The 288,358-nt window shown below is 39.7% G+C and overlaps 4 protein-coding genes across 4 annotated transcripts; 1 reads left to right on the top strand and 3 right to left on the bottom strand.

Moving 5' to 3' along the window:
* Positions 1 to 29,087: 29,087 nt before the first annotated feature.
* LOC126251700 (ras-related protein M-Ras-like) lies at positions 29,088 to 59,333 on the bottom strand. Its single transcript, XM_049952288.1, has 5 exons — positions 59,204 to 59,333; positions 58,303 to 58,541; positions 42,337 to 42,490; positions 35,777 to 35,939; positions 29,088 to 32,341 (listed from the first exon to the last, which is right to left on the bottom strand). Exons 2-5 carry the CDS (start codon positions 58,490 to 58,492, stop codon positions 32,252 to 32,254), a joined length of 597 nt encoding a protein of 198 aa, XP_049808245.1. The 5' UTR covers positions 58,493 to 58,541; positions 59,204 to 59,333; the 3' UTR covers positions 29,088 to 32,251.
* A 67-nt stretch (positions 59,334 to 59,400) lies between these two features.
* Positions 59,401 to 195,415, top strand: LOC126252876 (COP9 signalosome complex subunit 3). The gene is made up of 8 exons (XM_049953834.1): positions 59,401 to 59,620; positions 108,012 to 108,266; positions 129,138 to 129,355; positions 154,366 to 154,560; positions 154,721 to 154,872; positions 156,651 to 156,810; positions 156,903 to 157,016; positions 195,170 to 195,415. Exons 1-8 carry the CDS (start codon positions 59,566 to 59,568, stop codon positions 195,323 to 195,325), a joined length of 1,305 nt encoding a protein of 434 aa, XP_049809791.1. The 5' UTR covers positions 59,401 to 59,565; the 3' UTR covers positions 195,326 to 195,415.
* A 32,206-nt stretch (positions 195,416 to 227,621) lies between these two features.
* On the bottom strand, positions 227,622 to 230,819 carry LOC126251351 (nicotinamide riboside kinase 1). Its single transcript, XM_049951722.1, has one exon. The coding sequence runs from the start codon at positions 230,671 to 230,673 to the stop codon at positions 230,026 to 230,028; it is 648 nt and encodes a 215-aa protein (XP_049807679.1). The 5' UTR covers positions 230,674 to 230,819; the 3' UTR covers positions 227,622 to 230,025.
* Positions 230,820 to 251,864: 21,045 nt separating this feature from the next.
* LOC126251350 (DNA/RNA-binding protein KIN17) lies at positions 251,865 to 262,585 on the bottom strand. The gene is made up of 2 exons (XM_049951721.1): positions 262,302 to 262,585; positions 251,865 to 253,292 (listed from the first exon to the last, which is right to left on the bottom strand). Exon 2 carries the CDS (start codon positions 253,242 to 253,244, stop codon positions 252,042 to 252,044), a length of 1,203 nt encoding a protein of 400 aa, XP_049807678.1. The 5' UTR covers positions 253,245 to 253,292; positions 262,302 to 262,585; the 3' UTR covers positions 251,865 to 252,041.
* Positions 262,586 to 288,358: the final 25,773 nt, after the last annotated feature.

Consider the following 288,358-nt stretch of genomic DNA (forward strand, 5'->3'; position numbering starts at 1 on the left):
AATATTTCAGTATTTCACAATCCAGCGGATCATAAACATCATTACGAACAACATTCAGTTAAAACCAGTGCATAAAAATACGCTTGGATTTATCTTTGTTGCGTTGAACATCAAAAACATCATCAAATGGCTCAATATTCCATCATTAGTAGCCCAAAGGCAAAATATCCCCACCCTTCCCTTTTCGTCCAATACCTATTTACGCTCTTGTAATACAATAACAAAACAAGGGAGATTGGGTTTAACGTCCAATCGACATCGAGATCTTTACAGATGGGGCACAAGATCAGATGGAGTCAAGGATGGGGAAGGAAATCGGCCGTGTCCTTTCAAAGGAACCATTCCAGCATTTGCCAGGAGCGATTTTGGGAAATCACAGAAAACTTAAACCTGGGCTGCCAGACGTGGGTTTGAACCGTCGTCATCCAGAATACGGGTCAGTGTGCTAATCACTGTGTCACCTCGCTCGGTAATACTATACTACCTGAAACCAGCAATTCCAAGTACATTTAAATCTTCAAATATGCAAGCATTCATGCACTATCAAATGACTAAACATGCACAATTAAAGGAAAAACATGCAATGTCAGAATTCAATATTTTGTTGTGATGCATTATTTTAAAACAATGTACAGCAACCATTTTTGCCAAATTCTCTACCGACTTGGGGTAGCTCCGCGTGTTGAGCGGCTGAGATAGCAATCCGTGAATTTGGGAGGCTAAGTAATTTGAATGCATCCGCCGGTAGCCTTTAAAATAGTTTTCTGAGGTTTCCGAAGTTAGGCAAATGCTGGAGTTGGTTCTTTACTGTAGGCCACAGCCAATTCCTTGTGAATACCTCCCTTTCCTGACAGATTCCAATTTCCAGTCCATCTGTTTAAATGAACAGAGCTGCATCAAAGGCGAACCGAGCATCGCTTCGGAGACTCCTGGCACTAAAAGTCTTATGATAAGTAAATAATAATGCGAATTTTTCTCATTTTGGCTTATGCACTTGCTGTTGGGACATTTCTTAATGCAAAAAATGATTTTTCTTACATTGAAAGAAGTGACAGATGCATTACTAAATGAGGAAATTGGGGAAGTGTAAGATTACATAATTACAGATCTTTCCATATTCGCCACCAAAAATTATTCTTGCTTCTCTTTATTCCAAAGGTCTTGTCGATAATAATCATGGTGTCTCAAAAAAATAAGCGCTCGTCCATTCCTGGCCACTCCCTCAGCTCAAAGCCAGACTGAAAGAAACGACCTTAGAGGGTGAAAGGAGATTGGAACATGATATCTTGTTAGTGGTTTGCCAAAATACAGCACTCGTATGTAACTAGATTATATCTCCGTTTGGATAAAATCCGAGATCACTGTCGAATAAAGTGGTTTATCGTTCTATAGGGAAATTTTCAGAATAAATGAAAAACATGACTGTTTTAAGGACCTCTTTAACAAATCGGACCCCGCCCCCTTTTGGAAAAATCCTGGCTATGTCCTTGATGAAAGTGAAACAATGTTGATGGAATGTAGACGAAGTAAATCAGATGATGCTGAAGAAGGAAGGAAGGAAGACTCCAATTTTACGTCCCATGAAAGACAGAGCCCAAGCTCGCAAATGTTCAAGGTAGAGGAGAGGAAATCAGCCATGCCTTCTGAAATGAACCAGACATTTGCCTGGAGCGATTTAGGGAAATCACGGAAAACCTAAATCTGAAAGGCCAGAAGCTGATTTCAACCATGATGCTGAGGGAATTAGATCTGGAACTGAGACCCTAAAAGTAGTATGTATGTAACAGATGATACCCGAAATATGAAAGACATAAAATGTAGGGTAAGCATTTCTAGAAAAGAGGAATTCGTTACCATCTAATACAAATCTAAATGCAGAAAGTCTTTTTTAATCCAGATATGGCTGTTGTCCTTCAGGAAGGATTTTTGCAGAGGAGCTTAAAATTTCTTGTAGTACTATTGACATTAGTATACAATTTATCCAGCTGACTGATATCATTGTTGAAAACAACATGTAGCTTTCATTGTTGAGTTAGCGTTACTTTGTGTACAGGAGAAAACTTGGTCCGCTGAAAATGGATTATCTGCCTGATCTTCTAGTTCACAGTAGTAGTGAGGTAATGGGGCTCCGGCCACAATTTTGACATCAAATTAGTTATATAAATTAATTAATTACCCACCCACCTCCTGATGTTGTCGGGAAATGGAGGAAAATTGAAATTTTGGCGCGGAAATTCAAAAAATGGTGGGAAATTCAAATTTATTGGCGGGAAAATCAAATTTTGTGTGGTGTCCTACAACTGACCTAGTTCACTGCACTACCTTCAGAGGATTCTGTTTGCCAACCCCAACCTTCTCGCTCCCCTCCCCACCCAGAAATTGGTGGGAAAGGGTCTCGGTCTGTGCTGGGCTGCCGAATAGGGCTGATGTAAGTCTTTATTTTGTATGCAGAGCGGTATATTATTTATTTAAACAATCTGACTTACAACTGATCGAGCACTAGACAGTAGCTCCATCCAGTTTGGTCAATAACTGCTGGATGTGGAGTGGACATTTTCGTTTTTAGTCTGGCACTGGAGAGTGGCTCCAGTCAGTCAAGCCAAAAGCCCTTGTAGGCAGCCGCAAAACGTGCGGTAATTCTGCACTGCCTCGCTCTTTGCACATTCCAAACAAATGTATACACTCGTTGCAATGGAAAGGCGGTTGAAAATGAAAGTACATATTGGTAAAAATGGACTGTATTTGGACATTACACTGCGAGACACAGCTACAGATATGTCCGCACTGCTTGGCAGTCACGGCCTGTCTCCCTGGTCCTGGCCAATTCTGGCCGAGCATTGTGTGGACGGACGGAAAAAATTCTTACCAGCAGTGAGTTTCCGGTCTCTGCTGCGCCCTTGTGGGACGTTGTACCAATACAGAACATTCCGCCCACCTAATTTATATAAATTACACAAATACACATAACCACATGCAGCACAAGTTACACCAAACAAACAAGGAAATAAAATGACTGAAGAAATCGTGTCCACTGTAAACAAAAGATACAATTCAGTTAGTAATTTAATAGTTATGTGCACTAGAGTCTATGTTTCCTGTGGAACAACACAGACCTTCGACAGTGGTCGTTTATAAGTTCCCATTGCTGTGTGCACTAGAACAACTTGTACCATACCATCAGGACCAGGGTGTATACCAACAATGACCCCAGACTGCCACCCGAGGGGTGGCAAATTGTCTTCCTTCAGTAGGACCAATGTACCTGGCTGTAGATTGTTCTTTGTTGATGACCATTTAGTTCTCTGTTGTAGTTGTGATAGGTAGTCCTTTGACCACAATTTCCAGATGTGCTGCTTGCACTGCTGGATGAACTGCTATCTTGACAACCTGAGTGATGGCTCTGAAAGCAAGCCTGGCTCTGGGATTGTTGTTAAGGGTTCACCAATAGGAAAATGGCCTGGAGTAAGGTATGAGAATTCATCTTGGTTGTCAGGAAGTTGTGTAATGGGTCAGGAACTCAGACATTCCTAAATTTGTGTTAGAAGTGTGTATAATTCTTCAAATGTCAGCACTTGGTTCCCATGACTCTCTTCAAATGTGTCTTGATGGATTTTATACCTGCTTCCCACAGACCACCAAAATGCGGGTCATGAGGTGGGATAAAATGCCAATGTATACCATTCTGTGATGCATAGTTCTGGATTTGGCTTATGTGAAACTGGCAGCTGAACAGTTCATGCAGTTCACTCAGCTCATTCCTTGCACCCACAAACGTCTTCCCATTGTCATTGTACACGTTTGTGGAAATGCCTCATCACGAAATGAATCTTCGAAGAGCAGCAATGAAAGCTTTGGAGGACACATCTGTGGCAAGCTCTGTGTGTACTGCCTTTGTTGCCATGCAAACGAACAAGGCAATGTAGACATTTGTCCTACTTTAGCTCCTCTTTCCTCCATTCCTTACGTGTAGTGGCCCTCCATACTCAACCCCACATTTAAGGAAAGGTCTGCTTTGCTCTACACACACTGAAGGAAGTTGTCCCATGAGCTGTGTTGCAGGGGTTGCCTTGAAGCAGTAACAAGGAAGACACTTGTGGATTACTTGTCTGTTTACAGATCTTCCATTGGGTATCCAGTACCTTTTTCTGAGGCTTGCTAACAGCAGCTGAGATTCTGCATGCAACAAACGAAGATGCTCGCTCATGAATATTAATTTAGTGACATGATGCTTAGGAGGAAGAATCGTGGGGTGCTTCTGACTGTAAGAAAATTTTGATTATTCCAATCTGCCACCCACCCTTAACAACTGTTCCTCGTCCAGAAAGTGATGAAGTCAGATAAGTTTGCTTTTCTTGGGGATTGATCGGCCATGTTGTTGTTCTTCAATTTCTTTGTAATAATCTTGCTGTTGCACCATACGAATGATTGCCTTCAGTGTTGTGTGAAGTTTTCCTGCTGTTAGGTTCCCACTATGCCTCTCGCTGGCTTGCCACCTAAGATTGTTTGTATATCTCAGCACATACATCATAACTCTTTGTAGTTTTGACCATGACGAATAATATTGGGCAATCTTATTCACAATGGAAGTAGTTGCAAGTAAGCAAACATGTTGAATACATTTCTTTGGTGCATCAGCTGATTCCTCTGCATACTTCATGGTGTTAACAAGCCATGCTTATGGTGGCTGATGGAGCCAGCAAGGACATGTCCACCATAGCTTCCTGTCACCTAGCTGTTGTGGTACAATTCCTCTCGAATGATGTCATCAGGAAACGTATCTTAGAGGATACGTGGTTCCAGTCTTCTAATGCAGAGAGTTGCTGGACACCAGACATACAATTTCCAACAAATGTTTCCCATTATCTTGGTTCTTTCGCCAACCATGCTAAGACAACGGTAGAATCTGTTCAAAAGTAAGTTTAGGTAATGTTTAAGTGTAGTCTGATTTGATCTTCTCCATTAATCTAGCCAGTGGTAGGGCTGCACACAGTTCAAGTATTTGCAGTGATATTTGCTTTATTGGTGTTACTCTGGATTTCGAAGTTAAAAGCTTGATTGAGAAATTATTTTCTTCACAGACACTTCTAAGATAAATGCTGGCTCCATATGCTTGCTCAGAGGCATCTGAGAATCCATGTAGCTCCAGCCACTTTACTCCGTTGCTGATCACTCTTCGTTCAATATGAATACTATTCAGTGATGGTAGATGATTATTCACCGGTTCCCACTATATCTTCAGGTCATCTGGTAACGGCATGTCCCACTCTATTTGTCTTTGAACAGGTGTTGCAGAAACACCTTGCAAGTCACTACCACTGGTACCAGAAGTCCCAATGGATTGAATATAGAAGCAACCCAAGAAAGTATACGTTTCTTAGTCCAGCTTGCGTTACTGTTTTCTACATCAGTGGCTAAGAATTGGAAGGTATAGCTACGAGGTGCAAAGAGATAGAAACATGCGCATTGTTTTAAAATGAGGCCGCGTTCATTGTCAATATGTCCCAGAGATGGCAGCACCGTACAGCAGATGGAATTTTACCGCCAGCGGCGAGAATGAGAACTGTTTTAAATACTTAAAATGGCGACGTTTTCCTTACATGAACAGCGTGCAATCATTCGTTTTCTGAATTTGCGTGGTGTGAAACCAATTGAAAGTCATCGACAGTTGAAGGAGACATGTAGTGATGGAGTTATGGATGTGTCGAAAGTGCGTTCGTGGGTGCGACAGTTTAATGAAGGCAGAACATCGTGTGACAACAAACCGAAACAACCTCGGGCTCGCACAAGCTGGTCTGACGACATGATTGAGAAAGTGGAGAGAATTGTTTTGCGGGATCGCCGAATGACTGTTGAACAGATCGCCTCCAGAGTTGGCATTTCTGTGGGTTCTGTGCACACAATCCTGCATGACGACCTGAAAATGCGAAAAGTGTCATCCAGATGGGTGCCACGAATGCTGACGGACGACCACATGGCTGCCCGTGTGGCATGTTGCCAAGCAATGTTGACGCGCAACGACAGCATGAATGGGACTTTCTTTTCGTCGGTTGTGACAATGGATGAGACGTGGATGCCACTTTTAATCCAGAAACAAAGCGCCAGTCAGCTCAATGGAAGCACACAGATTCACCGCCACCAAAAAAATTTCGGGTAACCGCCAGTGCTGAAAAAATGATGGTGTCCATGTTCTGGGACAGCGAGGGCGTAATCCTTACCCATTGCGTTCCAAAGGGCACTACGGTAACAGGTGCATCCTACGAAAATGTTTTGAAGAACAAATTCCTTCCTGCACTGCAACAAAAACGTCCGGGAAGGGCTGCGCGTGTGCTGTTTCACCAAGACAACGCACCCGCACATCGAGCTAACGTTACGCAACAGTTTCTTCGTGATAACTTTGAAGTGATTCCTCATGCTCCCTACTCACCTGACCTGGCTCCTAGTGACTTTTGGCTTTTTCCAACAATGAAAGACACTCTCTGTGGCCGCACATTCACCAGCCATGCTGCTATTGCTTCAGCGATTTTCCAGTGGTCAAAACAGGCTCCTAAAGAAGCCTTCGCCGCTGCCATGGAATCATGGCGTCAGCGTTGTGAAAAATGTGTACGTCTGCAGGGCGATTACATCGAGAAGTAACGCCAGTTTTATCGATTTCGGGTGAGTAGTTAATTAGAAAAAAAAATCGGAGGCCTTAGAACTTGAATGCACCTCGTATTAGGATGCCACATAAAACCCAACGTCTTCACTGTTTCTTGTTGCTCGTTGGCCAGACTCTATGGTATTTGCGTTTCTCGATGTTCAGGTGGCATGTTTTCCAGCAATCTTGAATCGTTTGCACCCCATTTAGGAAGAGGAAACCCTCCACTGTGAAGTCATCTAATAAGCTCTTTCTGCAGACTGAGTGCCTCCTCTATGGTGTCAGCTCCGCTCAGAACATCGTCTACATAAAAACCCCTTTCTAACGTGTTTGCAGCCCTTGGATATGTTGTTCTCTCATCTTCTTCTTGTTGTAATAGACATTTCGTTGCTAAAAAGGGCGCTGCTGCTGAACCATAAGTGACTGCTGTTAAGCGATAAGCCTTGATTGGTTCGTTGGGAGACCCGCGCCAAAGAATTCTTTGTAGGTCTTGATCTACCTTTCCGACTTCAATCTGTCTGTACATTTTTGTAATGTCAGCATTGAAAGTATATCTGTGTGTTCGGAACTACAGGGCAATTGAATAGAAGTCATCTTGTACTGTTGGTCCAACCATCAAGATGTCATTGAGGGAAGTGTTCGATGATGTCTTTTCTGAGGCATTAAACACTACTTGAAGTTTAGTAGTACTGCTTGATTCTTTAAGCACTGAGTGATGTGACATGTAATACGAGCAGTTCTCTGTACCTGTGGTCACCAGTTCCATATGACCCAGATCTTCATATTCTCTCATGAAACTGACATACTGTGCCATTAATTCTGTCGATGTAGCCTTCTCTCTATGCGTTATAAGCAGCATGTAGGATTATTTACGGACTGTCGTAGTCCTGCATGACTGTCTTCCTCTGGCAGTTTCATCACGAATCTACCATTTGCATTCCTCTGAATGGCCTTAGCAAAATGCTCCTCGCATAATCGCTCTTCTTTTGTGTGCATAGTAACAGACTTCATTTCTTCTTGCTGCCAGAACCTTTCGACCTGAATGTTAAGGCTGGTATTGTGTGCAAGGCATGGCAGTACTCTTCGAGCATTGGACTTAACTGAATGAGGAGGTGTCTTTCCTGACACAATCAAACCAAATGATGTCTTCTGTAGGGTTGGATGATTATCTCTTTTCAGTTGACCAGGCTGCAATACATAAAAAAAGATCGATGCTCCAAGCAGAAGATCAATCTCACCAGTTTTGTTAAATGATGGGTCCGCTAACCTTACGTGCTTAGGAAGTTGCCAGGTGGAGGTTTCAAGGGCTGCTGCTGGGTGTGGCTCTATTATACGCAGTAATGCACAGACAGCATATGAGCTGCAGTCAGCATCTCATGAGGAAATGTACACACTGCAAACGTGACAAAATTCTACTGTTTGAACATCGCTGATACCACTTATTGGTATTAGATGCCGACTGAGCTGTAGTCCCATCCGATCTGCTAAGCTCTTAGACATAAAGTTCATTTGTGAGGCACTGTCAAGAAGTACCCTGCATTTGTACACCTTCCCATTTCTGTCAGCGATGTTCACAAGTGCAGCAGATAATAATACTTCTGCGTGTTGGCGGTCTCCTTTCACTGTGCAGTATGTTTGCTGTTGTTGTACATCCGTTTCTTGGTTTCTACTGTCACTATTACTGGCTTTTTCCTTGTGCAATAATGTGTTGTGGTGCTTGTTACAAATGCGGCAGTTGCCAGCACGGCATTCCTTCTGCCTATGATTCGAGCCCAGACAGTTGAAACAAAGTTTTTGTCTGTTCACGAAGTCTATTCTGCTAGCAGTGTCGCTCTTTTTGAACTTAAAGACACCTACTTAGCTTATGCGTTGAGTTGCAGAACGCACAGTCGGGAGCAGTCGCAAGAAATGTACGTCGAGAACTGTACCATTCTGCCTCAGTATGCTTCGCGACCGGCTGCTGAAACTGGGGCAGCATTTTGTCTGGATGAATGAGCTCTAACATCTGACAGCTGGTTTCTAGAAATGCTACCAGATATTTCAGACTAGGAAATGTGGTATCAGCTGTTTTACATTCCCACTGTTTCCTCAGAGTCACACTAATGTGAGCCAACAAAATGTGCGAGAGCAATATTTCATGCAATGGAATGCCGACCTGCAGTACCTCAATCGCATTCAGATTACTCGTTAGCTGATTAATTAATATCCGTTAGTCCTTAGCAACTTCGACGTTGGGCAGATTCAGAAGTTCTTTTACATGCAAATCAACAAATAACTTGGGATTGTTATACCTTTGAACGACAAATCCCATGCAATCTTAAACTTACTTTCTGTAATCGGTATGTTTTCAACCAGCTTACGAGGTTCACCAGACACACATGACAATAAATAATAATGTTGCTGGGTATCGCTGGACATCAGTTAAGGCTTCATTGCTAATAACTAGTGCCTTAAAGGTATCGAAGACGTGCATGGATTCTGCTTTGTTACCATTGAATTTTGGTAATGAAATTGCTGGGATCTTTATTTCACGTGCACTGCGTAAACTTGCAGACTTCGGTGGTAACACAACATTTGACTGGAGCAGTGTCGCTATCTTTGATTCTAAATCTAAGCACAAGTCTTCAAATGACTCCCTCTCTGCATCATGAGATTCTTCTACACCGTTAATCTCTCAATTTGGATGTCGTTGTATTTATCCTTGATTGTATTTTGCAGTGACTGCTTTAGTCTGATGTCGATGAGACTGGATCCTTCATGAAAGCTATTAACGAATGTGGAGAGTCTAGTCACTCGTGACTTGATTACTGCTCTTTTCTTAATTAAATTTCGTTTCTTGACAGGATCCATGTTTCAGAGATTAGCACGAAGGATAACAGATTAAGGAAACAGAGCCACGCTGCTCACAGAGCAGGACGATGGTACCTGTAGAGCGCTGACAGGGCTGCAGCTACTGGTGGAGAAGGCGACAACCGGCGCTCGCTGATGCACTGGTGACGTGTGTAGGAACTGCTTGGCTGTGTTACGACGTCTGCTGGCTTGAGGTGCACTTCACAACACGATTCTCGTGGCTTTTGTACCTTGGAGAGCTCTAGTGCGGACGTCTGTCGCTGCTGATGCTTGGGAGATATGCGGAGCGTTTGGTAATCTCGGAGACCCACACAGAAAGCCATGATAACCGGATACTCGTAATTCGCGGCACGTGCAAAGCAAAGCACATAACTTTTTTGCTGGAACATGTTCGAATAGTTATATCCGCGCCTGGAGGAGCAAAATGTAGGCAGCCACAAAACACGCTGTAATTCTGTGCTGCCTCGCTCTTTCCACAGCCCAAACAAATGCATACACTCGTTGCAAAGGAAAGGCAGTTGAAAATGAAAGTACATGATTGGTAAAAGTGGATTGTGTTTGGACTTTACATTGCGAGACACAGCTACAGATGCGTGCGCGATGCTTGGCGGTCACAGCCCGTCTCCCTGGTCCCGGCCAGTTCCGGCTGTGCTTTGTGTGGACGGCCGGGCAGAAAAAATTCTTACCTGTAACGAGCGTCCCTGAAATACAGGGGAGCAATCTTCTCCACATCTACAAATGGATAGCTGCTACTGAGAGGAATTTAAGGATGGGTAATAACAATTTTAAAAGAGCAACGCACTGTGCATAAAAGGGTGGTGTCTATACGTCTTCGTGACCATCTCAAAAGATCTACGGACACCTCCATATTTGCTACTTACCAGTTGAGTAGTTCATGGGATGTGGGTTATGATGTTATCTATGCATCTAGATGGGATTACCCATTAACACAGTCACATTCAGGCAATAGTTGATGAAAAGTGAACAAAGGGTAGTGGATTCAAGGGCAGAGGGAAAAAAGTGCCAAGGTAAGCACCAAGGGAAAAAGACCCCTGTGATAGTCTGGTCGGGTAGCAAGAGCAGTAGCAGTTTTCTTGCCCTCTGCGACAAATCGTGCAAGGGTATCGTAGTTGTTAGTTTTGGGTACTGCACAATGCTTAGTACCATTGTCATAGCTTAGGTAAACATAAAAGAACAACAGTCCTTTCGAGGAGGGATGCTGCCAGGCTGGACGACTGCGAAGTTTCCTGTGCCAGCTGCAGCGTCTGTAGTTGTAACATGCCAAGATTGTCAAATAAGAGGTAACATCCTAAATACAGAACGCCTGTAGCAACATCATTTTTGAATGAAACACACTTATATCTATTTACAAGTCGCATCATAGCCAATAGAACCGTGTTAAATATATCATGCGATTTTTTTGCTAATGTAGCAATTATTATCTTACCTGAACACAGTATCTCAAGATGAAATAGAAAATTGACCAGTCACCTCCCATCTAGTCCAGCGCCATCTACCAGGTGTACTGTGTACCCAAAGAGCCGGCCAGCTAGGGAGCAGCCACCAGTCACAGGCCAAGCTAATCTTCTACTTCCTACCACCTGAGCACTCCCATTGCCAGACATAGCACAATGCAGCCCAACTCAGGCTGACTGCAGCCTCATCCCTGATATAGACTCCTCAATTTAAAAAAAAAAAAATCCGAAATGGTGATGTTGTTTTGTCAATGCACCTCTAATTTCTCACATGAAATGTAGATTCCTCCCTTTTATACGCGTTATATTTGAATAGAAAAAATCTGACCATACACGCATTTTCATGTTACTAAAGTATCGTTACTTGTTGTGAAAATCCTGTATAACTCTATGACATAGGCTACATTTCTTCTAAGTATTCTGTCATCAGGTAGAAAAATCAGTTCTTATTGGCCACGTCCTGCATCACAGGACTACAATATTAAACTCATTTTCGGCTCATGATGGAGAGCTAAGAGGGTGCTCTACCTCTGATGCAGGATGCCTCCGCACTTTCGAACCCTCTTAAAGTAAACAAATGTCTCGTCAAACGAAGTCTCTCAAGGTCACAGCACAGAGAAGATGTAAATGTCAAGTTTATACTAGGTGTCACTTTATAAATTAGAGAATATACCTTATTTTATTAGGATGGTCATCTCGCTCTTTTTAGGTTCTATTAAAACATTTCACTGCAACAAACAAACGCCTGGTTGACGCCCCAAATCTCGAATCATATCAGTGGATCTCTCACCCTCGCATCCACCCACCTGGCGGCACTCATTGATATCATATTGATTGGATAATTAATTAATTTGATCATGAGAGCCGCTTTCTTGCTGAGTAACTTTTTTTCTGCTGTCAGATTACAGATTACAGAAGCTTTCGTGACGTCTCGGAGGGCTTCCCACAGGCTACGTAAATACTTCCTCTGGTACCTAAGTGGGTGGTAAGCCTCGTCAAATAGCTGAGGACATGCAACACTATTTGCATTCTCTCGGTTGTCTTGTCATGCTGGTGGAAGTAAGTCACTTCGAATTCTGATATACGGCTCCCAAACTATTCCTGCTGAGAACTGTCGGTCTATGGGGGCAGTAAGATGTTTAGATCTCTTCTCCACTCCCCGATTGCATGTAAACAGCTGTCACTGGGGCATAAATCTCAGCCTGCGCATCAAGGCTGTACTGCCCCAGCCGACAACCCACCACTCGCCTTGCCAGACAGCTGTTGATGATTCCAGATTTGCAAAACTTGTCCAATCTTCCCAGGGCTGGGTGCTTCAATTTCACTGGGGTAAATACCAGGATGTTGAACAATATGCTTCCCCACATCCCTCCTGCAACAAGAAACGTTCTGAGATGTGTGTTAGCCGGCCGGTGTGGCCATGCGGTTCTAGGCGCTTCAGTCTGGAACCGCGTGACCGCTACGTTCGCAGGTTCGAATCCTGCTTCGGGCATGGATGTGTGTGATGTTCTTAGGTTAGTTAGGTTTAAGAAGTTCTAAGTTCTAGGGGACTGATGACCACGGATGTTAAGTCCCATAGTGCTCAGAGCCATTTGAACCAATTTGAGACGTGTGTTCGAAATATCCCAAAGAAAGCTGACACAGTGAGCAATAACAAATTACCAGTATACTGACCACCACATCCCAAATGTGTACGGGTCTGCCGGCCGCTGTGGTCTCGCGGTTCTAGGCGCGCAGTCCGGAACCGTGCGACTGCTACGGTCGCAGGTTCGAATCCTGCCTCGGGCATGGATGTGTGTGATGTCCTTAGGTTAGTTAGGTTTAAGTAGTTCTAAGTTCTAGGGGACTAATGACCACAGCAGTTGAGTCCCATAGTGCTCAGAGCCACTTGTACGGGTCTGCAGACCTAGGTTTCCCTCAGAATACAGCCCTGGGAATCCCTGGAGAGAAGACGATGTTATTTTCGGGGAACACTATTGAGAACTGGCATTTGAAGCTGACCACAGAAGGATTGCACTGCCGCCAATGTACATTCTGCATAAGTACCACGAAGATAACATACAAGAAATTAGCGTTCACAGGGAGACATATAGGTGGTCTTTTCCCCTCACTGTATTTTTGAGTGCAACAGGGAAAGGAATGACTAGTAGTGGTGGAGAATACCCTGCACCACACACCGTATGATGGCTTGTGAAGTAAACATATAGATGGAAATTTAGTGTACCTGTTAAGATGTCAGTCCATCCATTTATAGGCACACAAAACTCAAGGAAGAATGTTGTCTCTCATTTATTGAGAAAACAATAGACGGAACTTTTGGTGCTGATCGTCTTTCTGTAGAAACCTTCATATTAGCCCCTAATTTTCGCATTGCAGTTAGTTCGCGTGACGTATGTGAGAGGTTGTGATATGTTTGCCTACGATACTTAGAAGAAGAAACGGTATAGAGCTCACCTCTCAACTCCCCTTTCGTCACAGTATCGCTTACTTGCCGTATTCTCAGGAATCTTTCAGTCTTCTACATATAACGTTTGAATCCACCTGATTTCGAAAAGGAGGATATGTCCCCTGTCAATTTACAGATCCCCACAATTTCTCTCGAAATCCCTTCATGTTCTGGCAGCACTGTCCCATTAGTTAGAAGGCTGCCAGGTAGAGAGCTATCGTAACAACGAAAATAACGCTCTAATGTACAGGAGAAAAAACATAACCATGCAGAGTTCAGATGGAGTGCACAAAGAAATTCAGAAGCATAACACCTACAATTCATCGATATCGAATGGCTGACTATAAATATCCCTCCTGTACATGACCTGATCTCTTTTATTGTATTCCTTTGATTACCACGCTAGAAATACGACAGTGTAATGGTTGGTGTCCAAGTCTTCGTTGACAGCACAGTGTCTCTCTCTCTCTCATTATTTTTGTTTAACCTGGTAGAGAACTCAATAAAATTTTACCATATCTCTCGCTTCTTACATATCGGGAAACTAATACCGTCTACATGTTGGCACAACTATGTGATGATCACATTTAATATACATATAATGGTCCAATGGGGATGGTGACCAGTGATTGAAATCGCTTCCACAGACCTATTTAAAGTTTTGTTGCTTTTACTGGAGGAAGACATATTGACTAACAAATGTACAGAATCCTATGACCAATACAGTAACTTTTCAGATCTATAGTGTTACGCTTTCTGGTAGAAATGCTGTTTGCATTTTGGAATCATGTCTCTCCATTCAGCCACACACTTATGTTTGATCATATGGAGATATCTTTTAAAGATAACAGCCACTGGTGAATCATATTTGTGACACTCTCAGTACTGGGACAAAACCTGTTTGGGCCCACTCTCCTTTGTTGCCAGATGTATCCAAGATGGCGCTGATGACCTCATCCAAGATGGAAGTGTGTAGACTTGGCAACAGCACATGACATCATCCAAGATGGCAGCTGTGGCATCATTCAAGGTGGTGGATTTTGGCGGGAAGTTTGAATTTTGGCGGGAAATAGCCAATACACGCCCCTCCCCCCAGAAAAATGGCGGGAAGTTCTAATTCCATCAGGAAAAAGCATCACACCACGGTTATCTCTACTAACAAGGGAACCTCCCCTTCGCACCCCCCTCAGATTTAGTTATAAGTTGGCACAGTGATTAGGCCTTAAAAAACTGAACACAGATCAGTCGAGAAAACAGGAAGTTGTGTGGAACTATGAAAAAAAATAAGCAAAATGTACAAACTGAGTAGTCCATGTGCAATATAGGCAACATCAAGGATAGTACGAGCTCAGGAGCGCCGTGGTCGCGTGGTTAGCGTGAGCAGCTGCGGAACGAGAGGTCCTTGGTTCAAGTCTTCCCTCGAGTGAAAAATTTACTTTCTTTATTTTCGCAAAGTTATGATCTGTACGTTCGTTTATTAACATTTCTGTTCACTGTAAAAAGTTTAATGTCTGTTTTGCGACCGCACCGCAAAACCGTGCGATTAGTAGATGAAAGGACGTGCCTCTCCAATGGGAACCGAAAACATTTGATCGCAAGGTCATAGGTCTACCGATTCCACCACAGGAAAACACGTCTGAAATATTGTGCGTCACATGACACGAATATGTTGTCGACCCACCTACCTTATACACTTGGTGAATGGGTAAAAAGATTCTTCTACCTTGCCCGATTTAGGTTTTCTTGTGAATGTGATAATCACTCCAAAAAAGGGATGAAAACATAAGAGTTTGTGACATAAACTGCAACAAATTAACTGTGTGAAATTAAAAAAATTAAGCTTTTCAGTCTAGGGAATACTTGAACCAATGACCTCTCGTTCCACAGCTGCTCACGCTAACCACGGGACCACGGCGCTCCTGAGTTCATTCTCTTCTCGATGCTGCCTATCTTGCGCATGGACTACTCAGTTTGTATATTTTGCGTATTTTTTTCATAGTTCCACACAACTTCTTCCTGTTTTCTCGATTGATCTGTGTTCAGTTTTTCAAGGCCTATCCACTGTGCCAACTTATAACTAAATCTGAGGGGGGTGCGATGGGGAGGTTCCCTTGTAAGCAAAGAAAATCGTGGGAAGATAGGCCACTTGGGCTACTTCCACTAACCTAAGTCACCTGACCACCACTTCCTCCTATAAACTTGCACCAAGTTCGAATTTTGGCAGTAAACAAAGGTCACTTGGGATTTCGCTGCTAATCTAACAAAATGGCGGGAAAGAAAGGGAACTTTAAATAATCCAAGATGGCGGCATCCAGTGTGTTCACCACGAGATCCAGACCCCAACTGACTTAGTTCATGTTGCCACCACCAGAGGGTGATACTGTGATGTCAGCGGATTATGCAAGTACTGTAATCCAAGATGGTGGCCAACAGTGTGTTCACCATGAAACCTAGTACCAGCAGAGAGCGCTACCAGGGACTTGGAATGAATTTTCGCAAGTGCCATGCCCACCTGGACTTGGAAGGAAATAGTTCAAAGTCTCCACCACGATCCTCAACCGACCACTACGTCCCATTGTTGGGAAAGGTAAGGCACGGGAGATTAATTTTTGTACAAGGATGGGAGGATAAATACTGTCAGTGAAGGCTTCAGTGAGACCCTCAGTATATTTAGAGGAGGACTACTCATTACTGCAGATGCGACGACCATGGGTGGCTAGGCTGTATGGAAAGGACTTCTTGGTATGGAATGGGTGGCAGCTGTCAAAGTGGAGGTATCGCTGGTGGTTAGTAGGTTTGATATGGACGGAGGTACTGATGTAGCCATCTCTGAGGTGGAGGTCAACATCTAGGAAGGTGGCTTGTTGGGTGGAGTAGGACCAGGTGAAGCAAATGGGGGACAAGTAGTTGAGGTTCTGGAGGAATGTGAATAAGGTGTCCTGACCCTCAATCCAAATAGCAAAGATATCATCAATGAATCTGAACCAGGTGAGGGGTTTAGGATTCTGGGTTTTTAGGAAGGATTCCTCTAGATGGTCCTTGAAAAGGTTAGCATAGGATCGTGCCATGTGGGTGCCCATAGCCATTCCGCGGATTTGTTTGTAGGTAATGCCTTCAAAGGAGAAGTAATTGTGGGTGAGGATATAGTTGGTCATGGAGACTAGGAAAGAGGCTGTTGGTTTGGAATCCATAGGGCATCTGGAAAGGTAGGTGTACCACTCCCCGCACTCCCACCTTCTACATGGTTCCTAAAGTCCATAAACCCAGGAAGCCCCATTGCGGCCGGTTACTGTGCCCCCACTGAGAGAATCTCTGCTCTCGTAGACCAACACCTTCAACCTATTACCCGGAACCTATCCTCCTATATAAAAGATATCAACCATTTCCTCAACCGACCCTGCACAGTTCCTTTCCCTTTACCACACCCACACGGTACACTGCTCGTCACTATTGATGCCACCTTCCTGTACACTAACTTTCCTAATGCCCATCGCCTTACTGCTATCGAACACTACCTTTACAGATGCCCTATGGATTCCAAACCAACAACCTCTTTCCCAGTCTCCATGACCAACTATATCCTCACCCACAATTACTTCTCCTTTGAAGGCATTACCTACAAACAAATCCGCGGAATGGCTATGGGCACCCGCAAGGCAGCATCCTATGCTAACCTATTCATGGGCCATCTAGAGGAATCCTTCCTAAGAACCCAGAATCCTAAACCCCTCACCTGGTTCAGATTCATTGATGATATCTTTGCTATTTGGATTGAAGGTCAGGACACCTTATTCACATTCCTCCAGAACCTCAACTACTTGTCCCCCATTTGCTTCACCTGGTCCTACTCCACCCAACAAGCCACCTTACTAGATGTTGAACCTCCACCTCAGAGATGGCTACATCAGTACCTCCGTCCATATCAAACCTACTAACCACCAGCAATACCTCCACTTTGACAGCTGCCACCCATTCCATACCAAGAAGTCCCTTCTGTACAGCCTAGCCACCCGTGGTCGTCGCATCTGCAGTGATGAGTAGTCCTTCTCTAAATATACTGAGGGTCTCACTGAGCCTTCATTGACAGCAATTATGCTCCCATCCTTGTACAAAAATTAATCTCCCGTGCCTTACCTTTCCAGTCTCCGACCACCTCCCAAAGCCCCACAGTCCGGCCACAGAGGAGCATTCCCCTCGTAACTCAGTACCATCTGGGACTGGAGCAACTGAATTACATTCTCCACCAGGGTTTTGATTTCTTCTTGTCGAGCCCTGAAATGAGAAATGTCCTACCCACTATCCTTCCCACCTCATGGCTCATACCTCTGTAATAGACCTAGATGAAAGACCTGTCCCATACATCCTCCTACCACCACCTACTCCTGTCCGGTCACTAACTTCACCTATCCCATCAAAGGCAGGGCTACCTGTGAAACCAGTCATATGATTTACAAGCTAAGCTGCAACCGCTGTGCTGCATTCTATGTAGGCATGACAACCAACAAGCTGTCTGTCCACATGAATGGCCACCGACAAACTGTGACCAAAAAACAAGTGGACCACATTGTTGCTGAACACGCTGCCAAACAAGATACACCTCATCTCAATGACTGCTTCACAGCCTGTGCCATATGGATCCTTCCCACCAACACCAGCTTTCCTGAATTGCGCAGGTGAGAACTTTCCCTGTAATACATCCTATGTTCCCGTAACCCTCCTGGCCTCAACCTTCATTAGTCACTGTCCTGACCCATCCAGTCCCCTCCCTGTTCCCATTCCAGCACTACACAGCCATTATTTCACCGCCACACCTGGTCTTTTAATTTATTTTTATTTCTCTCCTTTCTGCTACTTACCCCCTCCCCCCTCTGCACCTTCTCTCCTGCCCTCCGTCTAAACTGCAACACTTCACTGTCCGCCACTCCCACCATGCTATCCCTCCCCCTGTCCGCCACTCCCATCATGCTATCGCTCCCCCTCCCCGCCCCAGCCTTCTCCCTACCCCCACCCAGTCGCCACTACCACTATGCACTGGTGGTGCTGCTTGCAGTGTAGTTTCAGCTCTCTGTGACTGCAGATGTGTGTGCAAGTTGCGTTCGCGCGTGCGAGTGTGTGTGTGTACTGCTGACAAAGACCTTAATGGCTGAAAGCTTTGAGTGTGTGATGATGCACAGTACCAATATTATTATCTTCAGAATATAATCCAATTTTCAGTTCAGTGACTAATCATATATTTTACTGAATAAATATGCATAACAGCCTGTTTATTTATTTTAAATTAACCACAGTGTGCAATTCATTTTTATTATTAATTGCTGCCTGAAGCTGGGGGTGATATTTATTCTTGGTTGGTTAGTTAGTTGCTTAGTGTCAACATGAGCATCAGAACATTATTAACAGAAGTGAGATGCATATTGGAGGGCCTCAGTCATGATTTTTATTCACATAAATTAATACTTCCTGGGGATTTTCGTTTTAGGCCCCTTATAGCACTGGCTCACTTGGGGTAAACTATATAAACATGAACTTAGAGCTCAGGTTTCAGTCCTTATTCAGTTCTTTAGGAACTGGAGATGCCACAATTTCCATAGCTAATAGTGCCACATATTGCTACTCAGTTATGATGTTGAAATTTGTTTGCAAACATATCCAACGATATGCTCTTTCCTTGCAATGTTGCATGTATCAATATGTATGAAGTTCAGACATGTCTTATTAAATGCAACTCAAGATGTCTCCCCAGTTATGATTTTCCTGGTAATTTTTAAATCATTTCTAAATGTCTATGAATATATTAATTTTATTTACAGAGTTTACTCACATAAATATCAAGCTGCCTTATGTAATAAATTTTCAGTTTGCTATTTAAGAAGTGAACTAGCCTCAAAATCAATGACAGTCACCACCACCACTGGTCTTTTTTTTTTTTTTTTTCATTGTGTCTGGTGACCTCTTAAACTCAAAGGTGGTGCATCTGTATTCAAGATTACTTGAGGGGTTGCCCTAATCCTCCATTAAAGTCAAACAAAATTGTTAATAACTAGGTGCACAGTAAACTAAGTTTGTTGGAATTTTCAGCATTTCTGCACAAAAGCTGGAAACATTGAATTTCAGTTGCCTGGTTTGCCAATAACATAGAAGTGGCCAAGTATTTAGATCATAATTTACACGTGGAAACTTAAAGAGATTGTTTACAAAGCATTTAAATGACTAGAATCTTCAAGTATGTGGGATCTGTACATCATTGGACAAATAGGGGACAATAACTTTATGCAAATACAAACAGTGGGAATCATCACAGAATTGTTTGGCTGACAAAGTATAATAATTTGCTTCAAAATCTTAACTAGCAGATATCAGAAGAAATACACTGAACAAATACATACACACACGTACAATCCCTACACGGACATTATGAAAAAATTAACTCATAACAGCTTGCATAATCGATATAATAAATTATGCTGATGATGATACATCCTTAGATGCAGTGGGAGTAAGCCACAATATATTGTACAATAAAACAAACCTTCTGACTGACATGTACTTTACAGCAATTTGTGGAGTACAAATGTTGATGTCGTTATCTGATGGCAAGACAAGGTTCAAGACATTTTGAATGACAATGACATACTGGTCACAGCACTGATTATAAAAAACTTTTGTTTAGGAAATGGTGACAGGTCACAAAAACTCAGGCTGCATTAAGGGATGTGATGACGGCATCTCAGTTTTTCAGGTTTAGTACCAGAGGTCAAACAGAATTTGAGTAGTAGTATGTTGGACTGTATCTTGAATGTTACTGTTGTCATCCTCAGTCTAAAAATGGTTTGATGAAACTCTCCACACTACTCTATCTTCCAGAAGTCTCTCAATCTCTCCATAACTACTGCAGCTTGTATCCATTTTAACATCCTTGGGCCGCTGTAGTATGGAACTGGCTACCGCGCCAAGTCAAGATAGAAGTTGTTGTAGTGTGGTGATGCCCATGAAGAGAGCCCCAAGCTGTAGTGTGTGACACCAATGCTGATGTTTCACCATGAAACGTATCATGCAGGTAGCTGGGAGATACCACGAATCTCACCCAAAAGCCAGAACAATAGCAGCATGGAAAAATAAATCCTAATGCAAGCAAGAAAGGTAATTACAAGACTTGCAGAAGAAGTATTTGGTTTGTACTAGGACTAACAAAGATACTTTTTTACTATGAAATTGCTCTATAATCAGCATTGGTATTCTTCTGCAATTCTACACTCTGTCTCCCCCCCACCCCCCTCCCCCATATTCTCTTTCTTACCAAACTAACTATTCCTTGAGGCCCAATATGTGGCCCATCAACATGTTCTTCATTTTAGTCAAGTTTTGCAGTAAATATCTTTTCTCCCCAACTGTATTCAGTCTCCACGAGCATCTGCAGGAACTTATCCAAAAGGAAACAAAATTCTACAATTGCCATTTTTGATATAACTGATTCAGTAAGTTTGAAAGCGTGTTGCCCCCCCCCCCCCCCCCCCAAGTAGTAATCTTGTCAGGGAGTGTACAAACTAGTTACATCCAAAACAATTAAAAATACCCTCTAAGTACCTAAATAGTATGCATATTTCAATAGTGTTTGCAATCTTTTGTCAACCTCTTCATCTCAGAGTAGCACCTGTACCTAATGTCTTCAGTTGTTTCTTGGATATAGTCTGATGTTTGAATCTTTGTTTTCCCTACAGTTTCTACCCTCCACAGCTCCCTCCAGTACCATGGATATTATTCTTTGATGTCTTAACACATCTATACCTACACTTCGCAAACCAATGAAGTACATGGCAGAGTGTACATCACACTGCACCAGTTATGGCTTCTTCCCATTCCATTCACGTATGGAGTGCAGGAAGTATGATTGTTTAAATGTGTGTGTGTGTTTTATAACTTTTATTTTTATGCAGTCTCCTTTGTAGACTGACTGCATTTCCCCAGTATTCTACCAATAAACTGAAGGCTACCACCTGCTTTATCCATGACTGAGCCTATGTGACCATTCCATTTCATATCCATACAAAGTGTTAGACCCTGGTATTTGTTTGACTCGACCAATTCCCACTGTAACTCACTCATACTATAATCAAAGAATACTACGTGTTTTTCTTTTTTTTCATTTTGTGAAGTGCACAGCTTAACATTTATGAATATTTAAAGCAAGCTGCCAATCTATGCGGCACTTTGAAATCTTGTCAACATCTCACTGAATATTTATGCAGCTTCTTTCAGACAGTACATCATTATAGATAACTGCATCATCTACAAAAAGCTTGAGACCACTATTAATATTGTCCATATATCATTCACATACAACATGAACAGCAAGGGTCCCAACACACTTCCCTGGGGCACAGCCAAATACTACATCTGTCGATGACTCTCCATGCAAGATAATTTGCTGTACTTCCCTACCATGAAATCCTCAGTCCAGTCACAAATTTTGTTTGATATTGCATAATCAACTTTTGACAATAAGCACAGATGTGGTTCAGAGTCAAATGCTTTTTGGATGCCAAGAAATAATGCATTTATCTGACTGTCTAGATCCGAAGCTTTCATTATGTCATGTGAGAAAATTGTGAGTAAGTTTCATATGACTGATGTTTACACAATCCATTGAAATTGTTATGCATCAGGTCATTCTGTTAGAGATATCTCATTATGTTCTAAGATGCTTCAACAAATCAATTTCAATGATATTGGATGGTAGTTTTGTGAATTGCCTCTGCCATTCTTCTTGTAAATAGCTGTGACCTGTGCTTTCTTCCACATACTGGGCAAGGTTTTTGTTCGAGTGATCTACGATAGATTATAGTTAACAGAGGGGGGCAAACTCAGTACAGAATCTGATAAGGGATTCCAATCAGGCTCTCGAGCTTCATTCAAGTTTAATGATTTCAGATGTTTCTCGACACCACTGACACTAACACTTACTTCACCCATCTTTTCAGTCATATAAGGATTACATTGGAGCAACTGTCTTGAGTTTTCCTTTGTAAAGGAATATAAGCATTTCTGCTTTTGCTTTGGTACCCTCAGTTTCAGTTTGTTTCATCTGTGAGTGACTGGATACTAACTTTAGTATCATTAACATCCATTACATATGACCAATTTTTTTAAAAATTTTGTTAAAGATAATTTGATAAAACTCTGCTACAATATAGTCACTAAAGGCTTCGCACATTGTTCTCTTGCCAGCAAATTGTGTTTCATTCAGCATCTATCTTATCTATAGCCCTATGCTTTATTTTACACATATTATGCAGTTATCTGTGTTCTTTACAAGTTTCTTTACAGTGGCTGTATACCATGGAATGTCCATCCTATTATGAACTGTTCTACTGACTACATACCAGTGCATGGCCAGTTATCCTTTTAAACTTGAGCCATAGCTCTTCTACATCCTCCTGCCCTGAGCTGACCTGGAAGTTTCAAGTTCCTCATTGATATGTGACACTACTGCTCTTTTATCTAACTTCTTGAACGTATAGACCCTTTTGCTTGTTGCAGTTCCCCTTTTACTTTAGGAATCACTTGTGACACAATTGTGTCATTGTCACTGATGTCAGTTTCAATGTCGACATCCTCTGAGAAGTCAGATATATTTATTGCCATTAGATCTAAAATATTTCCATTATGAGTGGGGTTTCGAACCATCTGCTCTAGGTAGTTTTCAGAGAAGGCATTTAGCAATGTTTCACTGGATGTCTTGTCACATCCACCACTAAGAAAACTGTAATTCACCCAATTGATTGTTGAGTGATTGACGTGGCCACCAGTCATTACAGTGCCACCAGGGAGCAGAAGCAAAAGTGAACTGATGTTTTCTCTAGAGCTTTTGATTGCATCCAGAGGTAAGTCTGCTGGGCGATAGGAGGATTCAATAACCATTTTACGCCCATCCCTGATGCTGGGTGTTGCCCAAACAATCTCGCATGCAGCTTCAATTTCTATCTCAGTAGATTTGAGTGTTTTGTCTACTGCAACAAATGCACCAATTCTGTTTCCCTTCAGTCTATCCTTTCAACATACAATTAAATTTTCCCCAATCATCTCACTAGGTTTGAAATGGCTTTCTGTGACTATTATTACGTGAGCTTCACTGCTTTCCAAGAGCACTTCAAACTCTGGCATATTGTTGTGAATGGTATAACGCCCTCCTTCCTGGTCCCTGTCTACTCTACACAGTACTCCTAGACCTACCACTGACACGCCACTCACAGACAAGAGGACGAGTAATGACAGATCCCATAGTTCCTGCAGAGAAGACAGGATACGCAGGAGAGGATAGCAGTTCTCTCGGGAGCTCTACCAACACATCCATTCACAGCAGTTGTCAGTGGTTTGACAATAGACAGAGTGATTTCCAGCTGCTTACAAACATTAACTCATCTTGTGTTCGAGAACAGCATTCACAGTTGGGCTGCATTGTGGCTGGTGCAATTTTCACAGAACAGTGAACAAATAATTTTCAACTAAGCCTGCTGATTACATTTTAATCTGTTGATCTAAAAATATTACTAATTCCCTTTAAGAACTGAAGCAATTAGTACACAAAATGAGATTTCTATTAAAGACACAGAAAAATTCATGGTCAAAATTACAAGCTTCCTAAAACTTTTTGAGGTTATAGTCAATAACAACTTTGAAGATAGCCTTAATTTACAATAAATATAAATAATATACATTCCTAATGAAGGCAAAAACTAGATGTAACGTGGTATGTTAGTAATAATATATGCTACAGTAACTAAATCACAAACATGTCAGTGTTCTCACATGCTTCTTTCATCATCAGTTGTACGGAGAACCACCTCATTTTTATCTTACCAGTTCATCTAATTTTCAACATCATCCTACAGCACATGTCAAATGCTTTGACTCTCCTTTCCCATCCCCATCCCCCCATTTTGTAACCATGACTTACTAAACTGACTGTTCGGTAATATTAACACCTGTCAACCAGTCAGCACACGCCTTCTTTGGTACTGGGATTATTATAAGCTTCTTGATTCCTCAGGGGTGCCCTCCCCACCTCTCATCATATCTTGCACAGCAGGTGGAAACTTTTTGTAACGGTTGGTACTCTTCAGGATATGAATAACGTGAGAATGTCATTTACTCCATGTGCCTTGACAATGGGAAATGCACAGGGTGGGCAAGAAGTCACACCCTAGTTTTAAATGTCCATAAGTTTTGTGACTGTTGATATTTACTAATGAACGTAGTTGTGTTTTGTTATAGGATCCCTGAGAATACCTCGTCTGTCCACAGTATCTTCTTACAGTGAATGATGAGATGGCAGGAAAGTTGACTTCACAAGACTGCTCCCAGAATGCTTTGTGGTTTGAAGTGTGGTGATCTGTAGCCCTTGCTCAGTGATGGTGGCAGGATGTTCTTGGTCCTCATACCACACTTGATGCTAAGACCTTTTTGGTATTGTCACACCATGCTAATGACAACTGGGTGAGTTGTGGATAAACCACAGGACGATGACCTTTTGTGGTGCACTCTCCAGAAAATATAGCAGCAGTGAGCAACATCGTCATATGCAATTCTGGTAAATCAACATGCCAGGCAGTTTGTGAGACTGGAATCAGCAGACACATGGTTCATGTTGTGTTAAAGGAGGAGCTGATCAGGAAACCTTGGAAACTTCATCATGCCAAGGAGTTACAGTTGGAGGTTTGTGACAGGCGAATGGAATACGGGAAAATTATGTAGCCATGGGATAACGACTGGCAGGAATGGTTCAAAGAACATTATTTGGAACAATGAGGCCTTGTTTCACGTTGGAGGATTCGTCAGTCGACATGAGTGCCATTATTGGGCAGAAACAAATCCAGGAATGACAACTGAAATATCATAAAGCTGACCAGAACTGACAGTCAGATGCAGTATGACCATGGACTGTCTCATTTGTCCATTCATATTGTGAGAGACCACGTACAGATACGGGTATTGCCAGATGCTGGATGAATGTGTGTGGCCATTGATATTACAGTGGGACAATGTTGTGGATATCCTTTAAGATGGAGCACCACTTCATTCTGTCTGCATCGTCTCTGACTGACTGGACAAACACTTTCCAGGACGTTGTCTGGGACGGTAAGGACCCCATGAATGGCCTCCGAGAAGTCCCAGTCTCACCCCTTGTAACTACTTCTTGTGGGTTTGGGGCAAAGAAGAGGTATGCTGAACAAACTCATGCACTCTGAATTAATTAGAGGAGAGGGAGGGTCACAGTTGTCCTCAGAAATGTACTTGTTAGGTGACTTTCATGCAGAAATCAATTGATATTCCTATAGGTTAAAGTTGTTTGGTTGACAATGCATGGGCATATGTGGAATTCTAGTGTAGCACACTTGTTCTGTGTGCAAATATTAATTAATAAAATATTTATTGACATTTAAAACTACGGAGCGACTTCTCGCCCACTCTATATATTGTTGCAGAAGAAACACAAGTCTTCCCCCATTCCCATTGCCTTCATCCCTCTGTGTACCCTCTCTTTACTTGAGTTCAGACCGATTTCATTTAGGAGTCACTTAGTCAAATGTGGAAAACAAATTGTGTAGTCACACATTTTTGTATAGTGGTAGCTGGGACTGCCATGAACTAATTACTAGAAATCCTGACTGGTGGAGACAAGTGTGGGGATGGGATTGGATGTCCATTTTGTACCTATTTCTTAAATGATTCGAAAGATGTGGCCTGTAGCAAAAATTCATCCCTGTACAAAATTAAACTATCCAGTTTTTCCTCTAGCACTAATCGTTCGCTCAAAGATAGTAATGGCCAATTTGAGGTTGTTTCCCAACCTGACAGACCAAAAGCGTCCTATATCAAATTGTTTCTTCTCGACTTCCTCTGCACCAGTGTGGTACGTTGTAAACAGTTGTCATTTGCACCCAGGATAAGGCGCACAGTATTTTCTGACTTACGGCAATGTTCTCAAGAACTTATCTTTTTTCATTTTCTATTCTTTCCATGGATGAGAAAAGCTGCACACTTAGTAAGATATGCAAATCCATACATGTACATGGTCTGTACCACACTTTTTTGCAGCTTGGGAAATGTTTCCTTCAATGTTTGAAATGGGACACTGTTGCAGCAGCCTGCTGCAGAATTGTTATTCTGCTGACTAAAATCACCAGGGAGACATTTCAGATCAGAAGAGCTATAGCTCTTTTTTTCCAAGTCACTGATCCCTCAATCTTTAACAGGATCTGGCTCTTTGCTTTAGTTGAGGAACTGATCGTTCATCCCTAATTAGAACAGGATGGTCTACGCAAGCAAACAAGGGGCAAAAACTCTGGGAATAGTCCTCTTATTCATTCATATTGTTTAAAGCTCCACAGTTTCCTTCAACATATTACTCTATCATTTTAGCTCTTAAAAAGTTCCAAAAATTTGACTATCACTTATCAATATCTATCCATTACATGAGTTCTGTAAAATTTTACAATTTCATTGTTGTTTGTAGGACATCCAAGAGCAAATTTTTCCAATGATTTAAAAAATTTCCAGAGAAACATTGTCAAATTGGCATTCAAGTGATACAAATTTGACATTTTTGTTATTATTATGAATGGAGGTATTTTGGAGTTCTGAGCTGACACAGAAGTTTACTATCATCAAGGTCAAGAGCAGCAACACCTTGACCACTTTACACCAAACTTCATCAAATTTAAAATCATGAGGAGCACTTAAAACGTCAGTAACAGCTACTAGTTTTCACTATTCGATGACACACAGATTAGCCTATTGTGTTTAAAAGTACCACTCAGTAAAAAAACTTCAATATGCAGTGTTAAAGTATGAGAGAATTTCAATTCTGTCTTTGCAGCTACAAGAAAAACATGGTTTTGTCATCAAACTCGTTTCGGTTTATTGAAATAAAACTTCATCGGTGGTGGTATTCCACGCCTGGTTTTTCGCTCATATCAGGGAATGCCATGTGCTTGCTACTGTTTGGTTATTTCTTTGTTAGCACTGTTGGTTTTGGCCTAATGTCACACTACTATGCATTTTTTGATGTTAAACTCAACTCCATGTTGTACTAATATAACAGTGGGTCCTTATCCCCTCTGCTGCTCCATGTTCCAGTTTGACAACATATCAACACAAGGTTTGTTTTTTCTTTTTTTTCAGATTTGACACTCTTATTATCTTTGCTGAGCTGAAGCCATGGATATGCTTCATACAATTTTTAAAAACTGAAGGCACTGAAGCAGCTAATACTAAGAACCAAAATATATTTTTATATTATACAAAATACATGTATATAAAAAACAGCAAAAATATAAAAACAATATGAATATATTACTATGGAATTTTCACTTATACTTTAAAAGTTCAAAGCCATGTTTATCAAAGAAACAAAATTACTAAAATCACTATAATGCTTTTTGTAAAGCACAGAAATTTTAACTTCTCATTTTGGAGTGTAAAATTATACCACTACACACTTGGATCTGACCTTTTATAATTACTCAAAATTTAAGAAAAAAGAAAAACTCAGCGATATTACAGAACACTTAGTATTTTCACTATCAGCCGCCACAACATGATCATCACTAAAGTCTCAAGGAACACTGTTTTCAAAGCTGGAGTTTCAGCCTCTTCCATATTCTGCTGCCTAAATGCTTTGTCTATGCTCTCCTCGTTTATCCTGGTGCTTCTTACTACAAATCTATCCATGTCTGTTTTAAGTGATACTACAATGAGACTTTCTACAATGAAAGGGAAACTTAAGATCCAGCACTATTTCATCTATTGCGGACAGTCTCTTACTTTCTTATAATATTTTTGACTCACTGGAATAAATTTCACTTTGTAATATTATAATACAAGTATCCACGGAAAGACAAGTGTTTACTGATATTCTTACATTATAAGTGCACCGGAAAATCAAGGAGCAGGGCTAAAGACAAATGCTGATGATGTGTAACTTCACAAATTCTTTTTGTTTTGTAAAATTGGTGCATGATGTCTCAGCTAATAAGCACTTAATGGCATGAAACATGACTTCTATTGCCATTCTACAATAAGCGCTCACAATACACATCTGGTTTCCATGCAATTAAAAGAACACAAAAACAAAGTATGGAGCTTCTCTCTGATACTTCTCATTCTTTTTTTTTTTTTTTTTTTTTTTTTGGTTGGTTAGCTCGATCATGTACTTTCACAAATGCATGTGGCAGTGATCTCATCGCTTGAGTAAGCATCTGTATCTTGCATTTAGGACTGCAGAATTCCCAAATGTGTGGGACCCACTCTGAATTTTGTGAGAGTACAGCTACCCACAATACCCATACTAACTGTTGGCCATTCAAGTGGGTTCTTCTCATTCTGGTGTCTGAGTAATCTGCCCCTCTTTTTGGATGTTCCCAATTTATCTCCCCCTCATTTCCAAGGAAGAACTATTAGTTCTGAAAGGTAGTTTAGAGTATGCACTTTCATATGTGTATATCAGCAGGATTGCATTTCTCCTGAAGAATTTCCCTTCTGATGCAAGAAATAATTCCATAATTTAAATCACCTATCTCAGTCAGATGGATACTTTGTGTGTTCACAGAGTCTTGCAACAATGTTAAAGGTTGTAGGTTTATGGTTACTTTCTACACAGAACAAAATGATGAACACTACCAACTTACACAAAAATTAACATTTATTTAAGCATAACAATATCAACAAAAAAGTTAATGAAAAAGGGAAACATCTTAGAATAAAATTTTGAAAAGTTACATTCAACTTATATATTCTTCAGCACTAAATACCAAGAATTGTGCACACAGAATATGGATTTGTAAGTTCTAATCTACAAGTTGTTGCCAGAAATTAATATATACCAAAAAGCACATATAAAATCCATATACTTCTACAACACACAGATATATTTATTTTTACACATTTTATATTACATATGAAAGTGTTTTAAAGCTTACTTACTTCAGTTTCTGAACAAAAATATAAATATTTTTCCTCATGTCTATATTAAATATAATTAAAATATGGCAGGTATGTCCCCAGAAAACATGCTATTTCATTTACCAATTCAGTAACATTAAAATATATTTTGAAGTTGTACATCTTTAGATATATATTTCCCTATTCCAAGCAACTCAGTTATTTCAATCGACTGCCATTGCTGTGTACATGAAAAACTGAGTTTTTGAAATTCAAACAAATTCAATGTGAGGAAAGTATTATTACATCATTTATTGTCACATGGAAAGAAAGCATTCTTCAAAATGTTAGCATCAAGAGCAAATATGTAATGATTACAAGACTGCCAGAGGAAAATGTCATCTCAACTGAAACAGCAGCATATCATTCATGCATTACAACACTCATATGGGAATGATGATCTGTCAACATTTTTTCGCACATGAAAAGCAAATTTAAGTACTCCTATATAAATTTTCCACAAAGTGAAACTATATTAAGCAACTACAAAAACAAGGTATCCAAGAAAAAGGATGACTCAAAATATCAGTTAATCAGCAATGTCCTCTCTGCATATAAATTATTAGGCTCAACACAGAAACTAAATTTTGAGTTAGTACTAAAAGAATCCTTATGTTTTATTGACCATCTAGAAAATGAGAGTTCTGTGTACTTTTAGGAAGAAAGTGCAATTAAAATAAGAAGTATATCATGCTCGTATTTGATTGCCTATCAGTCTGATACAATGAAATTTAAATTACATTGGTTTACAAATACATAAATGAAATACTGTAGTGGAAAAATTTACAGGTTACAACACTAGCAAAAAACTGACCATGAAATCTTCATACAGCCCAATATCACCTCTGTTGAGAAATTATAAGGCTGTCCATTCCATGCATGCACACACACGCACGCATAAAAGCGAACACATTGTTTTCGTGGTACAGAAATGTGATACACACAGAAGTATCAATATTTCTTTGAGAGTTATGCTACAATTTGTCCAACCAAAGTAAAGTGAAATAACTGCTACCACACACAGAATTATCAGAATTTTTAATCCTCACATGTGCTGATGAGTCCTGAGCTTAATGAAAGCGTAGCTATAAATTTAAAAAAATAAGAGGTGACACACAAAATTCTATCATTTTTAAAATGGGCTGAGATTATCATGAGACTAATTTTAACTTTGGATAAATAACCACGTACAGCTTCTGCAGTTACTGCTTTTAATCAGTTTAAGGAAAATAAGAATATGTATGGATTTAGAGGGGTTGCCCTATTTTACCTCTGTGATAAAGATAGGATACAGATTTCAAGTGAAAAAATCCAACAGTCCCATAAATGCGTAAGTTACTTATAATAATACCGCTAACAGAAATGGGTGTGTCTGTTGGAGGCTGCTTATAAGCAAAGAAAATTTATATTTCATCTCTGGCGCACAAATGGAGTATAAAGCGCATATATGTGTAAAAATACCAGTGTACATCACATGAGTCATAAGATCAACATCATCAATCCAGAAACTGTCAACACATACCAGCCCACTGCACTTACAAAACCCTGATGATATGGCCTTGGCATCATCAACATCAATGGTAAGGATTTTTCCAAATTGAAATTTTAATTATCTGCTTAGATGAGTTGTCTTTGTTGAAACTAAAATACTTGAAAGACATGTGGGCATCTCTTCTTCACATTTTTAATCATTAACTATTTTTCTTTTGTGTTCCAACTACTTAAACACTTTTAAGAAAAATTCTTAAAATAAATAATTATATAAAAATGATCAGTTATAGATCAATCAACAATGAAGTGCATTAAACAGAAATCCTAAAAAATTATTTATTATTATTATTTTAAGTAAAACATTTGAATAATTACAGAAACAACAATAATGTAAATTCACTAATAAACCTATTTGTCTATTATAATATATAAATGAAAATTGTCACTTTTATTGTAGGTGTACAATTTATCATATAACAGATAGCATCAATCTGCTAAATTAAACTTGCAATAAGTGTTTCCTTGCTTTTAAGATTTGTATGCTTCAAAATTAAAAATATTTCTTTGGATCAGAATCATAAAACTCACACCATGATAGTGGACTACAGAACACCTTTATTTTATACAGGAGACTTACTACATCACTCAATGTTAACAGCAGTCTCAAACACAAACATTAATGAATGGAATGCTAATTGATGATACAACTTCATTCTAATTTGTACATTTATGACATCTGAAAGAATACTTCACACTGAGTAAACAACCAGATAACTTGTGACACGTATATAAAAAGATACCCCATACAACATTTTCAGAGAAAAGCCTAACTATTAGCACAACAGTAATTAACACATCTGTTGACAATACAGCATTGAAAATGGAAGTGAGCATTATGTGTGCGTATAGCTGCAAATTTATGAATGATTTTGTGTGTATAAAATATAGTTATGCTCTGTAATAAAATCCAAGTAATTTTTGCTACATTCTGACAGAATATTTTTCTGTCCAATGCTTTTCAAGCAAATCATATTTAAAGGCAGTCTTATAATCAGAAAAATAACACATCAAACACATATAGAGTAAATTAATGCTAAGATTAGATGAATAGGCCTTTCAATGAATATACCCATGTATAACATTCATATATTGATAGTCTAACATTTGACACCAATTACTTCCTTCTTATTCCTACAATCTCAGAAGAAAATACTTTTGTTTCATCTATGTACCTTAAGTGTGCGTTTTCCAATGACCGTTTCCTTAAAAACATCATTTTGTAAAGAAGAATAAAAAAATTATCAGCAAAGTGGTGAGCATTTTCTCGCCTACTGTTTCAGTAGCCAAGTAAAGGACTTACAGCAAAACACACTTCATAGGGTGTCTTCTTTTCCTGCGATTCTTTTCAGTTTCTGCAGGTGGCTGATTGCGGATGATGCGTACAACCTATTAACATAGTGATTACCTCGTCATGAGATAAAATATCAAGTCTGAATCTCAAAAAAAGAAAACTATGTTTGTTTACGGTTGAAACATTAATAAATCTATGGTAAATGAAATGCCTGCCTCCCTTTATGTTTACAAATGTACATACTGCAACAATGCGACTGGAAGTAAAAAAATTATTGCACCTAGCACAAAATATCTAATGTCTGGTGGGATATTTTCTAATCACACATTGCCCTTCACAGCATAAGAGATTTCACTGTTACCTTGGCCTATTTATTTGTCAGACAACTCACTCAGTGAACATTACTCAAACTTAGTCAGAGTCTGCAACATCACCGACATCCAACACTCGTTGTCAATGAACTCAAACTACAGAAACTTAGTACGTAAAAATCTCGTTGTTTAATATTGTGATGCACAAAATCTCTTACTTGAATTTGCTTTCCCAATTATTCATTTACTGTGTTACGGTTTTACAAATCAAACATTTTTACTTTTGTACTACCTCTTGCTGATTAAGGGTAAGAAATTAATATCACTGGATTTCTACAAACAGATAGATTAGATTAGATTAATACTAGTTCCATGGATCATGAATACGATATTTCGTAATGATGTGGAACGAGTCGAATTTTCCAATACATGACATAATTAGGTTAATTTAACAACATACTTAAGTTAATATAACAACTTTATTTTATTGTTTTTTTGTTTTTCTTTATTTTTTTATTTATTTTTTTTTCTTAATTTATATCTAAAAATTCCTCTATGGAGTAGAAGGAGTTGTCATTCAGAAATTCTTTTAATTTCTTCTTAAATACTTGTTGGTTATCTGTCAGACTTTAGTGCCAGTATAATTCACTCCTTTCTGTGCCAAAGTTAGATTTAATCTTGAATAGTGAAGATCATCCTTTCTCCTAGTATTGTAGTTATGCACACTGCTATTACTTTTGAATTGGGTTTGGTTGTTAATAACAAATTTCATAAGAGAGTATATATACTGAGAAGCTACTGTGAATATCCCTAGATCCTTAAATAAATGTCTGCAGGATGATCTTGGGTGGACTCCAGCTATTATTCTGACTACACGCTTTTGTGCAATAAATACTTTATTCCTCAGTGATGAATTACCCCAAAATATGATGCCATATGAAAGCAATGAGTGAAAATAGGCGTAGTAAGCTAATTTACTAAGATGTTTATCACCAAAATTTGCAATGACCCTTATTGCATAAGTAGCTGAAAAACGTTTCAGCAGATCATCAATGTGTTTCTTCCAATTTAATCTCTCATCAATGGACACACCTAAAAATTTGCAATATTCTACCTTAGCTATATGCTTCTGATTAAGGTCTATATTTATTAATGGCGTCATACCATTCACTGTACGGAACTGTATGTACTGTGTCTTATCAAAATTCAGTGAGAGTCCGTTTACAAGGAACCACTTAGTAATTTTCTGAAAGACAGTATTGACAATTTCATCAGTTAATTCTTGTTTGTCAGGTGTGATTACTATACTTGTATCATCAGCAAAGAGAACTAACTTTGCCTCTTCATGAATATAGAATGGCAAGTCATTAATATATAATAAGAGCAACAAAGGACCCAAGACCGACCCTTGTGGAACCCCATTCTTGATAGTTCCCCAGTTTGAGGAATGTGCTGATCTTTGCATGTTACGAGAACTACTTATTTCTACTTTCTGCACTCTTCCAGTTAGGTACGAATTAAACCATTTGTGCACTGTCCCACTCATGCCACAATACTTGAGCTTGTCTAGCAGAATTTCATGATTTACACAATCAAAAGCCTTTGAGAGATCACAAAAAATCCCAATGGGTGGTGTTCGGTTATTCAGATCATTCAAAATTTGACTGGTGAAAGCATATATGGCATTTTCTGTTGAAAAACCTTTCTGGAAACCAAACTGACATTTTGTTAGTACTTCATTTTTACAGATATGTGAAGCTACTCTTGAATACATTACTTTCTCAAAAATTTTGGATAAAGCTGTTAGAAGGGAGATTGGACGGTAATTGTTGACATCAGATCTATCCCCCTTTTAATGCAAAGGTATAACAATAGCATATTTCAGTCTATCAGGGAAAATGCCCTGTTCCAGAGAGCTATTACACAGGTGGCTGAGAATCTTACTTATCTGTTGAGAACAAGCTTTTAGTATTTTGCTGGAAATGCCATCAATTCCATGTGAGTTTTTGCTTTTAAGCAAGTTTATTATTTTCCTAATTTCAGAGGGAGAAGTGGGTGAGATTTCAATTGTATCAAATTGCATAGGTATGGCCTCTTCCATTAACAGCCTAGCATCTTCTAATGAACACCTGGATCCTACTATATCCACAACATTTAGAAAATTATTATTAAAAATATTTTCAACTTCTGACTTTTTGTTCGTAAAGTTTTCATTCAATTTGATGGTAATACTGTCTTCCTCTACTCTTGGTTGACCTGTTTCTCTTTTAATAATATTCCAAATTGTTTTAATTTTATTATCAGAGTTGCTGATTTCAGACATGATACACATACTCCTGGATTTTTTAATAACTTTTCTTAATATAACACAGCAGTTTTTATAATTTTTGATAGTTTCTGGGTCACTACTCTTTCTTGCTGTCAGATACATTTCCCTTTTCCGGTTACAAGATATTTTTATACCCTTAGTAAGCCATGGTTTGTTACAAGGTTTCTTACAAGTATATTTAACTATTTTCTTGGGGAAGCAGTTTTCAAATACATTTACAAAAATGTCATGAAATAAATTATATTTTAAATTGGCATCAGGTTCACAGTACACCTCATCCCAGTCTAACTGCTGTAGGCTTTCCCTGAAATTTGCAATTGTTAAATCGTTGACTGAACTTACTACTTTGGAGGACTGTTTAGTATTGCTGAATGGAGCTATGTCATATATTGTAACTAGCTGTGCACCATGATCAGAAAGACCATTCGCAACAGGCAGAAGAATGAATAAGAAATGTAAATAAAGTAACAAATATTCTCTTTCCCAAAGGTAGTACCCTTACCTAAAGGTATTTACTCTGAAAGTAGGAGTAACTTTCAAAGTGGCAGTTACAGATGAAAAGACTAAGTTCAAGTTCCAAATGTAATGTAGTACCTGAAAGTTGCATTCTGATTTATTAACTAATTAAAATAGTTTGCTGTCCGTGTACTAACCAGTTTTTGAGTGTTTTCATAGCTCTACATTTATATATGGTGAGATACAAAGTTCTGCTAATAACCGGTAACCAATGTGATACAATCTCTCTATTACAAGTATAACAAACAAAAAAGGATGTAACTGACATTTTCTGCACAGTTTAATCACATCTCTTTTTCGGGTGCAAACGTCTATTAAACACTTGTATACAATATATATATATATGAATGTAAGAGCCAACAAAATCTACTAACCTCATGAAATGCAGCATCCACATTCAGTGGAGGATCTTTGGCACTAGTTTCAATATAAGGAATGCCCAACTTATGGGCCAGTTCACGACCAGCTTCTTCTGATACTTTTCGAAGATGTACAAGGTCTACTTTGTTCGCAACAAGGAGCATTGGATAAACATCCCTGCACAAAAAATTTCCCAAATTATTGACAAAAAAATTTAAAACTTTAAATTAACAATACCAATCTTTTTCCATCAAACTAAAAATTATAATTCTGTCTTACTAACCATTTCTTGCAGAAGAAAATTACATATATCCAAAAGGTAAGCAGCAGTTCTCTATTAAAAAGAGTGGCAGTATTGTATATCTGAATGATTTTGTACTTTCAAGATAACAACATTAAACCTGTTTCAACTTTGGCATGAGCAATCAGCCTCAGATTCGCAAGGACAATTTAATTACATCAAACAAAAGAATGAAATAAGCAGTCCAGATATCTCCACAAACATTCTGGGAATGTTTTATCTGAAACGGCTTAGGCATCAACAGTTCACTATTGGTGTACGAGGTGAAATACCATTAATGCTGCACTAATTTACATGTGTGGCAAACATTTAGGGAAAAGTTCAAGGACTGAGATCAACTTGTAAGCATTTGGTGCTGGTATTCACATTGACATGAATAAAACTAATGAAATTTTGCAGCAATATGACCACAAGAATCAGTGGAACGGTAAACTAGGAGGAGGACAGGAACTGTACAGTCACAGAATGAGGCAGTATAAACTTTTTCAGGGTTCCACAATTTGAATCTTTTAATTATGAACTCACTTTTAATGCCGTAAGGTATTTGATGAATGTAAGGGTAAGGCCATTCACAAGGCACTTGAGCCAGAGATGATTTTTTTATCACATAAAGCCTGCTGCAACAGGCATCACAATGCAACTAAATAGCATTCTCTCGACACTCTCAGTGACTTCAAAACTACACAAAATAAAGAATTGTTCTGAATACTCTACCTACAATTTTACAGCAAAGGGCAATGGGACAACATTTGTTCAAAAGTGACTTTGACTAATACTGTTATACTTCTGTTAATCATAAGATTTCTTTATTTGACCAACATCACTCCTAACAGAAACCCCACAGGATTTTTTTTAAACATGAAATTATCTGTACAATTTTGCTGGTACAAGGGGTTGTGAGTCATCAAACTAAGTTGGGAACATTATAAAACTGCATTAACCTCTTGCCATACTTCAACAAATTCAACTTGTGGAAAGAAATGCGGACCAAATGTAAACATCGCAAGCCATATTCTGTGAATGACAGGTGTGTGTGTGTGTGTGTGTGTGTGTGTGTGTGTGTGTGTGTGCGCGCGTGCGCGTACTATTTGTTTGTTTGTTATGGGTGCTCCATGTTCATGTATGTGTTTTGTGTGTTTGTGATGTGCGTGTGTGTTTGTATGATGGTTATGATCTGTGTGTGCTTAATGTCCTTTGCATCTTCGTTTTAAGTTTGTGACTCTGTTTGTCTTCACAACAGCTGTTTTATTATCATCTGTTGTTCCTTTTTGTAGTTGCCCTTAGAGTGTAGTTTTATTCAGTCTATGCAGCATGTCTCAGAAACCAGCTTGCTACTGTATTACTGTGTTGTTCAGTTCCTGTGTATGGCTGGGCTAGTGGTCATGGATTCTTTGTTTATACAATATCAGCGTTGATTGTTGTGTCCGTGTATTGTGAGATCAAGAATATTTAACTCTTTGTTACTTTCTGTTACTGTGGTAAATTCCATTTTTGGGTGAATTGTGTTCAGATCTTTGTGCAGTTGTTGGATATGACTGGAGGTTTCATATAGAAGGCATATGGCGACATTTACATAGTAGAGGCACTAGACTATTCTGTATCATTTGGTTCTTATTATGGTTTCAAATATATTTTCTCAATGTGATTAAGCAACATGTTAGCTATACATCCCCTGACTGGTGACCCTATAGGGAGCCCATCTTGTTGTGGGTACCAGTAGTTATCAGATGAAAAGTCAGAACCTATCCAAAAACTAATTTATTTGAAAGCAAACACAGACACAGAAGTGAGTTGGGCCTCTTCAGTTTTATTATATAGCTGCTTAATATTTACATGATTACAATGAGGTTTTTCAAAGAAAATATTTTTACATTTATAAACACAGAATCTTATTACTCACCCATTATTATTTGCCATAAAGCTTTTTAACAATCACAGTAACAAACCAACTACTTGCATGTAGCTAACAAAACATTTCAATCTAAGACTTTATGAGTATAGATATTCAAGCAATTTATAGAAAAAGGAGCTAATGAAGTAAACACCACTCACAGATTAAGCCTGTGGCCTGTGCCTACAACATAGCTGAGGAGCGATATATGATTGTGGGACATGTGATCAGCCTGTCACTAATCCCTCCAGTTGCTACTGCCAATAGATGAATCCTAATGATGTCGCTGCTTCTTTAGTCAAGTAGCTCCTCTTATGGCCCCACAAGGGCTGGGTGACCTCCCCAGCTCAGAAAAAGAATCTGAGGAGGTATCAGGAATTGAACCCACATCCTTCGACACTGAAGGCAACAACACTAAGTACTCGGTTACAGAGGTAGTCTGGAGCGGTTAATGAGGTATGTTTTTAATTTTATTTTGAATTGGTAGAAATTCCTAATTTCTTACTTTATATTAGCTGGGAACTTTTTAAAAATCTTACTACCAGAGTACGTAATTTCATTCTGAACACTTGACGAGTTGGATGGCTCTTTGAATATTTTTTTTTTTTTGGGGGGGGGGGGGGGGGAGGGAGAGAGAGAGAGAGAGAGAGAGAGAGAGAGAGAGAGAGAGAGAGAGACCAAACGGCAAGGTCAGCAGTCCCATGGCCTCAGATGGCAGAAATCAAGGGAGGAACAACAGTAACAGCACAGTCCAGTCAAGGGAAAGGGATAACATGCAAACAAAGAAAGAAAAAGGGACATCAGGGTAGCTGGAAGAGGAAAGAACAGGAGAGGGATAGGAGGACACGGGGAGAGTATTGGTGCCCAGAAATGCTATGTGTGGTGGGGCAACAGCACCACTACCGACCCATCCTGACACACACACACACACACACACACACACACACACACACACCGTATCATGATCATGATACAACTGGGACAACACCAGGGGAAGAAGATACAAAAAAAATGGGAAACAAAATAGCACAAAAGACCAGACAAAACATAAGGAAAAGGGAGGGGAAAGCCTGGCTGGTGTGGAGGCAAGGTCAAAGGTCTTCCAAACCATTGCCAATGCTAACTGAGGGACTCCCAATTCCAGAAGGAAATTACTTAAATGTGGGAGAACGAACCATTTTTGTGAAGAAAATTGAGGGCAGATGTAACCATGCAAGGGTCATCTGCTAACACCCAAGAAAAGAAAGGTGGGAGAGCACATTTAGTGCGAAGGACCAAAAGGCGGTGGCAGTCCAGCAAAATATGGATCACTATGAGGGGAGCCTCACAACTATAAAGAGGGGGCAGGAGGCAGATGGCCCACTGCAGAGTAAATAAAAACCTTAGGTCAACCTATTACGACCAATACGAAGACAGCAGAAGATGGTAGATTCCCACTGGAAGAGGCAGAGGGAAGAATACCTTGTAGTGGGAGTCTCCTTGATTGTGCAAAGTTTATTAGATGGGGGGGGGGGGGGGGGCTAGCCTCCCAAAAGTCAGCCCATGATTGAGTAAAAAAGGAATTTGATGTTGAGCCGCAAATCTGCCCTGGAGGTGTCACGAAGAATGGGGAGAGTAGGTGACCCCCCTCCCCTCCAGCCAGACAATCAGCAAGTTCAGTGCCTGGAATACCTACGTGACCAGGAATCCAAAGGAAATTGACCGAACAAGCAGCAGCAGCAGCAGCACCACCACCATCACTACCACCACCAGCACCACCACCACCACCACCACCACCACCACCACCACCAAGATCAGTGAGGAGGTTGTGGATGGCAGAGGCCAAGTGGTGGCAGGAAAAACTCCAAGCAATAGCCTGAAGGCCACTCATTGAGCCCATACACAACAAAACCCAGGTGAGTGAGGACTGTTTAATGAAGCAGAAGGCCCGATAGATGGCCATCAATTCCGCAGTAAACACCCCACAGGTACTGGGGAAGAGATGGTGTTCTGCACCAACAGAAGATGTGAAGGCATATCCCACATTATCGGCAGATTTAGAAGCATCAGTGAAAAAAACAATAGCATCACGAAACTCCTAAAAGAGCGTTCAGAATAAAACAACAGAACACCAATGAAGTGACTGAGGCTTTCAGAACCCGGAAAAGATCCATCCAAATCTTGGGCTGAGGAACCAACCAAAGGGTGGTGGTTGGGAGAGAACGTGGGGAAAAGAACAAGGAGGGGAGGTGGAAGCCACGGCAGAGAGAAACAAGGTGAAGCCCAACTGGCAGACCCACCCGAGGGCAGGCGATGGCCCAAAGCTGCGAAAAGAACAGAACAGAAGGACAGAGGAGGGAAAGAGAGGGTAGTGATAGTATAGGAAACCAGTAAGTGGGACCACCGAATTGGGAGAGATCCCAGCATCAACCAGAAAACTATCGACAGGGATAGTGCAAAAGGCACTGTGGCTAAATGTATACTACAAAAGTGAACCAGCGTCAAGTGCAGCAGCATGGAAGGGGCAGCTGATCCATAAAGTTGACAACCATAGTCCATACAAGACAGATCTAATGCCTTGTAAAGATGGAGAAGAGTTGAATGATCTGCACTCTAAGAGGTGTGGGCCTGGAAACGTAGAACATTGAGTTTACGAAAACAGCCAACATTCGGATGATGGATATGGGGCAACCAAGTAAGCTTGTTGTCAAAAAGAAGACAAAAGAAATGGAACTGGGGGACCACAGTCAGGCTTTAGGCGTCGACGTAGAACACCAAATCAGGCTGGACCACAGTACGAAGACAAATGCATCACATTCGAGTTAACAGAACAAAATTGAAAACTGCGTGAGAGTGCCCATATCGAAGAGCACTGAGTGGGAGCTAGCCCAAATACAGAAATCATCCAAATACAGAGCAGGGATGACCAACAGTCCAGCAGTCTCTGGCAGGGTCTCTCTCTCAAATGCCATAATAAAGGCACTGGTATCAGTCCAATTGTCCTTATAACCTTTCTGCACACACTGAACAACAAGTATGCCCCATCTTTCCAGATTGGCCTGGAGTTCTTGTTAATTTGAAGGATGAGGTCCCTACAAAAATGACCATATTCAGAGACTGGTGGGGAGTAAGACACCAGGACATCACCGAAATTATCACAAGCACGTAGAGCTGCAGACTGCGTGGCAGAAGAAATTTTGATCAACAGGGAACCTGACCACAAGACCACTTCGCCAAACTTGTCTTCGATATTCTCCAAAAAAAAGTAACTGCTTTGTGGTGGTGAATGTGTCCCTGTCCGTCCTATTATAGACCAGATAATGGGGAAAGTGTTTCATCCCAAGCTGGCAAGCCTGACCCTCCTCCTAGGATGTAGCCAGGGAAGAGAAGGCTACAGAGTCATAAGAAACAGCATGCAATGATCTGTTACCACTCACTTGGCGACAGAGGGCAGCCAGCCTACACCAACACTACACTCTCTCTCTCTCTCTCTCTCCATGATGGACAGGATTAATTTCTTCATTCATTTCAAAATGAGAAAGGAAATCAATTAACTACGCACAATGCAAAGCAAAGTGGAGTGCACAAAGTATTTGACAATGATTACTGCACAATTTCTTGCTGAAGTTGGCACCATCATAATGAGCTAGTTTAGGCCTGACCACCACCAGTATTTTATGCAACCACAGTTCACACCTGAAACACAACATTTAAGGCCTGCATAATACAAACTTTGGCTGGGAGACAAGCATATCCATGTCATGTCTTTAAGATACCACATCTGAAGTCAGAGTCCCACACTGCCTTATGTGGAATGTATTTTACAGATACCATTTAACCATCCACTGTCTGACGTGGCAACAGAATGTAACTTATCAATGTACTGATTTGTCCCTGCATTTTAGCACAGGTGTGCTCTTTAATTTTTAAATGCATTTTACACACAGTATCTTCTCCATACAGCTGCAATACAGCAACAGTAAATGAAAATGATAGTTTTTTATATATATTTATACATGGAAAATAAAGCTATTTCAAACTCTATATGATAAAATAGTTCATCTGATATGAGTTGATATTTTTGCATTTTGAGACAGAATTCAAATCTACTTTCGCATTTATTGCAAATGAAAATTTTTCAGGTTCCTAGGAATAGGATTCATTTTAATCATTCAAGTTTTGATAGTCATTTTAAATATTTAGCATCTCAAAACCACTCTAGGAAGAATGATGCAACAATTTTTCTTTTTTAACTGTTTCAATGTGATGATCAAATTCAGTTCAGTTCAGCATCAATATGGAACTGAGCTTATTCTCCTCAGTTTCCTGCGATAAATTATTCATTTAAGTATTGTTTTTTGTTATTCCTAAACAGTATTGTCAATCAATTAACTTTCACTCACCTATCCTTCACTCTGAGAATTTGTGTATGGAAATTTATTATATTTTCATAACTTTGTTTATCTGTGACAGAGTACATTAGGAGGAATCCGTCACCCTTTCTCATGTACTGTTCTCTCATGGCACTGAACTCTTCTTGGCCTGCAGTATCTAGAACTGATAAAAAGCGATAGATTGTTAATGCTTTACAATGATTGAAAAATTGAAACACGATACGCCTTAGGTGAAATGTTAAGAAAGTTTTAATATACAGACTAAGAAAGGAAAGCAGTATTCTGTGTCAAATGATAAAGTATATTGTTCTTGTTATTGCCACAGAAACATTTGCGTACAAAAAATTACCTTACTTATCAACAGACATGCAGTACAATGCAATCTAGTCAAGGATGCTCTTACATGAAAGTACACATTGTCATTATTATTGCTAAGGTGTATATCTGTATGTGGGTTATTACTTGTTGATTGCATCTGAGAGGCTTCTGCATTGCAGAGGATAGCAACACAACTGGGAGCAGTTGCCAAGTGTGTTGCAAAAAATACAGGCCTCACACTGGAATTCAAGTAATCACTGAACACTTTCCCAGAGACTTACAATCACCACAGAACTATGTAGAAATCCTTTCTGAACACTACAAAACATTGTTACATTATTTAATTAGTGAGCATGGGCTGTTGGTCATTGCAGACCAAGTGTGCATGTATGAAAGGTTGATCTAAAAAAGAAGCAATGTAATAAACACTGTCTTAATGACTGTTAATCAAGATTAATTATTAATAACACACTAATAACTAATGGTATGGAAAAGTAAAGAACAAAGAGAATTAGCTACACACAAACTCTGCACAGGAGAAGTAGTTCATAACATTCAGAAAGATACTGGAATCATCCAAATCACTGCAATACAAAAGAAAGCAGGAGGATTTTTCAAAAGAAAAACAAAATGTTAATATAAGAACATTTGAAAGTTAATATGCAACTTACATTTGGCTAAGCATAGTAGTTGAACAAACTAATAAAGAACCAAGAGAGGAATGTGGAAAGCTGAAAATTGTTAATAGAGCCACAGAGGGATATAAATCAAGGTAATGAAATGAACTGCTTTTTATTTTTATTTATTTATTGTGACTATTTACTAACGAAAAGCCCACTACATAAGGTTGGTACATAACATTCTCGATATATCAGTATGCATTGAACAGTATTAAACAACAAATTTGTGATATAGATAGAATGGAGGAAAGAAAATACTCTGAAGTTACTGACATTTTAGTTTCACTGCTTTTCAAGGTCCACTTCGCAGCTGAAGCACAAGTAAAGCATTCCACATGGCATTTGCTGTTAAATACATATGCCTAATGAGATTAGGCAATCTTATGTCAAGACCTATCGGAACAGTATAGAGTGCACAGCATGTTGTGTTCCTTGCATTTACTGCTGGTTGTGCTCTTCCCAGGTTATCAGTGAAGTGTTAGTGGGGCCATCATGTTCCAGACTGATAATTGTCACATAATAAACATACCTTAATACTCCTGTGGTATTTCTTATGACATTAACAGAAAACAGCTAAGGAGCACACAATGATCAAGGTTACCACCATGCAGAGCACATAGTTTGCCTTATCAACACTGGAAGACTAAGAAGTTTTTTTGGGAGGAGAGGGGTGGGGGAGGAGGGGGGGGTGAGAGAGAAAGAGAAAGAGAAAAAGAGAGAGAGAGAGAGAGAGAGAGAGAGAGAGAGAGAGAGAGAGAGAGAGAGAGATCAGTGAAGTGCTTTGGTTGTGGATGGTCAGGTCACTATACAAGTGAGTGTAACAAATCTTGAGGGAGTGTTTGGCAATAAAGGCCTCATGTATATTCTGCAAAAACACAAATCATCCAACTAAACACGTTACTACAAAGAACAACACCAGAAGATAGCACAAAAAATAGTTTTTCTTTCAGAATACTTGTAACAGAAAAGCAAGAAAGGCAGATTGATAACATAGATACCGAGTTTGCTGTGGGCATAGGAACTAATGAGCACATGTCGCATGAAACAGAAATTACGCCCAACGTGATGAGCTGTGAAAGTCCAAAAATTATGACTGCAAATAGAAATTTTATGTGAAGCTGATTCCCAAAGTATGTTATTGACCAACACGTCACGTGTCTCTGAACTATCAAGACATTTGTTGTGACTAAATGCCATTACTGAAAAAGGGGGAGAGGCAATATTTGACAAGAAAAAGGTGAATATTGTGAAAGATGGAGGCAAATCAGAACTGCAGATCACTGGCATCAAAAGTGACTGTAAAAAATACGACACAAAACAAGAAAACCCTTGGGTGGCACAAAAAACTAGTATATCTGAATTTCAGTTATCTGAAGAAAATACCAGAACTCTGTGATGGTATGGACAAAATTGCGTTACAAGAGAACATGCCTTCTTGTGAAACATGGATAATGGCACAGCAAGTACGAAAACTATTCAACACTGTACAGCACAGAGCAACAAGACTTCTTGTGGTTATTCACACAGATCAATGTGGTAAGATAAGCACCCCAACTTAATAACTATTATTTTTTAACATCTCTCTATGATTACACATTTCTTGAAAGTGCACAATTTTCACACAAAAGATGAAACGGAAGACCCTATCAAGGAATATGTAAAGGAAAGTCAAGATCAAGGCAGAAAAAAATAAGATGTGACAAAGGATGAGAGAACAAAAGTGCTGACTTCAATGTATAGTGATTGACTACACAATTAAAGAATCTCCTCAACTGAATGGTAAGGCAGAAAGAATAAATCTTACTATCGTGAGCAAAGAGCCATGTTATTTGATTCAAAAGTTGAAAGGAAAATGTGGGACTATGCAGTCTTGACTGCAGATTATCTCATGGACAGAAGTCCTAATACAGCAGTTGATGCGACTCTCGGTTGTTGTATGAAAGAAGAACAAATTTGTCAAGATTGGTGTTCACAAAATAACTTGAGTATTTAGAAAACCAAGTGTAGGAGGCATTCTTGTAGGATATAAAGACAACGGCTATGTCATATGGATTCTCAAAACTGGAAAATTTTCTGAAGCAAGGATTGTTGAGTTTACTCACCAATATGAAGACAAATGTGAGGAAACCAAAGAAGGAATACATCTAAGAGTAGAAAACAAATCTTTTGAAGAGGAAGAAAGAAGAGAACACTTTGAGGAAGAAGAAGAACAAATTCCAGAAGAATATCAAAAACATATCAGAAACCAAGATATCAAATAAATTTACCAAAGGGACATGATTATGCCATATTCACATACAATAAATGCATTGTAGGTGAAGACAAGGAAAACTGAATGAAGGTTATAAATGAAGAGAAAGTCACTGAACAAAGCTGAAACATGGACTTTGTAGATAAAAAAGAAACTGCTTGTGGAAAAGAAACAATTACTGGAAAATGGATTTTCAAGAAAAAGGATAATGGAACATACAGGGCTACAGTCTGGAAGACAAGTCTTTGGCACTGAAAACTCAGAAGCATTGTTTCATTGCCTAGCAACCGCAGGTAGCCAGCAAACAACAGACTGCACTCTAGCAGGTAGCAGGAGCCACATTGCCGCTCTTCAAACCTGACACGCAAGTGTCAGAAACTTACCAGTGAGTGTCTCACGTGCAACCAGTCATGTCATTATGTCATTTGTGATAATAGTTCAGTTTGTAATTCATTTCTGTTGTTGTTAGTGTTTATTCATTTCTGTTTCCTTTTAGACAATGTCCTGTGTGATGAGTAGTGCCAGTCTAACACATGAAATGAAATGGAGGAAGAAAAGTGTACTACACAGCCAGGCCTGCAAATTCATTTGTTCAGTGAGGGACTACTTCGAAAAAGAAAAGCAAAAAGGTGAGCTTTATTTTCTGTTGCTCAGGTTGTTCAACGGGCAGCAGCAGCATTGAGAACAAGCAACAATACTGCTGTAACAATAGGGAAAGAACAGTACAGTATAGATTATGATGAGTGGCACAACAAGGCTGTGCAGACCAGAAAACAAGCAGCTGAGGAAGTGGCGAGTAACAGCTTTGGATAATTTTGAGAAAGATGCTATTTGTCATCACACACACATATATATAACTATTGTAAGAGAAGGGGGCATCCCACTCTATCTAAACTACTCATGTAGCTTCAAAAAGACGATCTTTTTAAAACAAGCAAATTTTCATTATGTACAGTGCTGAAAGACCTAGGCTTCGGCTACACAATGTTTAAAAGACACAAAATATTGATGCTGCATGGTGATGTAGATTTCTGTGTAGGAACATGGGTGCGAGATTCGAAAATATAGTATGGGTAGATGAAACTTGGGTTAATGTCAGCAATTCATTACAACGAGGCTGGAGTGATGAAATGCCAGAGGGGACCGTGGCAGCGCCTGTTGAAAAAGGACAATGAATTGTTGTTTAACATGCAGGTACATAGGACGGTTTTTGTGGTAAACTGCTTGTTAATGTTTTGTTCAAAAAAGTCAGGTGATTAGACAAAGAGTTCAACAGCAAAAAAGTGGTATGAGGCATCGCTTATGACAAAATTTTGACAAGTCCTCAGTGACCGTTATGGACAATGCCCTTTACCATTCCATTGTTCATGGTAGGACACCAACTTTGGCAATGAAAAAAGAAGATATCGTTCAGTGGCTGAAATGATGAAAAATCGATTTCAAAGAAAATTTGAGGAAGGTCGAATTACTTGAAATTGTGGTACAAAAGAAATCACTGTTCCCAACACGTGTAACTGATGAAATTGCTACACGGCACGGGCATGAAACTTGCTTGGCTTCCTCCATACTACTGTCATTTCAGTGCCATTGAAGAGGTATGTGCGCAAGTAAAACAATTACACTGCTGCAAACAATAAAACATTCATGATCTCTGAAGCTGAAAATCTTGTAGCAGCTATCAATGAGTCGTCAAGCGAAACATGGACAAAAACTGAACAGTACTGCAAGTGTAATCAAAGAGACAGCCAAAAACGAAGGCGTTGTGGTAGTATGCATAGAAAATTTAATTACACAACTGGGAGGGAGCAGTGATTGATTGAGTAGGGCTGAAGAATACTATTTTAACTCAGATCCTAACAGTAATGAGAGTAGTGTTTTTCCATTAGCATAACTACAACACATAAGAAGGTGAGGAATTAGCATATTGTGAGCACCATCTTCAGATTATAACAGTTAATATACTGATAAATTATTCAGTTGCACGTTGTAGAATCAATTAATACCCCTGGTATTTAACAAAGGAAACAAAAACTGTGAATGTTCAACGATTTGAGAAAATATTTTTCCTTCATATTGAGAAGTTTGACAAACATCTTTATGATATTTCGGCATACTAGATATAGAGATTTTATATTACAGGTATCAACCACAAATAAAGTCACACGTACAAATATGACCTGCATGTTATTGATGCGTTTGTTCCTGCTGCTAGAGAACAAGTACAAGTAGAGACCGAGCAAGGGGTGCGTTAAGCCACGTTCGGCAACGCAAGAGGATGTCAACAGGATCAAACAAAACTGGATTTTGAAGATTTTTTAGTTCTGTTTTACAAACTAATTCTCTGAGATTCTTATCTGCACAAGAATATTTCATAATTGACATTTGATGTCAAAACAGCCTTTCCTAATGGTAATATGAAAGAACAAGTTTTCATGGAAGTTCCGGAGAGATACAAAGCACCTAGGAAAATTTGCCTCTTCAAAAAGGCACTGTATGGACTGAAACAAGCTCCTTTGCAGTGCAGTAAGATACTGAGTTTCTTAAGAATTAAAAATTCATTCAACTGAAATCCAAACAACGTGTTTACAAATCACATATTGTGAGGAAAATGTATCTTGCTATAGATGTTGACAATGGGATTCTGTATGGAGAAGACATCTGTCAAATGAAACTGCAAAAGTTGAAGAAAAATTTTGACATTACAATTGCTGAAGAACTAATAACCCATCTTGACTTGAAATCAAAAGAATAAAAGAAGATATCTACATTATTAAGAAAAAATATGCTAGAAGTGGTGAAAAGATACAGAATGGAAAAAAAGAATGTAACATTGTTAATTTCACCACAATGAGAAACTTAAAAAAAAAAGGGGGGGGGGGGTCAATGCAGCAAAGTCACACTTTCCATACAGTGAAGTGAGAGGCAGTCGCAGTATCTAACTTTTAAAACAGACTGGACTTGGCAAATGCAGTAAACTATGAAAGTAGATCAACAAGTAATACAAATCACACAGACCACAAATTGCACACACAAATAAAGCATTTCTGCTCACCCAGAAAAAAAGCAAAAATTTATGAACATGTTGAATTAAACCAAAACCATCACAGCAGCTAGGTGGTTAAACCATAAGCATAAATGCAGACATCTGCTTAATGGCATACTTTGTCACCACTGCTGTTACTGTTTAATGCTTTTCTTACGAGCCGCACTTCATATGCTCACCACCGTTATTATTTAAGGCTTGATGAGAGAAACAGTGAATTGAAAAAATGAATTTACTTCTTCAGTTGATGTTACAAGCTTATTAGAAGCCAGGTCAGTGAATTTCTGTGCATGTGTAAAATGTAAATTTGAAAGAAAGCTCAGGCGCTACAGTTTCACTTCATGGCCTCTATCACTGTTGCCACTCTTTATGATCTACAGTCTGTGTGTGTGTGTGTGTGTGTGTGTGCGCGCGCGCGCGCGCGCGTAGTTGCAAATTTATCGTATCATTAAACACAAAAGTTCTATTTCCATGTGAAATCGCTGTCATAGCACATCATCTGTATAAAAAGTATATTTTCAGCACTTTACAAAATGCTTTAACACCTACCAGCACTCCCGTTGCTGAAGAGCCACTCCCCCTCTCCACACCTCCAGTAGGCAAGCTCATTTTAATGTGTTAGTGTGGTGTGGTGGCTGCACTGGCTATTAGTTGACTTAACACGTCGTCAGCCAATAAGAGTTCACCAGCCAAAAATGGGTGATGTTTCCTCGACATGACCGAGGAAACTCAGTGTTTGAATTTAAAAGGTTGATGACTGATACTGTTGCTGAATACAATACATTGAAAATACATACTAAAAGATGAGACTGAGTTATAAGTAGCACAAGAAAAGATGGGGCTGGGCCCCTTTGTCACATATTGGCTTAGTCCAGAATACTTTGCATCGACTGTCTTGTTTTTCCATTACTACTGCAACCTAGCAGTAGTTTTATCATAATTGCACAATGAAGCTAAATGTCGCAAGTTGTTTGGCAACATCAATAACAAATTACATCAGCATTTGCCCTCTCACATCTCCCCTCTCCACAATGGCCTAAAACATTCCCTTAACTCCGCCACCACTTGTGATGCGAACCATCTGTCTTCTGCGCCACTTATAAGTCACTCAGTCACAGCAAATGTCAATTGGAAGGAAACGGGATGAAGTCAAGCAAGACATCGAGTAAGAACTTGGTACCAAGGTAAACCAAATTAGGAAGAAATGTAAAATCAGGGAATTTTTAAGGATTTATCTTATGGGTTTTTCACAGGGGCTATGAATTTATGGTGTGGAATCGTGCAAAACCTAAAATTGGAGAATGTAAAATTGAAGTTCCACTGTATTTCTGTATAAAAATGCTCCATCACATGGTTCTGCAAGAACTAATGTGGTTTCACTCTCAACTACTGAAGCAGAGTAAATATCTGCAGCTCAGTGTCATCAGGAAATGGAGGTTTTAAAGACTTTCATAGAAGAATTGCTGAATAAAAACACAAAAATGACATGGATAATAAAAATGCAATAGCACTGATAAAATCACGTCAAATGTCAAGAAGCAAGCACGCTGATGTGAAGTATTGTTTCATCAATGACAAACTGAATCATGGCTGGTTCAACACACAATACTGTCAAACTAAAAAACAACTTGCTGACATTCTAACTAAACTGCTTCTATGTATTGCTTTTAAAAGAGTAAAAGAAAAGTTAATGTTTAATTGAAATTGAAACTTTTTGTTTGTTGAAAAGATATGTTCTCAGAGCCATGGTTATACTGTTTTGAGAGATAACAATATATTGTTTTGTTCAACAGCTGAACTGCAGCTGGGTACACTTAATTTTACTTTTTATGAGGAAAACCTTAAAAGAGAGAAATCCAGATTCACCAAGAACAGCCGGTGGATCAGTTCTAATCCCATTGTTCCAGCCGATATAGTTCCATATCTCAGACAGTATAACTTTTTTTGGGGGGAGTCAACAACCTCAAGCCTGACTTTTATGTCATTACCTGATGACACTGCAGTTCTCCAGAAGTGGAGTAGAGGGAGATCAGCTTGAAACACACCTGAATGTGCATAAACAAATACCACACCGCCAGTGCCTTTTTCTATGAAAAAACACTGTGTTAGTAGTATTTCTAACTCTATACATAGTGCTTGTAATGTTCACATTTATTAGGGCCAAATATCTAAGAAAAGATGAGGACATTGTGAATGCCATAGATGAGATTTTGGCTCATGATTCTGAGGGTGAACCACTGGAGTTATCATCTGAGGAAGAATGCCATAACCTGTAGTTTCAGATTCTTCATCAGATGATGATGATGATGATGATGATGATGATGATGATGATTTGAGGTGAGAGGCACTCATCATCATAGTCATCAGTGCCCTGACAAAAATTCAGCAGGCCAATCTCATGGTTGGGGACGAAGCTTTCCCCACATGCGGGGCAGTTTATAATGTATTAAAGTCTGCCTCCCTTCCCCACCAATTTATGGATAAGGCCTGACAGTTCACCACTCTTGTAACACTGGAATCAGTAGCTATGAGGATAGTGAGCAGATCTTCATCGAGACTGAGGGCTGCCCTAATATCAGTATATAGGGCACACATTTCCAAAATACGCTGAACTGAAAGTGGCATGCCACAAACTTCATAGAATGGTGGATCCTCCCACCGGAGGAGGAAGCCATGCGTTAAAGGGGTATGTCCAATGCAGTCTGGTAAGCAGAACCTCCTTCCAGTGGTGAGACTGACATGAAGTCCGTCATGCTGTGTGGTCGATTTGAGTGACTGCAGTTTGTTTTCTGTCATGTGCAACCATTCAGTCTCCCACTGACATCATGTGTCTGTCAGAAAATGAGACAATGGTGTGCAACAGGATGGGACATTGATGGACAGCACCATCTCAACATGATCTTGACTGCTTTGTTGGCCACATCATTTCCCTGTATCCCAATGTGGCCAGGTACCCAGCAAAAGACCACCTCCTTGCCACAATGTTGGAGCCATTGTAAGGGGTCATGGATGAGCCAAATCAGCTGGTCTATGGGATACGTTTGGTGAAGTGCTTGCAGTGTACTAAGCGAGTCAAAACAGACAAGAAACCTTGATGCTGAGGTCAATGAATCCTCTTCAGTGCCATCAGAATGCTATATAATTCCACATTGTAATTAGTAAATTGTTCCAGAAGATGCACTTTGAAAACCCTATCGGGGAAAACAGCAGAATAACCGAGGACATTCTCTTGCTGAGATCCATCTGTATAAACAATGATAAAACTGCAGTATATACTTAAAATGAACGAAAATAAAGTTGTAAAAACATAATTTGGAGTACTAGTTTTCTTGTACCGTGTCAAGCTTAAAATAACTTTGGACCTCTGAAGATACCTAGGCAGCAATGTATTCCATCCCTAGCTGTGTATTTTGATGCCTGATAGATCCAGTTCCTTGAGACAGTCTGTAACAAGTATCCCAAATGGTTTGGTCACTTGGGGCTGATTCCTGAACAGCCGTTCAAAGGTGGTTTGGACCACTGCATTAAATGCCAATGACTGAGGTGACACAGATTTTCAGTGCCTGTCAAGCCAAAAGGATACATTGCCGAATCCAGAGTGGTGGTTCAGCAGCCTCTGCACACAGACTGAGAACTGGACTGGTCCAAAAGGCTCCAGTAGATATCCAAAGGCCCTCATGGTGGACAGTGTCTAACATTTGAGGTAGGAAGTATGGGCTGATCCATAAACCATGCTGCCATAATCTAAACGTGATCAAACAAATGCTCTATAAAACTCCAGAAGGTGAGTCCTGTCAGCTCTTTATGTTTTTCCGCTAAGGCATTTCAAAATATTCAATGACTGGAAGCCCTTTGTTCATAGGTCTTTCAGGTGTGGGAGTCAAGTTAATTTTGAGTCAAATAATAAACCCAAAAAGTGCACAGTTTCTTGAAAAAATAAAATATTGTCCCCCATTGCGAGCACTGGTTGGTTAAAACTTCAACAAGCATGGTTACAATTGACACATGTAGTCTTCTCTGGTGAGAACCAAAAGCCAGTTGTCCTGGCCCAGGTTTCCAGCTTCCTAAGGGTCAGCAGTAGCTGCCTTATCATAAGGTCAGAGGAAGAGTCGAAGATTGCAAAGTCATCCACAAACACAGAGCATTTGACGGGGCTCCTGACTGCACAGGAAATGCCATTGATAGCAGTGGCAAACAATGTGACACTGCCTTGGGGGACCCCATTCTTTTGAACATAGCGGTCAGACAAGGCATCACCAACGCAATATCAAAAACACCAGCCCTTGAGAGATGATTGGATAAGAGATGGCAGGCATCCACCAGATCAAACCAGATCTGATTGAAACAAGAGAGGAGCTGTCCTTTCGCTTCAGGGCACAGATGACAAAATGGATCTCTTCAGGTCCTGGAGCAGTGTCTCTGGCTGCAGACAAAGCTTATTCCATTTCCCACATGGAGAATGGAAGGTTGTAGACTTCCTAATTGTGCAAGAAGAAACTGAGCTTCCTCATCTCCGCAGCCCTATGGAACATCTGAAAAGCTGGAGCTTGTCTGGATGACAGTGACAGTAAAGAAGTGACAGTAAAGAAGTGTTCAGTTAAAACCTGGGCTGTGTTTTTTGGCGTGTCCACCAAGACCCCATTACTTGACAGCGCCGTAAGGGGGCGTGTGCTGAACTGAGTCTGCAATAGCTGGAGAACAAAAACAAAGGTCAATGGCTGAAAAGGACCCTGTAGCTGTGGAAAAGTGTCATATCTGACCGGCTTTCAGAATGCAGATATTCTCAGAATGGACGAGTTGCTCGATCATCTGAACCCTGGAGCAAGTGATAGCCAAGCCTCATAGCACATTGAGCGCATTTAAATCCCCCACAAGGAGGAATGGGTGTGGGAGTGCCCGGAAGAGTTCTGTCAGTGCATCTGTGTCCAAAGCATCATTAGGTGGAAGATACAAAGAACACACTGTGATATTAAAGGGTGCTAGAACTTTCGCAGCAAATGCTTGTATGGTCATGGTAAGAGGGACAGGAGAGTGGCATCTGTCATGAAAACAGTCACTCCACCTTTAGCCCTGTCTCCAATATGTCTCCTGTATGGGTGGTAACCCCATAATGCAGATGTGTGTGTGACTTTAAGACAGGTTTCTTGTAAGCAGATGCAGAACAGTTTCTCCTGGACCAGGAGCTGTAATTCTTCCAAATGAGAGAGATATCCATTTACATTCCACTGCAACACTGAGGTCCCTGTGGAAGCCATTGTGTAGCGGAGGTTGTTCTTGCCTTTCTCCCTCGGAGGTGGTGATTTAGTGAGGTGGTCAGATTAACGTTATCTGCTTCTCGGCTCTCTGGTTCCTGAAGTCCATATTCTCAAGGGCATAGTCCCCATCAGAGAAGCAGGGAGCTCACCGATCCAAAGGTTTAACTACCACTTTCTTGGACTTGGAACTACTTTTCGAAGGCTGTTTTTCTTTACTTACGTGAGGCTGTGGTTGCCTAGGTTGAGGGGATGGCTCAGTTGGCTTCTGAAGGTGGGCAATGGTATGTGGCTTAGCTGGTACGCCCATTGCCGACACCTTCCGATGACTATTGTTTCAAGTGGAGTGTTTCCCCAACAGGTACACCAACAAGTGCATGTGCTTGAACTTGAATCTGTGGCCTGAGTTTGTGTGGAGGCATCACACTTGGAGATTGGAGTCTTAAGGGCTGGTGCAAAAGAAGTAGCAAAATCCAGAGGTTGCATTAGCTTTGAAAGCTTTTTTAGCTTCACTGTATGGTATGCGTCTCTTGACTTTCAACTCATGAATTTTTCTTTCCTCACTGTAAATCACACTTTCTGTTCCGCACTGGGTGATCCCCGGAGCAGTTTACACATTTCAGAGGAAGTGTACAAGAACTGCCCGATTCGTGAGCTGAGCCACCACAATTGCCATACATAGCCCTCCAATTACATCCCACAATGGTATGGCCAAATCTTTGACATTTGAAGCGTTACATTGGGTTAGGAATAAATGGGCAAACCTTAAGACAGATATAGTCTGCAAGGATATGTCCAGTTAATTCCTAAGTACTAAACATTAGAATAAATTTTGCCAAATTTTCCAATTTGCCATTTACTCTCCCCTCATATAGTTCTGCACTTCCGAGATGCCCATATTTTTCCATTCTTCACGTAACTCCATGGGTCCACCTCCATTATATCGGAGCAGGTAACCACACTCTTACTAAAGTTAAGGTTGTTTATGCAACTCTGTTCAAATGGCTCTGAGCACTATGGGACTTAACATCTTAGGTCATCAGTCCCCTAGAACTTAGAACTACTTAAACCTAACTAACCTAAGGACATCACACACATCCATGCCCGAGGCAGGATTCGAACCTGCGACCGTAGCAGTCCCGCAGTTCCGAACTGCAGCACCTAGAACTGCTAGACCACCGCAGCCAGCTATGCAACTCTGCCTTGACTAGGTAGTCACCTAGTTTTAATTAGCAGTTTCAACTGGGAGTGTTCCATTACAAAATAGTTTGATACTTTTTAGAGACTCAGCTATACCTCCCAATGTCTTCTGAATATAGAAAGGGGAGACCTTCTCGAAGGTCCCCCCTGTTCACTTGATTAAATGAAAGTGTTATGCCACACTAATGCCCTGGTATTATGATTCTGAGACTCTCTTCGGGAGGACTGACCAACCGAGCTCTCATTGATGAGTAGATATAGGTACTACCTGATGGTAAATCCGACCTGTCAGTAGTAGTTGTTTGATGAGACTGTTCCATAGGGATCCCACAAGATGCTAGGGAAAAAACCACCAACACATGCAGAGCCCTCCACACCTGAACAAGCCTTACACAACTGGCGTGCAGCAGGTGCCTCAGTGGTTGCCCACTAGAGACAGTTTTACCTCAACAGCCATTCACCTCATCAGCATGTAGCACACCTTGAGGTTGAGAGTTTGTCATAGAGGTGTGTACCTTCATCACAGTCGAGGTGGTGAAGCCAAGGCCCCTGTTCTCCAAAACACACAACAACCCACCACTGCACCACACGATGGTCGCTGAAGCATGCCCAGAGCTTACAATAACAGAGGGATTACCAGTCCCCAGCTCAGGAACCCGGGGTCACCAAGCCCTCACACAGCAGACGAATGCTGAGCCCCTGAGCCATTTCTCCATCAGAGGGGTATGTTACACCATATGATGATTTACTGAATAATGACAACAAAAATATACACACATTTATATGCTTATTTTATAATTATTTGTCTATGTGCTGCATAGATGCACTTTTCAACTGCAATAATTATTTTTACACATTGGTGCTTTCTTGAGTTTTTGCAGACGTAACATTACATTTATAAAGATGTATGCTTTATTCTAATATTACAGTACAGTGAATACACTGTATGTATCATAATGATAATTACTGGAATTTAACCTTTGACTTTTATAGGAACAACTCACATAGGCTAGGTCAACTTGTGGCCATGGGTATATGGACAAGAAAATAACCAAGGTTGTGCACTATTTCAGTTTCCTTCTGGTAAAGAATTTGAAGTCCCTTCATCGCCACATCCAGTAACACCTACCAGCTGAGGATGACAAGGCAGCCAGTTGCTGAGAAGTACACAGCAATCAGAAAGACTGGTACCTGCATCACTTCTAAAGATCTTCCCTGGTACCTGCATCACCTCTGAAGATCTTCCCGCAAGATAAGTGAACACATTGCCTTGTAAAATGTAACTGCACAGGAAATAAAAATCATCTGTAAAGTCTCATATGTGTAAGAAAACTGTCTGCAACAAATGCACACCGAAAGATTGCTGTTTGTGCTCATTACATGATTCTAGCTAATAAAGGCACACAGCAAATGTGTGCATGTTTTCTGAATAATAGTTGAAAATTTCTGAACAGGTACTGCATTTTTGTTGAATTTACAATAAAACTAGTGAATCCGGAAATGATTTGCATTTGGTAAATATGTACGGGAATTGTGTACATGTCCTAATCTCCTCTGCCCCCTCTCTTTGTCCATCTGCCTTTCCTCCTCACTCTCACTGTCCACCCCTCCCCCCCTCTCCACAAAAAAACTCTTTCCATCATCTCCTCACCTCTTTCTGCCTATTTTCTCCCCCTCAATTTCCTCTCTCTCTCTCTCTGACCTTTAGTCTTGTATATTTTTATTGCAAGAGAAACCTAAATTGGGAAATGAAGGCACTTCAAATGAATGGACAAATCATTTGTGATCAATACTATATGGGGCATCCAGTTCCTTAGTGCAGCGGTAGCGTTACCGCCTACCATGCAAGGGGGCCCAGGTTCGATTCCCAGCAGACTGGTTGTTGAGTGTCCATCATCATTGACACGCAAGTCACCAAAGTGGCGTCAACTAAAAAGACTTGCAATACAGCAGACGAACTCCAAAGGGGATCTTCTAGCCAATAAATGCCATCTGATAATTTCATTACTATATGGGGCACAGCAGACCTCTCCAGCTGCTGGATCTGTGAGGATACTAACTTCAATGGCAGTATATGTCATGGTTTTAATCTGTGAACAGGTAGGATTGCAAAATACTGGACCATTCAGATTCCATAGTAGTATTCTAGTTGTAAGTCAAGATAAATACAGCATTCTTTCTTTCACTTAAAACTGACTGCAATGAAGATAACAAAACAGCACACTGCTGTATGTATAATTTTTGCTTAAAATAACATATGCAAAAAGAATGTATGTGGAAGAAAATCTGTCTGATGGTTTAAATGCTCTGATACCCAAGTTAAAACTGACTGCGAGAAAAAATGAAATTGCACTTTATCATAGGCCAGCAGTATCGTTCTCGCAGTCGGTTTTAGTTTAAAAACATTATATAGCCTATGTCTATATGAATGTGAGTAGCCTGGTTACAGTAAACTTGTTATTTTATTTAAAAGGGAAAGAATTGTTGTGTAAGTCACCCACCCTCAGTTCTAAGCTTGACTGAATATCAGCAGTTCTAGCATTTAGGGAGTGTGTTGATATTTAAGGAAAACTACCATAGCAAACATAAATCAACATGTGCCAGCTAACCAAATGTCACAGTAGTTTTACATTTTTGGCAATGTGTGTGTGTGTGTGTGTGTGTGTGTGTGTGTGTGTGTGTGTGTGTGTGTGTGTGTGTGTGTGGTGTTTTTTTATGACTTAATATGATTGACATTTTATTAATTTAGGATTGTACTATGCCTATCTATCCCTTTTTTATGTTTCTCCAAGGGTGAAAGGAAAAAGGCGAGGGATGCAGAAGGGACACTAAGCAGACACATTCCTTCTTAAGGGCCATGGTTAAAAGTTATGTAGCTGACCTCTGTGGCATATTTTGTTGTTTCTGTATGATAAATGTACATAATATACATCACAATACTCAACCTTATCCATTACAAAATATAGGTTTTCCAAATTTATCTTACAGTTTAAATTTTCACAGTGGAAAGAGTGCCATTTCATGTCATACAGAACAACTTTTATGTTTCATTCCTAATCTTACGTGCAAGGAAGGTAACAAACAAAACAATACCATATGGCTTTTCTCCAGAAACTACTTCCAATAAATAGTTATCATAATAGGAATTACTTATGAAGTTCTTTTCTAAAAAGTATGCCATTTCTTTGTAAACAGTATCCAAAAGAATTTCTAAATCAATTCACTACGTACCATCTAAAATGCACCACTGGCCATCAACTTCTGTGTGCTGGATATAGCTATCTTCAATCGTTGGATCGTAGTCGGTGACAAAAAGTTTCTGGAAGAACTGAATCGTAAGTGCACTCTTGCCCACGCCTCCGTCCCCCACCACCACCAGTTTGTAGGTGACCAAGTTCTCATTGGGGGGGCGGGACGACATGGTTGCCCTTCTTCTACCTATTGTGTGTGTGTAAATTTGAACCTTCCACCTAAAATTATAAGGGAAAAAATTACATGTAATGTATGGCAAAAACAAAACAAAACAAACAGTTATTTCTAAACTGAATCTTCTCCTGAAGACTACGCCATTTTAGCAGCTTAAAGGTTCTCAGATTTCCATACTTCTACCAATCCTTTATGGTACGGACCTCATGTACATTAAGTACTGCCAGTGAACTTTATTATACGTGAGTCTCTACTAAAATAAACAGTAATAAACTTATTATACTATTTTAAACAAGTGTAACTAATCCATTGACATTTCCAAGAGGCATTTTCACTGTCGTCTATTTTTAACATATTCTAAAACACAAGTTTCATAAATACTGGTCGACTGTCAAGAAATAACGAAGAGAATGTAATTTGTTTATCTGTCTCTAGTTAACATGCATGTACCTCCAAACAGTTGCCAGAAATGTACGCAGGTAACGTACTAATCACATACTACGCGAAGTCTTAAATTTACACTAAATGTATTATAATTTTCACGTTAATATAAATGCATATATCTATATATTTTTGCTCCGCCCCCCTTTCAAGGTACATTGCATTATTGTTCTGTGAAATTTGTGTTCACAAATACGTTGGAAAGCCCGGTAGTAGCGTCGCCGAACTTATACCGGCACCCCAGAACAATGGAAAGCTTACTTACTCATTTTCTATGTCATTACATCTTTCACAACACACTTGCGACAAATTCTACACGAACACCGCCCAACTACTCCCGAGATTATCTTTGTTTCGAGTCGGGCAAATGATAACATGCACTTTGAACATTTTCTAACATCGATATAATGTCGATTACTATATCGAACAAATATCGAGGTGTTAAATAACATCGATCTTAGATGGAAATTTGTGTACATTTCGGAAAGGGGAGGATAACATCTTTCTTGTTCATTGGTTAAGCCACTGAACTTACTGTCTTTGAGCTGTTATTGCAAGGTTGGAAGCAATCTTGAATGCGTTTTTTCAGATGAATAGTGTCTGACTGCTGTTTATAGTAAACACATTATGGCTTCGGCATTAGAGCAGTTTGTAAATAATGTCCGCACACTGTCTGCACAAGGTAAGTTTCGTCGTGAGCGTAATTAACACAGGGATTTTAAATTCTTAGTTACTATGAAGCCAAATGATGATAAACTATATTTAAAACTGAATTTGGGAAGACTGTAATATGGGATTGTGTTGTTATTAGTGTCAGTTAATGCACTATCCGGGTAGCTCATGGTAATAAGTGTCACAACCACGGCGTTGTGTTGTTGTTATTGTTTTATTTCGCCGATTCGTATTTGTAAGAGCTGCGTAGCCAGGAAACATCCATACGTAGGACTGGAGACCCAGGATGTTTATTGTCTACTTCAGTATAACTCAATAATGGTTCCGTTCACGGAGCTTATACCATTATGTGCGCACATCATGTGTGGACAGCCTCTTGTGTATAGTGCTGTTCTCTATTCTGTACTGTATATGTCAGTTCTCAAGAAAATCCTTAAAATATAAATATAATTTCCTGTTGTAACTGCATTTCTTAGTCACTATGCTGCTCGTAATATGTGATACTCATTTTCTTGACGATTATGTGTTATTTCCAATAGGCTAGATGTGGTGTCAACTGAAGAATACTGTATAGTTTGTATTCTCACTGTCTGTGTGACAATGTTTAAAATTCTGTATAACTCCAACCTGGTTGTGTTATCTTAATGTGCAGAAAGTACTTATGCATATAAATTTCCTTCTTGACTAACTCTGTTGTTTTTTAAATCTAGGATAATCAGTGAAGTTACTTTGTTGTCCTCAGTTAACTACATCATTGGGGTGGTATGATTCTAAAAAACTAATTCGAGTAACAGAGTAAATAAGTGAATAATGTTAATATTGGTCATTTAGGTGAATATCAAGCTGGTTTTAGAAAGGGAGTGCCATGCTTAGAATAAATATTTAACCTCTTAATCAGCCAGCCATGGTGGCCAAGCGGTTCTAGGTGCTTCAGTCCGGAACTGCGCGACTGCTACGGTCGCAGGTTCAAATCCTGTCTCGGGCAGGGATGTGTGTGATGTCCTTAGGTTAGTTAGGCTTAAGTAGTTCTAAGTTCTAGGGGACTGATGACCTCAGATGTTAAGTCTCATAGTGCTCATAGCCATTTGAACCTCTTAGTAAGTAATTTGCCACAGATTATTTAATTCAAAGGATATAGTCGTTATGTTTGTGGATTTCATGAAGGCTTTTGATTCTGTTGACAGAGAAACTATAGATAGAATAATTGCAGGCATGTGTGGAAAATGGGCTAACCCTCAAATGTCAATGGCTAGAGGTAAGTGTTGCCATCTGTTGGTGATTATGGGAACTATCAAAATTGTCATTGGTATCACCCCTAAATATGACATTAGGATACTTAGGGGTGAGACCAATGTCAATTTTGATAGTTCCCATACTCAGCAATAGATGACAACATTTTATCTCTTTAAGTTTTTACATCTGAGGGTTAACTCATTTTTCCACATGGGTCTTCAATTCGAGAATTTGGTGTAAAGTCTAAACTGGCAAACCTAATCCATGAACACTTACAGATACAGTCTGTAAAGTAAAATTTATGGGAGAAATTTCAAAACCTTTCAAAATAAAAACTGGTGTATGACAAAGTGATGGCCTGTTCCCAGTTCTTTTTAATATGTGCTAGAGAAAACAATGAGAATTTGGAACAAAAACCGTACTGAATAAAATGGGGGAGCATATAGTGTAACCAAAGACCTCTACAATAAAAAGTGCCTATCCAGAAATGCAAAAATAAGACATTACAACACAGTTGTGAAATCAGAATGCCTTTATGCCAGTGAATGCCTGGCATTAAACTGTAATTTATATAAATTAGAAGTACCAGAAATGTGAATTATAAGGAAAATATTAAGACCACAAAACACACCAGAATGTTAGAAATTATGAGGTATGCTGAAATATACCAAACTATAGAAAATATTTCAAATGTAATGAGAAAAAGAGGACTTATGTTTTTGGACATTTATTTTGAGTGCAAGACAGTAGATTAACCAATAAGATTTTCAAATATTTCTAGGGTAAGAAGTCCACAACAAGCTGGATCAATAATGTAAGAAAGGACTGAGAAAGAAACAATATAAAAACTGGAGATATAAACAACAGAGAACCCTTTCAGAAAAAGTACTGAAAACGGAAGGATTCCAAGATTTAGCTAAAAAAAACTGGTTCAAAATGATCTGAAGACAAAAAGAAGGTACATAATGAACGATTAAAGAGTTATGAGCAGTTGAGCCGTATTGGTTGTAGGCACAATTTGTTTCCAAGTCTGACATAAAAAGTGAAATAATTTCCTTTATCAATAAATTTATTTTAAGATTAAGATCAAAATTTTCAGTCAGAGAGACACTTTTAAAGAAAGAGTAAGTGGCAATGAAGCTGTACATTTTGGTAGAAATATACAGTGAAGTTGTGTTGATAATTGAAGAGTAAAGTGTCGTTTTTCAAAGTAGAGCAGGGACAGATTTGTGGAGCAACTCATTCATATATTGATATACTTCACACAACAGCTACACACGGTTGACTGAGACATTTTAAAGTACAAGAATATGGACACATGAATATACTGACTAATACAGTAGGGGCCTATACTGTGAATTCATGAGAACCATGCATCCAGTCTTCATCTACATACATACTCTGCAAACCTCTGTGATGAGCATGATAGAGGGTACTAGCATTATATAATATATTGGGGTTTCTTTCAGTTCCAATCACTTGTGGAGTGTCCCCTCAAATGCTTTGGTGCCTGCTATAATTAACGTAACATTGTTTTCACAGTTCCTTTGGAAGTGATATATGGTAGATTGAAGTATATTTCTGGGTTCTTCACTTAATACTGTTTCTTGAAATTTAGTAAGTAGGCCTAGGCTATCATGAGATAACTGGCATCTACTTTCAAACATATGCCAAGTCAAGTTTTTCAGCATTTCCATGGCTCTCTCAGGTGAATCAAGCAAATCTGTGACCATTCATGTTGCCTTCTCAGTAAAACATTTAATAGTCCCATTAGATTTATTTGGTATGGTCCATACAAGTGAGCAATATTTCAAGATAGGACACACATCTGATTTGTGAAAGCATCTCCTTTGCAGACTGCCAGTGACCCAATCTGTCATAGTCTTAACTTGGCGAATGAGCTAGTGTGATGATTACATTTTATAACGACGATATTGTGGAAAGGATAGATTGCAACTTACCATATAGTGGAGAAGTAGAGTTGCAGACAGGCACAACAAAAAGACTCTAAGCACATAAGTTTCGGCTAGAAGGCCTTCTTCTGAAATAAACACCACACACACACATATTCACTCAAACACAGCTCACACACACGCGACACCACTGTCTCTGGCTGCTGCAGCCAGACTACAAGCAACTGCTCGTGATGGGAGAAGCAATCTGGATGGAGGAGGCTGGGGCGATCAGGAGGAGGGAGAGCGTGGTACGGGTTGGGTACGGTAAAGTGCTGTTTGTGGGAGCATATAGGGACAAGGTGGAAAGAGAATAGGACAGCTATATCCAGTCAGATGGTTAGACAGCGGGCATAGGGGGAGGGGGAATGGAAAGAAGAGAAGTAAAAAGAGTGTGTGTGTGTGTGTGTGTGTGTGTGTGTGTGTGTGTGTGTGTGTACTTGTGGACTAGAAGGCTGTGGAGTGGGAAGCAGGTGAGGGGATAGATGGGTGAAGGACAATGACTAACAAAAGTTGGAGCCAGGAGGATTTCGGGAACATAGGATATATTGCAGGGCGAGTTCCTACATGTGCAGTTTAGAAAATCTTGTGTTGGTAGGAAGGATCGAGGTGGCAGCAGCAGTGAGGAAGTCCTTAAAATGAAGAACATTCTGTTGGACAGCATGGTGAGCAACTGGGTAGTCCAGCTGTTTCTTAACCAATTTGTCAGTGGTTATTCATGTGGACAGACAGCATGTTCGTTGTCATGCCCACATAGAACAAAGCACAGTGGTTGCAGCTTGGCTTTTAGATCACATGACTGGTTTCACAGGTAGCCCTGATGAGGTAATGCGTGTGACCGGACTGGAGCAGGTGGAGGTGGGAGGATGTTTGGGATGGGTCTTGCATCTAGGTCTATTACAGTAATGTGAGACATGAGGCGAGGGCACGGCAAGAGGTAGTCAAAACCCTGGCGGAGAAGCGATTCAGTTGCTCCAGTCCTGGGTGATACAGAGTCATGAGGGGAATGCTCCTCTATAGCCGGACGATGGGACTTGGAAGCGGTGGGTGACTGGAGAGATGAGGCACGGGAGACCTGTTTATGTACAAGGTTGGGAGGGTAACTATGATTTGTTTGTGAAGGCTCAGTGAGACTCTTGCTTGCTTGGTACATTTCGAGACAGACTGCTTGTCACTACAGAAACAGCTCGATCACCCAGTTGCTCAGCATGTTGCCCTACACAGTGTTGCTGTTTTACTGGCTATGTCATCTGGATCCTTCCTACCAACACCAGCTTTTTTGAATTGCACAGGTGGAAATTCACCCTGCCGTATATCCTACATTCCTGTAACCCTCCTGACCTCAGCCTTCGTTGTCATTGTCCTGCACACACCTGTCCTCATCCCTGTTCCCATTCCAAAGCCTTCTAGTCCACAAGTGCACCCACAGTATTTTTACTTCCCTCTTTTTCCATTTCCCCCTCCCCCCCTTTCCATCCTCTGTCTAACATCTGGACTGTACCTAGCTATTCTACCCTCTCTCCATCTTGTTCCTGTTTGCTCCAACAAACAACACTTTAGCATTCCCTACCCATAGCCACCTCTCCCGTCATCCGCTGTTGCTCACAGTCTGGCCCAATCAGACAGAGACAGTGATCATGTGTGTGTGAGCTGTTTTTAATATTGTCATTATTCCGTCCTGGATTTTCCATTCCTTTTTATATTCGTCCAAGTTGTTACACCCACGTATTTATATGAATGGACTGAATCCAGTTGAGACTCATTGATATTGTAGTCACAGGATACTGTTTTCTACCTTTTGTAAAGTTCATTACATTTCTGTGTTTTTAAAGCAAGTTGCCCACTTTTACACAAGATATGACTGAATATTTATACAGCTTTTTTCAGATACTAATTCATCATAGATGACTGCATCATCTGCAAAACTTCTAAGATTAGTATTGTCTGCCAGATCTTTAATATTCATGTACAGCAAGAGTCCCATTAGACTTCACCATGTGCTCACTGGAAGTTAATTCTTCTTCTGTGATGACTATTTATCCAAGATAACATAATGCATCCTCTCCTACCAAAAAAGTCCTCTGTTTTGTCAAAAATTTTGTTCGATATGCTATATGATTGAACACTTTTGTGTTTTCACTACCCACATGCGCATGTACTCACACAACTAAATCTGGCCTTGGATCTTTGGCGACAGGCATTATTTGTTCTAGTGTGTATCATATTCTGCAGTTGGTTGCACCCTGTTCCCTCAATGACTTATAGAACAACCTTTTCAGAAAATTGAATGAGGCTTCCAGATGCACGTAAAGAGTGGAAAAGTTGACCTTTCCCATCCCTTGCTGCCATTTCCCTCAGGCGTGCCATTATTTTTCCCCCTTGGGGCACTTATGACTCTTTCGTGTGTATGTTCATGGCGAACATGGGGCCCAGCCTGTTCCAGCACTTTTTATTTTCCTTTGCTTCAGTCTCTCAACTATCTTTCCTTCTCTTACTCTCTTTCTTATCACAGCAGTCTTTGATGTCAGCCTGGCTGCTCCCTACAATCTGTTTTTCTTTCTCGGGATATTCGTCCATTCATCACTTTTTGGCCAAAATAATTTTTGGTCCCTTTCTGGGTTTAACCTTCATTTTACTTTTTTTTTCTTCTGTAGTGTGAACCAACTGGGGAAGAACACCTTAAGTAGCAGCTATTGTGTGCAATGTTAAAGATAATTTGTGCAAAATAATTGCATAGACTCTTATATGCACTTAAAAGTCAATGCAGTAGACAATGCAGTAGTGGGATCGTTCAGTACCCTTTCAGTTGAACCCCCTAACAACACAGGGATCACAGTGTTGATGCCTGAGCTACTAGTTCCTCACACAGGCCAAGGTGTGTATAGCCATCATCCTGGGGCATCAGGACTCTCAGCATCGGCCACTGTACCAGATGGCCTTTGCTGCGGCCAGTTGGCACCCTTGGGGAGAGCTGTCGATCCCATTAGATGGCACCAGGGCAGACATTTTGCAGATGAAACCTGTTACATTACATCAAAACAATAGCTGTTCTGATCTGGTCTTTTCATCAGACAGGTATAGAAATTTCAGTGCGGACAGATGTAATGCCGCTGCTTTCCCTACCCTGGTTACCCCATGGGAAGAGGAACAAGCCAGACATCTGGGAGTGAAATAATTTATCCAATTCTTAGTATGTATCCAGACTGAAGGGGACGCTTTTACTGCAACAAATCAGTTATTTTTTGTGGAACATTGTGGACATAAATTTGGAGAAGTTTGGTTATGGGGAAAAATGTGCAATCAATAGCTATTGATTAAATTCTCTTGTGCTGTACAATCTACAGTTCATCTTGCATGTGAATGGCTGGGTAACATACAAGTGGCCAGTAATAATAATAATAATAATAATAATAATAATAATATGGTCCAAGGACAAAGAATCATTCTTTTTTAAGCAAGCTAATTGCCAATTGGATGCATGTGACCTTTGTAATTTTTTATGACAATTACATCAATGATTGCTTGGATATATACAAAAATATCCCGTTTAGGTATATAAAAATATACGCAAGTGATGAGGAAGGAGGAGGGGGAGGGGTAACACCTTGTTAAAAAAACCTGGGTCCATCTGGCTCCGGATGGTAGCACCCTGTAAGGGCCCCTGCCTAGGGTTACTAGGTGAAACCTGGTCAACGGTCTCAAAGGCGGAAGAGGAAGTTCAGATTCCCAACGGCGGAGAGAGCGGAAGAACTACCTCCAGGACTCACAATCTTGGTTGTACATTTTGTGGCCTTTGGGCCACACCCAAAATAACTTTCATCAATCATGGAAGTGTGTGATGTAAACTATTTTACCCCAGGTGGACGATCCACCGTACGCCAGTACGTCAGCAGACATTCGGATTCTGGGGAGTCTGCAACATTGCACAAAGACAAGTCGGACTGTCTTGGAATCTCATCCAAATTTCAATATAGGCAATCAACGTACCTAGCAACTTTCAATGCAAACTCACTGTTGAAAAATGGAAAACTAAAACATCTAACAGATACGGTAAAGAACCACAACATACTCATAACAGCCATTCAAGAAACACGATACATGGATACAGATACCTTCGATTCCGAAGGTTTTAGGATATACAAAGGGAAAGTGGGACCGAGAGTAATGAAAAATGTACCACATCTTGGGACAGCCTTTATAATCAACAAACAAATCTTGAACTCAATAGTTGGCTTTGATTCCCAATCAGAAAGAATCTCAAGTCTTACATTCACAAGCACAAACAAAATCTACACAATTATCAATGCACATGTCCCTATAAACGAGGATAACAGGAAAAACAAAGAAAAAGTGGAGGCCTTTTGGAATCATCTAGATGACATTATTCAGAAAATTCCAGATAAAAACATCATCATTCTTCTTGGAGATTTTAGTGCACAGATTGGTAAGGAAAAAGATATAAGAAAATAGTTGGAAACTATCCTGCACACAAGAGAACAAACAGAAATGGTGTGAGACTAATAGAACTTTGCCAAGCACACAATTTAATTCTTAAATCCACAGCTTTCAAGAAACTACCACGAAGACAAAAGACATGGGTATCCCCAAATACTAGCCTTGGGGAATTTGAACTTGATCATGTGGCAATCAAGAAGATTTCTAGCAAAGAAATCATGAACGTTAGGGTACTCAGGGGTGCAAACTTGGATTCAGACCATTACCTTTCTAAAATTAAGTTCAAAGTCATCCCAAACAGGAAACGCAGCATGAAACAAATTAAGGGTCGGAAGTATAACACAGAAAAGATATTAAAATCAGATGAATTCACAAAAGCAACAGAAACCATTCAGACACAGAGCTGGGGGGATATCAAGGAAAACCTCATTACTACAGCTGAACGGATAGCACCTAACAAAAAAAGTAAAAAACATGCCTGGTGGTCGCTGGAATGTGATGTCCTCATTGAAACAAGAAAACAGGCATGGCAAAATTGGTAATCACAGAAAACAGAAGAAAGTAGACTGAATTTCATTACAGTTAGAAAACTGGTAGATAAAAATATAAAAAGGATTAAGAAGACACATGAAAACAAAACTCTCCTCCAAATTGATGAAGAATTTGCTAAAAACAACACAAGGAGCTTTTACAGAAATTTCAAACCAAGGTTATCAAGATACAAAGCACCCACCCTCCAATTTCGAGATGTAAATGGGACCATTGCTCACAACAACACGGAAAACTGCAAAATACTAGCAGGCTACTTTGAGAAACTCTTGAATTGTGAACCCATCCTTGAAAAATTTGAATCCATTCCAAACAACCGTGAGAAGCCGGATTCAGAACCACCGACGACTGAAGAACTACAGAAGGTCATTTCAGAACTTAATAACAACAAGGCGTCCGGAGAAAATCAAATAGTGGCCGAACTATGGAAAAAGGCTGACAAAAATGCAGTTACATCCCTAAAGTGTGTTTTCGATCAAATCTGGAAAGAAGAAGAAATCCCCGCAGAATGGAGAAGAGCTCTCATCCACCCTATCCACAAGAAAGGTTTGAAGACAGACCCCAACAATTACAGAGGAATATCACTGCTGGATATAACGTACAAGATTCTTTCTAAAGTCCTTTTGAACAGGGCAGAGCCGCAATGGGATCCGCAAATCGGGGAATACCAGGGAGGTTTTAGAAAGGGTAGATCATGTTCGGAACAAATTCTAAACCTCAAAAACATTATGGCATACCAAAAATCAAGGGCAAAGACATACGTAATCTCCTTCATTCATTTCAAAAAAGCATATGATTCGATTGATAGAGAATCTCTGTTATCAGTCCTGGAAGAAATGGGTTTGGATAAGAAAACAACTAATATTATAAAAGTGACCCTTACAAATACAATTTATGGGCGAACTATCGGAACCCTTTGAAATAAAAACGGGAGTGCGACAGGGCGATGGGCTCTCACCGTTGCTGTTCAATTGTGCGCTTGAGAAAGTAGTCAGGGAATGGAACACAAATATTAAGAGTGGTATAAGACTGGGTTGCAAAAAGAAGAACCTTAAAGTAAATTGCATTGCTTTTGCAGATGATATGGCCCTGTTTGCTGAAACAATGGAAGAAGCACGGGAGCAAATCCTTGAACTAAAGAAACAAGCAGCAAAAATTGGTCTTCACATCTCCTCTGAAAAAACTAAGATATTGACAAACATCAAGCACTCATGTAAATACCTCAAAGTTCAAGAACAGAAGATTGAAATAGTAAAAGAATTCAAATATCTCGGAGAATGGATTACTTGGAATGCTGGCGAAAACAAAGCAATGGAATCCAGAAAAAATAAACTTGAATTGGCCTTCCAACTAACAAAAAATACATACAACAAAAAATCCCTTTCATGGGGGTCCAAAATTACACATTACAAGACAGTGATTAAGCCAGAAGCACTGTATGCAGCAGAAACACTTAACATGAATTTCAAAGGCCAAATGGAGAAACTTGAGGTAAAGGAAAGAAAAATTTTAAGAAAAATCATTGGGCCAAAATTTCAAGACAATAAGATTATATACATCAAAAATGAAACTCTCTACAAGAAAATTGAAAAACTTTCAGATTCTATGCGAAAAAGGAGAATAAATTTTTATGGTCATCTTCTCAGAATGAATTCCAACAGATTAACTAAACAAATCTTTGACTTCTTCCGTAACCGAAAAACGAAGCCCAACTGGTTTAAAGAAACTGAGAAAGACCTAGTGGAATTAAATATTTCAGAAAATTCACTTATTGCTAAATTAATTACTAAAGATGAAAACATAAGGTTCCAAGACAAATCCACACAAAAGTCCAAATCCTTCATCTCGGAAGAAGAGAGGAGAAGAAGATCAGAAAGAATGAAGAAATACTGGGCCATAAGAAAAGAACAACGCACAAAGAAATGATTGATCCAGCGTACTCCAAAGAGGGTGAAACGAAAGAAGAAGATAAAAATATACACATTAGTGGTTTTGCCAAATTGTTGCTATCTTCAAATGTGCTTAATCCATAAAAACTTTTGTATGGGCAAACAAATGTAGTTAGCATTTTGAACAACATAAAAAAGTTTAACATTTCAATGATTTAATATACCTTCACATGATAAAAGAAGTTTTTTGTGGATTAAGCACATCATAGAAGGTAACTATTGGCCAAAACTGATGATATAAATACGTTTGTTTATATCCAAGTGATCTTTGACATTATAGTTTGTTATAAAAACCAAGGAATCTTCCACAGAGACATTAAAGTGTAAACAGACAAGGAGGTATGCACTAATCTGAAGTAGCATCGTCTACATTTTGTCAGACACATCCAAAAGGGTCCCAGGGATAATCAAACAGTACAGACTCCCTTACATTATTCTTTGAATGGAGTGTGCTTCCGGAAAAAGTACAGGTGTGACATGAAGCACCTTACAGGCGATAGGACGTAAGGTGTCCATTGCTTACACGTTGGTCATATGCCCCCCCCCCCCCCCCCCCCACCCACTGCACAGCAGACACAGAATGTGGTAATTGTGGACAGTCACTCCACAGAGGTAGTCCATATGAACAACCACCTTTATTTGTCAGTTGCACAGAGCACGATTCTCCATTGGTTGGCCAAGTCTTCAATAAAGAAAAGAGAATACAGAAATCTGATCCTGTTGACTGCATGTTGTATACTGATGCACGAAAAAACTGTGAACACTTAAATCCTTATGATGTGATGACCAATTATGCGAAAGTCACAGCCATCACTCCAGCTACCTCAGTTTTTTCCATACAAATTCCCCACACTGCCCTCCTCTCTTGTGGTTTCCCTGGCTCCACCTTCTAGAACCATTTTCCGCACCCAGCCGAAGGAACACCTTCCCCTCCGGCATCTACTGGTGACAGAGCTCCTTCTTGGAATGTCTGCCCCAGAAATCCATAGATCAGAGGCCTGATGCCAGAATGTGGCTGAAGGAACTCTGGCCTGTGGGTCCCTGACTGCCCGCTTTTCAAGAAGAATTGGAACGAGGCTGTTATGGTCACGCTGGAGACACTGCATCACCTCACCTTGTCAGATTCTGACCAATGCTCATTGATGCAGTTCCATCCCCATCGGTGGCAGGCAGCAATCCTGGGGTGTGACCAATCCTTCTGCCTTCCTGTTACTCAATACTGATTCTCTTGAAGCCTGTGACTCAACTGGGCCAACCAGCAATCAGCAGCTGGTTAAATCAGAATTGCTGAGGGGTGCTGAACTCTTGTTTTCCTGGTGGTGTGATGCTGCTTGCTCTTTCCATTGGCTTGCGGGTCAGCACCTCCTTGATGCCGTTTCACAGTGCTGTTCTGGTAGATGAGCAGTCAATGCTGTTGGACTCTTTGGGACTGCACACTACCCCCCCCCCCCCCTTTCCCAAAATGTTCTGTCATTGCCTTGTAGGGAACCATCTTACTTATGATGCCAGGAGGGGGAGGGGGGGCAGGAATCTGGATGGTGTGAGGAACTGGGAGCTGCAACTGGGACTTATGCCAAGTCCCAAGCTGCGCCCCGACATCTGTCCTGTGCTCTGAGGGGAATGTCGGTCGGATAGCCCCCGAAAAGGCACCCGTTCTACTCCTGAGCTGGTCCAACAAAAAATGGAGAGGACGGCGATGACAGTGACGACGACAACAATGATGATGGTGGTGAGACCATGGCAAGTGCCTGGACGAGTAATATCAAGTTGAGCTGCTGCGGCAGCGAAGGCGATGGGTCAAGCTCCATCGGTTCCACAGGCAATGTCGAAGACGCACCTGGGGACAGCCGTGCTGGCCTCAAGATTCCTGTGCTGGCCTCAAGATCCCATTAGAATGTGAATCTGGCGAAAGGAAGTCTGTGGAAGAATATCTCAATTGACAAGTGTGAATCTGGTTCTGATTGTGGTGCAGCAGGACCTTGAATCAAATACATGCAAGTGCCGAAACTGTGAAGAATCGTTCCTCTCTCCCAGTGCTTGGTGTGACCAGAAACTCTGAAAAGGATAGAATCATGAGGCGCAGAGTGATACTTGTAGAGCATGGGAGGTGCCGTACACTGCGGTGGGTGCATCAACTGGAGCAGCCTGCAGTGGTGCCGGTCCTGTAGAAGCTCCTATCGGTGATGGACCGTCACGAGAATGGGAACGGTACATTGTGAGGAAGAGCAGCAGCTCTCACTCCCATGTATGGGAGGTACATACTTTATTCATCTGTTGGATGTACAAATAGTTCAGCTTCTCTGTTCGGCTAAGGATAAAATGTAGCACTGGTAAGGTGAGTGATACCAGTGGCTGTACAATACTGTTCAAAGTCCTGCTCCGTAAACTGTGGTATGTTGTCTGCAACCAACACTTCAGGCAAACCTTCCAAGTAAGAAATAGATGACAGAGCCAGAATGGTAGTAGATTTCATGAGCACTGCAAACAGATATTTGCTAAAAGAGTCCACAATGGGACTAGCAAAGTCAGTATGCACTTGTTGCCATGGTGCTTGAGACCTTGACCGAGCTGAAAACATTTGCGGCAGGGCCAATAGATTTTCAGCACGATACTTTGATGTCGTCATCTCTTCAGTATTAGCGCCCGTGCCCGGCCGAGTACAGTGCTGATGCGCTAACTGTTTTGTGCGTACAATTCCCCAATGTCCTTGGTGGAGCAATTGCAACACATCTTTTTGCAGCACTTTAGGAATAAGCACACGTGATTGTCCAGTCATTTTGCAATAAAATCACACAGTGCTGGATGGAGAGGCTACGCTGACGAACAAAATATTGGCACACAAAAGTATTTTGAATGTTTTTCACTGAACAAGGCCAAGCAGTACGGATGCAGTGCAACAAGAGATTCAAGTGAGGATCTGCTTTTGTGGCCTGTGCAATTTTCCTATAGAGCAGTGGAGAAGTCTGTAACAGTTCAGCATCCTGTGCATCGATCTAACAAGATCCAGGACCAACACGAGGGTGAGAAAGGGCGTCAGCATTTGCATGCTTCAACATGAACCAGCACAGTATTTTGTACTGATACTGTGAGAATAAATGGTCCATCACTAGGTAAATGTTCTGACCGAACAGATAATGGTGAAACTTTGTCATGCCATAGATAATTGCAAGCACTTCCTTCTCTATTTGGGAATAGGTACAGTGAGTGTTGTTCAATAAATTAGAAGTGAAAGCTGTTGGCTTGTCCTGTGAACCAGATCTGTGCAAGAGCATAGCTCCAACCCCATATCAAGAATGTCCACTGCCAAAACCACAGGCTTAGCAGCATCGAATGAACAAGGCGTCTGTCACTCAGCTAGGCACTTTTAAGTTTCTGGAATGCCTCCTGACACTCTTTGGTCCAAACGAAAGACAAATTTTTCAGGCACAAATGATACAATGGAGCCGTGGTCTGGGCTGCATTGGGTATAAACTGAATATAATATGTCATCTTCCTAAGAACTGAATGCAATTCTGTCACCTTCCATGGGGTAGGGAGCACTCATATGGCCAGCAAGTGTAAGTAAAGGGGATGACCACCTTGGCTATTTAGAATATGGCCTAAGTACTGAATTTCAGTTCCAAAAGAGCCACATTTGCCCAGGCGTCACTTCAAACCTGCTGCTGAAAATACTTGAAAAAGCATACAAGGGTTACTGGTATGTTCCTCTGGCATACTTCCTGACACCACAATATCGTCCAAGTAATTAGAACAAAATCAAACTTTTGTAGTTAAACTCTTTGGAATCTCACAGGTGCGGATGCGCTGCCAAAGGGTAAGCGCAAAAACTTGTGTGTTGACCACTAACACTTTCTGAGACTCCTCATGTCGCGGAATTTGCAAATACACATCGCTTGATTCAGTTTTTGAAAAATAGCGGCCCACACCAAGCCTGTCCTTCAGTTCCTCAGGACAAGGTAACGGATAAGTGTCAATTATTGGTTGTGGATTCACAGTGGATTAAAAGTCAACACAAAAGTGAAGTCTTCCAGAAGGCTTTTGTAAGATTACCAAGTGAGAAGCCCATTGATTGGACTGGATATGAGCAATAACACAATTGTCTTGCCATTCTTTAAGTCGCTGCAGCTTTGTCTCTAGGTGTGTGAGGGAGATGACGCTCCTGAAAAAACTTATGTTGTGCATTGCCCTTCATTATAACATGTGCCACAAAATTGTGTGCTCTGCCAAGTCCTTCAGAAAATAAATCAGGGAAGTCCTCATTCAACTGAGTAACACTGTCTTTTGGATGGAAAGCAGAAACAGAAAGTGCATTGTCCTGAATACGAAGACCAAACAAATCAAATTAATCTAACCCAAAAATGTTTTCACAGTCTCACTAATGCAAAATTGAAAGTGTCACTGTTCTGGTGTGAGACTGGAATGTGGCAGGCATATTACATGTACCAAGCACTGGAACATCCTGACCATTATACACAGTAAATTGCATGCAAGATTTAGTTCAACTGTGGCAAACCCAACTGTTCATAAGTGACCTGATTAAGGAATGTGATGGAAGTGCTAGTGTCTAACTGGAGTCGCACCCAGCGTCTGGTAAGTTCAACTGTGGCAAACCCAACTGTTCATAAGTGACCCGATTAAGGAATGTGATGGAAGTGCTAGTGTCTAACTGGAGTCGCACCCAGCGTCTGGTAATGACTAAGATCACAAACAGTTCCTTTCATTATCATTGCTCAGCACTTGGGCGGGATGAAGGCACTTCCTGAATTTGGTTGCTATTAGTACCGGTAGCCAATTTAGAAAAACTACATTCACTGAGTGGCAAGGTGCTCCACACTTATGAAAGCAAACATGGGTAGAGTTCTTTTTTTGTTGCAAGTACACAGACTTTACATGACCTGGCTTTCCACAAGCAAAGCAAGTCACATTCTGCAAAGGAAACTTTTGTCTTTTAGGCATGGAAAAGCAGCGGGGACATGATTTATCAGCAGACACACAAATTGACACTTGTTTACTCTGTCCACAGCACAGTGGCACGTTTGCATGTGGTGGTCAGTCGCAAGGCTGTACCTGTTTGTCACTCTGTGTTACACTGCAAATGGGAGCTACCTCAAAGTCTTCCATGGTACTATCACACAATACTGATGTTCAAAGTAACATCAGAATGTGTGAGAATTTGCTCATGAACCCTTCTGCCTGGTACATTGTATATAATTGCATCACGAATCATGGTGTCACTATAGCACTGTTCACAGCTACATTGAAAATTACACTTTCGTGTCAAACCCTGAAGTTCAGTGACCCATTGACAGTATGTCTGTTCTGGCTTTTTCCACAATTGAAAGAACTTGTAGTGAGCTGTAGCAACCTGTACCTGATCCTCATAATACTTATTAAGGGTGGAAACTAAATCTTCAACAACTATCATCTTGGGCCTTCTAGTCAGGAATAACTTCTGAGTTAGGCAGTAAGCTCCTGTGCTGGACATTGGCAAGAAATAAGAAAGTTTCACACTGCATTGCCTTTGATATGTAGTACAGTGAGCATCTAATTGAGCCAGCTGCTCATTCCACTCATCTTATTGTTCATTCAAAGCTCAGAACGGTGGGCTGCACGGAGGTGGTGCCATGGATGTGGCTGACTTTTGTGGTGGAGTGGATGCAGCAGCAGCTTGTGCATTAATGAACTGTTGGACTGCCGTCATCAACTGCCACATTTGGTGGTTCTGAAACTGAATAAACTGCATTAGAGCAACAACCAGAGGAGTGGGTGCAGGCAGTGTAGGAAGTGGGTTAGAGGTGCGTTGCGACAAATTAATTATAAGGAATGCAAATACACAAATTTTAGAAGCATTGTGGCTAGTCTGCACAAAAAAACACAACTGGTAGCAATGCTCCCCTGAAGAAAAGGGAAATATTGGAAATGCACTGTGATGGAGCGAAAAAGAGTGAAGGCAGCATTGCTTCTGTAATCCTCAACGCAAGTTGTTGTGTTAGCTACTGTGGGAGTCAGCACTGACACAAACAAGGAAGGAGAGAAGTTGTGATGGCTGGTGGCAGGAATCCAAAGTGATCTGTGCATGTCACTAGCAGATTAATAGAACACTTTATTTCTGAAAAGGAAATAAACATAACCTGACTTCTCATTATGAGGTGGCTTGATGTACTACTTGTGCCTCCTACATGCAATTACTTTTACACACTACATGCATTACTTTTACACGCTATTACTACTCGCAAAATGCAGGATGGTTATCATCTTCCTATTACTCAGTACTAATGCTATCAGATTCTGCAACCCAACTGGAGCAAACCAGCTATGGGCGGGTGGTTAAGTCGTTATTGACAGTGAGTGTTGGCCTCTGTCTTCCTGGAGGTGCGACACTGCCCACTCTTTCCATTGGTGCATGAGTCAGCCCTTCTTGATGCCATTTTGCAGCACTGCTCTGGTCAGTGCGCAGGAAGCAATAACGGTGCAGTTGCAGACGACCTCAGTGACCACTGTTTGCAACATTTACTCACCTCCTGGCCAGCCACTTACCTGCATTGAGTTGTCACCTTAATCCAGCAACTTTTCTGCTCTGTTCTTCTATTTGTGGATATCAGTGTCCACCACTCGCTGTGGTGAAGAACGATTTCGTTTGGTACAGGAGTTCTACTTGACCAGCTTTGTACCAGCCACAATCTGTGTCTCCTCAGTGATCGTACTCCTCTCCGCTTCAGTGCTGCCCTTGCCACCTTTTCAGCTATAGATCTAACGTTCTCTACCTACTGTCCTCCCCCCCCCCCCCCCCCCCAATCCATTGGTCATTATATAACAATATTTGTGACAGCGACCACATTTTGGTAATCCTGTCAACTCCTTGCCACCATCAGATGGACCAACTACCAAATTGGGTTCTATGAATAACCAGCTGGCAGTTATATGTCTCTAGTGGTACCTTCGCCCACTCTGTCAGACTGCATCAACGAGGCTGTGCAAGATGTCTTCGACAACATCATTCACACTGCTAGAGCTACTATTCCCCTTTCTACAGGTCTCCTCCATAACAGGACAGTGCCATGGTGGACAATAGACATTGCAATAGATTTTCGGGTTCACCAAAGAGCCTTGCAGTGTTTCAAGCAAATTCCTTCACAGACCACCCTTACCAGCTTTAAAACAATGTCATTCTAAGGCTTCCTATCTAATTAAACTCAGTAAGACTGACTGCTGGGACCACAATGTCTCCCCCTTGGGATCGTACACCTCTTCATTACAGATATGGGCCAAGCTCCATAGCCTTCTGGGCTGCCAAAAATCCACACCTGTTTTGTAATTCTTCCTTCATGATGGTCTCTGCACTGATACATTGGCTCTTGCAGACCACCTTGTGACCCACTTTGCAGCAGCATCAGCATCCCTTCTTATGCAGCTGCTTTCAGATGTCTAAGAGACATCTCCCTCACATTCACGCAATGGCTGGTCAAATTTTATAATGAACCTTTCACTGACAGTAAGTTGCTTCAGGCTGTTGCTTTATCTCATGGCTCTGCAACAGGTGCTGATTTCATTAACAATCAGATGATACAACATCTGACTGTCACTCAACGCTCCATCTCCTCAGGATCTTCTACCACATTTGGCTCGATGGTTTCTTCCCTTCACAGTGACGGGATATATCATCATTCCAGTCCTTAAGCCGGTTAAAAACCCAACATTCATCAACAGTTACCATCAGATTAGTCTCACCAACTTGGTCTGCAAACTGCTTGAAATAATGGTTGCCTGCCAATTATGCTGGGTTCTTGAATCTTGGGGCCTTTTTCCTCCCCTGTCACTATTGTTTCTGCGACAGATGAGCTGCAACCAATCACCTGGTTAGGTTGGAAACAGTAATCTAACCGATGTTTTCTGTGTGCCAACACCTCATTTCAGTATTTTTGACCTACATGAGGTGTATGACACTGCCTGGCATCATCTTGTTTTATTTACCCTCCATGAATGGGGATTTCGAGGCTCCCAGACATTTCTTATTTGTCAGTTTTTACGCCACCAGTTGTTCTGAATTCAATTTGGTGCTCCACTCACTTGGCCATGGGTCAAAAAGAACAGCATCCCACATGGCTCTGTGCTGAGTGTCACACTCTTCCTCATCACCATCATTGGGCTAGTGGTCTCTGTTGGGCCACTGATTGCCCCTGTGCTTTATGTCACAGAATTCTGCATTTGGTAAGGCTCCCACTCCATCACCTTGGCTGAACGCCAACTCCAAGGCACTAGCCAGCAAGCATCTGCCAGAAACCAAGTCATGCATTTTTGACATTGTGCTGTGGTCCATCCTGACCCGGAAGTCTGTTTGGGCACCCAGCATTTGGATCACTCCCAGGCAACACTGAGGCTATCCTGGTGGTAGCATAGTTACTGGCAGAGCCACTATGCAAGACAAGTCTCAGTGTAAGGGCCTGACAAAGATTGTCTCACAATTTTGTGGAGGGAGGGCTGTTTTTTGCAGGGAGCTATGCCAGCAGTGGTTGCCTATGTGGACAGCGATCCCCAGTTGGGGGAGCTGGGGACTGTCCAGTGCCGCCTGGCCCCTTCTACCATAAACTCTGGACATACTTCAAGGACGATTGTTAGACATTATGATGGAACATTGTGTGTTTCAGAGAATGGGGGGCCTTGGCTTCACTGCCTGGACTACGAGGAAGGTACACACCTTTTTAAATAACTCTCAACCTCAAAGTGTGCTACATGCTGGTGGAGTGAGGGTCTCTAGTGAGCAAACTCCAGGGCACATGCCGCCCCACAGTTGTATAAGACTTGTTCAGGCTTTTGAGGCTCTGCCTGGGTTGACATTTGTTTCTCTAGAGGCTTGTGGGATCCCTATGGAACAATTTCAGTTCACATCTATCCAAACAAGATGGTTGTACCGTCAGGTGGTACCTACATCCTTGCTACAAAAAGAGCTCAGTTTGTCAGCCCACCTGAGGAGACGTCTCAAAATTATAGCAATGGGGCACTAGTCTGCCATAACACTTTCATCATAATCAAGAGAGCAGAGGGAAACCTTGAGAAAGCCTTGGCTTTCTATATTCACAAGGCATTGGTGGTTATTGCTGGGTCCTTAAAAAGCATAAGATGATTTTGTAATGAAACACTTCTTGATGAAACTGCCACATCACACCCAGAATCTAAGTTTCTGGGATGCTACCCTATCCTGTTGTGGCTGAGTTGCATAATTGCAAAACATCCTTAATTTCTGTAAAGGTGTGTTTGTCTGGTCCAAAATAATATAGATGGATCCTAAGGGGTTACATGAAGAATGGAAAAATATGGCTGTTATATAATTACAGAACTATCTGAGGAGAGTCAGTGGCATGTTGTTAAAAAAAAAAAAACACACACACACACACACATTTATTCTAACCTTCAAAACTCCAGAATTACATGAACATATTCTTGCAGGCTGTATCCTTCTTAAGGTTCAACCATTTGTTCCCAACCAGACCCAGTGTGTTGCTCCAATGCCAATGGTTTTATCAAACCCTTACGACATGAAATGGGAGAGCTACATATGGAAATTGTACAGACTCAACTCGTGAATCTGATGACTCTTGTACATTTCCTCCAAAAAGTGTAAACTGTTCTGGGGATCACCCAGTGTGGAGCAGGAAGTGCGGGGCTTATAAAGAGGAAAGTAAAATTCAGGTGATGAAAAATATGAAGCGCATACCCTATGGTGAAGCTAAAAAAGCTTTCAAAGCTATACAACCTTCAATGTTTGCCACTTCCTTTGCTTTGGCCCTTAAGAATCCTGTTGTAACTGCGACCGGGGCGGTCGCAGGGTTGAAATGACGGAAAGTGCGGCTGGACCTGCGGAGAGGCCCACGAACAACAACACAACGAGAGAGGATGGACATGACCAAAGAAGGACAGAATGAACAACAACAAGATCGAACAACGGAGTCACAAGGATACCTAACAAACACGTCCACTCGTACACAGAACAAGTAAGTAAGCTGTCTAAAGCGAGGCAATGTGTCAACAGACGTAGGCGAGATTAGACTGGCTGGCTGCGCGAGAGGCAGGCGCTTAAGTACGCTATCGGGGGCATCACTATTGGCCGCTGGAACCACGTGTTCCACTGTGGCGCCCTAACACTAAAAGCGGGACAGGAAGCATGTGCTGCCACAGCTTACGGTGCAATGGTGCAGAGATCTCTAGGGGCCTTCGACGTCCATGACGTCTATCGTGGATTCAAATTCCGCAGCGCGCGGTACCAGAAATCCAGTCGCCAATTGTGACGCCTCCACACAAACTCAGACTACAGATTCAAGTAGGAATAAATGCATTTGTCAAGGTAGCTTTGGGGGAAAGCTACACTTGACTCTGAAACCATCCAGAAGCCATCAATGATGGACTCAGCCCTCAGCCACATTTCTCTGTACACCGTCAGAGGCCAACTGAACCATCCTCTCCATCTATGCAACCAACTCCTGCCATAAGTAAAGAAAATATCATGCAGAAAGTCATTTGAAACCAAAGAAAGTGGTAGTAGAATGATTGGAAAGGTGAGCGCTCTCCCTTTCCCAGCCAAGAATACTTATATCTGCATGGAGGAATGGGAAAGGTGTGAACCATTTAATAATGTGCCCCCTGAGCTCTCGGATAAATCGCCACCACCTTGGGAGAAGGATATGGACAACCCTTGTTAATCAGCGGCTCCTACAGGGGCTTCTGTGTTGCAATGGACCTTAAAGCATACAGATCGCATTTCGAAGAATTATAGCTCCTGGCCCTGAAGAGACTGTTCTGTGTCTGCTCACAAGAAACTCATTTTAAACTCCTGACACACATGAGCTAAGAGGTTACCACACCTGCAGGAAGGACAATCTTAGTGGAGACAGGGATAAGGGAGGGCTTGATGTTTTCATCAATAACAGATGCCACTTGTCCCTCTTACCACAGTCATACAAGCTATTACAGTGGAAGATCTCATACCAGTTGAGGTCACAGTGTATTCATTATATCGTCCACCTAACAACCCATTGGATGTAAACGCAGTGATGGAGCTCTTCCCTGCACTCCCCCACCCATTCCTCCTCACAGCTTCTTCAGTGTACACAATGTACTGCGAGACTTGTCTGGTACTTGTTCCATATGTCAAATTACTAAGCACCTCCTCCATTTAGAGAGTATCTGCCTTTTGAACTGCTCAGATGACACTTTTCCACAGCTGTGGAGTCATCTTCAACCATTGATATTTGATTTTACTCCCCAGTTATAGCAGACTCAGTTCATTGAAAAGTGGTCACAGATTTGCTTTCCAGTAAACACTTCCAGTGGGTGGACCAGCTGACTCAAATGATGGTTGAAAGGAGACTACACAGATGTGTATTTCAAAGGGCAAATTGATTGTGATACAATCAGCAGGCTGTCTTTGAACAATAGAAATGTTCCCAGGATGTGGTGGACCATCTCACCTGTATAATTCAATGAGCTTCCGCCAATTCCATTCTGCCAACTAGCAGTCACCACAGATGATGGCCAGTCTCTTGGTGGAATGAAGAATGGTGCCCAGCAGTCACAGCCTGGCATGCACCTTTGTGGGAGTTCAAACACCATCCACCTACAGAAAATCTTCATGTCTTCAAATCTGTGAGAGCACAAGTGAGACAAGTGATAAACGAACAGAAGGTGAACTTCTGGAAGGAATTCACAACTTCCGTTAATTGGTCCACATCCACTGTACAACTTTGGGACTCTATAAGAGATTTCAGGTAAGGGCTGTATACTTTCCCTTATGGCCTTGTTGAGAAATGGAGTCTTGGTGGTCACACACACATGGTTAAGGTTTTAGCTGAGCAATTTTCTGCCATCACTGCATCATCCAGACAAGCTCTTTACTTTCAGATGTTCCATAGGCTTGCTGAAATGAGGAGGTCCGCTTCTTCTCATGTAATGAGTAGGTCTACAAGCTTCCCTTCTCCACGTGGGAGTTGGAATCAACTCTGTCAGCAGCTGGGGACACTGCCACTGGACCAGATCAGATTAATTATGCCGTGTTCATTTATCTGTGTCCAGGAGTCAAAGACAAGCTTCTATCTTGTTTCAATCAGATCTGGTTTTATGGACAGTACCTAATCACTTGGAAGGAAGCAATATTACTTTCCACATGGAAGCCAGGCAAAGATTGTGTCAGCCCTGGTAGTTACTGAAGTGGAGCCCGGACCAGCTGTATTGGCAAGATTCTTGAGCACAAGGTCAGCTACCATCTTCTCTGGCTCCTTGAACCCAGAGGTTACCTTTGCCACTCCCAGTGCAGTTTCAGGCACTATTGTTCCACCCTTGACAACTTAATTCTACTGGAGACGGCAATACAGGAGTCTTTCTTATAACACAGCCATTTAGTTGGTGTGTTTTTTGATCTTGAAAAAGGATATGACATCAGTTGCAGATAAGCATCCTTCGCCAACTTCGTGAATGGGGACTTCTTGGACATTTGCCACTTATTATTCAATCCTTCCTCGAGAACAGGCACTTTTGCTGTTGGATTGGTGATCTCTTGTCTGTTCAGGATAGTGGGGTGCCCCAAGGGCAATGATCTTCTACACTTCCTCTGATCTTGCAGTAACAACAACAAGACAACTTCAGCTGATCATAAGGTGGTTGGAAAGTGGAGCCAATAAAACTGGTTTAGACTGTCGCTTGAAGACCATTTGTATCATATTCAGGTGTGCTTGTCACAGTTGTCACCCACTGGAGCCCACTGTGGAGGACACTACTTTAAATTTTATGGACAGTGTGCACTTTGTGGCCCTACAATTTGACTCTAAACTAATCTGGCTACCACAACTAAAGGATCTGTGAACTAAGGGCTTCAAGTCATTGAATATTTTGAAATGCCACAATGAAGGTTCCCCTCCTGAAGTTTTATAGGGCATTTGTCAGATCATGGTTAGATTATGGCAACACAGTATATGGATCAGTCCATATTTTCTAGCTCAAGATGTTAGACGCTTTTCATGAGGTCATTCGGATATCAACTGGAGTCTTTTGAAGCAGCCCATTTCTTAATCTCTGTGAACATTTTGAGGAGTAACCACTCCGGATACTGCAGCACCTCCTGCTCAATGGGCCCTGAAAATCTCGACTTTGTCTCAGTCATTGGCATTTAGTGTAGCAATCCACCCCAACTTCAAGTGGCTTTTCAAAAAGTGACCAAGCAATTCAAGCTCTGTGCTACCAACTATCACACAGGTCTGGGTGTATCAGACTTCCTAATACACAGCCAGGTATGAAAAAAATTTGCCACCTTGGCCTTCACAGGGGTCCAAACGGATTTTATGTCAGATACAGTGCAAGAAAACTTGTACTCCAGATTATGTTTTTAAGTACTTACCAGATAAAAATTTTCTGTTGTTTATACCAATGGAACACAGGTACACTTTGAGGTACAGGGAAGAGTCATAGCTGACAAAGCAGCCAAAGAAGCATGTAGGGTTGGTGTGGTACATCAGTGGGAGACTGAATAATTGGTGATGGCAGTCAACAAACTGCAGTCACTCAAGTCAACCACACAGGCAGTATAAACTTCATGCCAGCCACACCAATGGAAGGAGGTGTTGCTCACCAGACTGTGTGTAGGACATAGCCCTTTAATGCACGGTTTCCTTTTCTAGCAGGAGGATCCACCACTCTGAAGTTTGTGGTGTACCAATTTTGGTTTGTATTTTAGCAAGATGTGTTTTATATACTGACATCTGGGCAGCCCTCTGTTTGGCTGGAGATCTGCCAACAATCCTTGCCAATATTGACACCAGTGTCACACAGGTATTTAAATTTTGTGAACTGTCAGTATATAGGGAGTGTAGAGAGGAGAGATGGATTGTAATGCGTTAAAACAATTCCACCTCTGAGGACAGCTGTTGTCCCCCTCACACGCTCCCTCCCCTCCACCCCACCCCCCCCCCTCCCAATGAGAATGGTATGCTGACTCTTTGTAAGGGCACTGTTACTGTTGACCATGCAGTCCAGTGCTCCAAATCCAAAATCATCTTCAGCAGCACTTGAACATTGTTGCACAGTGCTGATTATTGGTACTCCTGACATGGTTGCCTTATATTTGACATCTAAAAACTAGCTGCATACAAAATGTTCACACTTGCTGCTTCCTTGTCCACACCTAGTGGGGTGCATTTCATGCTACTCACCACCATATTTACCAAGCTCTGGTCCAATCATGCATAGAATGCAGTTGCCAGGATTATGGCTCGGTTGCACCATTGGCTTTGAGATTGTTAGACACAGTCCCTCGATACACAGTCCCTCATTGTGGAGTTCAACTGGCCACTGGCACGTTCCGAATTAGTCCTGTAGACGGTCTCCTTGCAAAAGCAGGGGTCTTCTCTCTTTAGGTCCAGTGGTACCAAGTCTTCTCATCTATACAATTGCCATTTGATAATTTCATGGTCATCCAGCATATTGTATTCTTTTTCCATATGAGTGGCATTGACCCCTTTACAACCACTCTCGGGTGGGATTACCAGCTGGTATGCACCTCACAGCCCTCTGCCAGGACCTCCATCTATCCTCCTTAGAATGTTCTCTCCATGTTTTCTCCCCACTACCGTGGTTATTAGCCAGGTCACAAATCAGGACAGTTCTTCAGGAGTATCTGAGTGCGACCATCTTCTACACTGACAGCTCTAAAATTGTGGATAGGACAAATTACGCTTTTACACCTTCCGCTAGTCAGTAACATCATTCATTGCTGGACACATCCTGTGTTTTCATGCCAGAGTTGATGGCCATTAACAAAGTGCTCCATTTTATTAGATGAGCCTCCCTTGACTGCAGTTTAGTATGTAGTGGCTCAGTAAGTATCTCCAGGCCAATTACTGATGTTACTCTTGTCACCTTGGGATACCTGCTATTCATGACTTTCTCTATGAACTTAATCATACTGCCTGCTTTGTTGCCTTTATCTTTGTCCCAAGTCAGGTGGATAGGTGGATATCCCAGGGAATAAATTAGCCAACAGTTTGGCTAGAGAAACCATTACTTATCCAGTCCCCCCCCCCCTCCCCCCTCTCACCAATTTGCTTTGACAAGCCCAGAGCAGATTTGCAGGTCGCCTCCACAGCGGTCATATGAAACTGTCCCATAGTTTTATTTTACATAATGAGCCACTCCCACATTGTGGTTGGGGAGCCTGATATTCTGATGGAATACCCTCTCCTCTAGGCTGTCCAGGCTAAGTGTGGTCTCCTGAATTCTTAGCCTCTCATGTTGGCAGACGATCATGAACACTTGAATTAGTTCTCCATTCTCTGCAGGATAGTGCTTTTTATTCTCAGATACAACTATTAAAACTACCTTTGGGGCGGAGATGGGGTGGTTGGAGTAGGGGGTGTCTCCTGCCATATACTGGTCCTGAATACTCGCAACCCTGCCTTTTTTCACAGGTTTACCTCTCTTTCTGCTGCACCCCATTTCCTGCTTCCCTGTCCAACTCTTTGCCTATGGTGGATGAACTGGTTCTCTGTTCTCTGCATGACAGTGATTTTTATACCCAAGTATAAGATTTTAACCCCCCCCCCCCCCCCAATGAACCATGGACCTTGCTGTTGGTGTGGAGGCTTGCGTGCCTCAGCGATACAGATAGCCGTACCATAGGTGCAACCACAATGGAGGAGTATCTGTTGAGAGGCCAGACAAACGTGTGGTTCCTAAAGAGGGGCAGCAGCCTTTTCAGTAGTTGCAGGGGCAACTGTCTGGATGATTGACTGATCTGGCCTTGTAACACTAACCAAAACAGCCTTGCTGTGCTGGTACTCCGATCAGCTGAAAGCAAGGGGAAACTACAGCCAGAATTTTTCCTGATGGAATGCAGCTTTACTGTATGATTAAATGATGATGGCGTCCTTAAAATAATTCCCCATTCAGATCTCCGGGCAGGGACTACTCAGGAGGATGTTGTTATCAGGAGAAAGAAAACTGGCATTTTACGGATCGTAGCGTGGAGTGTCGGATCCCTTAATCGGGCAGGTAGGTTAGGAAATTTAAAAAGTAAATGGATAGGTTAAAGTTAATTATAGTGCGAATTACTGAAGTTCAGTGGCAGGAAGAACAAGACTTCTGGTCACGTGAATACAGGGTTATAAATAGAAAATCAAATAGGGGTAATGCAGGAGTAGGTTTAATAATAAATAGGAAAATAGGAATGCGGGTAAGCTACTACAAACAGCATAGTGAACGCATTATTGTGACCAAGATAGATACGAAGCCCATGCCTACCACAGTAGTACAAGTTTATATGCCAACTAGCTCTGCAGATGATGAAGAGATTGATGAAATGTATGATGAGATAAAAGAAATTATTCAGATAGTGAAGGGAGATGAAAATTTAATGGTCATGGCTGACTGGAACTCGATAGTAGGAAAAGGAAGAGAAGGAAACATAGTAGGTGAATATGGATTGGGGGGAAGAAATGAAAGAGGAAGTCGCCTGGTAGACTTTTGCATAGAGCATAACTTAATCATAGCTAACACTTGGTTCAAGTATCTTGAAAGAAGGTTGTATCTGTGGAAGAAGCCTGGAGATACTAGAAGGTATCAGATAGATTATATAATGGTAAGACAGAGATTGAATAGGATTGGGGAGAAGAGAAGTTTGTGGCACAACTTGACTAGAAGAAGGGATCGGTTGGTAGGACATGTTTTAAGGCATCAAGGGATCACAAATTTAGCATTGGAGGGCAGCGTGGAGGGTAAAAATCGTAGAGGGAGACCAAGAGATCAATACACTAAGCAGATTCAGAAGGATGTAGGTTGCAGTAGGTACTGGGAGATGAAGAAGCTTGCACAGGATAGAGTAGCATGGAGAGCTGCATCAAACCAGTCTCAGAACAGAAGACCACAACAACAACAAGACAGAGATTTAGGAACCAGGTCTTAAATTCTAAGACATTTCCAGGGGCAGATGTGGACTCTGACCACAATCTATTGGTTATGAACTGTAGATTAAAACTGAAGAAACTACAAAAATGTGGGAATTTGAGAAGATGGGACCTAGATAAACTGAAAGAACCAGAGGTTGTAGAGAGCTTCAGGGAGAGCATTAGAGAATGATTGACAAGAACTGGGGAAAGAAATACAGTAGAAGAAGAATGGGTAGTTTTGAGAGATGAAATAGTAAAGGTAGCAGATGATTAGATTAGATTAGTTTTCGTTCCATAGATCCGTGCTGAGGAGATCCTCGTGGATGTGGAACATGTCAATTTTTTTAAAGCTGAAATAACAATACTAATAATATGAATATATACAATACATCATTTGTTTCTATTAAAAAATTCCTTAATGTGTAGAAGGAGTTGGCCACTAGTAAGTCTTTCATGCTCCTTTTAAACTGATCTTTATTTGTAACTAAATTTTTTATGTTTACTGGCAAATTATTGAAGATGAGTGTTCCTGAGTAGTGGACCCCTTTTTGAACTAAAGTAAGTGCTTTTAAGTCCTTGTGCAGATCATTTTTGTTCCTGGTATTGTATGTATGAACTGAGCTGTTTGTTGGAAAAAGAGTTATATTATTTAGGACAAATTTCATTAATGATTAAATTTACTGAGAGGCAGTAGTTAGTATACCCAGTTCTTTGAAGAGGTTTCTACAGGACGTCCGTGAATTTACTCCACAAATAATACGTATTACACGCTTTTGGACTCTGAAAACTTTTGTTTGACTTGAAGAGTTACCCCAAAATATTATACCATATGACATTATGGAATGAAAGTAGGCAAAGTATGCAAGATTTTTCATTTTTATGTCGCCTATGTCTGCTAACACTCGAATTGCAAATACAGATTTGTTAAGGCGTTTCTGCAGTTCTGTGTTGTGCTCTTCCCAACTGAATTTATTATCAAGTTGTAATCCCAGGAATTTAAGACTGTCAACCTCTTCTATCTGCTCTTCTTCGTATTTTATGCATATGCTGGGTGGAAACCTCTTACAGGTTCTGAATTGCATATAGTGAGTCTTTTCGAAGTTTAATGTCAGTGAGTTGGCTTTAAACCATTTATTAATATCCATGAAAATATCATTAGCAGATCTTTCTAGAACTACACTTGACATACTATTTATTGCAATACTTGTGTCATCTGCAAACAAAACGAACTCTGCTTCTGGCAGTGTAACTGATGAGAGATCATTAATGTACACAAGAAAAAGCAATGGCCCTAAGATGGATCCTTGTGGGACACCACATGTAATTTCTTCCCATTCTGATGATGACTGATGACTTAATTCACTAGTCCCTTGCACTGACACCCTTTGTTTCCTGTTAGTGAGGTATGACTTGAACCATTTTGCAGCACTGCCCGTGACACCATAGAATTCTAATTTACTTAAAAGGATGTTGTGGTTCACACAATCAAATGCCTTTGACAAATCACAGGAAATACCTGCTGCTTGTAATTTGTTATTTAATGAATTAAGTACATTTTCACTGTAGGTGTAAATAGCCTTCTCGATATCAGAACCCTTCAGAAATCCAAACTGTGTTCTTGATAATATGTTATTTGTGGTCAGATGGTTGAGCAGCTGCCTGTACATTACTTTTTCTAAAATTTTTGAGAATGCTGGCAAAAGTGAAATCGGTCTGTAGTTTGATGGTATCTCTTTATCCCCTTTCTTGAATAGAGGCTTAACATCTGCATATTTTAGCCAGTCAGGAAATGTCCCCGTTATAATTGACTGGTTACACAAGTAACTTAGAATTGTACTAAACTCACAAGAACATGCCTTAATTAACTTTGTTGATATTTCATCGTACCCACTAGAATGCTTTGTTTTTAAAGATTTTATTATGGACGTTATTTCTTTTGGTGAAGTGAGTGATATATCCATGTACTTGAAGCTATTCGTGAAGGCTAGTTTCAGATATTCAAGGGCATTATTTACTGATCCTGAAAGTCCCATTCTATCAGTAACGGATCTAAAGTACTTGTTAAATAGATTTGCCACACTATGCCCATCAGTTACTAATGTGTCATCTACCCTTAGTGCTATTTGCTCCTGTTCCTTTCTGGTTCTACCAGTCTGCTCTTTCTCTATATCCCATATTGTTTTTATTTTGTTCCCTGACATTGCTATCTTCTTCTCGTAGCACATTTGTTTAGACGTCTGAATTACTTTTTTTAATGTTTTACAGTATTCCTTGTATTTAGCTAAATCATCAGCATTGGAGCTATTCTTGGTCGACAGATACATTTTCCTTTTTGTCTTACAGGAAATCTTTATTCCTTGTGTAATCCATGGTTTTATTATAGACTTCTGTTTAATTTGAGTAACTTTTAGAGGAAAACAGTTTTCAAACATGGTACTGACATTGTTAATGAATGTGTTATATTTTTCATTCATGTCATGAGCACTATAAACATCTTTCCAGTTCATATCTTTGAGCAGTTTTCTAAAACACTCAATTTTTGGTTGGTTGACTATTCTCCTGTACTCAGATTTAGCAGTCTTGATAATCTGCTTAGAATTTACATCTAAAACAAGGAGCTGCATGTCATGATCTGATAGTCCATTTATAACAGGTTTTGTGATATGATTTTGTTCCTTTGATTTGTCTATAAAAATGTTATCAATGGCTGTCCTTGAGGATTTAGTGATCCTAGTTGGAAAGTTTACAGTGTGAGTTAGATTGAAAGACAACATTACTAACTGCAGTGAATGTTTACTGGAAGATTGCATTAGAAAATCCGTATTAAAGTCACCAGCAATCAAAATTTCTTTGTTTCTTCCTGTTAAATAACCCAAAAGAGCTTCTAGATGATCTAAGAATAGATTATAATTTCCTGCAGGTGCTCAGTAAATAGTTATTATTATATAGGATCTGTTATGGAACTCTACTTCTGTTGCACATGCTTCTAGATGCTGCTCTAAACAGAATTTATTAATGCCAATGTTCTTGAATTTATGGCAGTTTTCGATAAATGTGGCAACTCCTCCTCCATCCATATCTACTCTGCAGAAGTAGGAAGCTTGCTTAAATCCTGAAATGTCTAACATATCTATATCAGTGGTCACTTGATGTTCAGAGAGGCAGATTATGTCAATTTGGTTAGATGAATTCATTTCATCGATACAAATGAGTAGTTCATCAACTTTATTTCTAAGTCCCGGAATGTTCTGGTGTAATAAAGATAACTGATACTGCATACTAATGGGATTGTAACTGCTTTGGCGAAGATGAACTGGCAGTTTCTGATTACTTTCTGTTAAACACTGTTTAAATGGAGGGTGTATGATACAATCTGACTCCTGTTCATCTGTTTTCTCAAACTGAGTGTGTCTGCCAATCTCTCTTAAAACTCGTTTTCTTTCCCCCTTCCCTATCCTAAAAAAGGCATCCCTCTGACACCTGTGACCACTGGTATTTTACCACTTGTGCCAGTGTCCCCCCTTAAGTTTCCTGCAATCAACCCAGACAGTTTTCCCTTCCCTTTCCTATTGAGGTGAAGGCCATGCCTAGTGTAGTCCCACCTATCGATAGCATCCACAGGAATCAAACCAATATGGGACCCTATATTCGTCCTAAGCAGCCAATCCAACTCCAAGTTCACCCTCCCTACGGAAGAGTTCAAATGAGGACAATCATGGCGTCTCAACACAGACACAAATCCCACACTCGTATGCTTCGTTGCTGATGCTATCTTCACCAGGCCACTCTCTATGGAATATTCAGAGTCTCTGTCAATGCTATTTCCCGGACCACCCACTATAACCACGGCATCCTCCTTTGTGAAATCCTTGCATAAAGCACCTATATCCTCTGTTACCTGACCCAGATCTGCACTAGGCTTGAAAGAGTTTGTGACCTGGTACTCTGGACCTAGATTTTCCTGCAGTAGTTGGCCAACACCTCTACCATGGGAACTACCTAACAACAGAACTTTCTTTCTCTTTACGAATTTCCCTACCTTTTTCAAGTCCTTGAAAGCTTGTTGTGCCCTTTCTACAGCTTCAGCTACATGAGGCTCATCCGATTCTGACTGAGGCAACAGGTCAAATCTATTTTCAAGATTTATGACGAAGCTGTCTGATGCTCTCCTTTGCCTGTTCCCCCTATTACCTGTTGCCACTTCCCACCTCTGTTGACCCTTCTCCCTCTTTAACCTGTCCAGATCCTCCCTTGCCTTGTCTAGGTCAGCTTGAAGAGCTGCAATTTTCCCTTCCTGTTCCAGTATTTTCCTATTTCTACTACAGATCCTACAATACCACTGGTGAGCCTCATTTATGTCCCCATTTCCCACGCCACTACATTCGCCCCAACGAAAGAAACTACAGCACCCATCACACCATACCCCGGAACTAACGATCCTACGGCATGTCACACACTTCTCACTCATGGTAAAAACAGAAATCATATAAGCTGATTTAAGTAGTGACTAAAACGTAAATAAAGGACCCTAGAAACTATTCAGGCAGATATAAATAAATTGAAAGAGTACTGAATAAAAAACTGGTGATTACATATAACTCACTGTTTACTTACGATACGCGCGCTTGAAATTAAGCCTAAAATCCGTGCTATAGGCGCGAGAAGGAAATTAACTTCTTACCCCGTTTAATCTTCTTTAACACTTCACTAACACTTCCACTAATGTAACAACACTTGTATTATATTTATACCAACTGGAAACGTTTATCTATAAGTTTAATTCACTGCTTACTTACGATTCGCGCGTGAAATTAGGCCTAGGATTCGTGCTACAGGCGCGAGAAGAAAAATACGCTTCTTACCCCGTTTAATCTTATTTTATACTTCACTAACACTTCCACTAATTCAACAACACTTATATTATATTTATAACACCTGTACATGTTTAAAAATAGCCCAATAACAACGCTTTTTATAATTATTTAGTGCAGCAAATACTCGAAGAGTCCGCGTCGGCGCAGTGTTGCCACCTTGGCTCTCCAAGGAGGTAAAAAGACTAGGGCTAGTAAAAATCCTTGGGTAACAGAAGAGATATTGAATTTAATTGATGAAAGAGGAAAATACAAAAATGCAGTAAACGAAGCAGGCAAAAAGGAATACAAATGTCTCAGAAATGAGATAGACAGAAAGTGCAAAATTGCTAAGCAGGGATGGCTAAGGGACAAATGTAAGGATGTAGAGGTGCATATCACTAGGGCTAAGATAGATACTGCCTACAGGAAAATTAGAGACCTTTGGAGAAAAGAGAACCACTTGCATCAATATCAAGAGCTCAAATGGAAACCCAGTTCTAAGCAAAGAAGGGAAAGCAGAATGGTGGAAGGAGTATATAGAGGGTCTGTACAAGGGCAATGTTCTTGAGGACAATATTATAGAAATGGAAGAGAATGTAGATGAAGATGAAATAGGATATACGATGCTGCATGAAGAGTTTGAAAGAGCACTGAAAGACCTAAGTCGAAACAAGGCCCTGGGAGTAGACAACATTCCATTAGAACTACTGGCAGCCCAGGAGAGCCAGGCCTAACAAAACTCTACCATCTAGTGAGCAAGATGTATGAGGCAGGCAAAATACCCTCAGACTTCAAGAATAATATAATAATTCCTATCCCAAAGAAAGCAGGTGTTGACAGATGTGAAAATTACCGAACTATCAGTTTAATAAGCCACGGCTGCAAAATACTAACACAAATTCTTTACAGGCGAATGGAAAAACTGGTAGAAGCCAACCTCGGGGAATATGAGTTTGGATTCCGTAGAAATGTTGGAACATGTGAGGCAATACTGACCCTACGACTTATCTTAGAAAATAGATTAAGAAAAGGCAAACCTACATTTCCAGCATTTGTAGACTTAGAAAAAGCTTTTGACAATTTTGACTGGAATACTCTCTTTCAAATCCTGAAAATGTCAGGGGTAAAATACAGGGAGCGAAAGGTTATTTACAATTTGTACAGAAACCAGATGGCAGTTATAAGCGTCGAGGGACATGAAAGGGAAGCAGTGGTTGGGAAGGGAGTGAGACAGGATTGTAGCCTATCTCCGATGTTATTCGATCTGCATATTGAGCAAGCAGTAAAGGAAACAAAAGAAAAATTCAGAGTAGGAATTAAAATCCATGGAGAAGAAATAAAAACTTTGAGGTTCGCTGATGACATTGTAACTCTGTCAGAGACAGCAAAGAACCTGGAAGAACAGCTGAATGGAATGGACAGTGTCTTGAAAGGAGGATATAAGATGAACATCAACAAAAGCAAAACGAGAATAATGGACTGTAATCAAATTAAGTCAGATGATGCTGAGGGAATTAGATTAGGAAATGAGACATTTAAAGTAGTAGATGAGTTTTGCTATTTGGGGAGCAAAATAACTAATGATGTTTGAAGTAGAGAGGATATAAAATGTAGACTGTCAATGGCAAGGAAAGCGTTTCTGAAGAAGAGAAATTTGTTAACATCGAGTATAGATTTAAGTGTCAGGAAGTCGTTTCTGAAAGTATTTGTATGGAGTGTAGCCATGTATGGAAGTGAAACATGGACGATAAATAGTTTGGACAAGAAGAGAATAGAAGCTTTCAAAATGTGGTGCTACAGAAGAATGCTGAAGTTTAGATGGGTGGATCACATAACTAATGAGGAGGTACTGAATAGAATTGGAGAGAAGAGAAATTTGTGGCACAACTTGGTTAGAAGAAGGGATCGGTTGGTAGGGCATATTCTAAGGCAGCAAGGGATCACCAATTTAGTATTGGAGGGCAGCGTGGAGGGTAAAAATTGTAGAGGGAGACCAAGAGATGAAAACACTAAACAGATTCATAAGGATGTAGGTTGCAGTAGGTACTGGGAGATGAAGAAGCTTGCACAGGATAGAATAGCATGGAGAGCTCAAGACTGAAGACAACAAAAACAACAACAACATTTGAAACTGAGTCTTACTGTGATTTAGCATTAGTTCATTTTCTGCAATCCATAAACTTATGTCATGAACTGCACTATTTGAAACCGACCCAGTGTTGCACACAGCATCCTTTATTACCAAGCTAGTGTCATCAGCAAACAGAAATGTTTTAGAGCTACCCGTAATGCTAGAGGTTGTATCATTTATATAATTAAGGAACAGTAGTGGCCCCAACACTGATCCTTGGGGCACCCCACATTTGATAGTACCTCACTCAGATCCCACACCACAGCCATTCTCAACACTGTGAATTGTCTATTGTTAAAGTAAGAGGTGAACCAGTTGTGAGCTACTCCCCGTATTCCATAATAGTCCAACTTCTGAAGCGATATTTTGTGATCAACACAATGAAACACCTTAGTTAAATAATAAAAAATAAAAAAAATTGCATAGCTTTCTAAACCTTTTGTTTAACCCATCCAGTATACCACAGAAAAAAGAGAGTATAGCATTTTCAGTTGGTAAACGACTTCTAAAGCCGAACTGTACATTTGATAGCAAATTATGTGATATAACATGATCAATTATCCTTACGTACACAGCCTTTTCAGTAACTTTAACAAACACTGATGGTGTAGAAATATGTCTAAAATTGTCTAAATTTTCCCTTTCTCCCTTTTTCTTTACTACTGAGTACTTTATTCGTTCAGGAAACTGACCATTCCTAAAGGAAAAATTACAAATGTGGCTAAAAATAGGGCTAACATGTTGCAGCACAGTACTTTAATATTCTGCTAGACACTCCATCATATCCATGAAAGTCCTTAGTCTTCAGTGATTTCATTATTGACTCAATCTCCACCTTGTCTGTATCACAGAGGAGTAACTCTGACATCAATATTGGAAAGGGATTTGCTGAGAGAGTTATATGATTCCCTGTAGAAACTAATTTTTTATTTAATTCACCAGCAATGCTCAGAAAATGATTGTTAAATACTGTACATATATCTGATTTATCAGTATCAGAAACATTTTTACCACGAACTGACTTTATATCGTTGACCTCGTGCTGCTGACCAGACACTTCCTTCACAACTGATCATATGGTTTTAATTTTATCCTGTAAATTAGGTATTCTATTTGCATATCACATACCCTTTGTCTTTCCTGATAACAGTCAGCCACCCAGGCTGCCTTATTGCTGCTAGTACCCCATTTAGAATGTTCTAATGGAAAGCAACTCTCAAAGAGATTGATAAATGCGTTAAGGAAATCATTATATTTGTCGTCTATGTTATTGGCACTATAAACATGCTGCCACTCTTCATTGATAAATGCGTTAAGGAAATCATTATATTTGTCGTCTATGTTATTGGCACTATAAACATGCTGCCACTCTTCATTGGCGATGTTTGAAAAACTCTCTATTGCTGTTGGATTAACTTTCCTACATAGTTTGTAATTATATGTGATATTTGTGTGAGTACAAAAGCCTTTTAGTGTTGAAATTTGTGCATCATGGTCTGAAAGGCAATTCACCCTTTTACTAACAGAATGCCTATCTGGTAATGAAGAATGAATAAAAATACTGTCTATGGCTGTGCTACTGTTCCTCTGCCATCCATTCTATCCTCTGTTTTAATTGCTTTTAGGAGGCGTGTCTCTTTTTCTGCTGTCCCCTGTTTCCTGTTTTTAGAGTAGAACTCAGTTGATTAGTAGTTACTTCCCTCCTCTATAAAGCATTGCCTATGATGGATTGGGGGGGGGGGGGGTGGAACAACTGTGGGAGAGCCTGGCCCCTTTATATGCAGAGCCCCAGGGGACGCAAATGTATTCCCTTAATTATTTCTCTCATCTGGTTTTATTATTAACTGTCCAACTGATGTCCATTACATTTTTAACCCTTTCCCTTTTACTGTACTGGATCTCATGATTATAAGATATTCTCCAATTTGGTGCTGTCATCACTCTTCATTGGGTTGGCAGGGATCAGGCGTGGAGGGGTTTCTCTTGGCATGGCTGAGTGCTGGAAGACCACTTGTCTGCTTAACCTACCGATCCAATCCATGTACTTTTACTTTCCTGTAAATTGTATTTCAACCCTGTCATCATTATTGCCTTCAGTGACTCACTTTTACGACTCCTATATACTTTCCTCATCAGAGTACATTCCTAGTGAACATCACTGCCTCTGGATGAACGAACCCCTGACCAAGAGACTGATAACCTCGCTGTCTACACCCATACCCCAATCAACCAATCTATTCTTTGTACATTCAAACTGCTGATGATTGGCATTCCCTACGCATTGGTCTTGTAACCCACTGACAAGGGACACAGCACGCTTCCCAACAGATGAATTGTGTGTCACTGACTCAGTTTCAGTTTTAGTGGAATACAGCCCCATCAAACTTTTTAGTTAGGGTTATGGATGTAATGTCATGATTTCTCTCTGGTCCCTGCCTCCCCTGTACAGGGCTCATGGAACTGCCACTGACATATCATTCACAGTAAGTCACTGGTGGGTCCTGTAGAGGAGACAGTATCAAGGACAGAGGACAATATTTGTGATAGCTTTGACATCTCTGGTATGTGACACTTGTAGTTTGCCCAACACACACAATTTTAATTGTAATTGCACATGTATAGCAGAGCAACTAAATTCATGAAAGTAGTATATCTATTATCATGAAGATTGCTGTGATCTAATTTATTTCATGAAGGAAATATAATATCGGCTAAAATTTGGAGAAGAAACACATGGGAACAAAATATGAGTGGTGTGAACAATTTGGTAAAGGATGTCAAGGTGAATGGAATGCAGTGAACTTAATGGATACGTTCATTTTGATGCTTTCTCCGTAGTGAATGATGAGTGTTTTCAGTAGTACTGCTGTGGAACCACTAAGTTACTACACAGAAGGATCATTATGCATCCCAAGGCATTGAGACACTCAGTGTCGAATGGAAAAGGACAGGATGAAACAGATGATGGCATGCCCTCCATTATCCAGTGGATTGTCAAGTCGTGCTACTGTTTTTGTGAAGATTAGTGTTAGTACATTTGAGACAGGCATCGAAGAATGATTATTCTTGCATGTGATTGTGAATAGCTTTTAAATTAATTTGTAGGTGTGAAGATTGATGTACACTGAACGTCACAGAATGGGATGTCAAAATATTCCACAGTTTATTTCAGATGGTACCATTGGCATGGAACAAAATGGTTCTGTTAGGCATCCTTGAGAAGAAAATTTTGACATTGACGGGGAAATGGCGGCAGTGTCTGCTTACATAGGTAGGTTATGTGGGGGATTTTCTTGGTAGGTTATGTGGGGGATTTTCTTCCATAAAAAAGACTAAATATATGAAAGTGAAAAATATAATTTAGACTGTACAATACCTGGATAAAGAGAAAGCCTACACTGTGCACAATAAAGATTGTAAATAGGTGGAACCATTTTCATTGAATGCCTTTCTATTTTAATAGTGAGAAGTCAGCTCTGTTTTTATTAATTAGTTTATTTATTGACTTTGGCATACTGTGGAGTACGGTAAACAATTGGTTTGTTCTTATCCTCCTAGGATCTCTTCATTCTTTCACTGAGGTTCATCATTTTTTCCTCTGTCCAGATAATCAGCTCTGTTTGAGGGTAAAAAGTAGTGTTTTTGACATCATTCGGCATTAAAGAAGAAATGGAGAATCAAGTATAATCTAAAAAGGCACTGTGTATTTCTTTCTAAATACTATTTACTGTGTTTGCATGTATGTATTTTCTTCATAAAGCAGGTGTTTATAGTTTTGAAATGTTTGGTAGACAGTTTTCCAGTTCTATCAGTTCTCGACAGTGCGTAAAATTTACCATACTACCTTTGCATTATAATATACATTCTCAGTTTTGCTTCAGCTATTAATAAACTCTCCTATTTTGCTAATCCCTTAATGCTGATACTATGTTCCAACATTCTGTAAGATATACAGTACTTCCTGACTTCACTGTTCAGTACTGGGCAAAGTGATGTGAAAGTGTGGTGATGTTCCATCAAGTAAGAACACACTGCGATTTGATGGTGATATTTCTTTCCTTTCCCTACCACACGCTTCCACTCCATTCTCTTCCATTGATATCCTGTGTCAATTTACTTTAATCATCACATACACACATTAAAATTATTTGTTTTCTGTCATAAGTGTATTGTCATTTAAGAGTTCTAAGCCAGGCATGTTTCACTTTGATTTACAAAACATCACCTCCAGTGGTATGTGTGTACCACTCTTTTTTTCCTGTTCAGTAGTCATCAGGTTTTTCACTTGTTATTAGCAGAGGTTAAAGTCCAAAAAATATTTGAGGCGAAGCAGTTGCCAGAATTTTGTTCTCTGGTATGTTACTAGGAAAATACAGCTAGGGTACTGGGAAAATGCAATCTGCCTACAAAGGAGATTGTTTACAAAACACTCCAGTGACCCATCCTAGAATATTGCTCAAGTTGGTGGAACCCCTATCAAATAGGACTAACAGCAGAGATTTAATGTGTACAAAGCGAACTCTGCTAAGAATGAGGGCAAAACTCGTTGGTTCATAGCATGTGAATAGGAGGAACAAAGAAGAACCACCACAGATGATGATTTATAAATAAAAGTTAAATGTGTCTGGTGTAAAATTCTATTAAATAGTAGTACACCTAAAACGGAAAAAAAATTAGCTATTGGAATATAACGGCTACTGCTTGAAGATACCTATCCAAAAACACATTATAAACACATTATTTTACTGCTAAGGAAACATAAAGCAGGATGGTCTGGCACTGAAAGCAAATTTTATTTATTTATTTGTCCTTTGACCAATTAACATAGTGGTATAAGTCATGTGAAATACATTTTGGATATTTACCCATATGTACACATGTATGGAATACAATTGAACCAGGAAAGTGTGGGGCAGGAAGACAGAAGTTTATAATGACCTTTTTGGTGGAACTATCCCAGGATTCAGCTTTTATCATCCTGTAGAAGCCATGGCAAAGCCAATGTCAGGATGATTGGACCAGGCCTAAACCCCATTCTTCCTGAATGCTAGTGCAGTGCCATAACACTTCTCCACCTTGCTTGGTATTTATTTTTTAAATGAACAGTAAATAATGCTGTAATACATCTAGAGTCTGAAATTAGATCAGTCTGTACACAAGAATTATAAACAATAGCACTACTGGAACATGAAAACCTTGTTCTGTAACCATCTGAAAAAGGCTGTGCAAACTGCAACGCTACACAGCTCTTCTTGTACCTGATTCCTGTCATTATATTGGTCTATTTGGAGCTACATCTGGAACAGAGAAAACAGGAAACAAAAGGTAGAAATATTCACATGCAAAGAAACACACAGACAGAAAAGATACTACATTTATTACAGTAATTTCCTAACATTTAGAATTCCTGTGCACCCACATATTGATAAAAATTTACTAAGGGCCATCAGGGAAATCTAAGATGGTGGATCAGATGAATTGTGAATCAATGTTTCACATGATCATTTCTTTTTCATTAAATCATGGGGCTACTGAAGTGGGGAGATCAGAGGTCAGTTTTTATTTTTGAAAGTAATAACACATTCACTCTTAATCATACATGCATAGGTGTTTCCAACATCTGCACAAACTTTTGAAATGATTCTCAGAACAAAGTGCACTGAAATGAGTCTCTGGGAGCATTCATTACATGTTCTTTCCAGTTTAAGTCTAGGTTAACATACAGTTGTGTACATTGTTCATTTTCTATATTTTTGCCGTCCAGTACCACATTAAGATCTTGATATTGATTCACTTTACCAAGAGTGGTTTGTTTTCTTCACATTTAGTGTCAATCAGTTGGCATTGAACCATGGATATCTGGACTTGAATAGTAGTTATACAAAGAGATTGCTTAAAACCACATGATACACTAGTGTCATCTACAAACAACAGGATTTAAGCGGCTGTGTCTGAGGTCCGTGTGTCATTTATACAAATAAGGAACAGAAGAGGACCCAGCACACTACCTTGCAGTGCACATATTTCATCTTCCCTTGCATTAGATATGAGTCTGACTTTATTATTAGAGTGAGTCATTATTAGTTCCACAACCTGTGTTCTATTTTATACAGTAGATATTATGTGAATTACTTTTTTTCCTGCCCTTGTGTAGCCCAGTATTGCTGTTCCTGTACTTCTGCCTGTTTGAAATACATCAGTATCTTGTAATCACTTAGGTATTTTGTGACTTAGTTTTTCATTAATCTCTCAAATACTATAGAGAGAAGTGACATGGGTCGAATTTATGTCTGTTATAGCTTTTTAATACGGCATCATTCTGGAAATTTTTAATCTCTGGTGAAACTAACCTTCAGTAAATTAGATATGTTGGCATTGTGTGCCAAAGGCTTTGCAATTAGTAACATAGTTCTTATTATAAGTGATACTGGCCCTTCATCTATTCAAGTTAACATTTTGCATTTGAGGCTTTAGATAATCTACCATTTCATGTTCACCAATTGGAACTATACTCATTCTACATGTGGTGCAGAATATTTTAATTTTTCCTGATTGGTGAATTTCCAGTGTGGAATTCAGAAAACATTTATAAAGTAATCATTGATAATTTGGCAGAACCTTTGTACCAATATTAATATTTGTGATTGGGATTTCCTCTGTTCCCTGTTTCACTTTTTACAATTTCTGGCGTAGAGTTTGATTTGTTTCCTTATACTCCTATTTTAGCATGTTTCAGCAATTTTGCTTTTGCTGTTACCTTTCAGTATACTTTCTTATAAGTTTCTACATATTCTTCGAATTAAGAATCTGTGGATTGTTTACTTTGAGAACTGAGCCATTTCAGTGTACTACAGTCATTTTAATGCATATTGCGATCCAGGTACTAGATATAGTGGCCCTACCTGAATGAGCTCATGTCAATTTCTTTGGAAAGCACATTTCAAAATTAGACATGAATCCTGGCGAGAAAGTGTAGTAAGCATTGTCAGTGCTTGATTGTGAAAGCACTTCTAACCAGGATTCATTATTTACACTAGTCATAAAACTTGCACAGAGAAATGACAGCTGTTTAATGCCATATTGCATAGGGTCATCATAACAAGCAATATTACATTGGTAAATATCCTGCACCTCCCCCCCCCCCCCCCCCCACCTTCCACTCCTAACAGTCAAGAGCTTCTATCTAATGATTATCTATTGTTCTGCCCTGTTAAGAACATAGAAGGAAGAAATTCGACTCACTTTAAGCTGAGAAAAGAAGCCCGCATCTTTCTTCAGCAAAGGATCATGTAATGCAGATAGTATTGGCAGTGAGATCTGGAAAATTAAGAAGAAAACACTTTGGAAAACTGGCATATGTTGTGGAATGTTGCCCTTCCCATTTCCAGTTTATAAATAGTTGTCATTCTCAAATGTGAATGATTCTTTTATATGACAGAAATATTATCACAAGAGACTGCAAATTTTAATTAATAATGGCTGATGTAGGGGACTGAAAGCTTGTAAAAATCAGTTGATTGGGATAGGAAGATCTGTGCATTGTAGGAAGAAAGGAGCCAAGTTGACTGTGTCATCTTGATTTTGTTAACGCTCTGGTAGTGTAGTTGTCAGGTTATTAGCAGAGACCTGTCTGCTTATACTTTGAGCTATTAATTTGACTGTAATAAAATAGTTGGAAGTATATGATGAAGTTGTCGATCACTGGGCCAGACAATTTGTATGACTCGACGGTGGCTACATTCTCAGTATTCTGGAGACACAGGGTGAATTCCTGAACAGCCACTAAAAGACCTTATAGTGCCCAGTTCTGGTAAAGAAGTATAAAATGGATGACAAAATTGTTCTGATAGCACATTCCGTCTCGTGTTATTGATTATTGAAGTATTGCTGTGATTGTGTGGCAGAGTCGTACTTCCAAGTAATGCTGCTTATGAAGGGTGGTAATTATCCATGGGTTTATTATGACTGAAGGACTTTGAGCAGTATGTACACTGTACCAGCTCCAACTGTGAAGTATGAACCAGTGTTCCCGCAGGTAGAGCTTTGTTCATAAGGCTGAGCCAAACCTGGGCTGAATATGGACATCATATTATGAAAAATGGACTGGTGGATCAGCCAGCCTTTGTGTAGTTCAGAAGTCACTAAACTTTTTTCACAGTGAGCCAGATAACTGACTAAATGATGAGCATGGGCCACATCATCATTCAGTACAGTGCTTGGAAGCCAGAATGAAAGCTTCAGGAAAAATGATGAAAAACTAAGTTCAGCATTCCATGTTAACTGTGGATGAGTGCCATGCAAGGCACAACAAAGAATGACAACCATCATATATATTTACTAAGGAAATTATCAAAGAAGGAAACATTAGCTAAAAGGTACTTACAACAGACATAGTGTGCACATATCTGAATCTCACAAGCTATCAGCAAAAACAGTTAGTGTAATTTTTGAAACAGATGTTTGGCTTTCAAGATGTCACCAATGTTTGGCTTGGTATTGCTGTGTCCAATCAAGAGCGTTACTTTCGAATGTTCGTCAGTGAATCTCATTTGATGTGCTCACTTCTCATACTCCATTTTTTAAAATGTTTGCTCACACAAAAAAGTTGCTCCAAACACTGATATCATATCAGCGGCAAATTTCTTCATTTCTGGAAACTTGGCATCAGATAGGCAGTGATAAAAATTCAACAAGCTTTCCTTCTCTGTGCATCTCTTTCAACAAGTCATTTGCTTACAAATCAGTGAGCTTCAACTGTCGCATTATCAAGTCTACAATCAAACGAGCTCTGGAACAGAAGAATGTCGCTCAATTCTGTGCGTTCATTCCATTTTAGTATGAGATAATGGCCTGTGTACAGTGTTTGTAATGGTGATTCGACAGAGTCTGTATGCAATGTGATATAAGAACAAATCGATAGAAACTTATGTACAAAAATATCCAGGTCTGTAAGTTTGGATGCCAGTAATGGGTGAAATTTAGAGATGGAACTCTCGAGTTGCTGCCATAGGAATGAAGGTTCTCATGCAGGGTAGACACGTCTGAGTGGTCCACCATAGATGATTTCTGCTGCAGAAGGATCATCGTCAGATGGCTGCACGTAGTCTTAGTAAAATCAACAGTAGCATAGTTACATCTCATATTCCATATGTTTTATCAAGCAGATTCAAGTATTGTTGGCAGGCTGAATGAACTGACGTCGAGGGCAAGGTCTGGCCCAAGGGCCATAGCTTGACAACCCCTGGTGTAGTTGTAGGAATCCTTGCTATGACCTGTTACACTCTTACATATTATATAAGCGTTCTCACTAGGAGTACGCAACTTAATAATGTTTCTTCTTGGGGTCTAGTTATAAACCATTGTGATGTTGCCCACCTATCCCAGATTACTAAGTTATGTTTCTCAGTTTAACGTGGAACATATTTTTGTACACAACGGAAGACCTTGGGGTGGGTTCTTCAGCTTGAGCAGTGTAGTTTGTATCAGCATCACACTGTAAGTATCAGCATCACACTGTAAGCACACAGCCAACTACGCAGTGTCCAGATGGTCTTGTAATATCCTTTCACTGATGTACCTCCACAAACTGACCTGATTGGGTAAGTTACTTGAGTTAATTTGTAATTGGACAGTTAAGTTGTAGGTAGGGTCAGTAACTGAATAATTCAATTGTGCTGCTAAAACATGTTGTGATTAGCAAACATACCTTTCGATATGGGTTTGTTAAAGACTGGACAAAGGGCCAAATGGAGTCTCAGAACACTTTGATTTTGTGTAAATCTCCCTATATGCTGAGAAATTCTGTGATAGCAGAATAGGGAGTAGATCCCAAGTTTCACACGTACATGTATAGTAAATTCAAGATTTTACAGTTGTAATTGGCATGAAGCAGAGAACATTTTTGGCGACTAGCAATGTTACACCACTAGTTTTATCACCACTCTGATGATGCAACCTCTTATCATGGGCATGCCCATTCAGTTGAAAAGGTTCAGTCATATGCAGATATTAGCAGAGTGATCTCATTTGCACTCTGTTTCAGGCCCCACTTATTTTGTGAAAGTGTTGATTCTACGGAAGTATAAGAGACATGGTTTCATTTCTTTCCTACTTTGAAAGTCACTTGTATGGTTAGCACAAGATTCACATACGATGCAGTATACTTTATAATGCCATTTTGCTGACAAGGTGCTGGAAGAAGTTGGAATGAAGAAGTTGCAGCATCTGTATTTGCTGAGTTGGGGCTGTGGAGTATCCACAAATAGATATTGTTTTTCTGACATGTTCTACATCCTGGAGGACCTCCTCACTACGGATCCATTGGAATGAAAGTAAATCTAATATAATTTTTAAAAAAAATCAAAAATAATGTTCCAAAAAATGACATCCTTATGAGATGATTACACTCAACATTTGTGAGGTGTCATATTTGTTTGATATTGTAGTGAAGAAATGCCTTCACCCTGTCAACCTGATGACTAGTTTTGTAACTGCCATAAAAAAAAAATCCTAATTACCTGCTCAGGATACTACTGAACCCTCAGCACACTGGGACCGCAGCCCCTTTTCTAAGGTGAGGCCAGCTTCCTAATTGATTCCCTCTTCACCAACACAAGGGACCTCGATCCCCATGTCCTGGCAGAAGAGTGCTTTGTGGGGAACCCTTTACCTGAAATCCTATGATTTCGTGGCCCAACACTAGGAAGTGAGTTTAAAGAGCTCCAGACCTGCCTGTTCTTCCTCTATACCTGATCTTAAAATGCGTGATGAACCTTTGTCAATCTGCCAGTAGAATTCCAGGAGGAACAATTTTAGTTTTTTCCACAGTAAACTGGCATGGTTTCAAATATCCATCAATGTAAAACAAGTTGCATACAGAAACTTAATACTCTCTCCTTTCGTATCACACCTATTGGGGCACTGTGTACAGCACCACCACCTCTATCAGGCGCTGCTCTTGTTGCAGTTAGACTATACATGGTTCAGCAGCATTATTGGATTTGTCTCTGTTACACCCAGTTCATCCTTATGGGAGAAGGCTAGTCAAAGGCACATTTCATACAAATCCATTTGACAATATTCTGACAGAATCCACAATCATACCTTTGTGGTTTCAACACCACCAACAGCTGTTCAGTTATGCAACTATGATTCACCTAACCGTCCAGGTTATCAGATCGTCTATCCCTCCCAGGAGTGCCAACTCCTTAAAAATCAGCCCAGATTGATCTTCCAGTTTGAAATGTGTTTTAAAATTCGTTGTAGGTTCGGGTTCTGAACTGTCTGACAACAGAAATGTTTCACTGTTGAGAGTAGTTCATGTTATTTTTCAGTATATTATGTACTATTTTCATAATTTAAGCATTAATTTTTTATGTTTTCAATTATGTATCATAAATTTTTATTTATGCAGGTGTTCTCTTTGTGGTTCCTGTGGAACACAACTGTCTTTTTTGATCATTGGACTGAGCTAATCGCAGTTGTATCTTGTCAAAGTACTTTCCATACATCTATTGCATATACAGTTTTGGCTTTTACTTAACTTTTGTTTAACTTACTAGATGTAATGAGAGAAAATTTCTTGCAGCAGTCTCATATTATATACTGAGTGATTGATTATTACTATCTCTGTTATCATTTTCAATGATAATTATATCTTACAAATAATTGCTGATATACACTCTTAAGACCATAATATGACACACCGTGAAGGAATTATCCAAATAGAACCAAAATTGGTAGGTGTGAGGTCCGTATACATATAAACAAATGATTACAATTTCAGAAAAATTGGATAATTTATTCAAGAGAAATAGCTTCACAAATTGAGCAAGTCAATAACACGTTGGTCCACCTCAGGCCCTCATACAAGCTTTAGCTGCCGTTGATTGACAGAGTTGTTAGAAGTCTTCCTAAGGGATATTGTGCCAAATTCTGTCCAACTGGCATGTTATATTATCAAAATACCGAGCTGCTTGTAGGGTCCTGCCCAAAATGCTTCAAACTTTTTCAGTTGAGGAGAGACCCGTCGACCTTGCCCAAGGTAGGGTTTGGCAAACACAAAGACAAACAGTAGAAACTCTCACTGTGTACAGGCGGGCATTATTGAAATGTAAGCCCAGGATGGCTCGCCATGGAGGACAACAAAATGTGGTGTAGAATATCATCGATGTACTGCTGTGCTGTAAGGATGTCTCAGATGACAACGAAAGGAGTACTGCTATGAAAAGAAATGGCACCCTAGACCATCACTCCTGGTTGTCAGGCTTATACGACGCTTGACAGTCAGGGTGGTATCCCACTTCTTTCCAGGACATCTACAGACACGTCTTCACTGATTATCAGGGCTCAATTTGAAGCAGGGCTCATCACCAAAGACAATTGTACTCCAGTCGATAAGTTTCAAGGATGAAGACTTTTCTGGAGATGCCCTGGACATTGGTGGGATGCCAACCTGACTGTTGCCTGCCATACAGTTTGACAACCAGGAATAATGATCTGGAGTGCCATTTCCTTTCATAGCACGACCCTTTGGTTGTCATCTGCAGCACTGTTACAGCACAGCAGTGTGTTGATGATATTCTATGCCCCATTTTGTTGCCCTTCATGGCAAGCCATCATGGGCTTACATTTCAGCATGATAATACCTACCCGCATATGGTGAGAGTTTCTAGCACCTGTTGTTGTGCTTTCCAATCCCTATCTCAGCCAGCAAGTTAGCCGGATCTCTCCCCAATTAAGAACATTTGGAGCATTATGCACAGGACCCTGCAACCATCTCAGTATTTTGATAATCTAATGTGCCAATTGTACAGACTTTGGCACACTATCCATAAGGAGGACATTAAACAGCTCTGTCAATCAGTACCAAGGCCAAGCTTGCATGAGGGCCAGAGGTGGACCAACACATTATCGATTTGCTCAATTTGTGAAGCTCGTTCACTAGAATCACCCAATTTTTGTAAAAGTGTAATGACTTGTTTGTCTGTAGATGTACATGACATCTATCAGTTTCTGTCCCATTCAGATAATTCCTTCGTGGTATGTCCTTTTTTTGTGCACTTACAAAGGTATAAGAATAACGTTTCATTTAATAAAGACAGGTGTCAGACTGGGAGATATAGTCTCTCCCTTCTCTTCTCCTCTTTAATTGTGCACCAGAAAAGATAAAAAGAGAGTAGCAGAAAGAGTTACCTAGACAGGGTCTACCTGATGGTATCTCTCTGGGGCACAAGTGCAATGGGTTTAGTGTTGATTTCTTGGAATTTGTTGATGTTCTGGCGCTTAAATCCAATTCAATAGAAACTTCAGTGAATTGGTTCAAGATTCTCGGACAACAAGAAGCAGACATACGGCCAAATGTGTTGCTTGAAGAAACACAATACATCGCAAACATCAGTGATTCTCCTTACACATTACCTCTGGAGCAGAGAGAAATCAAGTAAACCAACAGGTTCAGATATCTGGGAGAATGGCTGGAATCCAATCTTTCCAAAAGAATAGCGCAATCAGTGTGAATTAACAAGCAGGAACTGACATGCCAGCTGATCAAGAGAACCAATAACAAAAAAGGGTCTGTCCTGTAACAAAGACATGAAGCATGCTACCAGTCACCCACCCTGAAGATGTATATACTACAGAGTATTTAGTACTCAAGAGGAAAGTTCTCACAGGCAAACTTGAAATCCAACAGAAAAAGATGGCGGGAAAATACTGGGACCAGTCCAGCAAGATAATGAATATAAAAGCCAACAAAACTAGGGCTTCTACAGACACTGCGAAAAAATACAGATGTAGCTAGAAAGAAAGTCTAGCCATTAGTGGACATCTCAACAGGATGTTTCCTAGCAGGTTGATCAGTCAGTTTCATAACTACTGGCAAACAAGAAAGATCAGTTCAGTGTGGTTGATAGAAATGATAAAAAGTTTCATAGGAACTGGAAGATACAGAAAGAGACTTAGAAGATACAGAAAGAGACTTAGAAGTCCAGAAATCTGTCGAGAGAGTTGTTAAGCAACTGAGATTCTAGGACAAATCAAGAGGAAAGAAGACAGGCACCCACTGGTCAAAGGAAAGGAAGGAACAAGACAGCCAGAGTATGCACAGCTACTGGGCAAATGTCAAAACCCACTCCAAATACAATAGTTCGTTGTCATGCTTCTTTGTGGGCCTATAAAATACAAGATGATCATCATTTCATTTCACAGTAGATTTGTTTTGCAATCTGTAGTGGCAGGTATCTAAATTTTCACTATGAGAAAACTTTATTTGTTAACTGTCACAGTATTTCCAGTCAGTGGCAGTCTGCATAACCTGTTATGTCAGTTTTTAATTGAATATTTTTCCTTGTTAACAGGTAGCTTCCGAGAATTATGCGATCTACTCAACAAGTCAACAGAAGTTTTAATGAAGAATGGTCAGCATTTGGACAATGTCCTCGAGACTTTAGACCTGCAACAACATTCATTAGGTGTTCTTGCTGTCCTCTGTGTAAAGTTTAGTGCTCCAATTTCTAGTGTATCAAGTGATCATCATGAATTATTATTTGCCCAAGCTCAGGAATTTATAACAGGCTGTAATGGTGAACAAGTTCGTTTTGCACCAGATACCTGTGAGTACATCAAGCATATTTTAACAGCATTTTTTATGCCTGAATCCACTGCCTCATTGCGTTTCCTGAAAAGTCATTTACTGCATGAGACTGTTTTTTATTTTAATTTATTGACCATTGTGCATTGTGAATTGTGATTTATTAGTCTCATAACATACACTTACAAATCATGTGAGTATGGTACAGGAGACACATCAAAAATTACAATCTAGAATCTAATATTAATTTTTAAACCTATATTTAGTCTGTGTAGCAGTATCTATATTTTCTTATTTTCCAGCATAGATAAATATCTTTCTTGATAATGGACAATTTGTCTTTTTTTTTCACAATGTAATGCTAATTTGCAGTTGGATTCTGCTCAAATTATCAGTTCATCTTCCGTGAACTCTTCTAATGAGTAATAACATTTGTGTATAAGAATTTCATGTAACTTCTTTTTTAGTATCCCTAGTTCCATGTTCAGAATGTTTTTGCCTTTAAGTTTGTTGTAGACTTTCATGCCCATATATTGTGGGGACTGAGCATATAATTTCAATCTATGGGCAAGAAGCATAAAATTATCTTTATTCCTTGTACTGTATGGATGATCAAATTGGGTTCTAATGAACGATTCTGGTTTGTTGTGTAAAAATATCATTAGCTCGTGTGTGTATAGGGAGAGGACAGTCAAGATTTTTAGTTTGCAGGTGTATTGTTATCCTTAAGACCTAGGCTGACCAATTTTAATGAAATGTATGTGCTTGGTAGGGGACTAAACTCCCATAGGGGTTGCAGTTTTTCGTTCTAGGCGTAGAACCTCACATCAGTGATTATACAATATTACACTATTTGATGGGAACATAGTACGCCATTAAATATTGATTGTTCCATAATTCTCTGTGGATCATGTTGTGCTGGCAAAATGGAAGCACTTGATAATACAATTCTCGTGCAGTGTTGCTTGATAATAGACAAGAGGATTAGCTAGTTCTAAGAGAAATAGTGTTTATTTCAATAAAAAAAGCAGCCTCAAACAGCAAAATAACATCATTCAAAAAAGTTTAATATACTGAGCTGTAAATAATTAGTTCAGGTAATTGTCACTATAAGGTTATTGTTGGTTTTGAATTTTCAATTTGTATTATTTTAAACCTGTATAATGTTGTTATGGTCATTATGGTCATGGTAGTCATAAGAAATTGAAACATCACCTTTTAATGACGTTCACATTAGTATTTGTTGCAGTTGTAAAGGTAATAACGCTGTACTTTGTGACTTACAGGTGCTAATGAATTGGTATTTAATGTTGTACTGTAGAATTAATTAGTTATTGTTGTAAATATGTAGGAAAGTTGTGGTAGAAGGTAAATAATTCAGAAGTAAAGGAGACCACTAACACACACACACACACACACACACACACACACACACACACACACACCTGTGCCCCTAAATCATGCCAACAGGCACACAATGCCGAGATTGTATTTCAGAGGAAGACTATGGTGGGGTGGAGGTTTTATTGGATGGGCTGGAGAGAGAGATAGAGAGAGAGAGAGAGAGAGAGAGAGAGAGAGAGAGAGTGTGTGTCATGAGCAAGGAAGAGGAGTGGAGATTGGGACAGGTAGCTAGCGATTTGGACAGAGGCAGCGGTTTTGCTCATTAGGAATTTGGAAGGGAGGGTTGACAGGTGTGTGGGCTGGGCTTGTGATACATGTGTACTGGAGCCAATGAGGTGCAGATGAGAATGACAGGAATAGGTGGATTGGGAGGAGGTGATAGGACAGAGGAAGGGGAAACTCTTGGGTGGAGGGTGTGGGGACAGTGGATTAACAAAGATTGATGCTGGGAAGATTACAGTAGCAAAGGATGTGTTTCAGTGGTAACTCCGGGTTTTCTCTAGATGGCCGATAAACAGGTGACAGATTTGTTTGTATACCTTTCCTTCAAAGGAGAAGTATTTGCGTGGTAGCATGAAGTTAGTGAGGCGTATGAGGAATGAGGTTGTGGGTTTGCAGTCTGAAGGGCATTGTGGAAGATAGTGTTCAATAGCAGCAAGATTATGGGCATAAGGGATGTTGGTGTATAGGGAAGTGGTGTCAATAATGATGAGTAGAGATCTAGGTGGTAAAGGGTGGGGATGGTGGAGAGCTGCTGAAGAAAGAGGTTGGCAGCTTTGATGTGGGAGGCCAGATTTCAGGCAATTGGTTGGAGGTGTTAGTCAGTGAGGGCTGAAATCCTTTCAGTGGCCATGATAACAAGCTACAATGTGGCATCCAGGATTGTTGAATTTGTGGATTTTGGGAAACATGTAGAAGGTGGGTGTGCAGGGAAATGGATGAGGGAGAAATGGATTCAGGGGAGTGATTCTGGGAATGGCCCAAGGCTTCAAGAAGGGACTAGAGATTATGTTGGACTTCAGGGATGGGATCCCTCCGGCAGAGTTTATAGGTGGAAGAGTCAGATAATTGGCAGAAGCTTTCTGCCAAGAAGTCACTCTCATTGTGTGCTGCCCTCCACACACTGCCTGGCAGTGCTGCTCCCTCCCCCAACTCATACCCTGCTACCCCATCCCCTTCCCTGCCCCACTTCAGATTGCCACTCAGTGTAAAGTTGCATTCCAGTCTGAGCTGCTGGACATAACAGTTGTGTGTGTTTATTCTTTTCTGCATGAGGCTTTGGCCGAAAGCTAAATTTGTAACAGTCTTTGTTGTGCCTGTATATAACTTAACATGTCATCTTTAGGGTGAGTAGCAAGTTGTCATTTTCCTAATACCATTGATATTCCAGCTTGGAGGTTCCATTGCATGTCGGTGCATTCTATATGTACTAAGAGAATAAGCAGCTGAGATGTGCAAATTATGCTCAACTGAACTACCTCCCCTATCATATTATAGAAAAATTATTTTAAAGCTTCAGTCAGCATCTATGTACATACTCCTCTAGAAACCACTGTATAGTGAATGGCAAAGGGTACTTTGTCACTTATCAGTATTATCTCTACCTTTTCATGTTCCTTTCATATATGCAGTGGGAGTGGATGAGAATGACTATGTCACTTCATATGGGCCCCTAATCCTTGTTACATTATTGTCTTCATCCCTATATATGATATGATATGTAATAGATGCTGTAAAATTGTTGTATGGCTTACAAGGTTATATGAGATGTCTTTAGTTATGCAATAAGATTTCACAGAAACAACATTCACCTTTCTTTCACTGATTCCCATTCAGTTCTTTGAATGTATCTATTGCTCTTTTGTTTGAGCTATGTGGACCTAGTGTGATCCTAGCAATGTGTTTATGCCTTCCCTTTGCAACTGCAGTTACGTCTTCTTCATAAGGTGTCCAAATACTGGACAGTAATATAGGTTACAGTAGTGTTCTGTATGCAGTTGCCATAACAGTAACTGGACGTCTAAATGTCTTACATTTGTTGTTGTTGATGATGATAAAGATGATAGGTATCTTTTGATGAACTAGTTTCAGGACAAGAATGCCCCTTTAAAATTAAAATACTGATTTTTCAGTATCACAGGTGAAATGCTTGTGTTTTACAGTTTTCATTGATGCTGTAAGAGACTCCTCAGCTCAGCCATGCATTGTTGTTGTTGTTGTTGTTGTTGTTGTTGCTGCAGCAGCATATTTGTCGGACAGGTCTGTGTTCTGTATGCAACTTTCAAGTATGTGTCTCTTTTTGTGATGATGTTGTGTTCCCCGACCCCTCACCCCCTCTTTCTTTCCACCAGGGTTATTGTTAGGAGAGGGAACAGGGACTACTAACAATGCTACCACTATCAGTCAATTTAGATTTATAAAACTTTTATCACTCACAGTGCTGTGTGTGCATCGTACAGTTCAAAACACCTCTCAGTAGACCCAGCAGCCAGGCAGGGTTTGTTTTTTCTTTTTTTTTTTTCTCGTTACATCGTTGTCACTGTATGGGCTGCAACGGCGTCTGCTCGATGTCCCTTCACTCGGCAACGTAGATACTTACAAGGTGATGTAAAAGCAGCATTGATGAAAAACACCATCTAATATCTACAATTACTTAGGTCGTGCAACTCTAGTTATGAAAGAAAGTTCTGTAGAAAAACTGTCATTCACTTTAATCGGATAGTAAGAAAATGAGTTGGCTTGTGGAAAATAATGTCCGAAATTACCACACAAAAATGTTTATTTTGTCCTTGATAGCCAAAAAAAAGGTACTATTCAGTCCAAATTTAAACTGTTGGCTATTTTCTTCCAGTTCACAACTCATACACACATTTCACACGCACAACACCAGAAATCTGTCCAAACCCAACCTGAACTAAACAACATTTTCACAATCATTAATTTCACCACTAATTTGAGTTATTACATTTGGTCCTTCTTGTGGATTTCTAAAAAAGAAACTGCTCGTAAAAAATACTCAGTGGTTGAATACTGAAACATGTCACGCGGATACTATGAAGGCCAATATTTCACACGCTAATATCTGTCCAACAGATTTAGTCAAAATCTCTGAAATTTCGCCAAGCAGTCCTCAACAGCAACTGCTATCGACTTAGCTCACCAATATCGCAAACACGAAGAAATTATTCATCTTGCACATTATTTTGACTGGCACTAGTAACATGATTGTCCACGTTCAAAGCTAACGAGCAACTCCCTTCTTCAAGCCTCACTCCCAGTATAACTATCAGGGAACTGTCTTAATTCTGATTGGCTGACCATACTCAATGTCAATCGGAATGCTCGCTCATGATCATACTCGCGCCAAAACTGGCCTCCACCAATCCTTAAACACAGACGCATTTGCGTCAATCTGGCATGCAAATATTAAAGAAATGTTTAATAAACAAAAATGAAAAGACAGTAATTCTGGAAATATTCTTTGGATACAGATTTTACTCCAGCTGACTTTCTGGCTGCTCTGTTACAGTTTTTTTTTTTAAATTATATATATATATATATATATATATATATATATATATATATATATATATATATAAAAAAATAGAGGGAAACATTCCTCTTTCCTGATGAGGCAACAGTTTGTTGCGAAAGCTTGAATTTTGTGTGTATGTTTGTGTTCGTTTGTGTCTCTGTCGACCTGCCAGCACTTTCATTTGGTAAGTCACATCATCTTTGTTTTTAGATATAACTATAAATTTTTTTTTTCTTTTTTTTTTTTTTTTGAGTGTGTACTCAATTTAGCCATCGGCAACACAGTAACAATGTACACATAATTGAATAAACAAATACAGAAATGCATATTTACAAGAATAAAAAGCTTAACTGTTACAGTTTTGTACTTAATTTTTTTAAAAATTTGAATTGAATTGAAAAATAATTAAAAGTGTCTTGGCTTACAATTCACACCAATTCTGAAATATCTTCATCAGCAAGACATATTTATAATTTATGTACACCATTAAAACCTACAGATTGTAGCCAGTACTCTTGATGAAGTTAACTATCACTTTATATAGACGAACGTCTTTAGTACACAGAAGAGAAGAAGCTGATTGAGGAAGATGGTAGCCCATACTCAGCAATATCTTCAAAAAGACCAACCGTTCACGGTCAAATTTGGGGCACATAAATAAGATGTGGTTGACATCAGCATCCGACTCAGGATCACACTCACATGCTGGTGAACTGTAAACGTTGATCCGATGTAGATGCTGTGGGAAAGAGGCATGATTGAAGCGGAGTCTTATGATGGTAGAAATCGTGGATCGGTCCAGATGTGTCCTCATGAACCACAGCTGTGAAGGTATCCGAGGTTGTAGCACTGCGTAATAACCGCCTTTTGTCTGTTGAGAAACGTTCCACATTTCCTGCCATTGTTGTCTTGCGTGATCCTTGACTGCACGTAAGTAGTCTGTATAAGGAAGCTGCAGATCCAGGACGGTGCCTGACGTTGCCGCTTGTTTGGCTAATGTATCGACTTCATCATTATAGACGATACCAGAGTGGGAAGGTACCCACAACAAATGGATCATTCGGCCCGTGCGTGTGCTGCGAATATATTCAGATATCACATCCAAGATATAACTGTTGGTCATTTTGTTCCATCGACTGTACTGAATGTTTTTAAGAACGCTTTGCGAGTCAGATACTATCAATATCTTGGGGAAGGAAGTGCTAGGGACAAACTTAAGTGCTTCCAAAACTGCCACTGTCTCCGCCGTAAAAATAGAAGTGCTCGTAGGCAGTTTGAAGGTTTTGCGGATCTGGATCTGAGGGCAGAAAAAAGCGCACCCTGTACACTCTTCTTGCGGAATTTTGGAGCCATCAGTATATACACAGAGAAAACCCGGCCATTGTGCTTGAACAAGACGATTGAAGCCAACGTTGACGTTAGTACTGTCCAGCCAGGTCGTACTTAAATAATGGTCTGGGATCTGAGAGCAGAGCGTTTGAAGATCATATTCAAAAACAGGTAGATGCGCTGAATGCCGTATAGAATGTATGACAGGTGACCAAGTGTCAAAGCTGGCACAAACGGCTGGCACTTTATTCCTTCTGTGGGATGCAATCCACAGTCGATAAATGCAGTCTTTACTTTGATAGACGGAACTGTCCATAATGGCCATGCCTTGAATGTAGAATTTGTCCGATAACATTTGGCGCCTAATGCTCAAGGGCATCTCCCCTGCTTCTATTAAAAGGGCATTGGTGGGCGTCGATCGCATGGCTCCAAGACAGGTACGAATGGCTCTATATTGAAGAGTATCTAATTTGGAGAGATGAATCTTTGACACAGTGTGGTAGAATTGACAGCCATAGTCTAATCGAGATTGAATTATCCCTCGGTACATGGTGAGTAAAACACTCTGGCGCGCTCCCCACCAGACATGAGTGAGTGATCTGATTACATTTAAACCTTCTTCACACTTGGTAAAGGTGGATCGGATGTGGGGCGCCCAGCTTAACCGAGAGTCAAAAATCATCCCCAGAAATCGAACATGAGATTTTATTTGGAAGGTGTACTTGCCACAGGTAATGTGATCTTCAGTGCGAGCTGTCGTCGACTTGGAGAAGGGAACGACTGCTGATTTCTCAGCCGAGATCTCCAGCCCATTGATAGAGAGCCACTCATCGATGTGTGCGATGGTTGTGGTTAATGCCGTTTTGGCCTGAAGATATGAAGCAGCAGTAGAATAAACACATATATCATCAGCATACTGTAGGATTTTTGTGGGGGGAGTAAGTATGCGTTCTAGGTCGTGCGTATATAGAGTATACAGGAGAGGACTTAAAATTGCACCTTGCGGCAAGTCCTGGGAGACATAAAAAGGTCCGATCATGGTACCTTTGAAACGGACGTAGATCGTTCTTTGAGTAATCAGGGTACTGATACCGTAGATCATCCGTGAAGGAATTCTGAATCCTGCCAGCTTGTCCAAGAGTATCGGTATTTGTACGTGATCATATGCACCCTTAACGTCAAGAAAAGCTGCCACTACCGTCTCTTTCATTTGAAAGGCTGACGTGATATCCATATTAAGCAAAAACAGGTTATCCATGGTCCCTTTGCCTTTTCTGAAGCCGTATTGACTCCGAGGCAACAAATTACTTTTTTCAAGCCACCATTCTAGTCTCCCTTTTACCATTCGTTCCAGTGTTTTTGCAACTCACGACGACAAGGCAATAGGTCTATAATTAGTACCGACATTTGGATCTTTACCACGTTTGAGAATTGGAATTATTACTTGCGTCGTCCATGTTGATATGAGGTCTTTCTTCATCCAGTACTGATTAAAAATGTTCAAGAGAAAGTCTTTCGCTTCTATAGGCAGGTGTGCAAGCATAGAGTAATGTATGTGATCAGTGCCAGGGCAACTGTCTCTCGATACTTTAATAGCTGCGTTGAGTTCTTCTATAGAGAAAGGACAAAGGAGAACATGGTAGCGGTCTTCTTCAGCAGGGAACCGATGGTTTAAAAATGGCACCGTGGGAGGAGCGATTGTATCTATGAATTCCTCTAACCAGGCCGTGGTAGCAGGAGGGGAGGAAGACAGTCTTCTTGTTCTAAAAGCTTTTATTTTATGCCAGATGCTTGCCATACTGGTTTCATTATTTAGGGACAGGCAAAATTGTTTCCAACTGTCCTTCGTGGTTTTCTTCAGGAATTTGGTAACTCGCGCATTCACTTTTTGTACAGCCAAGAAGTTGTCCAATGAAGGATTCTGATGACAGGTTTTCAAGGCGAGTCGTCGCTTCGCAACTTCCCGAGAGCATTCCGAATTCCACCAAGGAGGAGAACGGTGCTTCATTACTGTAAATTCTTTTTTCTTAGGGATGCTGATGCCAGCTGCGACATTCATAGCATTGAGTAAAACTGGGTGTGCATCGTCGTCCCGTAAGTCACGTCTCGTATTTGCGAGTGCCCGGCGAACCGTTTCCTTATAAGAGGCCCAATTGGCTTCCTTGATTTTCCACGTACTATTAGAGTAACAGATGTGCGTAGTATCGACGTTGATGTTAATGTGAAACTCTATTGGGAGATGATCGTATCCCATTGAATCCTTTTTAACGCACCAATTAGATATTTCAGTAAAGCAGGGGGTGCAAAGAGTTACATCAACTGCGGAGGGTCTACGGAGAGGTGAAGTTATCATAGTAGGAGAGCCATCGTTGAGTATCACTAGGTTATTATCTTCGATAACGCTTATCAAGGTCCTGCCATTCCTGTCTGTCACGTCTCCTCCCCACGCTACATGGTGGGCATTCACGTCTCCAGCTACGATAAAGGGAGGACGAAGCTGACTTATTAATTGTCTCCAGTCATCTTCCACGATACTGTGGTGGGGAGCGTTATACAACGAGACAACTGTAAAGGTTTTGTGGGCAGTTCGTATCTCCACAGCAACTAATTCAAGGTTGGTGACAGGTACGTGTAACGGGTGTGGTCGATGCGGCAGCGAAGTTTTTACCAGTATAGCTACGCCGCCCCACCCATCGAGGTGGTCTTCCCTTACTATAGAATAATTTTGAAAGCAAACAGTTCGTTCGAATTTGAACCAAGTTTCACATAACAGAACGATATCAGGCTGACTTACGAACAGTTCTCGTTGCAAGCTTTCTCTATTAGAATTAGCCGATCTCGCATTCCACTGCAATACTTTTAAAGCCGCCATAATTTAGGGAGAGAGAGATTGAAATATGCCAGTAACGAGGTGCCGGATATCGGAATTGTTCATAGCACTATTTTGTCTCATGTTTTGCATGACGATATCAATCACATTTATTATCTTATCTATAAGTTCAGCATGGCCTTGAGGCTGTCGTTGATTCGGCGCTTGTGGGGTTGCTAATCTGTGAGCAGCAGGCTGGTATGGATTTTGGCTGATAGGAGTGAATGAATGTTGCATGGGATATAACAGGCTGCGGTTCTGAGACCACTCACGAACATTACTTGGGTGGTTTACTTGCGCCTGCCGCCGGGGAGGCCGGTAAGCGATGTGTGTCTGATGGGGCACATTTGCACACTGAGTTGCGTCCCCACTTCAGCGTTGTTGACTCTGCATGCTTGCGGCGGGCAGCGGCAGGAAGAGTTGTGGGTTTTGAAAGTCCGGAGAGCTCAAATTTGTTGGAGCAGGAATGATCGGAGCCGGCAAGTGATGTTGTTGAACCCCGATGACGGATGCATAGGTTGGCATACGAGCAATAGACAGCGCATCCCTGAAGTCAATGTTATTGAACGTAGCTAATTCTTGAGCTCGTCGTCGTATATGGTATTCCGGGCAGGAATGGTCCGTGGATGCGTGTTGTCCCCCGCAATGAGCGCAAATAGTGATAGGTGAGACACAGGATTCAACATTATGTGGACCACTACATTTAATGCATCTCATCTGAGATCGACATAGTTTGCTGATGTGCCCGTAACGAAGACAATTAAAGCACTGCCTGACAGTTGGTACATAAAGGTCTACGGGACATCTTGTTCCGTGAATAGACACGGCTTCCGGTAAGGTTTGAGAGTCGAAGGTTAACAAACAGGTCTGCAATTTAACGATTTGGTCTTTACCATATCTCTTCGTAAACCTCCGAACGCCTACAACAGGGAAGGGAGATTGTACGACTTCCAAAATCTCCGCTTCTTCAAGGTTGGTGTCTACTTTCCTGATTACTCCCAGCTTATGGACAACAAAGGAAGGAACGTAAACTTCTATATTTTTTGACTTTAATACCTCACTGGTAACTAGGAAATTAGCCTTGTCTGGGGTTTTCAGTTCCACCTTAACTTTTGTTTTTCCTGCTGAAGAGATGTTAAGGATAGAATTCTTCACTTCTGGCAAGGAAATATGCAATAATTTCCCTAGTGCCATAGGGTGCAAGTGGCCTAAGTTTTTGTCGAAACATTCCATATAAACTACGAATGGTCCCCTATCTGTACGTTTGTAAAAGTTGAGAGACCTCGGAGTAGGTGCAGGTCCCACAGGAGGGGTGTTAGTTGCAGCATGTTGGTTAGGAGTGAGCCCAGAAGCAGTTGCTACAGGGGGGTCAGCTACATTTGAAACATCAGTTACAGGTAAGAGCTCATTAGCGTCTGCTATGAAGGTTTTGGAATTTCTTAAATCCAGACTGACCTCACTTTGTCTCTTGCTTCTCGTAGCGGAGAAGCTGGAGGAATCCTGATCCGATAAATCCATATGCTCTTCTGCCAGCTGTATTCCAGATTCTCCCCGAACAACTGCTAACGAGTGGCTGATCACAGCCGTCGTGTTGTCCAGTGTAGTTCCTGGAGGAGCTGGTAAGGGTGCTGCATCTGGATGTAGCCGCTGGGCAGGTGGTTGTTGTTGATGTTGTCCAATAGGGGCGTCGAAGTCACCACCCCCTTCTCCATACACCCCACCATACATGGCGGGGCTTGCCGTCACAGATAGAAATGTCAGGTGTTAATGTGCCTAACAGAAAACCGTACCAAACGAAAGCTGTTACGCGCGTGCACTAGTAGGTAAACACAAGCATCACACGGAAGAGCGACCACGTAGCACGTCTTAACACTTCCGCTTCTGCAAGCGAACTGATCTGTTACAGTAGCAATCACACCTAGACATACGTCATCAGCAAAGTGAGTAAATCCCCTAGGATCATTTTCACATGACAGGCTTGTGTAACTCTTGCAGGTTACTTAAGACAGTATATAATGCAACATTGAAATGAAGCGAATGTCCGACATACACACTCACATTTACTCCCACAACCATATTAGACACAAATAATAACTTTGTCTGATTTTTATATTACGAAAATGAAAAATTAAAGTTTTAATATGAAAAATCTCAATTAATTAATTCTGCACACTGAGAGTTTGGTTTATGTTTTCCAATTATACCAAAAGATAAACTATCATATTTCCTAACTGACTTTAGTTCCCTAAGTGTCTATTTTTTACTTTTTAGTAATTTTTGTATCTCTGAAACTATGATAGTTACAATGTTAAAATTTTTATACAATCTTCTCGTGAATAACAAAAGGTAGTTTACCAATTTTGAAAATGATTGAATAATATTTAACATCATTTGGTTGGTTGGTTGGTTGGTTTTTAGGGGAAGAGACCAAACAGTGAGGTCATCGGTCTCATCGGATTAGGGAAGGAAGTCGGCCGTGCCCTTTCAGAGGAACCATCCCGGCATTTGCCTGGAGCGATTTAGGGAAAGCACGGAAAACCTAAATCAGGATGGCCGGACACGGGATTGAACCGTTGTCCTCCCGAATGCGAGTCCAGTGCGCTAACCACTGCGCCACCTCGCTCGGTCTTAATATCATTTATTTAGGTTCTTACAGAAAGTGAATGCACACATCCAGTAAGGGACCTTGAATAGCTTTTCCACAGCAGGCAGTGACAGATGCTCATTTGTCTCTCAGTTAGGCCACTAGATGTCAGGCCCCTAAGTTATATGCAGCAAGCTATCCAAAAACAACTTTTCGCTCAGAACAACTTGCGATGCTACAACACCAACTGTTTTTATAGAAGTTGTTGCCATTTGTTCGGATTTCTCTTATTATGAAGCCCTGTAGGATTATAAATACTCTATAGTCTTGTAATTTCAATTTGAATATTGTCCCTTCGATTCATTTTCATATTTGTCACTCTTCAGTGTATCTGCTTTGTGTAAAGAATTCAGCTTTCAATGTTCATTGTAATAGGCTGCTGGCAATCAGAACCAGGAATTTATTTTAAGGTAGAATCTCTCCTGACTCTGGCAAATTATTAGTCATTCAAAGACATTGAAGTGTGGCTGTCACTCCACTATAAAAGGTTAGGTGATACGGAAGTATTCCCACACACACTTTGCCCAACTTTACAAAACAAAAACAAACAAACAAAAGATACATGTTATTCGAGTTAATACTTGAATATGTTAATCTGGAATGAGTGTTAGCATACAGGTGATCTAGATTCTCTCCTGTTACAGATTTCACTCAAGAGAAAATGCCATTTTGTTCCTTGCATATTCTTGCAGGCTCCTATTACTCTGAAGCTGTTGTAGACATGCTTTTCTTGCTGTGTGGGCAGCAACTGTGACAAGATATTTTTTATATGCACCCCACAGCTTGCCATCTGACATACTCCATCTAACCTCAAACACAAAAATCCAGATGCGCATTAATAATGGAAATAAATAATTTGTCAGTCTTAGAGAGTGATATATTTGTTCCTTTATGTCACGAAGTTCCTGGCAGTGTTACATATTTATGATTGGGCATTTTCAAAGCACAAGATGTTTCTGTTCCCACAGTCATGAGACCTTTTTTCCCATCAAATGTATGTTCAGCATGTCAACTTAAATCACAGAATGAGAAAGTGCGTAGTTGATGACATTCATCTAGGCATCTTGTAAAACACTTCCCTCTTCCATTATTTTTATTTTTTATCCATCCTTCTCGACTTCCTTCCTTTTTTCCATTTTTCATTCATTTTTTTCTCAGCTTTCATCTTTTTACTACCCCTTTTTTCAGACTGATCATACATCCCCTTCTATCCTTGATGTCTTTCAAATATTGCTCTCGCCTTTGACCTATTGTTTACTGGCAGCACATTATTTATACTCTGAAATTTGAGTTGTTGACAGTCTATGTTGTAAGTTCCCAAATACAAGGCATCAGTCACTATACAGTCTGCAGACAGACCTTCTGCACCATACCCATATAAGCCCTCAATTCTCCAACTACTCCATGAACAATGTGACGTCTATATCTACACCTCTGTCATTACCCATTATCATCCCATACTGGAACAATTCAGTCACGTCTAGTGCCAGGGCCTCAAGCACTCATCATTGTGCCAGCAAATGAGGAACATCTTGCCCACAACCCTCCTGAAGTGATACCTGCATCCCGCTCAATCTACAATATGTCCTGGTTCATTATTGTGTTACACTTACTCCTAATTCCTTGCCAAGTGAGTGATATCTAAGCATCCATCCTGCTTATGTCAACACCAAAGAGCCACCTGTCACTTAAATGAGTAGCCATTGTCAGCCTGTGGCCATGAGCAGAGTTGGCCATACAGTGGCATACCACATTGCTCATACAACATGTTTAATTTCAGTGCTTGCTTGACAAGCTGTGCCTTGAGGCGCTCGCTTCCTTCCACCCAGTTTAAGCTGCTCTGATTTACAAAGAGGTAAGTTGTCCATATACCTCATCTGATCTCTCAATCCTCCAGACTTCAATCACCTGAAGCCCCTAGCCCCTGTCCAACACCCACTTCCATCCCTAAAGCCATGCCCCCCCCCCCCCCCACCTCCTCACCTGCACCATGGGGAGCTCACCAGTGCCACATTCCTGCTCCATTCCCTTATTGACTTTTAATCACATTTGCCACAATGTATAATGAGAAACACACTGTTTGGACCTGTGACATGTTGACTGTTTATACATACTGATGTGGGTGGATGAATATGGGGAAAAGGAAGGGGTCGATGCAGCATGGCAGTGGGAGGGGATGGGGGAGGAGATGTGTAGATCAGATGTGATTGGAAAGAACTGAAAGGGGAGGAAGGGTGCAGGGGGACAGCAGATTTGTATGGCTCACTTGCAGTGTAAAAATACGGGTATATAGTGTTAGTATATGTATACGACAAGAATACAGAAAGACAACAGCATACAAAACTAACTAAATGTCACTATCTAAGTTCCTAATCCATATAAGAGCTTTATTGTCAGTGTTCATGAGGTTGTTCCAACTCCCTTGATAGTAATGCAAGGGGTATTTATCTCTAATATGCTTGATTATCTGGTTCACAGCACCACAATCACAAACCGGAGACACTGTAGCACCCCCATCTGTAAAGAGAGTCTGCGCGTCAACCATGCCCTGTGTGAGCTGTGTTCTATTTGACCCATAGTTTCCTGGCCATCTCTGTGCCAGCAGTATCATAGTTATACTTTCTGAACTACTCACGCTCTTCAGGATTTGCAATAGGTTGACAGTTCTGATCCCATAGGTCTCTCGCCTCAATATTACTGGCATAGCTGTTCTGCTTGCTGTAATGGCGGGTTTCCTGAATGGAGTCTATTTTGTTGTAGACTTGTTATGTCTTCCTGTATGGGTAATTCCAGGTTCTCCAGTAGCTTGCAATACTACCTAAACGAGGTATCATCTCTGTGGATTGCGGGCAGGTAGATGTTGTTCAGCAAAGGAAGCCAATAAATGGCTGTTGGTTGGATTGTCACAGTTATTAATCACATAGTACGGTTTAGCTGGAGACCAGTCAAGTTGGTTTGGCAGCTGTTTAGCCACATCAGGGCACAGTACTCAGCTGGTGAGAAGACCAGCGCAGTGGATGTGTGCAAGGTGTCTGCTGACGTTCCCCATGTCTTTCCACATAATTTTTGAATAGTATTTTTCTGAGTTCTATCTTGACAGCAGTATTTTGAAGATGTTTTATATGTGAAAGGGTGCAATCAATGGTACTGGATACTTAGGGTACTTCTTATGGCCTTGAGTGTTTTCATTAAGTTTCACTCCGAGTTCCGTGTTAGCTTGTTTCTTGTTCAGATGGAATGTACATACTTCAGTTGTACTTTTATTGGGTTTAATTTGCCACTTTCTAAAATAGGCACTCATAACAGCTAGATCTGTGAGAATTGTCTCCGCTTGTCCAAGATCTATATTTCAACAAGCAAGAGCAATATCATCCAAGTAACAGAATTTTGTTGAGCTGGTATTGGGCAGATCGGAAATATATAGGTTGAGTAATAGGGGGGGGGGGGGGCTAAGACGGAGCCCTGTGGTAGATCATTACTTAATTTCCTCTCCTTGCTCACATTTTCTTCCAAGTAAACACGGAAATACCCATTGTTTATCATCGTGTTGATAAGAGTTACAGTTTTTCAGCATCTGATTGTTTTTGGTAATTTGTGTATGATCCCTTCTCTCCAGACAGCATCTTGTGCCACAGTTAGGTCTACAAACACAGCAGATGTCTTCACATTGTCTTGCAAACTAGCCTCTATGGAAGTTGTTGGGTCACAGCAACTTCTGTATGGCCTGAAACTTGCTTTTTCAGGTGGGATGTGTTCCAGAATGAAGCCGCTAATTCTGTTGTAAATGGGCCTGTCCAAGAGTTTATAAGTATAGCTCAAAATGGAAATTCGTCTGAAACTTTGAGGGTGGTCAGCTGGTTTACCTGTTTTCAAAATTGCCACTATTTTTGTTCTCTTGGGCTTGTTGGGCAATGATAAATTATCTAGGATATTGGAGAAGAAGTGGACCAGCCATTTTTTTTTTTCACCCATTACCCTTGTTTATCAGAAATTCCAGACCAGGTGCCTTACTGTGTTTAATTTGTTTCAAGGCCTCATCCTATTCAATCAGTTTAAATGGTGAAGAGAAATTGGATTTGTTTGAGCAGTGAGCTTTTAGAGAGGTGATTTGTCGTTTAATTTTGGAAATGTGTTATTTCTCCCAGGACGACCTAGATGTTTCAACTATATGGTTAGCAATTTGGTTACCTGAAATACCAGGCTTCTGACTGGGTTTATTTGAGGCTCTTCCAAGCTTACACAGAAGGCTCCATGCTTTTCAACCTGAATGTTTGAAATTTACATTTTGCATCATCTCACAGAATCATACTCCTCTAGCAGCGTCAACACTTTGGAGGAGGTCATCTGCAATATTGCTGTTGCCAGTTTTGCAATATTCTTCATAAAGTTGTTGGCAGTGTTCATTCCACTCTGGTATATATTCCTTTTTGTATCCATGAGGGATAAACTTCTTAGTGGCAGTAAGAACAGCCCTACAAATCGAGGGTAGTTTTAGGTTCTGGTGGAATAAAACAGATATATTTATCTAGGTGATCGTCAAAACTTTGCCAATCGGCCCTGCAGAAATTCCATCTGAGTTGTAGTACACATCTCGCTATTGGGACTGTTGGCTGTGTGGGAAATCAGGTATAGGCCCTCTGCAGACCTAGGACATAAAACAGAGATTAATAAACCAGGTATAGATTTTCATTTTCAGCCCAGTTGTTGAGAGCAATAACACATTCATTATCATGTGCAAAGTTCTGTGAGGGGTGGGATTGGGAAAGGAGAGCACAGTGTTGGGATAAGGGAGGAATACAAATAAGGAAGACAAGAGTAGAAGGAGAATGGTAAAAAGTGGAAAAGGATTGAATGAGGTTTAAGCTAAAGGAAATGCAGAGATGTAGGTTGTGCTGGATGGATTGTTTCCATTTCTGCATTTCAGAAGACCTGGTGCTGAAAAGGGGAGAATAATCGTACGGAATTGGTACTGAAGCAGTTTTGACATTATTATGGTGGACAGAATTTTCAGCTATGTGGTTGTAGAGTTGGTGGGTAGCTAAATAAGGCAGTGACCATTCATGTAGATAGATAGCCAGTTATTTATCTCACACACACTGAATGCAGCAATGATGGTGTCCTTACACCATTGTCTTATAGTGCCTTTAATGAGAAATGAAATGTTTGTGGCTGGACTGCAGCAGAAGGTGAGGGATGACGACCAGCTGAAACAGATTCTGATAGCAAAGCTGAAGACTGGAAAGATTCTTATGTTGAAGCTGAATCAGACAGGGGTTAACTCACAGATTATATCCTGTAAAACATTGTGCAGTGGGTGAAGTAGTTGAAGTAGTCACTTGAGACAACATGTTGCTACTTGTGTAGGCAATATTAACAGTTATTGTTCATGGCAGCCACAGTAATATACTGAAATATGAGAACTGTTCGTTGTATACTTTCCCCCGTTGTTGTCATCTAGATCACTTACTTAAAACTACCAGTACCTGCTATTAAAATAATTCTGTATTTATTATCAATTTTGACCTTCTAATCAACTTCATGTATCATAAAATTATTTATAATAACCTATGTGGCCACATTTTACTGTGTTTCTACTAACACAGTAAATCAATCTAATTATACTGTTAAGCAGGTTCCATTTTTCTGCGTGGACACATTCTATATGCTGGCAGTATATAGAACATCTCCAAACAAAAAGGTGGAAATCTCACAAAAAAGCTAAACCTGATACACAGTTTGATTACCTGTTTTAACAATTTTAATGTAGGTGTCAGAGATGCAGGATAGCTTTAATTTTATCCGATTCCACAGCATCAATTTTGCCTTCTAGGCTGTTGTATGAGATAAGTTTATCATATATGAAGATGATCGGAAGATCAAAACGGGTAGTAAATAAAGAACTATTTTAACAGCAGCTCTTGGCAGTTTTAAAATGACTCTTTATCCAAATACTTAAGAGCCAAGCACAAAATATATTCTGCAGTTTGGTTGTGATTTGTCGAAGCCAATATATGTGAATACAAAATAAAATTTGCGCTAACAAATTGATCTGTAGTATAGTGTGAGGTCTACATTTGCTACATATTTAATTACCTTCTTGCTACAGGTAACGAAAACTACAAGGTAAATTCAGAAAAGCTGTATTATGTAATATACGCACCATTGACAAGTGTTTTGGCACAAATTATGTACTAACATCATAATATGTCAACCATGAAAAAGGCGAAGAGACCACTATATAACTTTTCCCAAATTTTTACTCCATGACAGTATAACATGAACAATTTCATATAAAAGGGAACATCAAAGCAAATTGCTGAAATTTTCTGAATTAATTTTCGAAATGTTAAATCCTAAATCTTGTAAGCCTTATTATGAAAGTGTATTTCGGAAAGTTTGGTAACAGTTGTGGTAACTAGTAATATTACACACTCTTCATAACAATAATATATACACACAAACCAATTCCCCAAGACTGAAGCCATAATTGTTTTGAAATGTGTTTTTGTGGAAAGAGAAAACAGAACTGGCTGAATACCATATCCAACTTAAATTTTTTTGTTTGTGTCTCTGTTTAGTAACTGTTTTCTGGAAAATATTTCATGTTTTTTCTTGATATTTTTCTATTAGTAATGGAAATAGTACAGGAAACTTCTATTATCAGCTTGGGCAGAATACAGGTTGATTTGGCTCGTTTGGTCCCTCTCCATAGTATACATGAAGTCAAAGATTTAAATAAATGTAGATATTACAATAAACAGATGTTAAACGTAGTGTTAATTTAACATATGAATAGTGTAACAAACAGGAGAGAGAGAGAGAGAGAGAGAGAGAGAGGAGAAGAAGAAGAAGAAACCACTACCATCAATAAATTAGAAAATGACCCCAAAGGAGTTGCTAAAATCAGAGTTACCATATGACAAAGAACTTTTTGCTTATTTTATTCCATATGACACTACTGGGGGTTTCTATAGTAACCTAATGTATTTTCATATACTGTTATGATCTGAAATCATATTACACTGCCTGTTCTTTGCACACTGAGAATTTTTCAGTGATGAAAATTGTTTCAGCTGTGAAATTCAGACAGGCATAAAGTACAGTCACAGCATTATACCAGGTGTACCGGTATGAAATGAGCGTTTTTTTGTGAAAATGAAACACTAATTTTGAATTGAAAAGTAAAAACATTTTATTCAAAGTACTGACCATTGCTTTCTATACATTTTGACCACCTTTCTGGCAATTTGTGGACGCCACACCAATAGAAATGTTCGTCTTTTGAAGAAAACCAATCAGACACCCAATTTTCGACTTCTTCGTAGGAATTGAAGTGTTCTACAGCCAATGTGTGTCCCATTGATGAAAACAAATAGTAGTCGGAAAGAGCCAAGTCTGGTGAATACGGCGGGTGGGGTAGCAGCTCCCAGCCAAGTGTTTTGATTGTATCCTGAACCAGTTTTGCTTTGTGTGCAGGTGCATTGTCGTGTAAAAAAATTACTTTGCAATGTCTTCTGGCCCATTCTGGTCTTTTTTCGATCAATGCATAGTTCAAATTCATCATTTGCTGTCTATAGCGATTAGTATTCACAGTTTCACCAGGTTTTAGAATCTCATGATACACCACACCTTTCTGATCCCACCAAACACAGAGCATATTCTTCTTGCCGAATCGATCTGGTTTTGCAGTCGTGGTTGAGGGTTGTCCCAGATTAACCCATGATTTTTCCCATTTAGGATTCTTAAAATAAATCCATTTTTCATCGCCAATAACAGTTCGATGCAAAATTGATTTTCTTTCATGTCTTTGACGCAAAATTTGACAAATGGTTTTTCGGTTTTCCATCTGTCTTTCATTCATGTCATGTGGCACCCATTTTCCACACTTTTGGATCTTTCCCATAGCTTTCAAATGGTCAGAAATTGTTTTTTGTGCAACATTTAGCATTTTTGCCATTTGCTTATGACTCAAATTATCATTTTCATTCAATATTGCTTGCAATTCGGCGTCTTCGAACTTTTTTGGTGGTCTTCCATGTTCTTCATTTCTTACATCAAAATCATTATTTCTGAACCGTTGAAACCATCTTTTGCATGTTGCTTCTGATAGAGCATGATCACCATATGCCTCAACAAGCATTCGATGCGACTCTGCAGCACTTTTTTTCAGATGAAAAAAAAAATTAATGCTTTCCGCAAATCATCACTTTCTGCTACAAAATTTGACATTGTTAACACGATGAAAACATATGATGTTATTTGTTCCATGACGTGATGTATACTAAATATCTTTGACACATGTCATACCAACCAAACAAAAAAAAAATTTAAGGCTTGTTCACAACAAATGTTCCCTATGGACACATTTGTATCTTAACACTCATTTCATACCGGTACACCTGGTAGTTCAGTGATCATGATGAAAGGCAGGAAGAGGAAATGATTTTTCCTTGTTTTATTCCATTGTAATTTATCTGGTTATAATGTGCATTGAGCATCAACAGAAAAACAAGTTAAGTACTGTCTCATTAGCAGGCAGGAAAAAAATTGTCACATTATTTCTAACATTTAACATAAGAGAAGATTTGCTTGACACAAGAATTAGGGTACCCTGAAATTGATATTGCTGGTCCTAGAGATTGAACCATGCATGTGTCACTGTATGTTTGTTTTCTTGCATGTAGCAAACCTTACATTTTACAAAACCTGATTGGCATACCTAGACCTAATCCTTTTCTCTTTTTTTCCAATACCCAATATAGTTTTACTAAAATATCATTTTGGAACCTTAAATGAGACTAAGAAAAATGCGCTGAACAGACCATTATCATTCAGAAATGCATTGTGTGAATGCAAATGAGAGGTGGCTGAGGGGCAGAATTATCTGTTACCAACAGCAAAGCATATTTTGGGTGAAACACATTTGAAAAAATTTGTAAACATAAAAAAATACACTTTATTTATAAATTGATTGTTTCTTTGATATACCTTTCATGCTCTAATGAATATGTTAGTTGATCTGGAACTGCAAACATATTTTATTGAAGGGAAGTTATTCATTGTGCTGCAATAATGTCAACATAGTGAAACATACAGTTTATGTATCTTGCAGATGCTGAGCTGTGTCATCAGATCACACATAGTCTTGCAGAACGAAAAATGGCTCTTCGTGGTATAGATCTGATGAGGCGTGCTATAAGAAAAATACAGCTGTTCGATTCACAGCTGACTTCAGTTCATGCTGATCTTTGTCAGTTGTGTCTTCTTGCCAAGTGTTTTAAACCAGCATTAGAGTTCCTTAACACAGATATCACCAACATTAGTCGTGAGGTAAGTCGTATAACTAAAACCACCTTCTACGTAATTTTAACCACACTGATTAATTTGTTCTATATTGCATTTGGCTAATTATTCATTTGTAACATTGTGAAATCATTATATTATTTCTTTTGAAAAACAGATACCACTCAAGATGCAAGTCAGCAAAAGTAAGACATGAATTACAAAAAGTATAATACCCCGAGACAATACACATAGGGAGATGTGAAACTGGGAAGTAAAGATTGCATTGGATTAGCAATTTAAATAAAATTCGTACAGCTAAATAAAAAATAACAGTTATAAAACAAGATTATAAAACTACATGTTGTTAAAAAGATCCAAGAAACAGCACGAAAAGTCAGAGGTGATGCATCTGTGTCACAAAAATATCCATCAGAAGTGAAATGGCCAGTATTAAAAACTGCAGTGACCTGAACCTAAGGCATCTATCACTAATGCCCCAGGTTCATGAAATCTTCTCGGGTTATTAGCTGAGTGGTGGTGTCATCTTGTTGCAGCAATTTGATGAGTTTCCTACTTGCATTTTCAGGCAAAATATCAGGTTCATGTCTTATCTGATCCTTTATAGCTGCTGGACCGCAGATTCATCTACCAAGGTCCCAACAGTTGGGCCAATCATGTGCCTCCAGGAGTTATGTCACAGCTAGTGGTGCTCTGTCCCCTCCTCATAAGCTGGATGGGGTGTCCAGGTGATGAGTCCTGGTGCTGCCTGTCTTTTCTGCCTGCTGTTGCCACCGCTTTCACATAAGTGTGTTCCTGACATACAGGATGTACATAAGGTCCGAGAACATTTCAGTTATTTATTACACAAGAACTAAACATTGTACAGATCTCACACATATTGCAGTTTGAAGAGAAACTCTGAAAGTTTTTTTTTTTTAATTTTTACAAATATTCAATATGCAAACCATTAGTGACCCAGCAGACGTCAGTATGGTAATCGAATTCTTGCCATACCCGTTCCAGTAGGGCATTGTCAACTGTGGCAGTTGCTTCCCATATTCTCTCCCAGAGCTCTGTTACATCACATGGTAGAGGCGGTACATACACCAGATCATTAATGTGTCCTCACAGAAGAGAGTCACATGGAGTGAGATCTGGTGATCAGGGAGGCCATTTCATGAAACAGCTGTCCTCTTCTGTTGCATGGCTGATCCACTGATGCGCCAGCTCCGTGTTCAGGTACCCACCAACTTCACAATGAAAATGTCGCAGGACTTTCCACGCTGTCATTGGAGCCATTTCAAGTCCATGGGATGCATGATACACCAATTTCTTTGGTCTCCTTATGAATGTCTCTCGTACACACTCCACATTCACTTCACTCACACTGGGATGTCCATTTCTCTTTGCTGGGCACAAGCAACCCATAGTAACGAATTTGTTGTGCCAGTGGTAAATGGCCTTACTTGTTGGTGGCTTCTTACTGTACTTGGTTCTAAACATCCGTTGAACAGCTGTAGTACACTCATTTTTATCGAACTCCAACACACAAAAAGCTCGCTCCGCACCTGAACTCACCATGTTTGTAAGTAGCACTGACTATCGGCAAATTACCAAACTATGCTCTAGTGGTATACATGAAAAAAACTTTCAGGGTTTCTCTTCAAAGTGACATATGTACGATATCTGTACAATGTTTGGTTCTTGTGCAATAAATAATTGAAAGTGTTCCCGGGCTTTATGTACACCCTGTATTTTTGCTAACATCACATCCAAAGCAGAGTTTAGTTAGAAACTGTTGTCCCTGTTGGTAAGATTGAAATATACTATTTAAATTCCACTGCCTCTTTGATGACTGAATCTCAGAACCCACTGGCATGGTTCAGCACCTCTGTCTGTTCAATAACAAACATATGCCTTTCACTGATGCTTTGCTCTGCCACTATAGACTTGTTGGTTTGGCTGAGGTGAATGTTCTTCACACATCTGAACAGCTCTATGAGATGCATCGCTGCTTCAGACTAATGTATTGCATCCCACACTTGCAACCAGTCCTATAGATACTGGATGCCCAAGCCCTAGTTGGTGTTTGACTGACCCAAGCATGTTTGTAATTTTAACCACTGAGTAGAAAATGGTTTCTATGTTGTGCTCCTCCATTATTCTGGGTATCTTTGCAGAGGGCAGCCCTTCTTATGGGAGGAATGCCTGGCATTTGGTTTCTTCTTCTGAATTGGTTTTCTTCTTCTTCTTCTTCTTCTTCTTCTTCTTCTTCCCTGGCTGGAGAACACATCTTATTTGCGTCTCAGAGTAGCCTTTATTGTGAAAGGTTTCCTGCTGATGTTTTAACAACTCAGTACACTGTCTCTTTTTTTCTCTCATATCTCACATACTCTGTATATGAAGTGGTGAGTACAGATTTGCATTGTGCTGGACACTATGTCTCCTTCCTGTAGAAGGAATGTGCCATCAGAATTCTCCTTTATCAGAACGTCTGGGAGCGGTAGGCATCCATTTTCTTCAGTTTCCGTGGGGTACGTAACATTGTCATGTATGCTGTTAAGCTATCACAGGAATTCTGCCAGATTTCTTTCATCATGGAGCCAAACCACAAATGTGTCATCCACATATCTGTAGAATGCCTTTGATATAAGGAATGTGGTTTTGATAGCTGTTTCCTTGAAGTGTTCTATATGCAGGTTAGTGATGCAGGTGCTAGAGAGAATCCCCTGGTGACTCCATCTGTCTGTTCATAGAACCTTCCACCACATTGGAAGTGGGTAGTGGGGGTGTCAGTGAGTTATGTGGAAACAGTTTCACCATGTTGCTGTCAGTGTGACTCTAGTGATACCATGAAATCTTCGCATATTACCTGTATGAAGAGAGATGTGATGTTTAAATTGACTAGATCACTCTTTTTCCAGGCATACCGTTTGAAGCACTTCCGCAGCCTCTGTTGAGTTTTTGATATGGTGTGGACTGTGACCCACGAGAGGTTTTAGTAGCTGTGCCACTTGCTTGGCTATGCCATATGTTGATGAATTTATATTGTTCACTATCAGATGTAGTGAAACTCCATCTTCTCTTTGTCTATTCCTGGAAGGTCATAAAGCTGTGGTGGTACCGTTGCTCTAGCGTACAGCATCCTGGCTATATCCATGTCAAGTCTTGAGTTGTTTAGGATTGTGATGGTCTTCCTTTACGCAGCTGGTGTAGGACTCTTCTTCACTTGCATGTATGCCAGATCCTGTAGTAGTATTTCAGTCTTCAGCCAATAGTCATCTGATTGTAACATCGCATTACCCTTGTCACTGCTAGGATGACAGTGCCATTGTCTTCATGGAGGACATGTATATCTCTATATTCTGCAACCAAGATGTTACCCTTCAGCATTGTGGCTTTCTTAGGGACTCTGCAAGTATGCATCTCACCTCTTTTTCGATATCAGAGGGAACCCCATGGATGGTTTGTTTGATGCTGCAGATTATCTCAATATTAGATAGTGTTCTTGATACTTGTGCAAAATTCAAACTTTTGTGACAGCACAGAAGCTGTTGCTTTATCCAATTCCTTTCCAGTCAAACTGGTGGTAGTCCTTGAATCACAGTGTCGAAGTCCTCTGGAAACTAGTGAAACATGAGCATTGTTTTACAGTAGCTTTCTGCTTTCAGACAGAGTGTATATGCCCCAGGAACAACCAAGAAATCCCGGAAAAACCTGGAAATTTTTTCATCTGGCAGAAAACCAGGAAAAACCTGGGAATTTTATATTGTTTTAGTTTTCAGTTAAATTTTTATAGCTTTGACTCGTAAGAACTGATACTCTAACAAAGAATATTACTGTTTCTTGCTACTGCAGAATAATACTGCAGCAATAAAACATAAATGAGAGAAAAAAATAAAACTTAGATTGCAAAGGAAATGTGCCATTTACGACAACAAAACACACTGCACACAAAAGTGTCTGCCAACAACAAAATGTGTCAAAGGCTTTAGGATGAAGGCTATGTTCATAACAACAAACTACTTCCAATGAGCATGGTGTCGCAACTATTTACATTAGGTTTGTTTGAGTAGTTGCCAGCGGGCTCATGTGCAAGCACAGTTGAGTCGCGTATGATCAGTACTTTCTCCCACTCCTGGCTGTTAGATGTATCAGCAGTAGTAACAAGCAGACAGATGCTAGGCGGAAAAATGTTTCTGGTGTGCCCAAGCTACCAGATTCATGCATGTGCAGAGCAGTCTGGGCTGTTGTGAGGAGGGGGTAGTCTCTACGCGACCCATGTTTATGTTTAATGACTTTGCTGTTTTCTCTTCATTTGCAACTCTCATGTCAAATGAAAACAATATGGATTTCTGTGGCTGGAAGCTATCGAGTGAATTAAAATACATTCACACGATTACAGAAGGCTAAAATATGTAATTAGTTTCAGTTGTGTGATTTTTATTTTATTTCCACATTTTTGGCATTCAAGCATTAATCACTTTGCAGACCGAGCGAGGTGGCGCAGTGGTTAGCACACTGGACTCGCATTTGGGAGGACGACGGTTCAATCTCGTCTCCGGCCATCCTGATTTAGGTTTTCCGTGATTTCCCTAAATCGTTTCAGGCAAATGCCGAGATGGTTCCTTTGAAAGGGCACGGCCGATTTCCTTCCCAATCCTTCCCCAACCCGAGCTTGCGCTCCGTCTCTAATGACCTCGTTGTCGACGGGACGTTAAACACTAACCACCACCATCACTTTGCAGAACAATGAAGTCATTTTTGTTAGTTTGCTGAAGAAATTTGGCTTTCATTAATCTTTTCCACTGAGGCAGTCAATTTATTTGAAATAAAGTATTTCACTCCACACTAGTGGCCAGTTTCAACTGTTCACAGTTCATGTTTTAATCTTCTGGCACATATAGCATTATGCCATAATAAAGAACCAAACATGAGATAATACAGTACTATTACTCCAAGAAAATTTACGTGCCAAAAACCACACTGGAAAGCTTAATATTAAGTTGGGGTCTACTTCATTACAAATCTGAATGTATGAATGTGCTCTATAAGACAAATTATGCATCCTAGTAGGGTTTACGAAGTTCCAATGCTCCTGGAATATCCTCTGATGTCCTGTTTCCTTTATGACATAATGTAAGATCTCTTAAATATACAAACATACGGGCTTCCAACATTGTCATAACTGCGCACATGCAGAACAGCTATTTTCTGGTGCTCTCTGGCACCTGGCGAAACAAACCTATTTCTAATCTTTAACAGGTCACAGGAAAATATTGTGTTTGTGTGTAACACCATTAAGTTTTCCTATGTGTGTGTTCATGCGACGTGACAGTGATGTTGCTACTGGCTTATTAAATCGTGTGTCCTATGTTCTGAATATCCCCCGTCGTCGGCTAGAGAGATCACGTGGTGAGAGCCAAGCCATTATGTGACTGGTTTGCAAAAGTGCAACGTAATCTCGATTTCAATGCTTCAGAAATTAATGTGCAGTGTTTGGTGGAATTTGAGTTTATACTTCTGTAATACGAAAATGTGTAATATACTGTAATACAGAATTATGCTGCTTACATGCTGCTGCACATCAGAGATCTTTCCATGTGATTTCCCCCCCCCCCCCTTTCCCCCCTTCAGGGTTTCGTTTTCTGAAGAGCCGGGAAGTTCTACACTGGCGTGTAAAACATTAACCACTCAAAGGGTTAATAAGTGTTACAGTTCCAATAGAAAGTATACTGTCATTTAACATGGACAAAGTGTGTTTTCACTAGGGAAAAAGTGTATTTTTCACAGGCAAATCTGGGAATTCCCTCCCCCCACCCCCACCCCCTCCTTGTCTGCATATATATCCTGTCAAAGTTCACTGGTTGTGAAGATGGACACAAGTGGCAAGTGAGCTCTGAGTTCATTCAGTTTTGTCCAGTTATAGCCTGATGACACTGGTATGCTCTTACACTAGGCCCAACCTATCACACTGTAGAATGCATATTTTCCTCATTTTGTTGGTGGGATGTTGCAAGTAAACAAACTGTGGCATCTTTTCCTTATCCCAACACCACTGTAAGAAAGCCAGTCTGATTAGCAGATTCACCTCAATTCATAGCTTGTGCAGCATCTTGTAGCTGCACTGGATCGCCTCTGTGTAGAGGTGTTCTATACTGGTATTCAGGCATTGTCAGTGATTGTGATTTTCGTTTATGAAATCTTCTTGGGTTATCAGCCAAATCGTGATGTTTTTTTGTCATAACGTTTCAATGAGTTTCTAGTTTGTCTTCAGGCGAGGTGTTGGGTTCATGTCCAGTTTGTATCTTTGTAGATGCTGTACCGTAGACACCTTCACCGAAGTTCCAACAAATGTGCCAGTTTCATGCTTTTTGAAGAGATGTCATGGCTGGTGGTGGGAAGGGGGTCTCTAATGGGATGGAGGGGGGGGGGGGGGGGGAGGTCCAGGAACTGAGTCCTGGTGCTGCGTGTCTGTTCTGCTTGCTGCCTCTGCCGCTTTCTCATCAGAGTGTTCCTGACATATTTTTGTTAATACCACATTCCCTGCAGAGCTTACTTAGAAACCATTGTTCCTGTGGACAAGATTGTCATGTAGTCTTATTTCCTCCGTCTCTTTGGTGACTGAACCCCAGAACCCATTGGCAAGGTTCAGCACCTTTGCTAAATAACAACCGTATGTCCTTTGCTGATGTTGTGCTATCTCACTGCAAACTTGGTTTGGTTCAGGCAGATGCTCTTCACAGCACTGCGAGGGTCTTTGCTGTGTTTGGCTGTTGTAATGTATGCCACAATCACAATTTATCTTGTAGATGCCAGGTGCCCATAGCACTATGTGGTGCTTGAGTGACCCAAGCATGTTTGTGGTTGCAACTGTTGAGTGGACAATGGTTTTTATGTTGTGATTCTCCATTATCATGGCAGCTTTGGTGGTAGGAGACTGTGTGTATAGGATGGTGAGCGGCCAAATATGGGAGAGTATGAGCTTCGTTTCTGTCATGTAAAGGCTAGTGTCATTTGTCACAGTTTATGCTCCAACATGTTGGTACCTGTATGACTCTTCTGTTAATGCATTTCTGATGACAATGTTATGGTCAAAATCTAAATCTGCAATAAATTATGGATTTTGCAACTGACTACTGTCCTTTAAATTTGAATAGCCAACCATCACTGTGCATGCAGGCATCTAATGGATTCCAGTTTAGCTATTTTTATGTAGGTGATAAAGTCTTTGGAATCTGTGACCAGTTCCACACACTGCCTTGGAAATTAGCTAAAAAAAAATTCCCAATTAAAAGACAGACCATCCAAAGGGAAATAGCAGTAGCCTCCGGCCCAGTGTCAGGACCTGTGCCCATGGGGTGCAGTGCAGATGTGGTACCACTAAAGTATTTGTAAAGTGAGTGCAGATCCTGGATATGAATCAGCCAGACCTTCCCATTGTCAAATCCCATGTTTGAAGCAATTTCTTTTGTAAACCATGGTACTTGTATGAGGGTGATTTGATAAGTCTGGTAGAAAAGCAAGGAAAAAATGTTTGTTTCATAAACAACTCACTTTATTACTCAACATAGTTTCCTTTGAGAGAGCAATCCACCACCTTCTTTATCCTGTTGGAAAAATATATTCTGTCAAACTCCGCAAAATACTCGTTGAGTGTAACTGTCACTTCCTCATTATATGAAAATTTCTTCCAAGCAAGCCAAACTTCCAAGATGGGGAACAGGCAGAAGTCACTTGGGATGGACTCTGGTCAATAGGCTGGATGAGGAACCAATTCAAAGCCCAATTGATGCACTTTTGGCATTACTATCACTGATGTGTGGAAAAGTGCATTATCCTAGTGAAAGAGTACTTTTTGCATACCAACCTTGAGTCTTTTTTCAGCCTACGTAAGTTTCATACAATCCAGCAATGAAGCATAATAGGATCCAGTTAAGATTCTGCCTTTTCCAAGTAATCTTTGAGAATTATTCCTTGGGAATCCCAAAAAATAGTAGCCATCACCTTGCCAATTGACAAAATTGTCATTGTCCTCTTTGGTGCATTTTCACCAGCCTCTGTCCATTGTTTTGACTGAAATTTTGACTTTAGTGTGAAGTGATGGATCCAGGTTTCATCAACAGTCACAAGTTGGCATGAAAAGTCTTGCAGGTTGCGGTTAAACATGCCAGACACAATGTTGTGCCAGATGCACTTTTGGTCAACTGTGAGCTATCCACCTTGTATACAGCTTCTTCATAGCCAATTCTCTGTGCAGGTTATTATAAACTCACTCACGTGAGATGCCTTCAGTCTCGGCAATCTCATGGATTTTTATTTGGCAGTCATGCATTACATGTGATGGATTTTATCAATGGTTTCCTTTATTGCAATCTCACTTGGGTCCCTGTAGCATACTTCATCTTTGCTGCAGATCTGACCCCATTTAAATTCATTATTTCAGAAGTAAATGGTCTCCATTGATGGTGCAAAGCCCATATGAACTTCATTCAATTCAGTTTTAATTTATGCGTTAGCCCAACCTATTAAATGAAAATGTTTAATAACAGCATGAAATGCGGGTTTTCTCCATTTTCATGCTCAGTTTACACACTGATCAATTCAGACTGACTGTCAACAATGGCCTGTATGCTGTACATTGTTGACATTCCGTACACAATCCTTGGAATAATCAAGTTTACCAACCCTGAAGACACAACAAAAAAGTGCCATTCTCTCGTGGAATTTTACCACACTTATCAAACTACCCTTGTATGAGTCAGGGGAAAGGATGCTCGTCCATTAACTTTGCCACACATTTACTTTGTAAGCGTATACCCATTACTCTGATATAAGGGATCGGTAGTCCACAGGGAGCTTAATGGTTAAACAACAAGCAGTCTGCCAATGGCCACTTCATCTCCACCCCAAAGAGATCTCTCACTCTTGCAAATGCTGGAACCTCACATGACTCCTCTAGTATTTATCCACAACCCCACTGTACTCATGTTGGGGAGATTTCTGATTGTACTTGATGTGTCATCGTAGGGTAAGCTTGTACTGCACTATTACCACACATCTTTGCTATGAATCCAACTCATTGCCCACATTTTGGGATTTGATAATAGAAAGACAGCAAAGGGTGTGAAAGCTGTAAAGTCAGTCAAGGAACTCTGTTATGTCTCAGAATGGTGCATGGTTCACACTTTCTGGAAAGTCATGGAATTTTATGAAGGTCAGAAAGTCAGGGAACACTTTCAAAAATGGTGACAGTCAGGGAAAACAGTATTTTTTTTAAATGGATGTCTGCACTCTTTTTAAATTCAGGTATAGTAAGAACTGTTAATAAATCTGCTGTATCGTATGAAAACTCATTCTTATATAAGTGTAGAAATATTAAACCAGAATTTGGTTGCAATAATTATACATCTGTCGCTTGAAACGGATAAACAATATTTTATTCAAAATAATCTGCATTGCTATTTATACATTTCTCCCCGGTCTACGGCAGGCTGTGAATGCTATGCAAAAAGCAGCTCTTCTTTGGAAGTGAACCAGTCAGCTGTGCCATTTTTGTACATTTTCATGCGAATTGAAGCGTTGTTCAGTGAGAGCATGTTCCAGTGATGCAAATAGATGATAATTGGACAGAGCCAAGTGTGGAGAACAAGCTGCATGCCCTAATATTTCCCAGCCGAACACCTCGATCATTTCCCTGACACATTTTGCTGTATGTGATGGGGGCGTTATCATGGAGAAATATGAATTTGTGTTTCCTTTTTCCACATTCTGGTTGTTTTTCACATAATGCTTGTTTAAATAGATCATTTGCCGTTTGTTAGCAATCATTGTTCATGGTTTCACCACGTTTTAGCAGCTCATAATAGCATTTCACAGGTGGTCTTTTGATTTGCTTGTTGCCTTTCATTCAGTTCATGCAGAACCCATGCTCATACTTTCTGCACCTTTTGCATAGGTCTCAACTGCAGAGACCGGCTTTCTGCATCACGTTCAGTTGTTCTGTGAACTCCTGTTGAGTTTGAGTATCATTTTTATCCAATAAGACCTGAAATTCATTGTCTTCAAACTTTTTCGGTGGTGTCCTGCACTCGTCATTTGTCATGTCAAAATCACCACTTTTGAATTTTTCAAAGCACTTGAAATACTTGTGTTTTCCCAAGAGCATGGTCGCCAAAACTTTTTGACAAGCATTCGATGCGATTCTGCAGCAGTTTGCGTCAAATGCTGACAGAAAACAAATACTGTCCGCAAATTGGAGTTTTTAGGCAAATGACATGTTTGTAGATTTGAAACAGATAAAAGTGTATGGAACTTGGGTTACTGTGCATTGACATTCGTCGTCAGCCATTACAGGAAGCAGATTGCTCTGCAGACATGGTCTCACGGGCCCTACACTGATGGCTAGCACCATCTATAGGGAAATTCCGGTTTCATACTTCTACACCTGGTACTTCTCTAATCTGATAAGAAGTTCCAGTTATAATAAAAAATATTCCACTAGTATGTTACAAAAATGTATGATGTTTTGTGAAATAAATATTGTATTTTCAGTCACTCGCCTGTATTGATAGAGTTTTGAGAATTTTGGATCAAAAGAAGCCCTTGAGAAATATTTTTGCATTAATGGAAAAATTTGCATTAAATGTAAACTGGCAGTTTTCAAATCTATTTCTCTAGATGTGTACCATTTTTAAGAAAGTTTCAACTTCTCATCCACTTGCTTACTATTAGATTTTAAATTTGCAAATTGTTGTATATAAATTGTTGGCTACATTTAGTAAGGATGACAAAATACCAACCACAACATCTGATGGCTTCTACTTGAACTTAAAATATAAGGACAACTTGTGTATATTTCAAAGGCAAAAAGTTTCTTAAAGAAATTGAAGCAAATGATTCTTATGTTCAAAAGTTCATATTAGAGTATGAAAGCATACTTTAATCTACAGCTACATCTTCATCGATACCCTGCAAATCACATTTAAGTGCCGGGCAGAGGGTTCATCGAACCAACTTCACAATTCTCTATTATTCCAATCTCGTACAGTGTGCGTAAAGAACGAACACCCATATTTTTCTATTCGAGCTCTGATTTCCTTTATTTTATCATGGTGATCGTATCTCCCTATGTAGGTTGGTGTCAAAAAAATATTTTCGCCTTTGAAGGAGAAAGATGGTGATCAGAATTTCGTGAGAAGATTCCATTGCAACGAAAAACGCCCTTCTTTTAATGATGTCCAGCCCAAATCCTTTATCATTTCAGTGCCACTCTCTCCCGTATTTTGTGATAATACAAAATGTGCTGCCCTTCTTTGAACTTTTTCGATATACTCTGTCAATCCAATCTGGTAAGGATCCCACATCGTGTAGCAGTATTCTAAAAGAGGACGGATAACCATAGTGTAGGCAGTCTCCTTAGTAGATCTGTTACATATTATAAGTGTCCTCCCAATAAAACACAGTCTTTGATTAGCTTTCCCCACAACATTTTCTATGTGTTCCTTCCAATTTAAGTTGTTCGTAAATTGTAATTCATAGGGTTTTAGTTGAATTTTTGGCCTTTAAATTTGACTGTATCGTGTAACCGAAGTGGATGACCTCACACTTTTTGTTATTTAGGGTCAACTAACAATTTTCGCATCATTCAGGTATCTTTTCTAAATTGTTTTGCAATTTGTTTTGATCTTCTGATTATTTTATTAGTCGGTAAATGACAGTGTCATTTGCAAACAACCTAAGATGGCTGCTCAGATTGTCTCCCAAATCGCTTATATAGATAAGGAACAGCAAAGGGCTTATAATACTACCTTGGGGAACCCCACAAATCACTTCTGTTTTACTCGATGACTTTCTGTCAGTTACTACAAACTGTGACCTCTGTGACAGGAAATCACAAATCCAGGTACGTGACTGAAACAATATTCCTTAAGCACACAGTTTCACTACAAGCTGCTTGTATGGTACAGTGTCAAAAGCCTTTAAAAAATCCAGAAATATGGAATCGATCTGAAATCCCTTGTCAATAATACTCAACACTCAGTACAAATCAAGAGCTAGTTGTGTTTCACAAGAACAATGTTTTGTAAACCGATGTTGACTGTGTGTCAATAGACCATTTTCTTTGAGTTAAGTCATAATGTTCAAACACAATATAAGTTCCATAACCCTGCTGCATATCGACGTTAATGATATGGGCCCGTAATTAAGTGGATTACTCCTACTACCTTTCTTGAATGTTGGTGTGACCTGTGCAGCTTTCCAGTCTGTGGGTACGGGTCTTTCGTTGAGCAAATGGTTTTATATGATTGTTAAGTATGCTACAAATGGTCAGCTCTGCTTTCATCTTGCAAGCAAGACTGGCAGCCTTTACCATTTCTGTTAGCCACTTGAAACCAGAGAGAATCTCTTCTGATCCAAAGTGACACACATCATTGGTACCACTGTGAGCATTCACTTGCAGTTAGCTGCACCCTGTGATCTTCATGGCATCTGAGAGGACCTGTTCCACATCTGGAATGACTCCACTCTGTATGCAGATGGAGTACACATTGATTTTCTTTCCCTTCTTGGCAGCCATGTCCCTAAGGGTCACCATAACGCGCCTAACATTGGAGCATCCAACTATCAATAATCCCACCCTCTGTGATTGTCCAGATCTTGCAGGCTGAGAGGTTTCCTCTGAAAAAGGACAGGTGACAGCATCTGGCTCAGCGAAAGTGTTAGCCACAGACAGCACGTGGAACCTGTTTGTCAGACAAACCTGGGAGGCCTTACATGCAGCCACTTGGGAAGTCTTTCTCCACCTGATACGCCCCGGGGCGACCTCCCACTCGACCACAGGTGCGGGGTCAATCTCAGTGCAAGCAGTAACTGGGCTGGCCACCGGTGAGGACCGATTGGAGGACTCGGACGTGCTGGATGTCTGTTGGATCCCCACGGCTGTTCCACAACAGTGGTGCCCATCCACTGCAGCCTTAAACTGTGTAACCGAAGCCATTACAGCCTGAAGCTGAGAGCGAAGTGTCACCAACTCAGCTCGCATCCGCATACAACAATTGCAGTCCCTGTCCATACTAAAGGCAGTGGAAAACTAAACTATGCAGATAAATGGACTATCGGCACGTGCTGCGCAACTCTACTATAGACCCTGACAAAAATGCAGGAACTGAGTCTAATAAATTAGAGTTATATGCAGAGATTCAAAAACCTAACTACCAAAGCACTAATGTGAAACTAAATAATTCGCTCCTGATTAGGAACTTGTAATATGTCACAAAATCGGTTTACTTTCTGATGCAAAAGAAAACATGAGAACTGTGGCTATTAGATATTAAATAAACACACAGAAACTCAATAAACTAAACTATTAAAGCACTCAGATGATGTTATAAAATTTGCTCCTGGTTAGGAACTTGTAAAAGTCACAAAATCAATTACTTCCCTGCCGCTGTCTGTGTGTCAGTCGGCTGCTGCTGCCTGATTGATTCAGCATAAGAAGGTTCGTGACAGTTGCAGTGGGCTGGGCACAGCAGCTTTTCGCATCTACCTCAACCAGTCATGTAATGCAATTTTTTAAATGTCTCTATGGCAACACCTGGCAGTTGTCACAGGTATGTGACCATTGTTTTCACTTGCAGCTGTCAGCGGTACGCAGCTGAAAGCTGGTAACAGCAGTGCTAACTGTCAGAGGTCGCCTTACACCAACTCTTCAGAGCTAATCTAATAGAATCTATGAACAAGCCAAATCCCATGATAGCAATATTAGTAGCGAAGCATATACTACTTTTGGCCTGACTTTTAAATAATATGGGAAAGGGGGGGGGGGAGTTCTTCTTCAAGACTGGATGACTTTCATTCATGTTTCATGATGAGTGAGTAAAAAAATCAGAAAATTTGGCAAGTTATTAAACTGAGTTTGGTCTTCTCGTGTGGTAATGCAACAAGTGAGAGTTGTTTTTCAAGAATTAAAAATGTAATCCATTTCAGTTGATAAAACTGCAACAGCTGCCAGAAATTGATTTATTAATTACTCTGTCACAACTATTTTTGTGACCGTGATGTCACATCTTCTTGTGAAAACTGATGACCTTACAAAGAATAGGAAGTTTACAATTAGAACTAACCTTAGCTTGACTGTGTCAAAGTGCTGCATTGTCTTTTACCAGGTGAGGACTATGGACTTTAGAATGAGATTAGATCTCCAAGAGAGAAAATAATAGGTGTCCTCTACCTTCTTGCTTGAAACTGGAATATGAAATACACACCTATCATGCATAAAATGACAGAAGACAGAGGCAAGACGAAACCCTAGAAAGAAAGTGATGGCAAGAACCAAATCCGAAGAAATGGGCAAGAACCTCCCCTGGCCTCCTTCCCCCACTAGATCCAGCTTACCAGCAAGTGGAGTGACCAAACCACAGGTGAAACAGCCACGGACCCCGCACAACACTTACAAAGTGCGCAGGTCATGTCCACAGAAGACTACCCAGGAGCACATGCACAGAACCAGAGGATCAACATTGCAGCATTGCAGCCCGGTAGCCCTACATATGCATAGGCCATTGTAGGAACTAAACCCACGTGAGAAATTAACTGCATTATAGCACAATAAGCTAGGGGAACAGCTGTACAGAAACAAAATCACTGGAATGAAAAGCAGTATAATTGACAAACAATGTAAAGTATCTTGACACATTGACAGTATCATATGCAATTAGGTTTAAGTGTGAATAATACACCACATTCGTGCAATGACGTAATAAATAAAATACAAGAGTGAACCGATTGCAAAATATCAGTTAAAGATCTACCAAACCAAAAAGGCATATCTGTGTTCAACATGGAACCACATCTTAAAACCAACAATAACTATAGTGACCAGTTTGAAATGTGGTAAAATTGACGAAAAATGTGAAAAACTATGAGACCGTCCTTGCACCCGGCATATTATATTACACTGTGAAATCATAACAGATCAATTGTGCAAAGAGTTAAAAATAACCTGCAAATCAAAAACAAAACATAGTAACCAGTGTACCAGCATAAAAAAACAGTGGCTGAAGGACAGCCACTTTAAAACACCAGATAGGACCTGTATCCTAAAATGGAATACTGTCATATAAAATAAAAAAAAAGGGGGCAAGCCAGTTGTCCTCGTGTCATTTTATAGATGACGGGTGTTTATGTTGTCCGCATCATTCCACCATCATTCATGAAAAGTGGTGAGAACGGACTGTGTTCAGATTTGGAATGTGTATGTGCGCTTATGACAGCGCAGTTGAGCACCCCACAAACCTATCATCATCATGCAGGAAGATAGGGGACCTCGTGGAAATGTAATCACAATTTTAGGTCAATAATCCTCATCTGGTAATTGACACTGAAACATGCTGATTACAGTCAAACTAAGGTTAGCTGTAATTGTAAACTTCATATATTTTTTAGGTTCACCGGTTTTGCCTGAATGTGTGACTTTAGGGACATGAAACTAGTTTTGACTGAGTGGTTTAATAAATCCGTTTCTGGCAGCTGTTCTGGTTTTATCAATTCAAATGGATTACTGCAACTGTGTTTGCCCCTCATAGCAAGTGGTGTGTAAAAAATCTAATATACAAATAAAATAAAATAACAAGAAGAGGAAAGGATACCAGTAAGGAGATGTTTGGCTTGTCAATAACCTATTTGAACAAGGTGTAGTTGCACAAAGAACAATAATGCCGAGCTGGGCTTGCATTTGGGAGGACAACAGTTGAACCCACATCCCACCATCCTGATTTAGGTTTTTTGCGATTTCCCTAAATCACTTCAGGTAAATGCCGAGGTGGTTTCTTCGATAAGGCACAGCCTATTTCCTTCCCTAATCCAAGCTTGTGCTCTGTCTCTAGTGACCTCGTTATTGACAGGACATTAAACACTAATCTCCTCCTCCTCCTCAAAGAACAATAGAAAATGTACCACTCGCCCAAGACTGTGTTAACCAATGTGAGAGCTGCCCACAAAAGATTTGAGGAAAACCTCCATGAGTAAAGAAAAATCAAAAAGATGATGGGGAAAAAGAAGAGGGGGGGGGGGGGGGGGAAAGGAGCAGAGAAATAAAGAAACTTGAAGAGATGAGGTAAGAGAAGAAACTTGATGCTTTGATAGGAGAAGAAAATTTTAAATGAAAAGTTAAAAAACTGGAGAAGGAGAAATGACAATAATAATTCCCATCATTCAGTTGTGTTTTAATGTTTCAGCCTGCTTTAAAATATTTGCTGCTACAGAGAATATGATTTGTTATTGCCAGTACTAATGTCTCTATATATAAAGGGCAATGTCCTGACTGACTGACTGATCATCGTCCAGGCCAAAACGCTAAGAATAGGAACTTGAAACTTGGAGAAGATGTGGATCGTGTACTGTAGGTGTCATTTAAGAAGGTTTTGTTTGAAGTTGCAGCCCTAAAAGGATGTTGAGACAAGATTTTTTTAAAGAAAATATGTTATTATGAAAGCATTTTTAAAGCCAAATCTATGAAATTTTAAATTTGGCTTCTCAGTTATAAATAAAAAAGATATATGTGCACTGTTTTTGGAAAAGCAACCCCTAAAGGGGTGAAACATTCCATGAAAATATTTCATTGCAAAAGCATTTTTAAAGCTAAATTTTTGAAAATTGGTGTTTGACTTCTCGGTTGGACATGAAAAAATGTGTTTTTCACTTTTTTTAATTTCTTCACCAAAGGGGGTGAAATAGGATTAAACTGGTTCACTGATTCATCGCCAACCAGCCCAAACCACTAAAGAATAGGAACTTGAAGTTTGGTGAGGGTGTGGATCTTATACTGTAGGCATCTTTTAAGAAGGGATTGTCTGAAATTCCACTCCCAAGGGGGATGAAATAGGAGATGAAAGGCTTTTTGAAAGTATGTTGCTATTAAGGAGATTTTGAAGCTAGAACTACAAAAACTTGTATTTGGTTTCTCAGTCAGAAAATAAAAAATATATGTTTTTGTAAATTCAACCACTAACGGGGTAAAATAGTGGTTGAAAACTAAAGACTACCAAAGGATTTTTAAGGCTCCATCTATGAGAATTGGTATTTGACTGCTTGGTTAGAAATAAAAAAAATATGTGTTTTAGTGTTTCTGGAAATTCAACTTCTAAGGGAGTGCAATAGGGGCTGAAAATTTTTAAGAAAATATTTCATTACATTAAAAAAATTTTAAAGCTAAACTTAATGAAATTGATATTTCACTGCTCAGTTAGGTATAAAGATCATGCTTATAGGGCATTAAGTAGCATGAAGAGCTTAGAATGTTTTGCAATTTGTGAACAACATAAAAATTCAATTAAATAAAAACAAAATCTCTGCAGGCCATACAGTCTATTCAAATGAAGCAGTGGGTGCTAAGTTAATTTAGTACAAATGGGGCTGAAAAAGTATTATTTATTCTGTGTTAGGAGACTGTGTGAGCTACATTTTGAAATTAACTATACTAATCATGTAATGTACAAAAATAAAAGAAAATACAAAGGAGAGTATTGCACAGCTGTAGGGACACTTGAAGCTAATAAACAAGATTTAAAAAAAAAAAAAAAAAACAAATAATTTCATAACTAAATGACTAAAAAAAGTTCTCTATTGAGAGTCAATAGTCAGGAGGTGTTTTCTTTTTTTCCCTCGCACTTTTATTTTGGTATTGAATTCTCTAATTTCAGTTTTTGCAAAATATTTAGTGGCTGACCCAGTTGTCTCCTTCAGGCATTGGAAGTTTTACTGTTACATGTACTATTGTTGGTCCTGTGCCACTGTTTATAGCCGTGTTCACTGTCCAGTGCCCACTGTGTCCTTTGACGCTCTGTTGTTTTTCAGAAACTGTACTGATATTCCTCAAAAAGCACATTCTCTTAGTGTTTCCCACTCCGATGGATGTAAAGAAAGATCTTAATAAACTGGATCCCAGACTCCAGGCCTTGTTTAAATTGAAACCTCTGTCACTCTTCATTAGACTTTCTGACATCTTTATTTCGATAGACTCCTTAGTTACACTGTCTCAGATATTTGATGCTTGCACCGCAGTACTAGTCTCCTCATATTTCATTTCATGATTGTATTCGAAGCAATCCTTGGTGACAGCTGATGCACTTTTGTATGGAATGCAGTACACAGCTAGCTTTCAGACCCCTAGATCATATTTCACATTACAAAGAAAATTTTTTTTAAATCTTTGTTGATGGGAGTGAAATACACTGGATACCATGTTTTTGTAGGAGTCTAGCGATCAGATATCAGTACAGCTTAAGGCAGGTAAGCAGTTCTTGGCTTCTCTTTCTCAGGTGTTCTTGATGTTTTGACTGCAACACCCACTCAGTTTGATGATCTGAGTACTCGTTCTTTTGGAGCCCTATTTGTAGATGTAATTCTTCGGTGAGTGCCTCCTCTTTTGAAAGTGTTTGAGCTCTATGGACCAGTCTTAAGCAGCATATTTTTTTGTGACAAATGGTGATTAGGATGGATAGAGTATAAACGTTCCAGGAACTGTTCAAGCTTCAGGAGATAGAGGTTTCAATTTAAGCAAGTCGTGGAGTCTGACACTCGACTTATTAAGATCATTCACCAGAGCCAGGAAACACTAAGAGAATGTGCATTTTAGGGAATATTAGTACAGGCTCTGAAAAACGCAAGGGCACGGTGGGTGCGAATTCAGGCAGCAAGTACATGTAACAAGAATACTTGCGGCAGTTGAAGATGGTGACTGGGTCAGTTTTCAAAATAATAAGTTAGCTGTGTATTTAGAAGCATACCATTAATCAATCATGCCAAGAAAATCTGAGAGATCACTTCAGTTCACTCTACAGGTGGGGTATGTTCCATAATGGACACAAGTTGGATTAGATCCACCAGAAGAAACATCAACTTCTTAGTAAGCTGACCTTTCCAACAAGGTCTCACTACATTTACCAAAGTCAAACATCTATTAACATTAGTGGCAAATAGGATTATGTGCTGTGCAAACCTGGTACTAATATGAGAGAGAATTAATTACACCCAACAAATGCTACATGTCACTTCAAAAGAGCTTCTTCATCTCCATATCTACATGTCAGTTACACTCTCTGCAGATTCTTGGGACTCAGTTGACAGAACGACATAGTCACATACAGAATCAATGCAGTTGAAAATATCTGCATGCCAGAAATCAGAATTTGATTGATTGAAAAAGAAGCCTAGATGTGAAGCATGCAGCTGTACAGTAATTAATCTCACTAACAGACATCTGCAGTAGGATACAGTGAAGATCCTTGTTAAAGGTATAGGTATTCGCTCCTTCCGTGCCCTATACGAGATTGGAATAATACAGAATTGTGAAGGTGGTTCGATGAACCCTCTGCCAGGCATTTGAATGTGATTTGCAGAGTATCCATGTAGATGTAGATGTAGATGAAAAAATGCTATCAATATCAGATTACCTCAGCTCCATGGAGCATATTGCAGTTTTCTCTCATCAAAAGCAGAAGAAGAAGTTCACAGTGAGATCTGTAGGGTACTTACCATGGTACCAGTACTAACATCCAATATCTCCAGCGAATAACAAGAATCATAGAGAAATCTGCAGAAGACAAGGAAACTGTAATTCTGCCAACAGACAAGGGCATTGTTATAGTCCCAGTGCCACATGTGGACTACAACAACAAAAAATTCGATCTTCTGAATGATGTCGCATACAGAGATAAGATTCAGTCCCACAAATAAAATAGAAATGAATATGATGACTCTTCCCAGATTTGTCAGTCTCACCTCATAACACCATTAAGAGCATAAGCAGCTGTGCCACCACGACTATATGGCCCTCCTGAAGTTCACTGAGACCAGTAGTTAGTGGTGCATTTACATATTAGCTGCAAAAATACTTGAAAAACATTCTCAGTGAATATGTGAGGAATTACAAACACTACATTCATGTACTTGAGGTCAGTGCTATTGAAATGGAAGGGAACGCAGATAAAGATGAGATGGGAGATATGATACTGCATGAAGAATTTGACAGAGCACTGAAAGACTAAGTTGAAACAAGGCCCCAAAGTAGACAACATTCCATTAGAACTACTGGGTAGGCTTGGGAGAGCCAGCCCTGACAAAACTCTACCATCTGGTGAGCAAAATATATGAGACAGGCAAAATACCCTCAGACTTCAAGAATAATATGTTGTTGTTGTTGTGGTCTTCAGTCCTGAGACTGGTTTGATGCAGCTCTTCATGCTACTCTATCCTGTGCAAGCTTCTTCATCTCCGAGTACCTACTGCAGCCTACATCCTTCTGAATCTGCTTAGTGTATTCATCTCTTGGTCTCCCTCTACGATTTTTACCCTCCATGCTGCCCTCCAATACTAAATTCGTAATCCCTCGATGTCTCAGAACATGTCCTACCAACCGATCCCTTCTTCTAGTCAAGTTGTGCCACAAGCTCCTCTTCTTCCCAATTCTATTCAATACCTCCCCATTAGTTATGTGGTCTACCCATCTAATCTTCAGCATTCTTCTGTAGCACCACATTTCGAAAGCTTCTATTCTCTTCTTGTCCAAACTATTTATCGTCCACGTTTCACTTCCTTACATGGCTACACTCCATACAAATACTTTCAGAAACGACTTCCTGACACTTAAATCTATACTCGATGTTAACAAATTTCTCTTCTTCAGAAATGCTTTCCTTGCCATTGACAGTCTACATTTTATATCCTCTCTACTTCGACCATCATCAGTTATTTTGCTCCCCAAATAGCAAAACTCCTTTGCTACTTTAAGTGTCTCATTTCCTAATCTAATTCCCGCAGCATCACCCAACTTAATTCGACTACATTCCATTATCCTAGTTTTGCTTTTGTTGATCTTCATCTTATATCCTCCTTTCAAGACACTGCCCATTCCGTTCAACTGCTCTTCCAAGTCCTTCGCTGTCTCTGACAGAACTACAATGTCATCGGCGAACCTCAAAGATTTTATTTCTTCTCCATGGATTTTAATTCCTACTCTGAATTTTTCTTTTGTTTCTTTTACTGTTTGCTCAATATACAGATTGAATAACATCGGGGACACGCTACAACCCTGTCTCACTCCCTTCCCAACCACTGCTTCCCTTTCATACCCCTCGACTCTTATAACTGCCATCTGGTTTCTATACAAATTGTAAATAGCCTTTCGCTCCCTGTATTTTACCCCTGCCACATTCAGAATTTGAAAGAGAGTATTCCAATCAACATTGTCAAAAGCTTTCTCTAAGTCTACAAATGCTAGAAACGTAGGTTTGCCTTTCCTTAATCTTTCTTCTAAGATAAGTCGTAGGGTCAGTATTGCCTCACGTGTTCCAACATTTCTACGGAATCCAAACTGATCTTCCCCGAGGTCGGCTTCTATCAGTTTTTCCATTCGTCTGTAAAGAATTCGCGTTACTATTTTGCAGCCGTGGCTTATTAAACTGATAGTTCGGTAATTTTCACATCTGTCAACACCTGCTTTCTTTGGGATTGGAATAATTATATTCTTCTTGAAGTCTGAGGGTATTTCGCCTGTCTCATACATCTTGCTCACCACATGGTAGAGTTTTGTCAGGACTGGCTCTCCCAAGGTTGTCAGTAGCTCTAGTGGAATGTTGTCTACTCCGGGGGCCTTGTTTCGACTCAGGTCTTTCAGTGCTCTGTCAAACTCTTCATGCAGTATCACATCTCCCATTTCATCTTCATCTACATCCTCTTCCATTTCCATAATATTGTCCTCAAGTACATCGCCCTTGTATAGACCCTCTATATACTCCTTCCACCTTTCTGCTATCTCTTCTTTGCTTAGAACTGGGTTTCCATCAAAGCTCTTGATATTCATGCAAGTGGTTCTCCTTTCTCCAAATGTCTCTTTAATTTTCCTATACGCAGTATCTATCTTAACCCTAGTGAGATAAGCCTCTATATCCTTACATTTGTCCTCTGGCCATCCCTGCTTAGCCATTTTGCACTTCCTGACGATCTCATTTTTGAGACGTTTGTATTCCTTTTTGCCTGCTTCATTTACTGCATTTTTATATTTTCTCCTTTCATCAATTAAATTCAATATTTCTTCTGTTACCCAAGGGTTTCTACTAGCCCTCGTCTTTTTACCTATTTGATCCTCTGCTGCCTTCACTATTTCATCCCTCAAAGTTACCCATTCTTCTTCTACTGTATTTCTTTTCCCCATTCCTGTCAATTGTTCTCTTATGCTCTCCCTGAAACTCTGTACAAACTCTGGTTCTTTCAGTTTATCCAGGTCCCATCTCCTTAAATTCCCACCTTTTTGCAGTTTCTTCAGTTTCAATCTGCAGTTCATAACCAACAGATTGTGGTCAGAGTCCACATCTGCCCCTGGAAATGTCTTACAATTTAAAACCTGGTTCCTAAATCTCTGTCTTACCATTATATAATCTATCTGATACCTTCTAGTATCTCCAGGCTTCTTCCACATATACAACCTTCTTTCAAGATACTTGAACCAAGTGTTAGCTATGATTAAGTTATGCTCTGTGCAAAAGTCTACCAGGCGGCTTCCTCTTTCATTTCTTAGCCCCAATCCATATTCACCTACTATGTTTCCTTCTCTTCCTTTTCCTACTATCGAGTTCCAGTCAGCCATGACCATTAAATTTTCATATCCTTTCATTATCTGAATAATTTCTTTTATCTCATCATACATTTCATCAATCTCTTCAGCATTTGCAGAGCTAGTTGGCATATAAACTTGTACTACTGTGGTAGGCATGGGCTTCGTATCTATCTTGGCCAGAATAATGCGTTCACTATGCTGTTTGTAGTAGCTTACCCGCATTCCTATTTTCCTATTTATTATTAAACCTACTCCTGCATTACCCCTATTTTATTTTGTATTTATAACCCTGTATTCACCGGACCAAAAGTCTTGTTCCTCCTGCCACCGAACTTCACTAATTCCCACTATATCTAACTTTAGCCTATCCATTTCCATTTTTTAATTTTCTAACCTACCTGCCCACTTAAGGGATCTAACTTTCCACGCTCCGATCCGTAGAACGCCAGTTTTCTTTCTCCTGATGACAACGTCCTCCTGAGTAGTCCCTGCCCGGAGATCCGAATGGGGGACTATTTTACCCAAGAGGACGCCATCATCATTTAATCATACAGTAAAGCTGCATGCCCTCAGGAAAAATTACGGCTGTAGTTTCCCCTTGCTTTCAGCCGTTCGCAGTACCAGAACAGCAAGGCTATTTTGGTTAGTGTTACAAGGCCAGATCAGTCAATCATCCAGACTCTTGCCCCTGCAACTACTGAAAAGGCTGCTGCCCTCTTCAGGAACCACACGTTTGTCTGGCCTCTCAACAGATACCCTCCGTTGTGGTTGCACCTACGGTATGGCTATCTGTATCGTTGAGGCACACAAGCCTCCCAACCAACGCCAAGGTCCATGGTTCATGGGGTGGGGGGGGGGGGGGGGGGGGGGGAAGAATAATATATTAATTCCAATCCCAAAGAAAGCAAGTGTTGGCAGGTGTGAAAATTACTGAACTATCAGTTTAATAAGTCACGGCTTTAAAATACTAAAGCATATTCTTTGCAGACAAATGGGAAACCGGTAGCAGCTGACCTCGGGGAAGATCAGTTTTGATTCCGTAGAAATGTTGGAACACTGGAGGCAATGCTGACCCTACAACTTATCTTAGAAGAAAGATTAAATAAGGCAAACCTACGTTTCTAGCATTTCTAGACTTGAAGAAAGCTTTTGACAATTTTGACTGGAATTCTCTCTTTCAAATTCTGAAGGTGGCGGGTAAAATACAGGGAGTGAAAGGCTATTTACAATTTGTACAGAAACCAGATGGCAGTTACAAGAGTCAAGGGGCATGAAAGGGAAGCAGTGGTTGGGAAGGAAGTGAGACAGGTTAGTAGCCTATCTCTGATGTTATTCAATGTGTATGTTGAGCAAGCAGCCAAGGAAGCAAAAGAAAAATTTGGAGTAGGAATTAAAATCCATGGAGAAGGAATAAAAACTTTGAGGTTTTCCGGCAACATTGTAGTTCTGTCAGAAACAGCAAAGGACATGGAAGAGCAGTTGAACCGAATGGACAGTATCTTGAAAGGAGGATATAAGATGAAGATCAACAAAAGCAAAACTAGGATAATGGAATGTAGTCAAATTAAGTTGGGTGATGCTGAGGGAATTAGATTAGGAAATGAGACACTTAACGTAGTAAAGGAGTTTTGCTATTTGGGGAGCAAAATAACTGATGATGGTCGAAGTAGAGAGGATATAAAATGTAGACTGACAATGGCAAGGAAAGTGTTTCTGAAGAAAAGAAATTTGTTAACATCGAGTATAGATTTAAGTGTCAGGAAGTCTTTTCAGAAAGTATTTCTTTGGAGTGTAGCCATGTATGGAAGTGAAACTGGGCGATAAATGGTTTGGACAAGAAGAGAATAGAGGCTTTTGAACTGTGCTGCTACAGAAAAATGCTGAAGATTAAATGGGTAGATCACATAACTAATGAGGAGATACTGAATAGAATTGGGGAGAAGAGGAGCTTGTGGCACAACTTGACTAGAAGAAGGGATTGATTGGTAGGATACGTTCTGAGGAATCAAGGGATAACCAATTTAGTATTGGAGGGCAGCAATCGTAGGGGGAGACCAAGAGATGAATACACTAAGCAGATTCAGAAGGATGTAGGTTGCAGTAGGTACTGGGAGATGAAGAAGCTTGCACAGGATAGAGTAGCATGGAGAGTTGCATCAAACCAATCTCTGCACTGAAGGTGACGACGACAACAACAACAACAACAACAACATGCTTATATCAAACTTAGATAGCATTACCTCATTCAGTCTATCTCATTAAGAAGTAGTAAGGTAATGGATAATCTAGAGAACTTAGGTATTTTTATTTATGGTTTTCCTAGAAATATAATTTTAGAATAATGAAATACTCATAGATCTTATTATTTTACAGTGGATGTCAGATTTTGGTTTGTGAGTCTGTACTCTGCCATTACTGTGTGACTGTTTTCTATTTTCAGGGTGGACAGTTTGATGCTAAGTACTTCCTTCTGTATTATTACTATGGTGGAATGATCTATGCAGCACTTAAAAACTATGATAGGGCTCTATATTTCTTTGAAGTAGCCGTTACCACCCCAGCTATGGCAGTGTCACATGTAATGTTGGAGGCTTACAAGAAATATATCCTTGTATCACTTATACTACATGGCAAGGTAAGTATATTCATTGCAGATATATACTGAAACCAGGACATAGTCGGTCGAATTTGCTAAGCTGCAAATAAAAGTATTTCAGTTTTCAACCAAGAATTATAATTATGATTCAAATAAATCTGTACATGCATGTTGTACCTTGTACTCTAAAACTTTCCAGGTCCAGAATATACCAAAGTATACATCACAAGTTGTGGGAAGATTCATAAAGCCTCTGAGCCAAGCTTATCATGATTTAGCATCATCTTATAGCACCAACAACTCGGATGATCTGAAAGCAACAATCAGTAAATATCAGGAGACATTTGCCAGGTGAAAATTGTACATTTTCATAAATTTGATTAGATGTAAATAGTGGAGAGTGGAATATTGCAAAAGAAAGAAAGAAAGAAAGAAAGAAGAAGAGGGTGCATTCAGCTTTTCTGCATTGTGCAGGTGGTAACACTCCCTGCAGCATGTCCTTGATTCTTGTAACCCCCTGGACCTCATACTTCACTAATTTCTGTTGTTCATCTACCTGTGTGCCCTCCCCTGCTTCCACTGTGGCATCTTGCCTCCTGTCCCCCCACCTCCCATCTGCCACTGTATATGCATAGTCCTTACCCCTTCTGTGGATCCGTTCTCCTCCCCCTCCCCTCCTTCCAGCACAGCCTCATGCTGCTGCACCTAGCAGCCCACCAAATCCCTGCATATGCCCAAAGGCAACACTATTGCAGCTTCCTCCACCCCAATGGAGATCACTACTCACTTCAGTTGGGCCTCAGTGACTGGAAACAACAGTTGCCATGTGCGTGTATGAATGTATGTGTGTTTCTAAATTTGGAGGAGAACTGTATCTGTTAGTTAGCCTACTTTTAATGTGTCTGTCTGCCAGTTAACACCTCCTGTATGTGGCGAGTAGTAATCTGTCCCAATTCAGATTACAGCTTTAAGAAAAGTTAAAATAAATAATGCATCTTAAATGCTCAGCTGAATTTTCCTTAATGTTCAAATTATGTACTTTTTTCATTATTTTTTAATTTTTTAAAAGTTAAGTCTTGTTATGAAAATAACATCCAATTTTTGTGCTGCCATGGAATTATTATTGTTTTTGACATTGTTAAGTAATTTTTTACAACATGGAAATAATATGGATGGAAATCGTTAAGTGTGGGAGGGAAGTGTAGAGTGAAATGAGGAGGAGTAAGGAGAGGGAACTTTACAAACTAAGAGCAAAGCCCAATCCCGAGAGGGTTCTGGGTGCCTACTGTAACTTAGCATTTTTAGTGGCAAGTGATGGGAACAAAGGAAATGGTAGAAGTCATATGACTTGGACAGAGATTGACTTGTTTCTGGCCACTACCATCACTGTCAAACAATATTCTGTGTGGTAGCATTATACTGTAATAGTTATTGTTGAATGCTGTTTCATTTCAATGATATGTAAGATACAGCAATAAATATAGTTACGGAAATGTCATTTTTGAACACATTAATGTATACGGCAATTTCAGTTCTACTTATGCAAAACATTTGATTGCTTGTTACCTCAGTATGTCAGTTTTGTTTTTATAGAACCACAAAACACAGATGTATACTACCTGCACTAAGAGAGAAGCAAGGCAAGTATTCATCTCTCCTCTCCACTCAGTTCCATTGAGTAGTGTGTGGAGAGTGGAACACGTTTCTGTCACTCTCAACACTCTCTGCTAGAAATGCCAAGTTACAGTGCACATTTTAGTAATGTTGTGTAATTAAGAAAGAGAAATTACTGATAAATTGCAAGTAGATTAGAGCAGAATGGAAACAAAGAGAGGAAAGGCTGATAAGGGATGTGTCAAAGAGCCACTGATGTTTCATGATGACTGCTAGTCATGGAGGTGTGACATATTTCATCTTTTCCCACAAGTGTCACTGAGGTGCACATGCAGTTAACAACCAAACATTGCATTTATTCTGATTTAATATTTTTTGCATTGCCTGATATATGCATATGTTCCACATCTGTTGCATGAGCAACATACAATATTACCTTTTGTTTTATTCATTGATTAACATATAATTTTGTTTCTATCATTAAATTTAATTGAATTGCATTTTGCTTTTCACAGAGATAGCAATGCTGGTCTTGTAAAGCAGGTTTTAGCATCTCTGTACAGGAAGAATATTCAAAGGCTGACCAAAACCTTTTTAACATTGTCTTTGTCAGATGTAGCTAGTCGTGTTCAGCTCAAAGGTCCAGCAGAAGCAGAAAAATACATACTGAACATGGTAAAGCTTTTAACATGAGAATGAATCTGAGTAAAAATTGATGGTTGATTAAATATTATGTGATTTACCCAATTCTTTGATTTCTCTTAAAGATAGAAGATGGTGATATATTTGCTACAATAAACCAGAAAGATGGCATGGTTATTTTTCATGATGACCCTGAGAAATACAATAGTCCCACTATGCTGCGTCGCCTGGAAGAAGAGGTATGTTACAACCAAAACTGTTTTCAGATGCTTGGAAATGAGTTAATATAAATAAAATATAATTTTTCATCTAAAAACAAAGATGATGTGACTTACCAAACGAAAGCGCTGGCACGTCGATAGACACACAAACAAATACAAACATACACACAAAATTCAAGGTTTCGCAACAAACTGTTGCCTCATCAGGAAAGAGGGAAGGAGAGGGAAAGACGAAAGGATGTGGGTTTTAAGGGAGAGGGTAAGGAGTCATTCCAATCCCGGGGAGCGGAAAGACTTACCTTAGGGGGAAAAAAGGACGGGTATACACTCGCGCGCACACACACACATATCCATCCACACATATACAGACACCACAGATGGGATTTGGGATTCTTCATTTGTCTGGATGAAAGAAAGACAAAAAAATTGTAGAACAAACAATGGTCTGACACTAGTATTGATGACTCACAAAAGACTGTTGATTGAGAATGGTTAAAGAAGAATGATTGAAACAGAAACTGAGGGAGGAATTTGAAAGGTGAGCTTTAAAATCGGCTAGTTTGGTGCTATTTATTATATATTTTATATAGAAAGTGGACTGAACATTAAAATACTAAGCTTTCAAGAGGAAGCAGGATAATAATACCCATGCTGAAACTAAGGAGCAAGCTGTTTCAATGTCATCTTATTGGCCAGTAACACAACTAGAGTGCCTCTGTAAGATAATGGAGCAGATGATTCAATACAGGGTAGAGTAGTGGTTTGAATATTGTGACCTTTTCCTTAGACATGTAACATGCTAAGTGCCTGTAATTTTCTCACTCTCTTTGACTACTTCTTGTCATAGAATGATGTGCAATATGACCAAGAACTAAGAATATGAGATTGCCCCAAAGTTAGATTTTAGTGGCCCTACTGTACTTAAACTAATGGCCTACATAACATATTGCCATAGAAGGTAAAAGTTCTGCAATACGTAAACTATTGCATTTGCATTACAGCTACAGTCTGACAATATCAAGGAGTTGTCTTGAGGAAATATTGTGAAATTTACCTTTGTGATCCACCAGGAAAGCATGGAGAATCACAAATGCATGTATTTGCATGATGAGTATTTCTCTAGAAGGCAACCAGATACTTTTCTAGGTCCAAAACAATTCTTATTGAAGTAACTATACATCTCAATGGCTATTCCCCATGGATTTAATTGTCCTATATATATATATATATAACTCCCCATGAAACAAAAATTAACCTGGAAAGTGCACATAAAACACATTGCTCACAAGTATGAGGCAACTAACCAGAGCTAGGATGGGATGTGGATAGGGAATGCCTGCACAACTCTTATGCTTCATTAATTACAGTATTGATTGTTAAGAATCTGCTACAGATAGCTACTTTGCCAACCCTAACAAATGTCAGTATAAAGTGATGAGTGTGTTGAAGCAGTGTTGGTTGAAGCTCATTTAGTCTTCAACTCACCCATGATAACAGTATGTCTGTGTTGATTTTCTTTTGAAATGATATCAAATGAAAAATCAAAGAAAACTGATCCAGTTGCTCAAGTGACTATAAAATGCTTAACTGAGCATTTGTGAGTCACTATGACTCTTCCACCATAGTAGAGGTGCACTTAGACACTCAGAGGCTATACAGGAAGACTTTTAACACACTGTAGTCAATCAAATTATTCCTGGCCAAAGTAACAACTGGTAGGTATTCTTTTCATGACTGGTACCCAATTACATAAAAAAATTTGGAGTAGTTTTAAAGAGAGCATCACAAATAAATCCATTAGCACACTGATGGCTCATAAATTAATGACTCCATTGGAAATATGCTCTACATTCAAAGTTTGCTGAAGATTGTTTTATACAAATTACGAGCAGAGACAAGTATCACAATTGCAGTACTCATGACCACACTACAATTTGGGCCATGTAGGAAGTCAGCAAAATTTTCAGTTGTTCTGCGCATCCACCTCCATTAACTGTTAGCAGCCAGTAAGATTAGTTCTCTTTCCGAACAGCTATCCACAAGTTACAATCAGACTGCAACAACCACGTCCCTCATGCTGTCCTATCACCATGCTTCACAACAGTGAAGTTTCATTCAAAGAGTGACTAAATTATTCATTCAGATGTAGATGTTCTTCCCCCATGAACCATGGACCTTGCCGTTGGTGGGGAGGCTTGCGTGCCTCAGCGATGCAGATGGCCGTACCGTAGGTGCAACCACAACAGAGGGGTATCTGTTGAGAGGCCAGACAAACATGTGGTTCCTGAAGAGGGGCAGCAGCCTTTTCAGTAGTTGCAGGGGCAACAGTCTGGATGATTGACTGATCTGGCCTTGTAACATTAACCAAAACGGCCTTGCTGTGCTGGTACTGCGAACGGCTGAAAGCAAGGGGAAACTATAGCCGTAATTTTTCCCGAGGACATGCAGCTTTACTGTATGATTAAATGATGATGGCGTCCTCTTGGGTAAAATATTCCGGAGGTAAAATAGTCCCCCATTCGGATCTCCGGGTGGGGACTACTCAAGAGGACGTCGTTATCAGGAGAAAGAAAACTGGCATTCTACGGATCGGAGCGTGGAATGTCAGATCCCTTAATCGGGCAGGTAGGTTAGAAAATTTAAAAAGGGAAATGGATAGGTTAAAGTTAGATATAGTGGGAATTAGTGAAGTTCGGTGGCGGGAGGAACAAGACTTTTGGTCAAGTGATTACAGGGCTATAAATACAAAATCAAATAGGGGTAATGCAGGAGTAGGTTTAATAATGAATAAAAAAATAGGAGTGCGGGTTAGCTACTACAAACAGCATAGTGAACGCATTATTGTGGCCAAGATAGACACAAAGCCCATGCCTACTACAGTAGTACAAGTTTATATGCCAACTAGCTCTGCAGATGATGAAGAAATTGATGAAATGTATGACGAGATAAAAGAAATTATTCAGGTAGTGAAGGGAGACGAAAATTTAATAGTCATGGGTGACTGGAATTCGTCAGTAGGAAAAGGGAGAGAAGGAAACATAGTAGGTGAATATGGATTGGGGGGAAGAAATGAAAGAGGAAGCCGCCTTGTAGAATTTTGCACAGAGCATAACTTAATCATAGCTAACACTTGGTTCAAGAATCATAAAAGAAGGGTGTATACCTGGAAGAATCCTGGAGATACTAATAGGTATCAGATAGATTATATAATGGTAAGACAGAGATTTAGGAACCAGGTTTTAAATTGTAAGACATTTCCAGGGGCAGATGTGGATTCTGACCACAATCTGTTGGTTATGAACTGCAGATTGAAACTGAAGAAACTGCAAAAAGGTGGGAATTTAAGGAGATGGGACCTGGATAAACTGGAAGAACCAGAGGTTGTAGAGAGTTTCAGGGAGAGCATAAGGGAACAATTGACAGGAATGGGGGAAAGGAACACAGTAGAAGAAGAATGGGTAGCTCTGAGGAATGAAGTAGTGAAGGCAGCAGAGGATCAAGTAGGTAAAAAGACGAGGGCTAATAGAAATCCTTGGGTAACAGAAGAAATATTGAATTTAATTGATGAAAGGAGAAAATATAAAAATGCAGTAAATGAAGCAGGCAAAAGGGAATACAAACGTCTCAAAAATGAGATCGACAGAAAGTGCAAAATGGCTAAGCAGGGATGGCTAGAGGACAAATGTAAGGATGTAGAGGCTTGTCTCACTAGGGGTAAGATAGATACTGCCTACAGGAAAATTAAAGAGACCTTTGGAGAGAAGAGAACCACTTGTATGAATATCAAGAGCTCAGATGGCAACCCAGTTCTAAGCAAAGAAGGGAAGGCAGAAAGGTGGAAGGAGTATATAGAGGGTTTATACAAGGGCGATGTACTTGACGACAGTATTATGGAAATGGAAGAGGATGTAGATGAAGATGAAATGGGAGATAAGATACTGCGTGAAGAGTTTGACAGAGCACTGAAAGACCTGAGTCGAAACAAGGCCCCGGGAGTAGACAACATTCCATTGGAACTACTGATGGCTTTGGGAGAGCCAGTCCTGACAAAACTCTACCATCTGGTGAGCAAGATGTATGAGACAGGCGAAATACCCACAGACTTCAAGAAGAATATAATTATTCCAATACCAAAGAAAGCAGGTGTTGACAGATGTGAAAATTACCGAACTATCAGTTTAATAAGTCACAGCTGCAAAATACTAACGCGAATTCTTTACAGACGAATGGAAAAACTGGTAGAAGCGGACCTCGGGGGAGATCAGTTTGGATTCCGTAGAAATGTTGGAACACGTGAGGCAATACTAACCTTACGACTTATCTTAGAAGAAAGATTAAGAAAAGGCAAACCTATGTTTCTAGCATTTGTAGACTTAGAGAAAGCTTTTGACAATGTTAACTGGAATACTCTCTTTCAAATTCTGAAGGTGGCAGGGGTAAAATACAGGGAGCGAAAGGCTATTTACAATTTGTACAGAAACCAGATGGCAGTTATAAGAGTCGAGGGGCATGAAAGGGAAGCAGTGGTTGGGAAAGAGTGAGACAGGGTTGTAGCCTCTCCCCGATGTTATTCAATCTGTATATTGAGCAAGCAGTAAAGGAAACAAAAGAAAAATTCGGAGTAGGTATTAAAATTCATGGAGAAGAAGTAAAAACTTTGAGGTTCGCCGATGACATTGTAATTCTATCAGAGACAGCAAAGGACTTGGAAGAGCAGTTGAACGGAATGGACAGTGTCTTGAAAGGAGGATATAAGATGAACATCAACAAAAGCAAAACGAGGATAATGGAATGTAGTCAAATTAAATCGGGTGATGCTGAGGGGATTAGATTAGGAAATGAGAGACTTAAAGTAGTAAAGGAGTTTTGCTATTTAGGGAGTAAAATAACTGATGATGGTCGAAGTAGAGAGGATATAAAATGTAGACTGGCAATGGCAAGGAAATCGTTTCTGAAGAAGAGAAATTTGTTAACATCGAGTATAGATTTAAGTGTCAGGAAGTCGTTTCTGAAAGTATTTGTATGGAGTGTAGCCATGCATGGAAGTGAAACATGGACGATAACCAGTTTGGACAAGAAGAGAATAGAAGCTTTCGAAATGTGGTGCTACAGAAGAATGCTGAAGTTAAGGTGGGTAGATCACGTAACTAATGAGGAGGTATTGAATAGGATTGGGGAGAAGAGAAGTTTGTGGCACAACTTGACTAGAAGAAGGGATCGGTTGGTAGGACATGTTTTGAGGCATCAAGGGATCACAAATTTAGCATTGGAGGGCAGCGTGGAGGGTAAAAATCGTAGAGGGAGACCAAGAGATCAATACACTAAGCAGATTCAGAAGGATGTAGGTTGCAGTAGGTACTGGGAGATGAAGAAGCTTGCACAGGATAGAGTAGCATGGAGAGCTGCATCAAACCAGTCTCAGGACTGAAGACCACAACAACAACAACATGTAGATGTTACTTTTTTGTAGCAATATAGCTGTGCATGTGTATCTGTAAATGTTTCAGTGCAATTTCCAAATAAATATGTCAGGTGGCGGCAATAAAGGCGAAGTGCTTCATAAGCAGGCAAGGAGGTTTATTTACCACATTTATAACTTCTTCAAATGTGTTTATATAAGTGAGACTCATATCTTTGTCATTTTGAAGATATGAGAACAAACTGCAGAAGCATGCGTTGACAAGAGAACTGTACAGAGAATAATAAACAAAAGTGTAAGAGCCATAGAAACCTCAGGAAAACTTACTGTTGTGTCGTCTGGAAAGCATTGAAATCACAAGAAACCTTTAACACAAATGGATGGTTTGGACAATGATACTTTAAAGCACTCCGTGTTTGAAATGGATATGAATACCCAACATCACAGAAACGTGTTACAATTATGCATGAGAAAACTGGCTTCAAAGGTAGCACCTTGTCATTGCATAGAATTCTAAAAGAATTAAGAAGAGAGTTTTTAAATGCAAGAAGTGACGTAGGTGCAGCACATACCATATCCCTTATAAACATGCTTGATGCAAGAGAAGGAGGTAGTTCAACAGTATATTACCTTGATGAAACATGGGTGAATCAGAATCATTCCGTGAATAGCTGCTAGAAATGAATGAGTGTGCTGTTGGTTTCAAGGCTCCCATAGGAAAAGATTCTAGGGTTATTATTCCGCGTGCTGGCAGTTCTTCTGAGTTTGTTCCTGAGACTAAACTTGTATTTTGATGCAAGAAAAAACAGCAATGACTACCATTCAAAAATGAACATGCCAGTTATAATTCTAGTGTTTCATAGAAAACACGAAGTACGAACACTAGGAATGCAGACATAGTGTTCTAGTTTAAAAATTAAAAATATTCTGCACAATGTAAGCCAGACTCATGCTAGACTCCTGTAACTCATTAATTTACATGAGAAATGTGAAATAATGTGCAAGTTTGACTTTCTTGCAGTTGCATGTGGTCTCACGGTTTTGCATTTACCAACATATCACTGTCAGTATAATTCAGCAGAACTAATTTTGGCACAGGTTAAGGGATATGTACTGGGAAAAAAACAACAAAGCATTCAACATAACAGACAATGAAACCCTTGTGTATGAAGCAATAGACAACATCCAGCTTCAACGTAGGCACACTGTGTGTGACGCACTGAAAAGCATCTGTGATAGGGAGGTAAAGATGGGTATGAGCCTCAAACGTATCATCCTAAATTTACAATGAGATGGCTCGGACATGGACTCAGATAGCAATGACAATGGTATTAATGATATAGACTTTGGAACAAAGTAAAGTACTAATATTTCTTGGTTTTAAAGGCCTGTGGTTTAAACAAGATGTTTGTCAACATATCAATTGCATACATAGTATATGAGAACTTCCTAGCATTTATTGATTAGAAATTTGTATCTCATGAAGCATGCTGGATATACTGTTCAACGTATTGCCCTGAGAGAAGTTAAGCTTTTCCCACCATGTTGTATGCTCTTAATTACTCATGACAATGCAGCTGGATAAATTCGTCAAAAACTCCAATATTTCGAATGTAAACATGTGTCAGTTTCAAGGCACAAATTGGAAAGTGCCTTAAAATGATAGGGAGGGTTACCTAATGAGATATTGATGGTTTTTGATATTATCAGTCAGCATTCCCTCAAATTATTTGGAGAAGATTGTTAATTTTTGCTTGTTCAATGGATCATAAATGCCGTCTCTCACTGTAATATCGAATGAGTTATTTTACTCTCATAACGCCCATTTACAGCGAAAAACATGACAATATACTGACAATTGTTATGATGATCTTTTGCATCGGTCTTTACTACTTGTAATTCTTCTTTATGAACAGTGGTTTACATTTAACTGTAGTCAAACACATCCACATACACACAGTATACACATTTTTGAGAAAATATGCGAAGTAGAAGCATTTGACAAGTTGGTTTGAGTTTGAAGTTGATTCTGTTGTGTATTACATTTTTACTTATAATACAGTCCAAAATGCAATAAATGACAACAGTTGCAACCAGTTTCAATAATCTTCTTGCTAGGCAATCTTCATTTTGAGAAAAATTGTTCTTGACTTCTTTACAAAGCTGTATCAGCTGTTGTCACCTTCTGACGTCATGCGAACTGTAGCTGTGGAGCATTGGGCACAATGGTAAGAGGTGAAGTAAGATTTCTCACATGTAGGTGATTGATTGAAATTGGTTTTCAAATCTATTATTCCTCTCAGAGATTTGAGTGTATAATACCGTGTATTATAGGCAGATTAAACTGATTGTTTTCTGCAGCAACACAGTTCAGCAATGCAGACTTCGTTTGCCCAATCTGTGCCGCCGTGCATGAGCTGACCTCATCCCCCCCACATTTCCCTGTTGCTCCACTTCTATGCACAGAAGCACCATCCTATGTGACACAGGCTATAGAAGCACTATCTGTCTACTCACAGATGACATTGACTTCTTATGTTATTCTCAGTGAGTCAAATTCTGCACTAACAGCTGTGAAAAACTTAAGTATGAGTAAGACAGATGACACTTTGCATAAAAGGTCATTGAAGTGCTGGTATCAATGCAAGAATAAGACAAATCTTTACTTGGGTGAGCTCACGTAGTGATATTAGGTGATACTAACAATACTGCAGTTGTTGACTGACTAGTTAAAGAAGCTACTGTAGTAGGGTGTAACTTTAGCTAAAATCTCAAGTGTAGATTAAATATTTGTACTAATTAGAGCTATGACTGGAGATTGTGTGCCCAATGATAAACACATTTTTACCTCACGCAGGTTGATGACAGGCAAAATCCATTGTCAAGTGCCACTAGTGCTAAGCGAGTAAAATGTCAGTTGACTTTGAGTTAGGAATCATTAAGTCCAGGCATAGGCATGAGCTACATCTTGTCTTGTACCAGCTGAGTGAGTCCACACAGATATGGGTTGACCCTCAGCAAAACTGTACTGATTAGTGACAAATGATAGTTCCAGACAAATGTTTTATAATGGTTAACAAAGTGCCATATATTTTTGCGTTCACGTCAACTGCACCGGTCACAAACTGGATTGCAGTGAGGATTGTGTGCGTTCACCATTGTTATAACATGTGATGTAATACCAAGAATTCTGACCTATGTTGAGATAAACAGTAACTAGAAGTGTCATATGAAGGTAGTGTTTGCCTCAAAATTGCATTTAATGAGAATATATTAGTCAAACAATGTAAAATATCTTGGTGTTAGTTATTGCAAAAACCATTTATCCTTCTGTTGAGCATTGTTGAACAGCCGCGTCCTGATTAGAAATAACTCCCAAAGCAGCTAAATCCAATCAACACCAAAATTAAAGTTAAGCTGCTACTTTGGTTAGAAGCAAATGACGTCTTACTAATTGGGAGTGTGTCATTTGGCAATGAGGAATGGAGCAAGCAAGACGTAAATGCAAGAGCTCTGCATAATGAATGCCAAGGTTTCTCGGTCCACAAAACTCATCCACATAGGTGCCTGGCTTCATTAATAGTTGACTTCAATTTAACTGTGGACTTTTCTGAAAACTTCTGGACAGCTTACACATCATAGCAGCTCTCAAGTAAAATAAAGACGGAGACTGTATCTGATCACTGAACTTACAATACTCTCTTCAAACACAGAGTGTCTCTCCTAAGAGTTGTTGGGTGCACTTTCTCTGATGTTTTGGCAGATATTTGCAATTTTCTTTCCACAATGTGCAGGTGTAGTTGGCCCAAACAAATGCTACTCATCATGTTTCGTGTGACAGCCCGTGTCAACAGAAAGCATCAGTTTGTTTCCCATTATAAACAGAATTGTTTTTAAAGTGGGGATATTGCATGCTACTTTGATAGAGTTATCCAAAATTAGTCTCGTGTGACATTCCTTTTGTCAATGTTGATTAACAGGGACAATAAAATAAGGAGAATAGCTCGCACTTTGTCAGCAGCAGAGTAGCAGTGCTGCATGACGGTGGCAGGCTATGTGGGGCATGGTGGCACATAATTCACTGCTAGAGTACTGATTATTCTTCTTGTTTTACCATTCCTTTTGGTACATATGAGTAAAATTAATATTGTACTAGACTAATTTGGGACTGCTCTGTTGAATGGGCATGTAAAATTCTTCTTTAAAAGTAATTTTGTTTGTGACAGGAAACAGACTGACACTTTCCATTGACACTGAGAGCCACATGGAAGATGTGATGAGCAGTATTAGTTGGGCTGACTCCACCTACACATTGGAAAAATGAAATTACCAATATCTGTCTCTTTGGAGAGACACTGTATACTTAAAGTGGATACATCCTCATTTTAAATCAATAAAATGTACTCATTTATGTAAAGTATATTACGGCAGTAACAATCTGTATCTAATTAAAGTGTTACCATCTTTATGAGTAAGGAGATTGTATGATGCAAGCTAAAGCCGAATCAGTGAAGCAAAATAAGAATAGTGCATTGCTCTTATAACAAGGCAGTCTGTTAGAACAGAAACCAAAAATTACTGGTGCAACAATTATAAGCATGAACAGTTGCTTAGATGATTCATACAGAATGAAGAGGAAGAATTTATTGTAGGGTTGCAGGAGACAAAAATTAAAAATTTTCTAGAAGGTGAAAATATGTGGGGCTGGAGGAAAAAAAGCCAAAGAAGTGGTAATGAGAAACGAAGTGTAGAAATTACAAGGTTATTTAGTAAATGAGGGGTAAAAAGTAGGAAAAAGCTGAATGAGAAGTGACATTTATTGATGCAGGTGCCAGAAACTATGCATGTATTGGAGAGTCATGACAGCATACATGGAGCTCTCAAGTAATCTTGTACTAATCAGAAACTATAAATTATCTCAGTTATGTGGATTACGAAAAGCATTTGAGGCTCAAGTACGTTCAAAATGAAGTGAGGAAAGGTTATCCACAAAATATCAATTGTAACGAAGAGTGGGTAAATAGGATTTGATAGAAATGGAACATGTTGGCATGATCAGCCTCAAAGTAGCATTTAACACCAAAAACAGGCTGTGACCGAGAAAATAACTTGTAATATCATAAGCAATATGTTGCATTTATTTCTTTATGTTTGTTAGAAACAAGTAGAGTTTACGGCAAAAAAAAAAAAAGAAATGAAATGAGAAAAAAAAAAAAGGAGCATGGACTGAAGGGTACTACAGAGAAAAGATCTCTGTTGTGATACAGTTAATAAAATGTTTGAGGTATTTGTACTAAGCCTGAAGTACAGAATGGTAGAAGTCACTGAGGAAACACAAAATACTACAAAGTGACCATCAGAAAGACAGGATAGTGTAGAAATAAAAAAAATGAAGGTAACACATAATGTGTGGGTTATGAGAGACTGAGACTCTGTGGAATAATAGCTTGTTGATAATATAAGGTTAGTTTGGAGGAAGATAAATAATAAGTAGCTGGAAACAAGTAAGATGAAGTTCCATGAAAATCTCAATTAGTTAGATATAATCAGAAAATGTAATTGACAGTAATAACAGAAAAAATGCTAAAATTTAACCAACAGATGAAGCAATTCCTTGGTACTTGTGTAAGATGAGAATGATTTATTCAGGGGCTGGCATTAAGATTGCAAAAAATTGTCTATAAGCAGTGGAGTCTATCAACTCATTGGAGCAAAGGATGTTCTCATTTATATTTCAAGTAAATCACTTATTCCGTTTCTCCCATGATTTTGCTTGAGACCTGTGCGAATGAGCTTCATACTGTCTGCCCTTATTTATATACATTCAGTATCCACTGTTATTCCTATTTTTTTGCAAGTCCGACACACTTGAACAGTGCTCTAGAATGGCTGCCCGAGTGTTTTATAATTAACTAGCTGTGTTACCTGACTTTGCTCAGGGAATTAATATGGGATTGTGTGTTAGTTGGAATAAAAGGTAAACTTTAAAGTATAAGAGGTAAAAAAAAATTATTGGAAACACTCTAACTATTTACAGTACTTGTTTATAAACAACATTTTTTGTTTTGGTATCTGGGGTATGTTTGTACAAATTTTTTGAATTTCGTACTTGAGAGGAAGCTATGTACAGTTGACTGTGAGAGAAGCAGGAGTCTTTGTGGTTGATGCCACAATAGTTTGAAGCTTGTTCTTCCAGTTTTTGTTAATTATAAAACTGTAGGCTAATTTGATTTGAAATTGCAGTCTTTTTAAAATGGAATGGCAATCCAGTAGTGAACAGTGGTACTCTGGGGATAAATAGTGTGTGTCCTTTGTACTTTCCAGCCATAAGTTCAGCTTTGATGATATTATTCGATAGCTGTTTGACAATCATCCTTGTTCCATTACATAGTTTTGGTGAGTTGAGATTTCTGAGTAGTATTATCGGAGATCTAATTTCAAGTCAAAGGCAGTGTAATGGCATTCCTGGTACTTGCAAAGAGTTTAGAAAGTCTTTAGGGAAGTTCACACTTTCTTCAACATTTACCATTGTGTTGATCAATTTGTATGTTCTCTCTTCACTGGGAATTTTCTTTTGAATATTAAAGTTGTTATCATTGACAGTATTCTTTTAGTTGGCAAAATTGCCCTTTCAAATAGCCAGTCCAGATTGGTATAGTTGTGAACAATGTTTAGATAAATTGGCCAATGAGTTCATTCTCAGCAGTGGCTATATTGCAGAAATCACTGTTGTGCTTAATGAGGCCAGTCGTCTGGTCAGTAGGATATGTGCCTTGGCTATTTGTAAAAGTTATTGAACAAAATGTGCTGTTGTTTTGTCTTCCGATAGTTCAACTCTTACAGTTTTTGTTGGTCGCTGTGTTTGTATGTGTGGCCAGAGATGTGATTTTTTAAAGCATGCATTGATCTTGTCTGCTGGTGTTGACTTGTGGATTACTGGAAGTGTTTGTCGAAAATTTCCTAGGAATATGAGTACAGCTCCTTCCATCACTTCAGAGTTTCCTCGCAAGTCTTGTAATGTCCTGTCCACCACTTCAAGTGATTTTTTTGTGTGCCATCCTGCATTCATCCTAGAAGATAATTTTAGTGTGCTTTAGAAGTTCACACCGTCCAGGTGCTCTTGAGATTACGTACCAGGAATTGTTCTTCAACTGTATTCACTGGCATTTGTAGGGCAGAATGGGCAGTTCGTCATCCTTTTTGTGACTGTAATACCAGATGATGCCAGTAAAAGTGGAATGTGTTTTTAGAACGTATTACCACCAACAGTAGATTTAATAGAAATGTTTTCCCGGTGCCGCCTGATGCTTCCAAGCAAATAATTCTGCCAGTTTTGTTGTCAATTTGGTCCATGATAACATTGTAAATTTCCTTTTGATTGTCATTGAGGAGTGGTTTGTTGTGAGCAATGTATTGAAGTAGTTCATTCATGTTGTAGCTTTTTTCCTTTGTATTTTCATAGCTTAACATACTGATAGAATCGTTTCATGCTGCCTGCATCCCAAGTTGTACTAAGATCTGGTTGTTTACTGCTAAATATTTATCTTCTAGGCAAATGAGTGTTTGTTATACAGGACATAAAATCCTGTGTGAGGCCTGCGACCATTTTTATGTTAATAATTGGCAACCAATGCTGTACAATCGCAATAAAGTCACGAGATGTTCAGTTGACTCTCTTATTAGAACATTATGTGTTTTGGGATTACACCCATCTTCAGACCTCACAAACTTCAACTCCTTTGTAACCAACCAGGCGTACAGCCTTGACAACTCAAAGAGAGTGTCGAATAACATATGACTATAACTGCCACACAAACAATCTTGAAGCTCTGCCTGGTTGGTTAGGAAGAAGTTGAAGTTTGCGATGCCTGAAGATGGGTGTAATCCTGAAACGCGTAACATTTTCTAATAAAAGCGTCAATTGAACATCTCATGGCTTTATTGCCATTGTACAGCATTGGTTGCCAGTTATAAATGAGTGTTTCATTGAAGATGCCATTGTTGAATTTGATGGTCAGTTCAGGATGAGCTTGTCAGATTTGGTGCAGTATGTCATCACTTGCACTCTCTTTGAAGGAGTCTCATAGCTATTTTGGTGTCTATGGGTTACATGTTGTTATAATTATGGCGAATAAGTCTCTCATTCGTTTAGCTGAGGCTGTGAGTGAGGCTTCTTGTGGTATTAATTCCCAGTGGTTGTCATTTTACAGTAGTCTTAAGCATTGGCATGCTTCTCTGTAGGCCCATCAACAGTATTGAGATCTGTGAAACCTGTTGATCCCATTATTTCGTGTAGCAACATCCAGAGATAGAAGAATTTGGCATTCAGACGTATGGTGTATACTCAGTGTAGATTGCCTGTTTTCATGATTCCTGGATGATCTGGAATTCCTTGTTGTGTTCCACATATAATAGGTATGGACATCGACAAATAGTAATGTTTTTGTGAATGGATACATTTGGCACAGTTGGTAAAAAGCTGTTAATATCGTGTTCTGAGGTGGTTCACTTGTGGTGTTTCTGACAGTGTTTTTTGTAAAGTAAATTCTGTGTCCATTTTCCAAATATACTGCTAGATGTTGCACAGTTGGTTTGCTTTTGTGGTATGGGAGAGGCAAAAATCCGCCATGCTGCTTCATTACTATTTGTGTATCTTTCAATTTGGTACATGAGGGTCTCGTCATTTCTGTTTATTTGTTCGCTGTCTTTGGCTGTTTGAAATATTGCCATTTTCCATCACTCATACAGGGTGAATTGAAGTTTAATGGCCTGCATGGTCCATGAATCATGTTTTTCACTATTATGTTGTACAGTTCCAGATCTTCTTGTGGATTGGGAAATTCAGCTTGGATGATTTTGTCAATATCCGTGGAATGAATTCTATTGTGTAGCGTGTAGCCATATGAGATTGTATCAGTGAGGCACTCCTCATTCTTGCCATACAATTGTGTACAACCAGCATCTAACGGTTCCAAAAATGTGGTATTTTATGATAACTTCAGTAACTCTCATTTGTTTTTGTCAGAAAACTCAGGCTATTATGTCATATCGTGCATGGGGGCTTGTCCATATCTTACTTATTCTTTGATTTCTGGCCACGACTAGTTGCATGTGAATGTTATGAAGAAGTCAGATTGTCCACATTTTCTTATGTATGTCATGGCATCTTGAGTGTGTTCGTGCATGTGTCTCAGACTTCTTATGTACAATGAGGATGAGGTTACCATAGTTCCAATGTCATCGGTGTTTGTGTCGTTTATGATTGCGACTCGAAGGTTAATGTATCCTTCTGTGTGCAGTTTCTTTTGATTCAGTCTTATGTAAAGCATCCGTTCCATTTCTTTATTTGCTTACGTATAGACCGGGAATTGTTGGAATAAACAGCAAGTGTTGAGAATGTTTCAGTGTCTCTCATCATTAAGCAGTGAGCATAGAAGCCCTAGGAAGTGACTTCTTCATTTGTTTCTACACCTGCTTAGGGTTGGAGTTGTTTCACATTACAGTGATATCAGTCCCCTCTGTGCAGAAATATTAATGGATATCAGAGGGCATCATAAGAACGGTGTGTCTCCGCATTGCATTGTAGTCCTTCTCTTCTTCGTTGTGCAGTTATGTCATCTCTTGTGTTTTCATTGTCCGCAGTTATGATGATGACTTAATCTATCTGAGTGCATTAAATCAGCGTTCGTGTTCTCCTTGTGGTCTTTTGTTGGCTCGAATTATAATTTTATAGTCATCAGAAATCATTCAGTCTAGTGCTGTTTAGAATATGTGAATCAGCTGATTGTATTTCTATAAGATCCTCTGTGCATCTCAGACTACGACTCGTCTCAATCCAGTGATATTTGTTCATTGTTGACGAATTCCTGTTTCTTCATTTCCGATGAAATATACCAGGAGAAATTTATGGTCTTCATTGGGTAGTGGTAGTAATGATCCCATGTGATAGATTTGTCGTTGGATGGAAAAAAAAAAAAAAAACCATTGGGTTTTATCTCTGTTATTGATGATTGATATGACTCTGAAAGCAATCACTTGGAAACAGGCATTGTACGCTTTTATCTTTTGAAGAAAGTGTTTTGATTCTGGAGTTTCCCCAGTCATGTAATGTAAAAATCTGCGGAGGTGTTTCTGGTGGTGGTAATCAAATTTTTCCATTCATGCAACTGAATTTTTTCTCGTTGCAAAATTGCCAGATGTTACCCATTTTTCTGATTACAGTGTGTTTGTTATATTCTTTTGTCAGGCCATAGCGGGATGCTTCATTTGTTAGGTTGTACTGTTTCCTTTCTTTTCATCCTCACTATATCCTAGAATTTTGTGTGAATGTTTGTGTTTGTTTGTGTGTCTGTCGACCTGCCAGCACTTTCATTTGGTAAGTCACATCATCTTTGTTTTTAGATATATTTTTCCTACGTGGAATGTTTCCCTCTATTATATATATATATATATATATATATAAACAGAGATGATGTGACTTACCAAATGAAAGTGCTGGCAGGTCGACAGACACACAAACAAACACAACCATACACACAAAATTCTAGCTTTCGCAACCAACGGTTGCTTCGTCAGGAAAGAGGGAAGGAGAGGGAAAGATGAAGGGATGTGGGTTTTAAGGGAGAGTGTAAGGAGTCATTCCAATCCCGGGAGCGGAAAGACTTACCTTGGGGGAAAAAAGGACAGGTATACACTCGCACACACACACATATCCATCCACACATACACAGACACGAGCAGACATTTGATGTCATATATATATATATATATATATATATATATATATATATGTGTGTGTGTGTGTGTGTGTGTGTGTGTGTGCGCGGATGGATGTGTGTGTGTGTGTGCGAGTGTATACCTGTCCTTTTTTCCCCCTAAGGTAAGTCTTTCCACTCCCGGGATTGGAATGATTTCTTACCCTCTCCCTTAAAACCCACATCCTTTCGTCTTTCCCTCTCCTTCCCTCTTTCCTGATGAGGCAACAGTTTGTTGCGAAAGCTTGAATTTTGTGTGTGTGTTTGTGTTTGTTTGTCTATCGACCTGCCAGCGCTTTCATTCGGTAAGTCACATCATCTTTGTTTTTAGATACGTCTTTCTGCTCCCGGGATTGGAATGACTCCTTACCCTCTCCCTTAAAACCCACATCCTTTCGTCTTTCCCTCTCCTTCCCTCTTTCCTGATGAGGCAACAGTTTGTTGCGAAAGCTTGAATTTTGTGTGTATGTTTGTGTGTCTGTTGACCTGCCAGCACTTTCATTTGGTAAGTCACATCATCTTTGTTTTTAGATATATTTTTCCTACGTGGAATGTTTCCCTCTATTATAACCATATATATATACTCTCTCTACTAGCCACCAAGTGGTGTGTGGCAGAGGGCACAATTCGCGTCGTATTTCCCCCCCCCCCCCTCTCCCCTCTGTTCCACTTGTGGATCACGCGAGGGAAAAACGACTGTTTGAATGCCTCAGTATGAGCTCTAATTTCCCTTATCTTTGAATGGTGATTATTGCGTAATTTGAAACATGGTGGTAATAATATATGCTCAACATTCTCAGTGAAGATTGAATTTCGGAATTTAGCGAGCAGCCCCTTTCGTTTAGCGTGCCGTCTATCTGCATAGTGTGTCCCACTTCAAACTTTCTATGAGATTTGTTATGCTCTCGCAATGGCTAAATGTACCAGTCACGAATCTTGGCGCTCTTCTTTGGACCTTCTCAATCTCTTGAATCAGACCCAACTGGTAAGGGTTCTATACTAATGAACAACACTCTAAGACTGGACGAACTAACGTATTGTAAGCTATTTTCTTTGTTGAAGGACTGCATCGCTTCAGGATTCTACCAATTAACCGCAATCTAGAGTTCGCCTTGCCTGTTACTTGTGTAATCTGATCATTCCATTTGAGATCATTTAGAATAGTCACACCCGGGTACTTGACAGATGATACTGCTTCCAAAGACTGTGCATTTATTTTGTACTCGTTCAGTACACAGTAGGTTACACATACTAATATTGAGAGATAACTGCCAGTCATTACACCACACATTTATTTTCTGCAAATCCTCATTGATTTGTTCACAACTTTTGTGTGATACTACTTTCCTGTAGACCACAGCATCATCAGCAAACAGTCTGATTCCACTGTCAATACCATCAACCAGATTGTTTTTGTAAATCGTAAAAAGCAGTGGACCTATTATGCTGCCCTGGGGCACACCTGAAGTTTCGCTTGTTTTTGTTGAAGTCACCCTGTTCAGACATACTGCTCCCTGTCTGTTAGAAAAGTTTCTATCAACCGCATATGTCATCAGATAGACCGTAAGTGTGCACTTTTTGGAGCAAGTGACAGTGCAGAGCTGAGTCGAACACCTTTCGAATGTCAAGAAATATGGCATCAACCTGGGAGCCGGTATCTAGAGCCTGTTGTATATCATGCACAAAGAGGGCCAGCTGTGTCTCACATGACCGCTGTTTCCTAAAACCATGCTGGTTTCTGCAAATGAGCTTCTCAGAGCCTAGAAAGATCATTATGTCTGAACCCAAAACATGTTCCATGATTCTACAACAAATTGATATCAGTGAAATCGGCCGGTAATTACGTGCATCCGATTTTCTACCCTTTTTATAGATTGCTATGACCTGGGCCTTCTTCCAGTCCCGTGGAACTTTCCGCTGTTCCAATTATCTCTGGTAGATAATGGATAAGAATGGTGCTATATCTGTAGCATAGTCAACATAAAATCTTAGGGGGATATCGTCTGGGCCAGATGCCTTCCTGGCATCTAAGGATCTTAACTGTTTTACAATCCCATATACACTAAACACTATGTCAGCCATCCTTGCGTTTGTTCGATAATTGAAAGGGGGAATGGTGCTGCAGTCCTCTACCATAAACGAGTTTTTGAAAGCTAGGTTTAGGATTTTGGCCTTCTGTTTATCATCATCAGTTACATTACCCATACTGTCAGCAAGAGAAGGTATCGAATTATTTGTAGCGTTCATAGATTTTACGTATGACCAAAATTTTTTGGGGTTATTTTTAGAATCTGCAGATAAAATATTGCATTCAAATTCATTAAAAGAATCTCTTGTTGTCTTTCTGACAGCTGCTTTCATTTCGCATAATTTCTGTTTGTCAGCGGGGCGGTGACTACGTTTAAAACGACTGTGCAAAATTCTCTGCTTCCTGAGCAACTTCCTAATATGTTTGTTGTACCAAGGTGTATCCTTTCCCTCCCCTATATTTTTGCTAGGCTCATACTTCTCTAGTAGCACATGGTGGACAATACCTTTAAATTCCGACCAAAGATGCTCAATATCTTTGTGTCCCGCGGTGAATGCTTGGAGCTGACTATAAAGATATTCATTAATGACACTTGTATTTGCTGTCCCAAACAAGAAAACTCTATGCTATTTCTTTGGTTTTTTTGCAACTTCCACTGACATAGAGAAGCCACAACGACATTACGGTCGCTAATACCTTCTTCTAAATTAACTTCCACAAAAAGATCAGGTCTGTTTGTCGCCAAAATATCTGATATGTTCCCAACTCGAGTTGGTTTTCTAACCAATTGCTCAATGTTGTATGTTGAGAGCGCTCCTTGAATAACTTCACACAAATCTTTGCTTCTGCTCCCTGTGGTAAACGTGTAATTTTCCCAGTCAATGGATGCCAGATTAAATTCTCCACCTATAACTAATGGATAATTTGGATATTTACTTCCTATGTCCTCAAGACTTTCCCTGAAACGTTCTGCGACATTTGTTGCGGTGTATAAAAACATCCTTGTCTGATTGACAGCTTTATCCAGACTATTTCACAGTCCGACCCAGTATCGATCTCAATTGTGTTTAAACAGCTTTTAAATGCAATGAATACACCACCTCCCATAGCATCAGTCCTATCCTTCCTAAACGTTGTCCAATCTGAGTTCAAAATTTCAGTGCTTTTTATGTCTGGTTTCAACCAGCTTTTGATACCTAATACGATATTGGCATTACTACTGTTTATTTCGGAGAGTAACTTGGGGATCTTGCTACAAACACTTCAACAATATACTAACATGAGATTTAGCATATTTAAATCATTTGTAATGACCTGTTTAGACGAACTAACAATTTTTACAGTTGGCACACCCACATCAGTGTCATGAACTGGTAATTTTTCAGGCCAACGGTTTGTTTCCCGTGCACGCCGCAAGTACTGTGCTGCCCATGTAGCTGCTTCCTGTGTGTAGGCACCCCTAATCTATCGAGGGGCGTCCTACAACCTTCCACCCCAAAGCGTAGGTCGAGGAATCTACAACCATTTTTGTCACAGAGTCAATGTAGCCTCTGGTTTAGATTCTCCACTCGACTCCAAACCAGAGGACTCCGGTCCACCCTGGATACAATGCTGCAGATCGTAAGCTTGGCTTCCACTCCTCAAGAGATGGAGGCCGCCTTTGCCAGTTTAGCCAGCCACTGAAAGGACCCAAGGATTTCCTCGGAAGCCTAATGACAGGCATCGTTGGTGCCGACATGTGCAACAGTCTGCAGCTGGCTGCACCCCGAACGCTCAATAGCCGCCGGAAGAGCCTCTTCCACATCTCGAACAAGGCCCCCTCTGCATGCACCACATGGAGTGAATGTTGGACTTCTTCCCCGCCCTAGCCGCTATGTTCTGAGGGGCTCCATGACCTGCCTAACATTGGAGCTCCCAATAACTAACAAACCCCTACCCCCACATGCCTGTCCAGACCTTGCTGAAGGAGCGGCCACTATCCTGGAAGAAGGTGCTCCCTGCTGCCGTTGGATAAGCAGCTGCCAGCAGAAAGTCGGATACTCCTAGCTCACTCATTTGTTACATAGTTTAATTCTTAATTTCATTATGTGTTTTTGGTACTTGCTTTGTTTAAATTCATAAATTTCAGGCGTATTATAGTATTTGAGAGTTGTAGCATCGCATTTTATTACCTGAATAGTGTAAAATCGCATAGTCTCCTTCCGCCGCCAAGCAGTGCGCAAGTAGCAGCATTACTGCATTTACTAGGCAATCTTGTATTTTAATAACCGTTTAAATTTTGTGTCGATTTGTTTGTGCTCTCTGTAGATTAGATCAGACGTTCTTTGCACAACAGTTTTTAGCATGGATAGGGACTGCAACTGCTGTGTTCGGATGCAGGCTGAGTTGGCATCCCTTCGCTCCCAGCTTCAGGCAGTGTTGGCTTCGGTCACACAGCTTGAGGCTGTTGCCAATGGGCATCACTGTGGGGGTCCGGATGGGGGTTTGTCGGGGACGGCCAGCTCGTCCCACGCATCCCCCGATCGGACTACGACTGTGGCTGCCCGGGATACTGCCCGCATTGAGGCTGATCCCTCACCTGTGGTAGAGTGGGAGGTCATCTCGAGGTGTGGTAGGGGGCGAAAGACATTCCGGAGGGCTGAATGGAAGGCCTCTCCAGTTTGTCTGATGAACTGGTTTCAGGCTCTGTCTCCGGCTGATACTGATGTTCAGCCGGAGATGGCTGCTTGTCCTGTTCCAGAGGTTGCCCCTCAGTCTGCAAGATCCGGGCAGTCGCAGAGGGTGGGCTTACTGGTAGTTGGGAGCTCCAACGTCAGGCGCGTAATGGGGCCCCGTAGGGATACGGCAGCAAGAGAGGGGAAGAAAGCCAATGTGCACTCCGTGTGCATACCGGGGGGAGTCATTCCAGATGTGGAAAGGGTCCTTCCGGATGCCATGAAGGGTACAGGGTGCACCCATCTGCAGGTGGTCGCTCATGTCGGCACCAATGATGTGTGTCGCTACGGATCGGAGGAAATCCTCTCTGGCTTCCGGCGGCTATCTGATTTGGTGAAGACTGCCAGTCTCGCTAGCGGGATGAAAGCAGAACTCACCATCTGCAGCATCGTCGACAGGACTGACTGCGGACCTTTGGTACAGAGCCGAGTGGAGAGTCTGAATCAGAAAGGGCAACAGCCTCAAAGGGTACGGGGCGAAGTCAGGACATGCGGGGACCAAGCAGCAATCGGTATTGTAATTGTAAACTGTCGAAGCTGCATTGGTAAAGTACCGGAACTTCAAGCGCTGATAGAAAGCACCGAAGCTGAAATCGTTCTAGGTACAGAAAGCTGGCTGAAGCCAGAGATAAATTCAGCCGAAATTTTTACAAAGGCACAGGTGGTGTTTAGAAAGGATAGATTGCATGCAGCCGGTGGTGGCGTGTTTGTCGCTGTTAGTAGTAGTTTATCCTGTAGTGTAGTGGAAGTGGATAGTTCCTGTGAAATATTATGGGTGGAGGTTACACTCAACAACCGAGCTAGATTAATAATTGGCTCCTTTTACCGACCTCCCGACTCAGCAGCATTAGTTGCAGAACAACTGAGAGAAAATTTGGAATACATTGCACATAAATTTTCTCAGCATATTATAGTATTAGGTGGAGATTTCAATTTACCAGATATAGACTGGGACACTCAGATGTTTAGGACGGGTGGTAGGGACAGAGCATCGAATGACATTATACTGAGTGCACTATCCGAAAATTACCTCGAGCAATTAGACTCATGGAGATAACATCTTGGACCTACCGATAACACACAGAACCAAACTTTCGACTCCGTAAGTGCAGAACAGGGAAGCAGTGATCATAAGGCCGTTGCAGCATCCCTGAATATGGAAGTTAATAGGAATATAAAAAAAGGGAGGGAAGTTTATCTGTTTAGCAAGAGTAATAGAAGGCAGATTTCAGACTACCTAACAGATCAAAACGAAAATTTCTGTTCCGACACTGACAATGTTGAGTGTTTATGGGAAAAGTTTAAGGCAATTGTAAAATGCGTTTTAGACAGGTACGTGCCGAGTAAAACTGTGAGGGACGGGAAAAACCCACCGTGCTTTAACAACAAAGTTAGGAAGCTACTGCGAAAGCAAAGAGAGCTTCACTCCAAGTTTAAATGCAGCCAAAACCTCTCAGACAAACAGAACCTAAACGATGTCAAAGTTAGCGTAAGGAGGGCTATGCGTGAAGCGTTCAGTGAATTCAAAAGTAAAATTCTATGTACCGACTTAACAGAAAATCCTAGGAAGTTCTGGTCTGACGTTAAATCAGTAAGTGGCTCGAAACAGCATATCCAGACACTCCGGGATGATGATGGCATTGAAACAGAGGATGACACGCGTAAAGCTGAAATACTAAACACCTTTTTCCAAAGCTGTTTCACAGAGGAAGACCGCACTGCAGCTCCTTCTCTAAATCCTCGCACAAAGGAAAAAATGGCTGACATTGAAATAAGTGTCCAAGGAATAGAAAAGCAATTGGAATCACTCAACAGAGGAAAGTCCACTGGACCTGACGGGATACCAATTCGTTTCTACACAGAGTACGCGAAATAACTTGCCCCCCCTTCTGACAGCCGTGTACCGCAAGTCTCTAGAGGAACGGAAGGTTCCAAATGATTGGAAAAGAGCACAGGTAGTCCCAGTCTTCAAGAAGGGTCGTCGGGAGGACGACGGTTCAATCCCGCGTCCGGCCATCCTGATTTAGGTTTTCCGTGATTTCCCTAAATCGCTCCAGGCAAATGCCGGGATGGTTCCTTTCAAAGGGCACGGCCGACTTCCTTCCCCGTCCTTCCCTAATCCGATGAGACCGATGACCTCGCTGTCTGGTCTCCTTCCCCAAACCAACCAACCAACCAAGAAGGGTCGTCGAGCAGATGCGCAAAACTATAGACTTATATCTCTGACGTCGATCTGTTGTAGAATTTTAGAACATGTTTTTTGCTCGAGTATCATGTCGTTTTTGGAAACCCAGAATCTACTCTGTAGGAATCAATATGGATTCCGGAAACAGCGATCGTGTGAGACCCAACTCGCTTTATTTGTTCATGAGACCCAGAAAATATTAGATACAGGCTCCCAGGTAGATGCTATTTTCCTTGATGTTAAAGTAACCTCTGGCGTGCCACAGGAGAGTGTTATGGGACCATTGCTTTTCACAATATATATATAAATGACCTAGTAGATAGTGTCGGAAGTTCCATGCGGATTTTTGCGGATGATGCTGTAGTACACAGAGAAGTTGCAGCATTAGAAAATTGTAGCGAAATGCAGGAAGATCTGCAGTGGATAGGCACTTGGTGCAGGGAGTGGCAACTGACCCTTAACATAGACAAATGTAATGTATTGCGAATACATAGAAAGAAGGATCCTTTATTGTATGATTATATGATAGCGGAACAAACACTGGTAGCAGTTACTTCTGTAAAATATCTGGGAGTATGCGTGCGGAACGATTTGAAGTGGAATGATCATATAAAACTAATTGTTGGTAAGGCGGGTGCCAGGTTGAGATTCATTGGGAGAGTCCTTAGAAAATGTAGTGCATCAACAAAGGAGGTGGCTTACAAAACACCCGTTCGACCTGTACTTGAGTATTGCTCAACAGTGTGGGATCCGTACCAGATCGGGTTGACGGAGGAGATAGAGAAGATCCAAAGAAGAGCGGCGCGTTTCGTCACAGGGTTATTTGGTAACCGTGCTAGCGTTATGGGGATGTTTAGCAAACTCAAGTGGCAGACTCTGCAAGTGAGGCGCTCTGCATCGCGGTGTAGCTTGCTCGCCAGGTTTTGAGAGGGTGCGTTTCTGGATGAGGTATCGAATATATTGCTTCCCCCTACTTATACCTCCTGAGGAGATCACGAATGTAAAATTAGAGAGATTCGAGTGTGCACGGAGGCTTTCAGACAGTCGTTCTTCCCGCGAACCATACGCGACTGGAACAGAAAAGGGAGGTAATGACAGTGGCACGTAAAGTGCCCTCCGCCACACACCGTTGGGTGGCTTGCGGAGTATAAATGTAGATGTAGATGTAGGTGCATTCTGATACAGATCAGCCTCCCTCCCAGCATCAGATAGCACACTGAATCTATTAGCAAAGTGCATGGGATTTGGCAGGAGCCTGCATCCCCCATGCAGCCTTTGCCTTGAGGCTCCAGACCTCAACACAGTCTGCCAGCCTCACTGAGGTGGGAGTGGGCCGGCCGGCTCAGTCACACCTGAGGCCGGCTCAGTGACAGAAAGCTGTGACATCCCCCCTTGCACATCTAGTACAGCAGAGGCTGCCCCAGGCACCCCCTCCCCACCACACCTCAAGGTGGCACACTGGAGTTTGTTGACTGTGGCCAACAAAGCTTCCAGCTGTGTTTGGACTGTGGCAAACTCCTCCTACATCCGCACACAACAGACACAGTCCCTATCCATCTAGCTAATAACTGATTTAATATAAAAAAAAACTTAGGAAACCTACTGCCACACAAGGTTAACAGCTACACTCTAGTTGGCAGAAAGAACACTCAATAATGAAAATAAAAATTTATGGTAGAAGCTAGATCTGGTGCTTATTTTCCTGCTAGGGGCTATTTAGTGAATACTAAAGAATAAGACAGTGACCTACAGTAAACTACTAGGGGCTATCTAGTGAATATTATTAATGAATTAAACAGTGACCTACGGTTAGCTGCACCGACTGATTATCCCTCGTATTTGTAATTTAAACAAGCGTTTACGTACACGCGAAAGTGACCTAATAAAACTATAAAAACTGCTACCATAAATGTACAGAGTCTAAATGACACTAATAAATACTGAGTATTGTACACTGACAGATGCAGGTACAAAACAGAACCTTTATTTCAGAATGTAAAGCACAGATACGAACTCTACTGTATAGGAACTGATGGGCTTACAGTACATAATCACTAAAGCCCACAACAAGCTAAGGAATTTAAGCAGACGGCGAAGTGAGTTTTAGCTTTCTGCTAACTAAACCATATGAAAGAAGGGCTCAGAAGTTCTATTGTAACACTGATTTACGCAGATATTGTAGTCTAATACTAATTTACCACGTATTTTACGTTTTCTTAACTGTTAACGGTCGCAGGTTGCGCTAGTCAAACTTATACAAGTGAGGTTAGAATTCACTGTCAATATCATTATTCCTAATGAAACGTATAAAAACTGCTACCTTCAATGTATCAAGTCTAAATGACACTGATAAACATGAATACTAAGTATTGTACACTATCTTAAACTTATTAACCCTTATAAGTATAAAGTAAACAAATGTTTACGTACACGCAAAAATTAACCTAATAAAATGTATAAACTCTGCTACCATCAATGGATCAAGTCTAAATGACACTAATAATCGCAAATACTGAGTATTGTGCTGAGTATCTGGACAATAACTTTACAAATGACCAGAATTTATTTGGGTTTTGTGATAGATCCTTTGATATTATTCCGCAATGGTGGTCGTTAAAGGCTTCATGCATTGCCTTCTTGACAGCCAAATGTGTTTCATTCAGAATCTATCTATAGCCCCATAATTTGTTTTACACCTATTATGCAGTAGTCTCTATTTCCTTAGAAGTTATTTCACAAGAGACTGTATACCACATAGGGCCCCTCTCATCACGAAATGTTCTACTGCGTACATTTCTGTCCAGTGCACGGTCAGCTACTCTTTTAGACTTGATACACAGGTTTTCTACATGCTTCTCTTCAGAGCTAAAAGTTTCCAAATTCCTTATTTAGACATGACCTTACTGCCTCTTTATCTCGCATGTTCAACATACACACATCAAAGAAAGATTTGCGTCACCTCAGTTCCGAGAGTTCCAGAACCTGTACAGAAAATTAGAATAGAGATCAACATAAACATCATTTCCGCCCTTTTTATTGCTCATGAAAACCACACATTGCATATTGTACTACCATACAGTGAGACCTTCAGAGGTGGTGTTCCAGATTGCTGTACACATCGGTACCTCTAATACCCAAGAGCATGTCCTCTTGCATTGATGCATGCCATTATTCGTTGTGGCATACTATCCACAAGTTCATCAAGGTACTGTTGATCCGGATTGTCCCACTCCTCAACGGTGATTCAGTGTAGATCCCTCAGAGTGGTTTGTGGGTCATGTCGTCCATAAACAGCCCTTTTCAATCTATCCCAGGCATGTTCGATAGGGTTCAAGTCTGGAGAACATGCTGGTCACTCTAGTCAAGGGATGTCGTTATCCTGAAGGAAATCATTCACAAGATGTGCATGATGGGGGTGCGAATTTTCGTCCATGAAGATGAATGCCTGCCAATATGCAGCCGATATGGTTGCACTATCAGTTGGAGGATGGCATTCACATATCATACAGCCATTACGGCGCCTTCCATGACCACCAGCATCGTATGTTGGCCCCACATAATCCCACCCCAAAACAGCAGGGAACCTCCACCTTGCTCCACTCACTGGACAGTGTGTCTAAGGCATTCAACCTAACTGGGTTGCCTCAAAACATGTCTCCGACATTTGTCTGGTCGAATGCATATGTGACACTCATCGGTGAAGAGAATGTGATGCCAGACCTGAGCGGTCCATTCGACATGTTGTTGGGTCTATCTGTACCGCACTGCATGGTGTCATGGCTGCAAAGATGGACCTCGCCATGGACGTCGGGAATGAAGTTGTGCATCAAGCAGCTTATTTCGCACAGTTTGAGTTATAACACAATGTCCTGTGACTGCACAAATAGCATTATTCAACATGGTGGTATTGCTGTCAGGGTTCCTCCGAGTCTTAATCCGTAGGTAGCAGTCATCCACTGCAGTAGTAGCCCTTAGATGGCCTGAGCGAGGCTGTCATCGACAGTTCCTGTCTCTCTGTATCTCCTCCATGTCCGAACAACATCGCTTTGGTTCACTCCTAGACACTTCCCTTGTTGAGAGCCCTTCCTGGCACAGTAGCAATGCGGACACGATCTGACCGCGTGACATGGTTGAACTACAGGCAATACGAGCCGTGTACCTCCTTCCTAGTGAAATGACTGGATCAGATCGTCTGTTGGACCACTCTGTGTAATAGTCGCTGCTCATGCATGGTTGTTACATCTTTGGGAGGGCTTAGTGACATCTCTGAACAGTCAGTGTCTATCTTCAAGAGTTCTGGGAACCGGGATGATGCAAAATGTCTTTTTATGTGTGTCTAGATCTTGCACTTCGGCCATCATTGTTGCTACAAGTGCCTCAGGGTCAATGATACCATTTTGAATGTGAACAATATATTTGTTGCTATTAGATCCTATCAAGTTCCATCGTAAGCAGGCTTGCAAACTTCCTGTTCTAGATACTTTTCAGAGAAGACACACTCATCAGTTACAAAACTGTAGTTATACCAATTGATCATTGAATAATTAAAGACTCCTTTGATGACGGTATAAATATTAGGGGATGTGTGTACCAGTAAGATGAGGTTTTCTCCAAAGTTTTCAGTTACTTATTGGGGTGAGTCTTACACTGAGTCAAAAGCTCTAATTATAAGTTTGTCCCTGCCATTGATACTGAGTGTTGTGCAAACAGTGTCACATACAGCTTCAGTTCCTACCTCACTGGATTTGAATTTCTTCTCTACTATGTCAAATCCACCACTTCTGTATCACATTAGCCTATCCTATGGATATACGTTGTTTTAACCAGCTTTCTGTACCTAGTATGTGAGCTCCACTGGTTTATAGGTGCGCTTCAAACTCTGACACTTCATCGTGAATGCTCAGCAGTTGATTGATGGAATTTTAATACACTCACCTGTGGGAGACATTTTTTGGATCTTACATTGATACTTCAGGGTCTCCTGTTGCTACGGATGAAGAGTTGCTTAAAAAAAAAAAAAAAGAAAGAAAAAGGAAAAAAAAAAAACAGCTACCTGAGTAGCAGCCTGCGATGTGTAGTGCCAATCTGACCCCTTTAGGGAAGACCTTAAATTCTCAACCCTATGGCACAAGTCTAGGAAATAGCAGCCTAACATGTCACTAAACCTTCCCAAGTATCGCTTTGTTGAAGCTCTTTGAGTGTGGCTGGTCTTTTCAATCTCCTCTGATAGCCACTTGAATGGTCCAGTTATGACCTTGCAGCACAGATAACAGGCATCATTTGTTACAGTGAGCATAATATGTAGTAGAGGTGGATTGTTCCAGTTTTTAAGACAAGTTGGAATACAGGTGTGTACAATGACACACTGGTATTACTATGGTGGAATTGTGAGATTATGGCACATGTGTTATGTTTGAAAATTATGACTATGTTTAGAAATCTTTTCTGTAAGAATCAGTATAGACTGTACAAACACCTTCCATCTAGAACCCAGAAGACTGTAGAGGGTGGAGTGCAAGGTGATTCATGTTTCTTAATTTCCGGTAAGTCTTCAATTCAGTAGTGGTCTGCTGTTTTGGAAACAAAATGTTTTCTTACAGCATTATCAGGTAGAATTGTCATTGGATTGAAGATTTCTTAACAAACAAAATTAACTGTTGATTCTCAATTGGTAGGTATCATCAAAAGTAAATTGTCTTTTGTTGCATATCGAATAAGTGTAGTATGACAATGATAAATACTGGTAGTAGCTCTCTGAAAAGGCAACACAGTTATATATGGCAGGTTGTATAATTACAAAATTGTTATGAAACACAAGAAGATATGTACATGATCAACACTTTGCACAAATACAGGCAGCTGACACTCTGTATAAAGGAATGTAGTATAACGAACATAAAAAAACAAAAAGACATGATATTATTTGCCTATGCAGTTAGTGAGGAGCAGCTAATCACTGGAATCAGTCACAACTGTCAAATGCTGCAGACTATCCATTTGCAGTAATTCGAGGTGTACTGGCTACACAAATCTAGTTGTAAGGAAGACAGATTGATTCTTGTCTGGTATTCATTGGAAGAATGCTGAGAAAATATAATTGATTCATTCATTGCATTGCTTGCAAAACCTTTGTCCAATTGATTCTTGAGTGTTGTACAGGGTGCGGCAGCATTCATAGCGTAATTTGACTTGCGTAGTACAATGACATACTGCAGGAATGCGCGCCAGCTCGTGCCACATTCGTGTACTAATGAGCTGCCATTTCAAGTGTGACAGTGATATGGAGCAGTGGAGAGCGTAGCATCGCACCTTTGCTGTTGAAAGTTATTTCAAGAATAACAACTCTGTTATTGCTACCCAGTGGCTATTTCGGCAACATTTCAACTTGGGATGTCATGGGAACGTTCCAGATGGATGGACCATTGTGAAGTGGATACGTGTGTTTCGAACAACAGGTTCTGTTTGCAGTGGCAAACCAGGAAGAAGTGAAATAACTGTGCAGACACCAGAAGCCGTGGAAACTGTTCGTGCTGCACTATTGTGTAGCCCAAAAAGATCTGCTCATCATCATGCGCAAACTGTGCATATGTCCAATCACTCATTCAGGAGAATATTGCATGAAGATCTCCATTTTCAACTATATAAGCTGCAGATTTTTCAGGAAATTAGGCCTCGTGATTGGGTTTTTTAACGAAACATTCTGCTCAACCATGCGTGATCTCCTTCACCAAAATCCATGAATGTTGCACATCATCCTGATGGCAGATGAAGCTCATTTTGAGTTATGTGGTTCAGTGAATAAACAGAATATGTGTTATTGGAGTGATGTAAACCCGCATGAACAGCACATCAAGCCCTTGCACAGTTCTCATGTCAGAGTGTTTTGTGGAATTACTTCCTTTGGGATTATTGGCCCTTACTTCTTTGAGGCTGACAATGGCGTGGTTGTAACTCTTACCAGTGAATGTTACCTAAGGATGCTGCAAGACTTAGTTCTTCCCCAATTAGGTATGGTTGATGTGGATGTGGAACAATTATGGTTTCAACAAGACTTTGCATACAGCCAGCATTTGCATGGATTTCTTGCGACATACATTTCCCGGTACAGTAATTTCCCGTTTTGGTGACATATCCGGGCCGCTTGGCTCATCTGACCTTTCATGTGCAGACTTTCTCATTTGGTGCTACCTGAAGCAAGAAGTGTTCCGAACACGTTGTGCCACCATTCCTGAGTTGAAGGATCACATCAGAACTTTAGTCAGCAATGTCCCAGGGAATACATTATGCCGAGTTATGGAAAGCTTCTGACACCGCCTAGATGGGTCATCATTTGACAGGAGTCAAATTCAAAAATTAATCCATGCAATGGACAATGCCTTATGCATTAGTAAATGGCATACCTTTAACTATTATTTGAAATAAGAGGTAATAAATAAATTACAGTTACTGTCTGTTGGTGTGTTTTTAATATCCTACTATGAATGCTGCCGCACCCTGTACATCTGTTTGGGACATTTCCTTAGTGGAATCAACAAAGCAGAGTGAAATGCTACATGCCTAATGGAAAGCTTACTCTTAAAATTCATAATATATGCAGTCCAAAATGTGTGGGCACAGCCTTTATTTCCACTCATACGCATCTTATGTGATGACAGTGAGGGAAAAAATTAGAGAAATTTATGCTTATATGGAAATTTATCAATAGTTGTTCTTTCATGCACAATCCTTGAGTCAAATATCTTGGAAGTAAAATATTGGTACACTGTGTATTTTCTCTCACAGACTATAGTGGCTTGTGAAGTACAGATTTGCTGCTGTAGTGTTAGATGGTGATGTATTTACAACAAGTACAGGAAAAAAATCTATCATTGAAAAAATGCTCTATGTATTATTTGATACAGATATTCTAGATATATTCCATCAGACATGTTGTGTCAAAATAAAGAACAGAGACACATAAAAATCATTAGAGACTTTATATTGCTTTGTGCAGAATCATATAGTGGTCAAAAAAATGTTACATATTGCTTTATTGTCAATACTGGCCATAATAGGAAACAAAGTGGAGTTTGTTGCTCAGGTAAAGTCATAAGAAAACAAACATAAAAATGTAAGCTTATTTCCACTTGTAAACCCAGACAAAAAAACAAAATCTTACAAAAGATCCCACTGCGAACAGTACAGTTTCTTCTCCCTGTCATCTTACGTAACACATTGTTTATGAACCAGTTGGCCTTCCTCATAATTGGAGACGCTTTTGAATGTCATACATGAAATGTATTTGCAGATGCGAATTTGGACAAACATCGGTTGTATAATGGAATAGCAAAATGAAAATCTGTTCTGGACTGCAGTGTTGTATCCTGCCTACTCGTTGAATATGGGGTGCCTAGGAAACCTGCTTTATCGTGTCGCTAGACAACAATCCAAGCAAATCGTATTAATGGATTTTATTTACAGAAAATAAATGACAATACCTAACTTTGAGAAATTTACAATGATGTGTCGCAAGCAAAGGGCAACATGCAACATAAGCAGACTCTTCAGTATATACAGTTTGTAAAACAAGAGAAGTAATACAGTTCCTAAGTCGCTGTTATACAAGTGCCTATTCTTGATGCGATTTGGAAGTCCTAGAACTGCTAGTCTTCAACTGGACCACAGCCAGGCTGCACAGCACTAACATCCTCTTCGTGTCAAGGGTGCTGTCATCGGGTTGTCATCGTAGAGAGGGGTCAGTCCGCTTGCAGTTGGCTAAGATCTTCACAGCCGTCTCTGCTGTAACGTTCCTGACTGGTGTGCCGGTTCTTTACTTTACACCAGAACAATATCGTGCTTTTGAATGTGGATTGACATACTCCTTTTCAAATTGTCCAGGTACAGGATATTGTCCCATTCCTCCACAGTGGGCTCAATGATGCCCTGTCTCTAGTGGAACAGGACATTTGCAAACTGCTCATTGTAACAATACCAGTACATTCTCAGTGCAGTTTCATCTGGAGAATATGGAGGCCATTCCATCCGAATGATTTTATGCTCTCATAGGTAGGCATTGACAAGATTATGAAAAAGCAGGTGTGCATTGTCATCCTTTAGTGTGAAACCTGCTCCAATATGTTCACCAGATGGAGCCACAGTGTGTGCAAGAAAGCTGTCCTGACACTTCACACCGGTCATCTTCCTATGTATTGGCACATGGGGTGTCCTGTAACCATCTTGATTCCACCCCGAAACATGACAGAAACTCTAGATAAGGGTGGCAGTCTATGATGCAGTTAGGGTGCAAACATTGTTCTTATTGCCTCCACATACGAATACCAGTATCATCAGGGTGTAGAGTGATACATGTCTCATCAGAAAAGAGCGTTGTGTCCCACTGCTGCCTAGTCCACAAAGAATGGTTTCGTGCCCATGTGACATGAGCCCCTCTAAGAACCCGATATAGTTTGTGTTGACACCTGCATTCCTGTAGCTGTTTAGAATTTCTGCCTTGGACATGCAGCATTGTGTTGAGTGTTTCTGCTTGCTGTTATACACATATATTGTTCCTACAAACTTGTTATTTTTCTTCAGCAGCCATTTTGTGACAATCCTCAGCAGATCCTGTCGCTAGATATTTTTCCAGGTTATAGAGACATCACTTTGACTCACAGTGACATTCGCCATGACATCCACCTCACTCTTCTACCTGTTACATTAGAGTGGCCATGCGGAGCCCCTGATTGTATGTTATTGTTGTCTGAACCATATTGAAACAACAAATCTCTTTTAATGACACACAGCATAAACACTGCAATGTTTACAGGTGACATGGTTGCCAAGACTGCACATACTGCCTCCTGACAATAGGAACAAAACAGTCCAGTGTATTGGTATCATGACTTATTTCTGTATAACAACATTCAGTATTAAATTTTTGGCAATATGCAACATGTATTTTGACCACTGTATTAACATGTTATTTATTTATTTATTTGAAGATTCTATGATAGTGATAATATTCCTTGTCACAGGAGGTATAAATATTCAGCTGCTGTGATTGAATTATGTTGATATGTGAAATAAATGGTAAGCAAGAATATGATAATTTGGAGTAAATGGATCCTGAATTTTTAAGCTTTAGAGAAACAAAAATTATGCAGACAGGCAATCAACTTTTTGTCCTCCTCTTTAATGGAGTAACATATCTGGAACTGCAAGTGGAACATTTTAGGATATTCTAAAATATTCATCTGTAACTGTTTTGGCAAATTAGTATGATGAATATTAGTTAACTTGTACTTCTGTGTGCGCACCAGCTGAAAATCGGGGTATTTGTTTCTAGTTTGTGATGTGTCAGTAACATATAAGAAGGGAATGATTAAGTGTTAACTTGTTAATTATGGTTACAAGTTCTAATTATCACTTGCACTTGAGAAAAACTTAAAATGATTGAAGAAGCCGAGAATGTTAGGAACTGTGCTGTGGGAAGAAATTAGTTTTCATTTACATTTTTGTAAGTTAAATTTTTCTAATTTTGACTGGTAAGAACTGATACTGTAACAAAGAATTTCATTTTAGTCCACCACTGCAGAATAATACTGCACCAGTAAAACATAAAGAAGAGAATAACACCAAAATAAAACTTTAGCTGCAAATAAAATGTGTCATTTACAACAATAAAACACAGTGCAGATACAAGTGTCTACCAACACCAAAAATATGTCAAAGGCTTTAGAATAAGAACTGTACAATACTTTCAATGAGTGTGACATCACAACTGTTTCCATCTTTAACAGTCGCAGGGAAGTATTGTGAATGGTGGTTTCACTCGCAGCAATTTAAACTGCGCTCTTAGGTACTGCCTAACCACACCCTCAGAAAAAAAAAAAAAAAAAAAAAAAAAAAAAAAAAAAAAAAAAAAAAAAAAAGCAGCTAAAGATTTTTAACAAGCAATATTATATGTGAAAGTTTAACTTTTCTTGTAGCTATACTGTATGTATAGCTATACTGTACGTATATTAATTTAAATCAATAACTTTTCCTATTTGTGTTTTCGCAATGCTCTGCAGTAATGTTGCTTTTAGTTGACTACATCAAGTGTTCTATGCTGCGAATATTTGCCGTCATTGGCTGGTGAGATCATGTGACAGGAGCTATGATTGGCTGATGAAAGTGCATGATGATCTCAGTTTCAGTGTTTCAGAAGCTACCATGCTGTATTTGGTGGAATTCATATTTATACTTTTGTAACACAAAAATTTGAAGTGTACATGTTGATGTGCATCAGAGATCTTTCTGAAACATGTTGCTTTTTGCTGGATTTCATTTTCTTGTGTCAGGAAGTTCTATGCTGGTGTATAAAATCTTTACCATAAAAAGGATTGGTAAGCTTTACAGCTCCAAGGGAAAGTGTACTGTCACTTAACACATAAAATGTACTTCCACCTGGGGTATAGTATCTTTCAAACTGTGGTATAGTGCATTTTCACCCAGGAAAAAGTGTACTTTTAACTGGGAAAAATCCAGGAAATTTTTTTCTTGTCCACATGTACATAACTAATTTGAAAGGATGGATGTACAATGACATTTTGTTTGACTGTGGCGTATGTTTGGTAACATTGCCCAGGTGCCTTGCTGACTTTACGTGACATGTTGATCCTGGACAGATTCTGCAGACATACAACAGAGGAAGTGCAAATCAAGTCACTAAAATGGAAAACTGACTCGGTCATTATCCGTGGATGCCTGACATCCATCCTACAACCACTAGATATGTGTATAATCAGCCTTTCAGAGCTGCACTTATTCAGCAATATACACTACGGATAGCGAGTGAAAACCCCTTGTTCACACTGAGTGGAAAAGTTAAGTCGTCAGATTTTTCCCAGATTTGTGATTGGGTAGAATGTGCACGGGACTCCATTCCGCTACCACAGGTGGAACAATCCTTAAAAAAAGTGATGTCACAAATTTACTTAACAGAACCGAGGATGATTCTCTACGGGAAGATGACAATGACAACAATGATTCTTCAGTTAGTGGTGGTGATGAATAGAATTATTATATTAGAATAATATTTTTGTAAACAAAACACAAATTAAAACCAGTTTTTTTTTCCTTCTCAAAATTAGGATGTGCATATGTTTTTCACATATACAATACTCAGTTGTTTATGTCCTAAGCTTGCATAGTCATTGAACTGTTAGGGATGCTTACCACTTGGTGACCAACATTAAATTGTTGTGGTGTACTGAAAAGCTCCTGTGACCATTGCAATAATCTAGTTGGGAACATCTGTATGTCTGATGGAGTAAGTAAGAAACAGTGATCAGAAGAAAGAATGTTTTGTCACTTTTTTGTGCCCACATAAAACGGAGTTTGCATGTTGATGCTAGTGAACACAGTATGTGTTGCTACATAAATGGCATTGATTTGCAGTCTAATGAAATCAGTATGACATGAGATGAAACAACTTGATTGGAAACTTATGTTCCAACTTTCCAGTTGTCTTTCTACTACTATTATTTTGATGGGTTATGGAGGTCTTCATCACTTGAATTTGTTTAATGAAAGGCAAGATGGTGGGCCTTAGTTGTAACACACACACACACACACACACACACACACACACACACACACACACACACACACATATATATATATATATATATATATATATATATATATATATATATATATAAACAAAGATGATGTGACTTACCAAACAAAAGCGCTGGCACGTCGATAGACACACAAACAAACACAAACATACACACAAAATTCAAGCTTTCGCAACAAACTGTTGCCTCATCAGGAAAGAGGGAAGGAGAGGGAAAGACGAATATATATATATATATATATATATAGCCTCATCAGGAAAGAGGGGAAGGAGAGGGAAAGACGAAAGGATGTGGGTTTTAAGGGAGAGGGTAAGGAGTCATTCCAATCCCGGGAGCGGAAAGACTTACCTTAGGGGGAAAAAAGGACAGGTATACACTCGCGCACACACACACACACATATCCATCCACACATATACAGACACAAGTAGACATATTTAAAGACAAAGAGTTTGGGCAGAGATGTCAGTCGAGGCGGAAGTGAAGAGGCAAAGATGATGTTGAATGACAGGTGAGGTATGAGTGGCGGCAACTTGAAATTAGCGGAGATTGAGGCCTGGTGGGTAACGGGAAGAGAGGATATATTGAAGAGCAAGTTCCCATCTCCGGAGTTCGGAGATAACCCGGACGGTGTAACACTGTGCCAAGATGTGCTGGCCATGCACCAAGGCATGTTTAGCCACAGGGTGATCCTCATTACCAACAAACACTGTCTGCCTGTGTCCATTCATGCGAATGGACAGTTTGTTGCTGGGCATTCCCACATAGAATGCATCACAGTGTAGGCAGGTCAGTTGGTAAATCACGTGGGTGCTTTCACATGTGGCTCTGCCTTTGATCGTGTACACCTTCCGGGTTACAGGACTGGAGTAGGTGGTGGTGGGAGGGTGCATGGGACAGGTTTTACACCGGGGGCGGTTACAAGGATAGGAGCCAGAGGGTAGGGAAGGTGGTTTGGGGATTTCATAGGGATGAACTAACAGGTTACGAAGGTTAGGTGGACGGCGGAAAGGCACTCTTGGTGGAGTGGGGAGGATTTCATGAAGGATGGATCTCATTTCAGGGCAGGATTTGAGGAAGTTGTATCCCTGCTGGAGAGCCACATTCAGAGTCTGGTCCAGTCCCGGAAAGTATCCTGTCACAAGTGGGGCACTTTTATGGTTCTTCTGTGGGGGATTCTGGGTTCGAGGGGATGAGGAAGTGGCTCTGGTTATTTGCTTCTGTACCAGGTCGGGAGGGTAGTTGCGAGATGCGAAAGCTGTTGTCAGGTTGTTGGTGTAATGGTTCAGGAATTCCGGACTGGAGCAGATTTGTTTGCCACTAAGATATGTGTGTGTGTGTGCGCGAGTGTATACCTGTCCTTTTTTCCCCCTAAGGTAAGTCTTTCCGCTCCCGGGATTGGAATGACTCCTTACCCTCTCCCTTAAAACCCACATCCTTTCGTCTTTCCCTCTCCTTCCCCTCTTTCTTGATGAGGCAACAGTTTGTTGCGAAAGCTTGAATTTTGTGTGTGTGTGTCTATCGACCTGCCAGCACTTTCGTTCGGTAAGTCACATCATCTTTTTATATATATATATATATATATATATATATATATATATATATATATATATATATATATATATATATATGATGTGACTTATCGAACGAAAGCACTGGCAGGTCGATAGACACACAAACACACACACAAAATTCAAGCTTTTGCACCAAACTGTTGCCTCCTCAGGAAAGAGGGAAGGAGAGGGAAAGACAAAAGGATGTGGGTTTTAAGGGAGAGGGTAAGGAGTCATTCCAATCCCGGGAGCGGAAAGACTTACCTTATGGGGAAAAAAGGACAGGTATACACTCGCGCACACACACATATCCATCCACACATAAACAGACACAAGCAGACAAATTTAAAAACAAAACATATATTTTTCCCACGTGGAATGTTTCTCTCTCTCTCTCTCTCTCTCTATATATATATATATATATATATATATATATATATATATAATGAAATATCCATGAATACATTTATATTCCAGAACTTGTGTTGTTGTTCTGTTTACATTTCGTTGGAAACAAAAACTGAGACTTGTATGACTTTATGGAGGTACAGTGTCATTGGAGATGCAAGTTCTGTTGAGCTCAATTACTGCTGATCCAGCATCAGACTTGACAGTGAATATATATTGTGATGTGTAGTGTGAGGTGCATCAGCACATTGCTGCAAAAATTTCTGGCCACTGTTACAGTGTTGACAATGAAATGAAAAAGTGCTATCCTTTTAAAAATTATTTCCTGTTTGATTAGTGAGTTCATCAGATATTTTATTCTACAGCAACAGTGCTTAATATGTTCATTGTGATTGGCTTTTTCATTGTTTTCATTTAAAGTGGTACTGTACTTAGCCCAGTTTATTGAATTTGCGGGACACTTATTTTCGTTGTTAATAATATAACACAAATTCTGCTTTATGTAACAGATGGCTGTTTGCACTGACTTGGATCGAAAAATGCAGACAATGGAGGAGGAAATTATGGTTAACCCAGTATTTGTGAAGAAGTCTTGTGGAGCCCAAGATGATGATTTACCACCTGCAACAACACCTGCGTCTAAAATTACGACTTATTCTATGTGAACACTCACGTGTCTTAAATATTTTTCTGTGATAGAATGTTTCGCCTACACTCTTATTTTATGTTTGTATTAATAAACCATACTGAACAAATATACTTTCTAATTATTTGGAATACCATTTATTTCAGAATGAAATTATAAAAGCACATAGTTTTTATTTGATGCAGATGGTCATTAAGTGTGAGAGCATCTATCCTGAATTACAGACATAATGATCTAAAGAGCATGTTCCCAAGATGTATTGTAATTACTCGGTTCATTTCATGGATCATAATTATGATCTCTCATCATGATGTGGAATGATTCAGTTTACAATTATAATACACTTCTTCAGTGAAATATATGGCAGCATGCACTGACCTTTACGATTGTCTCTTACATTACACACTCGCAGAAGTGTGCGTGCATGGAAATTGTCAAGCAGGTGTATCAGTTTGTTTTTGAAGTTAATTATGCTATCTGCTAGACTCTTTGACATTGTTGAGCATATGGGCAAACATTTTTATTGCTCAACGTCCAACTTCTTTTGCAACACTAAAGATGAGTGATTAGTAATGTAAGTCATTTCCTTCTAAAGTTTTTTTTTTGCTACAGTTTTCCAATTGCATTGGATGTTGACACCAAACTTCATAAGGAAGTAAACGTGTTGTTAAGTTGCTGTCAGAAAGTCCAACTGTTAACAGAGCTATCTACAAGGTGTTCTGAAGGGGATGTAGCAAACATAGCAAATTATTGTTATTATGAACTTCTATTCAACAAACCCTTTCTGCCTCAGTGAAGAATTGCCATTGATGATGCCATGTACCATCAGAAAATTAAAATAGGACAATTTTTGACATTTTCATCTCTAACATGGCAAAAATGGCATTCCTTTCCTCTGTTTAGTTTGTTGTTCCTATCCAGGAATTGCCATTCTCATAATGCACTGTCCACTCACATTAATGTGACCACCTGTCAAAATGCTGAAAAACAGCCTTTTGCGCTGCAGGACATTCAGGAAGAGTGTGAATGAGATTCTGAAAGTACTGACAGGGAAAGCCATGCAGACGCCAGTGTCGTGATCAGCTGCGCTAGGTTTCTCAGTTGGGAATCCACGACATGAACAGCCCAGTCCAGGTGGTCCCACAGATTCTTGATTGGTTTTAAATTCAGAGTACAATGGTTGCTAGGGGAACACTCGTCCCTGTGCTCTTTTAACCACATAAATGCACTGCAAGCTGTGTGAAATATTGTATTGTCCTGCTGGTAGAGGCCATTGTCCCAAGGAAAAACAAACTGTGTGTAGGGGTGGACATGGTTACCAAGGACAGATGCAGACATGTGTTGATCTCCGTTGTGCCTTCCAGAATGACGAGATCATGCAGGGAGTGCTAGTAAAACATCCCCCAGGCCATAAAGCTCTCGTGTGATTGCAGGGTGTTTGCATTCAGATGTTTTACACCCTACACACCAGCAGCCATCTGTCCGAGGGAGCATAAAACCTGATTCGGCTGAAAAGGCCACTTGTCACTAGTCAGTGGATGTCCAGTTGCGGTACTGGCAGGCAAATTCCAGCCTTTGTCACTAATGAGCAATAACCGGCATGGGTATATGAACCAGGAGCCCACTGTACAGGCACATACACAGGAACTTTTGCTGAACATTCATTGTTGGTAGCCCCTTGGTTCATCTGGGTGCTCAGTTGCTCAACTGTTCCAAGTCTTCAGCCCATTTTCCCCACCTTAAATCATATGTATTGTCGAGGCTCTCCTGCATTGGAATAGCATCGAAGTTTGTGTGTACTGGAGAAATCCTTCCTGTTTCTCAGGTGTTGATCCTCTATTGATCTGGTAGAATTATATTTTTCTTGAGACAAGTGAGTCTCAACTCTATCTTCGATTATAAAGGAAGCTGAAGAAATGAGTTAAAATTTGTGCCACGGCTGGGGCTCTAACTTGGGTCTCCTGCTTACTAGGCAGATATGCTACACATGACTCCATTGCAGCAGTATGGTTAACACAGCTGCATGGACTATTGTAGTCCAATGCCCTCACTAACAATGTGTTCGCCCATTACAAAGCTGGGATGCTATTCCAGTGCTGTAGAGCCTGGGCAACACTGATGATTTAAGAAAGTGAAGACATAGAACTGTTGAGCAACTAACCACACAGATGAACCAAGAGGCTACCAACAGTGTCTCCTCATAGAATATTTAGCAAAAGTTCCTGCATATGGGCCTCTGCGGTGGGTATCTGGTTTGTGTTAGGGAGTCCATGCAGTTGTGTTAGCTATACTGCTACGGTGATGTAATGGTTAGCAAATCTATTTAGTAAGCAGAAGACCCAAGGTCAAGTGCCAGCCATGCCACAAATTTTAATTAATTTCTTCAGCTTCTATCATTATTGAAGATAAAGTTGAGATTCATATGTCTCAAGGAAAATATAAGTCCTTCAGATCAGTAGATCACCTTCACCTGAGGAACAGGCAAGATTTCCCCATTACAAACAAAGCTTGGGTGCTATTCTAATGCTGGAGACTCAGCAATACTGACTGTTTAAGAAGGCAAAAATGTGCATAAGGTGTGAATTGAAGTTGTATTAGTTCCATGTCTATTCACACATACACATCTCCATAGCTGTTGTTCGCCACTGTCATCTATGGTCCATTTTGCACTACATTTGCCTTGGTGCCAGGTTTGGGTGGAGCCATTTTGCTGCGCACAGTATACTTCAACCATGGTGGCACACAAACAGTTTACAAAATAGCCATTTTGGAAATTCTTCTAGCATTGGCCTAAAAGCCAATGATAATGCCCTTTTGGATGTCAGATAAATCACTCTGTTTCTGCTTTATGAGACTGCTCTTTCTCACATCCCCCCAATACACTTTATATATGGTTCACTGCTAGTGCTACCACCTGCCGTCTGTGAGTGGTTACTGTATATTAACACTGAAGATAAGCAGTGATCACATTAATGTAACCAGACCGTGTATAGTAATACTGATGTTGATTAATCTGTAGATACATGATAAGCAACAGCAGAGGGGAAAAAAAACAGGTTAAGCTATCATTAACTCAAAGGTTGGTTTGAAAACCACCGTGTTTTATTAGGCACAATGCTATTGGAGATGCTGCACCATTGCTTTCCTCAGACTTTTGAAATTATTTAATCGCTAGTTATAAGGGGACCAACAGTTTAACATGGACTCCAAACCTCAGTGCAATTTGGCATTTTTCACACTAACGGTCATTGCCAAATGTGAAAAAAGTAATAAGTGACAGACGAAAATCCTCGGACTGGGAATTGAACCTGGGACTTGTGGATCCGTAGTCTGTCACTTTACCACTGAGTCTCAGAGGGGTATCATTGAAGTAAACAGAAATATAAGTGGATTGTACTAAAAATCTGTAACAGCAATAGAGCTTAGAATAGTCATATAATTGTAGTATACTAAAATGGGAACAATACTGAGGAACAGTGAAGGTAGTGGGTAGCTTCCTAGTTGAAGGTAGCCAAATAACACAAATGTCTTAACATTACTAACAGGGTAAAGAAGACTGAATAATATATAATTTGGTCATGCCAATGTACAGAATGTCTGTGAGAGTCTAGTGGGAAAGTAATTTCCATACTGCATTTGTTTGTCATGTTTAGTATGTACGATAGACATTTTATCTTCATTTGACAGTGATATAGAGCTCACAGTCATTCTCACACCAAGGAGGGTACTACCATTGAGAGATTCCAAACGTCACTGTAAGTGCCGCTCCCATCACAACTAGTGCAGCCCCTCTATGTGTGACGTGCTCTGCAGTCCTGTGTTTACTGTGAATAACATCATCGCAACGGACTTGTTTACTCATGGGGCTGCTCTTCAGCTCATTCTTATGATTCAGGTACTGGAACTTGTGCTATGGATTGATCTTGCTTGAAACATTCCTACACCAAATTTCCTATTAACCTACCACAGTTTTGCTGCTCTAGGCTTATCTGTTTGTGTATCTGTATTTGCTCTTACATAGCTCATATTTTATTTTATTTCCAAGTCTAGTTCTGTAGGAATAGATTGAGGAGCAAATCTCCAAGGTCATGGAATGTGTCAGTACATGAAATTACAACATGAAAGTAATAACAGATAAAATAAAATGTTTATGAACCCAAAAAAAGTCAAGCCATAAGTTTAAGTAAATGCAATCAACAATATAACATAAGAATCAGCTTAATTTTCAAGGAGCTCCTCGGCAGAATAGAAAGAGTGACTCATGAGGAAACTCTTCAGTTTTGATTTGAAAGAGCATGGATTACTGCTAAAATTTGTTAATTCTTGCCATAGCTTATTGAAAATGGATGCAGCAGGATACTGCACACCTTTCTGCACAAGAGTTAAGGAAGTCCAATCCAAATGCATATTGGATTTCTGCCGAGTATTAACTGAGTCAAAGCTGCTAATTCGTGGGAATAAGCTGATATTGTTAACAAGAAACGATAGTAAAGAATATATATATTGAGAGACCAATGTCAAAATGCCAGACTAATGAACAGGAGTCGACAAGAGGTTCGTGAACTTACACCAGTTATTGCCTGAACTGCCCATTTCTAAAGCCAAAAATATCCTTTTAAAATGAGATGAGTTACCCTGAAATATAATAACATATGACATAAGCAAATGAAAATAAGCAAAGTAGATTAATTTTCATGTTAAATGATCACTTGCTTCAGATACCGTTCGAATAGTAAAAATGGCCACATTAAGTCTTTGAACAAGGTCCTGAACATGGGCTTTCCACGACAGTCTACTATCTATCTATCTGAACACCTAGAAATTTGAACTGTTCAGTTTCACTAATCATAGGCCCGTTCTGTGAAATTAAAATTGTGTGTACCCCACTCAGAACCCACATCACAGCCATTCTCAACACTGAGAATAATTACCATTTGCTGTCTGTAAGAGGTGAACCAATTTTCATCTACTCCCCAAATTCCGTTATGGTCCAACAGCTGGAGCAAGTTTTTGTGATCAACACAATCAAATTCCTTGGTTAAATAAAAAGATACGCCTAGTGTTCGAAACATTTTGTTTAATTCATCCAGTACCTCACAGAGAAAAGAGAAAGCATTTTCAGTTGTTAAATAATTTCTAAAGCCAAACTGTACATTTGATAGCAAATCATGTGATATAAAATGATCAATTATCCTTGAATACATAGCCTTTTCAATAACTTTAGCAAACACTGATGGCATAGAAGTATGTCTAAAATTGTCTATATTATTCCTTTGTAAAGCAGCTTTACTACTGAGTACTTCAATCATTCAGGAAACTGACCGTTCCTAAAGGAAAAATTACGAATATGGCTAAGTACCACCCTAACATGTGCAGCACAGTACTTTAATATTCTGCTAGGAATTCCATCGTATCCATGAGAGTCCTTTGTCTTCAGTGACTTAATTATTGACTCAATCTTCCTCTTGTCAGTATCACAGAGGAATATTTTAGACATCAAATTCGTAAAGGCATTTTCCAAAAGAGTTATATGGTTCCCTGTAGAAACTAAATTTTTATTTAATTCACCAGCAATTCTCAGAAAGTGGTTGTTAAATGCTGTACATATATCTAATTTATCAGTAACAGAAATATTTTTACTATGTATTGATTTTATATCGTCGACCATGTGTTGCTGACCAAGACACTTCCTTCACAACTAACCATAAGGTTTTAATTTTATCCTGTGAATTAGCTATTCTGTTTGTGTACCACATAATCTTTGCCTTCCTAATAACATTTTTAAGCACCTTACAATACTTTTTATTATGGGCTACTGTACCTTGATTGTGACTACTTCTAACATTTCGATATAATTGCTGCTTTGTTCTACATGATGTCCTTATTCCACTAGTCAGCCACCCAGACTGCCTTTTACTGCTAATACCCCGTTTGTAACATATGAATGGAATTATTATCAGCATTATAAAATCCTGACACTCTTGTTCCTTAACGAGGTTTAAAAACTCTCTATTGCCGCTGGATTAGCTTTCCTACATAGTTCGTAATTATATGTAATATTTGTTTGAGTGCAAAAGCCATTTAGTGTTAAAATTTGTGCATCATGGTCTGAAAGGCCATTCACCCTTTAGTAACAGAATGCCCATCTAGTAATGTTGTTGTTGTGGTCTTCAGTCCTGAGACTGGTTTGATGCAGCTCTCCATGCTACTCTATCCTGTGCAAGCTTCTTCATCTCCCAGTACCTACTGCAACCTACATCCTTCTGAATCTGCTTAGTGTATTCATCTCTTGGTCTCCCCCTACGATTGCTGCCCTCCAATACTAAATTGGTGATCCCTTGATGCCTCAGAACATGTCCTACCAACCGATCCCTTCTTCTGGTCAAGTTGTGCCACAAACTCCTCTTCTCCCCAATCCTATTCAGTACCTCCTCATTAGTTATGTGATCTACCCATCTAATCTTCAGCATTCTTCTGTAGCACCACATTTCGAAAGCTTCTATTCTCTTCTTGTCCAAACTATTTACCGTCCATGTTTCACTTCCATGCATGGCTACACTCCATACAAATGCTTTCAGAAATGACTTCCTGACACTTAAATCTATATTCGATGTTAACAAATTTCTCTTCTTCAGAAACGCTTTCCTTGCCATTGCCAGTCTACATTTTATATCCTCTCTACTTCGACCATCATCAGTTATTTTGCTCCCCAAGTAGCAAAACTCCTTTACTACTTTAAGTGTCTCATTTCCTAATCTAATACCCTCAACATCACCTGACTTAATTCGACTACATTCCATTATCCTCGTTTTGCTTTTGTTGATGTTCATCTCATATCCTCCCTTCAAGACACCATCCATTCTGTTCAACTGCTCTTCCAAGTCCTTTGCTGTCTCTGACAGAATTACAATGTCATTTCTTCTCCATGGATTTTAATACCTATTCCGAATTTTTCTTTTGTTTCCTTTACTGCTTGCGCAATATACTGATTGAATAACATCGGGGAGAGGCTACAACCCTGTCTTACTCCCTTCCCAACCACTGCTTCCCTTTCATACCCCTCGACTCTTATAACTGCCATCTGGTTTCTGTACAAATTGTAAATAGCCTTTCGCTCCCTGTATTTTACCCCTGCCACCTTTAGAATTTGAAAGAGAGTATTCCAGTCAACATTGTCAAAAGCTTTCTCTAAATCTACAAATGCTAGAAACGTAGGTTTGCCTTTCCTTAATCTTTCTTCTAAGATAAGTCGTAAGGTCAGTATTGCCTCACGTGTTCCAGTATTTCTACGGAATCCAAACTGATCTTCCCCGAGGTTGGCTTCTACTAGTTTTTCCATTCGTCTGTAAAGAATTCGTGTTAGTATTTTGCAGCTGTGGCTTATTAAACTGATTGTTCGGTAATTCTCACATCTGTCAACACCTGCTTTCTTTGGGATTGGAATTATTATATTCTTCTTGAAGTCTGAGGGTATTTCGCCTGTTTCATACATCTTGCTCACCAGATGGTAGAGTTTTGTCAGGACTGGCTCTCCCAAGGCCGTCAGTAGTTCCAATGGAATGTTGACTACTCCGGGGGCCTTGTTTCCACTCAGGTCGTTCAGTGCTCTGTCAAACTCTTCACGCAGTATCGTATCTCCCATTTCATCTACATCCTCTTCCATTTCCATAATATTGTCCTCAAGTACATCGCCCTTGTATAGACCCTCTGTATACTCCTTCCACCTTTCTGCTTTCCCTTCTTTGCTTAGAACTGGGTTTCCATCTGAGCTCTTGATGTTCATACAAGTGGTTCTCTTCTCTCCAAAGGTCTCTTTAATTTTCCTGTAGGCAGTATCTATCTTACCCCTAGTGAGATAAGCCTCTACATCCTTACATTTGTCCTCTAGCCATCCCTGCTTAGCCATTTTGCACTTCCTGTCGATCTCATTTTTGAGACGTTTGTATTCCTTTTTGCCTGCTTCATTTACTGCATTTTTATATTTTCTCCTTTCATCAATTAAATTCAATATTTCTTCTGTTACCCAAGGATTTCTACTAGCCCTCGTCTTTTTACCTACTTGATCCTCTGCTGCCTTCACTACTTCATCCCGCAAAGCTACCCATTCTTCTTCTACTGTATTTCTTTCCCCCATTCCTGTCAATTGTTCCCTTATGCTCTCCCTGAAACTCTGTACAACCTCTGGTTCTTTCAGTTTATCCAGGTCCCATCTCCTTAAATTCCCACCTTTTTGCAGTTTCTTCAGTTTTAATCTACAGGACATAACCAATAGATTGTGGTCAGAGTTCACATCTGCCTCTGGAAATGTCTTACAATTTAAAACCTGGTTCCTAAATCTCTGTCTTACCATTATATAATCTATCTGATACCTTTTAGTATCTCCAGGGTTCTTCCATGTATACAACCTTCTATCATGATTCTTAAACCAAGTGTTAGCTATGATTAAGTTGTGCTCTGTGCAAAATTATACCAGGCGGCTTCCTGTTTCATTTCTTAGCCCCAATCCATATTCACCTACTACGTTTCCTTCTCTCCCTTTTCCTACACTCGAATTCCAGTCACCCATGACTATTAAATTTCGTCTCCCTTCACTATCTGAATAATTTCTTTTATTTCATCATACATTTCTTCAATTTCTTCGTCATCTGCAGAGCTAGTTGGCATATAAACTTGTACTACTGTAGTAGGTGTGGGCTTCGTATCTATCTTGGCCACAATAATGCGTTCACTAAGCTGTTTGTAGTAGCTTACCCGCGTTCCTATTTTCCTATTCATTATCAAACCTACTCCTGCATTACCCCTATTTGACTTTGTGTTTATAACCCTGTAGTCACCTGACCACAAGTCTTGTTCCTCCTGCCACCGAACTTCACTAATTCCTACTATATCTAACTTTAACCTATCCATTTCCCTTTTCAAATTTTCTAACCTACCTGCCCGATTAAGGGACCTGACATTCCACGCTCCAATCCGTAGAACGCCAGTTTTCTTTCTCCTGATAACGACATCCTCTTGAGTAGTCCCCGCCCAGAGATCCAAATGGGGGACTATTTTACCTCCGGAATATTTTACCCGAGAGGACGCCATCATCATTTAATCATACAGTAAAGCTGCATGCCCTCGGGAAAAATTACTGCCGTAGTTTCCCCTTGCTTTCAGCCGTTCGCAGTACCAGCACAGCAAGGCCGTTTTGGTTATTGTTACAAGGCCAGATCAGTCAATCATCCAGACTGTTGCCCTTGCAACTACTAAAAAGGCTGCTGCCCCTCTTCAGGAACCACACGTTTGTCTGGCCTCTCAACAGATACCCCTCCGTTGTGGTTGTACCTACAGTACGGCTATCTGTATCGCTGAGGCACGCAAGCCTCCCCACCAATGGCAAGGTCCATGGTTCTAGTAATAAAGAATGAATAAAAATATTGTCTACGGCTGTGCTACTGTTACCTTGCACCTCGTTGGAAAAAACACAGTGTGCATCATATCATATGAGTTTAGGAGATCTACCATTATCCTTTTTCTTGCACAATCATATACAAAATTAATATTGGAAGACACCACATATAACTAATCATTGGTACTTCCTATAAAGTGAACCAAGAAATCAGAGTTAGGGGACCTGTAAACAACAACAATTAGAAGTTTAGTTTCACTAAATTCAACTGCCCCTGCACAGCAGTCAAATATCTGTTCAGTGCAGTGTCGTGATACATCAGTGGACTCAAACGGAATGTTTTTATGTACATAACCACTCTTCCACTCCTCAAGGAACACCTTGAAAAACAGCTAGCTAATCTGTATCCTGGTAAGGGTAGCCTATGAATTGTCAAATTATTTAAGTGGTGCTCTGATATACCAATAATGTCAGAGTCAACATCTATAAGCAGTTTAATAACTTTTTCTCTAATACCTCTTATATTCTGATGAAATATACTAATTCCTTCTCTACTTGGATACCTGACCACCTTTGAAGGTGATTCATTAGTTAGATGGACTTCCTTTAAGCAGGTATACCTATCAGCAGACTTCACTTTAAAAAAAAAAGGTGCAGCTCCAACACCAACTACTACAGGTATTTTTCCATGAGTGATCCCACCACCACACACTACACTTGCCACCTATAAGCTCTGCCAGCTTCCCCTTCCCATACCTACTGAGGTGCAGGCCATGCCTAGTGAAACCCGATCTACTAATATACTTAACTGGCACCACAGCAATGTGACCCATGCCCTCTAACAGCTGCATTAAGATGAGGCCAAACATGACGCTGAAACAGATGCACGAAATGCATATTAATGTCACCAGTTTGAGCAGCTATCTGTCGTACAATTTTAATAAACTTGTGTTTGAGCAAACACAAAAGTAATGCATTCCTCAACACTAAGATAGGTAAGAACAGTGCAGTGCTTTAACAGACATGGTATGACCATTGACTGACGTAGCTAGCAGGACTTACAGTTTTATATATACTCCAAATCACAACACAGCATGGCATTTTTCGGATTGAAAAATCATTGCAGGAGACGAAAGAATTGGCAAGAGCTAGAAAAATCACAAGAGAAACTGAAAATTGAATCTCTGACCTTCGGATCCTTAGTCACACTCAGCCACCAAACCACTGAAATACACTGATGAAATGACAGTAAAAAATAAAAATAATTAAGCTCGTAACATCCGTGCCTGAAATATACTGTAGCTCATAACGGTGGGATCATGAAAGATGGGCTATGTTACACCAAAGGTTACAGCGCACTGTAATGACAAGCATAAAGTTAAGGTCAGTTGTGTAAGAAAAAAATTAACTTTACAGATCAGAATGTCCCAAATGTGTAGTTATTTACTTCTGTATTCTGTTATGTGCAGCACATGCTCAAACATACATTACTTTTCCAAATTGTCTACATTTTCTAATTATGAATATGCATTTCCAAATATAACTCACATGAACTGGAGTCCTTCCCTCTCACAGGAAACTGTACTAGTTTTACACTAGTTTGTGAAACTTGAAAGCTCCACAAAGCAATGTCAAAATTTGGTCCACTTATGACCACATATTATTTTACAATTCTATGTAAGATCTACAGTGATTAGATAGAAGGAAACATACAACTTTTTTTAAAAAAAAAAAAACACATTAATAAATAATACAACTGTTATATTGCAAAGATGCAGATCACTTGTATAATGACCTCTGCACATAAAAACAAACTGGTTTTTAACATGTTAATAGAAAATAGCACTCCTAAGAGTAGTAGGAGCTTCTATTTCGTCTGAAAGTTCATTTTGACTGCTGGATAAGCATCATAATCTATTTAGTTAGTTACATGTTCCATAAATCATTTGCATCATTTTTTGTTGAAATGAGGTGGAACGAGTCAGTTTAGAGATTATGTATTCATGAGTTATTTGTGAGGACCATATGGTTAAATGTCTGGCCATAAATAAGTTACTAAACAGCACATTGGCTTAAATTTAATAAGCATTAACCATAATACTATTCATATAACTAGTGATATACTTTTTCTTTTCAAGGTGTGCTGCCAGTTTTAAACTATTGTACAAGATATATATATATATATATATATATATATATATATATATATATATATATATATTTATTTATTTATTTTTTTTTTTTTTTGGGTGGCTGCATATTGAACTAACTCTCTCTCTCTCTCTCTCTCTCTCTCTGAGCACTATGCGACTTAACTTCTGAGGTCATCAGTCGTCTCTCTCTCTCTCTCTCTCTCTCTCTCTCTCTCTCTCTCTCTCTCGGCCACTGACTGCTTTAATAATGACTATAAACGATCTTCTAGTGTTGTGTCTGTGGACTTCATTCACTCTTCTTTTCAGTGTGTGATGCTTCATTGATGACAAATATGTTATTAGTCACTATACATAAAGTGAAGAAACATTTAAAGCTACTGACAATGTGTGTAAGATGACTGTGGGTGACACCATGTATTATTCTAATTCCTCAATGTTTTGGAATAAATACTTTTTTTCCTTAAACGATGAGTTGCCTCAGAAGATTGTGCCAAAAGATGATGGTAGTGGAAAAATGCAAAATATGTTAAAGATGTAGATATGTTTGTTTACAGAGCACAAGCTTGAATTTATACAAGGGTGGGGAAGGAAACTAGAAATGCCCTTTTAAAAGAACCATGTCAGCATTATCCTGGAGTTATCTAAGGAAATCATGGAAAACCTAAATCAGGATGGTCGGATGCAGATCTGAACTGTCCTCCCAAATGCGAGTCCAATGTGCTAAATGGGCTGTGAACTATGGTTGATCATGCTAGGTTGACACAGTTCATAAAAAGTTATTTGACAAGATAGCCAAAATACAAAAAGCTGCATTTCAAAATTGTAACAGTTCGTAGTAATTCCAAAGCTAGAAATGTCTGACCAGTGTTCAGAAGCATGGGAACAACACTTTACGTTCTGCTACATCAAAACATGGTATGCAGCATGTCACAGGAGTAACCCCACCATGAGAATGCAGATGCTGCTGCATGTGGTCAGGTTTTGGCACTATTGTAATTGAACTGCTATCTCCCAGGCATTCTAAAGACAGCCTACTATGAGTTATCCAATCATGAGTAACTGGACTGATGACGGCTAATGACTTTATCTGATTTGGCCTGACATGGCTGATATATTTCCACTGCTGCCAAAAATGAATTACTATAAATACTCCACTTTATCAGTATTGGTTGGTTGGTTGGCTCGGGAAAGGGGACCAAACAGCAGGAGCGAGGTCATCAGTTCCATCGGATTAGGGAAGGATGGGGAAGGAAGTTGGCCATGCCCTTTCCCAGGAACTGTCCCAGCACTTACCTGAAGCGATTTAGGGAAATCACGGTGTGGTGTCACCGCCAGACACCACACTTGCTAGGTGGTAACCTTTAAATCGGTCGCGGTCCGTTAGTATAAGTCGGACCCGCGTGTCGCCACTATCAGTGATTGCAGACTGAGTGCCGCCACACGGCAGGTCTAGTCTAGCGAGACTCTCTAGCACTCGCCCCAGTTGTACAGCCGACTTTGCTAGCGATGGTTCACTGTCTACTTACGCTCTCATTTGCCGAGACAATAGTTTAGCATAGCCTTCAGCTACGTCATTTGCTACGACCTAGCCAGGCGCCATATTCAGTAATTAGAATGAATTCTGAACAGATAATATTGTGACTCGTGTACTGTCAAGAGCGACGATCATCATTAATGGATTAAAGTTAAGTATCAAACTAATTATGTCCGCTTTCTGACTTCTCATTCCTTGCCATGTTCCAGACCTCACGTCAGTATAGTTCTTCCCTCTTCACGCCAGCCTGCGTGAGCTAAAACGCGTGCATTTCGGCCGCCATTAGTAACACCACGTTGGCTCTTCAGCCAACACAACACACGGAAAGCCTAAATCAGGATGGCTGGATGCCAGGTTTGAACCGTTGTCCTCCCTAATACAAATCCACTGTGTTAACCACTGTGCCACCTTGTTCAGTTTTATCAGTGTGCTATGCCGATTTGTTTTGGCTCCTATAGTGGTGTGCTGCAATACTATGCAGCACATCATTTCAGGAGCCAAAACAACAGATATTTCAGTGTGTATCAAAGCTAAAATTTAATTCTGTAACTTTATTTTTTCAAGGTGACAATTAAAACTTAATGACTATTCCTTTGTAGGTGCCTTTTTAAGAAAATTTGAAGTTAGTAGCCATTCTAACACGATGGATAGCTGGCCAACTCCCAACTATGACACGAAATAAATTGTCAGATTAAGCAGAGTTTTTTGTAGACTATAAGAGAAGTTATAAAATACTTGTATCCTCAAAGACTTGCATGAACTCCTGAAAGAACAGTATGTTCTAAAGATAAAAGTCTGCTTTACTGAGAGCAATTTAATAGTGTTACAGTGACATGTCCAAGGCGGTTGAAGACTTTGTGTGTTCTAAAGATAAAAGTCTGCTTTACTGAGAGCAATTTAATAGTGTTACAGTGACGTGTCCAAGGAGGTTGAAGACTTTGTGGGTAGGTAACATGAAATAAAAAGAAGACTTAAGAGTGACAAACAATCCAGTAAGTGGAGCAGTGAGCATGCTTGGATGCTTTTCTTAGGGTCTTGCCTGTGGAGATGTCCAGAAAGATAAATACTGAATTCCCAAAAATGCTAAAGGAAGCAATGGTCATGCCTGTAGTTTCACTAGAGTCTGAAATTGCAATACAAAGGCACAAGTGTAGAAAAATGTTCTGGAACAGAAGTAGTTTTCTGTAGATGTATACAAATATGCAATAGATATCATAGGATCATGGGTGTGATTGTGGAACTGAGCATATACAACCCATAGGCAAAACCAGTTCATGGGAACCACTTCATTACTGCATGTAGGTTAAATGGGATTGGAGGTGTCATCAATCGATTGCAAACCTAGGCCTCAAGTACACTAACACCTGACAGGTGTTATGCTATACTGTATGATAAAAGGTGACACTTCTGGTGGGCACCAGTTTGTAAGTATCTACAGTTAATAAGCGATTGCTATTTTGTTAAAAACTGACCAAGGCAACATAGCACAGCCTTAGTATGAATTACACTAAATAGGTGGAAGTGAAATCTGATTGCTGCTTGCAGTGGGAAACCAGTGGGACAAATTCTCAAACTGAATGAATGTGTCCCCCTGCATTAGGACTACTATGACACCATACTAGATCTCAACTTTCTGGTTACCTATCACAGAAAAATTTGCTGAGAATGACTGACTAATATTAAGTGGACAGTGTTCCCTCTTGACTTGGTTGTCAGAGGAACTGGTGTCCACTGACAACACACTACATGCCACGAGAGCTCATTTTCTCGGCTTGCAACGCCTTTTATGTTCATTTCCCATGATCATATCTCACATAGGAGAGGAAAGATAGTTTGATTGTTATTGTTTCAAAATTGCCTATAAATATGATGTTCATTCTAGAACCCTTGCCAATTAACTGGTACTAGATAAGTCATAATGTTAGGTGTAAAAGAGCATATTTTTACATCCAGGAGCTGGATGAAAAGTACGTTGCACCCATCCATCTGGAGGGTTTCATTGTGATGACGTTTGAATACCTCGAGTAGTATTGGAGCCTAGCTTAGAAGCACTATAATGAGAAGGGTTCAACTGAGATTTGAGCTATCGATACCCTCCACCATATAAATCTGTTGACACATTCGCATTACAATAGAAAGGAAATTATGACCAGGAACAATCAGTGACACTATTACTGGAATGTGCTGATCTACTCACTGGGCAATATCTTTCCCTGCAACACCTCACACACATCAAAATTCAGTGGAACATGTTTCATCAGATCACAGACAGATCATAGACAGCCTTATGACACTCTTCACCACCTCCAGTCAGTAAGGAAAGAACTCACAAATCAGGAGCTGTTGGACAGCATCATAAAGGATAGTTCCAAACCCTGGAGTATTTCTGTCATAATTCTAAATCAAAATGTTGGTGGCAATAAGGCTATCAGTTTTTCTGCGACTACAGACACCTCAACTGGTACACAATACCAGGCATCTCTCTCTGCTTGTGAATGTAATGGAAACCCTACACAATCTAGAGCAGTACAGGCACTCTCTCACCATAAGTTTAAGAAATCAGTTCACTAAATTGAAGTAGCATCAGCATATAGATGTCAAACCACCTTTATAACATCTACAGAAGATTTTCAGTTTAAACAGATGTTGTTCAGATAAAGAAATGCACCAGCTAAATATCAGAGCCTATTAGATGGAGTATTATGTTTCAGACGTAGACAATGATTGGTGTAATTGGATGGCATCATCATGTTCTCTGAGGACTAACAGGGACCATACAATACTTATGCAATGTACTCTAGTGCCCGCAAGTTGTGTATCCAATTGTTGGTCTGTAAAAGTACCAGTTCACACAGACCCAGATATGTTATCTTGGCAACTGGATACGCCAAGATGCGTGTCAGGTTCAACACAGAGCTGATATGGGAAATTCTCGATTTCCGGTCACCAGAAAAAAATGAAGAGTCTCTAGCCCCTCTTTAGGTTGTCAAACTATCACCACAAATTTGTGACATATTTCGCAAATATTGTGAAACTTCTCACGATACATTAAGAAAAGAAGTTAATTTCCACTGTTCAATGGAATTACAAGGTTAATGTAGGAAGTAACAACCATGTACTAAATTTATTAACAAAAAATATATCACTTACAAAATTGAAGTTACAAATTGCTCAAGATCAGGCTGTTCCAGCTCAAGAGCTCAGCTACGAGCAGCCAAGCGTCCACAGGCACTGGTGTGCAGGAGTGAGTACACGGCTTACAGCTTACGCATGTGCACAGAATTTCACAGGTGGACGTGGCTGAGCAAGCAGCTTATGTACATTTCTGTGTGCAAATTGCTGGCTAGGGAGGAGACCATGTACAAAGCCATACAGGGTGACTGATTATAATTAACAAAAAAACATTAATATGTATCAGTCCTCAAGCTGCCACAAGACGCAGAATATTCTTAAGTTTTGAGTTGTGCAGCTGGAACCTTTCTGCAGTTTTTACTCTCTTCATCATAGAAAATAGTTTCTCACAACCGTATGTTGAACCAAACATATATGTGATGTCCTCTGCATTCCTGTGTAATTTGGAAAAGTCTTCTGCTTGAAAATCATGATACCATCTTACCAAATTCATGGTGGTGAAATATCTGTTCTTGAGCAGTGTGCTGTTTTGCAATCATCTAGTTCTAGTAGAATTTCTGAAGGAAGGGTGTCTGGTACAACTGGAAATGGAGTGCTAAACAGTTTCAACTCTCTTTGTAGATATCACATGTCCTGAAACCTCATACGATAATTCGTGGTTAATTACCAAAACTTATTTCTTCAGGCAATTTAAGTTTCCACTACCAAGTTGCCTTTCAAATAGATGAAGTTTGTCCATGAATGCATTAATTTTATAACGCAGATCAACAATTAACAGATCCTGTCCTTGAAGTGATGTACTGAAGCTGTTTAAAAGTCTTGTAATGTGAGTTCACAAGGCCAGGTCCACCACTCATTCCTTGTCGCCATGTGATGGTTGCCCCTGTCCTTTCATTTCCATAAACAATGCAGTTTCTTCCCAAATTGCAAAAAACACATTTAGAACTTTTGCCTCTGCTAAGGCACCATACTGTGCAGTAATAAGGAATATCACAGTAGGCTGCTTCCAGGTCATGCAAAAAGCCTTTGAACTAGTGATGGTTGACACTGTGGCACCTTACAAAATTTACACACTTCACCACTACCTTCATAACATCGGCACATTTCACATTTTCAGCACAAAGGGCTTCCCAGTGCGCAAAAGAGTATATGCTTCATATTTCTTTTCGATTTCCGTCTTGATTTTTTTCCCCTTCAGACTACTCGTGAAGCGTTTCTGGCTCCCAACCATTTGCAGTGCACCATCTGTTGCCACAGAACAGAGCCTGTCTCATGGCAAGCACGTTTCGTACAGACTCTGAGACAACCTCAAATATGTCATGACCTGTGACTGTGTACTCTGTTGGTATCACATCTAGCAGCTCCTCAAAAACCTGTAGTTCAGAATAAACGCCCCTCACAAGTAGTGCGGGCTGAGAAATTTCTGTGACATCTGCAGTTATTTTTCAAGGGCTAACAAAAAAGCTATAAAAATCTGGCACTTCTGCTTCAATTGATTTTTCAAAATCTGTGCCCATATCACGAGTCCATTGAGATACCATTTGTTAGAGAGGCAAATTCCTTCAAATTTTGTAATGTCTGCTGGCACTGATACTCAGTGACAGTGAGTAGGCATGATTTTACCAAAGGACCCATTGAGAACTGTGTTCCAGTTGTTGCAATGATTTGTGCAACTTTGCAGCTTGCTCAAAGTGCTGCATCAGTCAAATCTTCATCAGCAGCAGCAATCTACAATAGTTGTGTAACCCATATGTAATAAATGAAATCAGTACGTATACAGAGCACACGTACTGCGTCGTGTGGAGACATGTAGTGATACTTCATCACATTCAGAATTATATGACACACGACACAGAGGCAACCCATCCTTCTCAGGGGAAAAAAAACGAACTTGGCAATGGGCTGCTTCTAGAACTCATTGTCATCACTATATCCACTGTGAAGCGCAAGATGTAATGTGCTGACGTGTGATGAAATGGACCCTTGCAGGCTACCTAGCACCTGCTCTAGATAATCACCACTGTTATTTAAGCATTTGGTATATCCATCCACAAGTATTAAAATTCTTGTACCATAATCTGCTAGCAGTGCATTAAGCTAGTTGTTCACTGCAATCTTCATCTTGACATTGCTTCTAAAACATTTCCTACCCAGAAACTTTGAGATTTGTTAAATGTGTCTTGCATAGTTTTTATTTTTCACTTGATTCCTCAAATTGTACATGATGAGTGATGGATGTATAGGCTGAGTTTTATCAGTTGAACACTGCACGCCATTTTCCTAAATTTCTTTCAAACATTACTGTATAATCATATAATCACAGTCTTCCTTTAACTGGCAGTAATTTTTTGCAGGTTTCAGCTACTGTGCATTCAAAAACTGTTAAAACACCTCTGACTTCTTTTTGTGATGACTTTGTAGATGTAGTTTATTTTAAACAGTGCATCTGAATGCTGCTGAAAAGAAACTACTTGCATGATTAATTACAGGAAGTACGCATACTATCCCAAAACTTTTGAATGTGTTCTCTAGATCTTTTTAGGATAATTTTGTTAGACAGGAAGAGTGACAGAGCAAATATAGGTAGCTGAAACAGTTTCAAACAAAACAGAATAGTAAATCTTGAACAAAGTTTATATTAAAGAACTCTCATTCAGTATCTTCTGTCTAAACATCAAAAGCATAATTAATAAAAAGGATGAACTAACATGGAAAATGAAAGAACAGATGGAATGGCAGTAAATGTGTTATCATTATCATAACATCACATGCAAACTCTGAAATTTAAGATATGTATACTGATGGATATAAGGAAATACAACACAGTAAGAGGAAAGTGAGTGGCCATACAGGGTGGTCCAGTTAAGACAAACAGCGCCAAGTTCGTCAAGGTATAGTTTTCGCAAGTCTGAAGAAGAAGAAGAAGAAGAAGAAGAAGAAGAAGAAGAAGAACTGGGGTGCGGGGGGGATTGCAAATAATTAGAAAGAATGAATTGTCAGGATGAATGCAATTTGAGCCAGGTTATATATCTCAAGAATATTTACATATGTACTCTGCAAGCCACCATATGACGTATGGCTGAGGGTAGGGTACCATGTACCATTATTAGTCTTTCCCTTACTATTCCACTCACAAATCGAGTCCGGGAAAAATGACTACCTCTATTCCTCTGTACAAGCTCTTAATTTGTCGTCAAGGTCCTTATGTAAAATGTATCTTGGTGGCAGTAGAATAATTCTGTAGTGAGCTGCAAATCTTAGTTCTCTAAATTTTCCCAATATTGTTTTGTGAAAATATTGTCATCTTCTGTCTAGGGATTCGCATTTGATTTCATGTAGCATCTCCGTAACATTCAGACATTGATCGAGTCTAGTGGTAGCATATCTAGCAGCAACCTTCTGACCTGCTTCAATGTCTTCCTTTAATATGACATGGTAGGGCAGTACTCTAGAATGGTTTGCACAAGCGTGCCATACAGTGTCTCCTTTGCAGATGAGCCACACTTTCCAAAAACTCTCAATAAACAGAAGTCCGCCATTCCCCTACCCTACTACCATCCTTTCGTGGTCGTTCCTTTTTGTACTGCTTTGTAACATTATGCCTAGATATTTAATTGACATGACTTTATCAAGCAGCACACCTCTAAACTGTAATTTGACATTACAGTATTGTTTTTCCTACTCATTTACGTGAATTTACATTTAGAGCAACTTGCAATTCATTATACCAAATAGAAATTCTGTCTGTCATCCTGTATCCTCCTCCATTCACTCAACGACAATACTTTCCCATATATTACAGTATCATCAGCCCAGCAATCTACTACTGGATAGAGCTAAAACAGCTGTCGGCGTGTGACTATCGATCTGTGCCCTGCTGTTGTAGTGATCAGACAAACTGCTTGTGTGTTAAGCTATTCACAACAGTCATGTTCAACAATGTTCCTACAGGGTGTTTCAAAAATGACCGGTATATTTGAAACGGCAATAAAAACTAAACGAGCAGCGATAGAAATACACCGTTTGTTGCAATATGCTTGGGACAACAGTACATTTTCAGGCAGACAAACTTTCGAAATTACAGTAGTTACAATTTTCAACAACAGATGGCGCTGTGATCTGGGAAACTCTATAGTACGATATTTTCCACATATCCACCATGCGTAGCAATAATATGGCGTAGTCTCTGAATGAAATTACCCGAAACCTTTGACAATGTGTCTGGCGGAATGGCTTCACATGCAGATGAGATGTACTGCTTCAGCTGTTCAATTGTTTCTGGATTCTGGCGGTACACCTGGTCTTTCAAGTGTCCCCACAGAAAGAAGTCACAGGGGTTCATGTCAGGCGAATAGGGAGGCCAATCCACGCCGCCTCCTGTATGTTTCGGATAGCCCAAAGCAATCACACGATCATCGAAATATTCATTCAGGAAATTAAAGACGTCGGCCGTGCGATGTGGCCGGGCAGCATCTTGCATAAACCACGAGGTGTTCGCAGTGTCGTCTAAGGCAGTTTGTACCGCCACAAATTCACGAAGAATGTCCAGATAGCGTGATGCAGTAATCGTTTCGGATCTGAAAAATGGGCCAATGATTCCTTTGGAAGAATTGGCGGCCCAGACCAGTACTTTTTGAGGATGCAGGGACGATGGGACTGCAACATGGGGCTTTTCGGTTCCCCATATGCGCCAGTTCTGTTTATTGACGAAGCCGTCCAGGTAAAAATAAGCTTCGTCAGTAAACCAAATGCTGCCCACATGCATATCGCCATCAATCCTGTGCACTATATCGTTAGCGAATGTCTCTCGTGCAGCAATGGTAGCGGCGCTGAGGGGTTGCCGCGTTTGAATTTTGTATGGATAGAGGTGTAAACTCTGGCACATGAGACGATACGTGGATATTGGCGTCATTTGGACCGCAGCTGCAACACGGCGAACGGAAACCCGAGGCCGCTGTTGGATCACCTGCTGCACTAGCTGCGCGTTGCCCTCTGTGGTTGCCGTACACGGTCGCCCTACCTTTCCAGCACGTTCATCCGTCACGTTCCCAGTCCGTTGAAATTTTTCAAACAGATCCTTTATTGTATCGCTTTTCGGTCCTTTGGTTACATTAAACCTCCGTCGAAAACTTCGTCTTGTTGCAACAACACTGTGTTCTAGGCGGTGGAATTCCAACACCAGAAAAATCCTCTGTTCTAAGGAATAAACCATGTTGTCTACAGCACACTTGCACGTTGTGAACAGCACACGCTTACAGCAGAAAGACGACGTACAGATTGGCGCACCCACAGACTGCGTTGTCTTCTATATCTTTCACATCACTTGCAGCGCCATCTGTTGTTGAAAATTGTAACTACTGTAATTTCGAAAGTTTGTCCGCCTGAAAATGTACTGTTGTCCCAAGCATATTGCAACAAACGGTGTATTTCTATCGCTGCTCGTTTAGGTTTTATTGCAGTTTCAAATATACCAGTCATTTTTGAAACACCCTGTAGATGCAGTGTGTATTCCCACCTCTCACCATATAAGAGTACATCCAGGATTGTTGAAGATGATCATTTTGGTGTTCCAAGTATTACGGTGTGGGGAGGCATAAAGTTGCATGGGCACACTGAACTCCAAATCTTGAAACATGACACATTCACTAGTCAGTGCTATTGTGACACTGCACTTCACCCACATGCGTGTCTTTCCACAGGTGCATTTGGCCCTGGCTTCATTTTTATGAATGACGGTGCATGATCAAGAACTATGCAGGTAGGCGAGCTCTTGGGATGAGAGGATATTCAGTGATTGGGCTGGCCTGTCTGTTCTCCCGACTTAAACCCCATCAAGCACATGCGAGATGTGTTGGGAAGCATATTGCAGCACGTCCACATGCACCAAAAACTATCCAGCAGCTGTCACCCACATTAGTGGAGAAATGGTGCAACCTACCACAAGAACTCCTTACCAACCTTGTGGCCAGCATGTGCAAAAACAATATCTTGATGTACTTGGAGTTGTCTGTCTTAACTGGACCATCCTGTGTAGCCACCCCTTCCCTCCCCCCCCCCCCTTCCTCTTATGTGGTATTTCCTTATATCCTTCAATAAACGTCAGATTTCAGTTTGCATGTGATGTTACGATAAGGATAAAACGTATGCTACCGTTCCATCTGTTCTTCCATTTTCCATATTAGTTCATCCTTTTTATTAATGATACTTCTGATGTATAGACAGAAGATACTGAGAGTTCTTCAATATAATTTTGTCCAAGTTATAGTATTCTGTTTTGTTTGAAACTGTTTCAGCTACCTATATTTGCTCTGTTACTCTGTCTGGCAAAATTATCCTAAAAGATCTAGAACACATTCAAAAGTTTTGGGATAGTATGGGTACCTCTTGTAATTAATCATGCAAGAAGCTCCCTATCAGCACCATTCAAGTGCATTGTTTAAAATAAACTGTGTGTACAAAGTCTTCACAACTACGAAGTCAGCAGTGTTTTATCAGATTTTGAATGTTCAGAAATTGAAACCTGCGAAAAAATTACTGTCAGTTAAAGGATGAGTTTGATTAGATTATGATTATACAGTAATGTTTGAAAGAAATATTCAACAACTGACAAAAAATGCAAGATAAAACTTAACTGTTGCAGATCATACATTGCTGTCCCTGGTGATCACACACCCTATTAAGAACCACAGTCCACCTTTTATAATGTCCAGGGAACCACCATAATCATGGTGACTTCATTGTCATTTCTGTTTGTCGAATTGATCATTTCTTTCCATTACTTTCTGCACTATATTGTAGCAGTTCTTTCTATGTAAGCCCCCCAGTTTCATACAGCTGTTACCTGGCAGTGATACATCATGTTAAAGTTACTGTTATCCTTTAGTTTTGCACAGCAGTGTACATCTGACAGTTGCAACACCAGTTTGCACATTGTTACAACTCTTAAATCCTGTATCCATTTCCCTGACATATGACTTAATGAATCTTTACATTCGTGACTTTTTCTCCTATTGCACTTACCATTCTATTTACTCTAGACAATGTTATTCTTGCTACTGGAACTTTTTCGAAATTTCTTTCCATATATTTTGTCTGTTCCTTATAATATGTAGCATCAGCTTCATCTAACGTAAAAATAATATTATATTTACCTGCTCAAATAAGTGACACTCTCCTCTCTCCCTTCTTGTCAGCTGGTATACCAAGTTATGTAGCCCTTTAACTTCCTCTTTATGTCGCATCACATTTTGGTCTAGCAGGTAGCACACTTTATTTTCATTAAATTCTAAATTCAGTTCCTTTGCTGTCTCCCTATATGTCTGCATTGCTAATTTCAAATATCTTTCAGCCCTCTTAAAATATTCAGTCAGAGAATCCAAATTTACACTTGTTACAATTCTCAAAGTCTTGCTGCACAACGTCCCCTATATTATCACAATACAGTCTTGAAAACTTCTCTGTTTTAGATACTTCAAAATCCGTTTGCATTTTTGTCCTGCATTGGAACTTGTGGATAGTGCTGTGACTATCTGTGTGCTGTACTTGAAATAAAAAGTACTATTTTAATCTGAATTTACCTTTGTTTCTTTTAATCTTGATCATTATGTTCGGAGTGACTAAGCTAACTAATTCTTACTCCCTGAACCTGCCTCATTTTACTGAATCATTGACGGGCTATACTTTATCATCCACTATAAATGCCTCCAACTTCTGTTTCTTATCATAGTGTTCCTTACTGGTTTTCTTATTTACTATCAACTCTCTCTCTCTCTCTCTCTCCCCACCCCGTCCCCACTCCATCGCATGTGCTTTGTGCTTCCTGCCTTCTTGCTCTTAATCTTTTCTCATATAACTCATAACTGTAACTTACCTTTGATGACTTGTTGCAATGTTCCTGGTATATTCACTTTTCTTCCATACTGTACACTAGGACAAATATGTGTAGCCTGTGCTGCTGTGTGGTATAGTGCTCACTTTTCCCCAGAACTTTGACCCCCTGTTATAAAATTTTTATATATTCAACCAGTGACAATGACTTCTCCAGTGCACCATTAGATTCCAGATGGTGAGCTGTAATATGTTTTCATTTAATTCTAAAAATGTACACACTACTTTTTAAAGATCACTCAAGAAATTTGAATCTTTGATTTTTTTGTTTTCTTTTTTAATGATCACGAAATCCCATACCTTAATAGTGTGTGCTCCATAAACACAATAGCTATTGTGCCTGTATCTTGCCTTTCTGTCTGCACTACTAATGTAAATTTATTCAAATTATCCAGAAAAGTTAGCAAATATTTTTAACCATTTTTGATATATCTAAAACACTCATGACATTCATTGAGAACTTTTCTAACACTGTCTCAGATGTGTCAGTGATTTTCAAGGGCAGTCATGTTTAAACTCAAAACTACTTATTTCTTTGACATGATGGACACTTCGGTACATAGTCCTCAATGCCACACTTCATTCCACACCTCTATTTATGTGACTATTCTCTCCAAAGTCCTATGTATTCCTTGGTGTCCTCCCTATGGATTATCATGCATCACTCTTACTATACTCTCCCCTTGGAGATTAATATCCTCTTCACTATTTGCTTCCATTTCTATCTCTGGGATTATGTACACTTGCCACACTCCTGCGATTGCTCTCCCTCTCCCCCCCCCCCCCCCCCCCCCGCTTGCTTTTGTTACAGATCTCTCCTCTGTTCTTACAACACTATTTTGGCAGACCACCTGTTTCCCCTCAGTTTGTACATATTCCCTGGGCATCAATCTGCTAAAAGCATCCAAATTACTATTCAATTCACTTGCTTTGTAACTTATCCCATTGCCCTACTCTTTGAGCTTCAGTCTCCACTTCACGAGTATCAAACTCAGATCCTTCCCACTAAAGATACATCTTAATGCTTATGGTCTCTTATCACTTTACACTTTAGTCCATATCTGTACAGTCAAAACTGCTTTACTGCATACACTATGGTCAACAATTCTTGTTCTGTGGTATTATATTCCGCCTTCTTCAAAGACCTGTATGTGTATGCAACTTTACTCGCATCTGATGTCACTATGAATAACTTCTCGGAGTCTAGATACTGAAGTAGTGGCAAACTGATCAGTGTGTCCTTCAGTTTCTCTTAAGTATTATTTTTGCCTTTTGCACCACTGATATTCCATCTTTTCTTCCACAGTTTGTGAAATGACTTCACAATTTTGCTAAATTTCCTAAGAATCTTCAGTAATGCCACACTTAGCCTAAGAATCTTATCAATTCTTTTTTTGTTCTCAGCTGAGGGAAGAACTTCACCATTTTCACCTTTGCCATGTCCGGCAAGGGTCCTATGTCCTTAATGCTGTAATCTATAATATTCAATTCTTTCCTTAGTAACTTACACCTATCCAGTTGCACCTTCAAATTTTGCTCTCGCAACCTATCAAAAATTTTCTGGAGCTTCCCATTACACTTCTGCAATTTTCTTTCATAGCACACTATACTGTCTCGGTTTTTTAAATATCTTGCAGGACTTCAAAAGCTGTCTGTTCACTGTTGTTGCTGCTGTGATCTTTAATCCGAAGACTGGTTTGATGCAGCTTTCCACACTACTCTATCCTGTGGAGCCTCTGTCTCCGAGTAAGTACTGCAACCTACATCCTTCTGAATCTGCTTACTGTATTCATCTCTTGGTCTCCCTCTTCAATTTTTACATCCACACTTCCCTCCAGTACTGAACTGGTGATGCCTTGATGTCTCAGAATGTGCCCTGCCAATCGATCCCTTCTTCTAGTCGGGTTGTGCCACAAACTTCTTTTCTCCCCAGTTCTATTCAGTCCTTCCTCATTAGTTACATGACCTACCCATCTAATCTTCAGCATTCTTCTGTAGCACCCCATTTCAAAATCTTCTATTCTCTTCTTGTCCAAACAGTTCATCATCCATGTTTCATTTCCATGCATGGCTACAATCCTTACAAACACTATCAGAGAGGACTTCCTGACACTTAAATCTATACCCGATGTTAACAAGTTTCTCCTCTTCAAAACACATTTCTTGACATTGCATATATATTTTATATCCTCCCTACTTTGACCATCATCAGTTATTTTGCTGCACAAATAGTAAAACTCATCTACTTTAAGTGTGTTATTTTCTAATCTAATTTCCTCAGCGTCCATCACCTGATTTAATTTGACTACGTTCCATTATCATCATTTTGCTTTTGTTGATACTCACCTTATATCCTGCTTTCAAGACATTGTTCCTTCATTCAGCTGCCCGTCCAAGTCCCCCGCTGTCCTCTGACAGAATTACAATGTTATCATCAAACCTCAAAGTTTTTATTTCTTCTTGCTGGACTTTGGGGACAGGCTACAACCCTGTCTTATTCCCTTCTCAATCAGTGCTTCCCTTTCATGCCCATCAACTCTTACAAAGGCCATCTGGTTTCTGTACAAATTGTAAATAGCCTTTCACTAGCCTGTATTTTACCCGTGCCATCTTTAGAATTTGGAAGAGTGTATTCCAGTCAACGATGTCAAAAGCTTTCTGTAAGTCTACAAAGGCTACAGTATAGATTTGCCTTTCCTGGACCTATCTTCTACAAGAAGTCATAGGGTCAGTATTGTCTCGCGTGTTCCTACATTTCTCCAAAATCCAAACTGACCTTCCCCAAGGTCGGCATCAACCAGTTTTTCCATTCTTCTGTAAGGAATTCATATTAGTATTTTTTCAACCATCACCTATTAAACTGATCATTCAGTAATTTTCACACCTCTCAGCATCTGCTTTCTTTGTAATTGTACTTATTATATTCTTTGTATAATTTGAGGGTATTTCGCCTGCCTCATACATCTTGTTCACCAGATGGAATTGTTTTGTCATGGCTGGCTCTCCCTAGGCTACCAGTAGTTGTAACGGAATTTTGTCTACTTCCAGAACCTTGTTTTGGCTTAGATCTTTCAGTACTGTGTCAAATTCTTCACACATATCCAATTTTCATGTATGTCCTCTTCCATTTTCATATTATTGCCCTCAAGTACATCTCCCTTGTACAGACCATCTGTATACTACTTCCATGTTTCTGCTTTCCCTTCTTTGTTTAGGATGGTTTTCCATATGAGCACTTGATATTCAGAGAGGTGGTACTTTAAAAAGGTCTCTCTTAATTTTCCTGTAGGAGGCACCTATCTTTCTCCAAGTGAGACACGCTTCTAAATCCTTACATTTCTCGTCCAGCTAATCCTGCTTAGCCATTTTGCACTTCCTGTTAGTCTCATTTTTTTGACGTTTGTATACCCCATTCATCTACTTCATTTTTATATTGTCTCCTTTCATCAGTTAAATTCAATATCTCTTGTGTTACCCAAGGAATTCTATTAATCCTTCTGTTGTTGCCTACCTGATTGTCTGCTGCCTTCACTATTTCATCTCTCAAAGCTATCCATTCTTCTTCTTCTTCTTCTTCTTCTGTATTCATTTCCTCTGTTCTTCTCAATCGTCCCCTAATGCTCCCACTGGAACTCCCTGCAACCTCTAGTTCTTTCAGTTTAACCAGGTCCCATCTCCTTAAATTTCTACCTTTCTGCAGTTTCTTCAGTTTTAATGTACCATTCATAACCAATAAATTGTGGTTCACATCTGCCCCTGGAAATGTCTTAACAGTTTAAAATCTGGTTCCGGAATCTCTGTCTTACCTCACATAATCAGTCTGAAACCTTCTGGTGTCTCCAAGTCTCTTCCATGTATACAATCTTCTTTCATGGTTCTTAAATGATGTGTTAGCTATGATTAACTTATACTCTGTAAAAAAAATTCTGCCAGGTGGCTTCCTCTTTCATTCCTTTCCCTCAGTCCACATTCACCTACTATTTTTCCTTCTCTTCCTTTTCCTACTATCCAGTCCCCCATGACTATAAAATTTTCATCTCCCTTAACTGAATAATTTCTTTTCTCTTTTCATACATTTCTTTAATCTCTTCATCATCTGTGGAGCTAAGTTGGCACATAAACTTTGATTACTGTGGTAGGTGGAGGCTTCATGTCTATCTTGGCAACAATAATGCATTCACTATGCTGTTCATAGTAGCTTATATGTGTTCCAATTTTTTTTAAATTCATTATTAAACCTACTCCTATATTATTATTTGATTTTGTATTTATCACCCTGTATTCACCTGACCCAAAGTCCTGTTCCTCCTGCCATTGAGCTTCACCAACTCCCACTATATCTAACTTCAACCTATCCATTTCCCTCTTTAAATTTTCTACTCTACCTGCATGATTAAGGTATGTGAAATTACACATTCCGATCCACAGAACACCAGTTACGTTTCTTCTGGTAATGAAATCCTCCTGACAAGGGAACCTCCTCATCGCACCCCCCTCAGATTTAGTTATAAGTTGGCACAGTGGATAAGGCCTTGAGAAACTGAACACGGATCAATCGAGAAAACAGGAAGAAGTTGTGTGGAACTATGAAAAAATAAGCAAAATATACAAACTGAGTAGTCCATGTGTAAGATAAGCAACATCAAGGATACACCGAGCTCCGCAGCGCCACGGTCCCGTGGCTAGCGTGAGCAGCTGCGGAACGAGAGGTCCTTGGTTCAAATCTTCCCCCGAGTGAAAAGTTTAATTTTTTATTTTCAGTTTATGTGACAAACTCTAATTTTTTCATCACTTTTTTGAGAGTGATTATCACATCCACAAGAAAACCTAAATCGGGCAAGGTAAAAGAATCTTTTTACCCATTCGCCAAGTGTACAAGTTAGGTGGGTCGACAACATACTCCTGTCATGTGACGCACATGCCGTCACCAGTGTCGTATAGAATATATCAGACGTGTTTTCCTGTGGAGGAATCGGTTGACATACGACCTTCCAATCAAATGCAATGCAATGCAATGGAGAGTCACGTCCTTTCGTCTACTAATCGCACGGTTTTGTGGTGCGGTCACAAAACACAGACACTAAACTTATTACAGTGAACAGAGACGTCAATGAACGAATGGACAGATAATAACTTTGCGAAAATAAAAAGTTAAACTTTTTACTCGAGGGAAGACTTGAACCTAGGACCTCTCGTTCCGCAGCTGCTCACGCTATCCCTGGGACCACGGCGCACCGTAGCTTACCGCATCATTGATGTTGCTTATCTCACATATGGACTACTCAGTTTGTATATTTTGGTTATTTTTTTCATAGTTCCACACAACTTCTTCCTGTTTTCTCAATTGATTTGTGTTCAGTTTTTCAAGGCCTATCCACTGTGCCAACTTATAACTAAATCTGAGGGGGGTGCGATGGGGAGGTTCCCTTGTGAGTAGTCCCCACCCAGAGATCCAAATGAGGGACTATTTTACCTCAGAAACATTTTACCCAACAGGATGCCATCATCATTTAACCATACAGTACAGCTGCATGCCACCGGAAAAAATGATAGCTGTAGTTTCCCTTTCCTTCAGCCATTCACAGTACCAGCACAGCAAGGCTGTTTTGGCTGATATTACAAGGTCAGATCAATCATCAAGATTGTTGCCCTTGCAACTATTGAAAAGGCTGCTGCCCCTCTTCACGAACCACATGTTCGTCTGGCCTCTCAACAGATACCCCTCTGTTGTGGTTGCACCTACAGTGTGGCTATCTGTATCGCTGAGACATGCAAACCTCCCCACCAATGCAAGTTTCATTAACCATTTAAAATATCTTAGGCTCTCTTCAAGTCCATTGGCATTCACTTATATTCATAGTGCTGGAAGTTTGAATTGGTCAATATCATTCTTTGTCTTTCTCATCTAGCAATATTTGATGGTATACACTTGCAAGATGATGCACTGAGAAGTACTTTGCCTGCTTTAATTGCTCCAAGTTATCGGAGATATTTGGTAGTGAACTGCATCGTGTACAGTAATATCAACTGTTTGTAGTCCATGGTTCTCCATTTCTTTTTACCACTGGTATCCATATTTTTCAGAACCAACAAGTTGGTGTATTCCACCCATTCTTGCTTTAAACTATTTGTTATCTTTAAACATATGCTCAAATGAGCTCTTTTAAAACTGCTTTCTATGCTTCCAGTGTCCAGTACAATCTGGCATTCACCACATTTCCTGGATGTTCAGGTGCTATTGGTATCCTATTCTTTACTACAGGCTTGTATGACAAATGTGACCTGGTGGATGAAATACATCTCCATATTCCATGCAAACCCCACTACTGCACATTTCTCTTTGCATTTAAGTGATCAATTCTCAATTGTTTCTGTAATGCACTGACACAGCTGATTTCTCTAAGGCTTCTTTACTGCTCACTACTTTGCATACTTTCACAAGTATGCTCTATTTCTTCAGTCACTAATGCAAAATTCTGTAAATGAACTGGGTCCTCTAACACATTCAATGCACTCACTGTGCAACTATACTGTGTTCTTAATAATTACTCTGATATGTACACCCTACATACTATGTTCAATTTCAGGATAACCATTTCCCTTCCATTATCTCACAGGAGATTAGTGTACCCTTTTAACAGTATTCTCTTTTCCTCTTGTGGTCATACTTCCCCATCAGACTCATAATTGGCCTCAAACCCATGACCTTTACATTCACTTCTACTGTTACGTTTAGGTCTTGCCCTCGTATTAACACGTTTTGTCTATAGTTTAACTTAACCTTATGCTGAGTTGGAAAATCTCTACCAATCAACCCATCACATGTAATGTCTAACCCTGACCCATGAACATGAAACTTTTGCGCGATTTTTCCCACACCTTTCATACTTAGGTGCATTTCCACTGCATTTATACTACTTAACACAAACCTTTTGGCTAAAACCTTTCTGCTCCATTTATTCCAACATTACAACTACCAGGAATACTTGCTTTCTTTATCAAGTATAGCTGTCCCCTACATCTATCAATAATTTCAATTTTTCCTCAATTTTACACAATACATAACTATCACTTCAACACAATACATAACTATCACTTCATTCTCAGTGGTACAGTCTGGACTGTGGACTTCTTTAATGCGACAACACCTGGCTGTGCAGCTTTGTCCCCTTTTAGTTTCCTGGATTTTTCCTATTTTTGCTTGACACTGGACACTATGTATTTCCTCTGTGTGTGCCATGCACTTTCATTTCAGTCCCTGGGGTAGCCCATGTTTGCTTACATTTAAAGCAAGTTACGTGTCTTACCCTCAGTACTGTGACCCATTACATTATACTAGGAGCATCTTTATAAACGTCATATCTCTCTCTCTCTCTCTCTCTCTCTCTCTCTCTCTCTCTCTCTCTCTCTCTCTCTCTCTCGCCCCCCCCCCCCCCTCCCCACCATAGTTCCCTTGGAAAGTGCTAGGATCAATATTAGTCACTTCTATTAATCACACTTTACATTCTGCACCTGTGTTAGCACAATGATACCAAAAATTAGTGAACTCTTGGCTGTCAGAACATAGACTTGACCCTCTGGCTTATTCATTCAATATTTAGTGGCAACTTGCTCTCACATTACACACACACATAACACTTAACAGTCCTACCGTCTTGTTCACGCACCCAAGTTTCATTTGTGGGACTATTCCCCTTTCGCTCATACAGAATACCACACTCTCTTCTTATGGTGAAATTTCTACTGCAACTGACCATTCGACTTCTCACAACTGTGTGTGCTCTATCTTTATAAAATCATTGTATGGAATACACACTATCTAGAAAGTCAATTAACTGCTCTTTTTAAACTTTCTCTTCTTGTCACTGCACCAACAGCTTCTTTGAAATTTCTTTGCATTTCACCAATCCTATCATGGCAATTAGTTCATTGTGCCCTTGCCTGGCTTGGAACATTTCACACACATGATAATCCATTGTCTTCTTACTATAATAGTCTTCTTCGAGAATGTGCTTAACATGGTGCCAAGTACCATTTTTACCCGATAAGACGAGGTTTTCTCCCAAATTCATCATTAAAAAATTAAAAAAATAAATAAAAAAAAGCGGGTAGTCTTATATTCACATATTAAACTATGGCTGCTGAATTCAAGGTTTTTACATTGTTTAATAGATTAATACAGGGGTTGCCTTACATTTACAAATGAAGCTTTGGATACTGAGGTTTCGTACAAATTTATTTTGAAGAATTCCAAAGGGTATTGCAAACAATACTTTCATTCGAATAGGCTCAAGAGTTTCTGATATGCAGAAGTGCTCAATACATTATCGATCTTGCTTGAACAATCATGTGACATTTGAAGCAAGTAACTATGATTTAGCCATTACAACAACCTAATGCTCTCCTTAAAAACTGACAATAGCATTAGATTCTATCAACTTACAAACTTTTGTTTTATTTGGACAGGTGTGCAATAAAAGCTCTCATACAATATATGTATACATTTATGCTGGTTTCTAAGTAAAGGTAACGTTCAAAGGCGAAAATCTTGTTCTTCAAAGAACATCACTTGATTCTGTACCAAATGATTTACCAAGAGGATTGCAAATGAGAAATTCCATCACTGTTATACATTAGAATACCAGGGAAAATGTCACTAGCTTTTAATCAGCTTTAGAACAAGATGGTGAAATTCAGATGAAATGAGAAAGAAAATTAATCCAGAACTGAATACCTAACAGACAAAATAAATTGCATTAAATTGATCACAACTGTTATCGCAAGAATAAATTACACTGGAAAGGATAAATTACAGTAGAAAGACATGTTGCGGAGGTAGTTCCAACAGACGTCACCCAAACGCGGGACTGAATTGTATCTGCAATCTTTTATTTATGTACCACAAGCACAGCTCTATGGAAGCGTTCGAAGGGGAAGAATGTCACCTGGTTGGCTGATGTCTACAATGAGTATCGGGGGAGGGGGGTGAGGGGACCATGAGAGGGCAGCAAATTTCGTCGTGCTGCGAACCACGGGAATCTATACTGTGTACTTTGACTTTTTATGAACATCTACCATGTGTAAGCGTCAGTCTGCCTGAATTAATTTGAACTCAGAATCAAACTGACTTTAAAATTCGACAAATAGTCAAGAAAAGCATACATTTCTGCAGCATACGCTAAAAGTCTAGATTGGGTCCAGTGGCGTAGTTACATATTTCGCAATAATGTTGTCGACGCTCACTGTGAGGTATGACAGGAATAACAGGGGGTACGTCAGGTGGCAGGTTCTAAGCAGTCAATGAGAGAGTGGCGGGCAGAGTGTATGTTTGGAAGCTTGGGACAATGCAACAGTCTCTCGTCACTAATCACTACAGAAGCAAAATCTGTGTTAAAAAAAAAAAAAAAAAAAAAAAAAAAAAAAAAAAAAAAAAAAATCAAAAATACCAATATAAGGGGTGTATCAAAAGAATCATCCTATTTTTAAAAAATTGTAGCTATTATGTTATTTGAGATATGTGCATGACCAAAGTACTGTTGAAAAGAGCAAATTCTTGTTTTACATGGTTCCCACTAGGTAGCAGCAATGTGCTCCCACTTTAGTATTAGTAAAAATGGTGTCGGGACAACAGAAATCATTTTGTGTTCTACATTTTGCATAGTGAGGGTCAGTAATAACTGTAAAGTGTGACTTTCATGCTAGGTATGTGTGGATCTCCCTACAGCACAGAGCATTAGATGATGGAATGAACAATTTCGAGAAACCATTTGTTTGTGTAAAGGCAAATCGTCAGGCTGTCCCCCGAGTGTCTGACACAGACACTGAATGCATCCGCCATGGTTTCACAAGGAGTCTGCAGAAACCAGTTCACAGTGCAGCTCCACTTGCTGGACATTGGGTCTGGTAGGTACTTGAGAATATGAAATAAGCAGTCAAAAGTTACCACAAATTCAATCTTCACAGATAACTCTTTCTCAACAAACACTTTCGAGCACAAGGAAGTGTGCCTATTGCAGTAATTAATATGTAAATATGACTTCCCTGGAGCATTTTGCAATGGGTCCACCATCTTCACTGTTTTCTGATGTAGTACACCAGTCCAGCGACAGAGGTCATCAAGAACTGCGAAACTAAAAGTGACAGATGTCCAATAAATAGGCTGCTGAGTGTAAAAGGTGAATGAAATCATTTGCTATTACAATATGTCCAATATATTGCACATCAAGACTGAAAGGGGGTTATCTACTGTATTCTTTATATGAAATTACAGAATTTTGAAGCTGCAATATTATCAAAGGACTGCAGTGTTATAAAAGGAAACAAATATTTGGGAAATAGGGACATCTGATTCCATGTGCAAATTCATTATTTATTTTGAAGAACATCCTGTTAAAATTCCTATGTCTTGACATAGATGTCTAAAAACACAACATTATAATCTAGTTTTTATTTATTTAACTTCCATCTTGTTTGGGGATCTATACATTGAGAAATAGTTTGTGTTATATGTTATACTTTCTCAATTTTGAGTTTCTTGTACAGTGACTTAGAAAGTTTTGTGAATACAATAAAATATTCATTGCTACATGAATCTCAAGAAAATTAGAGATAAACCAAATAGTTCACATGGTAATTTTCTTATATTTCATTATGTCAAGAAATATATTAGACACAACTTGCCTCACATCTCTTGTACCATCTATAATATGAACATCAGCAACAGTCTGAAAAACTTCATCTCTGTGTTTTTCATACTCAGGCCAAACACACACATCAAAATAACCAGGTACATCAGGGGGATCATAGATACGAACTTTCCTTCTTTCCCAGCATTGATCCCTGGTGAGTGTTAAATAATATTTTAAGTGACAAATTTCCACAATTGGCTGATAATTCAATACCAAAAATCCTTCAATTATTACGATATGAAATGGTAATTCACCTGCTAAAGCTTCAAAATTCATCAGTGGTAGGTCATTACTACTTTTTTCTTTGTGTATTTTGCAATGGCTAAAATGCTGCAGGAAATTAAACTGGGTAATTCTTTTAATGTCTGCCCACATTTTGTTCATATCAACACTTGACATTATCTCCCAGTTTATGTGGTTCAGTGTTGGGATCCATGTATGCTTGCTGCTATCTGGAGGCAGAAAATAGTCATCCTGGCACAAGAGATATGAACCTGGAAGGCTTTCATGCAAAGAACGTGCAACTGTTGTCTTCCCACCACACGTTACACCTGAGACACCAATTACAAGCCACTTTTTCATGGCTGGTGAATTGCATATACAGTAAAAACTATTAGTCCTCCAATAAAGCCAAGTCCCATGAAAGCAGGGATCAAAAGAGCATAATGAACAGATGGAAACAGAAGCCTAAGAGGATGTCCATCATCAACAAAGGGTAGAGCTATAACCCAAACGGTGTAAAGAAAGTAAAATAAACTACTGAACAAAATGAATATTTTTCCAAGTAAAGCGTCACGCATTGTTCGACAGTTAAGCACACACGCCTATAGACTTCCAAGACATCAAATAGTTAAAAGCCATACTTTTGCTTTCTGAAAACATCCCATTAGAAAACAGTCAATACTGTAACTACGATTATACGATGACAATCTTTCTTTAGTGATTCTAAACTGTTGTTATACACAATGATCTACGTATCAATGTATTCCTCTTCAAAGTTCTTAAAATCTTCCTCTGTAAAAACAGTTGTCTCTTCACTTTTCAGATTCTTATCTCCTTTAGTGCATTTACTTGCTCGCTCAAGGATCTGTAAAAGACAAAGCATAAATTTAGTTATATTTTACTGATACCATGTTAGTATTCTTAAGCAGAAACATATTGTTGACAATTAATATGCTCCCATTTTAGTACCAATTATTTAAAATTGGTTTGACCATAATACACATTCCATCCACAGTTAAAATAAAATACAATAAAATATTAGAGAGGAGGGAGGGGAGGGGGGAGAGAAGGAGGGAGAGGGCGAGAGAAAACACACGTGACAAACCAGACTCCTAGCCCCTAGCTCATGGTATACATCTGGAATAAAACCAAACTTGACTAACAACTATGGAATACAACTCAGATTCATCTTAAATAAGCATATGATGATGTGATCTGTTAGTAAGTCTTTCTGCTATTGGAGGAAGAACAACATGTGCAAGCTATACTATAAGGGATGTGGTGCAGCTCAACCAGTGGTAGGGTATTGGATCATCAGGGCGAGAAGGTAACCAGTAATCATGCAATAGTCCAGTTACTTTCACACAACTTTATTCATAACATGATACATACATACAATCTAGCAGTCAATGCCCTGTCAGCCTACCACCTGATGGGGCGCGTATGAACTGCGACTGTTGACAACACCACCACAGCCGACAGGCATGACCAGCTGTACGAGCGACTGATGACCCCCCACATGTGGAAACAGCGGACGCAGGAATGATTGTACAATGTGGGGGATGGGGTGCATGTTCTTGTACTCTAATTCTACATATATAATCTGCAAACCATTGTAAAGTGCATGGCAGAGGGTACATCCCGTTGTACTAGTTATTAGGTTTTTCTCCCATTCCATTCGCATATTGAGCTTGGGAAGAATGACTGACTGAATGCCTCTGAACACACTGTATTTATTCTTATCTTGTCCACACGATCCCTATGTTAGCGATCTGCAGGTGGTTGTAGTCTATTACTGGAGTCATCATTTAAAGCCGGTTCTTGGGACTGTTGCAGACTTTCTCGCAATAGTTTTAAATTTTAAGTGTCGGCCAGTTCAGTTTCTTCAGTATCTTTCCCACAGATCAAACAATGCTGTAACCATATGTTCTGCCCTTCTCTGTATACATTCATTATCCCCTGTTAGTCTTATTTGGTAAGGATCCCACACACTTGAGCAATATTCTAGAATGGGTCACACAAGTGCTTTGTACACAATTTCTTTTGTAGACTGACTGCACTTGTATTTCACCAATTAACTGAAGTCTCCCACTTGCTTTACCCACAACAGAACCTATGTGATCATTCCATTTCATATCACTACTAAGTGTCACACCCAGGTATTTGTATGAGCTGACCAATTCCTAAGGTGACTTAATGATGTTATAGTCATAGGACACTAAGTTTTTTTCATTTTGGGAAGTGCACAATTTTACATTTTTGAACATTTAAAGCAAGTCTTCACACCATTTTGAAATCTTATCATGATCTGACAGAATATTTATGCAGGATAGCACTTGATTATAGATAACTGCATCATCTGTAAAAAGTCTGAGGTTAATGTTAATACTATCTGCAAGGTCATTAATACACAGGGTTATTACAACTGATTGAAGGGATTTCACAGCTCTACAATAACTTTATTATTTGAGATATTTTCACAATGCTTTGCACACACATACAAAAACTCAAAAAGTTTTTTTAGGCATTCACAAATGTTCGATATGTGCTCCTTTAGTGATTCGGCAGACATCAAGCCAATAATCAAGTTCCTCCCACACTCGGCGCAGCATGTCCCCATCAATGAGTTCGAAAGCATCGTTGATGCAAGCTCGCAGTTTTGGCACGTTTCTTGGTAGAGGAGGTTTAAACACTGAACCTTTCACATAACCCCACAGAAAGAAATCGCATGGGGTTAAGTCTGAAGAGCGTGGAGGCCATGACATGAATTGCTGATCATGATCTCCACCACGACCGATCCATCAGTTTTCCAATCTCCTGTTTAAGAAATGCCGAACATCATGATGGAAGTGCGGTGGAGCACCATCCTGTTGAAAGATGAAGTCGGCGCTGTCGGCCTCCAGTTGTGGCACGAGCCAATTTTCCAGCATGTCCAGATACACGTGTCCTGTAACGTTTTTTTTCGCAGAAGAAAAAGGTGCCGTAAACTTTAAACCGTGAGATTGCACAAAACACGTTAACTTTTGGTGAATTGCGAATTTGCTGCACGAATGTGTGAGGATTCTCTACCGCCCAGATTCGCACATTGTGTCTGTTCACTTCACCATTAAGAAAAAATATTGCTTCATCACTGAAAACAAGTTTCGCACTGAACGCATCCTCTTTTATGAGCTGTTGCAACCGCGCCAAAAATTCAAAGCGTTTGACTTTGTAATCGGGTGTCAGGGCTTGTAGCAATTGTAAACGGTAAGGCTTCTGCTTTAGCCTTTTCCGTAAGATTTTCCAAACTGTCGGCTGTGGTACGTTTAGCTCCCTGCTTGCTTTATTCGTCGACTTCCGCGGGCTACGCGTGAAACTTGCCCGCACGCGTTCAACTGTTTCTTCGCTCACTGCACGCCGACGACCCATTGATTTCCCCTTACAGAGGCATCCAGAAGCTTTAAACTGCGCATACCATTGCCGAATGGAGTTAGCAGTTGGTGGATCTTTGTTGAACTTCGTCCTGAAGTGTCATTGCACTGTTATGACTGACTGATGTGAGTGCATTTCAATCACGACATACGCTTTCTCGGCTCCTGTCGCCATTTTGTCTCACTGCGCTCTCGAGCACTCTGGCGGCAGAAACCTGAAGTGCGGCTTCAGCCGAACAAAACTTTATGAGTTTTTCTACGTATCTGTAGTGTGTTGTGACCATATGTCAATGAATGGAGCTACAGTGAATTTATGAAATCGCTTCAATCATTTGTAATAGCCCTGTACATGAACAGCAAGGATCCCAACACACTTCCCTGGGGCACACTCGAAATTACTTCTACATCTGACAATGACTTTCCATCCAAGATAACATGCTGTGTCCTTCCTACTGAAAGGTTCTCAATCCAACTTCACTTGATACCCCATATGATCATACTTTCGACCATAAGTGTAGGTGTGGTACTGACTCAAATGCTTCTTGGAAATCAAGAAATACTGCACCTATCTGCCTGCCTTAATCCGTAGCTTTCAATATGTCATGTGAGAAAAATGTGAGTTGGACTTCAGATGATTGATGTTTTCAGAATTAATGCTGGTTGGCATGGAGAAGATCATTCTGTTTCAGGTATCTCATTATGTTTGAACTCAGAGTACATCCTAAGATTCTACAACAAATTGATGTCAAGGATATTAGATGGTAGTTTTGTTGATCACCTCTACTACTCTTACTGTAGGAAAGAGTGACCTGTGTTTTTTTTTCCCCAAGAGTTGGGCATGAGTTTTTGTTCAAGAGATCTACAACAGATTACAGTAAGATGAGGGGGCTAACTCAGCTGCAAATACAGTATAGATTTTTAACAATTTCAGCTGTTTCTTAACACCACTGACACTATTATTATTTCACTCATTGTTTCAGTGGTATGAGGATTAAATTGGGGCAATTCTCCTGGGTTTTCCTCTGTGAAGGGATATTTGAAAATGGAGTGCAGCATTTCAGCTTTGCTTTGCTACCCTCAATTTCAGTTCCTGCCTCATTCGCTAGGGATTGGACACCAACTTTAGAGCCACTGACAGCCTTTACATATGACCAGAATTTCTTTGGGTTTTGAGAAGTATCATTTGACAGTATTCTGCTTAGTCATAGAAGGCATCACACGTTACTCTCTTGGCAGCCAAACGCGTTTCATTCAGCATCTTTCTATTCACAGCCCTATGCTTTGTTTTATGCCTCTTATGCAGTAATCTCTGTTTCTTTAGAAGTTTCTTTACAGAGACTGTTATCCAATGCATGGTCAATTATTCTTTTAAACTTGAGCCACAGCTGCTCCACGTGGTCCTGCCCTGTCCTGAAAGTATCAAGTTCTTCATTGAGATATAACACTACTGATTTTTTTTTACCTAACTTACTGAACATATGTATCTTTCTGCTTGTTTTAGTTATGCTCTGTACTTTGGTAATCATTGTTGTCACAGATGAGGTCTATTTAGTACCATTAGATCCAATCTACTTCAATCATGAGTGGGGTTTCGAACTACCCGTTCTGGGTAGTTTTCAGAGAAGGCATTTAGTAGTCATTTACACCAACCACTGACAAAACTGTAATTTTCCTAATTAATTGTTGGATGATTAAAGTCTCCACCAATAATTACAGTATGATTGGGGAACATACATACAAGTGAACTGAGGGTTTCTCTGAAGCTTTCGGTTACATCAGGAGGCGAGTCTGGTGGGCGATAGAAGGATCCAGTTACCATTTTATGCCCACACATGATACTGAGTCTTGCCCAATGAAACTTTTATGCTGATTCAATTTCTGTCTCTGTGGATTTGAGTTTCTGGTCTACTGTGACAAATACAACACATAAATTTCTCATTACCTATCACTTTGATATACACTTAAATTTTCCCCAACAATCTCACACGTTTCACTTCTGGGTTTCAACCAGTTTTTTTATACCTAGTATTATGTGAGCTTTAAACTCTGGCACTTCATAGCGAATGCTTCGGCAGCTAACCATTAGGTCTTTAATACCCTCCCCTGTGGGAGGCATTTCTTTTTATATTCCACTGATACTTCTGGGATTCCTACAGCTGTCGTTATATGGATTGGATGGAGAGTCACCTAACCTAAGAGAACCCCTACCTGAGTCGCATTCACTGACGTGTAGTGCAAACCTGACCCATTTTGGAAGATCCTACAGTTCTCAACTTCCACTTCCACTTGACTAAGAACCAAAGGGCCACAATCAGTTCTGCGAACAATGCTGCAAATTGTGAGCTTCATTGAAACTCCATGCGCAAGGCTGGTCTTCACAACCTTCTCTGCCAGTCACTGGAATGACCCAAGTATCACCTCTGAGCCCAGATGACGGGCATCATTTGTTCCAATGTGTGCCACAATCTACAGTGCCTGCACCATGTTCCCTCAATGACTTGCTGAATAACCTCTTCAACTTTTTGAATGAGGACCCCAGGCATGCAATATGAGTGCATCTGGTGTCCTTTGCTGCTACTTCCCTAAGGGATACCATCATTCGCTGTATATTTGAACTGCCTATGATTAATAGACCCTTACTCTTTTTTGTTTGCCTTGTCTTGACATCAGACAAAACAGGTTTCCTTAAAACAGGTGAAGTGAGTCCCATTGGTTCAATTTCAGTTTCAGTGAAACAGAGCAACAAACTCGTTGAACAAACTCGTTGGTTAGGGGGATTTTTACAACATTCTAGGTCCTGGCTGATCCCCATCCACCCCGTACACGATGCCTAATTCTACCACTGAAATGCCACTCACATTCAAGTGGACGGATAATGTAAGATTCTTTACTTCCTGCACAGGAGACAGGATCCACAGGAGCATATAGTACACGAGGTACCACCAATATTGGTACCACAGGTACATGACACTAAGGAGCTCTTCCAACACACCGATTCTCTTTGGTGTTCACATACCTTACAACTGTAACGAAGTACTAGCTTGCTAAGGGGGCTCAAGTTGACCAGCAACACCATTCACACCAGCTTGCACAACCTCCAGCTCACAGCCCACATTGACGAGCCAAACAAACTACCATCGGTTGTAGTCACTGCAAAGTGTGATGTCTTACTCGACTTCCAACCCACGTTGCAGCCAAAGATGACACAAGATCTAAACTGACACACACACCCTGACCATCATCTACTCTCTGATGGTTTATGCACAATACGTTTGCAAATGTTATAGTAAAACAAAACATTATTAAATTCAATGGCATATTCCAACAGGAATCTGTACAGACAAAAGGTGCACCACATCCACAGTGTTTCTCTCAAACCAATACAAGAACACATATGTCTGGTGAAAGTTGTTTCTTTTGTTAAGTCCCACATAAAGTGCATCTGATAGTATCAATGATTGGACATGTGGGTAATGCTGCAATGCAACAATCAGCAATACTCTCAATAATTATCAGAATTTGGATTAATAAATATTACAACTACAACAGATTTTTTTATTGTTAACTATACAGTCTGTGTGCACTTAGTTTCCTTCTTTATTTACCCACCATAATCTCCATTTATAAAGACTGAAATATTGTTTACCTAAACACAGTTCAGTTCAGATGTATTACTTGTGTGAAATGTTTGTGCTATTGCTGGACACTTGGTGAATTGGGCCTCGCAACAGGTAAACACACTGCCATCTATACAGCCAAAAGGATACCATTCTTACATTGTATATAGACCTCAACCCCTATAGATAAAGTAATAACGAAATTTGAAGTTAAGCATTCCCAGAAAGAAAGGTGAATCTATTTACAAAATGTTATGAGGTCAGACGATTACTCACTAACAGAAATAATGAGAAGTGGATAGCCATATGATGATGTTGCATAGACATGAAACTTTCATTCTTTACCAAGGTATGCAAAATGTGTCTTTCTTTGAGAGAGAGAGAGAGAGAGAGAGAGAGAGAGAGAGAGAGAGAGAGAGAGTGTGTGTGTGTGTGTAACTAAAGGTGAGACCGCTGAACAGGGTTATTAGATCAGTAGAATTAGGGCTTCTGTAGATTTATTTATTGTATGGCAAACTTCTATTTTAGAAAAGAGTTTCCGAAACAAAATAATAACTATACATACATTACTAAGCTACTAAATATCAACACTTCAAACACAGGTCTCCTGCATAATACAATACAAATGACAATAGCTACACATGAATATCAACGTTTTTTTTATAAAGTTTGTCACCCCCACTTGTCACTCTTAGGAAATCTTCAAAAAGATCCTTGCAGGTACGTGTGTGACATGCTGATGCAACATTAGCAACTGCCTGTCATCCAACCCTAGTCACAAGATTTGCTTCACTTGTGGAAAGTGACTTGACTTCTCCCATGGCCCATTCTGATGTTTTGTTTAATTTTGTTTTGTTTTAGAGCACAAAAACAGATACGGTAATATGCACCCATATCTCAACCATACAACACTAAGACGAAAAAGGAGTTAAAAGTGACCACACGTTAAGGCCAATCAACAGAAGGAAGTATAGCTGAAAACAAGGACTACCTCTTGGAGAATGGTCCACGAAACATGCCATAGAGCCAACGGAGAACTTGAACTAAAGATTAAATGTCCTTTGCCATATTGCCAAGATGGATAAAAAGTAAAATGTGGTCAACAGCCCTTGCGTCATTCACTAAAATAGCTGATAACTCAGACGGCAAACATAAATTAGAATGTAAGTGGTTAAAAAAAAAGGGCATTCAGTCAGGAAATGGTGAACCGTCAAAGGTTGATGACAATGAGCACAGAGTGGTGGGGGATGACTAAAATTACAGCGCTCAATATGCGACCTATCTAAAACGGTCTATTCACAGCGAGATGACAGAGATGGTCAGCCAATCCGCTGGGAGAGAATTAATTCCCCAGAGCTTGTTCCCACAAAGAAAAGACCAATGGTGATGTCAAAGTGATGCCATCTGCTGACAGACGGCAGCACAGAGATGATCAGAAGGAAAGGAAGAACAAGTGGATCAAGGTAGGACGACTGCAACCTTGGCAGCAACATCAGCAGCCTCATTTCCTTCAGACCAATGTGACCGGGACTCTCATGAACATCACAGTGGTTCCATCAAAATGAGAAAGTGCAAGCTTTGTTGGATCCATTGCACTAAGTGATGGACTGTGTACAGCACACAGGGGCTCTGAAGGGCAATGAGAGAGTTGGAGCAAATGAAACGCCTATCTTGCTGGACTTATTGCATGGCCTGATACAGGGGGAAGAGATCTGCTGTAAATACTGAGCAGTATTCCGGAAACTAATTCCGAAAATCGTCGGTGCTAAAGATGAAGGTACACCAGACACCATGGTCAGTCTGAGATCCATTGGTGTACACAAAGGTACAATTGCAAAGTTCCATGCAAAGTTTGAAAAACTTATAGCGATAGAACGAGTCTGGAATAGAGTCCTTAGTGAGGGAATGAAGCCCACGTTGGACACGGGCCACCGCACAGAACCAAGGTGGTGAAGGGTTCACATCCACTGGGAAGCTGGCAGATACAGTGAAGTTAAGCTGCCAGAGTAATAGCCAAAAGAGAACCTCAGGAGGTAACAGAGATGAGGAACGTGCCCCTTGCTGGCGGTCAAAGGAGTCACAGTAGGAGGCACAGGATGGGTGGCCAGGCATGGCAAACAAACTACATGTGTACCCACTGAGGAGACTATCGAGTAGGTATGACAGCAGTAGTCCTGCAGCTTCTGCATACAGACTCTCACTGGGGTAGTGTAAAAGGCACCACTGGCTAAACGGATGCAATGATGGTGGATTGTATTTAGACAGTGTAATATGGGTGGAGATGCAGAGGCATAAAAACACCCGTATTCTAGTTTCGAACAGACAAGGGATCAATACACAAGGAGGAGGGTGGTTATATCCGCTCCCCATGAAATACAGCTGAGGACACGTAGGACATTAAGGGATCAGGTAAAGTGGGTGGCCAGTAAGACATGTGGGCGGACCAAGAAAGTTTCCTATCACGCATAAGTCCCAGGAATTTTGTAATTGCACTGAACAGAAGATCAACACGTCCAAGATGTTAAGACTGTGGAAGAAACCTACTGCGCCACCAGAAATTCATACAAAAAGTTTTGTCAGTGGAAAAGTGAAAGTCACTGTTGGTGCTCCAAGAGTAAAGACATTCAAGACATCACTGAAGACACTGCTCAAGGAGACAAGTCCATGGAGAACTGCAACAGACCAAGAAATTATCAACAAAAAGGGTGTCAGAGATGCCTGGCGGGAGGCAAACCATAAGAGGGTTAATGGTGATAGCAAAGAAGACAACACTCAGGGTGGAATCCTGAGTCACACCGTTTTCCTGGGTAAAGGTTTCTGGCAAGGCAGAACACACACATACCGCGAAAACTCAGTCTTTTAAAAATTCCTGAAGGAAATAGGGCAGGCCGCCTCAGAAGCCCCACTTGTTGAGAGTATGCATGATACCAGTCCTCCAACAGGTGTCGTAGCTTTCTCCAAATCAAAAGACATGACCACGGTCTGGTACTTCCGCAGAAAACCATTCGTGACATGGTCTGACAAAGGGACAAGACGGTCAACTGCAGAATGGCACACCCAAGATCCACACTCTGCAGTGGTTAGTAAATTGCAAGATTTGAGCCACCATACTAGCCGGGCACGAATCTTACATTCCATCACAGCAAACACAGCTGATGAGAGAAATGGAGCGGTGACTACAAGAAAGGTGTTTGTCCTTAGCGGGCTTAGGTACGTTTATGGCACTGGCCTCACGCCAGTGACTGGGAAACGTCCTCTTCCCAGATGCGATTGTATGTGTGAAGGAGAAGTGCCTGCCCACAAGAGAAAGATGCTGTAACATCTGAATGAACATCTTCCGGCCCTGGGGTGGAGGATTGGGATGACGTGAGCATGATTTAGTTCCCTCATAGTAAAAGCGGCATTTTAGCACTCACGAATCTGAGAGGAGAAGGCTATTGCCCGAGCCGCCTCCACTCATTTCCTACGGCGGAAGGCAGGGTGATAATGGGTGGAGCTCGAAATCTCTGCAAAATAACAGCCCAAGGTGTTGGAGATAGCAATAGGGTCCACTATGACACCATCTGCTATGGTCAGGCCAGAAATTGGGAAATGAACCCTGGTCCCAGAGAGCCATCGGAGACTACATCACGCAACAGAAGCGGCAGTAGAACAGTTAAAAGAACTAGTATATGAATTCCAGCTAGCTCTTTTGCTATCTCAAAGAAGGCAACGATACTGCCCACACAACTGTGTCCCAGTCTCTTGGTGGACTGAGGCGTGCCGCAATGCAATTCACATGCGAAGGTGTGCTCTCTGCATTTTTAACCATCATCCTACGATGGCGAACTGCACTCATTATACACTGAAGCATCAAAGAAACTGGTATATGCATGTGTATTCAAATACAGATATATGTAAACAGGCAAAATATGGCGCAACCGTTGGCAACAACTACATAAGACAAAGTGTCTGGCGCAGTTGTCAGATCGGTCACTGCTGCTACAATGGCAGGTTATCAAGAGTTAAGTGAATTTAAATGTGGTGTTATAGTCGGTGCACGAGCGATGGGACATAGCCTCTCTGAGGTAGAGATGAAGGAAGGTTTTCCTGTACGCCCATTTTTCGAGTGTACCGTGAATATCAGGAACCCTGTAAAACGTCAAATCTCCAACATCACTGCCGCTGGAAAAAGATCCTGCAAGAATGTGACTGATGACGACTGAAGAAAATCGTTCAGCATAACAGAAGTGCAATCCTCCTGCACATTGGTGCAGATTGCAATGCTGGGCCATCAACAAGTGTCAGCGTGTGAACCAGTGAACATAAATATCATTGATACGGGCTTTCGGAACTGAAGGCCCACTTATGTACCCTTTATGACTGCACAACACAAAGTTTTACATCTCACCTGGGCCCGTCAACATTGACATTGGACTGTTGACGACTGCAAACATATTGCCTGGTCGGACAAGTCTTGTTTCAAATTGTATTGAGTGGATGGACGTGTGCGGGTATGGAGGCAACCAAAGGCTGGAGGATCCTGCTCCACGAGATCTACTGAGGTGTTGGCATTCTCCCTCGGCCAGTCTGCGGATTACAGGGCCAAAAAATGGTTGGCGGTGCATACTGGTGACATGGAGTTCAGCCGGGTGAGGGTGTCGCTGTGTGATACCCTCACCTGGCCGAACTCCATATGGCCAGTACTGTAAGTGCCAGATGGTAAAACCCAGGACTTCCGACTTGCCAAGAACTTGTGAGTGACAGGGTAAGGTGCCTTTCCCTTCACTCAGATCTCCTGAACAGCCCACTCATCGAGATACATGGGGCATTCTCGGGAGAAGGGCACATGGTCGTCATTGCAGTTGATACAGCAAGGAGGAGGAGGCAGGCAATCGTCCTCATGAGCATCCCTACCACAAGTAACACATTTGGCCAGGTTTCGACAGGATATTTGAGTGTGGTTTTAACGATGACACTGGCAGCGGCACATTGGGTTAGGAAAGTACGGTTGGACTGTGATGATTTCATAGCCTGGTTTGCTCTTTGATGGTAGAACTACTCTATCAAATGTGAAAAAAAGACCATGTGTGGGCACTAATGATACATCAACATTTTTCATCACCTGATGGACTGCAGTGATGTTCTGATCAGAGAGGTAACTTTGGATTTCTACCTCAGTTAGACCAAAGAGCGGCCTAGTGCAGATGACACCACACAACAGCAAGCAGTTGTTGTGCTTGACAATCATAGTCTCCAAAAGCAAAGAACCACTGCGTAAATGAGAGCAGCATTTCACAAGGCCGGCAACTGCACAGACACCTTTCTGTATAATAAACATGTTAACTGTAGCAAAGGACTGACTGTCTTCAGTACGTGAAACCACAAAGAACCTAGGTGCAGCTGGGAGGGTCTTTGAATAGGGTGCCTTATACCGTTTACATTCAGTACATGTTGACTGAGAAAAAAAATGACTCGCTCATTGTGAGAAGATCCCCCTTGACCGCCAGCATCTCCAATGATGCACTCCTTCCTACTGAGGGTCCCCCTCAGATGATGATGATGATCATGATGATGATCATGATGATCATGATGATCATGATGATCATGATGATGATGATCATGATGATCATGATGATCATGATGATCGGTTTGTGGGGCACTTAATTGTGGTGTCATCAGCACCCGTACAAAGTCCCAATTTTTACACAGTTCAGTCTTGCCACTGTCACAAATAAGGATGATGATGAAATGATGATTACAGTACAAACACACAGTCCCCAACCTGGTCAGGAATCAAACCCGTGACCCCTTGATCTAGAAGCAGCAACGCCAGCCACTAGAGCACGAGCTGCGAACTTGCCCATCAGAGGGAGGCTCAGCCGCCTTAGGTGATTGTTCACACCTCAGGTCACACTTCCCAAACTCCTGACAGAGGGTCCAATCAGTAATTTGGGAAGGTAACAGCTCTCCCTGGGCTGGCTTGTACCAGGGGGTATGTGCGAAGCCTACCTATCGACCTGGGGCTGGGACTTACATGTTACCCAGTTGCTTGTTATGCATCCGACGTGTGGGCCGGCTTTCAGGAGCGTTCAGGGAGGAAAAAGAAGAAGAGGAACCTCAAACCCTCAAGCAGAGGAAGGATAGGAGAAGAGGAATGCAGAAAGAGAGAAAAAAAAAAAAAGAATGAAAAACAATGGAGTGACTGTCCTGATGTTAGGATATTGAAAAATCAGGACATATTCCCAAAAATACCCCAGACATGTTTCCTAAGGAAGGGAAAAAAGAATAGCAAGAGGATACACATGCAGCATGGAAGGGAAAAGTGCTGCAAAGGCTGTGGGTCCTTGGTAGCCAGGTACGAACTCACCAAAGAGAGTGTCAGGCATTGTGGAGGACAGTTTTGTCACCAGCAGAGTGTCATTTACAGCAAGATTCCTGGCTATGATAAAAGTGAGAAGTCTTGATCTTTCATTTTTTTCACTCCACAGGGAATACATTATTCAATATTGGGAGGTCAGCGTTATCAACGATTTTCTGATATTCACACAGTAGTACATATTTACATCTGATGTCAGGAAGTGGGATGTGACTGAAGATAGGTAGCCAGTATGTGAGAGCAGATCATACCGACCCACTTATAATGCACATGGCATAATTAATAGCACATCTATCTTTTTGACATATGGACTATTAAGCAAGAGAGCTACACAGTCCTCTACTATTGAAAATGCCAATCCAATGAGCGTCTGCTGACAATTGCCCAACTAAACCCACAGAGCTTATGAAGGATGTTATTTCTGCTTGAGAACTACACAGATGTTAGCATGAATAGCTCCTTGAAAGAAAATGCCTTGCTAACATGATCACAAGGTATTGTTGATGCCTGTTACGACAAAGTTTGTTTTCCTAAGGGAAGAGATCACAGACTGTGTATGGCAGTCTACTGGACAGATAGAAACAGAATTTATTTTTTATTTGAGTTAGGCTGCAATCTCAATTTAAAGTATTGGCTTAAGATCTCTAGATCAGGAGTTAGGATTTCTTCAATTGTTTCAAAGTTTTTATGTTGGGTAGCTATTTCCAACAATTAGAGACATGAAAATTTTACGAAGATGATAAGGCACAAAATTATAAGAAATTTGTGGTTTTTACTAAAATAACATGAAATCGGTGGTTTTTAGTAAAATAACATGAAATCGTGGTTTCTATGAAATATCTCATATTTTGGCAGAAATAAACTCTGAATTTTGCAAAAAATAACACAGACAAATGAGATAGGAATGGAACATTTTAAATGTTGCACTAACAATGAAATGTACTCTTATCAAGTAAAATAAAGTAAATACAGTTACATAACTTAAGATAACATAAGTAATAACATAAATTTAAGAAGCTTTAAAACTGTAGAAAGATGTTCAGTGTCCCTTGAAGATAATTCCTCAAAGTACTTAACGTTTATTCTACAAAATGAGTTCCACATTGTGGTTCAAGTCTTTCTACCATCTGAGTAGAGCCTACATTCAAATATTGATACAACAAAATTCAGCTGTAAGAGGAATATGGCGTAAAATTGAAACACTTTTAGTTTACTGATCCCTTCATTATGCAAATCAGTTTGCCTTGAAGTGCAGGCGAATGGTAACACTAGGGAATGGAATAAATGTAGTGCAGTTAGGCTTAGAATATACAGAATTCATAAAGGAAATATCATTTTTGTACTGGGTAGTAGAGTTGAGTGGTTGGCCTCACACTGGATGGTGGCCTTGATTTGTCCATTAGAGTGAAGTTTAGCTGTTGTGACATCAGGGAACATAGAGCATTGTATGTTTGCTCTTCAATGCTTTTTCATAAACAATGAGTCTGTAACGAACACACAACATAACTTTTGCATCCATTTTAATATTTTTATCCACTGAACTGTTCCAGACTGCAATGCCATTTATACAAAGATGAGAAAAACAAACTGATCGACAGCTAGTTGTTTACAAAAGAGCAACCACAGCAACAAACAACCAAAGAATGCGGTTTACTTGCCTTCTGTTTCATTCGTCATTGCCATATCGCACTGCAGATGAAAATTAAGGTTGCTAATGTTTCTACTGCCATTCGTTTTAATCAAATGTTTTCTTTCTTGTACTGATTCTTCTTCATAATATGCAAAAGAATGTTCATAGCTAATAGTGAAAGTGAGCAGCAAAGTGATAAGGCTACAATGATCCTGCAAGGTGAACTCAGTACTGCAGATTAAAGGAAAACATATGAAATAATTCAGTATCGAAATGAAAAGCTGTTGCTGCCATACTGCATGTGCATCTAACAGCTAACCGACAACATTGATCCTTCAGTGTGTCAATCATTTAGTTATTCTGATCCAGGCACAGAGAAGGGTCAAAAACTTCAACACACCTAGCCCCTAATGATAAAGGACCACTTACTTGTCAACACAGCCCATAAACTTTAAAACACTGAGCAAGTTAGGTTGTCTGCAATACAAGGCCCTAAGCTGCTAGTTGACGTGTGCTGCGAGTCTAGGGATTAACAAATGAACAGTGTCACCAATTCAACACTGAGTTTAATTGTTGCCCAAACAAAATTCAAGTATGTTAGCAACATACTGAAGGTAATAATGAAGTGTGTCATGTCATTTGCAAAATCATGAATAATAATAATGAAAACATGATTTTTCTTCACGTGACGAAGCCTATTTTCATTTAAATGGAATTAATAACAAACAAAACTTTAGATGAAACTTCCTGGCAGATTAAAACTGTGTGCCCAACCGAGACTCGAACTCGGGACCTTTGCCTTTCGCGGGCAAGTGCTCTACCATCTGAGCTACCGAAGCACGACTCACGCCCGGTACTCACAGCTTTACTTCTGCCAGTATCTCGTCTCCTACCTTCCAAACTTTACAGAAGCTCTCCTGCGAACCTTGCAGAACTAGCACTCCTGAAAGAAAGGATATAGCGGAGACATGGCTTAGCCACAGCCTGGGAGTTCGAGTCTCGGTCGGGCACACAGTTTTTATCTGCCAGGAAGTTTCATATCAGCGCACACTCCGCTGCAGAGTGAAAATCTCATTCTGGAAACATCCCCCAGGCTGTGGCTAAGCTCGAAACTAAAAGTACCATGTGCAGTTGGGGAGTAGAGTATTAGTGGACTGTAGTTTTTTGATGGGCAATGAGGCGAGTATGGTTTCATGATGGTACAACTCCATACACAGCTCGTAATTCAATGGCTGTCTTATGAGATCAGTTTCCAGTTAACCTTACCTCCAGATATGGCCATCTTCACTGGCCTCCCCCCCCCCCCCCCCCATCTCTGATCTAAGTTGTGAGCCTTGTTTTGAGGCTGGAGGTACAGTCAAGTCCCAAGTATATGTTAACAAGCCACACTTTCTTGAAGATGGTAATCCAGAGGAAATCATTCGTATTCCATGTTACATGTTAACTGGCACTACTTGGAGTTTTCAAGAGTGGCTACAATAACTCATACGTATAAATGGCTGACATCTGAGTGACATGCACTTCAACATAAGTTTTCAATGTATACTACATACTGTTATAAATAAAAATATTTTAAAGCAAAACTAAGTAAATCTTATTTAAAACCAACTAATTCCTGTGATGGACCCTGTATATTAAAATGTTCTTTTCTATAAAAGCTGTGACCTGTATTTCAATCATTTTAACAAGACGAACTTTACAATCAGGTTTCTGTAACACTTTTTTTAGCTATACCTTATTTGCGATGGCTTGGTCTATTTGTCCGTAACGTAAAATTTGCAAACGTTTCAAGTTTTCTTCTGTGAAGTTCTTTTTCAGCTTTAGTTCTTTACGGATTTCTTCCAGATTTACAACACCTGAAAATATAATGACAAAATGAATTATTATAATGGTTTAAGTCAGTGTCGTATAACAATCATGACTAAATAAAAAATCTGACTTTGTATTATGTTCAATGTGATCTTAGTATTCGATATTAGGTGTTCATTCCTTATACTACTACAGGTAACTAATACTATTTTATCTTCTAAAATATGAAAGCAGAAACACCAAAACAATTTCAGCTGTCAATTATATACACATGAGGACAAGCCTGGTGCAGATGTGACAAAGATATTTTCAAATGTTATGTTTTTTCTTATAATGGCATACATGTGCAATCGTATAGGACAAGTGTTGATTTAATCCCCAAAATAGTTTTTGCAATAGTTTGTGTGTGTGTGTGTGTGTGTGTGTGTGTGTGTGTGTGTGTGAGAGAGAGAGAGAGATGTTATATGTGTCATGAAAATCACTGTCCTGGTCAATAGTGTCAATGGAAATTGATTAAAAGTTTGATGAAGGATGTGCTCATATTCATGACAGAATATAGCACATCCTGGTTTTCAGCACTTCCTTCCTCCAGTGCCACAGTTCAGCGTACAGTTAAGTTGTATTAGTCATGATATGAAAAATAAATATATTTGTAATGTGTATGGTTTATGTTAAAAACAGTGTGTATTGTGCATTGTTGTTCATTCTGTTACATGGTTTCCAATATCCTGGAGCAACAGTGACAGAATTGCTACACCGAAGCTGTAATGTCAATGGCAGCTTGTTACCAGTATGCACCAAGCTGGCGGCCATGCCAAGCTAGCAGACATTGTCACAGGGACAGCAGCCTTTGATCATTATTAAAATGATGTTGATATGTATTCTAAACGAAAAATGAAAATTTTGTATGATTTCAAATCTGTGTCAGCTAGCTGCGTTATGATTGCCTTCACTGCATTAAGCTGAAACTAATACATTCAAGCAATCGGTGTTACTGTTACAATGTTAATGATGCGAAAATGTATTAAGAAGACCAATAAAACTGCACAGAAGATGCTATTTATGAAAATTTAAAATCTGTTTTGAGAAATTATTTGCTTCATAAGTATTTGTGCTTAGTGTCTAACATAATGTAATTAAGATCATTTTACTGAGAAGAAGAAGAAGAATTGTTAGTTGAGGGACTGAGTAAAAGGAAGTAGAATATTTTTGTATTCAAAAATCTCCAGAAAAGTGACTAATTAATTGGCATGAATTTGACTGGGGTTTTGGAAGCAGTACTGGTATTTAAGATCAATTTTAAAAGGCAGTTACATTCTCTCTAAGTGATCTCTGTTTTCTGAAGTGGAAAGATGGCACATTTTTGACATTCATGTGAAGCTAGTTCTGAGATATGATGTACACAATTGCATTCATGACTGGTTAGTTGTATGCACCAATATCACTGGCTGTCTTAGCAATGGACAGCAATAACTGCATTTTGAGCTATGAAAAATCTATTAAAGTTTGAGATTATGATGAAATTTATCCATGGTAGTTCTGTAATTAGTGTCTGCTAGTCCTATTAAAAAAGGATCTCTTAGAATAAATAACTTCTTCGGAGTGGCGATGGTAATACTGACCCATTCAGTACTGATGTACTAGGTTACAACATATTTGCCAAGTTACAGCCTTAGCAGAGTTATCTAATGAGTGAGTTTAAGGATAAACTATCTGCTAAGGGAAATGAAAGACCAAATCGGTCAACATACAGTATCAGAGGCATGAATATCATCGCTAAGCTACTTCTATTAACTAATTGCTTAGTTGATGGACACAGTGAATTGATTAGTATGTGCTCACCACCTGTTGCAGGTGATGATCATATCGGTAACACCTGGCCAGAATTATTGTTGTTCATTACCCTTGGTAGGTGACAAAAGTATGGCCAGGACAAACTAGAAAAAATGGGCACGTGTAACAAAAATACACGAATTAACCTCAAGATTTAGTAAAATTAAGAAAAAAGACAGAGAAACAACTAGGGGCAAGAAAGACGGCAAAGATAGAAGATGAAGTACAAGAGTGAAGCTGAATCCACAAGAAAAGAAGACTAGGTCTTCAGAGTACAAGACAAGCGTGGTCTTTAGTTTGCAACATTTTTGTAAAGTTATGGCCTTAGCAAAGTGATCTTATGAGTCAGTTTAACAATAAACTAGTTGCTAATGGCACTGAAAGCCATATCAGTCAACCTACAGTATCAGAAGTATCAGAGCTGCAAACATCATTGTGAACCCCCTGCTTTTAGTTAATTACATGGTCGGGGTGATCAACGGACACAGTGAATTGACTAGCATGTGCTCACCACCCGTTGCAAGGTTTGTAAGGTGCTTGCTCTTCGATTTTCAACAGTTAACCAGTGGGCAGGTGAATCTATATGCAATTTGCTTCTACTGAAGCCAATTCAAATCTCCCAACACGGAAACACAAGGTGAAAATAAAGAAAGTGCACAATATCCTACTAAATGATAGTGTTTAAAGTTGTTTGAAGTAGATGAAGTGGTAGACATCTCAAAAAGATAAAGTTTAGTACATTTTTCACACAGAATTAACTACAAGAAAGTTTAGTGGAAGGTGAGAAAGCTTAGAAAAAACTTAGAACAAGAATGCTGTGAATGACATTACCAAACATATTATGGTAAGAGACTCAAGAAGTAGTCTTCAAAGGAACACACAGAAAGAACATTAACACAGAAGAAGGCTATAAACTGAAATATTAGCTGATATAAAATAGTCAAATTTCCTTGAAATTAAGATGCACCAGTTCCTCTAATATCTTAGTTCTCATCAGAGCAGGAATTCATACATCAAAGTTACATGTTGTATTCACAAACAGTTGATATTTTCAGTAATGCTAAACCTTCATACTCCGATGTCACTGGAGTGAAACTTCCCTAGTTGCTCGACACTTGTCCCTGAACACACATATCACTCAAACATCTCTTAAGAGTTCCTGAGGCTGCCATCATTAGCCTACATAAGGAGGACACAAAATGAATGCTAGTAGTAAGTAGTTGTACCTCAACAGTGATACTGGTTATAGATGCTGAAAGCTCAAGGATTCTAGAGAACTGAGAAGATGAAAAGTGAGAAAGTTTTATTCATGGATGCATTGTTCTTGATCAAATGTATTATTTCTATGTAAGTGCTTATGCAAATATACAAATCATAGAGTAAAATGTATAGTAAGCACATTGCAGAACAAATTTTTTTTTATATCTTAAGCTTATAAACTTTTTTTTACACATAGGAAAATGTAAACATTGCAAAAATTGATGCGCACCTTCATGTTTTTGTATCACAATAACTGATTCATTAAATTTTGGGAGTGTAGCCACATAACCTCTACTTATGTGGCTGAACTCTCAAAATGTAATTGATCAATATATACCTTGCCTGAAAAGAAAACTGATTATTAAATTTCAAAGGTGAAAGTTTTAACACGGAAAGTATTTAACATGGGCATCTATTGACAATACTGCCATGTGGGTCTGCATCCGTATTACTGAGATCATGAAACATCGTATGATATATATGGTAAATCTCGTGCAGATGTAAGACTTGGATTACAAAGAATGAAAATAAATTAAGTAATATTGTATTCTCTGTCTCCATGCACAAGATGCAAAGCACTTGTCTCCATTTCTGCTCTGGACTCTACTACAAGACCGAGGAAATTGAATACTGAAGACCAAAGGTTTTCTGGAGAGAAAATGACAGGGGCTCTGGGCAGTACAGGCAATTGCTACCCACATCACGTTCATCATTACAGCTGTTTTCCTTTATCACTGCTAGCCATACCCTTAGTATTTCTTATTCAAAGCACGCAGAATGGCAATAGTCTTTCACTGTGTCCACTTTCAGACTTTGCGGTGCTCCAATATTTATTTCACACAGAAAAAACTCTTGGTACTCTACTCGTTTCAGTAGCCTTCCCAGTCATTTTCCACTCACACCACTTTATCTTTTGCCAGCAAGATCAAATTCTGTCTTTCACAAAAGTCAACTTCATGAACCACTTTGTTGAATTCAAGTCTTAGAAGAGAGAACTGGTTACATTAGAAAGATAGCACAGAAAATCAAAACATTAACACAGTGAGTAAAGTAGTTAGATTATATATTTAGCTAAACTGAGTTAATGTGTAAGGTCTGAAATGAAGCCAGCAGACAGACATCTGCTAATAGCCAATAATAATATGGAACAGGATCAACATCAGGTCAGAAATTCTTGAGATTTTTTTCCAGAGGTATATTACAAAACTGCATACACAATGTTCAACATAAAAATGTAAATATTAAGGCATAAAGATATAAAAATGAAACCTATATACCAACACACTAATAGTCATTTAAATGTACAGAAAAAAATGACATTGCACAAATATTCACTTTTTCCACACTATTCAACAGACAGAACACAAAATTCATTCATATGAGTGAGTAAAAATAAAGTGGTAATGAGAGGGAATAAATACTACAAACATAAAATAAACCAAAATCACTACCTTTTTGTTTTGGATTATTTTTCTTATTAGTTTTCCATCTTGTTATTCCTTTCTGTTCTGTGTGTTCATTTTTTCTTTGATCTGTTTTTCGTTTCTTCTTTCCTGAATGAAAACATACAAGTAACAAGTCCTATGGAATTATGTAAAAAAAAGGTAATAACACAGAATGAACACAAACAACAATTAATTTTCAATGGTGAATAAAGATATATTTCTCTTCTGTCTGATACAATCAGTGTTTTCATTTCCTAAATTATATGCAAAATAATGTTTTATACATCAACATAGAAAAAAATATATCATTTCTACAGACAATTATGACAGCTTACATTATGGTCACAGAGTAATATGTGGGTTAGGTTAAGATGGTACATGAATTTTGCTTATATCTTCATACTGAACTCCCTCCACAATTCGACCTTTCAATGGACCAGATGCCACTTCAACACTAACACAAAATTTTTTCTCGTCAAGATGTTTCAAAATTGCCTCACAACCTCTATATGCACCATTCACAACTTTCACTTTACGACCAACAGCAGGAATAACAGTTTCTAAATGTGCTTGGTCTAATTTAAGCTTGTGCCCTGTTTCAAACACAGAAACAACAGCTACATACTTGTCAATAACTTCTACAATTACTCCCTTTTTCTTGTAATATTTGTCACCTAGAGATTTTGTAATAATTTTGACTACAATGTCTTTCGTCAACCAATAATCCTTCCGGTTGAGCTTTTCCTTTTTTGCCTCCTCTTCATTAATGATAGCATCCAATGCAGATGCTTTGGCTTTTTCTTTCATTACCTTTTTCTTCTCAGATTCACTAGCAGTATCATTAAGACATCTCTTTTTACTTTGTTCAGACCCTGCGATGTTTCCTGGTAAAAGTGGCATTTTAAATTCAGTTTTAACATCATCTTTCTTCTTCAAGTTAATCAGGTTTAGATTTAATTTCAATTTCTCTTCCTCATTTTGTCGGACAAATTCTGTATAGGTACTGGATACTGGCTTTGAACAGTCTCTTCCTCTTTCAATTTGCTTCTGCAAAAATTCCATCATTTTTTCTTGATCATCTTTATCCATTTTTTCCTTTTTCATCATTGCTTCTTGCAGGGCAATAGTTTCTGGGTCTCTATCAATATACTGCACATACCAACCTTTCTCAGTTTCATCCACAACACATTTGCCTTCACGCCCTAACCACTTCACAAAATCTGTAAGTGTTTCCCACTGAGTAGAGTTCATGTGAAGATGATGACGTTCGGAAATGTAGTCCTGGTACACACGATTTGCATGAACACGCTTTGTTCCAAACTGTCGTTTCAGTAATTCTAAGTAACCATCACAGAACTCTTTTGAAAATTCATCAATGTATTTGTCAGCATTGTCAGCAAAAAGCAGCAGCTGTCGCTGGTGAGACTCTGACATCATGTGACACTTGAAACCATTCTCGTCTCTGCACTGCTTCTGACACATCTGACAGTACCAGCGGAGCTTCTGTAAGCCTTTTGCCTTAATTTTATTGGCAATGTATTTAGGTGTGCCAACTTCATGTTTTCCCATTGTCTAATCCAATGTGTCACACGATGGATGACTGAAGATAAATGGTAACTGTAAAGGAAAGTTAGATTCACTTTTCTTCATGTATAATGATATAAGAAAAGGAAATTTACACAGTAAATAAAATTCTGAACAAACATTTCTCACTCACAACTAAAGAGTAAATGGGTCATTCTATGTCAATTCAACCAATTTGAGAAAATGTTCCAGCTGATAGTCTCAGATTTGGCTGAAATTTAGCACACCAATGCTACCAAGTGTGGAACACTCATGTAGAAAATTTTAAGCTCCCCCGCCAATTAGTTCCAGAATTATGGCTTGTGAAAGAAGGTGGCTTGACCCAGAAATTGCAACCTGCATCTGGCAGTCTATATTCAGACCCAACTTCAGGTCTTAATAACATTGGAACTATTCCACACAGTCCAGTGAAACTTTTCCAACATTCACTTAGAGAACACGCTATGAATCAAAACACCAACGACATATTTCTGAGGGAAAATAAAAAATTCCAAAATGTGATTAAAAAAATGTAATATGTTTAAAGATACATATTGTAGGTGCCCTCTATGCCAAATATAATTCTCTCAAAACGGGGTATAAATTTTTTGTTGTAAGCTTGATGTGGCCTAAACACACACAGAACTCATCATGCCCATATCAGTCACACAAACTGAGTTACATGCACACGAAAATACAAAAACTTGAAAAATTACCTGAAAAACATGGATTTTCTAAGTGTGGTAGCACAAAAGGGGCAAGTGATATCCAAGCCAAATTTCAAACACTGCATAAGTAGACCATAATATAGTATGTGGCAAAATTTCAACTTGTTATTGCAAGGCATTTGTGTACAATAAAAGCTGACAGAGTTTCTTTTAACACGATTTAGCAAGTAATAGTGATGATGCAAAAAGCTTGTTTCAGATAAAGCTACAGCAATTGTTGGGAACCACCAGCAACAGAAAGTTAAACAATATTAGTTTTCAGGGACAGAATGAGTCATTGTTAGGCAGGAACAACAAAGGAAACAAGCAACAATTACAGGTTACTCATGTTTTTAAGATTCTAGTTCAGACTGGTCAGTACTGTTGTGGAAAGTCAGTTTGGAGACAGAAGAGTGTACTAGTGGTGCTTTTGTTCAAACAATTGCGGTATCAGTAGAGCACAAGCATCTGAATGTCATAAAACAACATAATGAACAAAATGTGGCATTCCTTTTGTACTGTATGATCTGGATGAATCGGACCAAGATATGTTGCTATGGAGATCCGGGATAAACCCTGTGGGCAGAAGTAGTACAGTTCCAGGAAACTTTAGTGTTTGTTATTATCATATGAAAGTGTTTCTGGATAAGTATTCTTTCCTACAAAGAAGTTGTTTTGATCCATTTCGGATTCATAAGAAGACAGTGAAGTGCAGCCTCAGAGAAATTGATATAAAATCAGTATTGAAAGTGAATCAGTGCATGGGACTTAACATGAAACCAGGACAAAAGTTATGTTCCAGGTGTGTTACACTGCTAAAAAAATGGAGAATATTCTGGTAATTTACATGACAGTGACGAAGAGTATCAGCCACCTACAACCACAGCATATGAGCAATTAAATACTTCAGTGACTGCTCTTGGTTTGTCTCCCATGAAGACAAACAAAGTTGGGAAAAGAGACAGGTCCAGCTATGGTTGAAGAAAACTACAAGAAGCTGAAATTGAATTAAAACACAAAATAGCTGACACACTAATGGTGGAAGAGGAAGAACTATGTGCTCCAAAGGAACAGAAATCATGCCAGAAGTGCTCTGATTTGGACAAAATTGTGCATGGATTTGAAAGAAAAATGTGTCATATCCACATGCCAGAAAAAAAGTGGCTATTCTTACCCTTGCACCTTCTAGCTGGTGTATTGACTACACTGCAAAGGAATTCAATGTTTCTACATACGTGGAAAAGGAAGCTAGGAAAATAAAAGCAACCCAAGGAGTGCTTCCACAACTTCAGCAGGCTCAGGGTAAGCAATTGATATCTGAAATAAAGGAGCTAGTGTCGAAGTTTTATGAAAATGACTACAGCCGAATAATGCCTGAAAAAACACTAGGTAACGGTGAAAATGGGAAATGTACGTGTACAGATGCAAAAAAGACTGTTGCTATGCAACATATCAGAACTATATGTAGGATTCAAGGAAAAGTATCCCAATACTAAAGTAGGTTTATCATCGTTTTTCAATCTTCGGCCAAAATGGGTTGTGCCTGTAAGTGCAAGGGGCACACACAATGTTTGTGTATGTGAGAACCATCAAAATGCTAAGCTGATGTTTGCTGCTATAAAGGATTCTGGTCTGGATTACAAAGGTGCAATGAAGCTGCTAGTGTGTGACATCAGCTCCTACCAGTGCATGATACACAGGTGTCCTGGTAAAGCAAATCTTGCAGAACACATGAATAACAAACTGTATGGTGAACTTGTTTCTTATAAACAATGGACACACATGGATCGCACAAGCCTTGAAACAAAGCAAAGTACAGGAAGATTTTGTTGAAATGTGTTGTCAAAAACCAGACAAACTGACCACACAGAGCTTCACAGCAACAGCACAATTAGCTTTTCTCCAGTTTTGTAAGAATAACTTTTCTGAAAATTATGAATTTATAGTTCAAGATGCCATCCAAGGATATCATTGGGACAACAGTCAAGCAAATCTCCAGCCATTTGCGATTTACTATAAAGGTGAATCAGGTGATGTGTCTGTCATACCTGTGCATTTTTAGTGACTGTTTAATTCATGATGCCATTGCAGTTCATGCCCACATTTGCACTGTCATGGTATATGTGAAAAACAAGCTGCTCACATACATTTTGTGAAATACTTCAGTGATGGGGCAGCTAGTCAGTACAAAAACTGTAAAAATCTCAAAAATTTATGCATGCATTACCATGATTTTCAGATTCATGCAGAATGGAATTTTTTCGCATCAAGTCATGGTAAAAATGTATGTGATGGTATTGGTGCCACCATTAAGCGCATAGCATCACGAGCTAGTCTCCAGCACCCTACAGAAGGTCACATTCTAACACCTCTTCAATTCATTCTATGTTTCGAAAGATGAGGTGAAATCAGTCAAAGAGTTGCTAAAAAGCAGACTAGAACACGTTAAAACTGTTGCAGGTACAAGAAGCCCTCATCACTTCTCTCAAGACGACTCTGACAATGTGCAGATGAGCAGACTGTCCGGTTATAACTATAGGTTCATGCACAACATGTGTCTTCACAGTGTGTGTGTCTCAGGATTCAGAAGCAAAAGCAGCAACATACAACCAGGTTGCTATGTTATTGCTGTTTAGGATGATAAATGGTACTTAGGATGTGTTGCAGAGTGCTGTGAAGCAGAAGGTGATGTATTTGTGAACTTCATGGCACCAGCAGGACCAGCAAGATCATTTCATTGGCCAGATTTGGCAGACAGGTGTTGGATTCCTTTTGAACATATTCTTATGACAGTTCCAGTTCCTACCAGTGTCAGGAAGATAGTACAATTTGCTGCTCAATGTACAGAGTACAGTAGCTAAAGCGTGGGAGAACTTCTGTTCGAAGCACAATCGACTGGTTTTTAGCTGTTAAGGTGCACTAAACATTAATGATAAGTTGTGTTAATCTGTCTGTATGTTGTTGCTTAGTGATTAAACAGTTGTGGGAGAGGATAAGAAGAGCCAGAACAGTTTACGATATGTTTTTACAAAATTGTGTTGTGGTACAATGGCCACATCACCAAATACCTCTGTCAACTTCCATTGTACACAACTGTCTTGCAATAACATGCTGAAATTTTGAGATATATATCATTATGGTCTACTTATGCAGTGTGTGAAATTTGGCTTGGATACCACTTGTCCCTTTTGTGCTACCACACTTAGAAAATCCATGTTTTTCAGGTAATTTTTCAAATTTTTGTGTGCATGTAACTCAGTTTTTGTGACTGATATGGGCATGATGAGTTCTGTTTGTGTTTAGGCCACATTAAGCTTACCACAAAAAAATTTATACCCTTTTTGAGTGAATTATATTTGGCATAGAGGGCACCTACTATAGTACCTTTTAACGTATTACATTTATTAAATCACATGTTGGAACTTTTTATTTTCCCTCAGAAATATGTTGTTGGTGTTTTGATTCATTGAGTGTGACTCTAAATGGATGTTACTGGGTTGTAAAAATTTCACAGGACTATGTGGAATAGTTCCAAAGTTATTAAGACCTGAAGTTGGGTCTGAAGATAGATTGCCAGATGTGGGTTGCAATTTCCGGGTCACGCCACCTTCTTTCACAAGTCATAACTCTAGAACTAATTGGCAGGGGAAACTAATACTTTGTACATGACTGTTCCACACATGGTAGAATTAGTGTACTGAATTTCAGTCAAATCTGAGACTATGAGCTGGAGCCCCTGGTTGAACTGACATGGGCTGACCCAAATGTGAAGGGTAAAATAAAAATGCAAACACAATAGCATAGCAAAAGAGTGTATGAGCCATGAATACATATATGATTAGTTAAAATAAACTCTGTTTTGAACAACAGCTGCACATAAGCTTACTATAAGGAGAAACATTTATTTTGGTATGTAGGTGATTTCGAGTCGTGGTCTAGTTTTGCAGATGTTCCCCACTTGACTATCTCAGATTTTATTCAAAATGTGGATGCAGCTTTGTTAACCAAGCGAAACAAGATACAAAAAAGTCTAGCTCACAAATTTGGGTCGACAGAAGCGTCCGATCCCACGCATCGGCTGGTCACAGTTTAAATCACTGCAGCATGTACTTTGTCATGTAAGGCATAAAGACACCCAAAAAAGGGTGTTGGGAACCTCTAAGTCCCCAAGGCTTGGGAATTTATTGAAGAAACCGATGGGTAGGCTAAGGAGCCTGGAAGAAGTTCCCTGCTCGTGGCTGGAACTACCTGGCTATAAGCATGGTTGCTTGGTGATGTGGAGAGTTGGTGTATGTACCGATTAGGTGACAGTAACTACTGGTACTAAAACAGGATTGTTGTCGTGTGTGACGTCATGACGGCGCTGAGTTTGGTTGACTGTGGCTGTCTCCAGTTCTGTTTTATCTTATGTCATGAGATTTTTTTTTTTTTATTTAAAAACACTTATTACTTATTTTAATTATCTGTTTCCTACAATTTCTGTTTTAGTTTATTATATTTATCTTTCTGATCTGTTCATTCTATCCCGTGAGATTTTTTTTTAAAAAAGACAAAAAACACTAATCAGCTACTGAAGCATCTTTATCTTCTATGGGTTGCAGGGGTTACGACCCCTGGGGAGGTGGGTGGGTATTCATGCATGGCTGTCTTCACTTACACGTTGTAGCTACGCAAGGCGTCTAAATTTGTTTATATTTAGTTTGCCCCCCACCCAAAACACCCCATTTCCCACGCTTGTCCCGATAGTGTCATTAGGCTTCTTGTGGAAAGTGTGTGTGTTTGTTTTTGTTTCCGCCATATTTGTGACGTCATGGGTCAAAGCAGACGGACGGGATCGGACGCTTCAGTATTTCCACAAATTTTAATACTTTTTAAGTAGGAGTGTGTCTTAAGTGAAGGATGACAAACTTTTGGTCAAGTTTGGGTAATTGTGGTAAAGCAGCACCTCTTGGCAAGACAACTGTGTGCATTCTATAAGTTTCATATCAACTATTTTTGCCCCAAGTGGCTCCTTGATCCATCAATAAATTTTGTCAAGACAAAATTTCTCACAATTTTAAATAACCTAATGTTTTCATGTAGAAGTCATCAGCAACTCAGTCTACATCTATACTCTATTTCCTATTTACGACAGTTTTTATACCATTGGCATCTGCTAATGTTATTGATAAATGGTCATTAATATACACAAGAAAAAGTAAGGTTTCTGAGAAGGGACATAATGGCTACTATGCATCCCTTTGTTTCATCAAAAATGAGAAAGTTAAAGTGGAAGTTTTTTGCATAATTAGTGACACCTTAAGGCATGATCCAGTCGGAGATTGAATAGGTCTTTTTGGTAAATCTTGTGGATTGACAAACAAAATGTGACAAACATCCAGAAAATGGCATATTTTTAGAGATGTGTCTGCCACCCAGCATAAAAATTTCACCAAACTATGCCATCACCTCTGAAATGATGGTGTAAATTTGAGTGGATTCCCCCCCCCCCCCCAACCAGTCATGCAAAATCTGCACAGTAAGGAGAGGACAGGACAGGACAGGACAAGATTTTGGCTATGGTTTTCTGAAGGAGCCATAAGAGCATTTGCCTGAAGTGATTTGAAAAAGCCTCAATCAGGAGGCTGGACAGAGCATAGGCCTCCATCCTCCCAGTTCTGTGGCCAGTGTATTAACAAATGCATACCTCATTTGGTTACACTTGGCATCCAGTTTTCTTACGTTTGTACATACTTGGAACACACAAATTTATTAAAATAAAAAAATAATTCTACACGGCTCATTTGAATTAATTGAACTGTTCAATACTGCTTCGCCAACTCACAACTAAACTGTAATCTACCAAACTAAACTACACCTCGATCTACACATCAGTATCTCACCACAACATATGTTCACAAAAATATACAGATACAAAAAGTATTGCCACTGTTCTGCTTGCTTTGTCCATAACCACAAACATTTGATGATTGCCAGAACAAGGAATTTCAACACTGCAATCATAGTAGCATGTTGTATTCACATAGGCCTATAAGAACAGATGCAGTGCTGTCAATGTTTTTATAAGGGACAGTCAAATGAAATCTAGGAGGACAGGAAAAAAAGTAAACTGTTCATTATTTCAAAAGTAATCACTATAAGTGTTAATACACTTATCCCACTGTAAGACAAAAAGTTGATGTTTTCATGGAAAAATGTTTGTTGCTGCCTACAAAACCGGCATTGCACCCAGACATTCACCTCTTCGTCTGAATCAAATCAACGGCCATGAATGTCACTCTTTAGGGCTCCAAAAATATGGAAATTGCATTGGAAAAGATCATTACTGCATGGAGGATGTGACAGGACTTCCCAACGAAACTTCTGCAGTGTAGTCGACACAACCTCGGTAACATATGGGCAGGCCTCGAAGAAAGACATTTGTGGTTGTCGATTTGCTTCAGAGATGAACGCCTGGGTACAATTATGATTCCATAGGCAACCACAAACATTTTTCCATAAAGGCACTGACCATCTTGTCTCACAGCGGGATAAATGTATTAAGAATTATAGTGAATCGAAATAATAGTTTTACTATTTTTTTCTCATCCATTTCATTTGACTCTGCCGAACAGCTTCAGAATGATGCACCAATAAATAGTACCAATAGTTGAAAAAGATACTTGTTGCATCCCTAACCTGCATATTATCAAAAATATACCCATGCCTTTTACAACATAACTGAGTCAGAAGTATGATATTCCAGATGCAATCATTACAAAACTGGTCACAGTTTAAATCACTGCAGCATGTACTTTGTCATGTAAGGCATAAAGACACCCAAAAAAGGGTGTTGGGAACCTCTAAGTCCCCAAGGCTTGGGAATTTATTGAAGAAACCGATGGGTAGGCTAAGGAGCCTGGAAGAAGTTCCCTGCTCGTGGCTGGAACTACCTGGCTATAAGCATGGTTGCTTGGTGATGTGGAGAGTTGGTGTATGTACCGATTAGGTGACAGTAACTACTGGTACTAAAACAGGATTCATGACAAGAGTGTGTGCTGTTTCTCCTGCCGATACACAGGGAAGTATTTGCTTCTAAGGTAGTACAACTGGAAGTCAATGAAGAGTTGAATGATGCAGTCAGTGTTGTAAATTTGGTGAAAGCATGAGCTTTAAACAGTCGGCTGTTTTCCCATTCTGCTGAGGACATTCCACTCCTGATTCACTTTTACTGCTCTTGCAGGTACATTGGTTGTCTCGTGGCAAAGTTCTTCATGGTGTTGTGGCGCTGATGGATGCACTTCATCTTTTCCAATTGAAAAGCAGCTGATACACACACTTGCAGCTAAGTTTCTAGATGTTGCCCAGCCTAAGTACAATTAATTAATTAATTCTAAGGAGTCTTTCTCTGTGGGATATTGTAGTTACCTTATGGTCTAATGATAACAGTTTCCAATATACTGTGATACTACATAATGAGCCATTAGGTATTAATAGTGCTTCATAAATGGCTACTCTCCAGAAAAATCTACCCTGACACACAGTGCATTAGTGGTGATACAAACTGTAACGACTTCAACAATCCTTTGCTTTCGAAACTTGGCACACAGTAGTTAATTCTAAATCACGTGGTTTGTTACTCTTTGGAAGATTGGCTGTTACAACAACAATCTTCTCAGAAATTTGCACAAATCCTATGGGCACTTGTGGAAGTTTAACTAAGCTGTAAACAGCAAATGGTAGCATAGTGAGACATATGGATAAATATAATACAGATACTAAAATGAATAAAATTCTCGATTTTAGGAGGAAATCTGTCAAAGAATGGGAAAAAACACAGTTCGGTGAATAAACTAGGCCTACAAATATCTTTGCATTTACATACACTGAGGCAGACTGAAAACAGACTGTGTTGAGCAGACAGAAAAATAGTTTGGTGCAAATACTGATGAGTTGGTGACTTCCAAGTTTGTAAACAAGTCTTTGGTTAGTCCTGAACTGAATAATATGAGAAGACAACATATTGCATGTGCCGTTTTCGAATACCTTAGCATTAATATAAGAATAGACAGGTATGCAGACCAGGACATAGCTGGCCCAAACTACACGATTTGCACGGTAAAAGGGTGGGAACGAAACAAACATTTTCGGATACGTTCTGAAAAGGGTGTATTCGCGACCTTAAGGGTTTTTTTTTTTTCCGAATCCCTAGGTGAAGGAGAAGCACACAAGTAAAGTTATGCTTAACGACGCTAGGTAGAAATTTCCCTGCAGAACACAAGACAGCTTGTTCTTTAAATCAATAAGGAAAACAAAACATGCAGAGTAGAATTTTGCTATATCAATTGATTAGAACAATAATTTAATCAATAATCACCTTTTTCTGTCAAATCGTCTTCAAACAAACGAAGGCTTTTACGTAGCAATGCAGAGGACATCGCACATACTAAATAGGAGAGAAAATAAATATGTCAAGTACGTCACACGAACACACACCAACACTACTTCCCGCACACCACAGGTTACATAAAATTGTGAATGTCAACATGAAAAGATCCCACAACTTCCCCAAAACGTCGCAAATGGGCCATTTCCTTCGAGGCTTCGACCATATCTATGGGTCGAAGGCAATTTCACGGATTATCTTCGTCAAAGAAAATCGATTCACCTATGCTTCCTCAAGAATTCGAAAATTGCACAAGCATTCAATGCATGCTTTCACCACCGGCGTTTGAGTTTTTGTAATATTTCGACCGCTGCCTAATGCCAAAAGAAAACAAGCATTGCCACTTATTTGCTTCACGGCAAATACTGTTTTCGATTGCAATATCAAGAGCATCTACATGTAAATTTAAAAAAATTTTTTTGGAGTAAAGCTTTTACACAGTAAAGGGTTTTTTTAAAAAAAGGTAATAAATGTTAACTAATTCTTAATAATTGATCACTTAGGCCTGAGCATGGTGCATGTTTCATTCGAGTATGAACAAGTGAAAGCACAATGTAATATTGAACAAACTTTCATGAAACAATTAAAACTGTAACAATATAGTTTTAAAAATTACTTGTAAAATGTATACAGACTTGTCCAATATCATATGTGGAAACTGTACAATATTATGATTACCTGGATTAATAAAATACAACATAATACAATCAAAATATTTAAATTCTATCCTTTCTATTGACAACAGAAGTGTAGAACCAGAGAAGTATATCACGAAATATTAGTAAATATGATATCCCTTTCAAGGCAAGTGATTTGTCATTAAACTTTGACAAGATTCAGTACACAAAGAAGACCGGCTATAATGTATTCAATAGTGATATATATAAAAACTAGTGTTCAGCTTTTACTAAGCTACTACACATACCCCACAATTTGATTTATAAAATCAGAGACGAACGGTGGAGGCCAATTAAAACATAAAATTATCAATGTATCCATCAGATAATCGCAAATTACAAACTGATCACGACGTGGTGAAGAGTGCAAATAAGTTCTCCCCATCGAAGCATAGCGATGGTTGATGACCTGCAAGTCCAAACTACATGCGAAAGCCATGAAGAAGATTGACTAAGGTAAAGGCTGGTTCACACTAGACGTCAATGGAATGGGATGGAAGGGGACATCTTCATCAAACTGTAGTGTGTTCACATTAGATGGAACGTCAGCACAACGTCACTTCACTAGCCACAGCACAGCACGATGAAAATGACGTTATGAGATACCACCCATGATTAAAAAATTCGTAATCTAGTATCGACATTAAGGAACTAGCAATGATATCGTTTAGTAATGGCCAAAGCAACCTTCATAATGGAAGATCTTGATAAGGTTTGTATGGTAAACTGCTGAAATGTGGAACAACAAGAAAAATGTAGTCCAAGTTTTTCGGTATTTCGATGTAGGAGATATACACATACAAACACAGAAGACAATAATTGTTGTTGTTGTTGGTGTGGTCTTCAGTCCTGAGACTGGTTTGATGCAGCTCTCCATGCTACTCTATCCTGTGCAAGCTTCTTCATCTCCCAGTACCTACTGCAACCTACATCCTTCTGAATCTGCTTAGTGTATTGATCTCTTGGTCTCCCTCTACGATTTTTACCCTCCACGCTGCCCTCCAATGCTAAATTTGTGATCCCTTGATGCCTCAAAACATGTCCTACCAACCGATCCCTTCTTCTAGTCAAGTTGTGCCACAAACTTCTCTTCTCCCCAATCCTATTCAATACCTCCTTATTAGTTACGTGATCTACCCACCTTATCTTCAGCATTCTTCTGTACCACCACATTTCGAAAGCTTCTATTCTCTTCTTGTCCAAACTATTTATCGTCCATGTTTCACTTCCATACATGGCTACACTCCATACAAATACTTTCAGAAACGACTTCCTGACACTTAAATCTATACTCGATGTTAAAAAATTTCTCTTCTTCAGAAACGATTTCCTTGCCATTGCCAGTCTACATTTTATATCCTCTCTACTTCGACCATCATCAGTTATTTTACTCCCTAGATAGTAAAACTCCTTTACTACTTTAAGTGTCTCATTTCCTAATCTAATCCCCTCAGCATCACCCGATTTAATTTGACTACATTCTATTATCCTCGTTTTGCTTTTGTTGATGTTCATCTTATATCCTCCTTTCAAGACACTGTCCATTCCGTTCAACTGCTCTTCCAAGTCCTTTGCTGTCTCTGACAGAATTACAATGTCATCAGCGAACCTCAAAGTTTTTACTTCTTCTCCATGAATTTTAATACCTACTCCGAATTTTTCTTTTGTTTCCTTTACTGCTTGCTCAATATACAGATTGAATAACATCGGGGAGAGGCTACAACCCTGTCTCACTCCTTTCCCAACCACTGCTTCCCTTTCATGCCCCTCGACTCTTATAACTGCCATCTGGTTTCTGTACAAATTGTAAATAGCCTTTCGCTCCCTGTATTTTACCCCTGCCACCTTCAGAATTTGAAAGAGAGTATTCCAGTTAACGTTGTCAAAAGCTTTCTCTAAGTCTACAAATGGTAGAAACGTAGGTTTGCCTTTTCTTAATCTTTCTTCTAAGATAAGTCGTAAGGTTAGTATTGCCTCACGTGTTCCAACATTTCTACGGAATCCAAACTGATCTTCCCCGAGGTCAGCTTCTACCATTTTCTCCATTCGTCTGTAAAGAATTCGCGTTAGTATTTTGCAGCTGTGACTTATTAAACTGATAGTTCGGTAATTTTCACATCTGTCAACACCTGCTTTCTTTGGTATTGGAATTATTATATTCTTCTTGAAGTCTGTGGGTATTTCGCCTGTCTCATACATCTTGCTCACCAGATGGTAGAGTTTTGTCATGACTGGCTCTCCCAAGGCCATCAGTAGTTCTAATGGAATGTTGTCTACTCCCGGGGCCTTGTTTCGACTCAGGTCTTTCAGTGCTCTGTCAAACTCTTCACGCAGTATCTTATCTCCCATTTCATCTTCATCTACATCCTCTTCCATTTCCATAATACTGTCCTCAAGTACATCGCCCTTGTATAAACCCTCTATATACTCCTTCCACCTTTCTGCCTTCCCTTCATTGCTTAGAACTGGGTTGCCATTTGAGCTCTTGATATTCATACAAGTGATTATCTGGCAATAATTTTTCTATCTTCTCGTTACGGCCGATTTTTTTTCAGATTTGTGGTATATGTAGGGCTTGGCCATAAATCAAACTGTAGCTGTGTATATGTCCTCATTGGGAAATTATCAACTATTTTTGAAAAACTTTGATTCTTTGTTGTGATACCTGTCAAACAAAGAAAAGCAAATTATTGTTTGTCAGGATTTTAATGTAGATTTTCTGAAAGGGTCAGATAGAAAGCTTGACCTTGAAGTATTACTTGTTTCTTTCAATTTGACATTAATTATTGATTTTCCTACTCGAGTGGTACAGGAAAGCAGCACACTGATAGATAACGCTTTCATAGACCAAGATAAATTTAATCAAATAAAATATTTTCCTGCTAAGAATGGTCTGTCTGATCATGATGCACAGCTAGTTACACTATATGATATAGCTCCATACAGTAATGCAAAACAGACCTCCACAACAGTGTGTTCCATTAACGATTTGACACTTCAAAATTTTAGGTGAAGCTTGCAACAGTTAGACTGGGATACAGGAAACATGATACTAATTGAAAATGTAACCTATTTCATGATACCTTTGTGAGCATATTTGAAAACAGTTTCCCTAAGAAAACAGTGAAATATAATTGTAATAAACTATGTAAAAACCCATAGCTAACCATAGGGATAAAAATATCTTGTAAACAGAAAAGGGATATGTATCTTATAGCTAGGAGGAGTATCGGTCCCGAAACAATGAAACATTATTAAAAAGTCCAGAAGTATGTGCATTATGTCTGAGATTAACACATACGATAATAAGATTAAAACAATTTGGAATATTGTGAAGAGGGAAACAGGGCAACTGAGAGCGCAGGAAGACTGTATTTCTATCAGACACAATGAAACGTTTGTTAACAAGAAGTCAGAAATAGAAAACATTTTTAATAATCATTTTCTAAATGTTGTAGAGGAAATAGGTACCAGCTATTCATTAGAAAATGCAAGGCAGTATGGGGAAGAAGTAGTACCTACGCAATTTGATAAAACTTAAATTCAGCCTACCTCTCCAACTGAAATTAGGAAAATAATAAATTCACTCAAATGTAAAAGCTCACATGGAATTGATGGTATTTCCAACAGATTACTAAAAGCTTGGTCCCAACAAATAGGTAGGATTCTCAGCCACATATGTAGTAGCTCACTGAAACAGGGAATTTTTCCAGATAGACTGAAATATACTATTGTTAAACCATTCCATAAAAACTGAATAGATCTGATGCTAACAACTACTGCCCAATCTCACTTCTGAAAGCTTTATCCAAAATTCTTGAAAAAGTAATGTATTCAAGAGTAGCATCACATATTTGTAAAAATGAAGTACTAACAAAATGTCAATTTGGTTTTCAGAAAGGCTTTTCAACACAAATGCTATATATGCTTTCACTGATCAAATATTCAATGCAATGAATAACCGAACATCACCCATTGGGATATTTTGTGATCTCTCAAAGGCTTTTGATTGTGTGAATCGTGAAATTCTTCTAGATATGCTTAAGTATTGTGGTATGTGTGGGACAGTGCACAAATTGTTTAATTCATACTTAACTAGAAGAATGCAGAAGATTGAAATTAACAGTACAGATAGTCTACAAAAACTAGCTGAGTCCTCTATCTGGGGAGGTATCAAGAATGGTGTCACACAGCCTTCCGTCTTGGGTCCCATATTGTTCTTAATATATATTAACGACTTGCCACTCTATATTCATGAAGATGCAAAGTTAATTCTTTTTGCTGATGATACAAATATAGTTTTCACACCCAAGAAGCAAGAATCAGCTGAGGAAATTGCAAATAATATCTTTCAGAAAATTATTAAGTGGTTCTCTGCAAATGGACTCTCACTAAATTTTGAGAAAACACGGTTTATACAATTCTGTGCAGTAAATGGCATAACACCATTGATAAATATATACTATGAGCAGAAGTCTGTTGCTAAGGTAGAATACTCAGAAATTATGGGTTGTCCATTGATGAGAAATTGAATTGGAAGAAACACATTGCTGACCTGCTGAAACACTTAGTTTCAGCTACTTATGCTATTAGGGTTATTGCAAATATCAGTAAAGTAGCCTACAATGCCTATTTTCATTCACTGCTTTCATATGGCATCATATTTTGGGAATTCGCCATTAAGAGAGAAAGTATTCATTGCACAAAAGCATGTATCAGAATAATAGCTGGAGCCCACCCAAGATCACTTCGCAGACATTTATTACGGAACTCGGGACATTTACAGTGCCTTCTCAATACATATATTCAACTATGAAATTTACCATTAATAACCCATCCCAATTCCAAAAAAACAGTGAAGTACATAGCTTCAACACTAGAAGAAAGGATGATATTCACTATTCTGGATTAAATCTCACTTTGGCACAGAAAGGGGTGAATTATGCTGCCACAAAAATCTTTGGTCATTTGCCAATGGTATTAAAAGTCTGACCATTCAAATGAAAAAAAATTCGGAATGACAACTCCTTCTACTCAATAGTTGAATTCATAGATATGAAGTAGTAACTGTAAGAAAAATAATTACTTAATTATTTCGTGTAAAGAAAACTTATGTTAAAGTGATATGTTTCACATCATTACGAAATGTCGTATTAATGATCTATGGAACAAGGATTAATGTATGTATGAATGTATGTATGTATGAGAAGTGAGAGTTTCAGATGCCAAAACGTTTAGGAAAAAAATAGCTTTTATGGTGGGGATCTGGCGAGGCATTGGCCAATATTTTACCACAGTTTCCAGGCAACAGTTGGAGCAAAAAGAAGACGTTTATTTGCAGTGTAAGTGATGAAAAAATTGAAAATAAAGCAATTAAAAAGTTTACACTTCGGGACTCGACACCAGGACCCTCGGATTACAGTTCTGTACTCTTTCTGCTGCACCAACCACTGCATGGAAATCGCGCTAACGTAAATAGCTCATGGCTCATGTATCTTCCACCTGCGTCATTAAATGCTGTTTTTTTTTTCTAAGCAATTGGCCATTTGGATCTCTCTCTTCTATCACTTTCATTTCTGGCCAAGCCCTGCATATCCCACAAATTTGGACGAAAAAGATGATGACGAGTTGACCCCCTTCCCCTTGAAAGTACTAAATAAAAGCAACAGTATTCATCATTTTCAATAGAGCTGACTAAACGGCACCTGTGAGAGAAGTGATCGACTATAGTATGGAATTGGAGGCACGAGAGGCAAACCCATATCATCTGTACTATAGAGTAGTGGCTATAAAAGGTACCTGACTCCATATTAGCGGCAGTCTGTTTGAAACAATGGAAGGCAACAGAAGGCCTCCATTGTTATTTTCCCAAGGAAACCTCGTGCTTTTATTCAATCTTAAATTAAATATCTGAGTACGTCCTCCAATTGGATCTCTGTGTGGGGCAAGGTTGAGAGGAGCCTCAGAATGCAAAACTTTAAAAAGATAGCAACCTGGAATATGTGAGGCCCCTTGCAGAATGGAAAGCTTCTTATTATGGAAAGAGAAATAAACCTTCAAGAACCAGAAGTACAATGACTCATCAAGAAACACTGGAAAGAATGTGGTCACTTTATGATTTATGTAAAGAGTACAGTATATGAGTAGAAATGGAGTTGCTAAAGTGACCTCTAAGAGCCTTGGTAATGCTTTCATTGGTTGTAAGCTCATTTGTGATAGAATCGCGTCCTTTAAAATGAATGTTTCTCCTTTCAATATCAGCATTATACAGGTTTATGCTCCTACTCCAGTTTCATAGGACATGGTAACCGATAAATTTTCTGAGCTCAGAAAGGAAATATTGGTCAGTGAGGGCGATTTTAATGCAAAGATACTTGAGACTGTAGACAATAGACATATGAGACCTGCAGTTGCACTTTATGACTAGGGTTGAGAAATGAACTAGAGGTGGCGAGACTGGGATTTTGTTTTAGTGTCTTAATACCCTTTCCCAACATCATCTACGATGTCACTAGACATGGATCTCTACAGGGATAGGATTGGAAGCCGGACTGTCTTTGTTTGGGTGAGGCAACGGTGGTGTATTTTGGTCCTGGGTTGCAAGACATATTATGGTACAAATTGTGACAGGGTATCGATGAAAATATGGATAAAATTGAAATTGATCAAGAAGGCAAGGAACATACGTTCATATTATAGACAAAAATAGCCTCAAAGTCTTTAGAGAAGGAATAAAACTCATTCTCTAACAAGTAATGGAGGAAAGAATCACCCCTCAAACACAGGACAAAATGAAGGAAATAATCAGTTCGACTCCTCCTGAACAGGTTAGTACAATCCCTCAAGCATAGCACCCCTAGATTTCGAATACTAATCTATCATTAATGGAAAAGAGCAGCACACTGAAGGAATGTGGCATACAAACTGCTCAAGATGAAGAGGCACATAAAGTACTTTGCAGTAAAATATAGCACTATTGCCGAACTGACAAGACATAGTATTTCACAATATTTTGGATGAAATATGGCAGCATAAAAGCAAAATCGAATGCATGAGTTCGTCAAGAAGGTAAACAGCGTTATCCCAGAGTTCAAATCATGCAGTGGGGTGATAGAAGATGTAAAAGACAATCATATTGGTGACAAGAAAGAAGCAATAGAGAGGAGGAACCAACACTCAGAAACGCTGTATTACAAGGAAATAACACCAAGATACAGAACATTTACATGGAATAAGACATGAAATCTGATATTATATTCAGCAAAATCGAGCATGTCATCCAGCATTTGAAAAACAACAAAGCCTAGGTATAGTCGATATTTCCTCAGGATGTATGACTTTGATGGGAGAGAAAGTCATGCATACTTTACGTTTAGTATATAACATGGTGTGTAAAACTAGCGAATGGCCTAAAGGTTGGACTATATCTCTTAAATTGCTCTTCACATAAAAGATCAGTTAGAATCTGTTTCAGTTATCAGATTATAGGTTAATATCACATACTAGTAAGGCTCTCTTGAACATACCGAATCAATGACTAAAGAAATTCCTGCAATATGTCTAAAGAAATTCCTGCAATCTCAGATTTCTGGCTAACAAGCAGGTTTTCTGACAAGGGATGTTACTTGAGAGCCAGTTATAAATTTGAGAGAAATTATAGAAACATATCGTGAATTCTGTGTACCAGCCTTCATATGATTCCAGAGTTACAAAAAAAAAGCCCATTAATTCTGTCATCTGTGACAACTTGTGGCATGTGTATAATGAATTTGGTGTTCAAAAACAGCTAGTGTCATTACTAAGTCCATAAAGGTGCATGGTGAATACTCGGAGTTTATCTGTGTGACAAATGGCGTTCAACATAGTTGTATATTGTCACTCACCTCTGTAACATCTATGTATACAGCGTATGTCTTCAAGGGCACTCTGGATAGCTAGGAGAGTTATATTTGAATTCGCAGCAGGAAAATCAAGCACTCATATTTTGCTGATGATAATATCCTCATTGTAGGAGGTGAGGAAGAACTTAATGATCTTTTCTCCAGCGTAAACACTATTAGTTTACATTTCTGTCTAGGGATAAAGATGAAAAAGAAAAATATTGGTTATTAATCAACAAGGTTTAGATCAAATGAAACTTACAGTCTGCATAAATGATCTAGAGGTAGTGAATCATTGTGTATGTTTAGGATTTCTGGTCAATGGCACAGGAATGTGTGATATAGAAATAAAACGATGAATGATAATTCAACCAAACTGCAAAGGTTAAACTCACTAAGATCTCACAGACTTGGGTAATATACAAACATACAAAGATGTGCTTGATGGAATCATTGGTGTTCCCTAAGTTCTTGAATGGCTGGCAGAGGTGGACTATGAAAGCTGGTGACAAGAGCTGAATTGATGCCTTTGAGATATGTTAGTGGAAAATGTTATGCATACAATGTACAGAATGAAGACTAACGCATACATTAACTTAGCATCACAAAAAGTTTATCTTTCCATGTCAGTCAACGATGCTTCCAGTTCCTTGGGCACATTCTGAAAGGTCAAATGGATAAATATTAATAGAATTTACATTTTATAAGTAAGTAAAATAATAATATGATACTATCATTACTTCCTAAGTATTTTATGCAGTGAGAGATGGTAGATAATTTATTTACTTACTTGTTTATTTATTTACTTACTGTTTTACATATAACTATGATCTCTGGAAATTTTGAGACATATATTTCTCAAGTCTGAACACTATTAAACGCTTTAAGATTATATTTTCTTACATCTTATTCTGAAAGTTATAGTCTTTTGTGCCTAACAAGTCCAATTCAAGACAAAGTTCGAGTAATCTCGGCTCGTGGGACTCCTTTTAAAATAAATCGCTATTTCACCTGCAGAATAACTATTGGACTTATTTAATGTATTTTGGAAAAGAGCCAGATTCCGTTTTAAATATAAATTTGACTCAGTAATTGTCAGTGAAGCCAACCAAAAATTTCTCCCATTATAACTTCAGTTATCACAATGCTGAATACCACTTTTACTGATTACTTGAAAATGGAATATGACTCAGTATATCTACATAATGCACACAACTCTAAGTAATACTTTTCTATGAAATTATATTTCCATCTTGAATACACTTACATGAATGAATCAACATGAACAACAAGAACAGTAATCTCAATAGGAATCACTGGAGGAGAAGTGAATGATTTTACATCATTTTGTGACATTTATAGCTTTGAAAAACCAAAAATTCAAGCACAGTATGACATATTCTGTGTCATGGCTCTGGTTAGCTTATAGTTCTCTGCTCTGGTACTTTGTTATGCAGGGACTTTGCCACTTTATTAGTTACAATTTATTACTCTTAGGAAACGAAACATGACTAAAAATACGAAAAATAACTTAATTCTAGCACGGAACCGCCACAAAGCACCCTTGAATGACGAACGTACATGGGTAAAACACCTTTGTTTCAACATTCAATACAAAATGAATTATGTTCTGAAGTTTTGAAAAGTAATAGTAATCATTATTAAAAAATTGTATGACTACAGTTTCTGCGGTTTACTCATTATTGTCCTTCCATAAATATTATGCATTCATCTGTAGTTCACATGATATTTACTATTGTATACTTGCAAGAACAGTCCTTTTTGATGAGCATCAAAAGTACTATTTTACATTGTTGTGAATCAATTTCTTCTGTAGCATCCACTGCTGAAGCTTAGCTCAAATATTTCCTTCTCTAGTTGTTCACTTCGTTACATATTTCAACGTTTGTTCAGGGATTTACCCCTCTACTTTTCAAAACGTTTTCAGTAGTATTTACTCTTTACAACACATATATATCTACATACATATACTTCTATGTGTGGTTACGTTACACTACTTGGGATGAAGGGCAGGACAAAAAAAATACGTTTCACATTACATTTTTATTTCACATCACATTTTTATTTGATTTTCATTAAGCTGCATAATATATGTTTTCTTTCTTCAGAGTCAATGAGCATAATCCTAAGTTCTTCTAGTTTCTGGTTATGTTATTCGGTTAAAAGTTTATATTACTCAATCTAGATGTACTTCCATTACCCAATCTAGACATAGTTGAGGTCAGTGAAGTGAAATGGAAAGAAAACAAGGATTTCTGGTCACATGAATATAAGGTAATAACAACAGCAGCAGAAAATGGTATAACAGGAGTAGTATTAATTATGAATAGGAAGGTAGGGTAGAGAGTGTGTTACTGAGAACAGTTCAGATAGACATCGAAAGTTCAGATATACATACTATAAGGGGTTCATTACTATTCGCTAGCACACTTGAGCAGATGTAATTTCGATAGATTGCTCACGAGCTACCTGCGATATGGAATATCTATGCTACAATAGAATCACAGGTCAGAGCAGTGTTGGCAGTGAGTCGAGTTTAGTAGCTCTCAGAGAGCAGTCATGTTTTGTAGTTCGCAGAGAGCACTTGAGTTGTGGAGTTCGGACAGGTCAGTGGAGCGGTTGACTTGTGTTGGGCCAGTCATGCAGAACAATGGCAATGCCTGAGTGATGTAGTATAGGGTAAAAAAATATTATTGCTCTTTGTTATCGTGCACATGTTAATTGCCACAGCTGATTTAACCACAATTGTAATGTTAAAGTCCCATCAAATTCCTTGCAGAAATTTTTCAATAATAACTTTTGTTCTGAAGAAAACTTTTGCATCATTTATCTAAGTTTAAAGATTTTACGAATTTTTCCTGCGCATACTCATGTTGATTAAGCAAAAGAAAATCAGTTGTTTTCCTACAAATGAAAATCTAGTGGCCAGCATTGCACTGGGCTGTGCCAAAAATTTCTTATAGGAGCAGATATATAGATAGCGTTATCTGGCGACATCATTGTGGGGTAAGAATTTTTCGGTTTATTCAGGGTGATTTCACAGGGCCATGTTGCAGCACTGCTGACGTCAAAACTTATTCATCACAGTATGCAGTCAATCTTTAATGGAAGGTCACAATAAAACTTGAAATTTTATTATTGGAAAGAAATTTTTCTATTGGGAACCTAAAGGAGATTTTTCTGTTGGGAGGTAACATTACCAACATTGCAAACTGAAGATGAAGAGATAGAGTAAGTGTATGAGGATTTTGTAAGGGTAATACAGTATGTAAAGAGAAATGAAAATCTAATAGTCATGGGGGACTGAAATGCAGTAGTAGGGGAAGGAGTAGAAGGAATGGTTACTGGAGAATATAGGCTCAGGACAAGGAGTGAGAGAGGAGAAAGACTAATAGAGTTCTGTAACAAGTTTCAGCTAGTAATAGCGAATACTCTGTTCAAGAATAACAAGAGGAGGAGGTATACTTGGAAAAAGCTTGGTGATGTGGGAGGATTTCAGTTGGTAACATCATGGTCAGACAGAGATTCCAAAATCAGATACTGGATTGTAAGGCGTACCCAGGAGCAGATATAAACTCAGATCACAAAGTAGTAATGATGAAGAGTAGGCTGAAGTTTAAGAGATTAGTAAGGAAGAATCAATAAGCAAAGAAGTGGGATAGGAAGTATTAAGGAACGACGAGATATGCTTGAATTTCTCTAAGGCTATAGATACAGAAATAAGGAATAGCTCAGTAGGCATTGCAGTTGAATAGGAATGGATATCTCTAAAAAGGGGGATCAAAGAAGTTGGAAGGAACAATGTAGGTACAAAGAAGGTAACTGCTAAGAAATAATGGGTAACAGAAGAAATACTTCAGTTGATCGGAGAAAGAAGGAAGTAAAAAAAATGTTCATGTAAACTCAGCAATACAAAAGTACAAGCTGCTGAGGAATGAAATAAACAAGAAGTGCAAGGAAGCTAAGACAAAATTGTTGCATGAAAAATGTAAAGAAATCGGAAAAGAAATGATTGACAGAAGGACTAACTCAGTACATAGGAAAGTCAAAACAATCTTCAGCGAAATTAAAAGCAAGGGTGGTAACATTAAGAATGCAACAGGAATTCCACTGTCAAATGCAAAGCAGAGAGCAGATAGCTGGAAAGAGTAAATTGAAGGCCCCTATGATAGGGAAGACTTGTCTGATGACATAGTAGAAGAAAGACAGTGGTCAGTTTAGAATTGATAGGGGATCCAGTGTTAGAATCAGAATTTAAGAGAGGTTTGGAGGACTTAAGGTCAAACATAGCAGAAGGGATAGATAACATTTCAGCAAAATTTCTAAAATCATTGGGGAAAGTGGCAACAAAACGACTATTAATGTTAGTGTGTAGAATGTATGAGTCTGGCGACAGACCATCCAACTTTTAGGAAAATATCATCCACACAGTTCTGAAGACTGCAAGAGCTGACTAGTGCAAGAATTATCGCACAATCACCTTAACAGCTCATGTATCCAAGTTGTTGGCAAAGATAATACACAAAAGAATGGAGAAAAAATTGAGGACCTGTTAGATGACGATCAGTTTCGCTTTAGGAAAGGTAACGGCACCAGAGAGGCTACTGTGACATTGGAGTTGATAATGGAAGTAAGACTAAAGAAAAATCAAGACTTGTTCATAGGATTTGTCAATCCAGAAAAACTGTTCAATAATATACTCTGTTGGAAGGTGTGCTAAATTCTGGGAAAAACAGGGGAACGATATAGGGAGAGATCGGATATACAATGTGTAAAATACTCAAGAGGGACTAAAAACTGGATGACCAAGAATGAAGTGCTCAGGTTGAAAAGGGGGTATGACCAGAATGTAGTCTTTCGCCCCTAATGGTGAAAATGAAAGAAAGGTTCATGAGTGGAATTAAAATTCGAAGTGAAACTATATCAATGATACAATCTGTTGGGAGTGAAAGTGACTAATAATTATGTGATCTGAATGGATTGAGCAGTCTAATGAGTACAGAATATGGATTGGAAGTAAATCAAAGAAAGACAGAAGTAATGAGTAGTAGCAGAAATGAGAATAGCGAGAACATTAATATCAGGATTGATGCTAAGGAAGTAGATGAAGTTAAGGAATACTGCTACCTAGGCAGCAAAACAATCAATGATGGATGGATCAAAAGTAGACTAGCACTGGCAAAAAGGGCATTCCTGCCCAAGAGAAGTCTACTAGTATCAAACATAGGCCTTAATTTGAGGAAGAACTTTCTGAAAATGTATGTTTGGAGAACAGCATTGTGTGGCAGTGACATAGTGGACTGTAGGAAAATCGGAACAGAACAGAATCGGAGGTTTTGAGATGTTGTGCTACAGATGAATGTTGAAAATTAGGTAGACTGATAAGGTAAGGAATGAATATGCTCTGAGCAGAATCAGAGAGGACCGAAATTGGTGGAAAACAAAGACCATTTGAAGGGAGGATGATAGGACGTCTGTTAAAACATCAGTGTAGTGGTGGGCAGGAAATCGCGTATCTGTTAGAAATCACAGTGATTGAGAAGTCACAGATATCACAATAACAACTTTACAAAATCTAACTGCGATTTCAGTCACAGTTAGCAGTCGCAAGTAGCATTTCACATTCAACGCCGTGAGCCATCTGTTGGCCGAATTCCGTACTGTTTTCTGCGATTTCAGTGACAAATCGCGGCTAGAAGTCGCAAGTAGCAACTAAAAAGCGCAGTTAACAGTGCCATCTGTTGGCCAAAGTTCGTACTACGCTCATCTCTGCGACACGCTATCGAGTCTAACTGCGATTTCTGTGACAAGTCGCAACTAAGAGTCGCAAGTAGCAACTAAAAAGCGCTGTTAACAGTGCCATCTGTTGGCCAAAGTTCGTACTACGCTCATCTCTGCGACACGCTATCGAGTCTAACTGCGATTTCCGTGACAAGTCGCAACTAAGAGTCGCAAGTAGCAACTAAAAAGCGCAGTTAGCAGTGCCATCTGTTGAGCAAAGTTCATACTATGCTATTCGCTACCGAGTCAAACTGCGATTTCTGTGACAAATCGCAACTAAGAGTCGCAAGTACCAACTAAAAAGCGCAGTTAACATTCTTTTCCTAGTGCCATCTCTTGACCGACGTACGTACTTCGTTACGAGAGCCTTGTGTCTCACGAGATCGACGTGCTGTGTGTGACTGTGTGCATAATACTGAATATGAAGGGCTTATTTCAATAGTGGTACAAGTCCACTTTTGTTCATTTTGAGATACAGACTCGCAAAGTTAAATGAGTGCTGAAAAATCTGCAGTTGAGATACCAGAAATATTCAAGCATATGGCTTCTTGCTAGAGATGAACCTTTATTTACGTTTGTTTGGATCATTGATTTCAGAAGCATTATAGACAAAAAAGTGGAGGTAATGGACTTGTACCACTATTGAAATAAGCCCTTCATATTATATGACGACATGCACATTCAGCATCAGTTATGGTTGGTCAAACACAGCTGTGACTCTGAATGTATTATATTAATAAGAAGCAACATTGCCTTTTTCTCCTGAAAATATCAAGTAACATAACAAATGTGTTTGATTCTGCTTCCAATATGACAGTTTTGGTTAATACTCCACACGCCTACAGGACTTTGCAATGTTAACACAGCAGAACTCAGACACCTGTATAAGTGTAGTGAAATAAAAACAGTATGATTGTGTCATATGAATGCCTCACTTTTGTTCCAATACAGTTCAAGACTCGGGAGAAAAGTTTTACACCTGGTGTTCTACATGGCAACTTCACACACAAGAACTTTTTGCCGACACTACTACCACCTACATAAGTAAGCTTTTCCTGTGTTACTTTCAAGTAATTCACTTAAGCTATTCCTGATTTAACTGTAAGATCTGTACTTCCCACTTTCGTATCAACAGCCTCAAAATGCATATTGTAGACTTCGGGATATGTTACAGGTCAGTGTCACACCAAGATTGTGGAGAAAGAGGGGGGGGGGGGCGGCATGTCACTCTCCAACAAGTGTTTACCAATAAATATGGGGCGGAAAATTACGGGTATAGGACGGCTTAACATGTGGAAAATGAGATTTTCATTATTCGCTCACTGTATTTAACATTTATTATTCCTTCAAAATCGCACAACAACTTCAATAAAACACAGTTTAATCACTCATCTGCACACTTATTTCCCAATAATGTCACTTTTAAACTGCAAATCCTCTAAGAGCTCTCTTGAATCTTCACGAGTCTCTCCCAACAGCCTCGATGTGGATAGATACGTACAGCAACCAGAACTGCGTCTGCAAAATCACAAGAATTATTAAACAATTTTTGCTGTCACTAATTACAAGCAATATAATTGACAGAGTAGATTACTAATATTTGCTGTAATGAAAGCCACTCAATGGGGTATATGTCACATTTGCAAGAATGATCTCACTTAAGTAATTAAGTCCATCGAAACACTTAGAAACTAACCTCTCGTCTGACGAAAACGGTCTAAAGACGCAGTGGCAATTTCTCCAGATCTGCTGACAATGATATTTTGAGTTATCACTTTACTGAGTGACTGAAATGTAGTTCGGGTACCTGAGAATATAACAATATGTTAGAATTCATTTTCTAAACACGAACTATTACGGTACTGTATGGCTACTTACATATTAATTACACTATTAATATTTTCACAGTTGTTTCTTTAATACAAGATTAAAGCCAACGGAAGAACAAACGTAAAACATACTTACCAATGACAGGTTTGTTGAGATGCAATTTTCTGTGTGGACAGATGTAGCTTTTTCATACGGTGGTAAGTCGCAGAAATCGCAGGAGTCACAGAAATCGCAGAAGTAGCAGAAGTCACAGAAATCGCAGAAGTAGCAGAAGTCACAGAAATCGCAGAAGTAGCAGAAGTCACAGGAATCGCAGAAGTAGCAGAAGTCACAGAAGTCGCAGAAATCGCGGAAGTAGCAGAAATAGCAGTGGCGGAGGGATATGCGACTTAGGTTCCTTAACTGCGACTCTTAACTGCGACAAATCACAGTTAAGAATAACAGATACTGAAAAGTAGCATTCACAGAAATCACTGATATCGGAAAATCGCAGTTTAGCCCAACACTACATCAGTGAATGACTTCTGTGGTACCAGAGGGAGCTGTAGAGGCAAACAAAGATTAGAATACATCCAGAAAATGATTGAGGATGTAGGTTGCAAGTGCTACTCTGAGATGAAGAGGTTGAACATGAGAGGATCATTGTGGGCCACATCAAACAAATCATAAGACTGATGACTCAAAAAAACAAAAATACTCTATTTACATTTATGTCAGATATGCTTGGATAATACTTTAACATTTTTATATGGAGGATTACAGTTTCCTTTGATTTTCTGCTGACAGTCATTGTGGTAAGCGCTGACTGGGGCATGCATTCGTGACGTAGAAATGATGTTACAGCCTCTGATGTGCTGGGGACTTCGTTTGTCTCGGCTGGGCAGCTGTCGATTCTGCAGTAGTTGTGTGTTGGCAGCATCAGTGTTGACAGGCAGCTTGCCACAGTACGTAAACATCAAAATCGTATAGCACCTTTATCTTAAAATATTTCTATTTGGAAATATGTTGCTTCAGATGTATATTTTTTCTTACATAGGTGCAGCTACCACCATGTTTGTGATTCTTTCAACAAAAATATCCACTACATGAAGTTCTTCCTCATCAAACCGGTTTTCTGTTACAGATAATAATGATGTATTTTTTAATTCACTTTCTAATAGTACTTCAATATCATATACTTTCCTTGGTAATGACTGCATATTCAGATGAATTACAGCCAAATTAGATCTTAATTTTGAACTTTCACACTTATTTGTAATTGTTTAGGCCCGTGCATTGGCTTGATCTTATATTTGTGGATTTTTGACATGTGTCGCCACTGAAAATCCTTGCTGCGTGTATATGTCTAGTCTTGTATATGACTGGGGTTATACTCCGAAATGTGATGTCGTCTTCTGTTGCTGGAATAAATAGGATGGCGTCCAGATATGATCTTCAAGGTTTTGTTGGTCAGTTTCTTATTTCCTCTGAATTAATAGATCTTGCCTTACAGCAAGAGCTAAAATGTATCTTAACGATGAATATTTCACCATTTTTGAGAAAGTCTCATGATAATCTATTATTTCTTTCTGACAGTATCCTTTAACTACCAATCTGGACTGAATTTTCGTAGTGAACTCTCAGTATGTTTAATATTGAATACTCATCCTGTTCTTAGTGGCTTTTTATTTTCAGGCACTTCAACCCATTCACATGTGTCATTATTCAAAATTACTGTAATTCTTTTTCCATTATCTCTTCCTCACTTCGAGCGTTAATACTTGCCAAAGTTACGTGGACTGTGGTGGGCTCACCGTTGAAGGTTTCGACAACACTCTGGGTATGTTTTTGGTTTTATTATAAGTGTAGAACATCTTATATTATCTTCCTTTATTAAAGTTCTTCCTCAGTTTCACTCTCAAGTAGCATATCAGTTTGCACTTCATTCCTCTCTCCCTCTGTTTCAGTTTTCTTCTGGTCTTCAGCTTTATCACACCTTATATTTGGTTGAATTACTGTATTGTTTTGGCTGTTTTCCTTTGTTTTAGGTTCTTATTCACAGGATTACAAAATCTGTATCCTTTTGAATCCTAACAGCATCCAACAAAAATATACTTCTACCAGTTTGCGTCGCATTTACCTCTTGATAATTTTGGAAAACGAACCATGGCTTCACACTTTTAAGTGCCTTAGACCTGGTTTCTTCCCAGCCCATGTTTCACAAGGTGTCTTGTTTCTCACAGTTTTGGTAGATGCCTCTCCCCAAAAACACTTTTGTAGCTGAGCATCGCTTAGCATGCTTGTTGCCTTCTCTGCAATGATTCTATTGGCATGTTCTGTAACTCCATTTTGAGAGTGACTTAGAGAATGGTAGTCTGATACCGATACCTATTTCATTCAACTGTTTCTTAAACTGCCTGTTTACATATTCTGAACCATTTTCTGATCTAATTTAATTTTCCTCCAAATTTGTCTTCTGACCATTCTGCAATTAATAGCAAGTACATGACTCACTTGATCTTTGGAGCTTACAAAGTAAACATGAGTGTATCTAGAAAATTCATTTATGAATGTTTGAAAATAATAGCTACCCCCTAAGGATTTATTCTCCGTAAGTCCACAGAGATCTGTATGAATGAGTTGCAAGAATTTCGTAGATCTACTTTGACTTGACTTAAATGGCAGTCTGGCCATACTTTGTCTATAGAGGTGTCCAAGTCTCCCATGCCACAAGAAACCTTTTGCAGCATAAACAGGGTGATTTCTAGTGTCAGCAATATCTTGAACTGTATTTAATTTGCAAATAACTTTTACGTTAGTTGTAATAGCTACAATATCACCCCAGTGGCCAATTACTTTGGCTCCCTCTATATCAAAGATAATTTTGTAACCTTTCTTTATTATTTCACTTACCAACAGCAAATTAGTTGCAATATTCTTCACATGATGTACATCATGAGCAGTAACCATTTCTTTTTCACATTCACTACCAAATTAAGATCAACTTTTCCTGCGAGTTCACACTTTAACATAGATCCATCAACTGTGAAAATTCCAATGTGAGTCATTGAATGTACATCATACAGATCTGATGGAGTTTTAATAACATGCATAGATCCTCATGAATCTAGAAACCATTCTCCATTATCGTCACTCACATCACTAAAAGAATAAAAAGCATAAAGTGCGTTACCCTTATGGGTAGTTTTCCTTTCAGGACTATTAGAATTAACATGATTCTTTTCTTTAATACTCGCCCTTTCGTTACACTGTGATGAAAAATGTCCAATTTTCTGGCATCTGAAACACTTTATTGTATTTAGAATATGAAGCAGACACTGTTTCTATATTTGAATCATAAGAAACTGGTTCATTTTTCACCACCTGTAGAATCTTTATCTTTGCACTATCCACTGTAATGGGTATTCCCGAACTTTCCAAACCCATAATCATAGCTGATAGTCCACCTAACAATAAAGCGACAATCCATTCTTCTGTAATGTCAAAACCAATATTTCTCAGACGATTTGAGATTGAAATTATTTTATTCCTGTATTCATCCACGTTTTTATACTTGTTCAATCTTGTAGTTATCAGCTCACGAAGTAATCCTACTTTTCTAGTTAAACCACCATCTTAAAAGGCATTTCTCACTTTGCCCCATACATCCTTTTCTATGTGAAAATAATTTACTTGAGCAATCAAAAGGATTAGTTTTGTTTCGCCTTCCGATCCTTAGTAGAAAAACTTGATTTCGTAGGTTTCAACATACCACTTACAATGTCCCACAGGTCATCCAACTGCAAACACGCATCAATGGCAAATTTCCAAGTTGTATAACTCTTGCATCCTACAAGCTGCTCTGTTTGCGATATCTGTGTTGTACTTGTATTAACAGTCACTTTTATTACTGCACACACAATGAAGATTAATACGAATTTCTTCACACTCTTGAGCAGAAACATCTCACCATGAAATTTATTATTTCACTTTAATTCAGTGCTGCGCCCATAACCTATTGAATTCTTGGCTTAGCACAGTGAAATGACTTGGAAAAATTTGTTTAGGGATAAGATGAAACTTAAATTTTATTAACACATGAACACATTTTACATGCACGCTACGTACATGATCTCTATGTCAACCAATAAAGGCCAGATTATATGCATCATAAGAACTTTGAAATATGCGTGAAAACTGCTTGAAAATTGTCGAAATATGCAAATAATAAAAAAACATGGTTTGTTACTGCACGCATTATATCTCAAACTCGAACCTGTGCATATCGGTTAAGATGAAGAGCACTGGCCACGTGAAAAATCGGTACATTTAGAACGATGATATCATTTTCTGAATTCTTTCTGGATGAAGTTAGGAAGGGGGCCTTTCTGGGATTATTTTCAAAATGGGGAAGCATACCCTTTTTAAGGATTGTTCCTTCTATTGTTGTGGTAAAAAGCGGACGGGATGCGAGTGAGTCGCAGCGAAACAATCGTTATGTACAGGACCAACTTCGAGATATATCGCATGTACATGAACACGCTCAAAAACGCTGTAGTATTTTATTTAAAAAACAACATAAAATAATGCAGCTTTTTGAACGGAGTTCGTTTTTAATCAACACTATTGGACCAAAGCATCATTTACAATTTACTTTACATTTTTCTACTATTGTAAACACAATTGACCAAGTGCTGTTCCAAATGTTCGGTAGTAAGAGCGAGTCTTCGATCACTCAAAACATTTTTATAAGCAGAAAGGATATTTCTACATCAACTGAGGTAACTGGGCAGTATTTGAATTTTGGTGCTATGTTGGCATTTATTGTTTCTGGTAAAAGTTCACCCAACACATTAATAAAGCTACGGATTTGGCACAAGGATTGAAAGCTTGGGCTATTGTATAAAATGTTATCAAACGTTGAGTTTTCTTGGGAATACCTTCGGCAATGACGAGTCCACTTGAATAATTTTATTCATTAACTGAATAGATTCATTCAGCGCAAAACCTTGAGTTTCAAGCTCTTTAATACATGCAGGTATATGGGAAAAATGAGTGCTAATCACAGCAATGTCTCTTTTAATACCGGAATCATTAAAACTTTCCGTGCACTGGCATACTGCCGAAGCCTCTGCAATATTACAGTCGTTTACTAACCCTCTAATGGCCTCAAAATGTTCATTGTAAAACAACACAGCTTCGACCCACGTAACCCAACGAGTTACCACTGGTTCAGGAGTTAAGGGCACATTTGGTAGTTTTTCTTTGTAGGTCTTGATGCAAGCAGTATCCTTAAGAAACACTCTCTTTGTGGATGAAATCAGTTTATTCACTTTCACAAACGTATGACGTAGTTATTCAGCTAGGTGATGCACTACATGAACAAAGCACATCACATGACTCAAATTGGGATACAATACTCGGAGGGCTTTTCCTGCTTTGATCATACAGGGAGCAGCATCTGAAATAAACGCAAACACCCTTTTATCTGCAGAAGATTCTGGAAACATCTTTCGAATGCCCTCATTCACAAATCGATTTACTTTTTCAACTTCTTTGAAGGCCGCTAAATAGGAAGAAGAAGGCTCTTCTTTTAAAGCACCAACAATTAAATTTACAATGTAACAACCATAAGTGTCTGTAGTTCCATCTACTGAAATCCAGATAACGCTGTCCTTGAGTTCACTGTGTATTTCTTCCAGAACATTTCCGTAAATTGTCTTTTGAGTTAAGCAATATTTGCTCAGAAAGCCTTTGAGGAGAAGAGTCTGTAAGTTTGTGAAGAGGAATATTGTTTGCAATGAATGCTTCAGGTAGATCCATGTTAAACCAACTTTTTTTGTTACCTTTGGACAAGTCCCCACTATTGCAACTTGCTGTTGTCAGAAGTTGTTGTCGTGGTCCTTTCTTCTGCATTCCTGTGATATGAAGACCAGTCTTGACATGTTGGTTTATTTGAAACTTTTTTTGCACGAAACGTTTTTCTCGCAAACTCGACAATTTAAAACAATTCCGCCATATGTAAATGTTCTAGGATGGTCAGCTATCCAGGAAACGACGTTTCTTTTTTAGGCTGCATGGTGCGCATCATGTTACACACTACAGGTCGTAAACACGTTCAGCTGTGTACAAGTTAATAGAAAGCTGATCTGAAAAAATGGATGTGCGACTAAAAGCTTGTGTAGTTTAATTTAAATGTTGCCGACTTGTGTGGTATGACAACAGAGGGGATTAACCGGGGGGCGTGGGCACAGGAGAATTCACTTTGTCTGCCTGATCCTATTCCTCTTCTTTAATGATTCACTAGGTAGTGGCTCTCGGTTAGTGATTGCACACAGTTCCAAGTCACAGTCAATCTGTGAGACATTAAAACTAGATCGAGCAGGAGACCGCCCGTCAAAATTTTTAAAATATTGTAAACATAGAGCGAAAATATGCATCATCAATAGTTTTTAGTTAAAATGTGCAATAACCAGCGAAAAGGAGCCAAATATGTAAATGCATATGCAACATGCAAATACAGGGTGATAAAAAAGTCAGTAAAAATTTGAAAACTGAATAAATCACGGAATAATGTAGATAGAGAGTTATAAAATGACACACATGCTTGGAATGACATGGGGTTTTATTAGAACCAAAAAATACAAAAATTCTAAAAATGTCCCACAGATGGCGCTTCATCTGATCAGAATGGCAATAATTAGCATAACAAAGTAAGACAAAGCAAAGATGATGTTCTTTATAGGAAATTGTCAATATGTCCATCATTCCTTACCAATAGCTGTAGTCGAAGAATAATGTTGTGAAGAGCACTGGAAACCATGTCCGGAGTTATGGTGAGGCATTGGCGTCGGATGTTGTCTTTAGCATCCCTAGAGACATCGGTCGATCACGATACACTTGCGACTTCAGGTAACCCTAAAGCCAATAATCGCACGGACTGAGGTCTGAGGACCTGGGAGGCTAAGCATGACGAAAGTGGCGGCTGCGCACACGATCATCACCAAACGACGTGCGCAAGAGATCTTTCACCCGTCTAGCAATATGGGGTGGAGCGCCATCCTGCATAAACATCGTACGTTCCAGCAGGTGTTTATCAGCTAGGCTGGGGATGATACGATTCTGTAACGTATCGGCGTGCCTCACACCTGTCACGGTAGCACTTACAAAACCAGAATCACGCATTTCCTCGAAGAAATAAGCCCGATAACGGTAGATGTGGTAAATCCAACGCATACCATGACTTCCTCGTCGTGCAATGGAGTTTCCACTACAGTTCTTGGATTTTCGGTAGCCCAAATTCTGCGGTTGTGGGCGTTGACAGACACTCGGAGCGTAAAATGAGCTTCGTCGGTCCACAACACGTTTCTCATCCAATCGTCATCTTCCGCCATCTTTTGAAACGCCCACACCGCAAATGCCCTCTGCTTCACTAAATCGCCAGGTAACAGTTCATGATGCCGATGGATTTTGTACGGATTGCATCGGAGGGCACGCCTCAGTGCCAACCAAACAGTAGTGTACGGAATGCCGGTGCGACGTGCGACTGCACGAGCGCTGACTTCCCATGCATAGACGAACCCGCTACAGTCTCCATTTCTTTCTGAACTGTCTCAGCAGCATTACGCCTTGCGCTCGGTCGGCCACTACAGGGTCTATCGTCTAAGCAACCCGTGGCTTCGAACTTCGAAGTCATTCTCGCCACAGCTGCATTTGTCAACGGACCTTTACCTGTTCAAATCCTCTTCTTATGGCGATAGGATTGTAACGCTGAACTAGCACATTCCCCATTGTGATAATACAGCTTCACTATAAGCTCCTTTTCAGCTAACATCAACAAGCTGCGACTGCTGGCGCATTTGATTCTCTCTCTCATTACAGCTCGTTTTATACACGATTGTCCTGCACAGTCACTGACGTTTTGCTGTCCAGCGCGATCTGTCGGACATTTTGTGAACTTTGTTTTTTTTTTGTTCTAATAAAACCCCATGTCATTCCAAGCATGTGTGTGAATTTTTACCTCTCTATCTACATTATTCCATGTTTTATTAAGTTTTCAAATTTATACTGCCTTTTTGATCACCCGGTACATATAATCTGGTTTTTACCTATCAACAAGCATAGAATATCATTTCACAGAGGTCTAATGCACTTAGCCCGACGTGTCCTATACACAACTATAAACACTGGAAAAATACTTTGCTCACATTTCTCCAACAGAATTTCACACACGATGCAAGGAGCTTGAGCAAGAGAAATCTGCATTTTATAGTTTAGAAGTCGAAACATCATTTTTTTCATGTGTTACGTTAAATTGCACGCAGAATTAGTAAAAAGAACCAATGTTACGACATGCAATCTGTTTGTTTAAGGTTAAGTCAAGTAGCTTGTGCAGTGCAAATTTTTGTGCTGTAGTCACATTTCTCTCAATACGTTTTGCTTCAACGTTTAAAGGTTTTCTTTACAACGTGCATTGGGCTTTTTATAGCTTAAGTGGCGTATCTGTGCTGGGGTTAGCTGGCAACTAATGCTCGCAAAACTGTTTCACTCCAATCCAGAGAACAAGAAGGGTAGCACAGTTGTTAGCACATTGCACTCGCTTTGTAACCTCTCCACAAAATTTTATTAAATGAAAATGGAGCCAAGTGTAACCTCCTCACACAAAAATTAATAATTGATAATTGACCATAAACCCACACAATATTGATTAAATAATGAACCATGAACGAAATGTAACCTCCCAACAGAAATAATAATCTCTGGTAAATTTTATAAGGACAGCAGCGCTGACCTTTGGCCCTGTATTCTGAATAAAAAAAGCAAAAATTCTTACCTCAATAAAAACTGCAACTATTTCTGCTCTTATTTATCGACACAGCTTCGTGCAATGCTGGCGTGTATATATATATTTATTGATTCTTGGAAGCAATGATAATGCATTGGAAAAATTCTTTAAATTGAAATGAATACTTTTCTTTGAAAAAAGAGGTTACTTTATATTGTAAAAATTATTATTGGGGCATTTTTTTTGAACAAATTAGATTACAATTAACATACATTATTAAATATGCGCAATGCTGCTTCTTTACCTTCTACAACAATACTCATCCTCCAGAGTCCTGACCAGAGTCACGACCAGAGCACACAGCCGACGCATGCCGACACCCGCAGACTACTACCGTCCACTCGCTCCTGAAGCCGACCGACTACTACTGCATCCGACTGACTACTTTATCCGACTGACTCGCGACCAGCAACAACTAACTATAAACTACTCTCTGGTCAGAGATTCTGTCATGCTTCGCCCATCGCCGGTGATGCATACACCTTACATAACCCTCCGCCGGGGGGGGCAAAAATTTGGCAGCGATGGTGAGGCAATTGGACTTGCCATGAGCAACAAATTTTTCATAATTAATTAACTTTACAATCACAGAATATATATATATATATATATATATATATATATATATATATATATATATATATATATATATGTGTGTGTGTGTGTGTGTGTGTGTGTGTGTGTGTGTGTGTGTGTGTGTGTGTGTGTGTGCAGAACGTGAAATAAAATATAGTGCACACGCACTCAGTACAGACATATTAAGCAAATCACAAAATGTATATGCAATGATTAACAAATGGCAAAAGTGCACACGTACTGTAAGACTCTCTAGCATTTTTTTACAACAAATAAACATATCAAGGAGTGAAATAAAGTGCACATGCACAATAGAAGTCTTTAGTATTTTCAGGACAACTGATCTTATTAACAAATGAAAGGAAGTGCACCTGCACAGTATATGTCTTTATCATTTTA

Source organism: Schistocerca nitens, chromosome 4, assembly GCF_023898315.1.
Source record: "Schistocerca nitens isolate TAMUIC-IGC-003100 chromosome 4, iqSchNite1.1, whole genome shotgun sequence".
NCBI lineage: Eukaryota > Metazoa > Arthropoda > Insecta > Orthoptera > Acrididae > Schistocerca > Schistocerca nitens.

What these genes read in the sequence shown, in the direction of transcription:
- LOC126251700 (XM_049952288.1), bottom strand. Translation starts at nt 58,492, where the DNA reads ATGTCGTCCCGCCCCCCCAATGAGAACTTGGTCACCTACAAACTGGTG. An exon ending in CCAGTGGTGCATTTTAGATG is followed by an intron (nt 42,491 to 58,302) that starts GTACGTAGTGAA and finishes GCTTTTTATCAG; the next exon opens with TTCTAGATACTGCAGGCCAA. An exon ending in TGGATGCTGCATTTCATGAG is followed by an intron (nt 32,342 to 35,776) that starts GTTAGTAGATTT and finishes CTATGTTAATAG; the next exon opens with GTTGTACGCATCATCCGCAA.
- LOC126252876 (XM_049953834.1), top strand. Translation starts at nt 59,566, where the DNA reads ATGGCTTCGGCATTAGAGCAGTTTGTAAATAATGTCCGCACACTGTCT. An exon ending in TCACCAACATTAGTCGTGAG is followed by an intron (nt 129,356 to 154,365) that starts GTAAGTCGTATA and finishes TTCTATTTTCAG; the next exon opens with GGTGGACAGTTTGATGCTAA. An exon ending in AAAAATACATACTGAACATG is followed by an intron (nt 156,811 to 156,902) that starts GTAAAGCTTTTA and finishes TTTCTCTTAAAG; the next exon opens with ATAGAAGATGGTGATATATT.
- LOC126251351 (XM_049951722.1), bottom strand. Translation starts at nt 230,673, where the DNA reads ATGAAAAAGTGGCTTGTAATTGGTGTCTCAGGTGTAACGTGTGGTGGG.
- LOC126251350 (XM_049951721.1), bottom strand. Translation starts at nt 253,244, where the DNA reads ATGGGAAAACATGAAGTTGGCACACCTAAATACATTGCCAATAAAATT.